The sequence below is a fragment of the Periophthalmus magnuspinnatus genome, chromosome 14 (assembly GCF_009829125.3).
Source record: "Periophthalmus magnuspinnatus isolate fPerMag1 chromosome 14, fPerMag1.2.pri, whole genome shotgun sequence".
NCBI lineage: Eukaryota > Metazoa > Chordata > Actinopteri > Gobiiformes > Gobiidae > Periophthalmus > Periophthalmus magnuspinnatus.
In genome coordinates this window covers 9428378-9696901 of record NC_047139.1, presented here as the reverse complement: position 1 = coordinate 9696901, position 268524 = coordinate 9428378, and the positions used below count along the sequence as shown (strand labels likewise).

Sequence of the window (268524 nt, the reverse complement as noted above, 5' to 3'; positions counted from 1 at the left end):
AAACTGCTTCATGATTTGGTGCATTATTCATTCACTTTGCAAGTGAACACAGTCTCCCCCAAGGGCGCAAGGGCAGTATGCATTTTCACTTAGTGGGATTGAACTGCCAACCTTTTGGATTATGGTCAATATTCCTCAGTAATACCTATTTTTTTGGTTCGAGTAGTAGTTTGAGCTATGTTATAATGCTGTTTCCTCATGTTTTGTTTAATTCACATGTTTAACACACAAACCCTGCATATTTAGGCTAAGTTCTGCTCTCAAATAGAAAACACTTGTGATGTCATGTGGTCCACTGTGTTTTTTATAGGGTTACTCAAGCATGTATGAACGAAACAAAACACAATTCCAAGGATGTGTTTGATGAGATAACAACATGACTTAAAGCTCACAATGTGTTTTGTATAATATAGCACCTTTAAGGGGCATTTACGCTCTAATTTTAGATCTTATATCATTTCAGATATACTGTAGCTTACATTAACTGAGTAACAGTGACCTAGTTGAAATGGAGTTGTATACAATGTCATATACACCTAATGTGTAATCTGCTGTTTCCTATCCCATTGCATGTAGACACAGTTGTCTATCTGCAATCAACTCAATAGGTATTAATCTTGAGATGCAAAAGTAACAAATACAATTCTGAGTTCAAAGCAAAATTCTTGCAAAACAAAGTCAGGATGACACCAATGCTGCTTTAACTCTTACAGAAAAGGTTTGGCAAATGTAAAGCAGGGACATGCACATTTGGAACACTGCATAAAACATAACATTTTGTAAGCACGAGTCTACTTTCAAAGTGAGTTTTCCTCTGCAGAGTGCTGTTCATCATCTCACTGGCTAGACATGTTTAGACATCTCTCTATTGTGTTTCATCATGTTGTGAAAGCCAGGCCCTGGACATGTGGTTCCTGTCAATCTGCACCACATTTATATCCCAGATTTTAGTCACACAAACGGAGAATCTGCTGAGTCATCCCAGGCTTCAGCTGGCACTGCACACGCTACATTCAGCATATGACTTTGGATAATGTGGTAAAGTTGTTGTGACTCATTATGGCTGAGTGCATGTGAAAAATGGGAAATAATGAAGCCCGACTTTGAGACGAAAGGCAGCACATGTCGGCATCCTTCCAACACAAGAGCCACATAATGACATCTGGAGTGAAATAGCGTCACAGGTAACTCAGCCTCAGCTTCAGGATATGATATACTCTGTGAGAGGAAAAACAAAAATACTCAAGTAAATGGGGAACACAACACAACTGTTACATGATTACAAAAGCAGCAAAAGTAATACTACTGCTACTACGAGTGGTGTGAACTTGAAAGTCGTGACTTGGACGTAAGTCAGACTTGAGTCACAAACTTGAGTCTTGACTTAATAAAATAAACTTGTGACTTGGAAACTTAAACAAAAATAGAACCTCTAACGCTACTACCACCGTCACTCCGATTACTATTACTTGTGTCAATATCAATACACTGTGTTTGAATAACTTTAAAACATTTTATGAAAAGTTTCCAAAGCTCAGGGAAAAAATACAATAAAACAAATGTAAATTGAAACTTAAAAACTAACTCTACAGTTACGTCTACTCTTATTACACCATGTACTCTCACTGTCTGAATACTACATCTGAACTACTCCAATAATCCCCCTCCTCTCCTCCTGCTACCATATACTCTAGTATTTGTTACTCCATACGATGAGTCTTTAAAAATGTCAATGTTAAAGGTAAAGGATTGGAAAGTAATAGAGTAAAAGTATAATTTGGTGAGTTTCTTTTCTCTCTGGCATAGTTGTAGTGCACGTTCACAAAAGTTTGGAGCTGATGTGGGTTCACGTTGACTGTCTCGGTGTGGGCGTTTGTGGAGTTAGCGCGCGCCGTGGCTTTGCATTCTCACACACTTAGTTTTAGTTGGCAGGAGGACACCGCACCACCATCAGCTATGTGTGTGTGTGTGTGTGGGCGAGCGAGAGGGGTTTCTCTAATAAACGCCCACTCTCTCTCTCTCCCTCTCTCCTCCACCTCCTCTCCTCCTCCCTATAGCTTTGACAGCATCCTCATTAAGGAAGCACCAACTCTCCTCCTCTCTTCTTCTTTTTCTTCTATTCATCCCTCCCAACGTTTTGATTTGTTCATTCCAGTCTTGCCCTGTTCGTTGGCAATCAAAGGCGAGAAAACACAAATGAGTGCGGGGAGGGGGGGTGCAGGGATTTCAGTATGAGTCAGAGTGGTAGTTGGGAGGGTGGTGAAGGTAAGGTAGGCGGCTGTGAGGCAGAGCACGGTGCTATAGAGAAAGGGAGGGATGGAGATTTTTTTCTCTTTTTTGCTTGTATCTCGACTGCCTTTTCAGTGCAGAATACAGATGAGAAGATAGAGCTAGCAATTGGGCACAGCGGAGATGTTTGCACAGAAATGACTGTAGAAAAGATGGAGGCGGACAATCTGTAAATACAAAGGGAACGTGTAACCTAAAATTATGCCAAGAATGCCAAGGAGGGGATTTGGATAGTAGTGTGCTATCACAGCCACTGGGAGGCACAAGCGAGGACTGATAGTGCCAACCCCAAGAACACATAAAGGAAGGTCACAAAATGAGAAACTGTAACCCACAAAATGCAAAGAATAAACACAAATGAATGGTACCTATAATTCAACAGAGATGCACAATCAGTTATCTTTGTGTCAGTCCCACGTCTGTATAAATCAACAGTTGAATCAGAAATGCCATAAACAAACATATAAACTAAATACATTTCAAAATGATTTCAGCTTTCATTTTGAAGATTTTTGACCAGTGAACTGATAATTCAAAATTTTCATCAAACTCATGGATAGGTATAGGCACCTGTCACACAGTCATTTGTAAATAAAGATTTTAAAAAATGAAAGAAAGAAACATTAGTGAATGGCCCAGGAAACAACACAAGACTAAAAGTAGGGCTTCATTCAGCAGTTCCATCATTCATCTTCCATCTGCTTGCATATTCATGTGGGACATATGAGAAAATTACATTGTGTGCCCGCTCCACTCCCCTCCTCTCCTCCTGTCCCTCCATCCAATGCAAAATGATATCCCATACGTCAGAGCGTGTTGACTTTGGTTGGAAGATACAGTAGCTCTGAGGCACAAAAAACTGATGTATGATTCTCCTTGTACTTATAAGGCATGAATATGTAAGGAGATTCGGAGCCGCTCTGCTCTGGGAAATCCCTGTAGACCTGGTGGGCTCCAAATGTTGACTGGTAAACTTGTGGATGATGAGGTCAATGCAGCGGCGGGAGTGCGTCATTTTGAGGAAAGCATAAGAAGACGAAATGGTATCAAGACCATTTTGGATGAATGTTTTATGAAGCATTTGTAAGGCGTGAAAGAAAACATCACCAGAAGACATGTTGGTCTGTAGCTAATTATAATGCAGACAAATATGGTATCCTACCTGCAACAAAAAGCATATATATATATATATATAGTTTGAGACCTGCTGAAAAGGCTGAGGGTTTATTTTTAAATAAAGTTAATAATTTGAGCAAACAAAACTTTACTCTTTAAATATATTTTTTAGGTACAGGTACTTCTTCCACCACTGCATTCATTTAATATTTAACATGTATGATTATAGCTATTATTATGTTTTTTAACATAAAAAAATAAAAAAATAAAAAATACCACCTTACATTTTATCAAGAAATTCAGGAGTATATTTTTTTGCCAGTCCCAAACCTGGTGAAAAATGCGAGTGCAATAAGCAAATATTATAAAAGGACCTTAAATCAGAACAGTGGCACGTCTTTACTGTCCAGAAGAAAGGGACAGCTGGAAGAGAAGAAACGACTTTGACCCATATCTTGAAGGTCATTGGGATTTATTGTGTTCAAGATGGGTTAGAAGTGTTTCCTGTGATTGTAGTTAAGGCATTTACTGTCTGAAAAACAAAACAAAACAAAACTACAATAACCCATCTATACCTTCAGTGTGCACAGATCTACAACATGTGGATTGGACAGTTCAGCAAATATAATGATGGACACAATCTGGTTGCAGGCTACAATTCTACACATTCTAAATAAAGTACATAATAACTCATTCCTGTTAATCCTGCTCAGTGGGTTTAATATAATAGTGACCCCACCAGTCCTTAATGTTAATTTTGATAGTGATTTGAATTTCATACATTTCTTTTATGGTTGAGTCACTGATTTGTTGCTTAGTGTGGGTTTTGCTTCACTTTTTTTTAACTGAATATAATGTGGGATGCCATACAAGGTCAGACAACATTATAAAGTTAACCGTGACCTTGACGTCCTCACACGGCTGTATTTACGTAAATGTGTTTGTGACATGAGCGCGGAGGCTGGAGTGGACTGGACACTTGAGCAGGTGGTTGTCACAAACTTTTAACTACAGCCACAGCCTTAAATTATAAATAAATGCACACGTAATGAATGCACAGCTGGAACTGCCTCTACTTTATCATAAACATCTATTTAAACACGTTCACAGCAGAAGTGACCACTGTGTTTAATGAATAAGTCTCCACTGCTCGCTCCTACGTCTGTCTGACACGCGTCTTTGCGCACAAGGGTCTCCCCCAAATTTCTACACGCACGACTCATGGCACCAGCCCCGAGAGTTGATGCTTTTCTTATCTATTCATCATAAAGCACTAAAGCAGCGATGGGTTTTTGAGTCGTGTCTTAATTACTGAGAAAGATGGCATGGAAAGCAATGCGCAACGTGAAGCATGGTCTCCCATTCTAAACAGCTGGAGTGAATCATCGGCTTGCCTTAACATCACGATTTGGCAGTTTGGTAGACATTTCTGGATTATTCTACCACATTGTTAAGTAAATTCAGATCTTGTGGGATTATTTATGATACAAAAAAGAGATGTTTTGCTGAATTGATACATTACTTTTCAGTTAAGGTGCACGTCGTCACTATTTCCTTTAGTATTCAGCTTCTACAATTCATCTTATACAAATCCACTACCCACTTTTAGTTTTACTCCTGTGCAACTATTACTAACCTAAAATGGCACCTCAAAAACTCTTAATTACATAGTCTTTCGCAATTTATATTTTAGCAGGATATCATCTGGGTGTTTTGGGCACATATAGAACAAACATGCTATTTTCAACGTGCTTTTTAAAGAAGCGCACAATGATTCAGGCTATACTTTTCTTGCCCCTTTTATAAATAGCAGTGCGCCGTCTCAGTGACGTGGGATACGCACGTACATGTGTAGGTGAATCTTTGAATGAGCTCGAGCTCCCCTCCGCCCCTTCCCGCCTCTCTCCCTCCTCCACCCATCTCTCTACGAGTTACTACGGGATCTCTATAAAAAGCCTTGGGTTGATGGGAGAGCCCGGTCTGTGTAAGACTTTGGAGAAGAGGAGCCACAAGTCACATTCCCGCCTCACTGTCCTTAAAGTTCAGCCAAAGGAAAGGCGTTTTCTTCTGAGGAGGGAGCAGACCCGGGGACTTTGCAAAGGTAAGTACATCTCAGCTCTTTGCTCGGGCTCACATTTGGGGGTCACCTCATACAACATCAAAGCGTGTTTGGGATAAAGGCTCTGGATCGTGGCTCGACTGACACGGCTCTGGTCTTGGTGGAAGTTGCTGCAGTGTGAGTCATGTAGTCTCATGTGGGCAGCGACTGCAGCCTCAAAAAGATAAGGAAAAGGTTTCTATGTTCATTTTGTCTTTGAGATAAACAGAAGACGTATTAGTAAAATATGTTAAATATCGTAATTCTGTACATTTTTCATCAAGTTACACCAAAGTTCTAAGGAAGACAGAGAGAACAAACTGTGCGTAACGGACTGTACCCTGAAGTGAAATGCGCAAATGTCACCGTGCCGTGTACTGAGAGGCGCGCGCTGGCACACGCACGTGCCTGAGGTGTGTGTGTGTGTGTGTGTGTGTTATTCGTGAGGGTGTGAGACTGCGCGCGCGTGTGTGTGTAAGATTGGGCTCCTCACAAACCCCCTGGGGGTGCGTGGCACTGAGAGGTTTCCGGTGATAGTGATGACATTATTATAAGCATCACTTACTTCCGGTGGCACACTTCTCTTCATTCCTACCCCTCACTCTCCATCTCCCTCGCGTGCACTTCCGGTTGGGGTTTTGCTATAACTTTTTCCCTCAGTTGTGTGCGTGCCCGCGTGTGCGCGCTTGTGATGTCACTGACCAGTGAAGTCAATCCTTGCGTCACTCCGTGCGCACTTTGCAGATGATGCGCAGCCAGTCACCTACTGTAACCCACACACACAAAGACAAGAGCGAGCACACACACACGCACGCGCACGCACGCCGCTACAGTAGTGACTGTGGATATGGAAGGAAGAATAGATGGATGAGGGTTATGGAGGTATTAAGGGAGTTACAGGGAGTCGTGCACGCAGGCAGCACGAGGGAGGCAGTGGGTGGAGCCGTCAATGAAGCTCCTTGTTCATTCACAACTTGTTTTTGCTTCGCTTTGATCAGGGGGCACAATTAGAGCAGGTGCCATAGAAATACGGATTTTCCATGGTCTTGGAGATTTACCATAGGCTAAAATCTAAATCTATAGGCTACGTCAGTTTCATGATTTAAACATGTAAACCCACCTGACCAGCATGCATCGGGGCATTTCGTTTACATGCTCACATAAAGATCTATCTGACCAGCTGCAAACTAAAGAAACTTTACAAAGTGTGATCCTCTGCCTTGGCAAATCCTTTATACAAAACACCCTTATGGACATTTTACACCCTGGGAGTCACGTAAGACACGTCCAAACCCCCGTGAACGTGGTCTATGCGCCGGTGATGCTCGGCCCACGCTCCGGAGCAGGTTTCCCCAGCGCCATGGAAACCGACCCAGACCGAGACACTGCCCACGCGCTCTGATAAGCCAGGCTCCAGTACAGCACCGCGCGCCATTGGTGTGTTAACGGAGTGACGTCAAGCGGGCAGCCTTCAGCCCTCCAGTCGAGCATGTGACCTGCGTCGAGAGCAGAAATGGCGCGAATCAGCTGACCGACATGGCATCTGCGTGTTCAGGTCCAAGACGTAACTCTGAGACCTCCACAAAACTGGGTCGTACGTGCATGAACGGATGTGACGTCTTATGTTCAAGTCCCCGAATATTAAAATACAGTAATATGTGGGAGTAACGTGATGTTGGCACGAAAATCTCAGAAAGCAGTTTCATTTGTGTTTGGTGTCACTGCTGCTGCGACAGTGGTCCATTTCAGCACCACGGACAGCGCCAGACGTAAACGCCACGCCGTCGCTGTCCTCGAGGGGGGTGCTGAATGTCTCACACAAATCTGAAACAGCCAGCACGTGTCTAGCTATCCAAAAACACACATTTAATCATAATTTATAGACAAAACCCTCGTTTATATCTCATCTCAATGAACAAAAGCGAGGCACAAAACGACAGGGTAATGACTTTGAACAGGACATGGTTAAGAAGGGAAGAAAAAAAGTGCTCCACGGTGATTAAGGTGTGCAAGTGGGGACTGGGTTGAGTAAGGACACAGCGACTACCTACTACTGTGTTTGCACTGATTGCAGTCTGTAATTGTCTGGTCTTGTCCTTGTTCACCAATCAAAGACTTTGAAGTTCCTTTTCAAAGCTGCAGAACTTTATTCATCTTGAACTTATTTGGCCCCGAGTATCAAAACTTCTATTCATCGAAGCATAGTTAACCATATATGAGGCTGTAATGTCATATAATTCCATGCTACTGTTCAAAGGTCTTAAGCGTCACTCGGTTAATCAAATACGAAAAACTGGGTCAGAGTCAACATGACAGTAGATGGGCGAGGCCTGTGTCAGTCACATTCAAGGAATAAATATGTATTAGTTTCATAGATACAGAGAGATGACGCAGTGCAGGGATTTCTACAAGTTAAAGCTCAATTGTAAAGTAATTAAGTTAAGTTTCATCTGATTCTTTAGTAGGTTGGCGGGGGAAAATACCAATAGACTCATAGCACAAATGAATGTTGTTCTTTTGGTATTTTTATTTATTTATTATAAAGCAGAAATGCAGAGTTTCAATTCAAATAAAACAGATGCAGAGATATTTTAGCACAGATCTAAGTCCCTTTGGGTTGCCAGACTTAAATTGCATTTGAAAGTCTAAACAATTTTGTCTATTCCTTCAACAAAATTTAAGTGGAGTTCATTCTATCTTCCGTGAATTGAAACGTGCATCGTAGCATTTGTCAGTCATGTATATTAAATGCACATATATTATTGATCAGAGCCAATAGTTCACTTCTTGCGTCACTGGGATTTCCGTTGTCCCCTGCAGCGATTGCATTAGGCTCATGGGAACTGTGTCAGATTCCTTGGATTCCTCTAACCTTAATCTCAATTCTTTATCCAGGTATTTGAGACACTCCGTCCTCCATCTTGTCTTCACCTCTCCTCCCTGGGCCAGAGCATCAACACCTTGGCTTTAGACTGCTTACTGCTTATAGAGTGACACAGTACAGTAACAGTCTACAGTCATGGCTACTGAAGCCTGGCAATGCATCAAGACCCCCACTGAGTCACAACACCAATGTCCCACTCAGATTAAGACAGAGGTGGGTAATAAATGCCACGTATTTACTTAAGTAATCTGAATACACAACACTTTGACAAAAGATTTACTGAAGTGTGCTTTTAACTTAAACTATTATTATTTTGAGGATATTTCTTAGCTTGACTAGACTGGGCTGAAATGGGTTTAATTATGTCTTAGCATTTTTAATTTGGGTAGATTTTTATAATTTAAAACACAATATTTTAAATGTCCATAGCACCATTTAAACTAACTTGTAATTGAAAAGGAAACCGCTGGCAGTTGGTAAAAAGTTTTTTATTTTAATGAATCATCAAGACACAATGTTAGTTCATCACATGTGCGTACCCCAGTTCTACAAAATACACTAAAACACAACAGAATACTTCACAATATACTAAAAGTTGTATCTTTACTGATCCCTTGTGACAGAAGTATTTTTCCCGTCCTCTTTCCCCACCTCCAGATTGAGGGGTGCCCTGGTTTCGTGTGGGTGTGCATCGGAGGTGGGTGGGGTGAGTGGGTGGGGTGTCCTTGCCGCGTGTCTCTGTACTGCGTAGCGTCGACTCACAGGAATTACACGGACCAATCGGACGCGCCGCTGCGGTCGGTGCAGTTACCATGCCGACCTCCTCCTCCTCCACCGCTGTCTCCATGGCAACCGTGGCTTTAGATTGTTACTCTAGCAACTGCCACCACGGTAACAGTCTACAGCCATGGTCGTTAGGGGCAGGCATCGTCGGGAAGCAAACATGGACGGAGAGGAAACTACATTTGATTGTGTTTTTGGGATTGAGTGTTCTTTAAGTTTAATATTTGCTGTGAAAAGTTGTGATACAAGTTGAACAAAACATGCAGTGATTGATAAAGGTCAAAAAGGGGGAATTTATTTAAAGTAGCACATCAGGTAGAGACAAATTAAATGAAAAACAAAAACAAAACAATATTGTATTTAACAGCAGTGATGGCAAAAAAAAAAGCAAAAAAAAAAGCAAAAGAGCAGTTTTTATATCATTTTTAACTCAAAAACTGGGGTGCCAACATTATTGTAGTTAAAAAAAAAGGATTTAATGTAGCTATAATCTCTTGTATTGTGTAAGAACATTCAACACCGAGTATACAAGTGAAAATGTTAGACTGAAAGACTCACTCTGGGCTAAGACGCAGTAAGACACAAGATTATTAATAAGTGATTAGTAATACACAGGACCTACTGAATACACTGTAAACTTCGTGTGCTTTATGTATTGTGTGTCTTGTCTTTTTCTAAGTGGACAAACATTAAAATCTGAAATCGAATGTGTCATAGTCCTGGTTATTATCACGTCCTGAATGTTAAACGGGTGAGTCATGCTTACACCTGTTCACTGTGTGTGGGTGGGTATTACTAGAGATGTGGGGACACAAAATTGTTTACTCAGTCACTTTAGGGGGACAGGCTTCCAAATCTTAGACGCCATGATTTTAAAAAGTTAAGCTACAGGTTAAGGTTTAGGTTAAGGTGAAGATCAGTCAAGAAAAGAAATGTAGGCCAATGTAATGTCCCCACAAAACACAGAAAAACAACTGCGTGTGTGGGTCAGGAGGCTTCATCAAACCCCCACAGTGGGACGTCCCAGGGGCAGTGTTCACAGGGTGAGAGCTGCACACACAGGCACATACATATTTAAGAGACACCACTGTATACTACAAACAAGAGCTATCACAGTCACGAACATGCAAAATCTTATGTCTTAGGTTATTCTGCCCCCTAGAGGTGATAAACTACTATGTGGCTTGTACTTAACTATAAAAATGAAGTTCCTAATACATTTTTAACATTTTATCTGTAGGAATGGGATTGCAATAAAACATACCATTCTACAATACTGCATCATCACTATTAAGGCCATTTGAACTTAAAGCAGTCCAAACAAATGATAGACAAATACAGGCTGTGTTTTGTCAGGTTAAGATAAATGACACATGATACATATTTCAGACCATGTCTTTTATCTAAGCCTTCAGAGATGTACAACACTGATGCAAAGATGAAGAGATATGCTTAAAATATAAAAGTTTTTTTGTCTTGAAATGTTAGAGACGACTGAGACTTGTGAAGTGTTTTGGACTGAAATCACATTTATGTGATTCTGAATCTAAAAAGGCAAGTCCTGGTCGTCTCTGCACCGTAAGAGATCATGAGCTGAACACATACACAGCACATAAACTCTTACTGTTCAGAGCAGACAGGGAGATGCAGCATTCTCAGCTCCAGACAGGCTTTAAAACTCCTCAAGAGCCTGTATGTTCATTAAAGGCGTACTATGTAACTTTTATGGTGAGAAGCCTTCCACCTGCTTGTCTCCGTGGAGATGTTATTGCTTCCATGGACTGGACATATCTTGCATACAGGTATGAACACAGGTGTATTCATACAGGTGATTTTACTATTAAAAATACTTTGAGAAACATTTTTTCCTTCTCTGAATGAGGTCACCTCTTCACAGATCTGACCTGTAATTTTGTCCTGTGAGCTTGTCTCCATGGACAAATATACATTTAACACACAAAGCAAAAAACAAAACAACACAAACTAAACCAACAAACAAAAAAACGAGCAGGTGATGGAACTTCAAAAAAAGCTTTATGCACTTTTAATATTAATTTCATAATTATATATTTTTCCCATTTGGCAGCTCATTCTTTTATGAAGATTACTTTATCTATGGGTTGTAGAATGATGAAAAATTAGGATCACTGCCATAGTAATTAATCATTTTAAATAAAATATCACTTCTTTTGAATGGGAATAAGTCCTCAAAATGTCAAAGATTTTAGAAAACCAATAAATCCAATAAAAAATAAATAAAAAAGTATTAAACCTGTTGTAAAAGTAAAGTCATAGATCAACAAGGCCATTTTCATGAAAAATGCACTCGTTAGATAAAGTGTTATTGACCATAGCCCCAGTGCTGCCTGACTGTTACACTACAACACAAATCAAACTTCCACAATTATAGGGCGTCTCAAATCACTGGCCCTCCCTCCTTTTCTCTCTCTATTCTCAGTGTGATGACTAATATTTACCCCAGTGGTGTCCGGGAGGCACAGCGGAGCAAGCCAAACCACAACTTCCCCTTCGAAAGCAGCGTCCCGCCAAAACACATGACATAAGACAGGACTGCCCTGAGCCAAAACTCCAGCATGTGTCCCCGCCTCACCCCGGGCCCCCCTCAGCCCCCTCTGTCAGTGCACCATGTGACCACAAGCTCTCACATTGTCTGTCTGACCATCCACTTAAGACTTAAACAATAAAATCAAACAATACGACCGCAACTAAACCATCAGAAAGACAATGTTTACAGTCAGGCAGCCAAATGTGCGCTCTAGGGAAGGAAAAAATGAAAAGAATTAGTATACAATGCCAGAAGTAAACAGTGAAAAGTGCGTATTATAACTAGTTTATCACGTACAAGAGCCATATGTTCTTTTTTCAGACCAAGGTTTAGTTTGTTTTGATACCAAAGACCCAAAGACAGTTTTACAGTTTTAACAGTTGTCCTCAGAGTGATCATGTGATGCTGATGTGACGTGTCCCGTGAACTGATTTAAAAAGGTTTTGACGCTGCCTTCTTATTCGTGGAGGTAGGACAACAGCGCTATCTGCAGTCCGGCTTCTTCAGGACAATATCTAAAGAGTAAAAAGGTCCCTTCATCCCAATTTAAAGTCTCCCGCTAGTGAGGAGTCGAAACTGTCAGGTATCAAAACAAACAAAACCTTGGTTTAGATGGCGATTAATAAAATGTTTGTTTGTTTTTTTATGAGTTAAATCTTCCCTCGTGCTATTATGGTCAATTCAGATATAGTTATTTTATATTTTTACTGATAGTTTAAAGGTAGCGATATTATCAAACTTCTTTTCAGTCATTCTTGGCAGCAGCAGTAGTTGTAGTAATAGTAGTAGTAGGTCAAAAGTAGCGTGATATGGACTGAAGAAATATTCATAACTCATAATAAACACATTTCGACATTTGAGCGTGAAAAACTTCTCTACCTAGGCCAAAGTAGACTTCCACTTGTGTGACTCATGTATTTGCAATTCTGAAACAAAAGCCAAAGTCAAGCAATTATAGATGAAATTTCAAATAAACACAAGTATAATGAAACCAGATGAGTAGAAGAAAGAAACGCACTTAAACTTTGCACTACAGTGGAAGGGATTGGGCTTCACAGACTGAATCCCATTGATGCATCACAAGTTACTACATACCTCCTTCCACATGGCACATCCCAAGAATCCTTCAGTAGCTGCGCCAAAAATGTGCAGCAGTTTAAAATGGACCAACAAAACAACCACAGACGAAGTTTTGGCTCGACGTGAGGAACACAGTGTCCAAAACAAAAGACCACAGGAAGTGAGAGTCACACAGCAGACGCACAGAAGAAAGCAGCGGAGGTGCACGCATGGGGGCCACCAGCTACATTTACTCTTATATTACATTAGTATATTACTCTTATGAGCATCTGTTCAAATTAATCTCACATTTAACAGTTCTTTTCCCCACGACACAAAATGACTAGTAGTACTGTTTTAAAATGACAATACTTTAGCAAAAACAAGTCTTGCAGCACTTCCCACTTTGACTAAAAACGTGTTCCTTCAATTTTAATATGATCATTTTTTATAAATACCAGTCTGTATCAGTTTGTACTTTGAATCCAGCGCATCCATTGGCAGTAAAACATGAATCAAACATGAGTAAAACAGTATTTTCAGCAATTACTCTTATCCGTAAAGGTGCACTAAGTAACTTTTCTGGTTGGGGGTCCACCACCTGCTTGTCTCCATGGAAATATTAATACTTTACATATCTATTTAGCACTTAGTCTACCTCATTACTGTTATGTATTGTTCTCAAAAACACAGAGTAACTTTTCCATAGAGATTTATGACATGCTGAAGACAAAGCAATAGCATCTCCATAGAGACAAGCAGACGGCACACACTCCATCATAAAAGTTACAAAGTGTAATTACGTGAGATGAACTTGAACTAACCAGAGCAGGAAACAGACATCCACAACAAATATTATATCGAGGCTACACAAGCACGAGCATGACATCAGCGCTTAATCAACACATGCGGACTACAGCAGGCAAAACGGAGTCTGCTCCAACAACACTGAGCAACACGTCCAAAACTGTAAAGACACTTCCTCTTTCCACAAACCATAACAGAGTCAATTAGGAAGTGCAAACTGCAGCAACGAAAACACACAAGCTGGAACACACTTCTTTTACTAACGATAAAAAAAACAAAAAAACAAAAAACAAAACATTTTAACTGGTTAGTCACAGTGATGTAGGTGGTTAAAGTAGTCGCTCCAATAGGAATAAAACTGGAAGCACAAGTAGCAGAAACTGTGGTATTAGTATGCGTAAAAAAAAAGTAGTTCTAGCGATTCACATTTAAGTAATGCTAGGACTGTACGTAGTGATTATACTTTTGCATGAGTACTTTGGAAACCACTGCCATGACAGCTGAACAGTGCACCACTCCTGATCCCATAACAAAAGGTCATAAAAGTGTAAAGTTGAATCAAAGGTTAAATCCAAGTTGTTAAAAAATACAAATACAAATAAAAAGTATCAAGAATGCAAAAACTGAAAAATATAGCAAAAAATGTAAAAATAAATATAGATGCCAAAAAGTGTTAGACTCCATTTTGGACTCAATACAATAAAATCGTCAATGTCTTATCCAAGTGTGGTCCATAGGATGACCAGGCTGCTTGGAGTTTAAGTGCACATCCTTATATACTCACACGCAGCCCCTAAGCCCTGCCCACTCTTTCCGTTTCCCATGACAACACATAACCAAAACACAGGATCCGGGACACGCCCCCGTTTGCCCCTTTGCCCTGGTCCAATACAAGGAAAAACTGATGCCGAGGAAAACATTGAAAGTAACTCCCATTTTTAAGGCACAATTTTTGAATCCGTTGCCATGGCTCCTCCTACCAAGTGTCTCGAGTTGTTTTATTTCCCGTTGGTTGTGCAATAGCAGGATTCCAAAGAAGTAAGTCACTGCTGCTGTAAAACTTACTGGCAGGGGAAGAAGTGATGTGTGTGTGTGTGTGTGTTTCAGTCTCTCCGTTCATCTTGGCCTTATCAAAACCATGTGTCAGGAATTCTGGGTTAAGGCCTGCAGGGACAGAAGGGACGCGCCGGAGACCAAGGTGATCGGAGAGAGAATGGGGAAAAATATGAGGAATGCCGAGAAGGAGAGCAAGTGCATAGCGAGAAAGTTAATGGGTTTAACAGAGGCAGGTACAGGAGCCAACTGCACAAAATCACACTCTGGGACAAATTATGGAAGTGGTTTTTACCCAATCATTTTCCACTGATTACAAAGAACTGAGGAGTCAATGAGCTGATCAAACCTAATGAGGCATGCACAATAAACTAATCTTTAACCAGCAGTGGAAGAAGAACTCAATTTTGTTACTTAAGTAAAAGTACAGATACCAGAGCAAAAAAAAAAAAAAAAACTATCACAAAAAGCATCACATGAAAAAATCTACCTAGGCACAAGTAGTAAAATACCTGTCTAAAAATGTACTTAAAGAGTAAAAAGTAAAAGTATTTCACACAGATTTTAAGATCTAATAAAGCTTCAAATGCATTTGATACAGATTTGTGTTGAATTTGGTATTTGTACATTTTTGTTTGCTCAAATTATGATTAAAAAAACAACTCAGTCTTTTCTGCAGGTATCAAACAGTAATAAAAAGTACTTTTGCTTTTCAGTCCAGTTAAAAAATGTTGCAGAGAAAGTACAGATACCTCAAAGGTAGTGAAGTAAAAGTAAAAAGCATCCACTTTAAAATGTACTTAAACAAAGTGCAGATACCTAAAATGTGTACATTACTACATTTACTTATGTTTATTTAATTACGTTCCACCACTGTCCTTAATAAGTAGTCCTCCTGTCTCTGAACCTACAGCTTACACTGGAGTTGTCCATTGTCGTCCCCACGGCATTGAAGTATGAGTATAAATTCACTACAGGCACAATATGATTACAGTTAATCTAAAAAAAATAAGTAAAAAGCATTCTTTGTTCTATTCAATTCTTATAAACTTTATTTAATCAGTTTTCATGACAGCAAACCTTCACAGCTGTTTACGCCATGCATTTTTACAGAGTAGTTCTTGAGAAATACCTTGTTGATCACAGTCCCTCTGCAACCACAAGAATTCACTCTTTCCTGACCCAAATAAACCAATGCTGAGGAAAAGAGACTGAGGAGCAGAGCTGTAAATGACAGGTCACTCAGAGGAAGAGGGGGAGTGAAGTGAAGAAGTTGAAATAGTTGGAGGTTCAGACACATCTGGAAACACTCGGAGATTCCCTGAACATGTTTGAGAACAGCTCGCTCCTCACAGACACAGGGTCTGGGTGTAAACCTGCCCATGTGGAGACGAGAGACCCCAAGACAAACAGGGAGGTAGAACCAAAATATTTATCCAAAAGGAAAAAAATAAAATAATAGTAGTGCTCAAATCTTATTAATAGTGCCAATGTTCCAAAACATGCCTGCAAAAATATTGGTTAAGGATAATGTCTTGCACAAAAAGTGAAGACAAATTAAGCTTTCAAAATAAGTACAAAAAAGCAGAAACTGTATTAATATATAAACTTAACTATATTATCTTATATGCTTAACTATAATACAGAGTTTCCATAAAGTCTATTTACAATTAAAATATTACAAAGGCAGCTGATAAGATATATTGATCAGACAGGTTCAATTGTATTCAGTGTTGTTTTTTTTTTACCTCATTTAATACACCTCTCTCACACGATCGATGTGTTCCTCAGATGTTCTCGGTCGCCCACTTCTCTTTCTAACACTGTCCCTGTCTCCAAACATTTCTTGTATTGATGGACGTGATGGTGGATCTCTTCCATACTTTGTTCTGTAGCTTCGTTGAGTCTGCGTGTCTGATTTTCTCTCAATAAACCACGATACACATTGTGCCTTCTCTTGAGAAGTAGCCATTTCTTAGGGGTTCGTTGAAAGGATTTCTCTTTATTCCACAGAACACCTGAAATAAAAAAAATGGAATGTGATTAAAAACTTTTATAACCACTGAGTACAACAGAACAAATCTAATTATATCTTATCAATTGCCTTTGTCATTAAATAAAAAATGTGAAGAGACTTTATGGACACACTGTACCTTATACGCTTAATACACTGAATTATAAGTTTCTATTTTTTGTTACATTTTTAATCAGGTCTTTTTTGCAGCCTTTAATATACTTTTAGTGTAAGTACTACAGGTGATATACTGAATCATTTTGCATAGCTCAGGAAAAAAAACATTATCATAACTAGATAATTAATAATTCATGAGATCTTTATTTGTATACAGCAGATGACACTCTTGCCCTTTAGTCCTGGCACAATGATGCCACAGTGACGACGTACATGCAGGTGACACGGGCACAGAGATATTCTTGTAGAGTCAAAAATAGCCCACACGTCACAGCTGTTGTCTCTGTCAGCAAAGTGATGTGATGAAGTAGTGATACGATGGACCGCCTTTGATTTCGTTAAAAAAGATCAAAGATACAAGTGACGTTGAGCCTCTGTGGCTGCTGCAGTGGTGAATGTGATTTAACACCACTCCCAAAATACAGGGTTTAATGTGTCATAGCAAACAAAAGCATAGTAAGCTACATAACCTTGAAAATGCCCCATCTCTGAAGCTGCTCACAGTTGGGCCTGGCTGATGGGAGAAAGCCAAGCTGAAAATGCCAATTACTGTATCAGAGCAGCAGTGGCTCTAGAAGTGGGCGTCCTTAAGCAAGACACTGCCTATGAATGTGATCTGTGTGTGAGTGATTGGTTGGGTCCACTCCATAAAGCAGCTGTGGCTACTGGGCCTGTCACGATAACAAATTTGAAGTGTGATATATTTCTGAAGTAAATATTGATAAAAACGATACTGAAACCAAACCTAAAGCAGAATCAGCCCCAAAAAACAATTCTGAATGTGCAGTATTGTTAGAAAATATAAACTGCAAAAATAACAGAATGTAACACTTAAGTAGTTAGTTTGTATCTAGAATGAGTCATAGAAGTTCATTATTCAACCTTCCACAGCTCAAATCTCGTCCCAGTGCAGAAAAATAACCAAAATGTTCCCACTAGTACAAAGAAAAAGTACCTCGGTAAATACTGACCCCCCCAAAAAATGATTGTTCCATCTGTCATGTATTAAACAATAAGTCGATAAAGTATTTCTCGTGACAGGCCTTGTGGCTACAATAGTACCACCTCTGAGTATGTAGTGAATGAGTAATGCAACGCAAAGCACTTTCAGAGTCGCTATATAAATCCAGTGCATTATTAATATTCCATTATTATGTCCCCATGCACAGGGACCCTTCAGTAGATCTGAGTCAGGATCCTGGTCAGGACTCAGAGTATAAAGCTAAGTTCTACTTTATTATCCCCTTAGGAAATTTGGTCCTCTGTACTTGACCCATCCTTCAATGTCGCTGGGGCAACTTGTCAGGAGCTTGGTCAGCATTACAAAGCTGGAGGCACGTTTTAGCTAGCTGGAGAATTTGACCCATAGTGTACTTTTAGACTGATGAGGAAAACCAGAGCACCCAATGAAACCCAAAAGACAAGAAAATACAAATAAGATTTACACATACCAGAAATCAAGCCCCTTTTTGTGAGTAATAATAATTTCACCACTACACTGCTAATATAAATGTCTCATGTGAAAATAAACTAACTTAACACTAGTTTACTTTTTATATTCTTAAAAAAAAAGCTCAAAACACATGACATTAAGTACACTTTAAATGCTAAATGACTCAGACAAAAAAGAGGTGCTTTTGTGGATGTTTATATTATATTTGAGTGCTCCTCTTCGTGAGTCTTTTCAAAAGCTAACTCTAGGGCGGTGCAGCTGGCAATATTGGGAAGGTTGGGAAGATGCACGATGCCATGTCATCAACACTACACATCCGTCCCAACATCAAACCTCTCTGCACAGGTGATGATACTGACTCCATTAAAGCCTTTGTCTACAGAGAGTTCATCGTCCAGGACTGTGGGTTAATCATGAACAGCAGGGGGCGCCACTGATGGGTCTCTGGGTTAGAAGCCTCCACCATGTTCAGGCAGGCAAGACCAGTGAAGCCACCAACCTGCAGGAGAATGAGAGTATTAGCCATTTTATATTCGTAATAAATTATCAAAAGTTCTGCTACTAGTAATTTCTTAATTTTTTAGAGTAAATGAGGACTGGTAGAGCTAACTGGAGGTCATGTCATTGTATCTGTTTTTATATCAATTATTAGTGTGCAAATGAAAAGAAGTGAATTTCCTTACAAATGATAACCAAGAATTATGTTTAAATATATCTCTAAATGTCCATAGTCTATTCATACTGACAGCATAACTCTCCCCTGTGATCGACCCTGCTGCGTCAGCTGCTCATATCAGGGATCAGGGTCCGCTAGTTGCTTTGAGGGATGTAGCACTCAGCTCTGAACAGACCCTGGCTCCCATTGAAGCCTCCACAAATGTAGAGAGGAGCAGACAAGCATGTTAGGCACTTGTTCTACCTTAGTTACATTGAGACATTAGATTTTTATATTCATGAACCTTACCTTTCAGTTCAGGGTGGCACTGCTTACATTGCTCCTCTGATCGTGCATGGAAGCGATCACTGCCCACTGGTTGGTCTCGGCTTGTATCGTTCAGCTGTTTTCAGTCGTCCATTCCCTTCAAACCCTCCCATGGTGTAGATAAACCCATCTAGCAATGCCACGCTCACATAACAGTGGCTTGTGTACATCGGGGCGACCTCCTGCCAGCTGTGATGCAGCAGGTCGTACTTGTGCACAGTGCAAAATGGTTCAATACCATCAAATCCCCCAATGATGTAGATTTTACATTTTTGTCAGCTGAAACATTTGGATATCCTTAACTGTTAATTCGAAAAGGAAATATAGATGACAACTGGCCTGTCATAATAATATTGACTTTAACATTAGAGCTATTGGGCAACAAATAATTCTGTGACATGTTATAAATATTAACAACTGAAGTGTTTGCTTGTTGCTAGAAGGAGCTGAGCCCAAAGGCGAAGCTCTCGATTTACCGGTCAATCTACGTTCCTACCCTCACCTATGGTCATGAGCTCTGGGTAATGACCGAAAGGACAAGATCGTGGATACAAGCGGCTGAAATGGGCTTCCTCCGCAGAGTGGCCGGGCACACCCTTAGGGATAGGGTGAGGAGCTCGGTCACACGGGAGGAGCTCAGAGTAGAGCCGCTGCTCCTACACATTGAGAGGAACCAGTTGAGGTGGCTCGGGCATCTGCTCAGGATGCCTCCTGGACGCCTCCCTAGGGAGGTGTTCTGGGCATGTCCCACCGGGAGGAGGCCCCGGGGAAGACCCAGGACACGCTGGAGGGACTATGTCTCTCGGCTGGCCTGGGAACGCCTTGGGGTCCCACCGGAGGAGCTGGAGGACGTGTCCGGGGTGAGGGAAGTCTGGGAGTCCCTGCTTAGACCCCGCGACCCGGCCCCGGATAAGCGGAAGAAAATGGATGGATGGATGGATGGATGGTGTTTGCTTGTACTATTTATTTGTTGCAGCTTGTGTATTTTAATAAGATGATACATTTAGAAAAGGGTTTACTGCAGTTATCCTGCTTTTAAATTTATGTATCAGTAATAAAGGAGTTTCAATATTATACTGAAAAATTACAGTCAATATTGTGATACTTTCTGTAACCAATATCGCAATTCAAATTTATTACCCCAACAGACCTAGATGCCAGCATTATATCATCTTTCTTACTTGAATACAAGCGAATAAAAGACTTCTATATTCTAAAACAGGAAAACAAAAGCAATATTCTTAGAACGAAAAAAATCACCTACTTGTCAAAATGTTACATTTGTTATGTTAGAAACGAAAAAATCACCTACTTGTCAAAATGTTACATTTGTTATGTTAGAAACTTGATTTATGGTTAGACTTATCCAAGACCAAGACCAATGACCAAAGTAAACTGAATAAATATTTGTCAAATAATTTATTTTTTCAGCAATGCTTCCTGAGAATAAGATGTGTGTGTAATCCCTCAGTTGTCCAGGTATTTTTGCTTTCCTGAGAATAAAAAATCTGTTACATTATTTTGGACATGAGACCTACATCTATAGTAAATCATCTAAAATAGCTTCCCATTGAACTTTGTTAATGACAGCTACAGCTGATGATGTTTTTGTTCCAGGCAATACTCAAGATTTGTCTCAGATATTTTCATTGAAATCTCTTGATGAAGTCCTGGTAGGTTTGCCTATGAGAAGATGCAGCTGGAACAAAATGTCCGCCAGGGTGGGTCAGTATTTGAGGGTCTTTGAAAACGGGGAGGAGGTCTTTACTCATGTGGTCTGGGATGACTCTGTCCTCCTGTCCAAACACATGTAGAGATGGGATCTGAAGAGGGATTTCGTAAAACCTCTCATGCTCCGTACAGGCACTGCGGAAACCAGCAACGAGGATGGCAAATCTGAAGTGAAAATCCGGCTCTAGGTTTTGTTCCTGAAGGGAACAGAGCATGGCCACAAATGCTGCTCCCTGACTGAAGCCCAGGATTCCATCGAAGGGTCCTAGGTTCTTAACAGCGTCCCTCACAGTGGTCACACTCTGGTCCAGCCCCAAACTCACCTCACACTTCTGCTGTGCACTGAAGCTACGGGCTGCCACGTCAGAGAACCACCATCCCCGAGGGTCCGCCTCCACGGGAGTGCCTGAGCTGCTCTCTTTGTCTGGGGACACTAAAAAGAGAATTACAATGGTTTAAACGCATCAGGTCAAACAAAGCAAATACACTGCTTTTACATGTCAGATTATTAATCTTCAAAACTAGTTATGAATTATTAAAATTGACTTAAGTTGACCGAGTATGAATAAGCCTGACAGATAAATACATCAGATTTATAAAAAAAAGACTACTATGTTTTATTTTCTCTTGTAATACTGATGTGGGCTGCTAAGCATGAAGCATATAAAATAAGTCAATAAAATAAGATTCCATAATCAGCCTAATGACTTATTTGGCATGTCTCCAAATCTCCACTATGAACTACCCGAACATTAATATTGTTAAAAGAAAACGTATAATTTGCAGTGGTGGATAGTATCAAAGTAAAAGTAGTAAAGTACTGTACTTCAGTACACGTTTTACGTGTCTGTACTTAAGTAAAGTACATTTTAAAGTGGATACCTTTTACTTTTACTTCACTACATTTGAGGAGGTATCTGTACCACGTTTCAACTGGCCCGAAAAAGTAAATCTTTTTTATTACCGTTTGAAAAACTTTTACTTTTTTACTCTTTAAGGACATTTTTAAACGGGCACTTTAATTCTTTTCACTTAAGTACATTTTTCATATGGCATTTTTACTTTTACGTGAGTATTCTACTTCAGTAATTGAGTCCTTGTTTCAGCCCTGGTCATGACTGGACTTTCAGCCCTGGTCATGACAGGAGTTTCAGCCCTGGTCATGACTGGACTTTCAGCCCTGGTCATGACAGGAGTTTCAGCCCTGGTCATGTGTGGAGTGACTGGACTCAGTGTTTATCCCACTGACCGGTGCCGGTGTCCGGGGGCTGCACGCTCAGAGGCGCGTCCATAAACACCAGCTCCACGCTCTTCTTCAGCAGTTTCCGCAGAGCTCCGGTTTTCTCTCGGAAAGAGCCGCTGTTTTGCCGGTAACCGTGAATGCACAGGATCCGCAGAGGCGCCATTGAACAGCCTTGACTAATGGTTTGAACAGTATTACAATATTCACAGATTACTGCAGGATCAGGTTCTGTGAACTTATGAAGTGCCTCATGACTTTTTCAACCGGAAGTAAAGATAACACTTCCGCTGCTGTCAAATATTAATAGAATATTTTAGATAATATAATTAATAATGGAAACATAAAATAATAATAATCAATAAAATAATATTATATTTATTTAAAAATGTATTTAAAATAGGATAGACGAGTAGGCTATGTCACATTTCTGAAAGAAAAGGCTGATGTTGTAGAAGCGGGATGCTGCCCTCTAGCGGTGGAAGAAAGGAACTTGACCAGAACTTGTTATAATTCAAATTCACATTTCAGACCTAAGCTATGGGCTACTACCCTGTATTCAAACAGACCAAAATAGTTTAAATTTTGTATTTTGTCTGAGCTGTGCGTCACTTGGTGATTTGTTTTTACTTTTCACTAAGATTTTGTGATGATTAATGATTTGTGAGAACCAGAATTTCCTGCTTGGTGGCTAACCTTGCACAAGAAATGTTTTGTCAATGTTTAAATATTTATGCCCCATCAAACAGATCTTAAATCGTCATTATTTATCCAAAGCCTTTTGATCCAAACCACATCTTACATCAAAAGTGTGTTCAAACAGTGCAGCAGTGGTCAGGTGGCACAGGGGAAGCGGGAAATGAAAAATCAGCCTGGACAAGTCAAAGAAACACATCTCACTGACTTCATCTCACTGTTGATCAAAGCTTTGGGCTGGGGCAGAGAATCATTTGAGATTTCAAAGCAGACATGACGCACATGCAGGCCTATGTTTGAATATCTAGATGCTGCTGGTGGCTTTAAGAATAGCCTACCTCTCTTTGCCTGTTGTTATAATGATGAGATATATTTAGCAGCAACATTCCTGTCCTGGCAAGAACAAACCATGGATTATATTTCTGGTTTGTTTTATTCACCCAAAGTGTAGAAGGCTTAGCCTATTAAACCAGCACTAACCAGGACTAAACAAGGTATAAATCAGGTCTTTATATATATATATATATATATATGAATGTACATACATACACATAAACATTTATATATATGACTATTTCAACATAGTCATGGAAAAATTGTTGCCTGCACTGAATGCATTTTGAGGTCAACTCAAATATCATTTAGGCCCAAGTCATTTAGGTTCCACTAACTATCTAACAACACGAGGACAAGAGTTTGTCCCATAATATGGGATACCCTTATCAATATTTCAGATTAAAATACCAAAAACTTGTTGGGACATGGCAAAATTGTAGAATCCATGCAGAAAGTAGTCTGTTCTGCTGGTATAAGTTAGGCAACTGCCAGGATTAATGACAAAACACTTAGGATATCCAAAAACATGGTTGTTTCTTGTTTGAGTCTGAGTGTGTGTGAGTGAGGCCTGTCACGCTGCTGTGACCAGTCTGACCAGGACCCCCCCCCCCCTCCTCTGTCTGCTGTCCCCTGGGCTGTGCTCGCACACATGGACACAGTTAGCTTTCTTTGATGACATTGTTTAGTTTTTGGAGGCGCTCTGTCAATTAGGTTTGGAGAAGCTGTGTGGTGTTGCCTCTTGCAGTGACGCACAGGCTAATTAAGGAGCGTGAAAAACACAGACCCAGGAGACAAGGCTGTGGTCCAGGAGAGAGAGGGAGAGAGAGGGAGAGAGAGCTGCCTTTAACATTTCCCTTTGCATTAGGCTTCAAAAGCACAAACCCAGTTAATGAGGTACAGACTTTTAAAATTAATTCTCACCATTTGTTTTTCGGACAGATGTTTTTCCCTTTCAGTCCAATAACATTTGTCAGACTTTGTAGGACTTAAGTCAGCTGGAGCTTAAATAATTACAAGAAAGGGTTTCGGAAAGCTGAATACTAGCCTATTTATATCAACTATTAATTAAACATGACATAATAACACAGATTAAACATACTGAATATTTATAGGTTTTAAAAAGACATTCACATCACATCAAATCACTGCACCTTTAGGCTAAATCTCACCCCTGTTTCTTCTGTTTCTTGCATATTTATTGTTTGACCATCATCTAGCACCTATAGAATGCAAATATAATCAACATAATATCAGTATGTGCATAATTATTATAGCTTATCAATTTAACATGAGGCCTTTGGTGTGGAAGCTTTAGGCTGGACCATGGCAGATTGAACAAGGGCCACGTCCTTCTATGAATATTACACCAGACAGCTGCCTATTGTCTGATTTAATTATACTATCATTTGCTCTTTACAAATATGACCGTGTGGATATTTAGTCATATTAAATAAGCTTAAAACACATATGCCACAGTGACCACAGTCAAATGCTTAACAATTAATTTCCAAATACGGATAGCTTAAAGCATAAAGCATATATTTGCATGACAAATACAAAGTTGTCATGTCATTTTGGATTTTTACAAGAAGTTGCCAAAGGGTGAGGTAAGGATTGTTTTTTTTTTGTTTTTTTGTTTTTCTTTTTTTTTGTGTGTCCACATGGGGGCAGTGGTGTATCATTGCTGATGCAGTACTGCTGATGAGTGAGAATGCAGCCAGCCTTCTGCATTGAGAGGGACTGGGAGAGGAGCATGCTTAGCTCAAATATTATTACACCTCAATTGGAAATTTGCACATCCAATGACTTGTACCACGACTTCTGTATTATGTTTACTGGAAGAAACATTAACGTGATCATACATGCGACATGCTTTCAGTACAACAACCACTGCTCCTACTCCTCCTACTCCTCCAACTCCTCCTACTCTTCCTGCTCCTCCTACTCCTCCTACTCCTCCTACACCTCCTACTCCTCCAACTCCTCCTACTCCTCCTACTCCTCCTACACCTCCTACTCCTCCTACTCCTCCAACTCCTCCTACTCCTCCTACTCTTCCTGCTCCTCCTACTCCTCCTACTCCTCCTACTCCTCCAACTCCTCCAACTCCTCCTACTCCTCCTACTCCTCCAACTCCTCCAACTCCTCCTACTCCTCCAACTCCTCCTACTCCTCCTACTCCTCCAACTCCTCCAACTCCTCCTACTCCTCCAACTCCTCCTACTCCTCCAACTCCTCCAACTCCTCCTACTCCTCCTACTCCTACTACTCTTCCTGCTCCTCCTACTCCTCCTACTCCTCCTACTCCTATGGTTCTTAAAGTAAAAAATGACAGAGCTAACAAACTAGCATGTAAGCATGTAACTATTTGGCTAACTAGCTAACTCAGCTGTCTGTCTGTCTCTCTCACTGTCTGTCTATCTGTCTGTCTGTTTAACTGTCTCACTGTCTGTCTCTCTGTCTCTGTCTGTCTGTCTCACTGTCTGTCTCACTGTTTGTCTGTCTGTCTCTCTATCTGCCTGTCTGTCTAACTGTTTGTCTGTCCTTCTCACTGTCTGTCTCTCTGTCTGTCTAACTGTCTCTGTCTGTCTGTCTGTCTCACTGTCTGTCTTTCTCACTGTCTGTCTCTCTGTCTGTCTGTCCGTCTCACTGTCTGTCTGTCTCACTGTTGGTCTGTCTCTCCATCTGTCTGTCTGTCCGTCTCACTGTCTGTCTGTCTGCCTGTCTCTGTCTGTCTGTCTTTCTCACTGTCTATCTGTCTAACTGTCTCTGCCTGTCTGTCTAACTGTCTCTGTCTGTCTCACTGTCTGTCTGTCTCACTGTTTGTCTGTCCTTCTCACTGTCTGTCTCTCTGTCTGTCTAACTGTCTCTGTCTGTCTGTCTCACTGTCTGTCTGTCTGTCTGTCTGTCTGTCTGTCTCTCTCACTGTTTGTCTGTCTGTCTCACTGTTTGTCTGTCTTTCTCACTGTCTGTCTGTCCGTCTGACCGTCTCACTGTCTGTCTGTCTGTCTCACTGTTGGTCTGTCTGTCTCTCCATCTGTCTGTCTGTCTCACTGTCTGTCTGTCTGTCTCACTGCCTGTCTCTGTCTGTCTGTCTGCCTGTCTCTGTCTGTCTGTCTCACTGTCTGTCTGTCTAACTGTCTCTGTCTGTCTGTCTGCCTGTCTGACTGTCTCTGTCTGTCTATCTCACTGTTGGTCTGTCTGTCTGTCTCTCCATCTGTCTGTCTATCTAGACTAACTAATTACCCTGTGCACATTATATAACCCACATAAGTGGATTTAGAGCCACTTGAGTGGAGTCACTGCTCCATCAAAGACTGAATCCTCTGCGTCTCTTGTAACATGGCCCATAAATGTATAAGATTCACATATAGTTTATATTGAGTCGCCACAGACTCAATCCAGAGAAATGATAAAACTGTTTTCATTGTGGCAGGTGAAGCTCCACAGTCAGACCTGCTGGGGCCGAGCCAGGACACTGTGATGACGTCCAGAGGTCATCCGGCCCGCGGCGCCTGAACCACCCCATCACCCCCCCTACAGCCCCTCCCACTGGTGGCAGACATTATTACAGCCCTGTTCGTCATTTCAAAGTCTGTGATGTGGGGTGTGTAAGGACATAGAGGATGACATTTGATTCATTTATAAAACAACAAAGTGGAGTAAGTGCTTCACCGACCACGATATTATCTACTCAACTTTATCTTGGACTGCTAAATCACATATAACGGGCGACAGTGGCTTAGAGTGTTGGTCCCCCAACCTGAAGGTCAGAGGATCAAGTCCGGCTCAGACCAAGTTCTGTCGTTGTGTCCTTAGGCAAGACACTTCACCCACATTACCTAGTATGAAAGTGGTGTGTGTGTGAATGATAGGTGGTGGCCCCATATAATTAAGAGGGGGCCATAAAGGAAAGGTATTTCTGTTTAAAGTCAATGCAAGTTTATATTTAGAGAACAGTTCAAAGTAACAGTGCGGTGGTGTTCTATTCCTGAGTAATAACGATGGTGTAGTCAAAAGGATGTTTTCAGTAATTAATTTATTTACTCTGTTTAACGTTCCCAAAAAGTTTGAAGAGTGCTATATAAAGACAATGAAACATATTTACAGCATTTACACATAACAGAAAATAAAAATGCTTCATAAATCATAAGCTCTGATAGTTATCTTCTTTTCTTACCCTCTTTAATCCACCGAGGCTCCTCCCACAAGTCAATTAACACAAAAATACAGGTGTTCTACTCAAAACCAATTTAACAAAAATAGCAAAAACATGAAAAAGTCCACAAAAATACATTCTACAATCTGGCCATGTCTCTGCACCTGTAGCTCAACCAGGAGAAAAAAACCCCCAAAAAACAAAAAAACAATTAACGGAAACACGGCATTTTTGTGACGCCACTATGACGTCAAAAGTTTGTTGGACCAAATTATGGACATGGATGGTTTAACACTGGGCTGGTGTTCACCTAAGACTCCTGCAATACTGGACGGACGGTAAATCTAGCGGAAAACGGAGCAGACGGATGAGGAGCGGAATGAATGAACAAACAGGCAAGTGGTTAGCGCGTGTTTGTGTGCTTGGATTACTTGAGTAGAAAGTTAAATAGAAAGTACCTGTATATACTCAGCATTGTATCACCACTTTTACTACAACTTCAATTACAGATACTTACTCCAAGTACTATGAGTAACCATGGGACTACTACTACTATTTTATACCTGTGCTGTCGTTTTACCATCACTTCTACAACTGATAACCACTATTTTCAAAATCAAAACCAGTGATGTTTATGTCGAGAGCGGGATTCGGACCGCCAACCTTCCAACCAGTGGACAAACACGCTCCCAGCTGAGCTACTGCCGCCCACGCTGCCACTTCTGTAACATGGAAAGTGTGATCTAGATGACGACTACATTCAAATTCAATAAAAACATCAACAAATGCGCAATACCTGATGATAATATCTCCCCACCTGACCACTGTTAATTCTTAAGCATCTTCATTAAAAACACGGGCGTCCCTGTTGTGTCGTGATGTGTTCAGGTACAACTGCTACATACCAGATAAGACCACTTCAAAGACTGTCCGATAAAAGACTGTTTGTTGTGTTATTTTTTGAGCAGTGGAGACACAGATGTTATCAACGAGCGGCACAAAGGTGACGGAGGAGGAGGAGATGACAGGCCTGTGTGTGTAAGATCTGAGCAGTAATACCGACGACGGTGTTTGACAAGCCCTGATAAAACTCTTTAAATGTAAATCACCCGGATATTTACGATGAGTTTGAAAACATGGCAACATCCTTTTATATTCAAAGGATGGGGTGTAATTTGAAAAACGATACGAGGAATGACAAATGTGTCCGGAAACGTGGAAGTTTGTTGGCGTTTTGGTGCTGAAGAGGAGGAAATGGAGAGGCTGCTGAGGCTCGTGGTTTTGCTGCTGCGGTAAACGGGTCCATCATCAACGTATTTCAACATATTGCACCTCAACACTACTAACTTTCCCCAATATGGCATTAAAACATCAAAAGTTGTTTGTTCTGTCCAGTAATTTGAGCTGGTGCTTGTCTTCATGGAATAAAGTTAAAGTCAAACTCTGGAACATTCGATACCAAGCAATAGCAACTCCGTGGAGACAAACAGTTAGCGGATCCTCCTCTAGAAAAGTTACACAGTGCATCTTTAAAATCATAAATTCTTACTGTCATAGCAAACTTGCATGTTATAAGATTATTGCTTGAGTTTACTGTGTGTAATTGGTTGTTTTTAAGTTCATACATGTTGAATCATGTTGCTCTTCTCTTATAAAAGCCTCAGTTTCTATATACTCATAATATCTATCTATTGCAAGATTATAAAGTGCTCTTCTCTGGGGAATCAAAACAACGTACCCAGTGGTGCCATTAATAGAGGAAATGTGCATCCACATGAAATTGTTTAGGTGCAGCCAGTGGAAGCTATTGTTCCACACATCTTTTAATAACTGTCTTCTCCACAAATGAGCTGGGAACAGTGGCAGTGTTGGTTAGAGAGAGAGAGAGGGGCTGTGAGACAGGGGACTCGTAGTCACTCTGGGGAATAGACTCAAGAGAAAATCAGTAAACGGGAATAACAAGCCCTCGGCAGACCTGGGACTGTTCACTTCCTGCTGTTTCCACATAAGGAAGCTGGGCCACGGTCCTAATGACAACTGCATTGAACCACGACTGTTTTTGCAGTTCAGATTCGAGTCCAGTGATGTGAGTGATATGATGAAGTTGCCTAGCAAATCCAGATTGATATCTCTCTATTTTTTTATACAGATGGATATCAGTCTGGTCCCCGAGCTCTCCGTGGCGCCTTGAGTACGATCAAACGTTATCATGCTGATTTTTTTTCCAGTGAAGCATAAGAAACGAAGGAATTTAGTGCTTCGCTCATTGATTCTGCAGAAATCTGACATGTTTTTCAGTCCACTATGATATTTTTTCCTATCTTTTTTCCTCGTGAGCTGCCATATTTGGTTTGATATAGGCAGACCATGCATCTCCTGATTGGCTAATCCACCTGTCAATCATGCCCATCTGAAAACAGGGGGATTCACCGGTGACCGAACTCAAATCTTAAAGTAAAGTATTAAAGCAGTGTTTATTCTGGATCCAACGCAAATGATAAAGTCAAATTTGAGTGCCAAAAATGTATTAAAATAAGTAACTAAGACTTAATTGCTGAAATTAGGACTGTGCAAAACAAGAGAAAACTGATCAAGAATACTAAATCATGTATAAACCTGAGCTAACAGCCAAAGTCTTTTGTAAGATAAAATGTCTTAAACCTTGTGGCAAATATGTAAAGTTCAATTTGTGCAAAAAAAAATGAAGCTGGCGTAGGCTATTATTCAGACTTTTGACATCAGCTAAAAACACAAGCTAGTTAATTAAAAATATTTAATAAACAACATTATTTTTGGTTAATATAAAATGAGCAGTTCTCTCCTGACTGCTCTTTACCTCAGCAGCACTTAACATTTAAACAAATTAACTATTCTTCACGAAACAGCACTTATTTGATGAAGAGCTGGTGAAAAATTGACATTTAGTGAAATTCTACTAAAGGCTGTGGTCGGTGACATAGAATAAAAATGATAAAATATAACCGGCACCTGGGTCAGGAAATGGTCCAATCCAAATGTCATTATAACAGGAGGAATTAGTTAAAGCATAGCTATTGTAGTGCTAATAATAATCATTATTTGAGTCATTTGACCCAGTGCAGGACTGGAACCAGGGCATGAGTCACTTAAACTGCAAGAAGTAATTATAGAGATTTTAGGACATTTTTAGGTGTGCACTTCATTTGCAAAATCAAATTTGACATTAATATTCACCTTCAATCCCAGGCCAAATACTGTTAAAATAATATTAGGAAAGGAAAAAAGGTATGTGCAAAATCAAATAAAGGATAACTCAAAATATATATTCTAATCCAGCAGTTTCCAACTTTTTTTCTCACAAGGACAAGAACAGATTTTTTATTTTATTTTTGGTTGAAAGGGTATAAGTCACCTTAACAACTGTGAAATGTGCACAGCCCCTTTGTACAGTTAAAAAAAAAATGTTACAGCTGATGTTTGCTCTTTATTAGGCTAATTGGCTCTATATTTTCTTAGTACTCCTCCACTCCAGTTTCCTCCACAGGGTGGCTAGGCACTCCCTTAGAGACAGGATGAGGAGCTTAGTCACTTATGAGCTCAGAGTAAAGCCACTGCTCCTCCACATCGAGGGGAGCCAGCTGAGATGGCTCGGGCATCTGTCACATCCTCGAGGAGGTGATGTAGGCCAGGGGAGACCAAGGACACACTGGACAGACTATGTGTCTTGGCTGGACTGGGAAGGCCTTGAGGTCCCATTGGAGGAGCTGGAGGTATGAAAGTCTGGGAGTCCCTGCTTAGACTCCTGCCCCCATAACCCAGCCCCGGATAAGCAGGAAAAAATGGATGGATAGATGGATTTTCATAGTAAAGGGACATAGCAATAGACATAACAAAAATAAAATACATTGTAAAAAATATATAACATTTTCTCCCCAGCCCAGTGGTTGGGGACCCCTCTGCTAATCTACTAACATTAAAGGAAAAAATACTTAATTACAGCAGCTCATATTCATCTGTGACACAGGTACAAAACTTTGGATCATGTCCCTTTAAATCCTGTATTCGTTTAAATTTGAACCCATTAGAAAGCGCTCTTCTCTCAGGAAAGGCCTTGTCTAGCTCCTAACAGTTGTTCATGCCTGTTGAGAATTTAGCCGCTGGAGCTCAAACTGGTGCATGAATCACTCAACTGCGTCACAACTTTTCATTAAAATCCTCTCAGCGTTATCTGATGTGTGACCGATGACTGATTTACTGCTCCAAATGAAATAATATTCAGCGTGAGGATTTTCTATAAGGACTCGTCTCTGCATTATACATACTGCCACATACTGCAGAGGAGTCACTGACCACTTTAGCCTTCAGGACTGGTAATGATGATTGCTGAGATTGACTTCCAGTTGGTAAATACACTTAAGAAATACACTCAAAAATATGAATACATTTATTAAAGAAGAATTTACATACATCGCATACACTGGTGATTCCCAATGTTTGTGGTATTACAATGATTACAGCCCATAACCCAGCAGTATTTTTCCACATAAACAACTTTTGGATTGAACAGGAAAAACACATAATTTCTTTTAAAAATGATTAAAGCTGTCCAAAATGCTTCACACAAGAGTGACATAAAATAATTAGAAACAATACCTCAGACTGAAACAAGCACGAATAGCTATGAAAACATAATGAAACACTGTATGCTCATATTCTGTACAATTATCGCCGACTATTCCAAAACTGCCGTGTGCTCATATGTGAGATGTACCTGTTCAGTAAAAGGAGCAGACTTCTGGAGCAGTGACGTTGCTTCAGTGCTGGGTTCAGGGTCCGGTGGCTGATGCAAAGACAGCACAACTCCAGCTGATCACAGAGCGGCTCTGGCTTTCATTAAAACACATCAGAGAGGAGTCTGAGGATAAAGGCCTTCACCACCACAAATCACTGTGAATATTTAAACGTTTGTGATCCAGCACATGGGAAACAGACATGGGAAATGTCTCCTTCTAAAACGTCTGCCTCCTCTTGGCTTTGCTCTGTCAGTTTGTTTGATGTTACACAAGTCCACATATCAAATCACTGCGGATTCTGATATCATTTACAAGAGGGTTTGGCTGCAGACCTCTATCCACAGGACCCTACGCCGCAGGTTCATGTCCCTCACAATTTTTTTTTGCATTTACTCTGTAGAAACCATTTTTTACAGAACCAGTTTCTGTCTTAAAGTGTTTGTAGGTTTAAAATTGACCAGGATTTCATTCATGTTCCCCCAAAGGACAAAACCCCGAGCCACAAACAAACAATGTGGTCTAGTCCAGTCAGTGTAGTGAAGACTGTAGTGAGTGTTATATTGGAGAAACAAAATAGCCACTCCACAGAGAGAGAATGTACCAACATCGTCATAAGTGCAGCTCAGGACCCCAGTCTGCTGTATATCTCCATCTCAAATCCACTATCCACTCCTTTGAAGATAGTGAGGTACAAATCTCCCCTCTCAAAAATGGTTTGAGGCATTTTTTGTTAAGACAATCCATCTTTGAACAGGAATGGGACACTTAGACATCATTTATCGCAGATTTATAACTCTATCCTCAGACTTAAATCAAAACAGGAAAACAGCAGTGCTAGCCAGTATGCTAATAGGTGTGAGAGCTACCGTGAATGATTATGCAAAATCTGACTCAGGCACAGTTCACACTTAGTGCAGTTCAATGGACCTAGCTAGCAAGCAGAAACTGTATACAAATAGATGTGTTAGTTTCAGTGTAGTTAGCTCCTCCCTTCAGATATAAGACAGTGTCCACCAGCAATGAAGAAGGAGCGTCAAAAATGTCTTTACTCTAAAACATTTGTCCAGTTGACAGAAGTGAAATTTTCTTTTGCTATGGATCATATCTGGACGACTGCGAGATTACACAAACATCTTTGAAAAGGTGATATAGCTCATTTCAAATGTTATTTTTAGACATAATGATGGTTTGTGTAGTAGTTTAAGCACCAAATAAATGATTGATCTTAAATCTGTCTTGTGTCTGCTGTCATCGTACAAATGTGTGTGGCATATTCGATGTGGTTTGTCCTAGTTTCTCTGTGTATGTTGCCGTAGGACATATTAAGATTATGTTAGTTTAGTTATATGTACATTTTAATAGTTTAGTTTGTTTCGATTGCACACTAGCGGTCTTCCTCAGAGTGGTCACATGATGTTGCGGTGACGTGTCAGCTCAGTTAAAAAGGTTTTGGCGTGAGAGTAAAAAGGCCCCCTCATCCCGGTTTAATGTCACATACCTGGGATATTGCACTGAAGAAGTCGTCATCCTGCCTGTCGTCCTGCCTCCAGCGGTAGGAAAATAGCGGCAAAACCTGTGATGTCACGTGATCATGTGACCACTCTGAGGAAGACCGCTAGTGAGCAGTCAAAACTGTCAAACTAAGCCTTGGTCTGAAAAAATAATTGATTCAAATAAATTAATGGAAGACCAGATGAACATAAGATGAAAATAAGAACATATGAGTTGTTTTTTACAGCAAACTACCACATGGCAACATATAGACACTTTGACTTTGAATGCAGCTCTCGAAGGTTAAAAACTCTGTGTTTGCAACAACATGTTCCAATTTCCCATAAAGATATAGAAAAAATCAAAGTAAAAAAGTGAAGACAAGCAATCAACTAAAAATTCTGGTGTGATGACACAATCCTGATCTCTGTAGAAATGTAAATATTTCAGTAATGGATCTGTTGTGTTCTGGTTCTGATCTGTTCATGTTAAAGCTACAAACAAAAGATAATATTTAGTTAGTGTTTACATCTATTATTAACTCTGTCTTATTTTTCTACTGATCCGATTGCGTTTTTGCTTCTCTTGAAAAATACAAGACTAATATTACTACTTCTATGTCAGCGAATAAACATGCCCGATCCGAAGTGAACATGAGACGATGCGACTTGTGCAGAAATGCCTGACACAGCAGACGTTGCCGGTGGAGATTGAGCTTCGCTTTGTAATGAGTCTTAGTGACTCTCTCAAAGCTCCTGTAAAAACATATCTCTTTTTCTCTACTGCTAAAAGGTCCTCAGTTACTTCTGCAGCCTTGAGCAAATGGGGGTCTTAATGGTTCCCAGAGGAGATGTAAGAAGTGGGAGAAAGAAGATAGAAACTGGAGCATCACAGCATAACGATTTATCAGAGAGCCTCTACAGAAATGGTCGACAAGATATGCATTCATAACTTCAGCCGTTACCAGACAAAACCCAGAGTGGACAAGTACAGATAAGATACCAGACAGACGAGAGAGAGGACAACTACAGAGATTTAAGAAGAAAATTCAGAGGTCTGTATCATGCGGAATTGACTTTTTGGAGCTTTCTCTTAAAACATTATTCCCTTGGAGGTTTAATAAGTCATCCATGCATGTTTTAGTAATCTAGAGATCCTTATTTGAACCCTCACAAGTCGAGGTCAACCGTTGTCGTAAAGACTGACGGAAGGACCAAAGATACAGACTCGGGAAGTAGTTCAGAAGAGTTTATTTGGAGATACAGGAATGTGAATGAAGACAGAGCAGACAGTTGGGAGCGGTGTCGTAGGCAGTCGTCTTGGAGCAGGTCGTGGGTCGCAGGGTCAGAGGCTGGGGTGTTCGTACCGGTCGTGGAGAGCTGAGTCAGAGACGGAGGCGCGGAGTGGCTCGAAGGAGTGGGATCACCGCGAATACATGGACAAATGAACTAGAAGTAGAAGTAGAACCAGAGTCTCCCCCCAGCTCCAGGCTCAAATGTAGAACAGAGTGGGGAAAACAGCACAGAACACAGAAAAAATAACAAATCCTGACACTCATGCTCCCACACAACAACTCTCCATAAATATATAAAAGCACAAAACAAAATAATACGCTACGACTTCACAAACCTGATGTGATGTGGAGTAGTTTCACGAGCGGGATGCATGCCGATTGTGTTGTGATGCTATGTGCTCTGAAGGGGGAGTGACTAAGCGCAGGGAGCAAGGGTAGCTGGGACTCAAGAGTGTTAAAAATTAAAGTGTAGCTTATTAAACATGTTAATACATTGTTTTTGGCTAATAGAGCATTTTCAAAACAATATAAGGTCAAACTAAATAAATGCTGGACCAGTAAGGTTCTAGGCAAGCAGGAAAGTTACACAGTGCTCCTTTAAGACTTCCATTTTCATTATTTAGATGTTTCTGGCTGACAATCCCACTTGAAAAATGTCCGAATCTTCCATCCATCCTGTTTCTCTCCACTGCTACGCTGCGCAAAGAAGTAAACAAACTTGCCCCTTAAAGGACACAACACCCGTGATTTACTGCTCACCAATAAATTCTATAAATGAAAGAAAAAGTGAGATTTCGAGTGAACTCTTGCCCTCATCCTTTCAGCACATTTCTGTCAGCAGGCGAATTTTGTTCAGATTCAGTCATTTCCATTTCTCCAGCGGTAACCTGTGCATCCTATTTCTGTTGGTGTCAAGCTTAAAATAGGGTTTTAAACAACACAAATCTGCTACTGTGTTTCCAATAACGTAAAAATATAGGTTATGACGCTGACTATAAATAAGCGTGACAGCATCTAAAAGGAACCTTGAGACGTTATTTTGCTCTATGCCGTAATAAAATCTAAATGTTTACACGGCCGTCAGTTCTCGTTGAAGTATTGTCGATGGGAATGTAAAACACAAATCACGTTTTGGGCTGGAGTAGGAAGGAAGGAAGTGGCGTTTTCAAGCACTTCAGGAGAAAAATCAGACTCACATTCAGTGCTGTCTCTGCTGTCCGAGAGTAAAGGGAAAACAATAAGAGAATAAGAGATGAGTGTGTGGTTTAGGAGGACCGCTGCAGACTAGAAACACTCCACAAGATGTCCAGTTTTGGAATGACCCATTTGTCCAGCCATAACTACTGGACCCTTTGAATTGTGTCCATGTTTCTGCCTCTGACGCATCAACTTTGCTATTCATTTTAGCAGAGATCATGATATGTCTGCATGGTCCGGCTGTGGGACCATCATGTTTGTTAGTTTTGTTAGTTTTGACCTACAATTCAAAATAAGTCTGTACCTAACCATTTTCAGAGACTTGTGTAAGTGTTTCTGCTCCAGTATGAGATTAAATGACAGTAATGATTTATATGTAACCTTTATTTCTAGGATGAGGAAACCAGTGTAAATGTAGCTCCTGTTTGCAAAATGAATCCAGTTGATAAATATGACATGACTTTCTGGAACAATATAATCGATGAGCAGGGGTGGAGGAAAGACTCAATTCTGTTACTATAAAGACCGGAGTAAAAAATACTCATGTAAATCACATGAGGAAAAAGTATTATAGTAAAGTGTTTTGTGCAGAGTTTGAGAGCTAATAACGGTTCAAATGTGGCAATTTTGAAAAAGATTTGTGCTGATTTTTATCAACAGAAATAATTGAATAGATGTTTTTTCTGCTTAAATTATGAACTTGATAAAAAAAAATAAACCCTCAAACAATAATAAAAATACTTTTGCTTTTCAGTCCAATTAAACAATATAGTGGAGTAGAAAGTACAAATACTTGCTCTCAAATATAGTGAAGTAAAAGTGAAAAGTATCCAGTTTCAAATCTGCTTAAAAAAAGTACAGATACCTACATTTTTTTTAATTTAAATACAGTGCTTTTCTACTTTTACTTTGTTACGTTCCATCACTGTAGCAAATAGTGGATTTCTTCTTTTTTTTCTTTACTTCTAAGACTTTTTTTAAACTAAGAAAAGTCCGAGCAGTGTATATGATTAAAGGATGGTTAAAAAGTGTGTGTTTTTTTAAAGCTGTGGCACATGAGAAAACACGACTAAAAACCCTTAAAATTCCTTAAAAGTTATGACTTCCTGCAACTTTTATATATGCAGTAATATCAAAATAAACATAAAAAAGCATGTACATTCTCCCTTGTCCTCTGTGAGTTAATGAAAGGTAAACTAAGGACTCCGTGGCTCGTGTTTGGGTCGTCCTGGGTCACTGCCTCTACCATTTGGGAACATAGTCAGGCGGCTATGACACCTGCTGGTTAATAGGTGCTGCCTTTGGGGTGTTCAGCTCCCAAATGAGGCCTTGTTTCATCTCACAGAAAGCGCCTATAGACTATTATTACCTCCCTTTCTTTCTCTCTCTCTCCCGTTTGAGTGTCAAAAGTAGGTTGTGGCTGCACGGTGCTGCAGTGTTGACTCCCATAGACATCGCATTGTATCGTCATGATGCATTTGCCAATTAGTGGAAGTTAAAAAACACACCCGAAGGAATGAACTGTGGTTGATATGGTGAGGTACTGATGGGAAGCAGGCAGTTAGCGCGCGCACCGATCCCACCGGGACAGCAAATAAGACGAACAAGATAAAAAAAAAAAAAAAAAAGGCAGCAGAGAAGGGAGAATTTTAAAAAGCAAAGAGGAAATAGAGAGAAGATATACTCAGGTGTAATGTGGCCCTTCATGTCAAAGTGATTTATGAGCAACAGAAATATTATAATGCCCCCACTGCAAATTACAGGTATGAACAAGAGATGGAGGGAGAGAGAGGCAACGGAATGAGTAAGAGATGGGGTCACAAACAAATCAGGAATACCTACACGAACTGGAAGAAATCATGTAGTAATATCAATAGAGTAGATGCAACACGGTCTCATTCCATTTGACTTATGTGGTGTTCTTATAACCAACCCATGCTGTTTAATTTCATTTTAATGTAGGTCAAATCATTAAGAGTGTGAGATTACTGCTTAAGTACAGACCCACTGAGATAATGAGATAACAGGGGCCCTCCGCTCCTGTTATAGGAACTGTCCCAGCCAGGGGTACGGGGACCCCTGAGTCTACACACTTATAAAGGACTTGGAGCTCTTATTGATTTTTAAAAGAAGGTGAAATTGAATATTAATTGACTTTTGTTCACATTATTCTGCTATGCAAGCCTCAAATTATTCACCAGTGCATTAGGAAATTATAGATCCCTTCCTTTATTAATTTAATGTGCTTAGAGGGTACATCCGGGAGCAACAGTAGCTCAGGTTTTAGAGTGTTTGTCCGCTCATTTGAAGGTTAGCGGTTCGAATCCTGCTCTTGACTTAAACATCATGGGTTGAGCAGACAAATCCACTGACCCACAGGTTGGCGGTGCGATTCTAGATGTATAAATGTGTGTGGTTCCTTGATGTAAAGCGCTCCGAGTGCCGTGAAGGTGCAATGACTGTAAAAGTTCTATTCTATTACATGTATTTTCACATTGTAGGAGCCTTGTGCACTTTCTGGGAATTCTGCCCCTTCTTAACTGGCATCCACACAGAGGAGCCGCTGCAGAATGATGAACAAACATTACTGTGTGCTAAATATTGGACCATGTTGCTTCTATGTGTATGTGTGTGCGTGTTATGCGCTGTTAATTTCACTTATCACCGCCAAACACATGCAGAGTGAACATGGCAGGAGGTATGGAGCGGGCGAAGGGGCGCTGATAACCTTGAGGGAGGGTCCTGGTGTATTATTTGTTATTGAACCACTGCTTTTTCTTATCTCAGCTATTCAAATACTACCGGTTTCCATATACTACACATATCGAAATATTTTACTCATAGCTCATTTATAGTATAATTAATCACCAGAGTGTATACATTCCTCACATTGAATTAAAGAGATTAACTATTGGTTTAGCAGACTGCACTTCCATCTGTTTTCACATGAGCGTGTATTTGATAAAACATAACCTACGTATTGTGCTTTCCAGAAAAATAAACAAGTTTTCATTAATAGAGAGCGTAACCAGAATAGGAGAATGGTGAGTGGAAATGCAGCATTATCCAAAGATACAAAGCAAAAAAGAGTTGGCTCTGCTGTGAGAGTATGAATACCTTGTTATATTCAATTCAATTAAAGTTTATTTTTATAGAACATTTAAAAACAACTTCAGCTGACCAAAGTGCTTCACATAAAATTTAACCAAAAACTGATAAAAAATATACAGTAAAAGAACAATAAAACACCAAGATATCCTGTCTAGCAAGTATTAAATGCCAGGGAGAAGAGGTGGGTTTTCAGTCTAGTCTTAAACTGTATTAAACACTCAGAGGACGTGACAGGCAGATGGCGCTGTTCTATAGTTTTGCCACAGAAAAGGCTCTGTCTCCTTTGGGCACAGCAGGAGGAGCTGGTCAGCTTCACCTCAAGGCTCTGGGTGGAGGATAGAGCTGCAGTAACTCCATCAAATAAAGAGGACCCACAGAGTGTACACATTTAAACACAATCAATAACATTTTGAACTGCACTCGACATGAAATAGGAGGCAAAACAGGCTGCACAGCACAGGCCTGACGTGCATAACAGAAAAGTTAAAGGGTCATTTAGTGGTTTATGAGAACAAATCTTCTAAAACAAAAATGTTTCTTTGCCTTTTTGATAGTAATTTAAACAAAAAATTGCAACTCATTATATACAAAAGTCCATAGGGTTGGCTGGGCAAATGTAAAAGTAGTTGTGATCAAAAGCATTAATTAATTTGTCTTTGTGTTCATGGACCTTAATTTTCAGTGCTATTTGTTTGAATGAGAAAATTAGAAATAATACATTTAGTTTAGCCATTTTGCCCAGCCCTATAGTCTACCAGCCCTACCAAGTGAAAATCTATGGGTTTAACAGTGTTTGTGTTGTTGGGGTTTTAAGGTCACGGTTTGGGTTGTTACTTTTCTGTTCCACACTCACAGCTGTCTGCAGTCTGTCCCAACAGGAGGCCTTGTTTGAGCAGAGGCTGAAAACTGTGTGTTCTCTGAAGCCCCACTCACAAGTGCAGAGGGCAGGGCTGCACGTGTCTAGAGCACGCCAACACAAATGACTTGTTGTTTTTCATTTTCACAAGAGATCATTTTGGCAGTTCTGATGTTATTTCATTTATCTTTATTTATACTGGGAGAGTCCAATGAGAGCACACAGACTCTACTTTTCATGGGCTCCCTGTTAAAATACAGAAGAATACAAACAGAAAACAAACAAAACAAATAACTGCATATTTAATACATTAAAAACAGAAGCAGGTGTGATTATAAATGTTTATCACCACATTATTAAAGTGCATTAGCGGCACCAAAGTATCCAGTTTTGCATGTACTTGAAACAGATTGCATTTTTGGGATGAAAAATAATCAAAAGCTTTTTTCCCAGTTCAGCCCTAGTGCAGCCAGTTTTTAGATGTAGACAATCATAAAATCTTCTATTAAAAATTCTCGTATCAAAGTTCAACAAACAAGAGCAGGCAGTCTATCAAGTAGTCTCTTATAAATACACTAGATTTTTTGTTTTTTTATTGACATTTTTGTGTTGTTCTCTGACAGACAGCAATAGCTGACCTACTTTTTCATAAAGTGCAGTGATGGGTTTTAAATTATGAAATTATTCGATATGATTGTTATGAAATGAAGGGCTGAGTGAAAGAGTGTGTCTAAAGGTTTCAAAGTAGAGGCTGAAGTCTGCATGCATATTACATCTATAATCTAGTACACAAAGATGCTTGCTTAAACTATTTTCTGTAATTCAGTGGGATACAAGATTTGTTTCTATGATTTGTTTTTATTTTACATATTTCCGAGATATGTATTTTAAACAATCAGTTTTCGTCAAGCTAAAACCCAAGATATTTATAGGTGGTTCCTCCTTCAATCAGTGTGCCATTTATCACTTCGACCTTAGCTACAATAGCGAGTAGGAACAGACAAAAAAGTGGAAAATACTGTTAAAAAGGTAGTTAAAGCTGCAATATGCAATTTCTCTGGTGCTTGGAGATGTTATTGCTTTCCCTGGGATGTCACATGTTTCATTTATCTAACAAGACCATTGAGAGTGATCACATGCAGTTTCTATTTTCAAAAAAAGTGTTATATTTCGTCATTAGTGATGGATAAGCTGTGAGGGGGGAGGTGGAGGTGAGGGCGATCAAACACTAATTGCTCTTGAAGAGAAAGAGAGAGGAGGAGACAGAGAGAGAGAGAGATGTTTGGAGCGATTGGGAGGCTAAACGACAGAGATGAAATGAAAAGGGGCATAGGAGGATTATCCACAGTTATTAGCAGCTCTACAGTGATCAGCCTCATTAGCTCCTATCAGATCCAGTTAGAAGCACTAGCAACAAAAGAGCCACAGACAGGAGCGGGGCCAGACACTACCTACACATCTGTCATTTTAGATCTTTGCAAAACACTGAAATGAGAAAGAGAACGTCCGTCGTTTGTGTTCTTTTTTGTTCAACTTTAGTAAATGTGACAGCTGTAAAAATGATGGTCAATTGTAGTTTTTGAATGCATGTGGTACTCAGAAAACTGCTGTACAAATACAACATCTCTTCTCTATGATTAGTTTGGAATTTTTTTTTTTTTACTGCATAAACAACTGTCTTTTTAAATGCCATCTAGACCAAGGTTTAGTTTGTTTTGATACCTGACAGTTTCGACTTCCAGGACTTTAAACCAGGATGAGGGGTCTTTTTTACACTCACGCACCTCGGATACTGTCCTGAAAAAGTCAAACGGCAGATTCACTGTTGTCCTACCTCCACCAGTAGGAAGACAGTGCCAAAACTTCTTTAAATCAGCAACATCACGTGACCACTCTAAGGAAGACCACTATTGAGCAGTCGAAACTGTCAGGTATGTAAGCAAACTAAACCTTGATCTGAAAAAAGAGAATAATCATAAGACCAGATGAACCTTATGAATCTGAATTTGGAACCATTGGGAAAATATAAATATAAATAAAGTGTATCCTAATACCAGATTCTACAGTTGCGCGATTTGTGGTTCTATGGGAGAAAATAAAATTATTTTAATGTATTTATTTATAATTTCAGTGCTTCATTTTTACATATTGACACATCCCCCAATGTGGTGACATGATAGTGTTGAAACGACTGACGGGGACCAAAGATAAAGAACTCGGGGAACAGTTTAACAATGTTTATTGACAGCTTGAAATGTGCAAATTAGGTAGATTGATCAGATAGTTGAGAGCGGGGTTGTTTGCAGTAGTCCTGGAGTAGATCGTGGGCAGCTGGGTCACAGACGAGGTAAGCTGGGTCAGAGGGTGTAAGGTTCATACCGGTTGTGGAGAGCTGGGTCAGAGACAGAGGAGTGGAGCGGGATTTGACGAGGAGCAAAAATATCCAACTTAGAAAAGAGTAGCAAATATAAAAACATGAGACTGAGCCAAGCAGAGTTGTACCACTGTGGATACTCGGACGATCTGGGGCTGAGTGTCAGGTCCTGGCTCCCTTTGTCCTCTCCAGGTGCAGCTTGATTACAATTAGTTGCAGGTGTGCATGGGAGGAGCCAGAATCTCTGCCCAGCTCCAGGCTCTGACACAAAGGGGAGTGGGAAGACAGCACAAAACACAAGACAGACTGGGATCTTGACAGTTAGGCTTCAGTTAGGCTTCATCTTCTCATCTGAAAGAAGCACCGTACCAGACAAGAATTTGCATCTTAAATTGTCAAGTAAATGCAAAAAAATATGAACAGTGATTTGGAACAGGCCAAAACCTGCACTTGATTCATCTCAGGCGTCTCACACTCTCACAGCTCTTGTCTGACTTTATTATCTGTACAAAAAGTGGTTTGATGAGTCTGTAATAAATGCAATCCGTTTGTGCTTATGAAAATAAATAGCTTTCTTAAATTGCCTTCGTAATCAGATCATCTGCATATGAGAACTTTATTGCTTGCGGCAGGTGAAACTGGCAACCGACAAGACGTGATTACCTCCCATCCTCTTCATTTACTTGACAAATCGGTCTCATTTTTGGCCGGAGCTGCACACTATGCCTATGCGGTGCCAACATCCCTTCTGGCGCTGACATTCAAGTGACCAATATGTTGGAATCTGCTTCGGAAGTAACTTAAAAGAGCTAATTGTATTTTTACTTGCAGTTTTGCACAGGAAGGTCGGGAAGTTACAGTACTAGTGGGATATGCCAACAAACCCAGTGAGGGCGGGGTAGGCACAGCTCAGCATCAATGAAAAAAGTGTTTTAAATGATTCAAGCTAATGAAGGTGGTGGTTTATGTAAAGAAATGCACAAAAGATTCAAAACAACTGTACAGTGGCAGTGCTGGATGACCTCTGTGGCTCATCTGTTGTATAATAAGTCATAGTCACTACACTTACTTACTTTTTGATAAATGTAAATGAGAAGTTTTTTATATAATTATTTTGTTTTTTACTTTTTTTGTTTTATACGTTTCTATACCCTGGTTATTTAACGCTGTCAAGTTTTGCCTCGTTGAAAATCACAATCAAGAATGTGCTGCTCTCAGTCCCGATCATTTCAGATTACATTAAACAAAACATAGTGGTTGAAAAATGCGGAATGTTTTTAATTTCACTAAATGTTGCTAAAATTTTACAGATACCCAAGTATTGATGGTTGTGTTTTCCAATAAAAAACAGACAAACCAATAAAAAACAGACTTCACAGACTTCACAGGCCAGTGTGTGTTTTGAAAAAATAAACAGTTTGTCTTCTAATAAGATAGCAAAAATATCCATCCATCCATTTTCTCCCACTTATCCAGGGTTGAGTTGCAGGGGCAGCAATCTAAGCAGGGACTCCCAGACTTCCCACACCCCAGACACTTCCTCCAGCTCCTCCGGTGGGACTCCAAAGCGTTCCCAGGTCAGCTGAGAGACATAGTTCCTCCAGTGTGTCTTTGGTCCACCCTGGGGTCTCCTAACAGAATGTATCCAAATAAAATGATTCTGGTTTGCCCGGGATTGACTTTTGTAATGCAGTTTAGCCCTATGGGAGATTTCAAATGGTACCTCTACATTTTTCTTTTACCTGCAGATATTAAGAAAAAGAATAAAAGAGATGCACCATAAAAAGAGTTGATGGTGTAACAATTGAAAGTTACAAAGTTGCCATTTGTTATGAAATGTTAGTAGTGATTAACGCTCATTCTACAGTTTTTAAACATCCCAATTCTTCACTGCTCTGAGTTTTTAAGCTTTCATAACTGCTTTTAGGGTCATGGCACTGCTAATAACTACTATCTAACAGCACATCAGCAATACTTTCGGGTTCGCAATTGACAGAAAGCACTTTATAATAACGTATTCAGTGTGCAGTGGTCTGATCTAGTACAAGTGTAGGAGCTGTCCATGGTGCTGAAACACACACTACAAATGCAATAGGTTTTAAACAATTTGACACATTATGAAAGGGGCAATTTGAGTAAAGGAAGATGTGAGAACAATCCCAAAGTGAATGCACTCTTCACACTGACCTAGAGCGGCCATCTTGGTTTCACTGAATAATAATAATATCGACAAACCGCCTGAGACCATCAAAGATATGAGTGTGGGCTTGAGTGGTCTGGGTCCAGCATTATTTATTTAGCAGAAAAACATTTAGTATCAGACACCAGGCATGAGAAGAAAGAAATAGCTGAAAATACATGCTGTTTATTTTCACATAACTACAGATATTAGTAAGGGGAAATGTGGTCAAGGCATGGCCCAAACACAACTTAGTATAGAGCTCAACAGTCCTGCCCACTTTGAAGTCAGCTCCGTTTACAGAAGTAAATTTACCATTCATTTTTCCCAAATACTTTTCAAAAATATCAAATATTAAGAGTTCCAAGGCAAAGGAGGCTAACCAGCTACATGTTAACCAATATTCATAATGCAGTTGTTTTAAGTCCAAAAAGCACGTTTGCACTTGAGCCTGACAGTGTGCAGTGAGGAATCTTGGGATGACTGTGAACTCAGTGCTCAAACTGGAGAAGCACATGAGCTCTGTCATAAAGTCCGGCTTCTTTCAGTTCAGGCTCCTTGCTGAAGTAAAGCCTAGTACCTTCCACAGGTGGAGTTTGAAAAAGCAATACATGCAACTGTAACTTCGCATTTGGATTATTGTAATTCTTTTTATGTGGGGCTGGACCAGGGCTCCCTGCAGCGACTACATTACATCCAGAACACTGCAGCTCGTCTGAGACAAAAGCACATCAGGCCTGTGCTGTGCAGCCTGCACCGGCTCCTATTTCATATCAGGTGAAATTCAGAATGTTATTGATTGTGTTTAAATGCCTGGACTCTATGGGTCCTCTTTATTTGAGGGAGTTACTGCAGCTCTACACACCACCCAGAGCCCTGAGATGAAGCTGACCAGCTCCTGCTGCTGTGCCCAAAGCCAGGCTCAAGTCCAAAGGAGACAGAGCCTTTTCTGTGGCAGCGCTCAGACTATGGAACAGCGCCCTCTGCCTGTCAGATCCTCTCTTTAAGGCAATCTAAGACTAGACTGAAAATCCATCGCATCTCCCTGGTATTTAATACTAGGCAGGATATCTTGGTGTTTTACTGTTCTTTCCTGTGTTTTCTGTTAGCTGTGTATTTGTTTTTGTTGACTTTTATGTGAAGCACTTTGGTCATCTGAAGTTGTTTTGAAATGTCCTATATAGATAAAATTGATTGAATTGAAGTTTAAAATCCAGCAAAATACTTTAATAACTTATGCAGCTTATAAAGTTTCAGAAACAGTTTTTAAATAAAATTATAGGTCTTGTGGTCATTAGTTACCACCTACCTCATTATGCCCGAGAAAGCTTTCAAACTTTTATTTATTTATTTTCAGAAAGTCTATGAGAAAAATTAATGGGAAATTTACTCCGGGGAACCAGGGGTGGGCAATCACTGTTGAGCTCCATCGTAACAGACTGTTGTTTTATTGTGGCTAAAATTGTGGTTACAAAACAGTAGTATTTGTACAGATCTAACCCCCATCTCCACTTTGCACAATTTTTTAAACATTATTATTACATAGATTTTTCTGTTTTCTTATCCTCTGCAGCCAACCATATATTCTCTAACTCTGCCAAAATATCTAACATGAGCTGTCCCCTCTTACGTTCGTATCCGTGTATAAGATTGTGTCATGTTGTGTTATTGCTTTACGGAGAAGCCTGGTTTTAGGTTCAGTCTATTGTAGGCTACATATTGATTATTGATTAGGCTAATTATAAGGGCTGTGACAAGGGCTAAGTAATGAGTGAAAGTACAAATACTCCTCTAACAGAGCAGAAATGTCATTCAGACTTGACACGGAACAGACTGATGGAAATACACTTGGATAGCAAAATTGCAACTGTCACTGGGATGGAAGCATGTTATTAAAGGTCCATTATGTAACTTTGGGGGGGGGGGGGGGGGGGGGGTGTTTGTCTCATGTGCTTGCACTGTGAACACTACATTTAGGATTTGTTCAAATTCAAATAATGGCATCCAGAGACATTTTGCTTTCGCTCTTCATTTATTGAATTGAACAACTTTTTCTCTAACTCCTTACTACTGTATATAGTTCAGATATTGTTGCTCTGTCTTTGACCTGGTTCAGACTGCCAAAGCATTTCACATGAGACTTCACAAACAACAATGCTTGTTCAATGTTCATAAAAGTATCTCAAAACAAAACTTATATTTAGAGATTATATAAGAAAGAAAGCTCTGTAGATCCCAAGGTCAAAAAGTCATCATGAGTCCACACAGCTAGCATTTTGCTTTGGTCGGCCATCTTTGTTTGTTCATGAAATAAGGAGGAAAAATCACAGGCAGAAATATCTTGGAGAAGAAATGAGGCATAAAGTTTAGACTGGGGCATCTTGACAAAAACAGAGTGTAGATTACATTGGGAGAGATACAGATCTGTAGTGTAGTCTCTGGGTCAATAGTGACAGAGGAGAAGGGCCGAATAGCTCACTCAGCGCTCTCTCTACACTGTCTAACCTGATATGTATGAGAGTGTGTGTAATATGTGTGTAAGTGCAACTATAGGTTCACCCCCAATACACTGCAATAGAACAGAGTTAAGAGATTTTTTTTCAGATCAAGGTTTAGCTTTGATTATCTACCTGCACAACTGACAGTTTCGACTGCTCACTGATCACGTACAAACATCGTGACTGGATTAAGGAGGCGCATCGAAATACAGAAACTTTAAACCGGGATGAGGGGGCCTTTTTAGTCTCACACACCCGGGATACTGTCCTGAAGATGTCGGACTGCAGATGGCGCTGTCATCCTCCCTCCAGTGGTAGAAAGAGTGCAGAAATCTGTTTACATCAGCTGACCAGACATGTCACAGCAGAAGACCAGATGAACCTCATTAGCCAGAATTAAGATAAGTTTATATGCAATAATGTCATTGTTTTTTTATTTGAATATTTATACGTTATACCTATTTATTTGAGTGCAGTGTGCATATAGTTCTCCATGTAAATCAATGAAGTCTGTCAATGGCACGCATAGAAATAATATAAGCTTTCAGGACACCTCTAAAGCCACTTCAAAAGCGCAGGTACTAATAACCCTAAGGAAAGGTTATGCACATTTTGAGTCACACATATAATTTTACAGCTCAGATTTTTTCCCCATTTTTATTACTGTTGAATAATTATAATCAAACATTCACCGGGGAAAATAATATATATATATGCCAAGGTGCATTACAAAACAGCTTGTTCAGACACTGACAAAACAGGGTTTCATGAGAGGTTCAAGGGCCACTTAACCCATTTGCTAACAATGGGAGTAGGCTGCTAAACAGGAAGAAATATCAAGTTTTATAATGGTGAAGGTGAGTACATTTAAAGGGTATTTTTTGCTTTGCCTGGGATGACATAATCTGAAGTGCATCAATTCAGTTCAGTGTTTTTTTGTTAAGAATTACCTTGTGTGTATTATTCTGTGAGGTCAGTCCTCTCCCCTGAACTGACCTCTGACTTGGCTCGGTACTTTTACCTGATGGAGACAGAAAAGTTTAACGCCAAACTGTGTAACATTCCTAGAAAAGCAATAGCATCTCCATAGAGACAAACTGGTGGTGCACTCTCCATGAGAAAAGTTACATTTAATAGTGCACTTTTAAGTAACAAGAAGCATGTGTGCAGACAGAATGACCCAATAAGGAGTCAGAAGGTCTTTTGAACAACCTTCTCCACTAGATTTACAACATATTTAGACACTACAGAAAAGTGGACTTTTTAAAATCTCTATTTATACAGAGAAAACCCAATGACAGCACGCCATCTCTCTTTTTCATAGACGCCCTGTTTAAAATACAGAAAAATACAAAGAAAAAACAGACAAAAATAAGTACATAGGTCCATTTAAAACATTAAAAACAGGTGCTGGTGTGAGTATAAATGTTTGTTTAACAGATTATTAAAGTGCATCTGTGGCATTAAAGTATCCAATTTTGCATATCCTTGAAATATATTATATATTTTTGGGAAGCAACATAACCAAAAGCCCCTTTTTCCATCTCAGTTCTAGTGCGGCCAGTCCTTATACTTATACAATCATGATATCTTGTATGTTCCTGTATCAATGATTGACAAGCGAATGAGATATTCAGACAGTGTATGAAGTAGTCCCTTATAAATAAACCTCTTCTGACAGATAGTGATGGCCAACCTACTTTTTCATAGAAAGAACAGCGATGGGTTTTAAATTCATCACCTGTTATGAAATGTCCTGTTGCATTTGATCACAAAGGTCAAATCAACATAGAGAAGCAGAGGGACTTCCACAGAGGAGTCTTCACAAACACTGCGACAAAGGGATTTTATTCTGTTTCCTGTTGAATACATTGATTTTGACTGAAGTGAATGTGCAAATGAGGTCTATGTCTTGTTATGAAGGAATTTTACGTTTGAAAAAGTTCAATACAAAAGAGGAAGCCACCTGCAGAGGAGAGCTAGGGGGCAGGCTGCAGCTACTTAATGCAGACATTATAGGCTATTGTGTTTGTTAATATCTTACTTCTTGCTGAGTCCTTTTTTAATGTTCGACACTTAAATGTATTTTATGTGAAAATAAACAAATTATTATGAATACCACTTACAAAGCATTTCTGTAAGACTACATTAAAAAAACACAAGGCTAAAGAAAGAACTAACTAACAAACTAAAAAAAAACAACCCAGCCACAAAACCACAGTTTGAGAATCACTGCTCTTTTTTGATCAAACTGAATGGGTATATGATAAAAAGAAATACATAAAAAGATGATCAAAGTCATTCATTTCACAATTTGCGTTTTAAATATGTCTCTTTCTAGGCATTTCACAGACTTCCTCCATAAGGGATAGCCCAGTCCTTCACAGCCCAAAACAGGATCAGCAGAACAGAGGACGTTAAAATATGAATCTCACTAAACCATCCCTTTTCTGCTCAGACTTAACAGTGCTGCCTGTCCCTGCTTCAATGTGTTTCGCCTCTGGAAGGTCAAGATCTGAGTCCAAAGAATGCAAAATATGTCACGACAAGGACGTCTCTCAATAAACTATACACCAAACTAAGATGGCTAGCTTTAAATTTCGAAAGAGAAGTTCTCACAGATGTGGAAGAAAATATAGAGGCACGATATGCAACTTTCTGAAGGTGGCACGTCAAGTATCGGAACATTCGCCACGAAGATAGATATGTTTTAAGCAGGAGAAGGCCCACGCAACAGTAGTCCAGTTGGTAGAGTGTTTGTCCACTTATCCGAAGGTTGGTGGTTTGAATCCCGCTCTCAACATAAGCATCATTGGTTGAGTGAGCAAATCCACTGACCCACAGGTTGACGGTGCGATTCTAGGTCCTACAAATGAATGCTGTTGTTGAGTCCTTGGGCAAGAAACGCCCCTTGTCCCCAGTGTCTGCGTACACTGGTCTGAGTGGTTGGATTATGTTAAGTGCCTTGAAGATGGAAAAAAATTTTAAAAATGTGACCATTCTCCAGTCCAAACTACTACTACTTTTCCTAATTTAGACATAGGGTCAGATCAAATGAAATAGCAGGTCTTATTTATTCTAGTTTACCCCCTACTTAAATACTGCCCACATACGTTTTCACCTATGTGGCTCTAATGTACGTGTGTTTGTCCCGTCAAGGTTAAGGACCAAAAGCTTCTCCCTGCAGAGGACCCTGAGAAAATGGCCGACCGTAAAAACACAACACTTCGTCTTCCTTTTTCTGCCTATCTCATTTCCCCCTTCCCCGTAAAACAAGATGTACAGTGATAAAACGAGAGAGGGGGAGAGAGATAGTGCCACTGAAAAGATATGGATTACTCTGATAAAATAACTCCTTCATTTGGTCTCGGAGGGAAAACTACACTCACAGCTTACTTCATGTATCGAACGCTACACACAGCTGCGCCTATTGTCCTGCCATCAAATTAAGTCAGCTGTCGATTGTATGCGTAGGAATTTAAGTTGCATTGTGGGATTTATAGCTATTCTCTGGGCTACGGTCCACCCCAGTTTTTATCTTAGTGATGGACTGATGGGTGCGAGTGGGTGCTGTGTAAAATAGATTTAATGTTATTGGCAGGAGAGGCATTCATGATCAGCCGGAGGTGGGATTCAAAAGTTTGTGGGTAAATTTGTAAAAGATAAAGACATAACTAGATATGAATTTATACAGAGTTATTTTGTGTTATATATTTTTTGGGCAGAAGAACTGACAGAACAATTGAAATATGAACTGACACATTAATGAAGCATCACATTTTGAAACATGTTTGTACAGATCTAAATTACATGGTTACCAGTTTTTATTTTGGTAAATGGTCATATTTTTATATAGCACTTTTCCATCTCCAAGTGTCACCAAGGACACAATGACAGTATTCATCTGTGGGAGCTGGAATCGCACCTCCAACTTGTGGGTCAATGGATCTACCAATTATGTTTTTTTTATGTTGAGAGCAGGATTTGAACCTCCAACCTTTGTATCAGCTGACCAACACTCCAACCGACTGACCTACTTCTACTCCTAGTCACACACAGTCATGCACTATATGTTCACTACCACTACCACGGTCAGGAAAAGTGTCTTGCTTCAGGACACAACTCTGTATTTGTGAAAGCAGGTGCAGAACCTTCAAATATTGAAAAAAATGAAGTTACTTGAGGTCACATTTTTAATTTAATAAATCAACGGTTGAAAAGATACTCAGGAAATTCAAACCACTTCTGAACATGAGATGCTCTTGAGTGATACTCTCATCAATCTCCATCTGTGAGTCGTGACAAAGTAGAAGTAAGGTGTCATTCAGGTGTTTTTGGGTCATTTATTACACAACTCACAAGCAGACTTTTGAAAACAATCTCTACAGAACAAAAGTGAATGTCAACTATTAGCCAAATATTTGTAATGTGCAATAATTCATTATTACAATACAATGAATGTGAATAGTTTCCTTACCATTTTTATTCCTACAGGGGGTTACAGTTTTGTTTGAAGAAATTTTTATTTTGATACAACCAACAACACCACCAACACCAACACCAACAACACCAACAATACCACCACCACCACCACCACCACCACCAACAGCACCAACAACACCAACACCAACAGCACCAACAACACCAACACCAACAGCACCAACAGCACCAACAACACCAACACCAACAGCACCAACAACACCAACAGCACCAACAACACCAACAACGCCAACAACAACAACACCAACAACACCAACAACAACACCAGCAACAACAACATCAACAGCACCAACAACACCATCACCAACTCCAACAACATCAACAGCACCAACAACACCAACAACATCAACAGCACCAACAACAACACCAACACCATCAACAACAACAACACTAACACCAGCAGCAACAACACCAGCAACAACAACACCAGCAACACCAACAACACCACCACCAGAAACGACAACAACATCAACAACACCAACACCTACAACAACATCAACAACATCAACAATATCAACAACAACAAAAACAATAATGCTGGAGGAAGTGTCTGGGAGTCCCTGGATGAATGATATATAGCAAGACCAATCTAAAATCTATTTATTTATTTAAGGATAGTCCCTTCAGATGATCTTTTTTCAAGGAGGTCATAAAATTATTTAGAAATGGTCCAATTTTGTACTTTTATGTAATTTTGTTCAGTATTGATTCATTACTTGTTCAAATCATAATCTAGTTCTCCGTTCTAGATCTTTTCTAACTTCTATCTTCCAGCCAATTTTGACTATGACTGAAGACCTGGAAAAGAGTCCCTGATCAATGTCCACTGATCCAGACAATTAGAAGATGAGTGAAGGCAGCTCTTTCCAAAAAAAAAAGATTTCTGTTGAACTTTGACTATCCGTACCGTGAGCTTTCTGAGGATCTACACATAGCACAAAACAACACCACCATCCGATTGGCTCCACGAAGTGAGAGGTAATCAAAGAGCACAGTAGCAGACAACAGCCAACACGAGCACCGTAACTCAAGACGGCTACAAATCTGCTGCGGTTAACAACTGTTCGTGGTCAATACGTCTCATCATGCTCCTCTTTCAGAAACAAAATGCAGCGCTGCCGGATCCGTGTACGTGTGCTGTACAAATGAAAGCTGTGACGGATAAGGCAGGGCTGTGTTGCTAGCGGACCTTTATCATGAAAAGGTCGCTCCAAATAGCGCCAATTTTGGGGCTAATCAAAGTGGAACGTAAAAGATGTCTGGTCAGAAGGTCGTTAAAAGGTCAATGAAAGGTCATGAAGAGGTTACAACAAGCCGTTCTAAGCGTCTGTCCATCATTTTGAGTTGATGACCTATTTGGCAGGGTGAAAGTTGGAGAGTGAGAGAGGTTACACTATTTGTTAGGTGAGGCAGCACTTCCTGAAAATAGGCCCAGCTGGTCTGGTTAAAGCAGAAATTAGCTCTGCAAAAGCTGATAACAAGGAAAGGAAGCAGATAATTTAAAGAAGGGATGACTGCAGGAGGAGGTAAGGGGCCAAAGGAGGAATATGTGCAATTAGGAAGATACAGATGACAGGGCGGAGAGAACATAGTTTAATGTGTAGAATAAGGATCAAGATAATATTGTGTTAAATATTATAAGGAAAAGAGTTGCCTGAGAATATGGTCATTTTAAGGAAACTTAAACTTTTCTAGACATTGAAGAGCAGTGGAGCATAATTTGAGACATACTGTTCTGCCAGGGGCCCTCTGTGTTCACTTGTACAATAATAATGTATGAACAAAATGTACTTGTATTCATTTAAATGTCTTCACCTTATCGTGGACTCAGTATTCAAAAATAATAATAACATAATAGGCTATTATTATTTGGACTTTGACATTTTAGAATTTGTTAAGATACACTGACAAATCATTTACACGTCAAAACAGCACACGATAAAATACTTCTAAAAGATTTAAAAGATCAACATTTAATTGCACGTTTGTTATTGCAAAAGCCAATAGACAACCAAGACACATTAAAAACAAAGAGACAAAATGATGCTACATTTCATATTTGCATTTTAAAAGACAATGCTTTAGGGAATTCTTCTCTCCCCACCCAAACGTCTCCTGTTCTTCTTCCTCCTCCTGCTAGCGTCTTCTGCATAGCCCTTGTGGATCTTTAGAAATGTTCATCAACTCATACTCATACTCATCCTGTCTCTTCTTTTTCTCCCCAGGTTTTGGTTTGGGTTCTGATTGGTCGTACTTGTGTTTTTTTCTTTTGACTTTTTCTCTTTTGACTCTGGAGAGGTTTCTAAATTTTTTGTTGAAGTTCACTGGTCCATTTCACCCTCTCTTGCTGTGTCGCTGGGCTCTGGTGACTGCTTCATGCCGTGGATGCCTAACTCCTCCTCTGTCGGGATCCACAAACATGAACTTTAATGACCTCGTTTGGTTTTTGGTCTTTGTCTGATTTGCTTTTCTGATCTTTGACTGTTTGCTGTCTGTGGCAGTTATGGTTTGCACCTCGTCAGCCCATCATAATTGGTCAGGATAGAGTCTTTAATTTTTTGGTGTTTGTAAATCACTTTTTCCAACCTTAGCCTCTACGTCTATTGCTACACCGTTGGACACTGGTGAACTGACTTCTGGCTCTGGAGTTTCCTGGACTTGGTTGAAGGTCACTTCCTCCTCCAGTCTTTTGCCCACTTTAGCCTCTGCCTTTGTTGTTGCATCATTGGGCACTGGTGAACTGACTTCTCCTGGACTTGGTTAACTTTGAATCCCTCCTCCAGTTGCCAGTTTCATTTTTGGCTACTTCAGCCTCCATTGTGCAGTCATTGGACTTTGATGCACTCACTTTTGTAGCATCCGCTGAAATCATTTTAGATTTGTGTTATTTCAACATCTTGAGCCTCTGCTTGAGACCCATTCGAGTGGGTATCCTGGGCCACTGCTGATGGCTCTTTGGAATCCTGGACCTCTTTAATTACTTGAACAGTTGGCTGCTTTGCCCTTTTGGCTTTCTTCTCTACGTCAGGAAAGTCAGTTGGAAGAATCTAGTATTTCTGGTGATACCTTGTTCTTCATTGCAGGACTCTGGATGTTGTCTCCAGTTCGCTCCACTTGAAGTTGTGATCGCTCACCCAGTTCGGTCAGGGAGCTTCTGCATCAGCCTGTATTTCTGCTTCTGGAAACATCACTAGAATTATGTATCTATAAAAGGTGCACTGTGTAACTTTTCAGGTTGGCACACCACCTCAACACTCAACTGTTTTTGCTTTGCCTGGAATATTTAACAGCATGATCCAGCTTACATTTTTCTTGAGCAGGGCTACCTTTAAACAGACTGGACCTGCAACTTGGCCTGTTGGTGTCACCTGCTTGTCTCCATGGAGATAGATACTATGGAACATTCCAGGCAAAACGTAAAATTACCTGTATGATGTAACATAAAGCTAGCTCTGACCCCGTAACAAACAGCACACAATCACTTCCTAGATTTTCTAAAACTTTCCCATTGTTTTTTGTGGGCAGCCCATTTTAATCATGAAACTAAGCTTGCAAACAATGGCTGGTGCTCTGCCAAAGTCACCAGTGTAAGTAGATTGTATTAAACACTTGGCAGCAGCGACTGGATGGACAGATGGTGGCTGACCGCGGACTTCAAAAACCCGGAAGCTCACCGTGTTTGAACAAAAGATTTGACTTGGACCTGAAAAAGATGGAGGATATGTGAAATAGCAGTGGGCATGGAAGAGACGGACAGTTTGTTTTATAATGAGCCTCTGTCTTTGAAGTGCTGCAGTGTGAGACAGAAAAAAGTGAATACGTAATCAATCCTACTGATAAATTCTTTTTAATGCTATGTTTGCAAATGTTGTCAAGAAGTGGATGGATATAAATGATTTGCTCAAGAAAGACAAAAGTGGCCGTCCAGTTTGGTAACATTTTTGATATGAATCATGTAAATTTGAGTGTGGCCATTTGTTACTTTGAGACGCTATTATCCCAAATATTCAATACTTCAAATGCATTATGTACTTTATAACTTTCTAGTGGAAGATATGCTACCTGCTTGTTTCCATGGAGATTTCATTAGCTCTGAATGTTTCCTTGTATGGCATTAACTGTAACAAATGCACGTTTTGTCATTTATTTTTAGTGTCCATTGGAATAAACACAAAATAGGTTTAGGTTTAATGCCACACTGTTGCAAGCAAAGCTATCACATCTCCACAGACAATCCTCCACCTGAAAAGTTACACAGTGTAGCTTTAATGCAAATCTCAGCAGCTAGCCACATCTATTACTTAAACCTTTCACATTATATTATATTTATGCTGTATATATTGGGCTTATCTGGTTTAGTATTTTTCATCAAAGGGAAAATCTTTATTCTTCTGGTGCGTTTCACATTATGCCGCTGGACATTCTGATGCAAAGTCAAATCGAGAATGAGAATCAACTTCAGTTTGATCAAACAATCAGCTGCAATATGAAAGTATGCTTCTTATGTAAGCATTCCTGCGCCTGTTACTCTCCTTCAGTCAGAGATGAGACAGGAATTATAACAATTATTGATTTAGTATTTGGGGAGATTTGACACTGAGCAAATCCTCTGCACACAAATATTGCCGTGGTTATTGCCCACAAGGGGCCAACACCATTCACTTGTTTTATCACAATTCGCAAAAATGACTTTATTGTATAAAAAGAAAAAGAAGATGCAACTAATGATACTGTTATAGTACTGTATTGTGATCATCCCCTTGTCCAAGGAGGTTCATTTGGGCTTCTGATAATTTATTTTAAGGGATTTTAAGGGTTTTGTTTCTTCCTCAGGGTGGTCACATGATTTTGCTATGACTTGCTTTGTCATCTGATTTACACAGGTTTCGGACTACAGAGCCACCTGCAGTCCGGCATCTTCAGGTTAGTGTCCCAGGTATGTGAGACTAAAAAGACCCCCTCGTCCCGGTTGACTGTGACGTGAGCCTGTTTCCATATTAAAATTTCCTCATTAATCCAGCTGCAATTTGTGTTGTCCTGGTAATGTTTGCACCACCCTTTGCCCCTCTGTTTATTATTATTCAGGCTTCATTTTCAAAGTTTAATAAAGATAATGAACAAAGTTGTTACTTGTTTTCTAGTCATGTCTTCAATGTGGACCCATTACTATGTACTGCAGGCCTTTGTTTGTTCCGCTCCTGTTTTATTTAAAGGTGCTCCTGTAGACACATTTCTGTATCCTTTCTTTCAGTAAAACATCTCCAGTAATAGTTGTGGAGTCTGCTTTATATTACACTGTTGCTCTGTCTACAATGACTTGGCTCAGTGCTGCACTAACCGACTGTAACCCTACACTCATTATTAGCCAATAGACATTAAGAAACCCCAAATCTATGAGTCTGCCAGCTTCTTAATCTTTTTATAATTTGCAGATTTATCCTAACAGGGCCCAAATGCACATTACATTTGAGCATAAAATTGATATATTAGACCATGTACTGGGGCCTCTTATAAGTTTTTCCATTTGACTCAGTGATGAGCAACACAAAATGTATCTTTTTATGGTCGTATTGTGATCATCCATTTGACACACACACATAATTACACTCACAAAACTTATTTTATTGGGCCACTTATAAAATGGACACAGTTATTCGTCTCACTGCTGCGTAATCAGAACAAATGCGTTGTAACACTGTGAAGTTGTTTATGAGAAGCCTTGGCCCGCCATTTACAATAGTTTAAGATGTAAAAGTGTTCTAAGAAAGAATAAATCAAGAGCACTATAAAACAAACATGGCCCAGGGCTTAATGAGAGTGGAGAATTGAGAGAGACACAGGAGACCACGCTGCAGCACGGAGCACAAATTATATCGCCACACCTCTTAAGAAAGAATTTTGCATCATATTAGAAAAGAATCAAAAGTAGTGTGTTTTATTATTTCATATTGTCGAACTGTTAAATGGATAATCAATTTGTTCCTAAGATTAAATACAAACTGCTGACTAATTTCAAGTATAACTATCAAGGCAAGTTCCAGGGAAAAGATTCATACATTCAGTTTTGTTTAACTTGGTGAACCATGTAACTTGAATGATACTTTCTGGGTAAATGGTCATAGTTTTATACAACGCTTTTCCACTTTCAAGCCACTCAAAGCAGTTTAAATGACCCATTCACACACATCAATGCAGAAGCTGGGGGTGAAGGAGGTTAGGTGTTTTGCCCAAGGACACAACAACAGCATTCATCTATGGGAGCTGCAATCGCACCGCCAACCTGTGTGCAGTGGATTTGACCGCTCAACCACTGATGTTTATGGCGAAAGCAGAATATGAACCGCCAACATTCGAAACAGAGGACAAACACTCTTCCAGCTAAACTACTGCTGTCATAGAGTTGTTATTGCTTTCCCTGGAATGTTCCGCAATATGGCATTAACTTACCGATCTTCATGGAAGCAGGTAATACAGCAGGCCAAGTTACAGGACACACCTGTGGAGAGGCAACCTGCTCTCAGTAAGAATGTATGTTATCCAAGGTATTTTTTTTTAGAAATTAAAACACTTTTATAGTTTATATACAGCTAACGTCATAACATTTGAGCCCAAACAACCACACATGGAGACTAGCATGTGGCCAACCCCCGCCAGAAATGTTACAAAGTGTACCTTTAGATCAGGGGTGCCCAGACTCTTTTCACTGAGAGCCATATCTTGAAAAATATTCGACACAGAAGGCCAGTGGTCAATACAGTGGATAATTTAGACGGGTGCATTTAACATAGTTTAAATAAGGCTTAAAATATTATTATTAGGTTTGTATAACAATGCAATGTGATGTTATTTAGGTTATATTGGTAGGATTTCTCCAATATGGCGTAAAAAGTACTGATTATGATCAATTGGGCCAGTTCAACTGAGGCCTGAGGGCAGCAATTTGTCCCCCGGGCCATAGTTTGGACACTCGTGCTTTAGATGAACTCACACCACTGATTAAAAGCATCTTAATATGGGTTTTATGATGCAGACTTTGTCAAAACTTTCACTGTCAAACACTGAGTGACATACCTTCATAAGAGAACAAATATCTGATGTCGACTGTACTTGAAGTGTTTATACCTTTCCTTTAAATGTGATAGAAGCCGAAAATGAAATCTCTCTTGGCTGCAATTACTTTAACACTTCTTGACATTTAAATAATCTTTGTAATTAATGAGTTTCGTTCCCATTTGTTCAACCAATGAGACTGAATTAAGTGACGTTGATTTGAAGTGTCAAAGAATAATGAAATATAAACCTCAAGTGTTTTCTGTACTGCTGTTTGATTGGCAGAGTGTAAATTTGGTTAAAAGAGAAATAATACACGATAGAAAATGTCATAGAGGAAGTTCAGTTCTTTGTTTAAACCTACTTTCAAGACAAAAAAAAATATTAAACAACATTTTTTTCTGAGAAGTAAGCATTGTGATTTGTGGTTTACGCTTTGAAAGTAGGATTCTGTTCGAAGTTCACAGTTTTAAACATGCTTTGTAGTGTTTACATTTGAGAGAAGACTGAAATATGCACCACTAAACCAATACAAGAATGCATTTCAGAACATGTTTGTGAAGGTCCAAACCACAGAGTTAGATGGTTCTGTACATAATAAGAGAGGATAAGCTAACGCATTCGCAAACAATATGGTAAAGGTGCACTATGAAAGATTATTTAGTCATTTAAGTAAATTAAAACTCAAATCACAAGGCTAAAGATCATTTTGAAAGGTAAGATCAGGGTGGTTAGTCTAGACAGCAGTGGATAGAAACCCATTCATTTCACGGTGCTCAATGCTCAGAGACAATTTATCGAGAAGCACTTTTCCTACACACCAAAGCGAAGCTAACAGTAGGACCAGCGGCTCTAAAAGCACAGAAGATCAAAGTTCAAAAAGAAAGTCACTTCTCAGCCCAAACAATAACTATTTCTCCTCCACAACATGAAATGAACCTGGTGTGTTGCCTGCAGACCAAACCGAACCTACAGTCAATTGTACTAAAGACTATGAATCAAGAACTTAAAGACGACATAGTATGCTTTTGTCGGGTAGTAATAAACTTTCAAATACATTGAAGTCCAATATTGATCTAAAATAGCTGAGTAGAAACAGGTCCATTGATTTCCTGTTCAAAAGGCCAGGACTGTTCAGATCCCTGTTCAGTTTGAAATAACAAATATCGACTGACCTGGGAACGATTTCGGGTCCCACTGGAGGAGCTGGAGGAAGTGTCTCGGGTGAGAGAAGTCTGGGAATCCCTGCTTAGACAGCTGCCCCCGCGACCCGGCCCCAGATAAGTAGAAGAAAATGGATGTCAGGGAATACTGCGTGTACAGTATGTCTAAGGATCTTGCAAATCTACACCCATTTTGATCACAGTGTTTTTGAAAAATTCCTCAAAACAGATTTTAGTGTTGTGTTTAACGCCAAAGCTTTAAGTGTATTCCCAATTTTCCCCATTTCCAAGTGTCTTTTTAGTACTTGTTATCTTGCCGTAGCTTTTTGGATACGCAGCGGTACTTCGAAAATCACAAATGCACAAATTGGAGTTCCCCAAGATAAATGTAACTACAAAGGACCGAATGATTTGTACAGGCACTGCTTCTAAAATGCCCGCCACAGTCTTAACCAATTTTGTTGTAACTGAAAAATTGAAATAGTAACAAACTGAATGATATTCGCACAAATTAGTCTTTCCCTGAGAGTAATACAGACGCACCAAAAAGCCAAAAGATAAGCCCCACCACATTAAACAATAACAAAGTGCCAGTAACTGAAGACGTGGAGATGTTCTAGTCACAAAAACTATCTATCGACACAAGCAGTTACAGTTCTGATTGACTACTTGTGGTTGGAGTTTGAATTGCTGAAATGGAAACTTCATTACGTTTATGTTTAGATGTACGGTTTATTGCTTTGAAAGTCATGCAATATATGTGAGTCCTAATATATTACTTTATGTGTAAGTGGTTATGGACTGAATGAACAAGAACAAGTTGATTGAATGTTGATTTATACAATTTAGATAAATACATATACAGTACTAATTTGAGTATAGCACAGATACGATTGTGACTCATTTAGTTCATAACAAGGCAAAAGTCTTTAACATGAGATTCACGTCAATTTAAAATGCATTTATTTTGGTTTAGGACATATCACTACAGCAGCCGCCTCATGAGCTAAACAAAAATAGCGGATTGAGAGAAAACAATTATTAACGCGACCAAACGGTGACAGATTTTTGTTCCAATATGGCTGACTTCCTGTTCGTCATAGAGCAGTGCTTCAATTGATTTTTAGTCTTGTCTCATGGAGTTCTATTGTGGTTTTGAATTTTGTGAGTTTATGCCAAAGTTTGCTTGTCTCCTCTCCAATAGGGGCGCTGTGGAGTCAGTGGGCATACAGCAGGACATTCACGTGAAGCCCATTTTATAAAATATTTTGTTGGGCTGATTGTTTTTATATCCCTATGTGAGACTTTTCGTCGCACTTTGTTACGAGCAAAGGGGCAATAATTAATGCAGTCATTACTTAATAAAAGACAAGGGGAGTCAGATTGTCTACAAAACATGTGTCAAACTCAAGGCCCGTGGGCTAAATATGGCCCTCCACATCATTTTATGTGGCCCTTGACAGGATAAATTAAAAGGTATGATGATCTTAAAATGTCATTTTTCCAGGAGACACAGTTACACAGCCATATTTTTTACATATTTGCAAATGCATAAGTAATATTTGTAACTTGAAGAAGTAATGAATACAGTTAATGAACAATTTAAAAAAGCAGTTACATTTATTTTACATTTATTTTACATATGGTCCTTTGACCATAAGCCACATCTCAGGAATGTGTGACCCCAACTTTGAGAGGATTATAAAACCCTCACTTTGTTTGACTTTGCTTAGAGTTTCTTAAAGTGTAACGCCATGCAGAACAGAAGAGCACCCGCTTTACACACACATACATTAAGAGACACTATAAAAGCTGTAAACGTGCACATCTCAAGATTCTCTTCATATCCTTTCCTGAGATTCCGCTGCTTCATTGTTCAATGTGCTTGTATGGAACTCATTAAAACCCTTCTGACGTTATGTTTCAGACTCTTGGTCCTCTTTGACACTTACACCAGAAACGAACCTTCTCACAACTGTAACTTTTCTGATGGAATATCTGCATCATGGAGTTATCTGCATCAAGACTTTTCATGCTTCGCCACATATGGGCTTAAACATATGTGGCATTCAATTAGTTAGTGTTTTGCAGCTCTAAAAAAAAAGGGAAAGTGTGCATTTCTGTGAGTGGACATGCGATAGACACATTATAAGCAAAGTTACAACATAGTAAATGGTCATATTTTTATATAACTGCAAGACACTCAAAGCACTTCCACCAACTGAGCCACTGTCGCCCAGCAGCTCTGTGGAGACAAGAAGTTGGCATATCCCCTCCAGAAAAGCTACGCAGTGCACCTTAAGAACAGGCAACTGACCTGACCTTCAAACATAGCTGGAGGTAATAGTAAAGACGTTAATCCCAAAGTTTATAATCCAACAGTCAGAGCTTGTCGATCCATCAACAACACCAAAATAAAACCACTTTCAACTGCAACAATAGTCACTGAAGTTTTGACATGCCCATACATTTCCAGACAAGACAAACTCATTGTAAATTCATCGCACAAGACAACGAAACATCTGCTAAAAATAAACTGTTCTATTCTATTCTCCCCCAGTGTGGAGAATGAGAGAGCAACAGCCGGCAGCTCACCCAGAATGCAGCATTAACAGTGGAGTGATTATTTGAATTAGTCATGGCCATAAAGCACATTTACCCAGAAAATGAAGGTAAAGAAACAGTAATTGAAGCTTTAGTGCATATTACATAAGGGCGTTTATGCAAGGAGAGGCTATAACCATTATGTTTGAGAGGACACATCCAGATACTGCAAGAAGCTCCAACTTCTCCCTAATTATAGCTCCAGCTTTTTTTTTTTTTTTTTTTTTTTTGAATCTCTTCTTCTTAATAATCTTAGATGCAAATGATTCACTTCTTTGTTATCGGGGTTATCATGTATGTTTAGAGTAAAACAACAAAACGAAAACTGTTTGGATAGTGGAAGGCATAAGGCCCCCATAAAAATGAAACAGCCTGTGGAACATACTCTTTTGTATAGAACAGCTCTTTGTGTTTTGACATTCACAGGCCTGACTTCAAACATTCAAGTGTGTATAGGTTAAGGCAAATTGACCTCACCAATGTCAGGATAATTTGCTCCCTCTAATCTATGTGGTGCAATAATGGAAAATAAAACACAGAATCCTCATGCTTTAATTGTCAAAGTGCGTTTGAAGTCTAGGACACCAAACCATGACATGTGAAACGAACTGTACCCAAGGAATAAAAGAACTGGCGGTGCTCCATCCCAACAGCCGCTTCACGCCAGCGGGACACAGGCCTCAGTGTGACTGGGTAAACTCGGAAGGGACGCGGATGGAGAGATAGAGACGGCGCTTTCATCAGCCACATCCCGCGGTGGGAGGGGGCTGTGCGCGCGGAGACAGTAGACGGCAGTAGTCTCCACACGCCGCTCAGCAGCGCTGCACCTGACCGCACTGAGCACAGGGAGCTGAAGGCGAGAGGAAGTTTCCAGGCTCTTCGCATTTATTAGAGAATCTCCCGGAGCCGACATGTATAAGATCCACTAACGCATGTGTTGAGAGAGTTCACTGCGCAGGAAATACGCGACAGGACTAGGTATTTTCTTTACTTCTTTATTTAACAACTGCACGAGGACGCCACAACTTGGTGGGGAATCGATTGTCATCTTTCTTTCAAACACTACTAGACCTTTTCATCCAGTCCTTGCTTTACGCACGTCTCGCCTTCCATTTGGACTTGCCCGGAACAACAGCCTCGTGCCTGGCTTCACCCAGAGGCGAGGGGAAATCAAAACAGTACTGGACCTGCCCAGGATGCTACTCCAGCACGGACCCAACTAGACACTCCACACAACCGCTGCCAACATGTTCAGCCGAGGTAAGAGATCCATTCTTCATGTTATGGATGAATATGTCGATGCTGAGGGTTGTGTCTTAATCTGAGTTGGAGTGAAGTGTTTTATTGTAACCACAGATCTTAATTGGATGATTTGGGAGCATGTCGGTTAGTTGTAGTTCATTCACACGGTGACAGGAGTTGAAAAAATATAAAATATTTATCTACTTGGTGTAAAATATGGCTAAAATAGCGAGCTGCTGCCGCAGTGCAGTTTGTAGGACACGGATGGACGTGTTGTCGTGTGTTAGTTAAATCTGAAAAGCGTAAGCGTAGGTCCTGTAGCATATGTGTAAAAGTTTACTATTGTTTTATAACAAAGTTGAGTGGTTGTGGCCCGTGTGCGCTCACCTGTTCCTGTTGGCGTGAGTCGGAGCGCGCGCAGCACGGACAGTGGAGCTGTGGGACCGTGCGCGCCAGGGGAGCGCGCTGTCTCCTGGGCGCACGGCGGCGGAGGAACATTACACGGGGGAAGTTTTCACTCTCTGACCTTGCCAGTGTCAGCTGACAGCCATCCCGCTCTGATAAACACAACCACAGACACAAATTACAGTAGCCATTTTCAGGAATGAATCATAAACTACAAAACAACAACCTCAAAGAATCTATTTGAAGAGGGGTGACTCATCTGTCAATGCCATTATTAGACCCTTTTTCTAAAGTAGTTGGAGTCACTGGTCTTGCCACTTTAACGAAATGTGGCGCTTATGACAAATGTACCGTTTAAGCCTGTAATTATTGTGAATTTTTTGAAGTCATTTCTATATGGTTTATTAAGTCATACACATTGGATCATGAATCTAAATTCCACATATTTTAGTTTGGGCCTAACCAAACCTGATTGTAGTTGATGTTTTGGCTCATTTGCTTTTTAGATTAATGATGCTCATTTGAATAATTCATGTTTACACTAAATCAAGTCACACTTTATTATTTACACACTTTTTAGGCAAACCTCTTCCTCCACTGAAGCATAAACAAAACACCCTCTCATTCCAGCTGACACCAGTGCTCATTTAATACAATTTCCATAAACCATCCGGCACTATACCACTGTATATAATATAGCGATACCAACAAACACCAGTGGAATAATTCATATTAACACTTCAACTCTACTTTAAATGTTGCTCCTTCGCAGATTTGAACACCGCAGTGCACTTTCACAATCCAATTTACTGCTTTTGTTTACTTCATTATGACCAGCTGCATTTCTGTTAACTGCCTAATGGATTTTCCTTTGCAAATTGTGTTGTATTTGACGCTATTACTGTGAACTTATCTCGCTGTATATTTTGTCAGAAAGTGCATGTGAGCCGTCTTGTTTGGCCTATTACAAGTTCACCCTGTGTCCTCTTGTAAAAACATCCCACTGATTGCAACATAGCCAGTCTGCCATTTGTCATTTGCCTCCTCTGCCCGCTGCCTCTCTTGTACATCATTATCCATTAGCTCGTGGTTGCCCTGAGCGGGGCACTAGCTTGGGCCTGTCCACTCATTACAGCTTTGAACGTAATGTTTTTGACACCGGGCTGATTAGGGCTGTCAGTATACGTGCGCGCAGACGACAGTGCAAATGCATGGACTTTGTTATGGCTAGAAGGAGACAAACCTTCATTTTAATGTTGGTAATTTCCGAATGGATCACACCCCCACACAGCAGCAGTGGCGACGGCTTGTGCTTTTGCGTTGTAGCCTCCTCCTACAAATATGTGCCTGTCAGGAACAATAAGGCAAGATGGCGCCAGCGTGTACCGGCAGCCGTCTACCTGCTCTGCTTAAACTGTTGCTTGCTGTGGCATTGCTTTATATTTTGAGCCAAGATATTTGCGTCCTGCTAGTATACGATCCCCAGGTGCTTACTCATCTAATGCGATCTCATGAATGATTTTTTTAATCGACATTTTGAGAGTCAAGCATCAGGATTCATGGCATCAGTCCCGGCCTACCTACTGCGCTCACCTGTCGTGGTCCAGAAAGAGCGAAAAACGTGGAGATGTTTGAGTGGGAGTAAAGGATTATTGGAGGGTCAGTTCTGAAATTATTCCTCTTAGACCACTCCTGGAGACCCAACACTTCAAAGATCACATGGATTGCGATGGATCCAGCCTGTGAGCCCCACACGCCTGGACAGGCCTCTGTCACTAGAGCCGCTGCACAAGTATCTAACCAAACGTCTCGGTGTGGATTTGGGATGTTTAAGACTAGAAACTGAAAACCCACCTTTCCCCCTGGCATTTAATACAAGTTAAACAGGATATCTTGGTGTTTAATTGTTCTTTTCCTATGTATCGTGTTAAGTGTACATTTGTTTTTGTTGACTTTTATGTGACGCACTTGAAGTTGTTTTTAAATGTGCTTCATAAATTAATTTGGATTGATTTGAATAAGGACATGGAGAGGAATGCGAGAGACTCCGGATACAGTATACGTCAATATATGTCGATATATCCTGCTTGGTTTATGCTGCCATTGTGTCCTTGGGCAAGACACTTCAAGAGGGGTGGATGTTGCAAATTGGCAGTCTCGCTTTTCTCAGTTTCTCAGTTTACTTCAGGGGAGCTATGGCTACAGTATGGGTCTACGAGAGATAATTTGAAGTTGGCTTATCTGTGAGAGCTTATGTCACAAAGATCTGTGTCCTGATTTTTATATCGTCCAACATGGAGTAGTGGGTTACAAAATGCGTGGCTGCTTTGAAATGATCTATCGAGCAAAGGTGGTTCAAGGAAGGAGCAGAGATTCCTGAATGTTTACACGGTCTGATCCAACTGATAAAAAAATGTAGCTTACAATACTGTTAAGGTCAATACTAGCTCAGAAAGAGGTACACGGCACAATGCTCAAAAGTATCTTAAAAATATGTGTCATTCTGAGGGCAAACCACTATCAACCAACATACTTTCAACCTAATATCTTGTCCATCTTGTTCTTCTTTGTGTAATGAAAACTGCCTCCGTCTTCCTCCTTTTGTCTGTTGTTGTCGGCCTCTCCTCTTGGCCGGTGCGCGTCGCCAGTCTGTGCCGGAGAGGACAGTCCTGGCAGGCCCATTGGATCCGGGCTCTCCGCTTTTTGGGACCGTGCCCGCTCTTTGTCTCCCCAGTGCGTTTGAAGCTGGATTTGCTTTCCCTTACTTGACTTTGCCGCTGTCTCACACGCCGCCGGTTCTCTGTTGCTTTAGCCCTATGCTTACGATAGACGCGTGAACAAAAACAACCCTTTTTATATGGTCTCTTTTGTGTATGGCTCTGGCCTGTGATCCAGCCAACACGTTTTCTATTTGGATTTGCAGAGCTACGTTTTAAGCATACTCTATTAATAGGTATAATGAATAATTTACGGCATCGAGAGCCAGTGCCGTGTTCTTCATAAAAAAGTACCAGCAGTTCCTTCTATAAAAGCAAAACTCAGTCATCGCGTCATGAGTCTAAAATTAGCGTTTTAAATCGGCCTTTTCCAGCGTCTACGGGTGGGATACGGTAAGAATCAGAGGTGGGCGATACTGGCAAAACTAAATATCTTAAATACCTTAATTACATGAAACAATTGTAAAAGTATCCACAGACAAACGTAAACAGGAATATCACGTCAACAACACAAGATTATCATGCGGCAAGGTACTTTGAGTGGAAGGGCATCTCGCTTAAAATTAATGTTAAATTCATATGCAAATAGGCAAACACAGAACTTGGAAAGACATGCAGATTCCTCTCAGTTGGTAGTGAATGGGAGTGATATTTAACAATTTTTCATATTGTATTTCTATTATATTCTTTGAAAGCTCAAGGTTATCTCCTGTTCAGATGTTCTAATTAAAATCCCAGAACGTCTTACTCTGAGAAGTAGTGGATTCTACACATTTAAATGGACTTGGGGGAGGATTTCTTCATATTTTTCAGTCAATATAAATTATTAAGGGACACTGCCAAGACTGGAATAAGAAGCAGTCAGTGAAAATAACAGTTGTGCATATTTTAAAAGACATTATTTGAAAGATTATTACTACAAAATACATACTCAGGCTAGCCACAAGAGGTCAGTAAGTTACGATTATTGGTTAAATGTCGGAACTACTGTGAGATGATACTGATTGATTGACCCCTTTACAAATTACACTTGTTATTTAGGGTGTGTAGTGTTAAGATTTTTACTGCATTGTTCAATTATTTCATGTTTTCAAATGTTTTTAGCTATGCCAATATATCAGATTTATTATTTGAACATTTTGTCCTCTTATCCGTGTGCTCCCTCAGTCGTCGAGGTATGAGCAATAACAAAAGAAAAATTCAATTCTGTCAACTGGACAAAAGTTTTAGAGTGGAGACGTTTGGTTGCTCATCCAAGTGGCTTCTTCAGTTCTGTTAAGATTGCTGGTGGACACTGAGAGGAGGACTTAAAGAGGCAATTTTTGTTAGGAAAGACAGTCCGTCTCTGAACTTGAATGGAGGGCTTAGACATCATTTATCTCCTATTTATAATCCATCTTCAGACCTAAATCAAAACAAGGAAAACAATAGTGCAAGCCAGAATGCTAAGAGCACCCATTAGAGGCCTGAACGATTATGCAAAATATGACTCAGGCTCACTTCAAGCTGTAGTTCAATAGACCTAGCTAGCAAACAGAACCTGTAAACAAATAGGTGAGTTAATTTCAGTGTAGTTAGCTTCTCGCTTCAGATAAATATAAGGCAGTATTCACCAGTAATCTGACCAGAACTGAAGAAGCGGCTTGGATGAGCAGCGAAACTTTTCTCCAGTTGACAGAATAGAATTTTTCTTTTGCTATTTTCCCTGTTGTCACGTTCACGATAAGAGGCTATCAAAACCGATCTGTCTTTATTTGTTGAAGTGTGACAGTCTTTCAAATTACACTTAGAATATATTTATGGTTTTGAGCGTTCTTGTACAATAACTCCACCTGTGTTCCTCTGTCTTTATGTCGGCTCAACCTCATTTTGTAATTCTGGGACAACTCCTTTGAGCATTGTTTCATGTTATTGGATTCTTTGTTCTACAACTTTGAGCATGTTTAATGCACTATTCATGACATTCAAATGAGTTAGAATATGCTGTGGACTGTAATGTGTTGAGCTTAAAATGAATGTGCTCAAAGCTGTCCTAAATACGTCAAACAGCTCAGGCAAAGGAAGATCATAGCACGTCTCGTCTCGTGTGTTAAGATAATTAGAAAAGGAGACACTGTGAACATTGGTACTTCATACTACCCCTACTACTGCTACTACTACTAATAATAATATTAACTAGTACTAGTTCTAGTAAGTAAAAGAAACAAAAATATTTAGCAAAAGTATTTTATGTATGAAACACTATGATTTTCACCAGACCCTCTTCTGATCTTGGAAGCTAAGCGAGGCCAGGCTGGGTAGTACTTGGATGGGAGACCGCTGGCATATGAGTTGCACTCTTTTACACGACTGTATCAAAGCATTATTCCCCTTCACTACAAAACCAGAAGAGGAAATGAAGCACTATACCACCAGCTCAAGAGGAATTCACACCAAGGTCAAAAATGATTTGACATACTCCACTCAGGGTACTCCAGTCCGTGTACTTTTTCAGTGTCATCTGAAAGACGGAAACACCAGATGAACATGCAAGACTGAACTATTGATATTTCCCCATAAATAAGCCACTGTAGATGAAAATGAAATGTGTTAAATGCATAATCCTCTGAAATTTCCAAAACATCTCAAATAAAATCTGTAGTTTCATCATTTCTTCTTACATTGTTATAGTCTCCCCTCTGGAATAAAGATATAAAACACTTAAAATGATGTCTCAGTGACACCGTCTAATGTCAGATGGAGTCGGCGCAGTATCAGGGCTGACACTTGCGTTGGCACATATACACAGTGCCTTCAGGCCCCTGTCAAACTTATACATCCCGACAATTAGACAGTACCGCCGCTCTCTTTACGTCTCGCGCGTGCATTTGTTGACAGTACCATAGCAACAATGGGTGATAACAGCATATGGATTAGTGACAAACTGTTTACCCGGGTCGTGAAGCGCCAAATGCTGGGGTAATTGAGCGCTTGAGATTGATCCAAATTTGATCTTGCGGCACTGACTTCCTGTGTGACATTTTTCAAAGAGATTAGGACACAAAATAAGACGCTAAGACCACTGTGTGAGGATATTATATTAGCGGACTAAATCACCCAGGCTGAGGGAGGTGATGACTGCGCCGGAGCCCATATGGAAATCAATTATAGTGGTAATGTGAGTGGGATGAAACGCGCCGCGGCTGTGGAGGTGGGGGTCCTCGTGATAGGACAGAATATCCACGACCTTTAGAGGCTCATCTCAAGGTCAAAGACAAACGTGTGGAGGACTGGTGAGGATTGTGTGCCTAAGAGCTCATTATTATTGCATAGAAATAAGGCTGTGTAATTAATCGAATCGAGATCCAGTTGTTCATAAACATCAATGATTAGCTTTGGGGTTTTGAAGCAAGACATCTGCAGCCAAGACTGTCTAAACAAAAGCATGTGGTTTGGAGCCGATTCAGACTCTGGGCTGAGGAAATTGGAGATTTTTCTGTTGAAGGCTCAAAGTCTGTGTTATTATTATTATCTTTCCATATTACCTAGCCTTAAAAGTGAAAGTGACACACGTTTGTGCATCCAATTATATGTTGACGCTCATGCTACATAACTACATGCGGAGACTATAGTGAAATCTTAGTGCCAGCCCCAACAGCGCAAATAAATAGTAAGAAATGCTTAAAGGAGGGCATCAGATATACACTGAATAAAACCTGCTTCGGCTAAATGTTGCTAATACAAGACAACACTTAAAAAACAAAGCTAAAACACGATTTTATTTCATTTAAAGTGTCCATTTTCCACTGTTTTCAACTCTCAAACAGAAAACACTCTGTTCTACCTTGTGATGTCATGTGGTAATACAGGAAGTGCTCCACTTTTCTGCACGTCATACATCTCCAATAGAATCATTTGGATAATTTCACATGCCCATTTCTACTGAAGAAAAGGTAAACGGTAGCTGCTAACTTCAAAGATACCATGACATGACATCACAAGGTGGAACAGAGAATTTTGAACTTTGGAGACAAACTAATAATGCAGGGTTTGTCAAGCATGTGAAACAAAGCACAACTCCAGGTATATTTTTGATGACGTAACAACATTCTAACATGGTTTAAAGCTCACAAGAGTCAGTTTTGTGTAATATAGGACCTTTGATGTTATGCTAGTACAGTTTTGTATGTAGGTCACATATACAGAAACATACAGCAGCAGTAGAAATGGTTAATACATCTTTAAGTTGAAGAGTATTTTCCTGTGCTGTCTTTTCCACCAGCTAGTCATGGATAAATGCATAACAGCCTTAAAATAATTACAGCTTGGAGCTCCGAAACTCGGCAAACAGAAAAAATGAGAAGCAATTAATGAGCAGCAATTGTTTTGGTGCTGAACAAACAAGTGGAGGAGAGGAGGCAATGCCGAGCGTGAAATGCCATTTAATACTGGCCCTGTGGTGTTTGCTCCCCCTGATCCTGTCTCTACCACACTTTTGTTCTCTCCTTTTAGTTCAAATGTAGCACTAATAAACTCTTACCTGCTAATTATGACCTGCAAAAACATTCATTTCACATCTACTAATTAGAAAAAGGTTTGCGTTTTCTGATTGGACTCAAAGTTTACAGGCTTAATAATGAGTTCTTGTTTTGATTCTAGAAAATTCTTTGCTCGTACGGCTGCACGTACGTTTTTTTAATGTGGAATCGTGATTTTTTTGATGATCGCGATTTGATTTGCGATGTGTTTGAAAAGTAGAATATTGTTCAGAGTGCACATTTCCAGAAGCAAACTAACCCAGAAGCATTAATATTAGAGAGAAGGATTTCAGAACAGGTCAGTCAGAGGTGTAAGAATATTCAATTGAAAAACAGGACATTTTGTTCCTTATTCTATACATTTTATCGTCTACTAATAGCCTCTGTGCACGGCAGAATGCGAGCTAGCTCACTGTGTCACTGTGTTTTATTAAAAGTTAAAAATTTGAAATACCTATACCTATGCTGTAGATTATTTCAGTTTGTGGTGTTATTTTAATATTTGTCATGCCTCTAAATCAGCGTTAGCATTGAGACACAAACACGTCCCTTCCTAAACACAGACGTATCCTCCGCTGAAGTCTTCACCTCATTTGTTTAGTGTTTAACATGTTGTCAGAGACCTGGTCCCTCAGGTCCCTCTCCACTGACTCATCTTTAAATATTTATTCATTTTAGCATGACTCAGCAAAAAACCTCATAGCGATAAATTGGACAGGAAGTAGTGACGCTAACACTGAGGTTGCCAGGTGCTGTTGTGCACGGAGCCAATTACAGTATTTGTGATTTGGGCACAAATTGCAGTTTTGATTTGATTGCAAAATATTGTGCAGCCTTTGTGCTTAGAGCGTCTTATAATGTCACGGTCATGTGGTTCAGAGCTGGACCTGTTTCTTTTAGACGGTTTATGATATATTTCTTAGTTGGTGTAATTATCGTAGGAGAACCACACACAGCAGTTCAGTAGTGACACCAGCATCGTTAACAGTTTATACCTCTTTATAAACTTAAGTAAAAACTTTGGTGAATACTTGAGTTAGCAATGATATATATAGACATTAATTCAGGGTTAAATGCTCAATGCGGTTAACCCCTTCACACTTGTCCTTAGTCTCTTAACTTCCCCCAAAATCTTTCACCCAAGTCCAGTCTTTCACGACACTGAATCCATTTGCCAGAGGTTAACCCTGAGTAGCAGTCGGCCTACAGCGCCAGTGTCCCGTGTGAATAAAGAGCCCAATAGAAAGAGGCACGGCTCCCTGCACCTGGCCCATTGAGACCAGAGCATCCCGGATCATAGCAACAGGCCAGCGGGGCAGAACAGGCTGTGGGAGGAAAAACATGTGATTATTATCAACACGAGAGCTATTGAAAATCACTGTGTGTGTTTCAAAACATGATGAACCACAGGAATTAAAGATGAGAAAGTCAGATATATTTATTCATTACACAGCAGGGAAATATGCTAATCACAAATGCTAAGACCATAATTACTGGAGGCATGTTGTTACATACGGCTAATAGAAGTCAGTATAATACAAGATGGGTGAGTTTTTAAAGTGGCCTGGTGGTCCACACAGGCTGGCGATGCGATTACAGGTGCCACAGATTAATACTGCCATTGTGTCCTTGGGCAAGACACTAAACCCACCTCGTCCTCCATGCCTGTGTACTCTGGTGTGTGAATGTTTGAGTGTGTGTGTGAATGGGTGAGCGGTTCATTGGTGTAAAGCTCTGAGTGGCTTGAAGGTGGAAATCTGAGCATTTCTCATAAAAATAATTGAACCAGGATCTTATTTTCACATATAACTGTAATTGTGAAAATTGTAATAGTATAATGTTTCCCAATTAGTAAAAAGGTTGATGCAAATTGTCTTGCCAGATTAATTTAGCTTTACAGTTTAGAGCACTTAGCAAATCAGAAATGATTGCACGGAGATTGTAATTAGTGCATGTTAAATCATGGAGCCAGTAATCAACAGCTACATTTATTCTGGTTAAAATCAAACTGTTGTCGCATCTTTTTAGTTTCACTTACAAAACGACTCAACAAGAACCGGTCTGGAACAGGCACATTGGGCTTATCAACAGTGAAGAGTATAAACCTCGCTACTTCTATTAAGCAAAAAGCGGTCATTAATTTGTTGACAGCAAGTTAGCGTTTTGGCCCCACATTGCTGTAATGTAGGCAGACATTTACTGCATGTCCTAGTTAATGAGTAAACAGTCTTTACTGGAGTTGCAAAATTCTGACTCTAACTGGCAGCATTTTAATGGAGCTAGTCAAAATTAGTGCAGGGGAGAAAAGGGGTTACATATGAATTAGGGCTGTCAACACGTTAACACAAGCGTAATCAAAACAAATTGTCGCATCATCCACAAATTAGCGCAGATTAATCAGGGGGTCTGTTTTGACCAATCAGACACGCACGTTGGGCTGGGACGTTTATCTGACAGGAGAAACACTGTACTCAAGGGCTGTGCTGATACATTCGGTTATATTTACACATAAAGACCATCATTCCTCCTCACGTGGATGAACGCAGGTCTGTCTGTGGCTGTTTACGAAATGCAAGAAACACGGGACGGCTCTGCACAAAAAAAAGACGCTGCGGAGATGTCGAGTTGAACACTGCGCTCTGTGAGGAAAGTAAAGGTCGCGTGAGTGCTAAAAGGAGTAAAATGGACCAAATATTTCACCAAACTGCTACAGGCCAACTCTAACAGCTTGTATCTGTCACAATAAGAGCCAGTTACACCCTCAAGCGGCGATGAAGGCCCTTTAACCTCACTAAACCTGTTGTTTGGTCATGAACATTAACCTGGAATATGTGCTCATACAAATTCATTATGTGCAATTTCTCGACTTAAATTATAGCCAGTTGTGCTTAAAAGTAACTCATTTAGAATTCTTGAGATAATTAAATAAGATAATGTTCCTTAAATGCGATTAATCATGCTTAAACATATCTCAAAAGTGTGATTAATCTGGTTCATTTAAATCCTTTGACAGCGCTGGTATAAATGAATATCATTTTCCAAAGAAATGCCACGACTTTCCGTACACTACAGTTGTTTCTGCTACTATCACTGTCACTTTGCTGAATGTTTTAAAGCTCTTTCTCTAAAAAAAACATGGTGTTGGAGACAGTTGACTGAATCCAAATAACTGGTATTACTGGTTCCAACATTAGCCAGCTCCATACAGTACAAAGACCATTAACGCCAAACTCATCGTGTCTTTGGTTGAATATTTTTAGAAAGAGGCTTATTGCTTTCTTTCCCCGAGGGTGGATATAGCGTGATTGATTTCCGTCTTCTGTCTGTGTGTTAGTTACAGAGGCAGAGCCGAGAAGTACTCCATCACTGTGAGACTAGAAACAGGGCAAAAGCAGCAGGATTCAATTCAGTCCAGAAACAACAAAGGAACTACAACTCCCATTTATTCCTGTGATACATCTGGACACAACTACACGCAAGTCATCGGGAAATATGAATCCGGTGTATGTGGACTTCTCGCTCGCTGTAAAACGTGTCGACGCAACTCTATGGGAAAGCGTGCAGGAGCTGTGTTGGATGAGATAGCGACGGTGTTTGATTTCATTTGCTCAAGCACAACTGGGAAAACCATGATTTCATTACAAGACGCTTTAATGTCAATGTCGCAGTTTTGGTACTTCTATACAATTTATTTAGTTGCACGCAGTGAAAAACGACATTAAAGACACGGTAGAGGTGGCAGCAAAGTTATAGTAATAGTAATCGTGGTCCGAGAGTAGACGAGATTATAGATATCATAGTATTTTTATAAGAATTATCCAAAATGAACACACTTTGAAATGCGATATATTGCTGAAGTTAATAAAGACCATAAACGATAACACTGAAACTAATTTATGCCACTGACGCAACAACCCAAGAGCAGATTTAAACCACAAAAACTATTCTAAAAATCTGCAGTATTGTTTAAAAATCATGAGCGGCGATAATAAACAGCAGCACGAAACACTTCCGTAATTAGTTTGCATCTGTAATGAGGCATAAAAGTTATTCGTTCAACCTTTTACGGCTTAAATCTTATCATATAGACACAAAATTAGCACGCATTTCCCAGTAGTGCAATGAAAAACTACACACGATAAATACTGACTTTAAAAATATATTGTTCATAGAGCCTACCTGATCATTTGAATGACAAAATGAAGCTCATATTATATTTTTATTTTGTCCTATTAAAAACAAACAAATGACGTTCAATACAGCATTTTATTCACTGCGTTTGACCAAAAAAATATCAAAATTGTTTCTCCAAAGAGTGAACAATTAGAAATAAAAAACAATGTCAGTCTTGATTATTATAGTACAGTAATAAACATTATTATGTCCTCACCCCTTTCCCATGACCCAGGCATCGATTAGCAGGGATTTTGGAGAACTTTGTATAGATTTCTTGTGGATGCTCCCCGTGTCCCCTGGCGCTGTAACACTTGTACAGCAGGTCCCTTATTGAAGCAGGACTTCTGGTGTGAAAAGTTGTTTTTTAATCTCTGGGCTGTGAAATCAAAGGTCAGATATAACTACTAATAAAACTGCGATCCCTCTTCTGAGCCAATGACCACTCGACCTTTCACAATATTATTTACTGCTGTGTCATTTTTCATAGGCCGTATTATTAGTCTGTCCGGAGAGTCCTCGCGTGGTCAAGTGAACTTCTACTCATTTTGGCTGCTGCAGGGCACTGTAGTCCCCAGCCACTAGAGAAATGCTACAGATAGACCCATATATCGGTTTGCTGATATATCAGGCCGAGGTTTGCACATTTTTGTGTATTGGCTATCGGCCAACTCTCCTGCTGAGGCGGATATTTGGTTTGGGCTCACAAACGGCTGAATTACTCTTAATTTGAACACTTAAGTGCCATGATGTTCCATTATGAGTTTGTAGTAAAAACAGGGGTTCAGATGTCTAAAAATAACTTCTATTGAGATGATTTTTCCTTATTCTAGTTAAATTGTGCAGTACAAAGTATAGACAATATTTATGTTAGTATTAATTTCAAACATATATTTATGGAGAAAATGACCAAAATCAGCCCTACATATCGGCCCAAATAATATTGGCAGAGCTAATTGGCCATTGGTTTCTTTTGTTTCTAAACAATTGGTATCTACATGGACCATGAAAAACCCCACATTGGTTGATTGCTAAGAAATGCATAAAGAGAATACAATGGGATACTGTTTCAAAAAGGGAAAGAAATGCATTGGAAGAATTGATTCACATTTCTTCTTTTTTGGGTCAACCTATACACCATTTGTCATATATGATTGTAATAAAATATACTGCTTTCATTCATTCAAAGTCACAAAACGATTTGGACAGAGGCTGTGTCCACTGTCACCCTCTGTAGTCATCTGTCTGTTCTCTCATTAAAAGAGTCGCCAAATAATGATATGTATTCATACAATCCATAAGAATCAGCGTGTTTCCTTATGTGTTGAAAAGCATTGGACCGCTTGTCAGCATTAAACCAATGACATGTCAGTAAAGTCTTTACGGACGCCTAAAGCTACTCCTGATTGGTCACCTTTATTGTCGATCTCTGTTTTAGCCAATCACTGTCTCTAATCCCTCGTCTCGGTCTTGTTTTCTTCCCAAAGCAAAGGGAAAACTGAATGATGAGAGAGCTCAATAGACTGAATTCTTCAAATAACTTGTCAGGAAGCATTGTGTATTTTATTTATTTTTCTAACTTCAATGAGAGAACTCAGAGTACAAACAAAAACAAACTAAACAAATAACTACATAGATCCATTTAAAACTTTAAAAACAGGAGGAGGTGTGATTATAAATGTTTATTACTAAATTATTTAAGTGGATAGTGGCACCAGTGTATCCAGTTTTGAATGTCAATGAAATATATTCTAGGTTTGGGAAGCAAAATAACCAAAAGCAAAAGTGAAATTTTATATTGAAAGTTCCCGTATCAAAGTTCAACAAGCACGAGACATATTCAGGGAGTATATGAAGTAGTCCCCAACCGACTTTTTCATAAAGTGTACAGTGTTTTAAATTCATCATCTGTTATGAAACAAAGGACTCAGTGTATATAAAGTGTATATGAAGGTAGCGGCTGGAGTCTGCATGTATATTATATCTCCTTACTCTACTACAGAACGAAAGGTGGGTTACAAGCAAATAATAAAAATACCTCCTAACTTTTCTTCCCGAGCTGCAGTTGTCAAGCTTTCCCCCCATTGTCACTGATGCAGCTGCTGTCAAAACGTAATAGGCCGGGTTCAGATGAATGCACAGTACATCTCAGCAATGCAATCTTGACATAACAAATAAAACCACATTGAATTACTTTGTGAGTCTCATGTAGAATCTATCTGCTCCCATCTCCTCTCCTCCCATGCCTTTGCCTGTGTAGCTCGGTTCGCGCTGTACCTGTTGAATAATTGATACGTGTTTTGGTTTTGCGATAAGACGTTTCGGGGATCCACAGCGCTCTCGGCAGTATGGGGCTTACATTTTTAACTTTCGATTTTTCTTCCTACCATTTCATAGTTATCCAACGCCGGTATTCAGTGAATGGCTGAAAGCACACACATGGACAGAATAGCTCCGTCTATGCTCGGGTTTGTGCAAGATAAGCTGGATAGGCATCTGCGTATACTGATAATAAACAACTCGGGGTGTGCTGCATATTACTGAGGAAAGGAAGCTGGAAGTGACACAACAGAAAGTGAAAATAGTGTAGTGTTCAATATGTGTAAAGAGTGGAATATATACAGGAATGCAGTGAGGTAAATAATGCAGAGACAAGCTTATTCTGGTTTTACACAACTCATAAACAGACCATAAATATCCAACGGATTGTATGCACTTTTACAAGTTTACATACATCAAATATAATGCTTTTTTCCATAACTGTTGGATGTGTTTGTCTATTCAGCCAAGAAAAAATGATTGCATGTAATAACTTTTTGAGGTTTGAATCAAATAGAAACAATGTCTGTAGTTTGGTAGGAAGTCTGCTGCCATGGACTGTTTTTTTTACTTTAAACTGGGCAACAGGAGCTCTGTTTGTCCACTGGTCCTAAGTCTGGTGGTTCAAATCCAACTCTCGACATAAATATCATTAGTTGAACGGTCAAATCCACTGACCCACAGGTTGGCGATGCGATTCTAGCTCGCTCAGATGAATGCTGTTGTTGTGTCCTTGGGCAGGACACTTAACCCACCTCACCCCCTGTGTGTGTGTGTGTGTACACTGGTGTATGAATGTGTGTGAATGGGGGGTGGTTCCTTTATGTAAAGTGTGCTGAAAGACTTAATGGGGGAAAAGAACTATTTAAAACTATAACCATTTACCATTTGCCTGGAATGTTGCACAGTTTGGCATTAAACTTTTCTATTTTGCACATGTTAAAACCGTGTATTGGTTGCTAAAATCCATCAACAAACACATCTTCTTCCTATGAACGAGCTCGCCTCTCCGCGGATTTGACCTGTTGGATAGATAGATAGATAGATAGATAGATAAGTTCCAGAGAAAACAAGAACATCTCAGTGGGGAAACAAGCAGGTGGCAGAAAAGTTCCATAGTGCTCCTTTTTGTGTTAATGTGATTATATAACTGAAGTATTCTATGTCATGTTGTCAGGTAATGATTTAAAAATAAAAATTATTTAACAGAACATACACACTATAGCACTAATCTAGTGATATAGTTGAACAGAGCCAAAGAATACTTCACAAATTCATAAATATAAAGAAAAGATTTGAAAAATATTCAGACTTGCATAACATTGTTGCTACAGAAGATTTTTGTGTGTGTCCCTTTAGTGCTAATTAAAATAATTTCATAAGATGTTTTTGAACTATTTTGAATTCTGACTATGGGAATTACAAAGAAAATACTTTTTGTGTGAAATAAGTTTGATACGACATATTGTTTTGTAGTTTGTCCTGACTCGCCCGGTTTGACCTGGTTCCCGCTGTACACCTCTGGGATTATCTGAACCACTGCTGAGATCCGCCTCTTATTTCCCGACACGAGCGCCCTGACCTCAGGAGCACCCTGTCTGGAAAGGGGGACAAATCTCCGTGCCTCTCCAATCTGGCAACCCGCCTCTCCAAAAAAGCCATTTATTTTGTTTTCCTGTTGTCACATTTAATCTTGTTTGACATAATACAAAATGCTCACTTCTGACGTGATGGTGATTGATTTTTGCTGCTAACAGTGTAGGCAAGTGTTGTTTGGGTTTGACACTGTTGTGTTAAATATAAAGTGCATAATTTATCAGGTACATTTGTGAGTGATGAACTTACCATCTGAAACCCTCATACAAACCGAACGCTCATTGATACTAGTAACTTTCCCCTGGCATTTGCAACTCTTTTTAATTTGCTGTATAGTTATTTCATATATTATTTATGCTGTTTAGTCTGCCGCTTTAAAAATCCCCAACTGGAACTCTTGAGAATACCAAAATGAATCGTCACATTAATATGCATGTAGTGAAACTGCCTACAGCTTGTTTTTTGTTCCATGTACTACGATTACTACTACTAGTACAGCATGGTCTGCTTTTCGATGACATGGTTGAGGAAATATGGCCTTAAGGTTCATGCACTAGAGAGAATTGAGCAAGCGCAAGAAACCAAATTTAGACAACTAGGTGAGAGCATCTTCAAAACGGCCGCTTGTATGTTAAACAGAAAAAAGAGATGTATTTTTGGGAGTGAAGGTGTATTACTCAAATACTTAAATAGTTTAAGGTTTATGTTGGTTTGTTTCAGAATGGACAGTTGTACGCATGCATTAAAGTGGGCGTATTATGCTAAACTGACTTTTTGGAGCTTTCTACCATGTTATAATGTTGTTCTCTCATCAAAAACATGCCAGTTTTAGATGTCATCCAAGTGCTTTGAGTGTCTTGACGGTGGAATCTACCATTTACCATCTATGCATATTTGAGTATCAGCCCACTAGCTTATGTCATCCATACTCCCATACATGGCAGTTTTCCATAAATATACAAAATGATGATACAAAACACAACAACTTCACAAACCTTATGCGATGTGCAGTAGTTTCATTAGCGAGATGCACTCTGTGTCGTGACAGTGCACTAAAGGGAGAGTGACTTAACTCATAGAAATGAACAATTAACACCCCAGTTTAAAACCATTCAGTCAAACACGCTGAAATTTTAGGTCATTTTTTGATTATTTATTCATTTATTATTAATTAATCAGATCATCTTGACGTCCCTGTACCCGCTGCTATAGATTGACTTGGACTTTTCCCACTCCATCAAAAACAGTGTGATTTATACAGTTTATATCCCGCTTGTTTTGGCTCCTGCCCTAAACACAGGCGGCTGCAGGAGACGGGTTAAAAAGAGAGGAGAGTTCATCAAAGTTGGGACAACAAGTCAATTCCCTCTGATTTACCACATCAATCGCCTCAGTCCCAGGACGCCCATCTACTCGCTGCCTTTTTTGCTCTGTCTGCTGCTACGGAGACCGAGCAGTGGCACCTCTTACATAACTACAGCTCTGCGTTATCGGGCCCATCTGCCTCTCGCTGGTGGCTGCACTTAGTTAGAGCTGCTTAAAAATACACTGTCTCTTAATAAAAGGGCACGTAATGGGAACACATGTACCGCTTTGCCAATTTACAGCAACATTCAAGACAGATGAGAATGTCATTGTTGTGTTTGTTGTTTTTTAAGGGATAGAACTTTTTTAAGTGGAAGAAGTAGAAAGCTTCCGATACAGAGGAAGTGCAAACAGTTTAAAATAAAATTGGATTTCTTACACAGTATCATTCTGGGCTGGACGATATGGTGAAGAAAAATCTAATTGCGATTTTATCTCTGTCTTTTTTGGTCATATCACCTTTACTAGTGTGAACTTTCAGAGGAGGCAGATTATTTACTTCTTAAAGGCAATAGAAACATACAGTGTAGCCTCCATGAATCATGATGAATCGAAATGGTGTTTTTGTGCCATATTGCTCACCCACATGATTCATTCACCATATGATCTACCCTTTTCCCTGACAAAGCTTCAAACCAGCACAGTATAAATATTGCAGCACAGTTTTGAGAATACTACTCCAGTCCTCCACTCCAGTATGCAGAGACATTTTGCCAGCGGCACGGTGGCTTGCCCTCTCAGAGGGTGGGGCCTTTCTGTACAGTTTGCATGTTCTTCTCCAGTCTCTCCAGGGTCTCAGATCTGCATTGCGGTTACCCTCTGCTCTTGATAGGTTGCCCTAGCGACACAGAAGGGTGAGCCAAAGACAAAGGACAAACCTCAAAATACCTTAACCTCAATGAGCCATGACTTTGACAAAAAAGTGTCCAGGGTTTGGGAAAAACTTCATCTTCATCTTTCATGCATCACCTCCAACCAACACCAACCAGTATCTTTCACAGTATAGTCTATATAAGTCGTCTTTAACGATACAGCAAGGTGACCACTTGTCTCACCTTTGACGAATAACCAGGCTGTGAATTACATTACCCATCCCCATAACAGACGTTTCAGTGTGGAGCAAATTGACGACAAGACAACAACAAGCACCAAGGAGAGATTGCAATTGACACAGTGGGCACCTTGAGGGGATTTAGAGGTGGCTCCCGATCGACCCGGAGATGTAATCTGAATGTGTCAAAGGCAAAGAGCAAAACAATAAGGTCGGATTAAATTTTCAATATTTTCTGCTGCATTTAAGTCTGGATTTGTGACTTATATTGACCCCCCCCAAAGAGTCAGAATTATTAAGAAGATGGGCACGAAGTTGGATGACATTGGAGGGTTGAAGAATCTATGAAGCTGCAGTAATTCAAAATAAAATGTGTGCGGCTGACCCACCTGGCAACTCTGCAATTCAAATGTGGAGGGGGCCTTAGCTTATGGTGGAATCAAGGTGACTCTGGGACAAAACGCTGGAGATTTATGCGAGTGCAGAAATGGTGAGAAGGGACATAGAGGGGAGGAGAGCAGGCGATGGTAGTAAACATGCACTAAATAACAATTCACTAAGAGGAGTTGTAAAAGAGCGGTAGTAGAGAAGGGATCATGTCATGGCAGAGACAGTAAAACAGTTTTAGTGCTACCATCTGCTTTGATAAAATAAATCTGACACGCCGTCATTTAGGTGCGCATGTTCCAACTCAAGTCATGTATGATGCTCAAGAAAAGACTGGATACTCAATACCCTCTTTGATACTCAGGAAAGGTCATACTTTGGCGTATGTGTGCGTATTTTTCATGTATAAATATTAGATGGTCACATTTTTATATAGCGCTTTTCTGCATTCAAGGCACTCAAAGCTCTTTACATCGAGGAACCGCTCACTCACTCACACACACTGGGGGCAAAGTGGGTTAAGTGTACAAGGACACAACGGCAGCTTTCATCTGTGTTCGCTGGAATGGCACCACCAACCTGTGGATCAATGGATGTGACGCTCAGCCAATGATGTTTATGTCGAGAGCAGGATTCGAGATGCTAACTTTCGGATCAATGGAAAAACACTCTACCAACTGAGCTGCTGTCTCCCCTATACCAACTCAAATCAGTATCTATTCTCAATACTAGTTTTAACACTTAACATTTGGGTATTGATTCTTTTGACAGCCCTAGTATGAATTGCAACAAGAAATACAATTGTGTCTATGGGTTTCAAAGTGATGAAGAATTAGCACTCCTTTGAACGGTGAAAAGTACTCAGAATGTACTTTTCACCATTCCCCTACAAACGGGAAGCTAAAACTCATGAATCGACACCACATTGGTACCTAATTTGATGTTATCCAGCTCTGGAGACTCGTACTACCACAATTGAGAAGGACTTCTAGATAGGCCTGTCACGATAACAAATTTTAAACTGTGAAAAAGTCCTCATTATAAATACTGGTCCCAATGATTGTTCCGTCTGTCATGTCTTGAACGATAAGTGACAGTCCTACTTCTGGATTGGACGTGAAGCTTGAGCTTTAAAACCAGGTCCAGATGACTACCCTTTAAGGAGGACAGTGTAAAGAAAGCGGGATTACATTACTGCGCTTATGCTTAAAATAAACGCTTTGTCGGCTTCCATCGATTTCCACGCCGTTGTTTCTCCGAGACATACACAGGTTTCTTTGACCCTACACGTTTGACTGCACATAAACTTGGGGGCACATACTAGTCATTATTCTATTGTAATTAATTAAATGCACTGCACTTATAACATTGTGCACTGATGAAGAAAAATACAATGGTCAGAAATGCTCGGTTCATTCTTCCAGACCCTTGATAAATACGTTGTAAGCAGATACTGAGCTCGGCATATTGACATTGTGAAGCTCTATAGTAAGACAAAATTCTCAGCTCATGCATGAGAATGAGGTGCAGAAATTCAATTACAATGCCTATGCGTAACAGCGCACAATGTCCTGATGATTTTTAGTTATATATGACCATAGAAGTATTTCTGTTGCGCTTAATCAGTGGGTAATGTGAAATATTTTCGGAGCATATGGACACAGATGTTCATTTAGTAGAGCGTCTGTCCACTGATTGGAATCCCGTTCTCGTCATAAACATCCTCGGTTGAGCGGTCACATAAATTGACCCACAGGTTGGCAGTGCGATTCCAGCTCCCACAGATAAATGCTGCCGTTGTGTCCTCGGGCAAGACACTTAACCCACCTCTCCCTGCGTGTCTGCGTACATAGGTGTTTAATAAATGCGTGTGTGAATGGGTGAGTGGTTCCTTGACGTAAAACACTTTGAGCGCCTTGAAGGTGGAAACGCACTATGTAAAAAAATGTGACCATGGATTGTTATGTAATATTTAAGCTCTTTGGTTTAAATTAAATAATCAGTTCATTATTTTAGACAAAATACAGCTTAATGTCCGTTAATGACCAAAGGCGCGTGGGAAGATTTGTTACAGAAATACGCTGACGAGATTTCTTTCTCACCAACGCACTTCTTCGTACCATCCCTAATCCCGCTCCCAAATTGATTTCTTTATAATTGCGAGCCTCTTAATAAATAGTGCAATCAGTGTGCGTGAGGACTAACTGAAAATGGAATTATGCATGAAAAGCGTCTGAGATTGGCACTCGGGGAATAAATACTTCATTGGTGCAGCGAGAATCCTTCAGAACATTGTTAGGTGCACACTTGAAGTTCACTCTGAATTAAACATCGCCGTACACTGCAAAGAGGAAATTATGCAGTCGTGTCTGGAGCAGTCTTAAGCATATACACGATATAGACCAATGGGTTTTCAAACAAGAGAGCCACATCAAAGAATTGGAGCTAAGAAAGTGCTTTTGTTCATAAGGAATAAAATGGTACTTTGCGGAATCTGTTGGTTGTATAATAGAAACAGCGAATTATAAAACAGGCTTCTCGCACAAACGCTACCACTGCTATATATTCCATACACATCGGAGGTAGCTCGCAGACGCCATCGATAGAACTGAGGAGGGCTATGTTACCACGGCCTACAGGCAAATCTTTCACACAAGTCTGAGTCTATGGTAACTAAAGAGGTGGAGAAGGAGACGAGGAAGTGCAGATGGTGCATTAAGGACTGTGCGGTGTTAAGTGAATATTTGGATTTGGACAGTTGGTCACTTGTTAAAATGAGACTCGAATGGACATAAATGGTTCACTTGTTCACTTTGTTTTGATAGTAGGGTTGTCAAAAGTATCAAAAATCAGATATTAAGCGATACTAAAACTAGCATCGAAACTAGATCCTCATTTGAGCAGGTATCGATACTAAAAAGTCACATTCAAAGGACAGAAATGAACCTTTTCTATTATTTAATATTGAAAGTTACATTCGATTGTCTAAAGAAAGAGTGTTTTTTAATAATCATTGTGGTATCGGAATCGGTATTGAGTCTATTCCTTAGTATCGAAGTCGAGTATCGAAATCAAGCTTAAAATTTTAGTATTATGACATTATTTGCTAGACACCCAGTCATTTCTAGTAACAAATGATTTAACAGACAAACTTGGGGTTTCTTTGCTCCATTTTGCTTATGTTTACTTCATATTTTTTCTTACGACTGGCCCAAAAATTTTAAGCTTGACCTCCTGCCTGGATGATATTGCAATTTGAGTGAAAAAAGCTTCCATTTTTCATCGTTTGTGCGCGCTCCAAAAATCATTTCAACCTCAGTTTCAGTGAGCGTATTTTCGCCATTGAACCCAAACTGTGTTTATTCAAACTTCTATCTTACTTCAAACAATGTACTTTCTCTCACCCACAGCTTTCATCAGCCCTGTCGTTCTACTTCAGCATATTTACTTTTCCTAAATGATCCATCTTTCTGTGGATTTACAACACTAGCATTTGTAGCTGGATCTTTGCAAAGCCACTGAACCACAAGTGTCTGGAATTAGACAGAATCTGCACGGTGAGAGGTATTATCTGATCTGCAGGAGTAAGAGACAAGGAAATACGAGACAAGGAATTAGGAAACGAGGAAGCAGGATTGTCGTTGTCTGATTTGGAACCTTACCCCATTTGAACCCTTCCTGATTTGGGACCTGCACATGCCCAGATACTTTAGTGCAAGCCCTAATGTTGCTATAGTAAACATAGTTTGGACAAACCTCATTTTTGAGATTCGTCCAATCAAATTTACTCTTGGAATATAAGACATTTTACTGATACATACTTGCCCAAAGAATGAGAAAATGATGTATTTAAACTGTTACCAAACGTTAGAAAATGGAGATTCGCTGATTTAGGTCTGACTGTATAATTAAAATGACTAACTTTGATGAAGTCAGAAACAGTTGTTTTGTTTCTGTTTTTAAGATTAAACCACTGAAACCGCCAAACATTAATAGATATGCATTTAAGCAGAGCAATATGTGCAGACAGAAGACATAATAAACACGTCTAAAAGAGTTAAATGAGTTCAATTTAAAAAGGTGCCAAATCGGGCAGCGACAAGGATACGAGGACGCAGGAGACGAGGAAGCAGGAGACGAGGAAGTGGGAGATGAGGAGGCTACAAAGTGTTGTTTTTCTGCTGCGAGCTTGTGTCTCCAGTGTCACCGTTGCAGCGTGCCATTTCGCGTTATTGTGTGTGAGATGGAGAGGTGTGGAGGGGAGAGGAGGTGGGAGACGGGGAGGGGGGGTGTCTCAGATTTACATTATATAACAATCAGATGCTCAGCTGGAGGAACGATCGCATCCATCCCGAGAGACAGCCACACTCTTATTGAATCAAGTTTGAAGGATGACTTGACCAAAAACAAGAAAAATACAAAGAAAAAATATCCATGGGTAGAAACAGAAGTAAAAATGTGAATGCAAATATACGTATTGTGTTTATGATCACCCACCAAAATCAACATATGGATCTTTACTCATTTTAATTTATTGATTTATTTATACAAAATTACAAATAGAGGCCTGCAGGGGGGATTTTTGATGTGTTTTGCTTAATATTTAGCTTGATAAAAATACGTTTGTAGCTTGAAAGTACACACCCAAACCTGCTTATCTCCACTTATCTATCGCCGACGGGACATTATAAGTTAGATCTTTGGAGTTCAGAAGTGTTTAAGGTACATTATGCAATAAAAAAATAAAAAAGCACCCATATTTGCATAAAAGCATACGTTTAATGCCATATTGTGTAATATGCCAGGCAAATCAAAAAAAATCTCCATACAGACAAGCAGATAGCATACTTTCCACCATAAAAGTTACCTGAACGTCACTTCACTGTTATTTATACCATTGCAAATTAAGTCTTTTATAAATCTTTCTTTTTGTCGGACTGTATTTGATTTGTGCAGATCATCGACTGTTTAAAGAAGGAAGTGATAGCGCTTGGCTAAAGTCAAAAGAAACTCATCCGGGCTAGTATTTATAGGGAATTTGGAGCCGTGTTGCATATTTTGAATCCTGACTGCGAGTATCATAGCAACCAAAGAGCCAATCTGGAGCAAGACTGTTGAAAGTAATGCCACTTGTGAGTAAACCTGTTGCTAACGCTAGCGGGTGCGACATTAAGGAAAGAAGGCGCCTCATTGGTCTGTTATTAACGCTCGTATCTTGATTTATAGACACAATAGCGAAATAAAAATACCCCGGTACCATATATCACGGATTAATATGAATATTTTAAGACCAAAATGACGAGTCTGACAGCAGCAGTTACAGAGAAAGGGATGAGAGGGATTCAGTATAAGCGAATCGGAGTCGATGGAGCCGGAAGCGTGCTCATGTTCGCTTCCGATTTGGAACGCAGGTTAGCTATGTCCATTTATATATACTGTCTATATTTCAGAAATGCCCTTATTTCTTTTTGTCTCTTGTAATTATTTGTGATTACGATTGGCCAATAAATGATCTCCTCTTTGGCATGCAATTTACCTCACTTGTTCAAACGAGTGCAACACCCCAAAAAAAACATTTAATGCTGTTGTCTCCAGATGTACTCCATAAATTCTCCTAAAAATCCCCCTCAGAAATAGTTTCCCGCTCTGATCCTCGCCTCAGACCCCGCATAAAACATCTCCTGTCACTGTACTCAACAACAACATAAAGCGTCCAAATTAAAAAATCGAACGAGACCTCCGTGTTCGCTCAATAATAAACAAATAAGACTTGAGTTGTACACGAGCCGCTGATTGCTCCTGTGATAATCCATACTGCATTTTCCCTTTATGTTATACGCTTTGATTTTATGTCACGCTCACATGGGGGAATTGACGCCACGCGCTAACAGTTGCACGGCAGCTACATTGGGGGAATTATGGAGACATTATTGGAGGTTGGTGTCATAAAGTTATAGCTCTACGGAGGACACTGGTCTGCAATGTGCTGGGGGGACAGCAGTAAATATAGTTCGCTTTAAATAACCGTGTCAAAGCGCTAAAGGTATTGTTGATACAGCCGGTTTTACGAGTAATTGTGCGCGCGGTGTGTATGTGCTGAAGGTTGGAGGGTCTGTTTGGGCGTGATTAGGACTGTCCCATTAGAGACAGGAGGGGAGACGTCCAACATCCCCCCCTTCGCTGTCCACCCCCTCTGCTTTAAACATGGCCTTAATCTTCTTAAGTTGTCAACATGACCGAAAACTGATGACGTAAAAAGCGAAAATTGCTGCGAAAAAGACAGCGAGTAGCGTTTTAAATCTTGAGCTAGTGTTGTGTCATTGGGCAAGACTCTAAACCTCCTTGCGTTCATTTTTTGAGTTAAATTGGTATGCGTTGCCTTATTGTATTTTGGTTATACAGAGGTCTGATTATGGCTCGTTCCACATCACTACTGATTGTTGAAAGAACGAATAATGTGGGAATAAGTGGTTTGAGTGTCCTAAAAGGTCCTGTAATGTTCTCTCTGGTGTCATGGCTCACAGTTATATTAAAAGTAGCCATTTTTGTGCCCATTCAAACTGTATTATTAGGGGTCTTACCATTCAATGCTTTTACTTTTAATGCTGCTATATATTCAAATACATACACGCATACATATTGTGGTCTGTCTATGTAATGGCTCAATTAGATCACATCCAGTTGTATATAGGTCTTATCTAAACCACTAGCTTAACGATAACTCTAGCTCCTCTTTGCTCCGCCTGACTATAACATCACCTGGCCCGAGTCCATAACTGTGGGAAAGGTGCTTACCTCAGATATTTGTGTCCCAGTCTGTGGCTTCTCTATGGTCTTTAAATGAGCCTGGTTCTGCTGAGGGCGTTCCCTGAGCTCCGTACAGCTGGCACCAGCGACGCAGCGACACGGCCAGACATGCAGCACGTGTGGGGGTGTGAGGGGCAGGTGTGAGCAGGGGAAAAATGTAGAGAGAGACAAAGGATTGGAAAGAGATCAGAAGTATCTGGCAAAGGGGGGAGAGTGGTTAGAACATGGGTCTCACAACAAGGAGGGTTTGGGTTTTCTACGGTTTGCATTTGGGCTTCATGGAAATATCGATATCGCAAGAAAATAAATATACAGTTCGCGGTTCACCTTTCACGATCTCGCTGTTTCGTGGATTTTTTTGGTGCAATTTTACATGCTTTTTTTTTTATGGTGTATGGACGTGCATTGTGTTCTGCGTCCTGATTGGTTAAGGGACTGTAGACCATTGTCCATCAGTCTCCTCTGTGCCGTGTCTCTTGTACAGTACAGAATGTGTTCAGCCAAATTTACAGAAATGTTCAATCGCAGTGTGACTCTTAAGTGCTGTGTTTTGGCGAGTTTTGTCCCCGGCAAAACCCACAATGTTGATGAAACATTCTGCATTGACAAATTTCAGAAACGCTTTAGACTTAAAAGTATTTCTCTGCACGGAAAGGCCGTATCTGTGGATACCTCTGGAGCAGAGACATATGTGAACAACAAATTTAAATCGATCATCGAGGAAGAGGGATAAAATCTATGAAGTGTTTGAACTTTGTTTGTTTAAACAAGCAAGAAATGTGAGAAAATGTTAATGCCTGTGTGAGGAAAGTGTATAAAGTTTGTGGTGAGGGGTTTTACAGCCTTAAAACATATATAATAATTGTAAAAAATAAAGCTACTACTTTGCGGATTCCAAATATTGTGGGTTATTTTTGGAATGAAACCCCCGCGATAAACGAGGAACCACTGTATTGCAACAACACAAACATTTTAAACACAGATTCGATTCATGCTTTTCCTTATTAATCCTACACCAGACATGGGTTGACTGTTGAGTTTTTGACTAAAGTAAATTAAGGCATTAACTGAACTATTGTGGAAAAAAAGTAAACTAAAGGATCCATATTACGCTATTATGTTATTAAGCTGTTTGCTCAACACGCTCAAGCCGAAGCTTGAACTGTAAAACTTCAGGATGTTTCCACAAACAATCATATGAAAGTACTTTTTATTCTGCAGTCCAGTTCAAAAATGTAGTGGAGTAGAACATACAGATAATTGCTCTGAAACACAGTGAAATAGAAGCAAAAGTATCCACTGTAAAATGTACTTAAGTAACCTACAGATACCTAAAATTCAACAAATTTTACTTCGTTACTTTCCATAACTGCATAAAAGCATGTTGTTTGGAGCTGAGGTCAAGTTTTGGAGGAAGTAATTTCACATTTTTTTGTATTTTATGATTAAAAGTCATTTTTATTTGATTTTAATGAGACAAAATCAAATAGAAAAGTCTAATCATTTGGTCGTGAATAATTTTCACACTAACCAGTACTGAAGAATGGGTCAAATTTGAAGTTTCAATTTCCCTATGAAACGATCAAAAACGGCAGCCATATTCCTCATTCATCCCGTGTAGTTGTATAATCATATCATTAGACAAAGCTCCCATGCAGCTCAAGGAGACATGTGTTCTCATTATGTAGGTGGAATCAATTGAACACTGTGGTGCAGACATCTATTGTGAGAGAAACAGACAAAACACATAACCAAGGCTCCCACTCACACCTGGTTTACAGCCACGTGAGGCGCTAATAAAAGCTAAGTACGACGCAGATGTGAGGGCGCCATTTTCATAACAGAAAGTCCCAGAAAGGCGGCGTAACCTGCATTCGTGTTGTTATAGTCGTCTACTGCCCCAATAAGAACGGGGCAAGCCACACTGCAACACAGCTGTCAGAAAGATGGGAAGCCTGCCCAGTTCTACCAGCTGTGCCAGCCCCAAACGTCACTTAATCACTCTGGGAGAGAGGGGGAGAGAGGGGGAGGAGAGGGGGGTTATGGGTGAGAAAGAGAGAAGGAGAAAGAGAGCGTGTGAAGAGCAGAGGTTAGGGATGAGAGAGGAGGGAGTAGCGAGGAGGGGAGGATGGAGGATAACGAGAGAGAAGGGGTGAATGAGGAGAGCAGAGGTTTGGGATGAGAGATGAAGGGAGGGAGGAGAGAGAAAGGGAGAGGGGAGGAGTGCAGGGATGGAGGATAACGAGAGAGAAGGGGTTCATGAGGTGAAAAGAGGTTTGGGATGAGAGAGAAGAGGGAGTAGAGAGGAGGGGAGGGAGGAGAGAGAAAGGCTGAGGGGAGGAGTGTAGCGATGGAGGATAAAGAGAGAGAAGGGGTGAATGAGGAGAGCAGAGGTTTGGGATGAGAGATGAAGGGAGGGAGGAGAGAGAAAGGGAGGAAGACTGCATGGATGGAGGGTAAAGGGAGAGAAGGGGGGATGACGAGAGCAGAGGTTTGGGATGAGAGAGAAGAGAATGACAAAGGGGAGGGAGGAGAGAGAAATGAGGGAAGAGTGCAGGGATGGAGGGTAAAGGGAGAGAAGGGGGATGAGGAGAGCAGAGGTTAGGGATGAGAGAGGAGGGATTCAAGAAGAGGGGAGGAAGGAGAGAGAAACGGTGAGGGAAAGATAAGAGAAGAGGGGAATGAGGAGCGATGGAGGATAAAGAGAGAGAAGGGGGGAATGAAGAGACCAGAAGTTAGGGATGAGAGAGAGGAGGAGAGAAGAGAGACAGGGGAGGGAGGAGAGAAAAAGGGTGAGGGGAGGAGAGCAGGGATGGAGGATAACAAGAAAGAAGGGGGGAATGAGGAGACCAGAGGTTAGGGATGAGAGAGAGGACCAGAGGAGAGAGACAGAGGGGAAGAAGGAGAGAAAGCGGGGAAGAGTGCATGGATGGACGGTAAAGAGAGTGAAGGGGGAATGAGGAGAGCAGAGGTTAGGGATGAGAGAGAGAAGGAGTGGAGCAAGACAGAGGGGGGGAGGAGAGAGAAAGGGAGAAAGAGTGCATGGATGGAGGGCAAAGAGAGTGAAGGGGGGATGAGGAGAGCAGAGGTTAGGGATGAGAGACGGGGGAGTGGAAAGGAGAGAGACAGAGGGGAGGGAGGAGAGGGAAAAGGTGATGGGAGGAGTGCAGGGATGGGGTTAAAGAGAGAGAAGGGTGGAATGAGAGAGGAGACCAGAGGATGGGAGGAAAGAGAGGAGGAGAAGAAGAATGAGGGGCATCGAGGAGACAAAGGTAAGGGATATAGAGAGTGAGAGGACAAAAAAAGAACATGCAGGTGACATGGGGGAAAAAGCGCATATATTGATGGATAACAGAGGGAGGACGGGAACGGTGAATTGGGATCACGATATAAAAAGTAAACTCCGAAGATAAAGATGAAGGGTGATAGCGTGTGATACAGAAGCCGGGTGACACAAAGCTTTGTCATCATTTGCGTTTGTTTACATCGACTACAAACTGGGCCAGAGAGCAGGGCCAAGCTGTGAGGCACTTAGAAACTCAAAAGTCTATCTGCATATTAGGAAGAAGAAGTCTAAGGGCAAAGCAGCCAGCAAAACCACAAGTACTAAGTTGTGTTTTATGTCCAAAATTGTCACTGTATTGAGGGAGGGGCTGATTACATTTGTATATAACGCTTTTCCACCTTCAAGACGCTCAAAGATGCTTATGCCAGACACTGGGGGGACACTTGCAAGGACACAACTACAGGATTCCTTTATGGGAGCTGGAATCTGTGGGTCAGTGAATCGGGCTGCTCTACCAATGATGTTTATGTTGAGAGCGGGATTCCAACCACCAACCTTCGGATCAGTGATTAACGTTGCACAGATTTGTTGCTCGACTGATATGAGTTGTGTCATGGCCGATGCCGATACCGATTGTTTAGAATCCAGTGCAGGCGATGGCTGATAAGCTTTGATAATTTTAGATATTTTGGATTATTTTTCCTATATAATATGATTAAAAATGGACTACACAGGCACCTACAGCTCTATGTCAATATAAACTGGATAACAGAGCAGTGTAGGGACATTTTGCGTTGTACCGTCCTCGCACTAAAGCGTGGTGCATATTCTGGTTAGTCCAAACAAAATATCGGCCTCTGTTTTAGATTTAAGGCCGATAGCGATTGGTTCGATATAGCTGCCAATCGATAAATCAGTCTATCTCTGCTATCTCTGTACCACTCAGAACATACAGATGAGTTAAGCAAGTGCCCTGGAATATTCTGTTTATTTATGATGATTATGTTTTGATTTGTTGTATTGCCACTTTAAAGTCTTTCTTATTCTGTAAAGCACTTTGAATTACTGGTTGCTATGGTGAAATTTTACTATGAGGTAGGGCCTATTAGCTGTGCATATTTGAAGAGGAAGTCCAATGAACAAAATGTTAAATAATTGTCCATGTTACTTCAGCACTAAGTATGAAGAAACAGCATAACGAGGCAGACACGTGAAAACCTTTTCTACCACGGGCCTCCGGACGAATGAGGGATTACATCGACTTGTTCTTTTAGTATAGGCGCCTTTTCCCCCTGCCCTCCATTTAAATGCAATGATTTAACAGATAGAGCCAGGGCTGCCCTTATGAAGAGCCGAGAGGTGCAGAGGGATGAGCTGATAGGGGCAGGGGCAGGGCGTAGGAGCAGAGCAGGAGGAGTAATAGTATCATGAGTGATACGATCTGGGGCCAAGGATGGACTCATTTGTAAGGGGCGTGCGGGGCTGAGGTGAAGGCAAACGGCACCGCGAAGTACAGGACGAGGGCCCTAATGTGAGAGAGATGAAGACACACAACAGCAGATAATGTCAGCCATGTTTGGGGTCGGCTCCCAGGCAGATCGATCAATAATGCCGCGATCTGTCTTCTTCTGAGAGGCAGCCGCACACAGAGAGCTGCATTTACAAATCACATGTCTATGGATACACGTACTGCACTGTATTATGGGAAATGTTTGATGTAGCTGTAGAGAATGACCGATATTTTTAATTTTTTTTTCATGGCCGATGCCGATAGCGATTGTTTAGAATCTAAAGAAACCACTGACTGATAAGCTCTGCCAATATTTTTTTTATTTTGGGGTGATACATAGGGCAGATTATGATTATTTACCCCAAATTATGTCATTTAAATGTACTACAAACTCCCCCCCCCGAGGACTTTTTTTTAACCACAGAGCTGTAAAAGATTTGTGCAGTCACGTTTTTGTGCAGCTGTCTCTCTGTATTAAAGTGTTAATGTAAAGCTTTGTGTGTATTTTTGAAGCAGCAGATTGACCAAAACGGTCTGTGCTGGAAATTTAAGGCCGATATCTGATACTGTAAAAAGTCCAAATATCGGTCGACCAGTGCATCGGTCTCTCTCTACCTGTTCATGTTCTGAAATGTGACTCTTTGTTTGTCAGTCTTTTTGTCATTTCTCCTGCCTTTAAAACGTGAATTTTGAACAGAATCCTATCATCAAAACGTAAATATAACCTTAAGCTTATGCTTTTTCTAACAATATTTGTCAGAAAAAAATCACAATTTGATATTTTTACCAAATCGTTGAGCCCTAGTTGGTACAGACTGGGACCAGAAACTCAGTCTGCCTGTCAGTTTGCCTCAAGGCCGCTGTGGCTATAAGTACAGAGAATGGATAAATGATTATTGACTAGACTATGGCACTTTGAGAGTCAGGTCTGTGCAGCATAACACTAACGATTCTTATTGTTTATTATATTTATTATTCCATTAGATGTTAGCTTCCACTTAACTTTTTATGGCCTTTGCAAAAGTTCAATGAATGTTATGTACTCTGAGGAACACGTACTTAAGTATTTAGTTCATACTGTGAATAGTGATGGGAAAAGTATTCAATTTTCTTACTAAAGTAAAAGTACAGATACAAATGTAGTGAAATTGATACAGATTTGTGCTGAATTTTTGTTTTGTTTTTATTTGCATATTTTTGTTTGCTCAAACTATGACCTTGATATCCGTGACCTTGTGACCTTACTATGACCTTGATAAAAATAAACCCCTCATCCTTTTCAGCAGGTCTCATACAATAATAAAAAATACTTTCGTCCAGTTAAAAACAAATGTAGTGGAGTAGAAAGTGCAGTAAAAGTAAAAATGCTCCACTTTAAAATGTCATTACACAAAGTACAGATGCTTAAAATGTTTACTTAAGTACAGCATTTTACTACTTTTACTTTGTTACGTTCCACTGCCGCCTGTGAAATCCTTTATCTGTCCCTGTAGTTTAAACGTGGACAGCTGAAGGTTTAGGCTGAGTGCAGTGAGTACTTTGTTTGTATTGGAGAGGAGAGACATGACTCATCCCTTTACCCTCTGAGCATCTGTCCGAGCTGCAGGGAATCTATCTACACCTCACCTTTACTACACAATAAACTCACTGCCAGCCTGCATTTACAGTGTTAGTCTACTTGACCTGATCAGTAAGCGGCCATATCGATTTGAATTGCATCGTGCAGTAGACGTGTATCGATAAGTCACAGCGGTGGCAGCACTGTGTCAACGTCTACATTAATTTGGAGCCAAGCGGACTAAGGGAAGAAAATGTGATTTCAGCAGCAAATAGCAAGGTTCAAAATCAAGGCAAACAGGATTATTTCTGGAGGGAAGCAGAAATGAAAAATCTTGTGTTGTATTGTTGTGGTGGTCCCTGGTTCATATGTAATTTGGGTTTAGCGGGCAGAGGCTGAAACATGCTGGAGGAGGGAGGACACCTTGTGGAATATTTTCTATAGACTATTTCTATTTGGAAAAGACCTGAAATTGTGAGTTGGCACACACGTTCATGGCTTAATACTTTTATAATTGGGTTTGCATTCGGAAAATAAACCTTGATTTGATTTATGATGTTTCAAGCTGGTAAAACGCTACAGTATGGTATTTTGAAGTGCAAATGTCCTGTCTGCGTTAGTTATGTCCTCGCTGCATGATATCTGCGTCTAATAATGTGTGAACCTCAAAGAAAGAAAGTATTATAGAACGACTTTAACCGATTTTAATCAGAAGAATCACCTCAAAAGTCCTACTTGTGAATCCTCCTTTTGAAAATCTCAGCTTTAAGGGGCCCATTTTACAATATTTTCATACATTATGTTATAATGTTGTTTCCTCATCACAAACAGACCTGGAGCTGTGTTCTGTTTCATTCACACATGTTTAACACACAAATGCTGCATAATGAAGCTGATTCTCTCTCAAACAGAAAACAAACACTCTGTTCCACCTGGTGATGTCATGGGATAATACAGGAAGTAGTGTTTTTAAACTACATACACCTTCACTAGAATCATCTGGATCATTTCAGTCCTGGAATTGCCCATCTCTGCTGAACTAAAGATAGAAGGTAGTTAACCTGAAAACTGCTATTTCAGTACATCATAACGAGGAACAGAGCAATTTTAGCTTTGGAAATGTAGTCAAAGTAATAATAAATGGTTACTCAAACATGTGTGAATGAAACAAAACACAATTCCAGGTATCTTTTTGAGGACGTGACAACATTCTCCCATGGTTTAAAGCTCAGAAGAGTCAATTTTGCATAATATAGGACCTTTAAGAGAGGACAGAAAGGGTTTTAGATCCGTGCGATAGGCAGAAGTCCAGGTGGAATCCGAGGCATTGACTGTAAGTAGTTGATAGTAATGGAATCTGGTGCTTTGGCTCTGCACAGTGCAGATTGTCCTGCCTGACATTTTAAGCAGCTGAGATAGGCTCCAGCCCTCCTGACCTATAAGGGATTATCCACAGACAGTGAATGGATGAGCATCTTGTTGGCACAAAGAGCAACATCTGCAAACACACTTTTTTATAATGGAGGTCTCCTGTGCACTCTCACCATGTCTATAGACACATAGGGTCAAAAGGAAAAGGACTATTTTAAACAGTATAAGTCACACTGTAATGCTCTAATTTGGGGAAATCATAATCGTAAGTACTTGGGTATTAACTGACATCACTATAATTTGAAACAATGGATGTAACTTGTATAAAGGAAGGTCATTTATTTATGATATTTAGTTGTGTTTTTTTTTAAATCCACTGTGGACCGCACAAGTGGCTTTGGGGTAGAATGAGTGCCAACAACATTCAGAACAAAATTATACTGAAAACATTTTTTATTGTGTCATTTTTAGTAATTAATGGCAGCAAAATGTGTAAACGCCATTAAAGTCTGAGTAATGTAATGGAATTTATTTTGCCCATTGCTAAGTTCAGTTTTCAGCATGCAGCTTGTAGCTCTTGCATCATTTGTGCAAAGAGACTGAACCGCCAACACACACTAAGAACTGAAGAGCGGAGCCTTCACTCTCCTCTGCCATTTGAACCAGCGCTAATGCTACAACATTGATCCGTGCTGGGCATAGGAAAGTTTAGCCCATAATAATAATCCGACAGTAACTTCAATATATATGTCTCTGCTTACGTCTCCGGATGCATTTTGGTCCTGTCCTACTTCCTCCCAACTCGAGCTCAGTGAATCAGAGGCGACTTTAGAAGCTCGGTTGGGGCAACAGATAAAGATAACACCGCATCTCCTCCAAATGTCATCTCACAGGACTCTCCCCAGACGCTTCCACCTAAGAGCTTTTCCGTGTAGTCACATGTGCCGCCGGTTGATTGGGCAAGGCGCTGACTCAGAGCAAAGTACTTTCTCTCTGGATAACCGGCTGCAGTAAGTGGCTCTGGACTGGTGCGGTTAAAGTGATAAATGTATTGCATAGGTTTCTGTGGTGGGCAAAGACTAATATAATGTGTCATGATGGGAGAAGAATAGCGCCGAAGATGGATTTAATTCCACCTTGTGACAATGTTATTCATCATGAGGTTTGAAAAGTGACCTTCCAAAATATGAATGCTTATTATTACATGCATCCATCCGTCTTCTTCTGCTTATTCGCAAGAAAGTAGAGTTTAAAAAATGGAAAATAAAACCATTGAAATATGTACTTTGTTTTCTGCAACACCGCATTAGTTCTGCCCTTGACTCCTAACCCGTTTCATTAACCGTGCTAGAAATACTCAGTGGTGGAAGATAGAGAAGTAGCTGTACTTAGTTGTCAGTACTGTGTAAGTCAGTTTTACTGTGGATACATTTTACTTTTACTTCACTACATTTGAGAGTAGTATCTGTGCTTTCTATTCCACTACATTTTGAACAAGTACTTTTCATAGGATTTGAGGGGTTATTTTTGTCATGTTCACTAAAGTTTTCGAGCAAACAAAAATAAATACAAAACTCATGAGAAAAATTAAGATATTGATTTGTTTTGTTACTGTTGACCAAAATATGTATAATTTTTAATCAAAATCACTAACACTTTAACAAATTAACAACACTTGTGTGAAATACTTTTACTTTTTATTTTTAAAGTACATTTTTTAACAGGTACTTTAATACTTTTAAGTATATTTTTTCATGTGATACTTTTACGTTTACTTGAGTTAATTTTTTTCCTAGTAACTGGAGTAATTTGTGCAGATTTTACATTGAAATTCTGCACCGAAAGGCCACTCTCTGGTGTGGGAATTCAACCCCAGGTCTTCTTTGGTGTGAGGCTGCTCTGTGAATCCTTACTCAGTGAGTTCAGAGACGGTAGAATATTATGTGCTTTTCTTGGTGGAGAAACCAGACAGCAGACAGACAGTGTCCAAGGTTTGTTTAAGTCTGCCAGTTGTGATTTGTATTCATGTTTTCATGGCCTGAAATATTAAAGGTCCGCTTTGTACCTTTTCCTGCTCGTTTCCATTGATATGTTGTTTTTTTCCGCATTTGCATTCACTCAGTTACCTGTGGTTTATTGCTAAAATAATAAAATGCTTAGTTACTGTGAACAGGGTCACCTCTCCAAAGATCTGACCTATAACTTTGCCTGGAGGTGTCCCGTGTTTGCCTCCACGGAGATACAAAAGATAAGTTTAATGTCATACCGTGCAAAATTCAAGGCAAAGCGCTAACATCCCCACGTAGGAAACCAGCTGGCAGACGTTTCACCAGAAAAGTTACATAGTCCACCTTTAAAATAGTGACAAAGATGAACAGACTTAATTCCGCCTTAATGACTCCACTAGTGCTTACAGAGATTGATAGGATTACCACTTTGTCCTACACACAAGGCCCCTTTTTTGTCCCTTATCTGTTTAGCTTGGCCTGGTTTTACACAACAACCCCCCACCTTTATTACAACCCCATTTCTGCTCGCCCCATTCACAATCCCCGCTGGGCTAAGTCCCTTCCAAGGTCCATGGGCTTAGCTTAAAGTGTTAGCATGGTAATACCACATGGAGCGATAGGCAGGCAGTCACTCAGCCAGGCCGGAGGACCGCTAAGCTACACATCAAAGCAGAGGTGGAGAGAGGCAGAGACGAGTGGAGGTGGCGGGGGAGAGGGAAGTCTGTCATATATTCTCTTTATAACGGGGAATGGGAATTTTACAGCGCAGGTCTGAGAATCTGAAAGGGTTTTATGGGACGACCAAAGCTGTATCCAGGTGCAGTTGTGTGTAACGTTTGGCCCATTTGCTTTACCTGGCTTTACTTTACCCAGGTGTACATATTTTATCATCTTGACAGCGTATTGTTTATCAATCTAACTGTGAACAAAGGCGCTGATTCAAGCACAGAGGTTGCATTTTTAATTTCATTGCTCAGGAAAAGTAAAATCTATTCAATCATTTCTTTTGGGAGTGATGGAGTTGTTCTTTTTCGCTTTCGCTTTCTGGGGTTTGTCGCTGCAAATTATCTCGATTAACCATTTGGAAAGCATTGCGCAGTTGTTTTGGGGAAAAATGGCATCACAAAATCAAGTCGTAAATCTGGAGTGAGTGGGTATGAGTGAGAGTGAGAGTGTGAGTGAATATTTAGGGATATAACTTTTTAACCTGACAAAAAACATGGTGATATTACGATGCTAATAAGGTTAGCTCTGTAACATCAATCTGGAACGGAACTTGTTGAAGGAGGGAGTTTTATCCAATCACAATAAAATGTTACGATATTAAAACAGTGTATTAAACGTGTAATATCTCACTGCTTTACACCAGAAGTTGAACATAATCCAATCAACAGGAGCCATACAATATAAATTCCTATGAGTTTGAAAAGTCAACCGTTGTTATTGTTGTGGAATAAATTTTTATAGCCCGAGAGCTGAAGAGAAGTGGCATGAGGCTGGCGTTCAAGCACAGGAGAAGTTTATTTACCATCACTACGGGACCCAACACCCGGAGACATGATACAAGGATGAAACCAGCTCCCAGACAAACTGAAACTCTCCTCTGACCTGAGGGACTTCACTTATAATGTTAGAAAAGTCATTTTAGGGACTGATTTGCATGTGATAGCTTATATGGTAATTTTTGCCATAATATTTGAGTAATTTTAAATGTGGAAATGTGGAATGGGATGTTTTTAAATGAACGAATGTGAGAATGGTTTGATGAATGGAACATGGTTTGATTGCAAATGGATGGATACTTAGATGTATTTTAATCGTTTGTAACCTGCAGATGGAAAGTAGCTTTAGCTAAATCTGGTGTAAAGCTTCTGTTTTTTAGTGAGATTAATGTGTTTGCACATGGTTCCTGTTAAAATAAACCAATAAACTAAACTAAACCCTCAAGACGTTGGGATAGTGTTGCCTATTCCAGTCTAGTCCAGTCCAGTCTGAGTATGTTTCTGTTGTAGGGAGTATTATACCTCTGATGACGTAGGCCAAGATAACAAGGACTCAAATGGAAGTGAGAGAAATTGACTAACTCTATCAGCTACAGTCCAGCTCGCATCGCATAGTTACATCTTTTAACTTCCTCTGTCAAAGTTGAAAGTGAACAACGTGTGAAATAACAGATTAAAATGTCGTCCAGTGAGGTTCATCTGGACTTCCAATACTTTATTTGACTAGATTCTTTGTTTTTGGATCTCTTTTACCTGTCAGTTTGGACTCTTCAGTAGCGGTCTTCCTCAGAGCGGTCACGCGATGTTGCTGTGACGTGTCCGATCAGCTGATTTAAATAGATTTTGGCACCGTCTTGCTACCGATGGAGGCAGAACGACAGCACCACCTGCAGTCCAACTTCTTCAGGACAGTACCTCAGGTGTACGAGAGCAAAAATCAGACAACTTTTTATTGCCGTTGTCAGTGAACACAACCTACAAACTAGGAACTTTCTTCAGTGATAAAGTCCAACACTGAATAAAACACTGAATAATAGTAATAAATAAGTTAAAAAAGATCTGCTTAAAAAGGCCCCTTCGCCCAAGAATCCATTAAAACAGATTAAAATGTCGTTCTATCTATCAACTTCTTGAAACAAATACGTGATTTACCTGTTTAATTGAATTGTAAATGATATTATAAATGAACTTCCTGCGCCGTAAGCTTATATCCCTGACTTAATGAAAAACGGTCCAGGCTTAACCAGGTGGAACAAACACAGCGGTTATCATCCATTAGGGAGCATGTTCTGTGGAGATTACTCATATTCTCTTTAATTATGGGATGGTCTCACTGAGGTAAGCTGCTTATCGGGATCAGCATCGCTTTATTTCCAAATGAACGGCTGATATCTAAATAGGCCGCACACATGTCCACAGTGCGGCCCTGTTATCAGTGCTCTAGCCTTATCTGTCCATATTACACCTGTGTACGCAAATATCAGGATTATTACTGACAACACAGCACTGATTGGGTTTGCGTTGTATTGTACTACATCAATAGAAATATAAAAGGCTTAGAGCTAAAGTCCACAGGTGTAATGAAAAGGGATATATGGATTGAGAGGGAGTGGTTTGGACAGAGCGGAGCTGGTCAATAAACATGTGCAGTGCATGATGGGTACATGGAAAGTGATTATTGAGGATTGCCGTGATAGTGAAGCTTTTCATTTAGAGGGTTTAGAGTGAGGTTGTCAGAAGTATTGAAAATCAGATACGGTTCGATGCTAAAACTAGTATCGAAATTACTCGTTTGAACAAGTATCGATACTAAAAAAGTCACACGGAAATGAACCTGTCCTGAATAGCTCAAGAATCAGCATCAGAGCAAGCAAGAGCACAACTACACAGACTACGATGGACCACAGTGAACCTACATGGACGACTGAGGGATTACACAGATATAGGACCACGTTGTTACATAAAAAATGTACTATGTAAATCAGAGTACTTCAGACAAAATAATGTTGAAAACCATGTTATTTTGTGTGAAGAAATAGTGTTATTATCGTGCCATATGAACCATCTTTCACTCTGAAGACTTCAGGGACCGGCCTCCTGCTGTAGTCCTGGTTTAGTCTCGGCCTCCTGCTGCTGCCCAGAGTCAGGTCTAAACATAGAGAGTCAGCGTTTCATTTTTATACAGCTAAAACCTGGAACAGTCCTGAAGATGTGAGACAGGCCCAATGTTTACATCCAGGCTCAAAATGGTTCTGTTTATCTGTGCATATGACTGAAAGGTTTTTATTCTGCACTCTTCAATTTTATGATGATTATTTATGATTTTGATTTGTTGTATTGTGATTTTAATGCCTTTCTTATTCTGTAAAGCACTTTGAATTACTTTGTGTACGAGTTGTGCTATACAAATAAACTTGCCTGGTCTTGTCTATTGAGTATCGAGTCTATCCCATATTATCGAAATCGAGTTTGAAATTTTAGCATCATGACAAATGTTATAGTCACAGGGGTAAAATATTAAACTTTTCAATACAGCATCACAGTAAATAAATATGTTTAAGCGCGCGGTTTTACACTAGTTCTGATATAGTCTAGCAAGTCTAACTCAGTCGAACTTGCACCTTTGTTCCCCACACAGATTAAAAAGGCTGACAGTTCAAATCCTGCTCTCGACATAAACATTAGTTTAGCGGTCAGATCCACTCGCCCACAGGTTGGCGGTGCAATTCCAGCTCCAACTTATGAACGCTGTTGTTGTGTCCTTGGGCAAGACACTTAACCCACCTCACCCCCAGTGTCTGCGTACACCGGTGTATGAATGTGTGGCAAAATGATGATGTAAAACGCTTTGAATGCCTTGAAGGTGGAAAGCGCTGTATAAAAATGTGACAATTGACCATCTTTTTTATTTTTATTTCGCAGTGTTGTAGGTTTGAACTTTTGTCCTCATCTCTAATTAAAACATATACGATCGAGAAATTCCTCCAAAGTCTGAACTCTTCTCCAAACCGCATTTACTGGACGGCGGGCTGGCTATAGATTTCTTGATTAAAAACACCCAAGCGTCACTGAGGATCCTACATCCAAATACAAGACTCAGATGAAGCTTGAAGCGTACTAACCGCTCTGCTATTATGCGCCGTAGCAATGGGGAAATATTAGAAACGATACGCAGTTAAAAACGTGTCTTTTCGCCCCCATTTCTTTGGTTTTGATGTTTAGTTAAAAAAAGCAGCAGTGCACATGCTCGGTGTTTGACAGGTATTCATTAGAGCCGTGATCAGACAGCACTCACAGATATAATAACACACTGTATCTCTCACACAGGCCACACACTCACTGTAATCACTGTCATGTTCACAGGAATGTGGCTCTGCACTTTATACTCGGGGATAAAAATGCTGAAAAATGTTGAAGACAAGGACTCGAATGTGTTTTGTAAACTGCAGCCTATCTCTGCACATCCTGGGAGAATGTCCTAAAGAGAAGCCATTAAGAAAAACACTTGATAGAAGCGAGTACTATAGAGCAGCGGTACTCCATTTTGTTCAGTAAAAGTGCAGATACAGAAGCAAAAAATACTCAAATAAAAGTAAAAGTTTAAGTATCTGTTTAAAAATGTACTTAAAGAGTAAAAAGTAAAATTATTTCTTGCAGATTTTAAGATCTACAATATATTAAAGTGTCAAATGTATTGCTTTTGAAACAGATTTGTGCAGATTTTCTTTTTTCAATAAAAACAATGAATTCAGTCATTTTCTGGCTGGTTTTATCTGTCTATTTTTGTTGGCTCAAACTATGAAAAATAAAAATAAACCTCAGCCTTTTCAGCAGGTTGCAAATAACAATAAGAAATACTTTTACTTTTCAGTCCAGTTAAAACATATAGTGTAGTAGAAAGTACAGACACTGCTCTCAAATGTAGTGAAGTAAAGTACGTTAAGTACAGATACCTGAAATTTGTACTAAAGAGCAGTACTTTACTACTTTTACTTTGTTACATTTCATCACTGCTATAGAGGGACCAGTAGAGATAGAAGATAAATCAAATGAATAGTACCACATTTTTTGGAGATGCAAAAATAGAATATTGCCTAAAATCATTTAGAAAAGGCTGCAGCAAGAGCAAACATTCAAAATAAAAGGTGCAAAAACTAAAGTGGTTAATTTCGCTGTCTTTTTTGTGCAATACTAACCTTGACATCTACAGACACACTGCACTTTTGTGTTTTTCTGACAAATTGCTTTAATACTGATGAATATTGATGAGTGTTGGACACGCTGCTTACAAAAGGACAGTTGAGTTGCTGTTAATCACAAATAGGAGCGGGACGAGATTGGGTCAAGACGACATAGTTTTTTGACAGTTTTTAATACATAAATTGTGAGATCCAGTTCACAATTTTGATTTACTTTAATATTTGCTGTCAGTGTAGTAGTGTTTTTTGAAACTACAGCTTCTCAAGAGGTCTCACTCAGCAGCACCTAAGCCTTTTTGTCCGATCCAAATGCAAACACATGGGAAAAAAAAGGATAATTTTTCTCACTGGTGCACAATCTCGCGAGATCTTGTGGCATGAGAACTTGTCCTGTCCCTAACAATTTTGGAACCAGTTATTTAAACCAGAACTATACTTGGACTTAACAACATCTACCAGGTCTACACGATTCGCAACCAAAACCACTGAACCAGGACTAACGCAGTACGAACAAACAAGATTGAGCGGACCGGTACTAAAACTGCACTAAAGCAGAAATGAGTGCAATTTAAACGGACTAAACCAGGATGAACCTTCCAACCTTCCATCCTTCATCAGCAAAAACAAAAACTCCTTCAGTTGTTGCCAAATCTGCCGCTTAAAAAAAAGAAAATCACTTAGTTACATGAGAAAAAACACAGCAGAACCAATGAGTAGGGACATATTGTCACAAAGCCACACATCTTCAGGGTTCTTATGCTGCTGAGGAAGTTATTACTGACTTAAAGTTGGAACGAGCACAAATTACATGCAACACAAGTCTCTGGTGCAATGCAAATCAGTCTGCAAGTGCACAATCAGAGCCTCCAAAAGCCCCGGGCCACCGCTGCAGCCCTTAAACGCATTTCAACGTTTTTTTTCTCTCTCTTTTTTTTTTTTTTTTGGCGGTGCCGACGGGAAGGAGAGGAGTCGGCTCTCTTGACTTAAGTGACAAGGTCAAACGCTCTCGGGGGGAAAGGCGGGGCTAAAGGGCTCTACTTAGTAATACAAGTGTGGAATCTGTGATGTGTTTTAAAATGTCACTCAGGTGCCTGCTGCAGCAAAACAAAGCGAGGACAAAATTAACATGTTTAGCATCTTTTTGAGGCTTAGGTGGCTTTATTTCTTTCTTGAGCGAGATGTTTGACCTATATTGACTACGCTGACCCTAGTTGTGACAGAAAAGCTCATTTACTTGCGAGGTACTTTTGACCAATGTAGTTCAAGACCCGGCAATAGATCCAAGGACATCAGATGATTTCAATATTCGGTGGCTATAGACCAGAGGTGTCAAACTCATTTTCACCGAGGGCCACATCAGCAAAATGGCCGCCATCAAGGGCCAGATGTAACTGTGCGGCAGGATAAATATCACTAAATGTAAACAAATGCCATGTAAAACAAATGTAACTACTTTTAAACTTGTATTCATTACTTATTCAAGTTGCAAATATTACGTGTCTGTGTAACTTCGTGTAACTGTGTATTTCCTGATAAACATTATCAGGATGTCAGACATCCTGACATTATTATTCCTCGAAATGAACAACTCCTTTGATGTCTTCCAATCAGGTTTTAGACCCCACCACAGCACTGAGACTGCTCTTATCAAGGTGACAAATGACATCCGCCTGAACACTGATGCAGGCAAAGTCTCAGTCTTGATCCTGTTAGATCTGTTTAGAAGACAGGGAGTACTTTGTTGAAATTGGAAAATGTACATCAGATAAAATGTCCCTGACCTGTGGGGTGCCCCAGGGTTCAATCCTGGGACCCCTGTTGTTAAATCTCTACATGCTGCCGTTAGGCCAGTTAATACGCAGCAATAATGTGTCTTACCATAACTATGCAGATGACACTCAGATCTATATCTCACTAGCAGCAGGTGACTATGGACCAGTGGATTCACTCTGCCACTGCATCCAACAGATCAGTGTGTGGATGTAAAACAACTTTCTTCTGCTAAACTCAGACAAGACTGAAGTCATCATCTTTGGCCCACAGAAACATAGAGAAAGTGTCAGCAGTCACCTCCAGTCTCTCTCTCTAAAACCTTCAAATCAGGCTAGAAATCTAAGGGTAACAATGGACTCAGACTTGAACTTTAACAGCCACATCAAATCAATAACATCTGCAGCTTTTTACCACCTAAAAAACATTGCAAAAATCAAAAGTATACTGTCAAAGCCAGACTTAGAAAGACTTATCCATGCATTTGTCTCCAGTAGGTTAGACTACTGTAATGGCCTGCTCACTGGCCTCTCCAAACGAGCCTTAACACAGCTGCAGTACATCCAGAACGCTGCTGCTCGGGTCCTGACTAGAACCAGGAAGTACGAGCACATAAGTCCTGTGCTCAGGTCTCTGCACTGGCTTCCTGTAGCTCAAAGAATAGACTTTAAAGCAGCTCTGCTTGTGTATAAGTCTCTCCATGGCCTACCACCAAAGTATATCTCCGACATGTTAGTGCCATATGAACCATCTCGCAATTTGAGGACTTCAGAGACCGGCCTCCTGCTGGTGCCCAGAGTCAGGACTAAACATGGGGAATCAGCGTTTCAGTTTTATGCAGCTAAAACTTGGAACAGTCTTCCTGAAGATGTGAGACAGGTCTCTACTTTGACAATGTTTAAATCCAGGCTCCAAACGGTTCTGTTTAGCTGTGCATACGACTGAAAGGCTTTTATTCTGCACTCTTCTTTTTTAATGTTAAGTTTATGATGACAAAAGAAACATGGACTGATGGACTTTTATTAGACATAGTAAAGTGACAGGAAAGTATTTGAGAAGTGACGGGAAAGATTTTTTGTAAAGTAATGGGAAAGTTCTTAAACTGAGCAAGACAGTGTTTAAAGAGTGCGAGAGAGAGTTTTTAAAGGGTGCAAACGAGTGGGTGAGAGAGTTGCAGATTGGGTGATTATTTATGTTTTGATTTGTGTGATTTTAATGTCTTTCTTATTCTGTAAAGCACTTTGAATTACCTTGTGTACAAATTGTGCTATACAAATAAACTTGCCTTGCCTTGCCCTGCCTATTAAAAGTGTGTATCTGGTCAGAGCACACCTTCAGCACTGCTTCAAAAACAGCCTTTTTTAGCCTTTTAATTCTTGGACTATTTGTTGTTTTTCTTGAAGGCTAACTTTTGCATCCTTAGCTCCGTGTTTGGTGTCAAAATGTCGATGTAGATTGTACCGACCCCGCCTCATAACACAAAAAACCTACAGATTTTCTCCTTAAAGCACAAACTTGTATTCACCTTTAGCACCTTTCTTGAAACTGCCTTCCACGCCGACAATTTTCCTCTTCCTGAACAATTTGGGATGATTATTTGCAAATATTTCTCAGTGTCACTTGTTGGGAAAATCTCATTAATTTATTGTCAATACACATATTAAAGCAGTATAGACTTATTTTAAAATGACAGTCAAGCCTTGATTTACCTTCTCGTGGGCCACATAAAATGACGTGGCGGGCCGCATTTGGCCTCCGGGCCTTGAGTTTGACATATGTGCTATAGACATTTGGGTTGAACGTCAAAAATGTGGCGTCAAAATGAAATAAAGTCAACAAAAGCATCTGAAAATCTCTATATTTATTATTGGGCTAACTGAAAATTCGATGAGGTGATATGACATTGACTTTAGCTTCGTTGGTCGAGTGTTTTTCCTCTGATCTGAAGGTTAAACAGTTCGAATCCCATTGGCAGAGAGGTCAGAGAGCCTTGAAGGTGGAAAAGCGGTACGTAAAGATGTTTTTTACCATGACACAATCCATCTCTGTCGCTATAAAGTCAGAAAAAATCAGTAATTGGTACAAAGAAGGGCATCTGGAAGAAACAATATGATGTCGTTGAGCTTTGTATTACTAGAATTCCTGGCATGGTACGTTATAAGCTTGGAAAAGTCTTCTGTATCTCCCACTGCTTGAGCTTTCTATTATAGTTCGAACCCCCCTTTCCCCCTCAAAAAAAAGGGACTGCATTATTTTTAGCCTTTCAAAGTTGACTGCGGGTGCTGTGTCTGGCTCAGCTTCACATATTCTGACACGCGACAGGCTTTGCTCACATGGAGTCGGGTCCATTTGAGAGAGCGGGCCCATTGACTGTGTCACTGCTATTCCAGATAAACCAATCAATTCGCCTTGATCTGGGAGGAAGCCAGGGAGCCAGTCAAGCCTGTCGACAGAGCGGCATTATGCATTATGGACGCACCAATTAAAGATGCAGAGAGACAAGGCTGTGGAAGAGCAACGGGAGAGGAACAACAAATAGGCCTGTCACGATAGTTACCGTGTCGTCTTGTTGTTCAGTAGATGGGACAAGGACTTTTGGGGCTCAGTGTTTATCGTGTGCACCTTTTCTTTGGATATGTGGGTGTTTTTTGTTTGTTTTTGTTTTGTTTTTGTTGTATCATAAGATTTGTTCTCTAAAAAGCTAAAAAAGTAACAACTAGTGATGTGATGTGACGTTCATAAATGAATCGGCTTTTTTGAACTGTTCCCTAACGTGCACAGCTGGAACCGGATCTCATTTCTTAAAAGAACCAAATCTTTTTCTTTATCATTTTTCTGCATTTTTATACTGATTAACCCTGAACCATCACAAGAATCAGCACAGAAATAGAGCAAGTGATAGAAGTGAGAGATTTGTGACCAAAAAAAACCCCGTATTTGACACCATAATAACAGTTAGAGTTTTAAAATGATTATTATTATTGTAGTGCAACGTTTTATTTAGATCATTCATAATTTCAAAGGGTAAACACTCCCACTGTCAGTTTGAACCATTTGCAGTGATTATTTTGTAGTTAAAATGCGTTCTCATATTGGCTCCTGTCATATGAATACTTAGTAGAAGAGCCAGTCTTTTGAACGGCTCCTCGAAATAAACATTCTGATGCCCCATCACTAGTAACAACTATGACTTATTATTGATACAAAGTACTCCCTGGAGTCTAGACTCTAAGTATATAGTCTACTGGGAGTGTTGTGCCAGGGTTTTTGAAGTTGTTTGTTGTGTTATTTTCTGTAGCAGTATGTGACACTGAATGTGTTATTGTGACAGGCCCTGGTATTCAACCTTAGCATAGTTACCATAGGAAGTAACAATACAAAAAGTATCAAAGATTTCAACTTTCTAATGGTGAAAACTTCCTCTTGGGGGTTTTTGAAGTCTAGAATATGTTGACGTCATAATCTCAGATGGGGGCAAGAGCCAATTTGTGCTATTGATTACATACTTTGCCATTAAATATCCCCCAAAAATGTGTAACCTGATCATTTCTATCAGTGACTAGACCCAAGAACTCACTGTATTACAACACAAATCTGCAGTTGAACAATATTATTTTTAGCTGCTCTCATCTGTATTAAATATGATTAGCCAAATGTGGTGATGTCGTCTGAAACCAGCAATAACATGAGTAAAATCCATGAATAGTTCATGAAGTTAATAGAGAGCCATTATGTGCGGATAATAGATGATGTTATGAATCAGTGCTGCTGTTTTAAAGCAGCTCTAACCTCAAATATGCGCAGTCTACTTGGTCAGCCTTCATCATCTTCTGAGTGAGTAACAAGTGGGTTTGACCGCAGTGAGGCGAACTCTCAGGTTACAGCTTATTTAATTCAATTCAATTCAAATGTATTTATGTAGCACATTTAAGACAACTTAACTGATCACATAAAACGTCACCAAAAAACAAATATATAGGTAACATGATACATAGGCAAAGAACAATAAATGATATCCTGTCTGGCTAGTATTAAATGCCAGGGAGAAGGGGTGTGTTTTCAGTTGTCTTAAGACTGAGAGGCTCTGACAGGCAGAGGGCGCTATTCCATAATCTGCAGTAACTCCCTCAAATAAAGAGGACCCATAAAGTGCAGACATTTAAACGTGATCAGCGGCAATAAGAGGAACAGAATATATTTAATTTAAAAGCTCTGTTCCGTGTTCAGTCTGTTCTTTAACATTTTAACTGATGCAATAAAAAATCTTAAAACAAAAGTACAGAAGGCCGACACGCCAGAAGTCACCAGAACAAAAGCCAATTGTGTGAGACTCTCCATGAGACGAAGCCCATGTATGCAGCGCTTCCCATACCACACTATGAGACGCAGAGATCAAACAGTAGAAGAAAATCAATGCAGATGAATTTGAGAGAAAAGAGTGGATTTCTTGTACAAAGATGTATGCACGCTCGGATGACTGCGCTTGAAGGAAGGTTGGTACAGTGACTGTGTAGAATATATATAAGCACGGCTGTCGCCCATGGGTGAAGGCAAACGATTATGGCTTAACTCTGTAACATCTGGTGCTCCCGAGGACACTGTCTGAACATACAGAGGAGAGGGGAATTAACTATCAGAATGTGCTTTGAAAGGTTTTGTATCAACGAATAGATAAAACGTGATATGAACAAAATGAGTGGGTGTTAAAGTCACTAAACGCGGCTTTGGGAAATAAATTTGCATCCTGTCACGAGGTTCAGAAGTAGTTTAAATTATTGGGGCCATTTAAAAAAATTAATAAAAAACTCTTGGAAAGATTTATGTCGAAGTAGAAGAGGGTGACAGGTTGCTGAAGGATGGGTTAAATGCAGAAGACGCTCGCCAAAACATGTGGAATTACAGCTTTACTTTTGTGTGTTTTCAGTTTTCTTTTGGGTTGTACTTTTGGGTTTCAACTGAGCAGTATTTATTATGGTCCTCAGAGTGTAGGACTAAAGCTGCTCCATGTCACCTGTGTCTGAGTCCTGTAGACCTGAGGCCCGACGCCTTCAGGCACAGCCACGGTCACATCCCCAGAGACACAGAGGAGCAGGACGAACAAGACGTGGACCACGGTGACACAGGGACAGACAGAGAGAGAGAGACGAGGGAGAGAAAGAAAGAGAGAAAGAGAGAGACACAGAGGAGCAGGACGAACAAGACGCGGACCACGGTGACACAGGGACAGACAGAGAGAGAGACGAGGGAGAGAAAGAAAGAGAGAAAGAGAGAGACACAGAGGAGCCAGACGAACAAGACGTGGACCGCGGTGACACAGGGACAGACAGAGAGAGAGACGAGGGAGAGAAAGAAAGAGAGAAAGAGAGAGACACAGAGGAGCCGGATGAGCAAAACGTGGACCACGGTGACACAGGGACAGACAGACAGAGAGAGAGAGACGAGGGAGAGAAAGAAAGAGAGACAGAGGAGCAGGATGAACAAGACGTGGACCACAGTGACACAGTGACAGACAGAGAGAGAGAGACGAGGGAGAGAAAGAAAGAGAGAAAGAGAGAGACACAGAGGAGCCGGACGAACAAGACGTGGACCACGGTGACACAGGGACAGACAGAGAGAGAGATGAGGGAGAGAAAGAAAGAGAAAGAGACAGAGGAAAAGGACGAACAAGACATGGGCCGTGGTGACACAGGAACAGACAGAGAGAGAGACGAGGGAGAGAAAGAAAGAGAGACAGAGGAGCAGGATGAACAAGACGTGGACCACAGTGACACAGTGACAGACAGAGAGAGAGAGACGAGGGAGAGAAAGAAAGAGAGAAAGAGAGAGACACAGAGGAGCCGGACGAACAAGACGTGGACCACGGTGACACAGGGACAGACAGAGAGAGAGATGAGGGAGAGAAAGAAAGAGAAAGAGACAGAGGAAAAGGACGAACAAGACATGGGCCGTGGTGACACAGGAACAGACAGAGAGAGAGACGAGGGAGAGAAAGAAAGAGAGAGACACAGAGGAGCCGGATGAACAAGACGTGGACCGCGGTGACACAGGAACAGTCAGAGAGAGAGAGGAGCTGGATGAACAAGATGTGGACCGCAATGACACAGAAAGAGAGAGAGAGAGAGAGAACGAGAGGGGGGAGAGAGAGAGACAGAGAAGAGAGAGAGAAAGGAGAAACGGAGAGAGAGGGAGATGAAACAAAGCCATAGCCACAAAGGTCGACAATATTAAGTTGAGTTCTTGTGCTAACGTGTATGCACAGGTCTGAGGTAAGCACTTCAATGCTGTGCTACTACTGATTTCAAGTTACCTATTGTATTTCAGCTCAGTTTGAAGTGGGTTACCTGAGAAACTTACCTCCAAACACGGACCGTTATATCGTCCATCATTATGTAACTCGTGAGAGTGGAGCACTTTGGTGATTCTATGAGTTGTACCCACAGAGGAGTTTACTTTTGGACCCTACTCTTCAAGATACAGTTCTAAAAATCTGTCAAAATCTGATTATCAAAATGACATTGTTAGCTTGTCAACAATCTAAACTGCAGATGTATTTAGGTCATGGAGAGATTTACAAGAAGCAGCAGGAGGCAGGCGTTCATAAAGTTTGTGAATCATCTCAAACAAATCCATATATTTTCTTACAACAGACCAGTTTTACAAAAAGTTTTTATGGCTCTTTATTGACCTCTTGTGGCTGCGATTAGTAGCAAATAAACAGCAAAATTTACCAATATTTAGCCATAAAAGGGACTAATTCACCTCTCCATAGCTCAAATCTTATCGTATTGCAGCAAAAATACCCCAAATTACTTCAGTTTTGCAAAAAAAAAAAAAAAAAGTACTCAACATAAATACTTAAGCCCAAAATATAACAGTCCAGCTTTCATATACTGAACGATACATGGATATAGTAATAATCGTCACTGACCTATGTGTCGTGCATCCATACCTAAAACTATTTCTCCCTTGACCGATTTCTAGCAAATTTCACCATTAATTTTCTAAAGTCTAATAAACAAACATGGGAGATTAGGAGGTGGAAAGACGTGTCCTCATTAAAAGTTTTTTTTTTTTTTGTAGTGTACAAGAGATGGAGGATAATAAAGGTGGAGCAGAGCAGGCCTTAAGTGTAGCGATGATTGAAGTTGGATTGAAAGCTGCAATGGAATACTTCAAAGACAAAGAAAAACACGGAGGTAATGGGAGCACTCGTGTGGGGGGCGCACTAGATTGGACCGAGGGGGACAGGTTTGCTTTATGTAGAATATGGATATATCAAGGGTGGATTGAAACCATAGACTGTATAAAGAAGTGGACTAAGTGATATTAGGAATTCTGATGGCGAGTATCATAGCAACCAAAGAGCCAATCTGGAGCAAGGCTGTTGAACGTAACGCATAACTCTTCCGTCCTGCATTGCTAGTTTGGCATGGGGCGAATCAAAATTGTTGCTAACGCTTATGCAGGAGCGACCTCGGGGAAAAACGTCAGCTGATTTGACTGTTATTATTGGTCATATCTTGAGTTACAGACACAATAGTGGAATGAATACACCAGGATCATGCAGAGCGGGTTAATACAGACAATTTAAAACCAAAAAGACGTGGCTCCAATGGTTCTAGGTTCCAAGTGAATTGAAGCCAGAACCATATTAGAAGGTACGTGTGATCCTGTTATTTTGATATTTCATGGCACACTTTCAAACCAGTTTTAGTTCTAGTTGTTTGTTACATAAATCTTCTCTCTCTGCTGAGAATAGCTGCACCCAACGATCCCATTTTTCTCGGGACTTTAATATCTTCTTTATAACCTTATTAACCAAGCTCTATCTACAAGTTTACAACATCAAAAACATTTCACAAAGCCTGTGCAAAACATTGACATATTTCTATCACTACAAAACACAGTGTAAAGTTGATTGTTCGTGCGCCAGAGATATCAATTGAAACTTGATTCGCTCTATTTTCAGTTCAAAGCAGAGACAGCGTGACGCGCCGGCATCAAAACTGCTCTAATGACCCAACAATTGTACCAAAGTCTCACACATCATCTGCGTCTCCTCGCTGCTCCTTTCTGACACCACAAAGTTGCATAAAGAAATGTTAAAGTTAAAATGTTGACACACGAAGAACAAAGAAAAGTCACGCACTATGATACCCCAGCATGCAATGGGGCTGTTTCTGCGGGGCTCCTTTTAGAACTCAGTAGACGGTTCACAATCTAAAACTAAATATATCTGTTTTTTTCCCCGAAGATCTAAATCGACTCCTCAAAGTATCTGTCAGAGGGCCTTTTGACGCACACTTCAGATTCTGATTTGCTAAATGAGTTGTGCATATTTTAAGACTAAAGTGGAAAAAGGTTACTACTACCGAGTGACAGCGGCTCAGTTGGTAGAGCGTCTCATGCGCTGATCCAATGGTGGTTCGAATCCTACTCTAAGATCCGCTGACCCACAGGTTGGCGGTGCGATTCCAGCTGCTACGAATGAATGCTGTTGTTGTTTCGATGCCTTGAATGTGGAAAAATTGTATAAAATGTATAAAAATTTACCATTACTATTGGCGGAGTTACAGATTCTAAAACATGATGAGCAAAAAGTACCCACTGTAAAATGTACTCAAGTAAAGTATAGATACCTGAACATTTTTACTTAAGTTGCAGTACTTTTCTACTTGTACTTTGTTACCTTCCACTACTGCTTGGGTCTATTTCTTCTCCAAAAATATACTAATGATACTAAAACACAAATTGCTATTTTCATCCTTTAATCCCACTTGAAAACCTGTCAGAAGCAGAGCGTCCCTGCATCGTGCGCTCAGGGACCTATCTCCAGATCTTGAGTGAGGTTTGGGCAGGACAACCTAGCCTGAGGATGCTATTTAGGTTATTGGGGGAAACCGGAGTACACAGAGGAACCTCACTGAGATACAGGGACAGCGTGCACAGATAGAGCTCACCTGGACAGGGAATCAAACTCGTGAGGTTTTTGCAGCGCAGTGAAAATGCTTGTCACTTTGCCACCATATTACCCATCTGTCCAATCAGAGAAACAGGTCAGATGCAGAAATCCACTGTGCTTTTGTGTGGTTTCCTCAGGGGCCACACAGAGATTTTTGGTTGGAGAAGCTAAGGGGATGCCAAGGCTTTCAATGTGGGTACTCACTTAACATGTTAGAGCCTTTTAACAACCCCCACCATGTTGGCTTCACCATATCGAACACGTTTAAATTTAGTCATTCATAAAGTCATTCAGTCATTTTTATTGTACCCTTTGAACATTTTTAGCCGAGATTGGATGTGTTTTGAAAGTGGGGCAAAAATCTTTGTGGGAGCCATGGGGGCGCCCGGGCCATTCTAGGGGAGGTTAGTGCCCCCTCAAGCCCCCTCCTGGTGCCACCCCTGGGTCTCCTACAACCCAGTACTGCTGTTCAACACTACAACTGTCAAAATCACCAGTGCTGCAGTCAGATCAACTTCAAGTGGAGTAATCTTTGTCACTGGGGCTAAGTAGACGAGGCGAATTAAACGGGAAAAAGAGGGAAGACAGAAAAAGGGAATTTGGAGCACAATTGATGAGGTGTGAAGAGAGACTGGGGCTGCGGTGGCTTTGATGTTTTTCTGCGGAGCACCCCTGACAGCCGTGTTGCTCTGGGACGCAAAATTCTGCCATTATTTAAGCAGTGAATGTGCTCTGGCCTGACACAGGGAGAAACATGGTGTGGAAGAGAATAACTGCATGCTACTGCATGGGGAAAAGTGACAACAAGGTGGGATAATGCTATTGTGAGCATGTTCAAGTAAAGGCTGTTCTGTATGTAGGGCGATAGTGCTGCTTTTGTGTTACTATAGTGGCTTTTTAAATGATTTTTTCCCAGTGTATTATGTTCTGCCTAACAATGTATTATTTTAGTTACAGCAGTGCAGCATTATGGGATAGTAAAGGGTCACATTTTTATACAGAGAGCTTTTCCGCCTTCAAGGCACTCAAAGAGCATTTCATCAAGGAGCCACTCACCCATAAACCAGTGCATGTAGACACTGGAGGCAAGGTGGGCTAAGTGTCTTGCTCAAGGACACAATGATAGCATTCATCTGTGGGGACTGGAATCACACCGCCAACCTGTGTGTCAGTGGATCTGACTGCTCAACTGATGATGTTTATGTCGAGAATGGGATTCGAACAGCCGACCTTTTGGTCACACTCACAATCAATCAACTGAGTTACTATTGCCCAATTTTTGGGATTTGTTTTTAAGCATTTCAACCAAAACGTTTGTATTAGATGTAAATATTGTCATACATCCTTATATTAAGAACAACTGTGAAGATTTCACTAAAGAAAAGCAATATCATCTCTAGGGAGACAAGGCAAGTTTATTTGTATAGAACAATTTGTACACAAAGTAATTCAAAGTACTTTACAGAATAAGAAAGACATTAAAATCACAATACAAAAAAAATCAAAACATAAATAATCATCATAAAATGAACATTAAAAGAGAAGAGTGCAGAATAAAAACCTTTTCAGTCATATACACAGCTAAATAGCCTGGATTTTTGAGGCCTGTCTCACATCTTTAGGAAAACTGTTCCAGGTTTTAGCTGCATAAAACTGAAATGCTGACTCTCTATGTTTAGACCTGACTCTGGGCACCAGCAGGAGGTCGAGACTAAACCAGGACTACAGCAGGAGGCCGGTCCCTGAGGTCCTCAGTGTGTGAGATGGTTCATATGGCACTGACATGTGGGAGATGTACTTTGGTGCTGGTCCATGGAGAGACTTGTTCACACAGAGCTCCTTTAAAGTCTATTCTCTGAGCCACAGGAGCCAGTGCAGAGATCTGAGCACAGGGCACATGTGTGAAGTACTTCCTGGTTCTTGTCAGAACCCAAACAGCAGTGTTCTGGATGTATTGCAGCTGTTTTACTGCTCGTTTGGAGAGGCCAGTGAGCAGGCTGTTACAATAATCTAATGTACTGGAGACAAGCATGGTGCAAACCCATCCATCCATCCATTTTCTTCCGCTTATCCGGGGCCGGGTCACGGGGGCAGCAGTCTAAGCAGGGACTCCCAGACTTCCCTCACCCCGGACACGTCCTCCAGCTCTTCTGGTGGGACCCCAAGGCGTTCCCAGGCCAGCCGAGAGACATAGTCCCTCCAGCGTGTGCTGGGTCTTCCCCAGGGCCTCCTCCCGGTGGGACATGCCCAGAACACCTCCCTAAGGAGGCGTCCAGGAGTCATCCTGAGCAGATGCCCGAGCCACCTCAGCTGGCTCCTCTCGACGTGTAGGAGCAGCGGCTCTACTCCGAGCTCCTCCCATGTGACTGAGCTTCTCACCCTATCCCTAAGGGTGCGCCCCACCCTACGGAGGAAACCCATTTTGGCTGCTCGTATTCGCGACCTTGTCCTTTCGGTCATTACCCAGAGCTCATGACCATAGGTGAGGGTAGGAACGTAGATTGACCGGTCCTTGAGGGTTCATGGGAGTTTGCCCAACCAGTCCACATTTGTGGATCTGGAGAACGCATTCGACCGTGTCCCTCGTGGTGTCCTTTGGGGGGTGCTCCAGGAGTATGGGGTCCGGGGCTCTTTGCTAAGGGCTGTCCGGTCCCTGTATGACTGGAGCAGGAGCTGCGTTCGCATTGCCGGCAGTAAGTCAGACCTGTTCGCGGTGCATGGTGTACTCCGCCAGGGCTGCCCTTTGTCACCGGTTCTGTTTATTATATTTATGGACAGAATTTCTAGCCAGGGGCCGGAGGGAGTCTGGTTCGGGAACCACAGGATTTCATCTCTGCTGTTTGCGGATGATGTTGTCCTGATGGCTTCTTCGAGCCAGGACCTGCAGCAGGCACTGGGGCGGTTTGCAGCCGAGTGTGAAGCGGCTGGGATGAGAATCAGCTCCTCCAAATCCGAGGCCATGGTTCTCGACCGGAAAAAGGTGGTTTGCCCTCTCCGGGTGGGTGGGGAGTCTCTGCCTCAAGTGGAGTTTAAGTATCTCGGTGGTCTTGTTCACGAGTGAGGGAAGGATGGAGCAAGAGTTTGACAGGTGGTGCAAACCCACAACCCAGAAAAGCTACATAGTTCACCTTTAACAATGTGTAGTTGAAAGTGACAGTAGTCTGGGCTTTAAAATGCAATGGCTAAAAAAAAAAAGTTTCTTGTCTCATTAACAACAGTCCCTCAGCCGTTAAACCACAATGATTGAAGTTACCAAACCGCATTAAACTAACACAAGCCGCTTTTTCTATAACAGAAACCACAGCTCAACACCTAAAACTCAAACCACTCTTGTACTATTGGGAACACAGCATGAAAAACTCTTTGTGTGTTTGCTCTAGTTTGTGTTGCTTGTGACGTTTAGCTGGGCTGTGTTTGTGCGCAGATGACTGGAGCGTGCTTATGTAAGCCTGCTTCATATTTCATCCTGTGTGTGTTTCAGCCTGATGTCAGAGGCAGAGCAGAACAGGCAGCAGTGACAGACGTGAGAGAACAGCAGAGAGCCACAGACACAGCTGTGGAGGGACTAGCAAATATACAGGTCAAAATGTAGTTACACAAAGTTTTCTGAGTTCGCTTAAAGGTGGGTTATGGAACTTTTCTAGGGGAGGGTTAGGGTTAGGGGTCAGGATTAGGATCTTTTTTCAATCACAATAGTGTCAAGAATTTTATCCAAAGCAATTACACAAGATGACCTTATTCTTTACATTTCATGGCTACTTCATAGGTACTTCATGGGTACTTCATGGGTACTTCATGGGTAATTCATGGGTAATTCATGGATACTTCATGGCTACTTCATAGGTACTTCATGGATACATCATGGGTACTTCATGGGTACTTCATGGATACTTCATGGCTACTTCATGGGTACTTCATGGGTACATAGTCAACCTGGACAAACATAACTTCTGACATCTTTAGCAAACCAAGGACTGCTGTTAGGAATACCTCAGATTTAACTGGACTGAAAAGTAAAAATTACCGTTACTTTTCACATGATTTAAGGGATTATTTTTATCATGTTTGTGGTAACATCCTGACTAAAGTTTTGAGTTTAAGCTTCAGCTTTGAGCAAACAGCAATAAATACACACAATCCATGAGAAAAAATAAGAAATTGATTTGTATTTTACTGTTGACCAATATATATATAATTTTTTAGTCAATATCGCTACATTTAACACTTTAACAAATGAACAATGTTTGTGTGAAATACTTTTACTTTTTATTCTTAAAGTATATTTTTAAACATGTGCTTAACAATTTTTACTTGAGTAACTTTTTACCTCTGTATCCGTACAAAATTGAGTACTTCATCCACCATTGCTCAAATTACATAATATTCCATGCAAAATGAAATCCTTGTGACACTGTCCCTAATCCCTCCAAGCCCAAGTATACAGGTACACAGCCCTCAGTAGATCTGTGTAGTGTATTCGTCATGGTCTGATCACGTCTGCCAGGATCAACACCCGAGGAGCATAATCGCAGTAATCCTATGTTTATACAAAAAAAACCCAACGCTTTGAATAACATTTCCGAAGCAATAAAACAAAATGGACTTACGCAGTTTATTCCCTGTTACCGTCCCGGGCCTAAACAAAACCAGCACTCACCCAATACTGTATTATTGGCTGTTTAATGCCTTTGTGTGAGGTGCTTTCTCATCATCTTTGAGCCTGCAGCGCCTGGAGGTTCACACTAAATGGTTTTCCCATACGCTTCAGACAAGAGCCAAAATACACACCACCGCACACCCGCACACACACAACCCAACACAATCTCATTCCAGTTATTGTCCTCTCTCCCAAGGCCGCAAGAGCTGTGCGTTTATGCAAAACAGCCCCACTGCACTAATCAGGAGATATGCCAGATGCCCGCTCACACTCCCCTTATCAACGCACTTTTTGTTGATGTTGATGTTTTTCTATGGCCATATTGCATAAGGTCCCCAGCAGCACATTTCTATGGGAGATAGTGGCCTTACTGTACCGTTTTCCGAGATTGGAAATTATGAGGCCGGGCAGGATTGCAGCAGCCTGAGCAGAAACGAACAGACTTCCCTCTCCCTAGACAACTCTCCTTGCTTTTTTGTGGAATTTTAGGCCAGGTGAGGGGACGTTTTTTGCCTGCTAGGATGTGTTTTTTGCGATAAAACCGATGCCGTAGAACCTGACTCAGTGCTTATCGATGAGAAGGAGTATTGGCTCTACTGTAAGCGCTACACGTTTTTATGTTTATGTTATGCGTAAAGCCGCCCTGGAAAACTATTTTTTGTCGTAAAAACGCATTTTTTGGTTGTTTGTTTCACCATCTTAAAGCAGCAAGTACTAAATGTGCTGAGCTGCTGTTTGCAAAAAAGAATAAATAAATACAAAACAGCATCGCCAACTATCAGCCAGTCAAAAAGATGCAGTTCTGTTTTGCTTAAAAAAAAAATACAAGCTTGGCAGAACATGTAAACCCTTGCTCACCAGGGAGATACAGGTGATTTTCGTACTTAAACGTGCACACACACTGTCACTGATGAGAAGCTGCGGAGTATTGCGCCATCAATTCGAATTAAAGCACAATTTTCCCTGCTTAAAAAAAAAAAAAAAAATCTCCGTTCTGCCTCCATTTTAATCATCATAGCAGCAGCCTGCCAGAGCCGCTCCAGGCTGACGCGCTGCTGTGTGTGTGTCAGCTGTAGGCGGAGGTGAGAGGCGCTGGTAATAAAGGCCTGTCCCGTCTGCGGTGATGGGACCAGGGCGCAGGGGCGGGGCTTCGGTTATGTGATGCTGGGACACGGAGGCTTCCATACAGTACGGGCCATAGGGTTTATCTGACAGGACGTTTACGCTGAGAGGGGGGTGAAGAGCAGCAAATCGTCCCAGACAGACAACTGACCTCTGAAAGCAATAAGCAGTAGTGGAAGAAGTTGTGTTATGAAATACTCAGGTAAAAGTAAACACATCACTTGAAAAAATCTCCTTGAGTAAAAGTATTCAAGTACCTGTTTAAAAATGTACTAAAAGAGTAACAAGTTTGAGAGTTTTAGATCTAATAAACCATCAAATGTAGTGATTTTGATCAAGATTTGTGCTGAATTTTGCTAAATAGAAACTTTTTTTTTTCCTAGCTGTTTTAATTTGTATATTTCTGTTTTTCTCAAACTATGACCTTGATAAAATAAACCCTCAGACTTCAGCACTTCAGCAGGTCTCAAACAATAATTAAAAAATACTTTAACTTTAGTAGAAAGTAGAAAGTGTAGCTAGTAGAAAGTACAGGAAAGCAAAAAGTACAGATACCTGCTCTCAAATGTAGTGAAGTAAAAGTAAAAAATGTACAGATACCTACAAATTTTACTTAATACTTTACTACTTTTACTTTGTTACATTCTGCCACTTGCAATAAGCATATAAAAACATAAATATTCACATTATCCAGCAGTTAGAACAATATAGTACGCACTAAACAAACCAAATTTTCCACTTATAGGTGCAAAAGGTCAAAAAATCGATTTTTGAGAAAGAAGAAACCATGACAGTGATAATGTACTATCTTTGACAGAAATACTTAAGTTTATAAAGATACGAAAAAAACAAAGCTATCAAAGTATCAGTGTTTTGTATTAACCTATCGCTACCAACCAAACAATAGTAATTCTCCCATAATTGTTCAAATTATCTGACAAAAGAACATTTTCTTTTGTCTCCGCGCACTCTGTTAAAACCTTTTGACGTTTAATCATTGAGATTTCTAAAAGGCATCATCTTTTTTCGCAGGATTCATCTTTAATATGTTCAAAGCAGCTGAAAAAATACCCAAAACCCAGTCGGAGTACGCGTGTCCTCTCGACCCTCAGCCTGTTACTCCGTGTGGGCTCTCCTCTCACATGAGCTGACACTGAATCTACAAATGGAGTTTTCTCCCTCACATCTTCACCGTGTAACATCTCACCTCTATCTCACCTCACAGTAATCCAACGTGTGACGACGCCAAATGCAGTCTGGACCCTGAGCATCTGACCACTCTCTGTCGGAAAAAAAACTCTACAAAAGGATTTCATCTTTAGAAACTTTGCAAAATGAAAAAAAAATCATGCATTCATTTATTTTCAGCAAGTTAATAAACACCATAATTAAATGAAAACTGCATGAAGCCAATACAAGATTTCAAACACATCCAACAAACAGAAAACTACTATGAAACAGCCTCCCCCTGTCACCTCTTCTCCCTGGTATTTAATACTAACTAGACAGGATATCTTAGTGTTTTATTGTTTTCCCTGCGTTATCGTGTTATCTGTGTATTTGTTTTTTACGTGAAGCACTTTTAAAATGTCTATCTAGAGCTCTGGACTGTTCAAATCAGCGGATACTTCCTGTAAACCACTTGTAATCTACGCGTTATGGACCACTCATAAGACATATTCCAATGCCAGTCTCAAATGGCTATAATAATACAATAAGTGCTTCTGTCTGAGTTTTCGTCTATATAGGACTTGGGAGACACTTTGAGCATACGGTAGAATGCGAAAACTGCTCTTGTCGATAATGATGACAGATCGTTTGGGGTTATGCACAAGGCCAAACTCATCTCGTGGACTCGGAGAATTTCAAATGGACCTCTATATCACACTCTGAGTTTAAACAGCGTCAGAGGAGAAAGTACGGAGAGAAGCAAAGGCCAATGCAAAGTAAGTGTAGGTATTAGTAACTTGTGGTTTTCAAATACGCACAAGTGGGAAGGAGCTAGGTACTTTTATTGTGGAGGGAATTTCGTAATAGCGTTTATAAGTTCTGTTCTATCTTATTTATAGTGCAGCCGTTATGAAGTATTTGTTTGACCTTGGTGGCTAAATAACAAACCCATTAACTGCTGGGCCACTATTGGCAAAGACTTTTATCACATTAGAGTCTCACCAGTGTGTGAACATGTACTCAAGTACTTTGTATCTTAAAATGTCCATGACGCTGTGGGGATTTTGGGCGTGTGATGATCCAATCCTGATTAAAAATAGTACAGCAGTAGTAGCTAGTAAAAGTAGTAGTAGTTAGCAGTAGACATAGTAGTAGTATTCTTAGTAGTAGTCGTATTAGCAGCAGTAGTACTAAAAATTGTAGAAACAGTAGTAGTACAGATAGTAGTAGTAGTAGTCGTCTTAGTCATAGCAGTCACTTAAGCCGAATTAGTAGTAGTAAAAATAGTAGAAGTAATAATAGTAGTCATAGTAGCACCAGTAATACTAAAAATAGCAGTAGTAGTAGTAGTAGTCGTCGTCGTCGTTGTCGAGTAATAGTAATAGTAGTAGTAGAAATAGTAGTAGTTGTAGTAGTAGTTAAGCAGTTAGTAGTAGCTGTAGCCGTCTTAGTCGTAGCAGTCACTTTAGTAGAATTAGTTGTAGTAGTAGTAGTAGTTGTATTAGTCATCTTAGTTGTAGTAGTCGCTTTAGTAGAAGTAGTAATAGTAGTAGTTGAAATAGTAGTAGTTGTAGTAGTAGTTAAGCAGTTAGTAGTAGCTGTAGCCGTCTTAGTCGTAGCAGTTACTTTAGTAGAATTAGTTGTAGTAGTAGTTGTAGTAGTCGCTTTAGTAGAAGTAGTAATAGTAGTAGTTGAAATAGTAGTAGTAGTAATTGCAGTAGTCATCTTAGTTGTAGCAGCCACTGTAGTAGTAATAGTAGTAGTCATTAGCGTTTAGTAATAGATGTAGTAGTCGTCTTAATCGTAGCAGTCGCTTTAGTAGAAGTAACAGTAGGGAGTAACAGTAGTAGTGGTAGTTAGCATTTAGTAGTACTTGTAGTAGTCGTCTTAGTCGTAATAGTCACTTTAGTAGTAGTAGTAGTGGTTGAGGTTGTCTTAGTCGTAGCAGTCGTTTTAGTAAAAGTAGTAGTAGTGATAGTAGTAGTAGTAGTAGTGATAGTAGTAGTAGTGATAGTAGTAGTAGTAGTAGTAGTAGTAGTAGTGAATGAGCATGATTTAATTCCTCTGACCTTTATCAAATGGCCTCATCTAAAACCACACAGATATTCTCATTGTAATAATGGGGCAGAACAGCGTCTCCTTTGAGTAAAGACATCAACCACTTCCTGTGCTCTTTGAACTTGCGAGTGCCGCTCGTGTGCTGCGTGTCTCATGTCATCCACCTCCTCTCACATGCACCATCAGTTTACAGCCTGTCCAACGCCGCCGTCACATCTCTGATAAAAGGAAACAAAGTGACACCAGACGCAGCGGAGGTTGTGATCATGCTAACGCTAACTCTTGAAGATGTAACAAAGTTTGACGTGATTGTGTTATAACCGGGAACAACTACACAGTTTTTACACCTTTACACATATATACTTTTACTCAGTGCACTGCATTTGAACCAATTCTGCTCATGATAGTTAGGGATGGTTCAGTATAGATTTTTTTCTGTCGATACTGATAAAAAATAATGAATTAATAAACCAGTTGTTGTGGTTAAAGAGCTCATATGATGCTATTTTCTGATCTATGTTATAATGTTGTTTCCTCATCACAAACAGACCTGGAGTCAGTGATTTGTTTCGTCAAAATTGTCCCAGTGCTGACATATGAAATCCGTAGTCCTTATATCACGGACACCAATATTAACATCACTATATCTCTCATCCTAGTATCAAAACTTTCCCTCACATTGTTGGTCAGTGCTTATCCTTCTACTTGAGTAATCGTATATCACTTTATGAGTCACAGTACACATTTGTATTGTGAGTATTTTGTTGTTGTTTGGTACGTGGCAGCTGTATCATTGTCAGACTTGTCATCTGTGATCGGTGCAGGCAGCTTTAGTCCTTGTACATTCATCAGTGTTATAGAAAAAGACAAATATTGAACAGAGAAAACACACAGGGCCCGTGTTCCAGCCTGTCATCCAAATTCATCAACATTTACCTGAGCCTCAACTTTTAACAAGTGACAAATGTACGAGCCACTTCCCCCACTCCAGAGGAATAACCGTTACATCGGAAACTCAGCTTTGAAAAGGGAACATCAAACTGCACTGACAGGCTGGACCCGTCTCCCCGGCAACAAACTACAACATTTTGGCTTCAACAAATTCAGCGGAGGGAACATGGTTTGAAGTGGCAAAACAAACTAACTCATTATTAATTTGTCCAAAGTACTCATGCAGAAGATCTTAAAAGTATTTATACCAAAAGACTTGTGGGGAATGTTCTAAGTACAGAAGAGACTTCATAAAAATGCTTTTGGAGAAGTAAATTAACTAAATAGTTCCTTGATTAATCAATTAATTTGTCTTCACTACTACAATAACTACAATACTACTAACAATTAGTACTGTCAAAAGATTACCAAAATCACACTTTGGAATTATGATGAATCCTGATTAATCACATTGCTGCCTTACTAACGACTATGACTACTACTATTACTACTACTACTATATTGTAACACTAACTTGAATAAATGCATTTACTCTGACTAGTAAAATTAGGCCATATCTTAATCTACTGGTCTGTTGAACTATCTATCTATCTATCTATCTATCTATCTATCTATCTATCTATCTATCTATATATATAGTAATATATATATATATATATATATATATATATATATATATATATAGTAATATATATAGTAATATATATATATATATATATATATATATATATATACTATACTATACTATACTATACTATACTATACTATAATATACTATATATATACTATATATATACTATATATATACTATATATATACTATTTATATACTATACTATATATATATAGTATACAAATTGAGTTGAGTGGATTCTAAATAGACAGTAACCCACTCAATTCTGCTCTGTGACTCTGGTCCACTAAACCAGTGGATGTTTTTCCTTTCAGGCGTCCTTCAAAGTCGTGTGAAGACATTTTTAAAAATTGCATCAAGAGAGGAGCGTGCAGGCGTGTACACGCACACACACACACACGCACGAACATGTGCACACACGCGCGTGAATACACACACACATACTGGTTAACGTGGCTCTCTGGGCAGAGCCTGGGCTCCCCTGTCCCTGTCCACCCCTTTGACATAACTCTGCTTTTCTGTGTGAGAGTGGAGTGAAGGCGTCTCTCGACTGTAGACACATGGCCCAGCGATGGCTTTTAGTGAAAGAGACTGGCCCATTTAGAGCGGGAAAATTACCAACTATAAAAAAAAAAAACAAGAAAAAAAGAAAAAATCTTCAAAATGTGGACCAACAGACTAAAGAAAAAAAAAAAGAAAATAAAAAGATGTCAGGCTAGAACTTACCAACTGGTGGTCAGAGCATGTTTTTATGTTGTGGTGTTAGAATTAGAATACCAAGTGACCGGGGTTTAACTGAAATATTTGTTGTTGTGTCCTTGGGCAGGACACTTAACCCACCAGTGTCTGTGTAGACTGCTGTATGAATGTGTGTGTGTGAATGAAAAAAAAGTACATTTCCAAACACAATTCCTTTCTGTTTATTTAATCAGTGTGGGCAGAAACTGGAGTCTGGCTGTTGAAATGTCCACACCTACGAGAAAGAACAACTCATGTAGTGGTAGTAGATGAAGACAGTGAGGAGTGGACTATTGTGGAGTGTTGTTGTTGGAAGGTGATCTCCCATGATTCTTTGCTCATGCCACAGCATCCCAAACAGCCGCACTGGACTAACCCTCAAGTGCTCGTCTGCTCCACATGATCTCATCCTATACAACGTCTTTGTCACACACCGGAGAAGACTGTTGTATCCACTGCACTTTTTCATTTGAACAGGAGGAATTTAACCTCCTAGAGTCTTTTGAGGTCACGACGGTGGTGATGTTTCAGCTCAAAATACAGTTCCACCACAATTTTGATTAGCAGCATTGTTGGTGGGACCTTGCTGTAGAAATAGAAGGTTTGGGTCTGGTGTATTATATAATATCGCAGTAAAAAGATGCTGTAACCTAGAGGTAAGCCAATACTCAATCAAAATCTCAATATTGTGGATTACCTTGCTAAGAATATCCATGTGATATTTTAACAATACAAGAGGAATGTGTTAAAACGTGCATGTCGGTGTCTTCTTGCGTGAGGTTGTGGTTGAGTATGGACTATAAAATTAATCATAAAAGGGCATTTTAACAGTTTTAATAATACATAATATACTTGATGTTCTAACTTTGCATAACAATTGTGATATTAGCATTTTTACATCTTCCATTGCTTAAAAAATGACGTAGAATGGTAAAAGTAGTACTATTTCACACTTCAAATCAGTTGGAACCATAGGCTGCGAGTTTCATAGCAACCAAAGAACCAATCCGGAGCCAGGGTTTTGAAGGTAACGCCCCCTCCCGCCCACACTGCCGGTTTAGAAGGGAGTAGGCTCTTAGCAACGCTGTCAATCAGACCTGTTGCTAAGGCTAACAGGACTGACCTCGGGGAAAGAAGGCGCCTGATTTTGATATACGGACAAACTGGTGAAATAAAAAATCATGATTATGGAGCGAGGGGTGAAGAGTCGATGGTGCAGGACACTATTGAAACGCAGCGGCTAGGAGGTTAGCTATGTCTACGTTTGGGACATGGACACCAGACGACGCAGTGTTCCATGTTCTTTATTGCTTTTTACATTTCAATACGAAGACAACACATTACTGTTACACTTCAACAGCAAAATGTAAAAATGAAAGATTATTTTTAGCAATGGAGAACAATCTTCAGATCACGAGCTGCGCATTTCTTTAGGCTGTTTAAACATCCAAAACTAATTTCCTGTGTATAAAACGATCAATACTTCATCCCAGGTGCATTTCCTCTGGGATGTTTCCACCTATAGTAGTTTTTTTTTTTTTTTTTCCGCATTGTTTTGCAAATAAACTGCAACATTCAATCCAGCGTAGATTCTTATTTGTATTTTTTTGTATCTAATTTGTACTACCACTTTATATAGAGTACAACCTAAAGGGACGGTATGTAACTTTCTGGAAATAGAAAGTGGAGCTGTTGAAAGTTCCTATGGATTGATACAGATTCCGATAGCGAGTAGCTCTTTTTTTTTTTTTTTTTTTACATTTGATTGCATAATCCTACGCACATCATTGCTAAAGAAAATAAAATTGAAGAAGCTTGAAAATGAAAATTGAAGTACAAATCATTCAAAAAAAAAACAAAACAACAACTTTGAGAGAGTAAATGAGAAGGGAAACAACTATAAGATGGTTAAAAGCTACAGTATGAAACGTCGATTTTGCAGAATAGATTTGCTTTAAGGATGTAGTTATGATCAAGTGTTACCAGTACAAGTAGTGGGACGATAGTACTTCAGCTGGTAGAGTATTTGTCCACTGATCCGAAGGTTGGCGGTGCAATTCCCGTTCCCAGCGCCTGCGTACACTGGCGTATGAATATGAGTGTGAACGGGTGAGCGGTTCCTTGATGTAAAGCGCTTTGAGAGCCTTGAACGTGGAAAAGCGCTGTATAAAAATGTGACCGTTTACCATTTACAATCCGACTTACTTCGTGTACTGCAGTATTTCAGTTCATGTAAAGTCAGTAGACACAGAGCTATACATTGAGTAATAGTACCAGTCTTGCCGTTGTAGCCTATAGAGAAGATGTACATTGCTATCATTCATTTTTATTGGCTCTATCTCAGTCCATAATGTTTGTGGATGAGACGTTTAATCTCAGAGTGTTTTAGTGCAGTACTCTGTGTGAGGGCTTCATATTTCTCTGGGACTCCTCTCTCTTTCTCCTCGGGGGGGAGGGTTGATGGTTCAATGCCATCCTATTCATAGTGGGACAGTCGCATTCATCTCCTGTCCATGAACACAGTATTGTACCTCTATGGATTTTGAACTCACAAAAGAGCGCCAAGACAACAGATAAATCCAACGACTACACTGAAAGTAGGAGAGTAGTAGTAGTAGTAGTACACATAGTAGCAGTGGGGGAATGTAACAAAGTAAAAGAAATAAGTATAAATTTTAGGTTTCTTTATCAAAATCAATAAATTTTCCTTCTAAAACTTCTAAATCTGAACACAATACTTTTACTTTTTACTCTTTAAGTTCATTTTTAAGCAGGTATTTTAATACTTTTGCTTGAGTATTTGTATTTTTTTCCTCAGGTATCTGTATTTTTACTTACAAAATTGAGCATTTCTTCCACCACTTTATAGTAGTAGCAGTAGTAGTAGTTGCAGTACATTATTACTGCCAACAACAATACGTAGTAATAGTAGTAGTACTAGTCTAAGTGGTAGTTGTTGTAGTAGTTGTCATTCTAGAGCATCAATTAAAGTAGTAGTACAACAAAAACCACATGTAGTAGGCTTAGTTATGGCTGATGTGGTATTACTAGAGCGGTAGTAGTAGGTATAGTACTGGTAAAGTAATAGTAGTACAACCAATTTTTCGTGTTGTGGCATGTTGATATTTTTCATATTTTATAAAGGCATATTTTTGGTATACTTTTACTTTTTACTCTAAGCACGTTTTTAAGCAGGTATTTTAATACTTTTACTTGAGTATTTGTATTTTTTTCCTCTGGTATCTGTACTTTTACTTACATAATTGAGCACTTCTTCCACCACTTTATAGTAGTAGCAGTAGTAGTAGTTTCAGTATATCATTAGTAATCCAACAACAACACATAGTAGTTGTAGTACTACTAGTCTAAGTGGTAGTTGTTGCAGTAGTTGTCATTCTAGGGCATTAATTAAAGTAGTAGTACAACAAAAACACATGTAGTAGACTTAGTTATGGCTGATGTGGTATTACTAGAGCGGTAGTAGTAGGTATAGTACTGGTAAAGTAATAGTAGTACAACCAGTTTTTCGTGTTGTTGATATTTTTCATATTTTAGTGAAGTAACACTATATGAAGGCGTATTTTGGTAGATTCAAGCTCATGACTCCCCAAATTGGAGTGCTGAAGTTTGGGCCATTGTGCATTCTTTCCCACAATGCACTGCGGTCTTTAATGCTCTCTTCTCTATTGCTGTCATGTTCTACAAGGACACTACACTTAGTTCTGTCAATGCAGCGCTAAGGATTGACCTTTTTAAGTCTCTCTCCATCGGCTCCGTCTCCTCTCAGAGCCGGTGGTGCAGGGTGTACGATCTGTGAGACACCAGACCGGGATCACTTTGTTTGTGGTCTGAGCTGCAGAGCAAACGCACTCGGGCCGGTGGTTTGAAAACACATTGACTTCTCAGGGTTCATTGTTTTACCACATTTCAGACAGTTAAGTCATTTTAAACATTATCGTTGAATTAGCTTAAGTTAAAGGGGCGCTATGTATCATTTCGGTGGAAGTTATGCAACCAAAAAACATGCATTCCTACTCACCTCTCCACAGTTCGGCCTTGTAACTTGTCTCCTTGGACAATAAATGACGAATGTACAGCTAGGTTTTTTAGGTTTGTTCTTGTTTTGGTCTCAAACACAATAATAAGGAAAAAATGGGAAAAAAAATGTAAGCGAAGTATAGCCTATAAGATATTTAATGTATACATAAGCTTACTGAGCAGCTTATCCGTTATGGACCAGCAACTTGTACTATTGCTTATCACGCTCCAAAAGTTGTTGTAAGCAATATATAAAAATGTAAGACTAGAGGAGAGGCCATTTATGTGTAAAGTACTTTCCACAATTTGTTGGGTGCAAAACTGTTTTATTTTTGCTTGGTTTTCATGCTGGACCATTCCTCATTGGGTTCAGCTGTTATGCTTGCAACGTTTTGAGGACTTTTTTTTTAATCATTCAAAAGATACAGTCTACAATTTTGCTTTATCGCTATGGCAACGGCACATTTTTTTCACAGTCTGACATCTGTGGTTCCCCACTTCTTCCTCTTCTCATCATTTCTTCCTTTGAGCTTTTTGGTACATTCATTAGAACACAAGGGCACATCATAATTTGTGGTATTTTAACAAGCTCTCTCAGTCCAACATCAGCTCACCTTTGTGTCCCTCTGGAGCTGCCGTACTCTTCTCTCACTACCTGTACTTTCTCCGTGTAACCTAAACCCAGATACTGAGTTACTTTGACCTTTACATACTGATCCTGTTTGCTTGTCAGCTTGTTATAAGATCTGAAAGATGAACCAAAGATGGAATATATTGTTTTCAATGGCCTGAGCTCAAAGGTGCAAAAAAAAAAAAAAAAAAAAAAAATCTGCAGTACTTCCTGAATAATGGCCTAAACGCTGTCCACGGTACGACAGAAACGTGCAACACAGGCTAAACTCAGTATTTATTGAAAAATTGATACAGGTGTCCAGATTTAATGCACAATTGATGAACTCACGGGACAAATATAATTAAACCGTGGGCCAGATTTGGTCCCCGGGCCTGAGTTTGATATATATGCTTCAAGGACTGAGTACATTATAGAACATTATAGCTCACCTAGACTTTTTTTTTTTTCTTTTTTTAGCCATAAGAATCATGTTAAAGGAAGTATCAGCATGTACTTTTGCCTTTTTTTCACACAACTACCTCTATTTTACATATTCATCCTTATTTTTCCTTTGACGCATCGAATAACGGACTGGGAGAATGGAGGGACAGTGTAAGCACATTACCGTAATGACAGTAACATATTCAAAGAGCCTCATACCTCTGCTTTGAGACGCCATTTGAACTTATACGATAGCACAATTGGTCGCGGAGTTACGGTAATGGAAAGTCCGCAACCGCGCTCCATCGGCGACGATAGCATCCACTGCAATAGAGTTAATCAGTTGTGACCAATCAGAGTGAAGACTGGTTGAGTGGAGCTGGTGCGGGCGCAGAATGGGGCAAAGCTAAATCTTACAAAGCTAACTATTAGGATTTTTTGAGGATTTGGAAAATGTAAAAAAAAGTTCATGTTATGGAAATACAAAAGACTCCCTAGAAACACGGGCAGACTGAAATCTCAAAAAATGCATTGTTCTGTATGGGAGAGCTGCAATACCTGGAGCGGCCACTAGTCGCTCTCACACATTGACGGAGGGAGAGTGTTTTATCCAGCTCTTATTATAAATCATGGAATATACCCATCGGTGCTTTCTGTAATCCCACGTTAGATGTATTATGTGAAAAGGCTGTTTGAATCGCAGACATCTTGTGAAAACGCTGGTGGCCGGTGCGGTCTGGGTGGATCGGAGCGAATGGCTTGATTAGGCTTTCTAATTGGACCACTGTCCTTGTGTAAAAGCACTACAGGGAATAGTATTACTGAGCAAAGTCATGTGACACTCCATTATTTTTACAGCCACGCTTAGCTTCAGTGTGGTGCAATCGGAGCAGAGACTTTAAAAAGGTACTTGTGGATTACATGTGTACATTTACTGCACGTGTCATATAAGTAGAGTTCATATAAATGGTCATATTTTTATATAGCGCTTTTTAGATCGAGGAACTACTCACCCATTGACACACACGTTCATACACCGGTGTATGCAGACACTGGAGGCGAGGAGGGTTAAGTGTGTTACTCAAGGACACGTTAATCGACAGCATTAATCTGTGAGACTTGAAATAATACTGCAAATACCAATGATGTTTATGTCAAGAGCAGGAATCAAACCGCCAGACTTCGGATCAGGGAACAAACTTAGCAATTGTGTATCGAGTATTGTATAATTTTGTTAATAAGGAAAACTCAATACCGATTTTGACGCCACAATGATGATTAAAACACATTTCTTGCACAATATAATGCAATTTTCAACACAAAATACATTGATACGTATACTAGTTTCAGTATAATATAACATCTGCATCCATTTTGATTGATTTCGTGTAGTGGTAGTATTAGTATCACCACAATTTCCCCATATTACTTTGTTGTAACAGTATTCGGGTCTAATCAAATCATTAGACTGTGTTTTTTTTTGCCTTCGCTCATGTCTCTACTTGCTATGCCATCCACAATCGGACCTGTCTAATTACTGCACAAAAAGGACAAGCAAATACAACACAGCACATCCTCTGCACTGCTCGCCCTCCCATCTCCTTTCTCTCCTCCGCCGCTTTCATTTTGTGATATTTTTTCAGCTCTACCTATCTCTCTCTTTCGCTCTTTCTCTCTCGCAGATAAAAGGAGCACATTGTTGAGCGATGTGTCCAGATGGGTGAGCGAGCGGGCAGCATACGTGAGCCGCTGTCATTAGCAGATATTACAAAGACAGAAGCAAAGACGAGGCTTCTGGAAATTGATTTTGGACGTTTTTTATTTTTAGAAAATCTGGCTAAATTGACAGTGATGCAAATAAGAGAAAATTGAGGGGTTGAGGAGTTTTTCATAGTCATTTTTGTGAAGACTATTACATTGTTTTTGTCAACATAAAAACACGTCTTTTGCGATTACATGTTTAATAGTGCAAATTTGCCCCCAAAAAATCACAGAACTTGTTTATTTTATTATGAATATTTGTATTTGATTATGTTAACGTGCGCCGTGCTGGATGTAGGAGCGAGATGCAGGGTCAGGAATTCAAAAAGCTGAGATATTAAAAACACCCAGCGTTACAGTTTCAGGTAATATTATTTTTAATGACTTAAGGATAACATCTTTGTGTAAAATTGATCTATTTTATTTTCTGGCCCATAATCCTAAAATGTCCCCATCATTAAAGTAGAACTAAACACTAAATCCACCTTTTTTTCGCTACTAAACTGTGCATATGGTGTTTTAATAGCAGTATCGGCTGTTCTTAGTCATTTTTTGGGGGCAACTTTAATGCAAACGAGGCACATCTGCATCTTTTTGGTCAAAAACGTCTGGTCAAAGTTTGTGCTTCCACTTCAGTTTCAAGTACGACATGACATCACGCAGGACTGCCCTGTTTACAGCGAGGTGTGGACGCCTATTACACCAATCACGCTCCTCTTTACACCTCTAGACCCCGCCCCTTTTCCTCTGTCACTCTCCGGTTTAGTCCTCTACTGCGCAGATTAGTAGCTCTATTTGAAATGTCGTTGTGGGCGGAGTTTAGGTGTTTAATCCCGTTTAAAGTCACAACATTGTAAACCTGTTTTGTCTCTCCTTGTTGCCAAAGTAACATCTAACTGAAGAATAGTCGAACCCTCCCTTTCCACGATCTGACCTCAGGGGAAGTCACCGCTCCGGGTCAACTCTGGTGGAGCCCTCTTCTGTCAGGGAGGATAAATAAATCATACAGTTCCACCTCTGCATGAACTGCTTCTATTCTTTATAAATGTGACTTTACCGCACAAAAGAGCCGTTCATGCAGTGTGCAACCTTTTATGCGAACTAAAGTATGGAGATTAAGGGCGAAATTATTTTCAGGAAGAAAGGGAAGTTTGAGTGACAGTTTGGGTTGTTGTAGTACTTGTAAATTATTGATAAAACCAGGAAAACACTGGATTTCCACTATTTTACTGTGATAACTGCAAAGATACAAATAGTCTGCTAAAGAAAAGCAGATTAGCAACTACATAAAGCTAAAGCCAGGACATGCCCTGCTAATTTTAAAGTATTAACTACATAGAGCCTAATCTAGGTACTTTTACCCTATGACAACAGTTCAACTTAACATTGAAATTCATGTTATATTTGTATATTTGTATTTGTTTAAAGCCTACTACTGCTACACCTGTGCATGACGCATCGTGGTGGACTTTCCCCTCAGACTTTTCCGCGTGAGTTGAACCTACTTTTGTATGAACAAGCTTTGGCCCGTGTCCCTCTGCCCCTGAACGCCTCACCCCAGCGCCCCTGAATGCCTCACCGGGCTCACACAACAGCGCGTAGCCTCCATGTTTACACCCGCGCAGGTCCGTACCTCACGCGACTCCAAATCAATGTGTGTGCGCTAACCGTGAACCCGCCACTGTTGACTTTTAAGCTTAACCGATTTCCACATTTCGATTAGCTTTAGTCTTTGTCTCACATGGGAAACCGCTCTTCATTTCATGTGTTTGTCTAAGGCTGGTTTTCACGCTGCTTGCTTTGCTAACCTCTGTTCTCCTCATCGCTGCCGCCACGCTACATTTAGCACGCCGGTGTTTGTTATTGTAGACCCCAACCCACAATTTCCTGTAAACAGACAAAAGCGCCGTGCTAATTCGAACGCTCATTTATTTTCACTTGTAAGGATGCTACGTGTAAGAGAAGGAACCACCTGCTCCTGCTCCCAGCTCACAGACGCAAAATAGGACAGTGTTGAGCTTTTTTTTCTTTCTTCTGAAGTTATTATTATTTATGAGTCTAACTGTAAAACCGGGCAAGTACAAACACGCTTTTTAGGTCACCTTTTTCTCTTTGAAGACTGGCCAGTGCAACAAGCCTCAACGTATTTAAACTGTTGCCATGTGAAAAAAAAAAATCTGCTCAAGCAAATGTAATAAAGTAGCTGTTTTTGTAAAAAGTAAAGGTATTTCATGCAGATTTTGAGCTCTAATAAAGCGTGAAATGTGTCGATTTGATAAAGATTTGTGCAGAATCAATTGGATCTATTGTTTTTTCTCGCTGTTTTTATTTGTATATTTTTGTTTGCTCAAATTATGAAAGTGTTAAAAATGAACTCCTCAGCCTTTTCAGCAGGTCTAAAACAATAATAAAAAAATACTATAATACTGTATAATACTTTACTTTTCTTTCCTTCTCTCAAACACAAGGAAATTACAAAAAAAAAGTGCAAATAATTAAAATTTGTTCCACCACTGCTTAAATATTTCACAACATGGCATTAAATCTATCTTCTGTCTATTCTGTTACAAGCGTTTTTGTCGCCTCTCCACAGATCTGACCTATAACTTGTCTGGCGTTGCAGGTTATGCATGTTATAGGACATATTGGACCTTTAAATGGTGTGGGGGAAGACAACTGAGGAATAACTGGCACGATTTTGTCTGTAATAAAAAGAAGAGAATAGATTTGAGCGTTTTTGGTCTAAATGAATCCATAGATTAAAAAGTTATGTTAAGATTATAATTCAGTCCTGCCCAAACCCGTCCCGCCTCCTGAGTCACTGTCGCTCTGTTCGCTCTGTCAGGTTGTGCTGGATTTCTTACAAGCATTAAACAAACAGAAAAAAACCCCAAATATTTAATGTATTCACTGACATATCTTTGGTTCAGGTACAGATCAGGTTTTCCCGTCACTATTTCCTCCAGTTTTGGCCATGTCCCATTACAAATGTTCATTATGGCTCCGCTACAGTAGTTTTGTCGTGATCATTGATTCGACTGTAAGCAGCACAACTCACTGCCAAGAAAACAACTAAAGAAATTCTGCCTCTTCTGGACGTGAAATCAATTGTAAAATCCTTTAGGGGTAAAATTCCTCTTTATCTTTGACAAAGCATCAGAGATTGAGTTGGATATAATGTCAGATGCTACACCGCCCACCGTTAACACATGGATTACAATCAGAAGTTACACAAATCTGCAGCTCAAATCACTGAACGCTGTAGCTAAAGAAAATTAAACGTTCAAGTGTCTTTGATAGTTAGGTCTTATTTTTCTGTAAACATGTATTCAAGGTAAGAGTGATGAGGCTTGTGCGCATGTGAGGTCGGATTACCCCGCGGCATTATGGGAGGCGTTTCATCATAAGTGTGTTTTATCTTTCAAAAAGCAGTATTAGGAAATGTTTTATTTACGGTTTTGGGCTGTGTTTGGCTTTACTGCCATGACTGCAGGCAGGTGGCGCCGATAAGAGCCCAGTGTGTGTGTGTGTGTGTGTGTTTCTAGATTAGAAGCAATAAAAGAAGTGTTGAAGATGGAGGTAAGGGCAAAGGTATTATAATGGTTTTGTGAATGTCTATTATTGTTGGGGATGCTCCGGCTTCTTTATGCCTCAGACGAGAAAGAGCAGTTTTCTCTTTAGACTTATTTGAACTAAACGATGTACTTGAAATTAAATATTTGTGTTAAAGGCGACATACTGTGCTCGTGTCTGCTCTGTAGTTATAATCTGTGACACCCGTGGATCATTATGTTTTAATTAGCACGTTTTAAATTGCAATATTCATCTAAAACGACTTGCGACTTGGTGCCCATTGGGAGCTGACGTCACTGTAAATGTCATCACAACAAAGAGCCGCGGAGCTGTCGGCGCCTCCTATGGATCGCTACAAATCACACTAGTGAGTAGCGGATTTTATTTTTCATTTGTACTTAAATGACTCCGTGATGCTGCCGAATCCTATGTGCATCACTGATTAAGAAGATAAAATTGAAGAACAAAGTAAGTACCGAGCAGTGGGCGTGTACCAGTGACGGTGCAAACAAGGATGGGTCATTAATATGGCTTCTTGAAAATAAACGATTAAACATTGCTCAGATATGTACAAATCACTCCAAAAACAATTTCAAGAGGATAAATGAGTAAGGGAAACAACTACAACATGGTTAAAACCTCTGGAAAGTCCATTTTGCACAATAGGTCTGCTTTAACACGTCAGCATTTGGATTAAACTGGGATTTAACCCGGAACTAAACCTGGATTAGACCATGACGAATCCAGTACTAGAACAAGACCGAACCAAGTCTACATCAGGACTAAAGTGTGCTCAAAGTGAATGAGCTTTTTACTCAATTCAGTCATTTTTGAGGAGAAAACAAGTTCAGTTAACGTTTTATTTCCTAAACTGAGACTAGTTGTTTGTTGTTATAATTGTTGTAACCGGTAATTACAGTAGCAATTATCTACAATTAGTTTTTTTAATTAACTTTTGAGACTTACTTTCAGTTTAACAATGTTATTTTGAGTGGACAGTCGGTTTCGGCAGATCTAATAAGGACTAACAAACATATACTCGATCTTAAATGTCCATGTGTGTTTTGATGTAGCTTTAATAGTGCTGCAAATGGAGGTCATTGTTGTGTTGTTAAACGCTTCAGTGTTGTCAACATGAAACCTGAGCTCCAGACTGTAGCGAGATTGTGGTTAGCCCTGCTCTCTTGTTCACCTCCAAGCGCCCGAGCGTCTGTGTGTGTGTGTATGGCCACCGCGCATCACCGGGAAATTTAATTACCCATCTGAAAGTGCTTTCAATCAGACACATTACTGCCCCTGTGTGCGTTTGTGTGTGCGTGTGTGTGTCTGTAAATGTGTGCAGGTCTATGTGTGGTTGTGTGCACCGGCCTCCGCTCCTCTTGGGAATCCTCCGCATCAGTCAATGACGAAAAGGACTTTTTTAGAAGTACAAAAATGGCCTTTTTTCTCAAGATTAATGGTGGGCGCATGGGATCAATTCTGTCTGGTGAAAGAAAATCAAAAGATAGCTTAACCTTTGATATTCTAACCCTAGCTTTAGCATCGTGAACAAGAAGACAGCGTGATCCCAAGTACAAGCCTGCGCAAAGGTTTCAGCAGCAAAAATCATATTGTTATTTTAGCAGGACTTAGCAAAAAAAAGTGATATTTTTTAGATGTAAGGTAGGTCAATAGAAAGAACATGTATATTTCTTTTTTTTTTTTGTTTTGCAAGGTAGGACTAGTGCCTTTGCGGAGGTCAACATTGTGTGAGAGCTGTTCCACTTCCCGGACTTTGGTATACTTGCATTATACTGTACTATATGTGAATACAAATGAATGTAGTGGCAAAAAATATATTGTTATTTCATTAAAAAGTGATCTAAAAAGTGATAATTTTTAGATACAAAGTAGGTCAATAGAAAGAACATGGTAGATCTAGTGCCTTTGCAGTGGCCAACATTGTGTGATAGCTGTACCACTTCCTAGACTTTAGTATACGTGCATTATACTGTACTATATGTGAATGCAAATGAATGTAGTAGCAAAAAATATATGGTTATTTTATTAGGACTTAGCTAGATAGAAAGTAGGTTAATAGAAAGAACATGTATATTTCTTCAACTTAAGCTGGAAACTTTTTTTTGTTTTGTTTTGCAAGTTAGATCTAGTGCCTTTGCGGAGGTCCATATTGTGTAATAGCTGTACCACTTCCCAGAGTTTGGCGTGCTTGTGTACTACAGTATGTGAATGCAAATGAACGCAGTTATATACAGAATAACTCATCACGGTGCTATTGAGGCGTGAGTGGTTGACTCTTGTGGCTCGGCAGGCGTTCTAATTCTCTCTGTACAGCTAATCTCTCATTCATGTGGACTCGGTGACGTGGTTCTTTACAACCGCCATATCATTTGTGTTGATTGTGAGCGCAGTAACGCGGCGCGCTGGGGTTCAAAGCAGGAGAGGAATCAGTCTGCATTCAAAGCACTACATCCTATTCAATATTTGTCACAGACTTAGACAAGGTTTTGTGATTTTTGTTAAAGATTATTTCCTGAGCTTGGTGTCTAGACAACATTGCATCTCTATCACTGCCACATTTGTCAAGGTTTGGGATTTTACTATTCACTGTCTGGTCTTTTGTTTTGAATCAAGTCAGTCAAGTGTTAGGACAAAATAGATATGCCTCCATAGCACCTTCCTGTTGTATATTATGTTTGTTTTTGTACAATGGATAAAGTTTGTTGCTTAAGTAAAAGTTGCTTAAGTAAAAGTACAGATACAGAAGTAAAAAGTTACTCAAGTAAAAGTATTTAAGTACCCATTTAAAAATGCACTTAAAGAGTAACAAGTAAACGTATTTCACACAGATTTTGATAAGGTGTAGTTCATTTGTTAGAGCGTTAAATGTAAGACAAGGCAAGTTTATCAGTACAGCACAATTTGTACACAGAGTAATTCAAAGTGCTTTACAGAATAAGAAAGGCATTAAAATCACACAAATCAAAACATAAATAATCACAAATAATCATCATAAAATTATCATTATAATAAAAGAGTACAGAATAAAAACCTTTCAGTCATGTGCACAGCTAAACAGAACTGTTTTGTGCCTGGATTTAAACATTGTCAAAGTAGAGGCCTGACTCACATCTTCAGGAAGACTGATTCTCCATGTTTAGTCCTGACTCTGGGCACCAGCAGGAGGCCAGTCCCTGAGGTCCTCAGAGTGTGAGATGGTTCATATGGCACTGACATGTGGGAGATGTACTTTGGTGCTGGTCCATGGAGAGACTTGTTCACACCGAGCTCCTTTAAAGTCTATTCTCTGAGCCACAGGAGCCAATGCAGAGACCTGATGTAGTGATATTGATTAAAAATTATACATATTTTGGTCAATCAATGATCAAATCAAATCATTTTTCTCATGAATTTTGTACATTTATTTTAGTTTGTGCAAAGCTGAAGCTTGAACTTGAAACTTTAGTCAGGATGTTACCATGAACATGATAAAAATAACTCCTCAAATCATATGAAAAGCACTTTTTACTTTTCAGTCCAGTTAAAAAATGTAGTGAAGTAGAAAGTCCAGATACCTGCTGTCAGATGTAGTGAAGTAAATGCATCCAGTGTGAAATGTACTTGAGTAAAGTACAGATACCTAATAGTACAGTACTTTACTACTTGTACTTTGTTACGTTCCACCACTGTGCTTGTATGATGTGATGTCTGCTTCTAATAACGAACCTACTACTATTAATCAACTAGTAAAATGATTTTAACTAATAAAATATGATGATTTTAACTAATAAAATATTGTTATTATTATTATTATTATTATTATTATTATTATTATTACACAGATATAAGGCCACGTGGGAATATAAAAGAAAATACTAGGACTTAATGCTGAAAATTACATTCTGTTGTCTAAATAAATACTGTGTTTTATGATTAATGTGGTATCAAATTTGGTATCGAGTATCAAGTCTAAATATCTAAGTGGGAGTATTTATTTTATAAGCAGCATCATGGCCTTTTGTTGTGATGGTTTACACACATAGGCTTTGTCCATTTGCTGATCCAGGGCTGGAATGTGCTGAGCCCAAGTCAAACATAAGGCGGGCCAGACCTTGTTGATCTGGGCCTTGTTGAGCCAGTGTTTTGGTGTGAGAGCAGACCGGCTGTACACGCTGCAGTGAGGGGGGAACACGGCGTTGTCTCTGGCTCAGGAGCACGAGCTGAGGACACAAATCACATCTCTGAACAAGCCCCAGTGATCTGCCCCCTTCTGCTCTGGTGGGTTTAGGCGAAACAACACGCACAAGACCGTCCCAGTCCAACACGTGCGTCGACATGGTGAAGATACGCCACTCGGAATCTGTACTCCAAATAGACTTAGACAGACTTGAAAATTGATTCTTGAGGGAAAATACTTGGTCACAGTACTTCAATTTGTCCACTGATCTGAAGGTTGCCAGTTTGAATCCCTCGCTTGACATAAAGATCATTGTTTGAGCCTGCGTACACTGGTGTATGAGATTGTGTGTGTGTGTGTGTGTGTGTGAATGGGTGAGTGGTTCCATGATGTAAACTGCTTTGAAGGAGAAAATATATATAAAACATGACCATTTACCATTTTACTCATAAGTAACTTCATTCCTTTGTACTAAAAAAAGTACCAGGAAGAGCATCTGGCATAAAAATGTATTCTCAATCGATGTGTGATGAAGATTTGTTATGATGCTCAGATTGATAGATAGAAACAACACATGATCACATATGTTATAACAAGCACAAGTTTTCAAAATTTTGCACATGTGACAAAGAAATGGCTAATATCAGAGCAAGTTTGTAGCCATTAGTGAATGTGTGTGAAAGAAAGAGGATTTGTGTGTCTGAAACTGAGTGATTGCGTGTGTGAATGTTTTTAAAAATGGTGTATTTGAGGGGCAAGATGTGTTATATTAGATGTGTGTACCATATGTTTACAGGTCTTTCATCCACCTACACCAAACTGTTACTTTTACTTAAACATCAGCCTGTCCAGGGACTACAGGTGGAAATTAGTATTTTTCCTATAACCTGTCACCAAACATATTTCCTGATTTTTAAGGTCAATGTAATGTTGTGCACTGTCCCTGTCCAAATAAAAGCAAACCATATGATACCAAGTGGGTCACAGATGGATAAGCGCGATATAAAAATGTGACAATTTACCACTTACCTGCATGAAAAAAATATGTTTAAAAATGAGTCATTCACGGGTTTCAGTTTCCTGTTATATGCAACATTTTGAGATATGTTTTGTTAATCGCTATGGCAGCTGTCCGAATTTTTTATCATTCTGAAACATATGTATTAGAAAAAAAAACATTTCTTATCCATACAACAGTGCTCATACAAAGGATGAGGTGAGGAGTAAACACTTTGTCCATCAAACGTTAAAACTCCCGCTGAATACCCCTGTTATGTTTCACAGTTGTATTTTCCTTTGCTGACCGTTCTACATATTTGAATGTGTTACTTCAATTGAATAAATGTAATTTATAAGTTCATGTGCAGAAAAAAAACAAGCCAGCACAAGTGAGACCATAATCTCTTAAGAAAAGTTCTTTATAAAGTATGTCATAAACAAAATAAGTGACAGAATTCCCTCCATGCCTTAAACACAGACTTTGAGCAACTAAGCAAATATAAATTAAAAACTTTTGCAATAAAAGTGAAAAATGGATCCCCCAGAGGTCGGAATGGCCTATCCGTCTTCCTCAGCTTATTTGGTATTGACAAGGCATATTTTAGCGACAGGGCTCATATTTAAGGCGGGCGGCGATAAGCAGAAGGTTCTCAAAGTTAATGAGGTTCATCGTTAATAAGCGAGTTAAAATTAGCATCTGCTCTCGCCCCTCCGGAGAGCTCCCAAATTCCAGGAGGTGCTGCTACCCCAATTTGGGAATAGCACTTGTACATACACAACTTTTTACTATCCAAAATTGGTCTCCTTTTTACAAGTTGGGTACTAGAAATAAACAAAGCCAAGACAAACAGTGACAAATGTGACAGTAGTGGGCTCAGTCTGAACCAAAATCTGTGACAAATATTGAGCAGGATGTCGTGTTTTGAACGCAGACTGATGGATCATTTGTGACTTGAATCGGACTTCTGTGTTTCTGAGGGTGGGGTCTTGGCGCTGGAGTTGAGATTCAGGGTAGAGGATTCAGACTTGGACTCGTGAATCAAGAACTCAGACTTGACGAGTTACAGCTCTCAGTTCTTTACACTTAAAGCATATTTTATTAAGTGTTTATCAGTTCATTTTAGAGTTAAAGGAGTTAGAGTTATAGGAATTCAAAGTAAGGCCTGAGGTAACACAGATAAAAAAAAACAACAACAAAAAAGAAAGAAACACTCTTCTTAAATGCGCTGAACTCAGACTTGGTTTTGACTTTGTTTTTACTTAACTCAGACTTCAAACAATGAGGATTTAAGGATGACTTGCTCTTGGGAAAAAAAAATAAACTAACTAAACTACAACCCTGGTTTGGAATAAAAACTAGTACAAGTTCTTGTCACTTCTAAATGGTCAGATTTTTATATAGCCTTCAAATCACAAGAGCTTTACATCAAGGAAACACTCACCTATTTACGCACACATTCATACACACATTCATACACACATTCATACACACATTCATACACACATTCATGCACACATTCATGCACACATTCATACACACATTCATACACACATTCATACACAAGCATAAGAAGAAACTGGGGGCGAGGTGGGTTTAGTGTCTTGCCCAAAAATGCAATGACAGCATTCATCTGTGGGAGCCGGAATCGCACCACCAGCCCATGGATCAGTGGACAAACACTCTACCAATGAAGTTACTGTCAATCTTTTAATATTTATCTTATTCTGAATACAATAACAACCTCATAAAATAATGCACATATTTAACCGCACAGTTTTAAACAGAACCTCAACTTAGTGTATATATACAAAACCACATCTAACTTTTCCTCACGGCTCCATACATCCACAAATATCTACATATACTATGAGGCGTGCAGAGGTTGAGTGCAGACGGGACAGACAGTGACAGGAGTCGACTTAAGCGCTGTCCGCGTTTGAAGAGAAGCCGTTATATCGAGGGAATAGTTCAGAACACGGCGTTATAGAATTATTATTGTTCGAACTGGCTCTTGTTGCATAATGCAGGAGACGACTCTTTGATTCCTCCAAGTGCTGCATGCTTTCACTTCACACGCCTCAGATGCCGTCGATCAGCTTAAACCCGTATGCAAATGTTCCGCAGGGAATTAAGTGATTTTTCTGGTATAAAAACATGCTCAGCGTGCTTCACGGCTGCCTTTGGGTGCGCATCAGAAATTATTTATCCTAAAAGTCAAGAGCAAGTCTCTCGCCCAACTTACAGCCCTATATCTGCATTGTCTCCTATATTAATATATTCCATCTTCTGTATTTTAATTAGAGTAGTAGCGCCTGTAGTTATATCATAGACTGTGTAAAGAGGTGGACTAAAGGAGTGTCACGTCACCCACAGCGTTCGGCTCCAGTCAAATGAAGCTCATCGAGGCTAGAGCTGTTATAATGGCCAATTTAGAGCCGATTTCCATATTTGGAATTCCAACCACGACTGTCATAGCAACCAAAGAGCCAATCAGGAGTGAAGCTGCTGAAAGTAACCTCTGAGTGAAAGAAGGCAGCTGATTTATCTCTTATTAATGTTCATATCTTAATTTATGGACACAATAGTATAAATAAAAATGCCTGGATTATGTAGAGCGGGTTAATACGAACATTTTAAGACCAAAATGAGGAGCCTGACAGCAGGAGTTACAGAAAGAGGGGCTATTGTTTTCTAATGTAAAGTGAATTGGAGCCAGAGTCGATGGAGCTGGAAGCGTGCCCTTGATCATTTCTTGTTTGGAACGCAGCGGCTAGAAGGTTAGTGTAGAAACAGGAAGTGACAGGGACGCGCCAGGTAATATAGTGCTCACTGATGCGGTAATAGGTGGGGCAATTTAGGTCACGTGGGTTAGAGTAGCTATGTCCGTTTATATATACACTTTTCCCTATTGATTACATTTCACTTTGTCAAGAAATATCCAAAAGGTAAACTCAAAATGTGTATCCTGATCATTTCTCTTAGTGACTAGATCCTACAGCTCACTATATTGCAGCAGAAATCTTCGTTTGAACTATTTTAATTTTAGTTGTCCTCCATCTGTATTAAATATGACTGACCTATAGAATGTTGTGATGCATGAGTAGTTGTAGCCTCCAGTGTTGAGTTCTGTGGAGGGCTGGTTCTTGATGTCCACGTGAGGTCAGGACATGTCAGGCTGAAGACGTGTCACAGTGGTATTAGTGCTGTGTCTGTCACTGGAAATCTGCTCGGCCTAACTCAACTTCTACTTTGTTTAGACCTTTGTCTCCGCTTGTGCTGCTTCCTATGCCTCTTTCTGTATCGGTCTCGCCCTCTTTCTCCGTTTCCGAGTATTGTGAACAGACAAACATGTTGCTCACCCACTTTTAAGTTTCATTTTTGTCTTTTCACATTCATCCAAGTCCAAATTCCAGTCAGTATTTTCCCATTTCCCCCCTAAAATCTGAAAACGTTCTTGTCTTTTCTTGCTAATCGTAACAAAATTGGTGAAAAATTCCAATCTGTTTTTAAATCCCTCACAGCACCAAACCAGCTCAAGTTTTTAATAACTTGCTTTTAACTGTTGACTTCGGGAAATCCGCAGTTCTTTTGCTTTTAGACTTATCTGCTGCTTTCGACACGGCGGATCACAGCATCCCTCTGTCCCGCCTGGAGACACATGTGGACATTAAGGGTACTGCGCTCTGTTGGTTTCGATCCTATCTGTCAGACAGGAGTTTTTGTGTGAACCTATGACAGTACTCCACCTCTGTGTCTCTCTTAGTGTACGATGTGACCCGGGGTTGTGCAGCAGCGCGACATTACCTTGAATAACTTTTACACCTATCTATAGATTTGTATTATCCACCATGTACTGTACATCCTGTTCTACTCCACAGCGTGCTGCTCTTGACAACAGTCTCTGATCCATCTGTGACCTTTGTGTTTCCGATGCACACTCTCGGGTCTTGTTTAATCTTCACATGTGCTTCTTATATCTGCGATACGGGGAGACAAATGCTGCTTAAGACCTCACACACATGCGCACACACACACACACACACTCTACCAAAGCAGTGGATTAAACTTTGATTATTATTCTATAGATTTACATGCCTCACAGACCTCATGCTGTGGCTCAACCCTTTTTTCCAGGTCATGTTTGTTGAGACTTTGACCTCTGCTGCCCACACTGTAGTTAATAATGTATCTTTCCTCTTTATGTGATCAGCCGTTTTTTCCCTCGTTCCTCCACTTTTTCACTTTGCCACAGCTCGTATCTGGTCACCTCTCACCTCACGGATGCGAAGTGATCCAATAAGCAATCGCACGCTTCATTAAAGATCATGTGAGTGTACACGGCTACATCCTCCTCCTCTTCCTTCTCCAGGGAACGTTAGCTTTGACCTCCACAGGCTACTGCGTTTACTGTCCCTCTCAAAAAACAGTCCAGTCACTCAATGGGCACTGGTTTAAAGGAAAAATAAAAAATCTATTACATTTGCTAATCTCATAGTTTTTGTTTTTTTTATCACTATATCAAACAGTTAAACAAGTGCAGGTGTGTTTTTCTTGCTAAAGGGGTCACCTCTGCATGGATGACCAGTAACTAGGCCTGCTCACGCCACCGGTTTGTCTCCATGGAGATGATAAGTGCGATGCAGTACTCTGGAACATTCTGGCCAAAGCAATACCTTCAAGTTGTGGATTCTCAACTAGAAAGGTTACATAGCGCACCTTTACACATTGTACCAAATGACACAAATCTACATAACTGCTTTTCTCAGTGGTCAGAGGCAGAGAGAGCAGATGACACATGTTTAAATCACTACTTTTGCCCTGGAATTGGCACAAATACTTAAAATGGATGTTAATTTCCCAGTCTGGTGAAGCATTTGGACCACAGTTTCTCAGAGGATTTGGACCTGGTTTATTCACAAACCATTATTTAATATTTTCACAAAGCACTTCATCTCACAGCGCTAATACCCACATACGTCAGCGATTACAGCTCAGTGTATTTAGGGCTGATGTGGTAAAACTGGTACACAGGCAAAAGCATCGACTGGGTTTGTCTTAACAAGAGGGGAATTCCTGTTTTCTGTTATGTGCTCACTGGTCATTTTATTGGGGACATCTGTTGTGGGATTTCGAAATGCAAAAGTAGATCTACCTAGACTGGAGTGTCCCTAATCCTCGCGTCAAAGTGTGTGAAAATGGGGCTGGTACTAAAGAAGTCCCAGTTCTCACACCGCAGTAACTCTTAAACTGTAGATCCACACGATTTATTAATAGTGAATAGTTGTAGTAGAAAAAAACAATTCCTAGATATGGTATTTGTCCACTGATTGTCCACAAAGGCTGGTGGTTCGAATCCCCCTGTCAACATGAACATCAGTGGTAGAGTGGTCAGATCCGCCGACCCACAGGTTGGCGGTGCGATTCCAAATGAATAGGTGAGTGGTTTGTGAAAAGCAATATACAAAATGTGACCATTTACCATAACAATAACCATTACTATAAGCAAGAGCTATATAGTGCAAGTGTCAATAAAATAGAAGAAAAAATAAACATGTACAATAGGTAAAATCCCCCATCTGTCCAAGCCCAGTTTAAGATCTGAAGATGGGTCCCACTGCTCCTCACAGTTTTCCCCAGCAAGACTGAAAAACGAGTCAAATGTAGAGGGCAAATTTCCCTGCAAGGACAATAAAGTGCACCTTAAAGAAGATCTATTGTGCTTGTGTCTGCTATATAGTTATAATCTATGACACCCGTGGATCATTGTGTTATAATTTGCACGTTTTAAGTTGCAATATTCATCTAAAATAATTTAATAAAAGAAACGTTGACTAGCAGATTTTTTTTTTTTTTTTTTCCTTCTTAATAAAAGAATAAAATTGAAGAACAAAGTAAGTACAGAGCAGTGGGTGGATACCAGTGGTGGTGAAAGTGGGATTGATCTGCAATATGGCGTCTTGAAAATAAGCGACTAACGATTGCTTGAACATGCACGAATCACTCCAAATACAACTTCAAGAGGGTAAATGAGAAGGGGAAACTGTTACAACACGGTTAAAAGCTCGATTTTGCATAATATGTCTGCTATAACCTATAATGAGGATGGTTTGATTTGAGCTATGTACAAGTCATGTAAAATGCAGCTAAAATGCCACATTGCAGCATATGTCAACATCACAACCAAATGTACTTGCAAATCACATCTGCGCCCAAACTACTCCTTATCAATTCTGCCAATGTTAAATATTTCATGTCAGCCCCAATGCATCCCTGGCCAATCAACAGCTGCAGCAGTTGGAGCTGGAATTTACAATAATGTTGGGGAAATAAATAGCAAAGGAAACATTGCCAGTCACTAATCCCATCCTCTGCCTTCGTGTTACAGCAGGTGGAAAGCAGCTAAAGCTAAATCCTGTTTTTGTCTATCCTCGATAACCTTTGACCTTGGCTAAGTCACAGAGCAAGGCCTTGTGGGAAGTGAAACATGAGGCCAGTTATTTGATGCCCTTTTTTACACATCTCTGCACAAGCTACACTTAGCACAGCCCGTGGAGACACACAGACTGGAGAGCAGAGAGGGGAGAGCTGACCCCTACTAAACCCTGAATGACCGCGCCACATGAAGACACTGCATCGACCGCACAGCGTCATGGGTAATCCTTGACATTACCACTCGATCGGATGTATTGATGATGGTCTTTAGTCGGCGACTCTGGTAATGGAGGAAGACTTGAGGACGTGGGACCAGGGAAAGCTGTTATTGTGAGGGTCGATGGATGGGGTGTCACTTTGTGCTGCGTTGGAAAGATGCAGTTTTAGTAATGGCCCTAACCCGTCGACCTCTGCACTTACAGTTTCAGTCGCTATCACGCTACATCCGGAATGGAAAAAAAAGTCGAGCAAAAAGACAGGATTGCTTTGTTACACGGGCGACAGTAGCTCAGTTGGTAGGGTGTTTGTCCACTGATCTAAGCTTGACGGTTTGAATCTTGCTCTCGACATAAACATCGGTTGAGCGGTCAGATCCATTGACCCACAGGTTGGCAGTGCAATTCCAGCTTCCACAGATGAATGCTGTCATTGTGTTCACCTCGCCTCCAGCGTCTGTGTACACTGGTGTATGAATGTGTGCGTAAATGGGTGAGTGGTTCCTTGATGTTAAACGCTTTGAGTGCTCTGAAGGTGGAAAAGCGCTATATAAAAATGTGTCCGTTTACCATTTTATTCACAAGCAGCTTAATTCTTTTGTACTAAAATAATGCATCAGGAAAGGCATCTGAAAGTGAAATGAAAACGGATCGTGTGATAAAGAGCTGTTATGAAACTCAAATTAAGAGACAAAAACAACACATGATCACATATGAATTCTTCAATTAATGATATATGACTCGCTAAAAACAACAATTTCAACATGTATTTATCTGTAATGCAGTGTTTTATGATGCCTTTATGTAAACACACTGCCATGACTGTAGCTTCATGCCTTGAAACATCTTTGGTCCCAGATAAATAAGAATTTTTAATCAATGAAACGATTCTACATGAACATATCCGCCAATTATTAATAGTACATGGGGTATACTGCTTGTTGTGGGGTTGCCATAGACATGAAAGACGAAGTGTGAAATACAGCAAAAAAGTATATTGCAAACCACAATTTTATTACAAATCCAAGATGATGATTAGAGGGGCAAGTAATGGATTAGACGTGCAAACCATGAGGTCCCAACATCCTTGTCAGAATACTTAATAATCCTCAGAAGATGTCTTTAGTTTTATATCCTGTACTAATTATGTGGATTATCATTTTTTATTCGCTTCTTCACTGTGGGACGGTGGTTTTGACAAGGTGACGTGGAATCTCTATGGAAGTAGGGAAGCTTCAGGTATTTTGTGTTTGTCGATTTGAGACAACAGTGGGGAATTTGTGGAGGAGAAGGGGGATATGTGTTTATTTGTTTTCCTCCTTTTTATTTTTATTTTTATTTTTGCAATGTTAGCCAGCATTTAACTCTCAGGTGGTGACAGAACTGTTGAATACCTACAATCTCGGACACTACCGCTACTGATAACACATCCCCCTTGTAGGTAATGGCCGCCATGTCAATTTCATAAGTTGGAAAGTGAAAGGATTGAATCTTCTGGCGAATGTACATGTATATTATTCTAAGCCTCAGATTAAACCCCACCACTTGATACTTTCTGGTGATATGAACACAGTTATGGACCCATTAATGGACCGCTCCTCAACCAAACATTTCTCAATCTCTAAATCCTCACAAACACTGCAATCTTCTCCGTATGGGGCCGTGGATGTCTGGCAGTATCTCAATCCTTCTACTCAACACTACTCTCTTTTTTGCCAATACACCAAACATATTCATGTGTAGATTACTTTTTTATGGATAAAAAAAAGTCTACACTGTTATGGTTTGAGCATAGGGGAAAAAGCATCTGAACTTTTAGCGCATCAGCTGCATAAATCAGAGTCCGCACAGTTGGTACCTAAAACCTTAAATGAGAGCTTATGGTAATTTTATTCTGATCCAGTCCAAATCTTTAAAGTCACCACATTTATTTAAGAACTTTGTAGAAAATGTATTCATTCCTACCTTGGAGCCTGCATTCAAAGATCAATTGGAAGAGTTAAGATCTGTCAGGAGGAGGAGGTTAAACTGGCAATTAGTGCAATGCAGAGTGTATAGTCACCGGGATCGAATGGCTTCCCAGTTGAATAACAAACTTTTAACGATAGCCTCTATTTTCCTCTATTAAGAGAGATGTACACAGACACTTTAACTTCAGAATCCCTTCCTCTTACGCTCTGTCAAGGAACTATTCTTTAGTATTGAAACCGAAAAAAGATCCACTCAAATGCTCTTCATATTGACCGATATCGCTATTGAAAGTGGGTTTTAAGATCTTATATAAATTGTTTGGTCTCTGTCTTGAAAGTTACTTAACCTCTGATCTCACCGGATTAAACTGAATTTCATAAGGGTAGACACAGATTTTTTAATTTGTACTGTTTTTTTCAATATATTGCGCACACAGTCAACAGTTACCGCAGAAGTACCTTATCACTTGATGCTGAAAAATCATTCAAGCGGTTGGATTATTTGTTTTACATTCTTCATATATTTAGTTTTGGACCTAAATTCATCTCCTGGACATGATTACTCCTTGCTTCACCCGTGGCTCGTGTCAGGATAAATTTGCTATCCCTCCCGTTTCCTGTTCCACCATGGTACGAGACAAGGTTGTCCCTTATCTCCTCCGCTTTTTGTTCTATCTTTTTGCTGTATCTATTGAGCCCCTGGTGATTAAATTACGTACAGACAATAGGGTCAGAGGTGTTTATAGAGGAGGCCAGGAACATAAACTGTCCTTGTACGGGGATGATCTGTTGTTGTATGTGTCCAACTCTCTAAGCTCTCTTCTCCGTGCTTTTGAACATTTTGGCAGTATTTCTGGCTACAAATCAAATATACATAAAAGTTAATTGCTTAGAATCAGCTCTCAAAAAAAGACATATATTCTTAAAATTCAAAAACAAATGAATGATTAATAAAGATTAGTGATACAGTCCCTTGTGACTGCGGAAGGGTCGTTGCAAGGGGACTTTATCACTAATTTTATCCTTAATTTGTTTTTGAATTTTGAGAACACTCTTTTTTTTAATCAGTATTTATTTATCTGTTTTTGGACTATTAGCTATTTTTATTTATTTTTTTGTTTCTTGGGGTTATTGTTGAATTTTCTTATAGCTAATTTTGTCTGGTACACATACTATATACTCAAAAATGTATAAATAAAATTGTAAAAAAAATAAAAATAATAATAAATAAAATAATAATAAAGATCTGTAAGCAAGACTAAGGTAAAATAATTCAGAAATGGACTTAAGCGATTATAAAACAAAATATATTAAAAGTTAATTACAGTCAGTCATAATAAAGTGATTTAAAACACTGTTCACTAATGCTGTTTTAAATTTGCAAAGTAAAACAACCACTTAGCTACTCCCTGCGGTCACACCACTTCACATCTTCAAATGAAAATTCATGCCAAGTGTGATGTGGGTCAGTTTTGGTGTTGACTACATTTGAATTGCTTATTTCCACCCGCACTGAATTATTTGTGATTAATATTCACACAATCACACATTTGTCAGTTAGTTTTAGTCATTTTGTTAACTTGATAAGAGCTCAAAATCTGTGTGCAGTACAACACTTGGTTCGCTGTTCCGAGCTAGTGCCTTATCGACTGAAATAACGCTCTGCTATTTAGCCACAAAATCAGTCTTATTTTGAAAGGACCGTTCTGCCTGACGTTTCTTTTGAACTGTATCTTTCTATGGTCATTTCTATTCTATGTGCAGCCTTGATTTTCTAATGCTCAATAAAGCAGAGTGTTAATCATAATCTTTGAAGGAGGACAGGGGCACGGGCTGTGATTTCAAGGTAACAGTTTTGGTGCGAAGATGGGGGAAATATTTGGATGGTGCTCTTAAATGTGCTATAAAGACAAACGGTGCAGTGTATTATCTGTCAATAGAAAAGATTGTAGGAATGGTACATAGACAATATAGAGATAAAACAAAAAAAACACAAAAAACACAGAAAACACAGAATATAATAATCAGGTATGTGGCTTTTTTAATGGGTTGTAACAATGTTTTTTATATAAATATACAGAAATGTAATAGTGATTGTTTGTCGCATGGGTATTCCAATAAAGTTCATCAGTTAAAGGTCCGATATTACGCAAAAAATGACTCTTATCCGCTTTAAGCCATGTTAAAATGTTGTTACTCCCTTAAAAAAAACATACTTGGAGTTGTATTTTGTTTCATTCACACATTTGGGTAATCTCAAAATGCTCTGTTCCACCTTGTGATGTCATGAAGTGCTGGTTTTCAAATTGACTGCTACGTTTTTTCGCTCTGTTCTGTGTAGAGTGGCATTTTAAATTTAGACGCCAATAATAAATACTAGTACGTGCGGATTAAATTTTAGGAGTTTACTGTTGTCGCGTCCTTTGGCAAGACACTTTACCGACCTCGCCCTGTGAATGTGGAGTGTGAGGCCATTTTTGTTCGATTCGTTGTCAGATTCGTGATAGGAAAACCCCAGGGCAGCTGTGTTGAAATGAAATTCACAGTTATTATGATAATGCTAATTTTGTTCATGTTAAATTCATATTTTCGATTTGAATTTGATTTCATTTGAGTACATGTTATTTGTTACACTGCTTAATATTCTGGTCCAAGGAGGCTCATCTGGTCTTCTGTCAATTTATTCTAATAGATTCTTTTTTCAGACCAGGGTTTAGTTTGTTTTCATACCTGACAGTTTCGAGTGCTCACTAGCGCTTTTCCTCAGAGTGGTCACGTGATGTTGCTGTGACGTGTCCGGTCAGCTGCTCAGGTCAGTCCGACTTCTTCAGGACAGCACTCCAGGTGTGTGAGAGTCGTCGTCCTGGCTTGAAAACAAACTAAACCTTGGTCTGAAATAGTTGTTTACATTATGGATGATCTCACCAAGTTTGCAGTAGTGTGTAATCTGAAAAAGCCCTCAGTTACACATGTTTGGCCACACAAAGTATACTCTATTATTGGAAGAACAAAATTGATGTGGGCATAAATCTGGAATAGACCTTTACTGCAGGAGAAGAAGCCTTCAAAGCCATGGGCGGTAAAAGCCTGGAGACTGAGCTAACAGGCTAATAAACCAGTCTGTGTGAGTGATAGTTGTTCTTGCTTTATCAATACACGTATTGATAGAGTGAAAGAGAAAGATCATCTCCCATTAACCGCTCATTAAAACACATCCCTCTAAAAACATTGATCGTAGAGATATAAAAATGGATGTTTTTAGTCATCCTCCATAGACTCGGAGCGTTTTATCGCCCTGCACAATCTGTATTTGTTTTTCAGTCCTGTGTTAGCACCGCTGATGAAATGCTGCAAATCTTGTCAACAGAAAAGTAAAGCCCACGTCCGCCTGCTCATTACAGCCATCGGAAATTACAGACACAAACCTATTCCTGGTGCGGATCGTACGGGCAGAAACAAACAAATCAGGAGGTCTGCAGTCTCTGTGTCTTCATAGGCTTTTCTCAGAGCTGTGTAACATCATAAAACACTGAAAGTATAAAGGAAATGATAGACTGCTGTGTATAGCAGTTCTTGATAAAGGTCAAGGTATTATTCAAAATGAATGTGATATTTATTATGGCAAAACATATTGGATCTGTATCTGTTTAAAATGTACTTTAAAAAAGAAAAGTATTCTGCGCAGATTTGGATCTATTGAAGCTTCAAATGTGGTGATGTTGATACAGATTTGTGCTGAATTTTGTTCAAAAGAAACATCTTAATTTTTTTTTTTTTTTTATTGTAGCAGTTTTCATTTGTATTTTTTTTTTTTTTTTTTTTTTTTGGTTAAATTATGAATGCGCCAATAATAAACCTCTCAGCCTTTTCTGCAGGTCTCAAACTATAATAACAAAAATACTTTTACTTAAGTACAATATTTATTTTACTTTGTTACATTCCACCACTGTGTCAATGGTAGAACGTAACAAAGTTGTAGTAATACTACAGTCATATTCACGTTGACTGTCCTCTGCTGCTCAAAATTGATTGAAAATTTAAATTGACATAATGATGAACCTTTTTAATTGTTTTTATTTATGGCTTCCCCTTTTGTGATTCCATTAGCATCAATTCAATTCATAAACACTGTCAAAAAAACATTCAGTTTCTTTAATCAAAAAATATTCCACAACTGTGCTTTTTTATTGTTTACCCGGCGCTATCATTTCTGTGTTGTCCCATGTTTTTGGACGGTGTAGCGTGTCCAATAGAGAATCGATATGTGCGCCCGTTGCATGCTGGGTAATAGTTAGAGTTGCCAGTGCTCTTAACACACCTCATTAAGCACTGGTCTCACTTCTTTGGCTTTTCCACTTCAGACCTGGCCCTATTCTCCACTATGAGTAATGTACCTGACACTCATCCCAATGACACAAATATTTCAGAGCGGCTGACAACACTGCATCACACCACTTTCTCCTCCTCTATCTTTCTTTCTTTCCCTCCCTCTCTCTCTTTTTATCTGTCTATCCATCTCTTAGTGCAGCTTACCAAAGTGCGAAAATCTGTTTGTTGGCATCTGTGAATATGTGGACTTAAATCAGTAAGGCGAGAGGAAATTGAGAAAGTTAAAATGGTAAATGGTCATTTTTGTATCGTGCTTTTCACACCATTCACACACACATTCACACACTCACACACACATTCGAACCACCAACCTTCGGATCATTGGACAAACATTCTCCCAACTGAGCTACTGTCAGCCCAGTTTAGTCATTCGAAACATCCCTTTTGATCGATGTGATGGTACAAAAAAAATCCAATTGTAATCTCACTGGGACAATATACAGTTTTTTGACATTGTGATATTGTGATTTATGTCCTGAGTGAGTGACATGTGGATATAACCGATCACAGTGAAGCCGCAGATGGTTATGGAGCTCAACGGTGACCGCCTGATCCGTTTCCGAAGTAAAAATCCATTTAATTTTCCCCACAGGTTCATACACTTCATATATAAATGGACATAGCTAACGCGTGTTCTAAATAGGACGTGATCATGAGCGCACTTCCGGCTGCTTTGACTCTGGCTCCAATGGCTCGACCTCTGTGCGCACGTGACCTGATGTTATTTAAAGTCATGCATGATGTCCTCCCCGCTGTGAGCTCTGGCATGTGAAGCCCTGTACAGCTAAAGGGCCAACCTCCATCACCCAATCAATACATTTACTATCAGAGCAGCACACCGGATGGACAGGTACATATGGGAGCTGATTAGGACCAAACGGGTGAATGTGGGAACAGTGATTTTATTTCTAGGTCTGTATTTGAGCATGGATAGTCTTTTGATGCTCTTGTAATCATAGTTGGAGTCTGCATACTGGGTATATATTCAGGGTCTTATGCAACAGGCTTGAATCATTACAGGTATTGATTACATGTTAAAGCGAGAAGCGGGGTTTTTATGCATCAGTTTGTTTGAAGTATTGCATCAAAGTTACGTAATAGAAATGCTAGATTTGTAAAATAATACACATATATATAGATTAGAGCAAACAATGATTAATGTGAAATGTGCAGTATTTCTCAAGTTTAGTAAAAGTCTAGTGGACAAATAAATAATAATGCAGTAATCCAATCAAAAAAGTATGATATAAAGGAGATTCTCACCTACTATTTGTTATTCTCCATCCTTCTATTTTCTTCCACTTTTCCAGGGCTGGGTCGTGGGGGCAGCAGTCTAAGCAGGGACTCCCAGACACGTCCTCCAGCTCCTCCGGTGGGACCCCAAGGCGTTCCCAGGCCAGCGGGAGAGACATAGCCCCCCTCCAGCATGTCCTGCGTCTCCCCCGGGGCCTCTTCCCTGCCTTATCTTTTTCAAAATTCATTCTAAAGTTTTCATTTAGAGGATTTATTTTCGTGACCACAACATTACTCCACATAAAGCCAAATAAAGATGGGACAAATTTGGACTTCATTCTCTCCAGTCTAACTTGGACACCCAAAAACAAAAAAATAAAATAAAATAAAATAAAATTGGGGGCCAAAATCCTAAACACAAAAACACCGTGGTATCACTAAGGAAATAGTGTTTTTGAAGAGCAGAAGGCGGGAGCGTCTGCGAGCCATTATGCACAGTGATTGAGGCTAAATTAAGGGTGCAGTTGGAGTATTTAAATGTTCTCGGTTGTAATGGGAACAGGAAGTTGAAAACAGGCCGTTAGCTTTAAGCCCCATATCTTAAGAGCCCAAACTGCCCGCGTCTATTCCTAAACTTCTTTATTTCTCTTCCTCTTAAATTCATCCTAAGGCTCCTATTGGACCGTTTTCCTTTATGGAGCTGCTGATTGGCTGAGATGCTTATAGTCTGTTGTAATACTGTTTCTCTGTCTTTTAGAGACAAGAGAGTGGTGTGCTAGTTTCCAAAGTAGAAAGTACTCAAGGCATTGCAGTGACAAATATGTATTCATTTGCACTGTGCACGGCTTGTAATGTAGAGCGTATCAAAATGGTAGCTGTAGTATGTTGTTTTGAATAGTTATACCAGGGTTTTTGTCTATAATTCAACAAAAAAATATTGTGTAACACCAAAAAAGCTGATAAAAAAATAAATAAAAAAAATCTATGCTCTCGTGGTCAAGTATTTTTATGTGTGAGAGGCCTACTTAAACCTCAGCCATAGACTGTATAAAGAGGATTAAGTGGACATAGCGTTCAGCTCAAGTCAAATGAAGCTAATCGTGGCTAGCAGTTATAAGAGTGAAATTGGAGCCGAGTTGCATATTTGTAATTCCGACCGTGGGTATCATAGCAACTAAAGAGCCAATCCAGAGTGAGACTGTTGAAGATAACCTCCTTTTCCACCGACGCCGCTGGTTTAGCAGGGAGCAAGCATTTAGCAACAGGTTTGATTGACGACATTGCTAACGCTAGTGGGAGCGACCTTAGGCAAAGAAAGCACCTGATTTGTCTGTTATTAATGCTCATATTTTGATTTATGGACAAAAAAGTTAAATAAAAACACCAGGATCATGTAGAGCGGGTTAATGGTTAATCTGAACATTTTAAGACAAAAAAAGATGAGCCTGACAGGAAAAGTTACAGAAAGAGGGGTGACGGTTTTTCAATAGAAAGTAAACTGGAGCCAGAGTCGATGGAGCTGCTCACTTCCTATTTGGAACGTGGCCTCTAGCGGGCTAACTATGTCTATGTTACTATATATATATATATATATATATATATATATATATATATATATATATATATATATATATATATATATATATATATATATATATATATATATATATATATATATATATACACAGTCTATGACCTCAACAAATACAGGCCAGTTTAACCACATTATGGATGAATTCCTAAAAAAATCATCCAAAATTTGAATTTCAGTCCAATAAAAACATGTTTGCGATGAGGCAGTTGTCAACATGAACCGAACCCAAAATGCCCTTTCTCTTCCAAATGATCACAAGAAATAAGAGACAAGAAAACATCTGACGTAGCTGTATATATTTGCATGTGAATTTGACAGCAGTGCATATAGAATGTTTTTACTCCACGCCCAGTATAAGGGTCCCATAGTGGTCATTATGCAGCCAAGATTGACACAAATACAGCTCCATTTAAGACTGGCCCGGTCCCTGCCTTTTCTGTCACTAATTGCAGCTGTCTGAATTCCAAATGTGGTCTGTCAACATTGGCTCTGTCACATAGCTGCATTTTTTCCACTTCATCTGCGAAATGTTGCCATAAAACGTACATTTCCCATCCAGAGCAGCTCCACAGATCATTATTCAGTCAGTTTGTGTGTAGCAATGAGAGACAAACAAGGCCATGGAATCTTCTCGTGTGCGTTTGTAGCATTACTTTTCATTATTAAACGGGGTCTGCGCTCCTTTCAGCCTGGTTTAGTATGTAACCACACACTGCATTAAAACTGTGTGTATTTGGATTTGGATTGCAACACAGGGAGATGCATCCAGTGATATTACCTCCAGCAGAGAGAGACAAATGCTTTAGTTCAGCTTTGAGAGGAAAAAATGATATTCAGTAAGCCAAGAAAGAAGTAAAAATACTGAGACAGCAAAATGTACTTTGAATAAAAAGTATAGTCAACAAAATTATAACTCCTCCTATTACTTGCCCTGTTAATACTGCAGCTACTCCTACTACTGCAACTATTGGCCACCAGTGGAGGAAGGTAACGAAGTAAAAGTAGTAAACTAGTGTATTTCAGGTGAATTTGTAGACTTACTTAAGTACATTTTATAGTGGATACTTCTTACTTTGACTTCACTACATTTGAGAACAAGTATTTGTACTTTCTACTCCACTACATTTTTGAACAGCACTGAAAAGTGAAAAGTACTTTTCATATGATTTGTGGGGTTATATTTACCATGTTCGTGGTAACATCCTGACTAAAGTTCTCAAGTTTACTTGTGTGAAATACTTTTTACACAGTACATTGTTAAACGGGTACTTACACATTTTTACTTCATTTTTTTCATGTAATACTTTTACTTGAGTAATGTTTTACCTCTGTACCTTTACTTTTACTTAAGTAACAAAATTGAATACTTCATCCAACACTGACAGCTGCTCCACTGTTACTACTACAGCTACTACTATTAGTACTTCCCCGTTACTACTGCTACTAAAGCTACTACTAGCTGTACTACTACTCACATTACTACTCTTACTCCTACTACTCCTTCTTACTACTCCTATTACTCCCTCTGCTACTAATACTATGGCTATTAATATTGCTACTCCCCTGCGACTACTACGGGCCTCTACTACGGCTACTACTATTACTTCTCCCCTTTTACTAGGGCTACTAAAGCTAAAACTACCTGTACGACTACTCCCATTACTGCTCTTACTCCTACCCTTAGTACTTCCACTATTACTACTCGTACTACTCCCACTACCACTACAGTGTCTAATTACACTGTACCATTGGGGACAGACTTGTGTTAAACCCATTACCACTCGCTTGTCATGTATAATCTTAGATAATCATTTTAATCCAATTTGTCACTTTGTAATTAGTTTTGATTGAATAATTAATAGCAGTAACCTAATTAGACTGACATATCAATCAAAGAGCTGACCTTGAGTTGGATTTCTGTTGCACTTAAACGTTTACACTCGACTTCACAGAGACAAATCGGCTCTAAAACACCAAATACAAACACGGCGTTGGAATGTGTTCAGGCCTCGAGTACAGCGGGGTAAAGGATAGTATAATGAGTCCACGAGGCATTACGGGTTTCGTGTTTCTCTGTTCTAAGTATCCGGACTTTAATGACTGGAGCGCATTAGTGTGAGTGAAACAGGATTCATAGGCACCATCTTCAGCACAGACAGACCAGAGACTCATCAACAGCCTCTGAATACTCGGGCGGGGTTTAGAGAGCGGTGCATCGAACTGAGCAGAAGACACGCCACATGTTCACATCAGATGTATTTATCATAAACAAGATGTAAAAAAAAACAACACTGTACACGATTTTAACTGCATTAAGAACGTGAAAAACAATCTCATTTTAAAAGGCTTCAGCGATCCAAGCATGCTAACAGCACACTTCTTAGTTTGCAGACAGTAAAATGCTCTCGTTTTGACCTAAATACCTACTTTTATCATCATTATTATATATAAACAAATCAGGTACAGCCCCTTGAACGCTGCAATGCAATAAAATGTGTTTGGATGAGAAGTTATTATTACAGAAGAACATCTACTGCATATATATATCGCGTGTCTTAAACTGTGTCCGCAATTGAGAACCAATTCAGTGCGCGCTGTTAGTATCTGTGTAAAAAGCATTAGTAATTGTAATATTAACTGTATCTCAAAACATCTTATTACAAGAATAGTTATTGCTGCGGTAAAATCTAATGTAGGTACACAATAAAAGGGATACGCTGCCCCACTTTGCGCCGCATCTGAAAACCGTCGAAGCGGCCCGCGGAAAGTACTCGGGACCATCTGCATTTTAAATACAACGTTGGAGGCGATTAAACATAAATGTGCATCCACCGCTCTGGACCATGCAACAATATACAATGTGACAGTAAAACAGCTGTCTGTATAGAAACTACTGTACAGTTTTCTGAGCCAGGACCAAAGGGCTGGAGGCTGGAGGGATGTAGAAAGTCTATTTATGCACCAATAAATGCTCGACTTAAGATGGACGGTATAGCACTCCTACTTTATTAGATTTGTCTCAGTTTTATCCTAGTTATTATGGGGCTGGGGGGGGAGTCAAAATGAGATATTTGGCTTATTTGAGCAGGTATACAGTGAATTTATATGTAAAAATTAAATAAATATTGATTGAATTATATTTATACAGTTAAAAATATAATATAAACATGTATTAGGGGTGTAGTTGTCTGTATAGGACAAAATTATCAATGTATTTTTTATTTTTTTTATATTGTGGTATCAACAAGTATCACATTTTTTACTTAGTTCGAATAAGGTGAATTGTCACAAGATTTATACCTTTCCAACCAACTAAAAGACACATTCCTTGGTAGCACACACACCCTATACCAAGAGTGTCAAACACATTTTCACCAAGGGCCACATCAGCAAAATGGCTGCTCTCAAAGGGCCAAATGTAAAATAAATCTAAGTACTTTTATAACTTGTTAATTAAATGTTTCTGTATTTATTACTTATTCAAGTTACAAATATTGCATATGCATTTGCCTAGATGTAAAAATATGGCCGTATAACTGCGTATCTCCTGATAAATTGAGATTTTAAGACCATCATACCTTTTAATTTACCCTGTCGAGGGCCACATTTAATGATGTGGAGGGCCACATTTGGCACGCGGACCTTGAGTTTGACACGTGTGCCCTATACCATCGTTTTAGTTTAACGTTTTTTTAACTACTATATGGCACTTTTTGAGCTTGTACATTACACTGCGACTTGTGCTGGTAACGAGGCCCAGGAGCGGAGCAGGAAGTTACCGACACAGCACAAAACGGCAGGGAGAGTCCAGAGTAAACTTCATATCTTTTTTTGCAACATTGAACCATCAAACTCTTCCCTCCCAGCGCCTCCTCACTATCTGACCCTGAACTACCACATCTCCAGCAGCACGTACAGTGGGAAAGCCCAAATATATGAAATATGAAACTCGATGAATTATTTGTGAGCTCTGATAAGATGCTGTATTGGATTCCGCTGCTTATCATCTATCAGAGCTCCACAGAGGCTGAGGGCGCCACGTTACACTCCACGTTTTATCACAAACGAATACAGATCGTGTTTCCGTGTACCTGTATAATTCAGTCTTAATATGATAATCCGGTCTCACTCTCACGCCTGTGTACATTAAACACTATTGACTAAATGTGATATTCAGAGTGTGGAGACCATGTGACCCTTCAAAGCAGCGACTGGAAACAGACAGAAAGAAAATTAACATGGAGTTTAATAAGGGAATATGTAATAGGATTTTTTTTTTTTTTCCTAGATAAGATGCATTGATTAGGCTACATATGTCTCTGGTAATGTGAGGGGTCTTAGAAATATGTTGGAATAAATGGGGGTATGAATGAGACCGGTTATTATAAAGCTGATTAAAGCTGATTAATGACTGGGTGAGAGCGCACTTAACTGCTGCCGAGGAGGACAGGAGCAGGGACGGTTAAACAATCAAATTTAATCCAGAATGTGTTGATTAAAAACAAAGATAAAATGCCCACAAAATGGTTAAAAGTCTACGGATAAAACACTAAAAGTCAGTAAAAAATTAAGTGCACTAAAAACTACTAAAATGGTAATCTCTCCGGCAAACGAGCAGCTCCTCTCCGGCTCCAGCGGGTCCTCCTCCTCCTCCTCCTCCTCCTCCTCCCCGACTTGCATTAATAAGAAGAAACACAAAAATTATAATTTTACCATGTGGGTAAGTCCAGTTTCATTGCTTTTTTTGTTGGGAAAATCCAATGCCAATGCATTTTATGTGTAATTTTGGTGTCGCCATGGAAACGCCTAAAAGGTGCCAGTGTGATAATACGGTGCATAACAATATCTGAGATTTGTCCATATAAGAAAACTTTTTAAAAAGTAATTATAATAGATAAAAGTGTGGAGTTTTCACTGTTTCTTTTAGGGCTCTTAGGCCCTGTAAATCTAAGGATGTTTTTGGCACGGACACGAGTGTGTTCAGAGAAGTGTGCCAACTCTAGTTTCTCCCATTTCCTCTATTAGAAATGTTTCTCTTTCAACGGGTAATTTTCAATATGCTTGAAAATCTGCAATTGTCACTCAAATGTTCAAATCCAGTGATTCAGTTCTTTGAATAACCCAATAAGCATTCTTCCAGTGTTCTCTAAAATAGCTGGAAAATGTGTATCTGAGCAGATTGTCCATCATTTAAACAGCAGCTCCTCTTCACTCCACCTCCTGGAGTTTGGCTTTAGAGTCAAACATTCAGCTGAGATGACCAGTTGCCTCTTTATAAAGAAAATGAAATCATCTCTGGATGTGGGTGGTGTTGTAGGGTCAGTCTTTTTGGACCTAAGTAAAGCTTTTGATGCAGTAAATCATGTTGTTCTCTGTTCAAAGCTCTCGCATTTCAATTTCTCCACAGCTACAGTGAACTGGATCAAATCCTATTTAGCAACCGTACTCAATCTGTCTCCATTAAGCTCAGAGTCTCTTAAGGTAACCACGGGTTTCCCTCAGGGATCAATTTAGGCTCACTTTTATTTAGTCTTTACATTAATGATCTTCCTACAGTCTGCCCTGAAGTTGAGAGCATAATGCACACACACACTGAGCATGGCTGCAGCTGAACTCATCCAATCAATGAAATGTGTTACATTTTGGCTACAGCAGAGCTGCTTGCAGCTAAATGTCTCTAAAACAGTGGGTATGTTTTAAGTGTAACAAAAAGAGCTTCTCATGATCCTGAAATATATATCGCAGGGGAAAAGCTACAGATTGTAATCAATATAAATATCTTGGAGTTCCAATAGATTCTCACCTCTCCTTTAAGGTCATGTTGATAAGTTCTGTTAACGAATCTGAAAACTGAATCTTGCAAACTTTAAATTAATTAGAAATGAAATGTCGAGTGAGGCTGCAAAACTCCTTCTGCATGCCATGATTTTGAGTCATTTTAATTATTGTCTAACAAGCTGGTTCAGATAAATCAAAGCATCTTAAGGCCATTGGAAACACTGTATAAACAGTCATAAAATAAAAGAATCAAAGCATCACCACTGCTGTGGATTTTTTAAAAGTATGGTTTTCTAAATTGGTCAGATCCTCCTAAAATTGTGGAGTTTAATAAACAAATCACTGCATGATTTGGCCCCTGCTCCACTGACAGGTTTCATCAGCATAAGAAACAACACTGGCTGTGTCACTAAAGGCTCTGGAGAGAGGTGCCTGTGTGAGCCCCTGTGTGAGCCTCTGACACTTTTAGTCAGTCTGTCTGGTCTGTGAGAGGAGCCACAGAGTGGAACTAAATACCACAGGACATTAAACAACAAACCACATATAAGACCTTCATCAAACACCTGAGAGATTGGCTGGTAAACACATCCACCTCCCAACACTGACGACTAGAGCCTGTTGTGTTGTACGTGTGAACTGTATGTAGTGTCAGTCTGTAGTGTGTTTTGCCATGTACTTTATGCTCCTCTAACATCAGGGCCTGGGGAGGACAGATGAAATATAGACTCTTGGCCCTTTACTCATGTGTAATCCTGTGTTTTATGAAACTGCGCCGTCCCTTTTCAAATAAACTAATCTAATCTTATAATGGATGTTAGGGAACCCAGCACCACTAGAGTCTTAGATCTGCAACAACAAGAACATTTTGTGCTACTAGTACTTCTAGTAGGTTACACCAAGTCTACTACTGCTACTCTAAGGTTGTTATTAGCAAATCAAATCATAGCAAATGTCCATTATGATGCCATGTATGCATTTAGGGTCAGTCTAGTATACTCTACTTATTTGGTATTAAATTGTTTATAGGACAAGAACGTGTACCATTAGACGCTTCCCATATGCTAAATGTTTACTGCAAGAGTGCACCCAGTAACACATAGTGAATTAACTTAATCAAGGAGAGGCGCTGAATCACAAGCTTTTATGCTAATAGCAGACATCTCTTATGCTCAATGAGGTAAACAGTGTACACAGATGCATACCTTCTCTGTGCAGACATATGGAGAGTACCATAAAGCACTGATTAACAGAAGTAGTGCTTCAGCGCTAATTGTGCTAATCCATGTTAAGTGCTATAGTTGACAATGAAAAGCCTGTTTGAGACATAAGAGCCTTTTCTCCATTGATATCTGTACAGAGTTACTACAGAGAATATAGATTTTCTCTAACTTAAAACATGACTACGGCTTTTCAATCACCATTTGAACAATACCGTTTTATTTCCCCTAAGGTTGGAATAGTCAGAAAATTATAACAAAAGCAGCAGGTTTCAGGCAAATTTCCTTCCTGAATTGAAGGACTTGAAGACTTTTCCTCATTTAAAAGAGACACCCATAGACTGGTGTAATATAAAGTGGTAACAAAGTTTATGGGTGCAAGATTTTTTAGGCTCAGTTGAAGGTTAAAAGTTATTCAAGATGATTGTACAGTTACTATAGTATCAGTATTTGTAGATGATTATTTTTATTGCATTAGTCTCTGCATTACAAAGCCAAGAAATGTTGACTTTTTGTTCTTTTCTATTTGTGATGGCAGACTCTGTGTATTGTAACACTTCTTACTTGTATTGGTTATTTTGGTCCATCCTCAGGCCACCTGTCCCTGAAACTGATCAGTTTCTTCTCCTCCCTCACTCCCCTCTCCATCCCTCTTCCTCCCTCACTTCCGTCTCCATCTCTCCTCTTCCCTCACTCCCCTCTCCATCCCTCTTCCTCCCTCACTCCCGTCTCCATCTCTCCTCTTCCCTCACTCCTCTCTCCTTCTCTCTTCCTCCCTCACTCCTCTCTTCATCTCTTCCTCCTTCACTCCTCTCTCTTCCTCCCTCACTCCTCTCTCCATCTGTCTTCCTCTCTCCATTTCTCCTCCTCACTCCACTCTCTTCCTCTCTCACTCTTCTCTCCATTTCCCCCCTTCCTCCTTCCTCTCTCCATCTCTCTTCCTCCCTCACTCCTCTCTCTTCCTCCCCCTCTCCTCCTCCCTCCCCCCTCTTTCTCCTCCTCTCTCATCTCTCCATCTCTCCCTCTGAGCCACAGTACAGTGTGTCCATATAAAAGTCCATGTGTGTGTCTGGTTGGTCGTGGGCTGGGTTTCCCGTTGTCCCGGTGCTGTGGGGTCACACGAGGGTCACTATAATTACCTCATCTGTCAATCAAACTCACTCACACACTTCTGTAGAACGTAGTAGATCAAGTGAGACAAAAATACAGAGGTGAAACCGGCAACTTATACAGGAACTAAAAATAAAAATATGGAAAATCATTTGTTGTATTTTCGGTGTTTGCTTACCTTTCTGTAGTGCTGAATCATGTTCACGAGGATTATGGGATATCAAAGCCGCTTCCACTCTGCATCGTGTTGCCGGGGGAAACCTTACGGCGCTGAAAAACAATAAAATAATGAGAGAGAGTGGAGGTATTTTGGGAGGAAGGTTCCTATAGGAAGTAGTGGGTGTGCGACATGGGGAGAAAATATCTTAAGGGCAGCTTTTTAACTCACACATAAAGCACTGCCAAGAATGTCACTTCAAAATACTATTTCCAACCACGACACTGGAGCTAGACTCATTAGTTTAGTGATTAATAAATGCTAGATTTAAACTGATCCATGTCTCAGTGCTTTATAATGTTAAAATTTGCATGACGAAACAAACATAAAAGTCATTAAACGGACCTTAAAGTGCATACGACAGATTTTTTTTTTCTAAATCTGACTTGGGTTTAGTTGGATAGTATCTGTTCTAAATATTTATCATAGCTTTGCATCAGTTAAATGGCAAAAATGAGCATAACATGCATTGCGTTCTAAAACAGAATCCCTCAACCAATGTCATGCAGAAAATTTAAGCACAAAGAAGGCATTTTTCTGACAGTTTAAAACATTAATTTAACAAAATAAAAGTGCTGTATTCTATTTTTATTAGTATTTCCTATTAAAATGTGTTTTCGCAGGTGTGTGAGAGTAAAAAAGCCCTCTTGTCCCGGTTTATATCAAAAAGAATCTAATCGTAACTGTTGTGTAATTTTTAGACTTTGTTAACAGTATGGTTGCTAGGTAACAGTTATGTAATTACCTCATATCTGCTGCCCGTGTTCAACCAGAGGATAAAATAATAAAAATTAAAATTAAAAAATATATAAAAAAATAAAAAATATATAATAATAATAATAATAATAATAATAATAATAATAATAATAATAATAATAATAAAAATCATCTGGAATAAAAAAAAAACAAAACTGTGAAATCTTATGTCATGCACTTAAATTTTGAGCCGCTTCTGTTGCATAAAACAAAACATATGAACAAAGCCATCGTTTTTTTTTTTTCTAGAATAGATATCACTGGACTATGACAAACACAAATATTTGAAGAAAACACCTAGACGCTAATGCTAATTGTCAGTCGGATCATGTAAATTCATCATATTATGCTGAGAGTTCAATTTCAAAATGTGATTCAGTTTGGCATTGATGAAAAACTGTTAACATTTTCCAGCCAAAACAAGACAATATCCAATTATTTTCTGCCCAGCTGTGACCAACTCCTTGGATTTCAAACAAGTGATGCATGTGCAATCAAACACAATACGTCAAACGCACTTTCCCCCATGTTTGTGGCCGCAGTTTTTGGGCCTAATTGGAAAACCAAGTCTTCTCTGTTGTAAATCACTTTGTGACCTGTAAACCTTGTGTGAGGCCAATTAGCGACAGTGAGTGAGTGCTGCTCGGGCTGAAGTGAGCTGTGAAGCCAACACTCCTATCTCAGTAATCTGTAAGCTGTTCTGACACAGACTGGATTTTGATGTGGTTGGCATGACACTACTGTAAGATCAAAGGAGTTTTTCAATAAATATGCAGTAAATAAGTGATAAAATTGGGTAAAATCGCAAATAAAATAGAGTGAAATATAAAAACTTACTCTATTTGCTGAGAAGTGAACAAGGATGAACCACCATATGCAGAATACATAGCCTACATTCATTACTACTACTGCTACGAAAACTACTACAACTACCACCAACACTGCAACTTTTAACTACAACCACTGCGACGGTTACTACAACTCTCACTTTTACAAATTTTACCACTAATACTGCTACAAGAACTACCACTACTGCTCCTACTACTACTACTACCACTACTACCATTCCAAGAAGAACTACCACTACTGCTGCTGCTACTATTACTACTATTACAACTACTCTTACTGCTACTACCACCACTGCGACGACTACTACAACTATCACTACTGCTGCTACTACTACCACTATTGCAACTAATATTACTTCTACTACTACTACCACGGCTACTGCTACCACTTCGACAAGAACTATCACTACTCCTGCTACTAATACTACTATTACTGCTACCACTACAACAAGAACTACCACTACTGCTACTGCTACCACTATTACAACTACTATTACTCCTACCAATATCTAACTATTTTGCCATCATTACTACCACTACTATCACTGCTACCACTGCTACAGGAACTCCCATTACCGCTGTTACTACTCCCACTACTGCACCTACTACCAAATATAACCGTTTTCCTTCCAGTGAAATGGTGTTGAATATTTCCGCTCGTCTCCCAGCTCCATTCACTGTCCTGACAGACACAAGCTGTTGGTGCAGTGTGATGATGGATGAGGCCAGTGTGAACTGTGGTACAGCGCAGATAACTGTTGATAATCTTTGTTTTGGGGGCGTAAAAATGACTGACTTTTATTGGAAGTGAGAGTGTGAGATGACAAGACTCATATGTTTTGATGGAGGAGGAGAGAGAAAGGAAGAGAAGGGAGGGGTTGAGAGAGAGGAGAGACAAAGGAGAGATGTAAAGAGAGGATGGAGAGGGGGAGATAAAGAGGGAAAAAGGTAGAGGAGGAGGTGGGGGAAAGAACAAAGTCACGAGTCCAGGTCTCAGTAGAGGATTGTACAGTAAGACTCGTACCCAGAAGAGCAGCTCGGGGGGGAAAACACCTTTTACAAAACCTATACATGTTTTTAACCCATGAGTTTTTCCATTGTTTGTGTATGTATTTTGTTCAAATAACGCTTTATGCAAATACTATTTATGCATATTTAGGCAGAGGGTTCACCCAAGTAAAATATCGGCGCTAATCCTGACAGCCAATACGTTTAAAACTGCAAATATTGGCCCGATAATAAGTAGATTTGTTATGTAAAGTAAATAAAATGTCTCCTCTCTTGGGTCTATACACAGGTAACAGAATAACACGAAAGCGAGAATTAATTTGAATATCCTGACGTGTGATTGGTTGAGAGACAAAGGTAGCAGGCTGTGATTGGCTGACAGCAACAGTGTAATACAGTTTCATCTTGATTCATTCCAATAGGTGCATTTTTACCGTTACTACCGCACGTTTTGAGGTCAGTTATAGCCTTATTGTGCGTTGCATAAGTAAAAGTTCACTTGTCCACATACCGTATCCTTTTTTTGTTGTAATATTTGAGCGGAAATAGCCCTTCGCTTAAGTCTATAGCTCAGATTTGCTCGTGTCTGAGTCTTCTCCTCACAGCTCTCCTGGTGTTCTAATGCGCTCAGTGCTGTTTATCTCTATACAGCGCCATTACCAGAGCTTCACCGTGGGACGCCTGGTCCCACATGAGAGGGGAGTGAAGGGAGGGGGGAGCGGGCGCAGTGGGGAGGGAGGTGATCATCTCGTGGACACGTACACAGCTGTGGAGACTAAACAACACCAAACAAGTGTCACATTATGCAGTGCGGCAGGCTCATAACAGGTGCAAATGTTTTTTTTAAGATGACAATGAGAAGGGGATGGATGCACGGGGATCAAGGAGAGGTGTGAAAGACGGGTGAGAATTGGACAGATGTAGGGTGCCTGTTTAAGGCATGGTTGCGAATGCGGTGCATCAACACGTTAGAATAATTAGCAGTTTACGTGCAAGTCAAATGGTTCTGCATCGACACTGTGGCGCATATAAGGTTGTTCATAATATTGAGATGCTAATCAATACTATACTAATGTACGAGTATTGAAAACAGAGTCAAAACTACAATAATTGAAATTTCCTGCATAGTTTTAGATTAGAATGGTCTCTCTGAACTATTGACCTTATTCTAACTCAACCACTTTTTCCTCAAAATGTTCCAAACCGTGCTTTATTTGTGGTGGCACTTCCGGTTAACCCTATTGCAGCGGATGCTATCGTCGCTGATACAGTAGAGCACGGTTGTGGATTTTCCATTACCGTAACTCCGCAACTAATTGTGCGATCGTGTAAATTCAAACGATATCTCAAAGCAGAGGCATGGGTAATGTGCTTACGTTGTCCCTCGAAGATGACCAATCAGAGCGCAGGTGTCATGGAGATTTTCCCAGTCAGTTATTTGATGCGTCAAAGGAAAAATACAGATGGATATGTGAAATAGAGGTAGTTGTGTGAAAAAAGCAGTACAAATCTGATCCTTTAGCATGATTTTTGTGGCTAAAAAAACAATAAAAGCCTAGGCGAGCTGTACTGGTCTATAATGTGCTCAGACCTTAAAGGTTTAAGCGGGAATCCCAGTCATTTCAATGGAGAATTTGGAATTTTGTGATATAAAGTGTGTAAACTTGTCAATATTCATGTGCACTACCAAGTCAACACTGCACCGATTCTCTGGGACGCTTTAAAACAGCTTTGTAGTCCCTATAGAACTTATGTACTGTCAAGAATAGCAGCTCCACGCAAAATAACACAACCCGAATGACAATGGCGGCGCCCACGGCAACTTCTGCAATAAGGTGAATAAGATCGCACGGAAACTACTATTTTGTGTTTGTGTAATTCTATTGTCTTGTTGTATTGTTGCAGTATGGAGCCTTTTCTTTTGCCTTTTGTATCATGGCAACACTAGGAGCCAATACATGTGTGGATTGAGTTGATAGTTTACTTTATTTTTAGCAAGGCGGTTCCCTGTAGTGGGCGTTTACCTGTAGTAAGGATAACAGGGAGAAGTTTATGAAAAATACGAGCCCCTTTGCACATCTTGAATCAGGATCTCCAGGTGTATCCAGATCTGCCTAGGGGAAAACTTGGAAAGTCTACCTAAAACAGAACGTAAACTTCACACAAAATAGCCCCATCTAATCTGAGAATTGAACCTGCAGCTTGTATTTGTTTTGATTTGCCATGACAACTAGTACCACAGACATTTTGTTTATGCATGTAATAAAAACTCGGAGTAAAAAAAAAAAAATTGTGGGCCTCGGGAAACATGGCTATTTTGGGTTGTTTTGGTTTTCTGCACACCTCCAATTGCTCACTTTTTTGAAAGATTGCGGACTGCATATTGATTTCAAGCATGCCCTGAAACATTCATTCTACTTTCTACCTGGCTGTGCTAAAAATAGTTAGGTGCATTTATCCTCCCCGAGTGCTCCGGCGGACTTCCAAGTGCTCCCTGGGAAAATGTATTATTAAAACTCTTGTACACACTTTGACATACGATGAAAAACTGAGGTCTGTCAGCCACTAGAACAAGACAAGTCAGCACATTTGGCATAAGCCCCTGTGGCACCAAACTCGTTTAAACAACCCGTGTATTCAGCTGTAGTAGTTGTTGATTAGACTTGCATGTATTTATAGGCTGATTCCTTGTGTTTTAGATGGACCACGTTCCCTGTACTGTTTTGTAGGCATAAGCAGACTGTGCAGAGGCTTATTTGTCACATTTTTGCATTTTCTACCTAAGAAAATACTCTTTTTTTAAGATAAGGGAATGACATTTGCAACACATAATAATAGAAATGTCTAAGTGTTCTTACAGATGCTTATAGATGTTCTGATATAGATGCAAGACCAGGAAAACTGTCAAAAAATTCACAGTTTTGTCCTTCAGAATTGGTACTTCAGAGCTAGCGCAATACTATTAGCATCTGGCTATCAGTTTTTTATGTCCATCACTGTTGAAACAATGTGTTAATCATAATACATACTGATCAAGTGCTTGTGTCTAAATAATAAATAACTAGCCTAATTGCAGCGTGGGTGTAATTGGCTTTATGCACAACATCGCCCGGTGTCCTCACTGTTAGTGTCACTACTTCCTGTCCTATTTTATCTCTATGTGGTTTTTGTAAAGTCAAAAAATGAATAAATATTTAAAGATGAGGCAGCGGACAGGGAGCTGTGTGTGGATGTCACTGACAACATGTTAAATACTACACGAATAAAATGAATACTTAAACAGAGGAGCCTGCTGTGTTTAGAAAGAGACGTTTGTTTCTCAATGCTAACGCTAATGCTAATTTTGAGGCATAATAAATATTAGAACAATACCACAAACTGAAGTATTCTGTATTTAAAAACAATCTGAGACTCTTTTATTTTAGTTTGTTTGAATTTTAATAGGCTGTGAAAACATTATTTTAACGGATCTTGTTTGTTTGTTCTTGTAAAACTGTGGAATTGAAATGTGTAATTTTGGCAAACTAAGGGGCCCCTGAATCATCTTAGGACTTGAAAGCTAATGCTAATGCTAATTTTGAGGCATAATAAATATCAAAACACCATCACAGATTGAAGTAGTCTACATTACAAAACAATCAGATAGTCTAATTTGTTTTAATTTGAATAGGTTGTTTATTTTACCCTCTACACTTTTAATAAAAGTTAGCATAAGCTTTGAGACACAGCCAGTTAGCTAATGTGCTACTTTGCACCGTATTATTTTAACTATCTGAAAAGAAAACATTAGTTTAAATAATCTTGTCTGTTCTCATGAAATTGTGGACTTGAAATTTGTAATTTTGGCAAACTAAGAGGCCCCTTGAATCATCTTAGGACTTAAAAGCTAATGTTAATGCTAATTTTGAGGCATAATAAATATCAAAACAACACCACAAACTGAAGTAGTCTACATTTAAAAAACAATCAGATCTTTAGTCTTTATTTTAATTTGGTAGTTTGTTTTATCTTTTTTATTTTGAGACACAGCGAGCTAGCTAATGTGCTACTTTGCAAAGTATTATTTTAACTATTTGAAAAGAAAACATTACATTAACTAATCTTTCTTGTCCGTTTGTTCTCATAAAACTATGGAATCGAAATTTGTTATTTTGGCAAACTAAGGCCCCATGAATCATCTCAGGACCAACAAAAAATTAAACATGGCCGTGCATCTCCCTGGAATAAGCCGCCATTACACACATGACTTAAAACAGGTGCTGCATTTTGCCACGGCAGCATTTCTCCTCCATCACTGTTTACTTCATTATCCCTCTTCCATATCCCGTCCCTCCTGAGATGTTTTTAGCTCTAGTCGTTAGAAGTCTTGGAGAGATTTCAGCAGTCCATACGCAGTTAAGCAGCTCCCCTCTTCCAGCCAAAGCAGCTAAGAGGCTCAGGGGACGAGATGGCAGCGTCAACATCCATAACGCGTGCCTTATAGCTGTGTCACGGTGTCCGCCAGATATTCAGGAAAAACAGCAGAAATAAGAGAAAGAGAAAGAGAGAGAGGGGACTTGGTGAAGCTCGTCATCCATTATAGATTCCCGGACTGTTATTATTCATTCAGCCCCATCCCGCGGTTGTGCCGAGCCCCCCTTTCATCGTCAGGGTGTATGTGTCTCTAGGCAGAATACACGGCGCGCAGTATTTTAGGCGCTCCATAAGGGCACTAAAGAGGAGCAGCCATCCTAGACGCTCGCATGAACCAAAATACTTTCCACTAAGCAACAAGATACGCGCAGTCCAAGAGTATTTATATTCTACACAGAGCTGGAAACAAACGGGAAGAAATCGGACAGTTTGAGAAGGAGCGATAGCCCGTGGACTGAGTAAACGTTTGCAAACAGTGAGCGCAGTGCGTAAAAAGTTGTCAGTCATGATTTAGTACAGCTTAACAATAACTACATCTTAATTAGTCTAAATAAAGTATGAACAAATACTTCATTCATAATTAACAAGTAGTTGATGAAAGGCGTATTGGCGTGAGATTAGTTTTACCTCAGGTCGTAAAATTTCAATTACCTCAGGAATAGTTTGTGTTTTTTTTTTGTGTGTGCATTCGTACGGGATAAGGAATGTCAAGTAAACGACCTGTTTTTACGGACTTTATTCCAGAAATGTTGGACTGATAAACACCAAAACAAGACGAGAACCTTTTAGCTCAGTTTGTTTTCTGCAAAAGTGTCAAATATCATGTTGCGACTGGTGATCAGAATAACATCCGCAAAATCAGATTTCTTATGAAGCAGCTGTAGTCTCTCTTTGTTGATACTTTCACGCCATACGAGCCCTTTTCATCCGCACATTTCCATGCAGGCTCCATGCTGGTCGTCCTTGGTTGCCACGACAATGGGGATGTACTTCCGGGTCACGGCTTTACTGTCATTTGGTTCATGCTTTTTTACTTATTAATTGTAGAAAAAAAACAATAACTGAATTAGATTTTAGTCCGTAGGCTGTAGACATTTTGAATCACAATTACTGAACGAATGAAAAACAGGACACTTGACATCAGCGTTTACACAGGGCGAGCGTCACCTGAGGAGCTCTGAGTTTGCAGTTAGAGTAGGTAAAATGTGGGGGAATGTTTACAGACATTTTTACAGGCATGAACGATTTGCACGGGACTAGAAACACAGATGACGTTAGTATTTATTACAGTTCACCAGAGGACCCTGCGTAAACTAATCCTGAGTGAACCGGGGATGGACAGGAGATAGGTAGATAGTTATTCCTAGACCTTAATCCTTCGCAATAACCTGTTACTTCATGCTTTAGTATTTTCATTATGTTCTATTTTGAAAATCTTTCAGTTGCGTCCATTATTAAAAGGAACTGTTACCGCAATCAGTCACCAAATGTGTACTAAGCAGTAATGGAAGAAGTATTCAGTTTTGTTACTTAAGCAAAAGTTCAGATATATAGTAAAAAATACTCACATAAAAGTAAAAGTATTACATGAAAAAATCTACTTAAGTTAAAGTTTTAAAAAATTACAAGTATTTTGAGTTTGGGATAAATAATAAAGCTTTAAATGTAGTGATTTAGAAGATTTGTGCTGAATTTTGTTCAATAGATTTTTTTTTTTTTCCAGCAGTTTTTATTTGTATTTTTTTTATTTTTTTATTTATATTTTTTTTGCTCAATCTATGAACGTGTTAAAAATGAACCTCTCAGGCTTTTCAGCAGGTCTCAGACAATAATAATAAATACTTTTATTTTCCAGCCCAGTTCAAAAACGTATTTGAGTAGAAAATACAGATACTGCTCTCAAATGTTCTGAAGTTAAAGTAAAAATAAGTGGATACGACTTATTTACTTAAGCACAGTACACATACCTACATTGTTTACTACTTTTACTTTGTTATGCCCCTGTCGTTCAAAATATATAGCCATAAATGTTCCTGTTTTGTTATGTCATAGTTTTTGAAGAGTTATTTAAAGTTCAAGTTAAGTACTGGGAGTTATGTTACAAAAGAAAAAAGGTCCAAACTATGAAAAAAGTTCAAAATGAGACATAGATCTAAACCAATTTGTCAATATCACTTATAATGCCCATTTGTCCTGAACAAATCCGTGCTCGTGATGCGAGCGATTTTTGTCTTTAGTGTCGTCTGAGCTCACTTCTGGAGTAAAAACATTTTGCAGCAGCTGTGATTGTGCTCCCTCTGATTGTTTACTCTTAAATATCCCCCGAGACATTTCAAAGTGAGGAGAGAGACGCGAATCCTATCAACGATTTGATGTGCGGCGTTGTGCATCTGCTCCATCCAACAGTGAAATGGAGTGAAATAAACACACTTTTTTATGGCTGACGGCTTTGGAAATGAGCAGAATATGTTTCAAGTCTTGTAGCGAGCCCCCGTCGGCTTGTTTCATGCATCATTTATGTGGACTACAGTATGTTGCCAAATGTGTGTGGAAGTAGTTGGGGTTTGTCTATAACGTGATGTTTTTGGGATCAGAGTGAGATGAAGATAAAGAGCTGAACCCCGGTGGATTATGGGAGACGTAAATGGGATAGTTAGAGTTTATGAGGCAGGTTTTATGAGGCGCTTGTCCGCAGCCAAAATTCAGACACTTAACTTTACAACGCAGGGTCCCAAATCAAATCAGTCTACGTGATGGTTCACTGCAGAGTAATATGATAGTCCGACATGCAAGTGTTTTGATACATGTTAGCTTGACAATTCAACTTGTAAGCGCGCGAAGTCAGAGTTTGGTCACTTGAAAATAATAACGCAAAGCAAAAAATCCGCAACACAACTAGTACGTGCCGGTAAATTGTAAAAAGTCAAATTTAAACTGGCAAATAGCGCTATTTCTCATCTTGTTTAAGGGTTAGGATGAGTCTAAAACAACACGCAAAAATCCTGGAGTTAAGGTAGTTCTGTCCAAGCCTAGCACCCGATCTGAAGGTCTCTGGGTCTCGTACTGCTACCCACTATTCCTGACAGGTCGCTACAGCGGTATTGGATGGGTCAAATGCATAGGACACATTTCTGTAAGGGGATTAATTGGCCTGCAGTGTTGCTATTACACAATGTGAAAAGTTACTGTCAAAGTTCTTGTACATTCTGTTCTCCCCTCCCTCTCTCCGCTCTGTATATCTGTGCTTTATACCGAGTCCATATGGCATATACAGGGTCGGTTAATGCACACTTAATGCCTAGTGTAATGTGGCGGCGCATTAACAAACGGCTCACCTACACTCACTGCCATTAGTCCTGCGGTGCACTTTTGTGTTCGTCTTCTCGCAAATACGCAACTTTGAATGCTCGCTCCCGTAGAGGTCAGCTACGGCGAGGGCGAACAAGAGACTCGCTCAATTAGAAGTTCGGTTTGCGGCTGACATTTGCCGTGACATTTAACCCGCTCGGGCGCAAATGAGTTAAAATGCAAAACAGCACCAATACTGCCGCGATGAGAGACTATTAAAACAATGGACAGTGTAAACATGGGCAGCTACATATGCAAAAACAGCACATCATAGTTTGATCGGTGAAATCCATAGGTTGGCGATGCAATTCCAGCTTGTTGTGTTGTTGGGCAAGACACTTAACCCACATCGCCCCCACTGTCTGCGTACACCGGTGTATGAATGTGTGTGTGAAGGGGTGAGTGGTTCCTTGATGTAAACCGCTTTGAGTGCCTTGAACGTGGAAAAGCGTTGAATAAAAAAGGGGCCATTTACGGTGGAAGCTTTTCGACTTGCTTACATGTTTAATTTAAGCAGCTGAGAGTTGCAAATAAAGGCAGATTATGGATGTATAACGTGTTTGAAGTCTATTCGGCATCAGTACTGGGACATAAAAACTCAAAACGTGCCTCCTGATGACGTAGGCACAGAAAAAGTACGGATCTGTTTCCTTGATACAGTAGTGCAGTTTCCCAAATAAATCCTTTCAAAAGTTGTATATATGACTTTCAAATGCAGTCTAGTCTTTTCAAATCCTCCCAAAAAAAACAACAAAAAACAGTAAATATATAGGTTGTGTCAGGATGATCATCTGATTTATGCATTTGGACAATAAAATGCAGAACTTGGAAAATAAAATGCAGCTAATTCTGTAATTCTGTACTTGTTGCTAAGTAGATAATTCGCTGGGACCTCCAACATATGAAAATGAAAAAATATTATCACAAATTAGGTATGAAATTATGTAAGCTTTTGGGTTACACAACTAATTTTGCACCTTACGTGTTATGTATATAAGTTATGATTCAGCAGCTTGGCATGAGTTTGTGGGTGTGACTTTGACTGTGCTATCCTCACTTCTCCTTCACTGTCTCATTATATCTGCTGATTTTCTCTCCCTCTTCTGCCTTAATTAAAGAGGGCTTTTACACCTGGGGAGAGTGTGTAATACAAAACCTGCATATACAGATGGGGAGGCACTTATCCCACGCAGCCCAGATCATCTCGGCTCCCCTCACCTCTCTGTCCCTGCTGCTGCTCAAGTGCTTACATAATACGTGAGGGGCAGCTTGCCACCGAAACCAAAACAAACCCCCTTTAGCCGAGAACAAAGGGGAGAAGAAGGGTTTGAGGTTGGCGTTTGTAATTGTTTTCTCTCTTTTATAAGGGTTTGGAAAGATACAGTAGGTAGGTATTATAAAAAACGGCTAGAATGAAACTGTAAAATAGATAAACGCAATGACTGAAAGATGTTTTGCGTTCCACACTGCCCACATTGATTTTTTTTATTTGTCAGTATGTCTCTCAGCTGGCCTGGGAATGCCTTGGGGTCCAACCGGAGGAGCTGGAGGAAGTGTCTGGGGTGAGGGACGTCTGGGAGTCCCTGCTTAGTCTCCATGAAACGGCCCCAGATAAGCAGAAGAAAATGGATGGATTGATGGATGGATTTTACAAATTTGGCAACTAACAACTTACACAAACATGAGGAATACAGTAGTGTTTGTGTCACGATACTAAAATTCGAAAACTCATGGGTAGAACATGCAAACTCCTGGTCTGTGAGTAAAATAGTTCTTGCATATTTGTCAATTATAAAACAATTCTTCGTGAAAGCTTAAGACATCTGAACTATAAGAAGAAAGTGTTTCAAAATTTGACTCAGCATGTCCCTGCGGAGCTACCGTAGGTGAGAAAATCCAATCTGCACATGCTGCCAAAAACCACACTCGGCACCCCAAGTCACCTCAAACAAAAATAATCTCGATAGATTTCTGCAAAGTGCCAAAAATGGCCTAGTGTGGCTTTAATCACCGCGACATGCTCATTCAGTTTCTTTGCATCATTTGGGTGATATGATTACGCTCTCTCTGGAGACAATGCTAATATGGAAACATTGGGCGAGGATGAGGAGAGGGGAGATAATGACAGCCAGGAGATAACGTGGTTAGAAGTGGGGCAGAAGCAGAGACGGGTTGGTAATTCTCCAGCACAACTACCGCAGTTCCAGCGCCTCGTCAGTCAAAACGCTTAGTGAGCTTACACACAGTTTTAAGGAGAAAACACCCACGCTCTGCCCCCTGCTGCCAATGTATGGAACTTTTTTGGAAGGCTCAAAGTCTAATTTCGTGTTTGCATACCTAATTTACGTTTATAGTATAGCATAAATACCATAACGGCTCCCATGAAGCACCACTAAAGAGAAGATATAACAGGACTATTCGGGCTAAATCAGGTCTGAAAGTGCTACTTCATTTCCAGGGTAGTTCTAAAGAAGAAATTATCCACAATATGACAAAAAAGTGGATCAAATTAACTCCGGTCTCGTAATACCGTATATCTGTTACACATGTTTTGGACGGCCAGCACTGTGTTTGTACAACAATATGGTCATTATATTGAAAAAAGTGTGTCATTACGATCACCATTGTTCTCTTTGTGCCGGTTCCAAGCCTGGATAAAAGTTTACCTGTTTAAATTACAATTACAATCTTCCTGTCCCAAATCCCATAGTCTTCTGGTGTGCACGGGCCTGTATGCTCGTGCTCGTTTCCATAGTAACTCCAGAGTGTTTGTTAAGGCCAAAGCGTCCACAGACAGACCCCGCTGCGCTCTACAGGTAACAAATTACTGTGCAGTCCACAAATGTATGAACCCGAGGACTGGACAAAATGGCTTCAAAATCCAATTTCCCCCAAAGCTGCTACACATTCACCGGGCAGGGCTTTTCAATGACTGCGCCTCTAGAGACCCACCATCTTTTCCACTGCTTCATCCGTACTGTACACTTAGCACTGCAGAAGAACGGAATACTTTTAGCCTAGAGCGGGTAAACCTTACTAAATCTATTTGAAAAGTTCATTTTGGTGAAACATTGTGAAGTACTGGATGTAGTTTTGCTAGTAGTAATAACATTTGTTTCAACAATGGTAGTTATAGTGCAGTACTGGCATTTATGTAGCAGGACTAGTTATGACTGGTAGTAGCAGCATGTACTTTTTAATAAACAAACCATAGACTGTATGAAGAAGTGGAATAAGGGAGTGTAACGTTCAGATCCAGCCAAATGAAGCTCGTTAAGGCTAGCAGTTACAGCGCCAAATTTCATATAAGGAATTCCGACTATGAGTATCAAAGGAACCAAAGAGCCAATCAAGAGCGAGGATGTTGAAGATAACATCCTTTCCTGCCTGTACACTGGTTTAGCAGGGAGCAGGCGCTTAGCAACGCTATCAATCAAACTTGTTGCTAATGCTAACGGGGGTGACCTTGGAGAAAGAAGGTGCCTGATTTGTCTCATATCTTGAGTTACAGACACAATAGCTAAATAAAAACACCAGGATCATGTAGAGCGAGTCAATATGAACATTTTAAGACCAAAAAGACGAGTCTGACAGCAGCATTTACGAACAGAGGGGCAACAGTTTTCCAATGTAAAGTGAATTGGAGCCAGTGTCGATGGAGCAGGATGCACGCCCATGCTCACTTCCTAATTGGAACGTGACAGCTAGCAGGTTAGCTATGTCCATTTATGTATTCAGTCTTTGAAACAAACACATTTTTTGAACTTTTGTCATTTGACTTGGGTAGTAATGGCAAAAATAGCTGTAGTAATACTATAAATAACCATAATATTGTGTTGCTAAGTAGTTTTATAGCAACAGCAGCGGCAATAGTATAGGAGGAGTAGTAGTACATGCAGTTCTAGTAGTCAAAGTAGAAGTATCTCCGTCTGGAACAGTATTCAGAGGTCACACAGATTACAGCACTAAATTATTAACACACTGTTCAAATGTATGCATGCAACATCTTTGGTTTATTCATGTCTGCTGGGTCAATCTGCACGGCGCCATGTTTGCGACAGTAAATGTGGGTTAATACATGCGTTTCTGTCAATTTGTCTGTGTTTTACCCAATGGTACTATCTACTCATTTATGTACCTCCTCTAAACTGCATAGCCGGATATGAAGAGAAAGCTGAGGGCGCTTCAGTGTGTATAAGGGCTCTAAATAAAAAAGAGGCAGACAAATTATGAGGTGAAGAGTCGGAGTGAGTGTTTTGCGAGGGGGAGGGGCTTGGCGTACTCTGCACATTAGTATTATCATGATGCATACAGTGAGCTTGAATCCCAGCACAATTGGAACAACCTTTTCTGCTGTCTCTGTTGTGTATCTGAGCGCCGGCCGGCTGTGAGAGGTGCCAGTAGAAAAGTGGCATTTGTAAAACCACAGTGCATCTGCCACCAGGACTGCCCACCAGCTCTGTGCTCAGCGGCTAGAAATGTCATCTCACTCTCGCCAGCGTCCCTCTGGTATTTGGGCTAAAATATGATGCTTTAGTGACTAGGCTAGGACAAATGCATAAATTATACATTGTACGTTTATGCGGGGTTTGGGTTCACGCCATGTTGTGAGAGCGAATGCTACGCTCTTCACAAATGCACAGCCACGTATCGAACCTCCTCCAAGATGGCCGCCGTTTGTTTACAAGAAGTTACTCATCAGCACATGTAGGTTCTGAATATTTTATATGCAATCGCAGTGAGAAAGATATAAAAAGTACACAGATTTGTATTTATACTGCGGTAGTTCAAGTAAATGTTTCATCAAGGAACCACTCACCCATTCACAAACATATACCAGTGTACGCAGACACTAGGGGCGAGGTGGGTTAAGTGTCTTGCCCAAAGAACAACAACAGCAGCATTCATCTGTGGGGGCTGGACCGGCAACCTGTGGGACGGAGGATCTGACCACTCAACCAATGATGTTTTCCCCGAGAGCAGGATTTGTACCGCCAAACTTCGGATCAGCGGGCCAAAGCTCTACTGTCACTTTTACAATCCCTGGCTCTATGTAGTTTAATGATTCTTTTAAACTCATGAAAAGTTTGATATATTTTCTAACAGGCTTACAATAAGAAAACTACTTTACATAGCTGGAATATTGCAAAAACAGGTCACATCTTTATATGATACAGGCGTGAGAAAACGGTAGCAGTGGCGCAAAGATGCTAACATGCTAAAAATACACATTATGTTAGTGGCACTTTTACATCAGCACTTTTATGCACTTTCTTATGGCATTATAGAAATTGAGATTTTTCTAGTCCACAATAACTCAACAAAATAATAACCAACATAGAAGAATATGTGAGAAAAATCCCAGATAAGCAGCGGCATACAAACTGCTGATATGAAGACGTCATGGCAGAGGCTGGATCCTTTCACTCAGTCACAAAAACCCTATACGTTGTGCAGTGAATGGACCACATCTATAGCTGAGCATATCACAATGTCATGTCTGCTGGGGCCCGTGCTAAGCTAGCACACCCAGTGATGACAAAATACAGCAGATAAGCCACACTTGGCAACGCAGACTCCAGGCTTCAGGGACCAACAGGGGAGATTAGGCAGGGAGAATACGACGTCAGTAGCTATGAAAGATTTATGGGCTGTTAGAAGTGTCAATAAAGCAAATATACAGTGGCGGAAGAAGTACTCAATTTAGTTACTTAAGTAAAAGTACAGATACCAGAGCAAAACATTTAAGTATGAGAGTACCACATGAAGAAATCTACTTAAGTAAAAGTATTAAAGTACATATTTAAAAATCTACTTAAAGAGTAAAAAGTAAAAGTATTTAGCACAGAGTTCGTAATAAAAGTGAATTTTGCTGAATTTTGTTTAACAGAAACATTTGAATTTACATTTTTTTCCCCTAGCTGCTATTATTTGGATATTTTTGTTTGCTCAAACTATGACCTTGACATAAAATACCCGTCCAACCTTTTCAGCAGGTCTCAGACTATAAAAAAACACTTTTACTTTTCAGTCCAGTTAAAACATTTAGTGGAGTAGAAAGTTCAGATACCTGCTCTCAAATGTAGTGAAGTAAAAGTAAAAAGTATCCACTTTCAAATGTACTTAAGTAAAGTACAGATACCCAAACTTTTTTTACTTAAGTACAGTGTTGCTGCATATGTAACTATAAGTACAAAAATAACATGCGCCTAAATAACATTTACTCATTTTCATGCATCTTAAAATGAATACTTTTTTTTTCTAATAACAAAATCCTTTCACAAACCTGCCCATTGTTTTGGTGCAGCTTTTAATTATTTGTATGTTTTTGCTAACACTGTATGTTTTTGTCTAGTATTTTTTAGTATTATAGTTAAGTAATGAGTGTTTTGTTTTGCTTGTAATCCCATATCGCCTCTATATTTTGAAGCTTTACATAATTGTCATATAGATTCCTCCTACATGTGCCATTGACAAGGGCACCCATTATAGATCACAGCATACCAGGCTGCACCTTTTAATTTACCCTGGACAAAGTGACCTCCATTTCCTCTGGCTAACCACCTCCTCTTTTCAATCAGTTTTCACTAATTCCCCCACACTGTAGTTTGAGAACACGGCGTTCCGTAAATGAGCCATCAAAATTCACAACCACACTTGTCGGGTCAGCCCTAATTCTGATGCAAAGGCGTTTTTTTTTTTGGAGGCGCTGGGAGGAGGGGAGGGGTCAGGTGACATAGAGCAGATTATGTAGAAAAGGTGAGGGTGGAAAGACACGCCGCAGACACACTAAGCCAGAGATGTCATTCATAATGCATGTCCAGCTGGTGTGTGCATATGCGTGAAGTATACGATGGTGTGCAGGCTGTTGTGAGAAAAACTGCACATACCGGGAATGAGTAAGGAGAGGTACTGTACTGCAGTATAATACGGCTATGAGAGGGTGATGGTTGTAGAAGTAGCAGCAGCAAAAGTGTAGGTGTTTACTATAGAACTATGGTTACACCTCATTAGCACAACTACCACCTTCTAGACACTCAAAACATTTTACATCAAGGAACCACTCACCCATTCACACACACATTCATACACCAGTGTACACAGACACTGGGAGGAAAGCTGGGTTAAGTGTCTTGCCCAAGGACACAACGACAGCAGGATGACGTTTATGTCGAGAGCGGGATTCAAACTGCCAACCTTCTGATCAATATCTGGATCTGACACTACGAAGATGTTATGATGGATTGACAAGCAGGTGGAGGAGTTAACCTGTAAGATGTACTACAACACAACAAATCTACACAATCTACAACAACTACAACTGAAAAAAGCAATGGCTGATACTACTAACAACAGCTATATTAATATCTAACAACTCCCACATATAACAGTACAAAGGCTGGTGCACTTCCTGTTTTATTAAAGTAAGCTGTGATTTCTTTAGTACATTTTTGATAGTTTATATAAAATTGAAAAAAGCCAATCTCTACATTTGAGGGACATAATGCTGTTGTGTGGGAACGCTCCTCTCTTTCACTCTATCTCTCTTTCTCTCCATTCCCTCCGTCGCATTTTGTCTTCCTCACATCCAGCAAGAAAAATGCCAGGGTTTAATTCAAAATCCCGACTCAGAATCTGCCTTTTGTTGAGGCACCTTTGTCCTTGTGTGTGCGGCCGAGGAGAGAAATGGAATTATTGTGGGAATAAAAGAGATTTCATTTGAAAATAAAATTCAAGAGACGTTTCTGAGCCCGTCTTTGGCCTCTGATCCAAAATAAGCCACGGCCAAGTCCGTATTTAGAGAAACGGTTTTACCAAATCTGAAAGGAATACTTCCTTTCAACCTAATTTGTTCTGAATTATGTATTATGATTATAAAAAGGTTGGGTACATGCAATACTGTTCTACTTCTATCGACTACTATCAGGTAAATGCACTGGTTTCAAATATGCTTTTTTTGTACAAGGCCAAATTACATCAACTCTTACCTTGATTTCTACCGTAACCAATACAATTCTATTTAAAAAAATAAAAATAAATAATCCGTATGTAAGACATTAAGCGCATTTAATTTAACCTTTTTTTTAGTATATGTTTAACTAGCTTTTTTAAGTAGCATTTTTCTCTTTTTCATATTTTTTACTTACTAAAACCTTCATTTGAAAGCATTAAAATGACTTTGCTCTAATCTGTAACTCGCCACCTGCTTAACTCCATGAATCACGCGTTTAATGCTATACTACGGAACATTCCAGGCAAAGCAACGCCATCGACAAACATGCGTCAAACTCCCCACCAGAAACGTTACAAAGCGCGCCTTTAAAAACAAACATTGCCAAGAAATAGAAGATGACTAAATGAAAAGCCGTGCAGAATAATGAAGACGAATCTGCTTAAGAATTAAAAGTGTAGTAAAGTGGGTTCAGAGAGAGAGAGGAGGATAGAGCGGCACAGAAAGTAAGACAAATGCAGTTATTACAGAGCACAGGCAGTGGGAATATTTACAGTAAAGAAACGTCGAACCAGTGCCACGATGCATCACTTCTCCTCCGCAGACTCTATATACGCTCTACTGTTCTGCTACAAACAGGTTCACTGGGGCACGGCGCAGGAGATACACAAGAATGAACTTCTAAAATCCAACTGCACCTACTCTACCGTGTCAACGCAGCTACTGAGGCTGGGAAATATTAACAAAATTATGATTTCAATATTCTACCAAGTATCTCCGCAACAAACATCTAAATAATACATAAAAAACCTACAAAAGTACAGAAATGTCATGAGACGTGCCCTTGTTTGACATAGATTTATTATAAACAATATACTTGATCAAAACAACTGTAATTTTATATATCAGTCGTCTCTATCTGTAGAAGTAGAGTCCCAGTATGTACATCTGAGCTTGTTAAGTTTCAGTCCAATCACTTTTTATGTTTATTTCAAGGATTTGGAACACATCTGTGCCAGTGTCTATTATAAGCCTCTTCTCTGTTGCACAAAATTAGCACAGATCAGTATGAAAGTTGACTGGTGTAGATTAGCATGTTTGCCAGCAACTTATTTACAAACCAATATAATACAAAGACACATGGTTTGTTTCTTTATAGAGTTTTAATGACGTAGACCTTCCATGTCGCCCAAATATCTGGTTCATATTAATTTAAATAAAGTAGAATTATTCATAATGAGCTACGGAAGTATGCAAAGTTGTTTTAATATCACGTGTTGGTTAGCAAAAATGGAGTCGACGTCTTGATAGAGGTGTGGTTTTGACTTTGCAGTGACATCGCGCTGTGGGGGTTCTATATGTATATCTATGGTGGAAAGTTCAGCAGTGACCCAATGGTGACCCAATGCCCATATAGGTTTTTTAGATTCAATATCAGATTTTTATGAGCCTGTGATCAATACAAGCACTCGTTGTCCTGTTTAAGTATTTAATTTTACACAAAAAAGACGCGTAACTGACTAAAAAACTGTTGGCTAACGCTAGCTTGTGACTAATGTAATTTAAGATGGACGTTTTTAGCAGCACGAACTCATCTCACTTTATATAATCCCAGTTTGGTCAGTTCTTTAAGGTCACGTTGTGTTAAAACAGCTCAGATTAAAGTCTAACTTGAGTACGAGAGCTTCAGACAGAGTAGTGCATACAGTTAGCACTGCCATATCAATAGAACAGTACAGTTTTCCCTGCACTTGCTCAGACACTATCGACTTATGCATAAAGAACCTAACAGTTGTTGAGTTTCCTGGACCATTGTAGTAATTTAATTGTGTATCTTCCTTGGCACTAGCCCACACTGTCCCTCTCCCCGACAGTGTACAGAGGGGCTATTACTCTGCCAAACAGGCTTCATTTCATTCCATCCCAGCTGTTTCTGTTCCGCTAAAAACTGTGGCTGCGTGTCAAACCATCCTTTTGTTCTTACTTTGTTTTTTTAATAGAAAACTCACTTTTCACTTTCACTTCTAAAACTCCTATCCCTCATTAAAAATAACGGTATATGCTACTATGCTGTAAACTAGTAAAATATTCACCCCCATGATAAAAGTTGAGTCTTTTCAGTGTGGCTGGCTATGAAACGAATGGATCTGGGTATTACATGGGTTCTTGTTGCTAGGTTTTTTGTATCGCCGTGAACCAGAACATGTTTACTCCATGTAACAGCAGGGTACAGGCTTATTAAGTCTAAGGCTGATCTGACAAGAGACTACAATAATACTTCAGATCTTTATCAGCAAGTGCTTGAAAATGTTATCATGTCGTTGTGTAATTAGAAGATGTACAAATGAGCTGGATGAGGCAGCGGTGCGGGGATCGCACTCAGGGGCAGATCTGAGAGACAACAGTGAGATTTATTTTGAACATCAAAACAAGTATTAAAAAAACACATTTGTGCATTAGGTATCTTCTGAACAATTGTTTGAAAAGGAGTGGGTAGATCATAATTGTTACTCTCTCTTTCATACGTTTTACATGATATTTTAAAGCTTAGGGCACCGCATCAAAACTCAGGACTAAACCTGGACAAGACTACGACAAAACTAGGGCTGGACAAAGTCTACATTGAGATTAAACATAGTCCAAACCAGGATAATACTAGGAGAAAGTGTGGTGTGGGGTATACTCTAATGCAGCACTACCACAGGGCTTAGGGCACTACATCAAAACAGTCACTAAACCCAGATCTAAACCTGGACTGAATCAGGATTAAACCAGGACTAAACCAGGACTAAACCAAGTCTAAATCAGGACTAAAGCTAACCCAAACCAATACCAGGAGGAAGTGCGAGTGTCTATCTTAATGCATCACTACCACAGGGCTTAGGGCACTACGTCAAAACAGTCACTAAACCCAGAACTGGACCTGGACTATATCAGGACTAAACCAGGACTAAAACCAGGTCTAAATCTGGTCTAAACCTAACCCAAACCAATACAATATCAGGAGGAATCGTACACTTTAATGCAGCACTACCACAGGGTTCCTGGCACTACATCAAAATAGTCACTAAACCAGAACTAAACCTGGACTAGATCAGGACTAAACCAGGACTAATCCAAGTCTACACCAGGACAAAACCTAGGCCAAACCAAGACAATACGAGGAGGAAGTGTGAGTGTATACCCTAATGCATCACTACCGCAGAGCTGAAGGCACTACATCAAAACAGTCACTAAACCCAGATCTAAACATGGACTGAATCAGGACTAAACCAAGTCTACATCAGGACTGAACCTAACCCAAACCAGGACAATACTAGGAGGAAGTGCAAGTGTTTATCCGTCATGCATCACTACCACAGGGTTTAGGGCATTACATCAAAACAGTCACTACACCCTGAACTAAACCTGGACTAAACCTGGACTAAATCAGGACTAAATCAGGACTAAATCAGGACTAAACCAAGTCTACATCAGGACTAAACCAAGTCTACGTCAGGACTAACCATGACGCAAACCCATACCAAACCAGGAGGCAGTGTGAGCGTATACCCAAATGCATCGCTACCTCGTCTCAGATCATTTGCCAAGACAAGGATCATTCAAAAATGTTGGAAATGGGTTCAAACATTCCCAGTATGATCATCTAGTTCTATCTCTGGATTCCTAACAGCCTTACATCTCAGTTTTATAGGCTCTAGAGAGTTGTGACATCACATGAAATGCAAGCTTTTTCATTCCTCCTTCCTTTTATGCGCATATCCCTTTCTTGACCCTATCACTATCCTTCTTTCATCTGCAACCCCTTCCTTAATTCCCTTTCTCTCTCTCTCATTTTTTCCACATTTTCCCCTCCCTCCTGCAGCCTTCTCCTGTGGCAGAACTGTAGCAGATGTCAGCCGGCGATAGCTCACGTTGTTACGCTAATATCATGCTAATGGTGTTTTGTGTGAGAAAGCTAGGATTGTTGTCAGTGACAGGCATTAGCTACACTTTACTTTGACAGTGGATTTAGATGGAGAGGCCTGATCCAACAAATCTATTTCAATGCACCGTACCGTCAACTCTAAAGCCATTAATCATTGTGGGGAAGTCAAGTTGCACATTTGTCAGCACTGGATGTAACTCACTTTCAAACTCCACTGATCAGATGACACTTGTACAGCGTTTAAATGTATCCTCGGTGGGGGGCGGGTTTAACGAGACCTCCTGCTCCAGTTTGGGCCAATCAGACTGAAAAATGACCAGTGGCTGCTCCGTGATTGGTCCCATCAAAAGACAAGCGTCGGGTTAAAACAGTTCCAGTGACAGATGGGACAAATGTGTTAGATTGACACACTGTACTTGTCAGACTCCATCACACAACTCAGGCTGAAAGACCGCAGGCGAAATCTGAGCATGGGAAACTTTTGGTGTTTATGTTTGGGATTTAACAAATGTGTAATGGATCTTGAGGTCTTTTTAGGTCTGCAGGTGAATGGAAAAACAATATGGAGCCACACCCTAGCTACTTAAAGGGCCCAAGTTTTGATTAATTCAGTGTAATGTTATTTGTCCACCTGAACCCTGAGAGCTTTGCCAAAAAAGCCAAACCAACAAACAAGTAAACGATCATACATAAAGCTGAAAAATACCAGTAACATACAGGTCTCTGCTATCAAAGATTTGTTTGCTTGTAGTAGTTATTCTTTTGAGATTGACTTTTTGGAGCTTTTTATCATATTATAACATTGTTCCCTCATTAAAACATGCCTGAAGAGATTTTATATGCCCTCCATGCATGTTTGAGTAATTTAGCGATCTCTTTCAGGCCCTATTTGAACCCTTCTTAATAAACAGTACGTTTCTATCTAAAGCTCCGCCCATAAGCCTACGTCACCCATGCTCCCACATGACAGTTCTCCATAAATATACAAAAGTGTGATACAAAACTATACTCTACAGCAGGGGTGTCCAAACTTTTCTCATTAAGGGCCAGATATAAAAACACAGTGAAATCTGAGGGCCGATTGAGGGCCATAGACTGGTCGCCAATACAGTGAATACTTCAAATCTGCGTTATTATTAAAAGTTAGACTGAACCACTAGATCTTTATTCACACTTACATCCTCAATGGGACACACTAATTTTTGATATTAGTAGAAGTAGATTTTCAGAAATGTACAATAAAAAGTACTGTTTAAGGTAATATGGGCCAATACACCTGGAAGCTTGAGGGCCAAGAAAAATTTATCTGAGGGCCGCATTTGGCCCCCGGGCCACAGTTTTGGCATGTTTGCTCTACAGCTTCACAAACCTGAGCAAATAGAAAATGAACAAAGCATTTTAAAAACAATAAAAGGTAACGTGGTGGCCTAAATATGTGTTAGTAGTTAATACCAGTGTAATACTCCCTTTTAAAGTAAGGATCTTTACACATGAAAACATATTTGTTGGCATACCTCAGCCAAAAGCTTTTACGAGTTTGTCTTCAGCACTACACTTCTATAGCACCTTCTTCTCATTCCTCCTTCTCTCTCTCTTCTGTCTGTCTGATTTACAAGTGTAATCCACAAGAGCATGACGGGAATTTCTCACTTTGAGCCGCTTCAAAAAACAAACACTTGACTTTGTCTTTTCCCACTGTGGTGTGAGCGAACGCCAACCGGGCCTTCGAAAGATTTATGCAATAATAAGTCCTGATGCACTTTTAACCGCCATTGTAAGAGAGACAGATGGGGAGCAGGGCGAACAACATGGAGGGTGGAGAGCGGAGGAGGTGGCATGGACTGATTCATACCTGCAGCGTGGAGTGGCCAATGATTTAATCACCACAAGAGGAAGACAGATTTGCCACTCGACAGGGAATTGGACAAACAGCTATTAAGAGACACTGCCCCACGCCCGCTGTTTTCACTGGACAGACTCATTCCTCACCGCGGCCCCGATGAGGATTCCTGACCAACGTGGCGGACGTCCAGTAGCGGCGGTAAACGTACACCCATGAGGTATAGAGCCGTTTCGGGATGGCAGGGGAGGTAGCGAGCAGAGATGCAGATGCGGGTTGCCAGATTGGGGTCATTGAGCTGTGAAATGCCCGTGATCAGAGAGGATTCGCTCCACTGGGACTACACTGTACTGGACGTTTACATTCGGGTTGTCACGCCTGTTTGTGCTGCTGATAATGCAGGTTTTTGGGCTTGAATGTAATTATGGAAAAAATGCCAAAGGAGAAGTAGAGGTTTAAAGAGCATTTCATGTAGGGGTGGGCAAAATGCTGACATGATATCACTTTTTTTTTCTTTTTTTTCTTAGAGCCTACATCACGATTTCAATGTTATCACAATTCATGTAGACTCCTTTGTATCTCTAGAGAGTAACAAAGCTCTTCATACTTCACTGTGATTGGTTAAACCCTCCTGTCACTCACTCAGAACTTCATGTAGGCTGAACAATAGGGGAAGTGGGTGGTTAAACCGAGTCTGTTACTGACTCAGTGGTGAATGAAGTATGAAGTAATATATATTCTTTTTTTTCCTTCAGTGGAATTGGAAGCATTGTGTCCTGATGGAAGATAAGAGTGGGATTTGACAAGTTTTCTTCTTCCCACTCTTTTTCAAGCTTGTATATGAACAGTTTGTGAGATGTACTTTAGGGTTACCTGTGCTCGAAATAAATAAATACATGAAAATGAAAATGAATGAATGGAGTACTCAGTTGTGTTACTTAAGTAAAAGTACAGATAGAGGGGAAAAATGTACTTAAAAGTGTTAAATGGTGTGATATTTATTTTAAAATTATATATATATATATTGGCCAACAGTAGCAATACTAATGCATTTCTTATTTTTTCTTATGTTTTTCTTATGCATTGTGAGTGTTTATTTTTGTTTGCTGAAATCTGAAGCTTGAACTCGAAAACTTTAGTCAGGATGTTACCACGAACATGATAAAAAAAATTAATAATAATAAACTGAAATCATATGAAAAGTATTTATTACTTTGCAGTCCAGTTAAAAAATGTAGTAGAGCAGAATGTACATTCACATGTAGTGAAGTAAAATTAAAAACTATCCACTGCAAAATGTACTTAAGTACAGATACCTAAAAATTCAATTTAAGAACAGTACTTTACTTCTTGTACTTCATTACCTTCCACCACTGCTGACTCACAATGATGCAATTTCCAAATGGCACGTCTCGTCATAAATTTGTATTGTTATTTTGCCCTGTCCTAATTTTAGATTAGTTTTGCGTTTATTTAGAGTGCAAGTCATCAATCTGTCTATGTGTCTCTTTACAAGTGATCTACAGCTGATAAATTATGCAGAAAGAACCCTTTAAGTAAACTGTTGTTCCCAAAGTTCCATTTCCTCATACTGTTGTGAGAAATGCAAAATATTAGAACACATTTTAATACTTATGGCAACAAGAGATACCACTTTTAAAAGGACTTTTATTCACAAAGTCAAAGTTAAAGCTCTCTCTTTCTGCTTTGAATACATGCTACAGGGAATCACCCTTCCTCTCTGCTGCAAGTTCCCCGCAAGCCACATAGAGCTTTTGATGTTTTTTGCTGCCTAAAAAACGAACAACGTAACAAAAACCTTCCACTACTGACATCCTAAATGGAAACTAATCACATTTACAAATTAAAAGAGCGAGGTATAAAGTATGATTTTTCTTGATAACATCGTGTTCAGCAGGTAGAGACACTCCTGCTGAAGTGTCCTTGACAAGATGCTGACAGGATGTAGATTGTCTATTGCCTGAAAGTCTCACAACTCATAAAAAGAGTAAACAGCGCTAGCCTGTCGAAAAGCTAATCTAATATTCCGCTCTCCTTATATACAATCACAGATGTCTATAGAACGAGCCAGTGTCCTTCAGTGTCGGAACGTATTACGGTCCTTTTCAATACATCCCGTTTAAGAAACTTTTGGAGGAATACGGCACTCTCCTTGTTGGTGTCCTCTAACTGAAGGAGTTAAGTGGTAAATCTGTGACCTGCATCATCTCATTATGCGGGAATGAGGGGAGGAGGCTAAGTTTTCAGTGCATAATTACGACTTGATTAGTGTTGAGATAAGCTTAGCCTTTCAAATGACCCAATTACCGCATGCAAAGAGGGGAGAGGTTATTTTAGAGCGCACACACATATGTAACAGGCCAAAGCGTCGTGTATGTTTTAATAGGGCAGTGTGTGAGCTAGCAGATGTCACACAGTCCAATCCTGACCACTAAGGAGCGGAGCTAATTTGAAAATAACCACTAAAATCGGTGATAACTTTGAAGCCAGCCCGATCTGGATTTGTTAAACAGTCGAGGTATGGTAATGAACATTGATTTTTCTTTCTGAGTTAAGCGCCTTACCTCTTAACACACAATGGCATGTAACACCGCTGGGTAACATATTCTCAGGTTTAAGAGGCTACACTTTTCTCTGGTCTAACAGCAGTTTAACAGAAGCAGTGATCTACGTCTAGCATCAGTTTACAATGGTGAAGATAAAGGGACTCTTGACTGTTGGGGAAGGGTATGGAGTGGTGCTAAGAGCAGTGCCGCGATCCTATGCATGGATAGAAGAAGGAAGGTCATTTCTATACAAGAAAGGGAAAAAAAGTGTCAAGCTATTTGGTCATAAACTGGAAATATGAACTGATTTCTTTTTCCATATGAATGTATTTGATCCGTTTCACAGTTGTTCTTTATACATTTTAAGGCCAGGGGTATGGATTTTACCTGTTCTTTGCAAATAATATATACATTTTTAATTCATAAAGTTGTTGAATAAATGAAAAATACATTGACAGCTTAATCTGTTTGTGGTCTCATGCAAGGTCACGACATTTAAAGCAGACCTATTCTTCAAAATCGACTTTACAGAGCTTTTAACCATGTTGTAGTTGTTTCTTCTCATTAAGTCTGTCAGAGCAGTATTTGGCATATTGTCGATCAACTCATTTTCACCTTGGTACACGCCCACTGCTTTATACTTACTTTGTTCTTAAATTTTATTTTCTTAGTCAGTGATTTGGGAAGTATTCAGCAGCGTTTCATAGTCATTTTAGTACAAATGTGAGCTAATGTGACCAGCTCCCACTGGGCACCGCAGAATTTGGGGGTTTTTTGTTGTTTTTTTTTCATTTTAGCTGAATATTACGATTTAAAATGTACAAATTATAACATAATGATCCACGGATGATCCATAGATTATAACCATATAGCAGACACGCAAGTAGCACAATAGATCTTCTTTAAAAGTGCACGATATAACTTGATCCTGGTGAGTTAATGCGATTGGGATCACAAGTACATGGAATGCCTGAAATGTTCCATAGTTTACATTGATCTTATCCTAATAAATTACCGATCTGACCTATAAATTGGTCTCTTGCCATCGCTTACTTCTTGTCTAGGAGATAGATCAGTTTAAAATGCAGAAGATTCCAGGCAAAACAACATCACTTCTATGCAGAAAAAAAAGAGTGCCTGACCCTCCACCAGAGAACTTACACAGATCACCTTTAAGACAATTGCCTATACATGTTAAATGGCGTGTTACTTGCACTTGTCAGTTTCTGGAGCAGTATCTTTCTCCTAAAACAACATCTCAGAAAAGGCCCCGCCCACCGCGCGCTGTACACATCCATCAGTCGCCGCTCAGATCGAGGTTCAAGAGCAAACGTTTACGCCGCTCAAATGTCTTGTTTGAAGAAATCAATTGTTCCTCCTTCTTGCTGTGGTCAGCCTGCGAGTCGAGCACAGATGTTGTTCTTTCATTCCAACAAGTCGACTACAAAATGAGGAAAAGCTTCAAAATAGACTGATGCAAGGCTAATGTTTGTCCAAGTCAGATGGTGATTGATATAGTGGTCATAGGTCATTACGCGAGCGGGCACATCATGCGGTTGGGAGATATTTCAGCAGTGTCTTTGCGGCTGTTTAAATCTCTCATTAACTCATGCACAGATGTATCACCGTTTGAATGAGCAGCGCTAAATGATCTCTGGGATTACGCTAAGCTAAATCAACCACCAACAATAGCAGCTGTACGGAGGGGAAGCTAGTCTACGTTGGCTATATGCTCGCGCTCATGTCGTCTTCATTTAAATACAGCTGTACGGGATTAATCAGTATTTACTGTAGCTTGTTTTACACGAATGGGGTCAGCATTTCCTAATTAGGATTGATTATTTTTATGCGTAGGACATCATGTACAGCAGTTTAAAAATATGTATGTCTTAGTAGTATTAGCACTGGTGTGAGATTTTGTCTTGGAAATCGAAGATCGGAGGTTGGGGGGTTCGAATCCCGCTCTCGACATAAATATAATTGGTAGAATGGTCAAATACACTAACCCACAAGTCGGTGATGTGATTCCAGCTCGGACAGATGAATGCAGTTGTTGTGTCTTTGGGCATGACACTGAACCCACCTTGTTCAGTGTCTTGACGGTGGAAAAGTGCTATATAAAAAACATTTACCATTTACCAGATGTGGTTGGATGTAACAGGAAAGGCGTTAGGCATGAAAATCTGCCAAATTAACATAAAATTTTGTGTTCTGATGAAAAATGGAGCAGCTAAGCAACCTTCAATAGATCTACGAGAGCTAAAAAAATAGGACAACAGGGAATCTGAACCTAGAAGGAGAGGTGTTACCATTCCTTACACAGCGGGTGTGTCTGAAAACCTTCAGAGAATTTTCAGACAGTATGAGATTCTTGTCTTTTTCACACCCACAAACACTTCAAGACAAAAACTGGTTCACCCAAAGGACAAAACCCTGAGTCATAAACAAAGTAATGTAGTCTACTCCATTCAGCGTATTGAAGAGTGCAGTGAGTGGAGCATTGGAGAAACTAAACAGCCACTCCATAAGAGGATGTACCAACACCGGCGTGAGAGCTCCTCTGGACCCCAGTCTGCTGTACATTTCCATCTCAAAGCCACTAAATACTCCTTTGAACATAGTGAAGTTCAGAGAAAAGAAATGGTTTGAGAGAGGAGTTATAGAAAGTTAGGAAAGTTGGAGTCAGGAAAGAGAATCCTTCCTTAAACAGAAATGGGGCCTGAGACATAATCTCTCCACCATCTACAACTCCATCCTCAGACCCAGAACAATGAGAACAATAGCAGGGTCGTTTAGGGATGAATAGGATAGTTTAGGATAGTTCCAGCTGAAACTGGGGACATTAGCTGTTTACAGTTTCAGAGTGTGGTTAGCCCCTCCCCTCAGATAGATATAAGGCAGTGTCCACCAGCAATCTGACCCGTATTGAAGAAGCCGCTTGGATGAGCAGCAAAACGTCTTCACTCCTACAACGATTTGACAGATTTGAACTTCATCTTTTGCTATGGATCAGACCTGGACAACTGAGGGTCTACACAGACAGCCATGTTCTAGGTTTAGGCCTTAAGCTCATCATGAATGGACTTAAGTTTGCCCATATGCCCTATGTTTGCTCTTTGCTGTTGGCCTGTTGAAAGATAAAATAGAAGTTTTTTCAAATTATTTCTCTTTTCACTTTAAGAATCACAGCAAACTACAGGCTTACATGCAAAGTTAGTTAGCTGCGAGGATAATCTGTTGCTACAGTACGTTCAAATCAGGTCATCGTCTAATTATGGCCACTCCACGTTACCACATCACAGCATACATTATACATTTGTTTATCAGCGTTTGCTCTAATCCACGTGAAGGTCAATGAATTTATAAATTTATCTCAACAGCAGCCATCACAGATCACACGTGACCCTGATCGGATTAGCCCATGGTGTTTTGAACAGAACTAGTTACAATGTCCAGTGTTTTCCAATCTGATGCAGAACTAAGCTCTAAAGGGTCAGATACAGGTGAGGTTCTTCATAGTTCAAAAGCGAATAAAAGTTCAAGTCAATGGAACATGCACTAGTATGTATGGCTCTACACTCCCCAAGAGAAGCTACATTTCATATGACAAATGTGTTTTATTTAAATTTTACCATCTGTTCTCACCACCTCCACCACGGCATATCTCCTCCACTGTCACGTTTTAGTTTTAAATTATTCATCTAATGCCAGTCTTCTTATGGGTTTTTGGCAGCGGGAATGAGATTAATTGCAGGTGTGACCTCCATTTTAATTGGTCTCAAGTTTGCCCTTGTAGCATCTATAGAAACGTACTGATTATGATTGTAAGTGGGAGGCTCTTAGTTCATGAAGAAATCAAAGTGGATTGGGAGAAGCTTGAGTAGTTCCAGCCTTCAGAGCGATGTGGTCGTGGGTTCAATCTCCGGCCAGGCTGCAGTTAATCCTGATCACGCGTGTTCTTCTAATCATTTATAGATATACAAGTGTGAAATCAGTGTGCAGGGCCTGGTACAAGTCCTAGTTATGTGTTTGTGCAAGTTTGGACAATGTGTTTTATAGAATACAGTATTAGCTGGATCAATAGCCTTGAGCGCAAACCAGCAGTCCACCTATAGGGGTTTATACGTGAGCGCAAGTCTGTATTTTCATGTTGTAATGGTCGGTGCACTCTATAGCTCCCTGTCTTCCACATCATGCTATTTTGGCTCTGTGTTCCCTCCCACACCACCACGCTGCGCCTCTCTGCTTTCATGTTCAAGAGTGCCTTGTTCTCTTTGACTCCTCTCTCTCTCTCTGTCTGTCTGTCTGTCTGTCTGTCCCTCAGTCGTGTTCAGTGAGTGGCAGATGTCGCTCATGGTAACAGACTATATCAAGGGCCGATCGTGACAACAGCTAGACCCAGAGCCTTCCCTATTTTCACTTTTAAAATACTAATTGGAAATACAGAATGCGGAAATGACAAATAAAGACATTTCTAAGATACAACTACAGCCAGGTTTGAACTAGGAATAAACCAGATATAAGGATTCATCAAATTTGGTTGATACTCCCAAGTACCACCACTACACCGAAATGAGCTCTTGTCCAGACGTGAGAGTTTTACATTCTTTCCCCTCTGTTTCTTCTGTGTGTGCGGAGACAGTGACTAGCGAAAAGACAGAAGAGGGAGCGAGCTCTCGTAATTGAACCCTGGCTGTGCCTAATGAAGCCTTCAGCAAATATCTAACCGGGGGGAAGCTAAGATGAGAATTTAGACAAACAACCAGCGGGAATAGGACCCAAAGAGCGCACTACAGACGGCTGGAAAAGAAGAGTTGATTAAAAAGGCCGGTCTTTCCCTCAAATGGACAATTACGAATACAGAACTGAAGCCACGCGCGTATTACACCCGGAGGACAAAGGGACACCATCAGGCATGTTGATTATGAGCAGGCGGCCAAACATCACTCAACATGCGGCACAGTTGATGGAGGTCATTAAAATAACATTGTGTGGGGAGTGTGCAGTTTTGTTTCACTTCTGTGGCTATTTTTCATGATGTGGAGGCATTTGTTCAAACATAATTTTATATGCAAAAGCAAACACATTTTTTCTCTAGTTTGAGCAAATGGTCATTGGTCATATTTTTGTATAGCTCTTTTCCACCCTTCAAGGCATCAAAGTGCTTTACGTCAAGGAACCACTCACACATTAATTTACCAGTCACACCAAGGACACACTGGCAGTATTCATCTGTAGGGGCTGGGATCGCACCGCCAACCTGTGGGTCAGTCGATATAACCGCTCAACCAGTGATGTTTATGTCGAGTTACTGTCACCCAAGCAATGCACAAAAGCAATATCCTTATAACTGTAGTGGTTTGAATATATAAAGAAAATAGTTCTGGGGTGAACTGGAAAATGTCTTTTATCTAACTCCAAAATCTGAAATGTGCAAAGCTTTAAATATGACATAATAACTAACTAACCTATGTTTTTAAACCATGACTAATTTCATTCCACTTTATCCTACAGATCTGACGCAGGCTAATTGCTTGATACACATTGGCAAAAGCAATAACTATTCATTTAATCTACATCATTTTCTTGTACTTGAATGTATAATGACAAATAGGGAACTTAACTTAAAACTAGATTAACAAAACAAAAGAGCTAGAAGCATTTGTTTACAATACTAACAGGGCCTAACATAGGGTGACCCTGTACCCGGGACTGTCCCCATTTTGAGCCCTGTGTCGCCTGTTCCAGCAAATGTATCCAAAACCAGTGATTTGTCTCAGTTTTATACAAGAAATGTCCCAGGTGTCCCTATTTTTGACCAATTTGATCCCAGCCAACAATAAAGAGGGAAATATATTGTCATCTGTTTAGCTAAAAAACAGAAAATTGTGCTTGAAAATAAGCAGCTGCACCAACAGAAGTTTTACAGTTTTACTTATACCAACTATCCCAACCCGAGAGTGTCCCAGTTTTTAATTTTGAAAATCTGGTCACCGGAGGCTAACATAATCTCCTATACATCCTCACTGATCCTCACACACTTGTGCCTCTTGAATAGAGCACAAATCTCTGAAGTTTAAATGAAATAAGTTTCCGCTCACACCTGCACTAGAAACTGGCAAGGTGCAAATTGGCCAAAAGGAAGCTCCAAACATCTATTTTTTAAATTTTATTTTATTTTAACAGCATTCTGAGTGGAAGTGGGCCATGTGGCCTCTGGTGGAGCAGATCTGACGCAGTATGGTGCTCCTTACTGGGAGTTTAACAGGTTTAGGGCTTGGCTCGCTGCCAGCTTGATGCCTGGGCTAATTGCTGATTTGCAATTAGTTGTCTATTTATGTATTCAGGGCTGAGCTGCTGCTTCCGCGCTCAACGAGGCTAAAGCTTACACTGGTAAATCCTGGTTTATGCTGAGTCGCACTCAGGGAGGAAAATGGGTTTGAACATCTGTAATGAGATGTTGATGAAGAAATCCTGTCTCTAATGTGGAATAAAACCTGTACAGTGGTGTTTACGTAGCTGCATGTACATTAAGACACCATTATCGAATAGAATAGGAACTAATGCTTTTCTTGGATTCAATTACATCTGGTTGCAGCCCACAGATTTAGCTTTGTGTGGGCAGAAGTTTAAATGATCAGAAACTTCAGGGTGTTTCTATAATTTGCTCAAAATAGTTGCCAGGTGAGGCAGCCCCTCCTACTTTGTGTTACAGCACAGGAGGGTTTGAAACCAGACCATAAAGCACGTTCTTATTTGGGACATGCCAACCACAACCATAGTGTGTGTCTACATATGTTGCTGTATATGCGGCGCCCCACACATTTCACATTATACATAATCAAATTAATATAAAAAGCTATTCAAAGTTCAGTGCAGTCATTTTTAAGATAAGTAAGATTTGGAGATAATATTGTCCGCTGTGTCTGTGGAATTACTTGTATAAAGCAGAAGGTTAAACATTTGGTTAAAAATGCAATGGAAAGACACAACAGACTGCAGGCATAAACAAGATGGACACACCAGACAAGGTAAACTAAAGCTTGAGGGACTATCACTTCTTCACCAGCACTGTACAGGCAGATGGTGCTACTTCAAAAAGTCAATGTTTGTAAAATGTACCATATGAACAGCTTTTGAAAATGAAAAATCCCATACTACATTTCTTTGTGTTTTTTGTGATTATCCTGTTGTGTAGCAGATTTAGAAGTGCTCATTGAACAGCTATTGGCTCATTTCATTTTAAATGGGGCCTGAATCACACAGATGGCGATAGCAGCTCACTTGGTGTGATGGTTTACTGATCCGAAGGTTGGCGGTTCGAATCCCGCTCTCGACATAAGCATTGTTGACCCATAGGTTGGTGTTGTGATTCCAGCTCCCTCAGACGACTGGCATTACACTAAACCCACCACACCCCCTTTGTCTGTGTACATTGGTGTATGAACGTGCATGTCAATGAGTAAGTGCCTTGAAGGTGGAGAAAGCGCTATATAAAAACGTGGACATTTACCATTTACCGTGTTTAAGAGAACACGGAGAGAAGCTACGCTAATATGTGGAGGCCAACACTAGAGTCTAATTGGAATCTTTCTAGCTCATATAGCCCTCAGATGAACAGAAAAGATACATTCAATAATTCAATTTGTTTATGAAATAATTGCATCAGTCTGTTTCACACTTAAACAGAGCAGGTTATGGTTCCTGACTTTAACACCACGGAAACGAGCGCTGTGTTTAAGCGCTAGAAACTATACATAGACTTTACCATGGGCCCATATGTTGCGATGGAGAGGGCAGCAGACGATAGCAGGCACATCACCTAATTAACAGGCTCAGCGGGCGGAGCACACGAGATAGCACCGCGGAGGAGTGTGCCGAACCGCGACGCATAAGCATGAAGCAAAGGCCAAAGCAGATGGACAGATAGCACAGAAAGGAAAAGAAGAGATACCATTTGTTTGATACCTCCAGGATCTGAAAGGCAGAGTATGGTCGACTTAATAAGAGTAATATGTGACGTCCCCGTTTGCCCTGCACACACTCAAACAGCACCGTTATACAATAGAAAAGGGAATGATCTGAAGTAGTCTCACAAGAACAAAACAGACATAATGAGTATAGATTTTTGTTTTTTGACCAGTGGGGACTTTTAATTGCATTTTTCAGTCAATAATTGCATAATTGCATGGAAAATGAACTCTCCAGATGTTCCCAAAAGAGATAAAACATAAAAAGTATCATATCAAAAGTATTTTCTATATCCATATAATTTGCTCGTTGTTTTGTTTTTTTCAATATTTTTTAATGTTTTGATTATTTGATTATTCATAAAAAAATTTAAAAAAAAACTATTACTATTGGCTTTTTTTTTTTTTTTTTTTTTTTTGTAGATAATTTTTCCAGACCAAGGTTTACTTTGTTTTTATACCTGACAGCGTATAAGGTGTGTGAGAGCAAAAAGGCCCCCCGTCCCTTGATCTAAAAAAAAGAATCTACTAAAAATAAATTTACGGAAGACCAGATGAACCTCATTGGATAATTGGCAGTTGATTGGATTGCTGTCTTATTTGTGCACATCCAATGAATCCAAACCTGGACAAATCTAACTTATCGTTTATTACACTGTGTTGTTCTGAAGCTCTGTTTGACTATTTTGCAGTCTCATATTAAAATGCCCCAATCCTGAACATTGATGAAATCCTGTTGCATAATTTATCAGAAAAACAGCAAAACAATATTTATAAGACAAGCTGGTGAATGGTATTTGTTTTTCAAAATATCAACTGTCTTCACCTATGAACTTTGAGATTAGAAACTCCTCTGTCTAGACAAGGCATTTAAATAATGCATTCATCCCACTTCCTCTGTGGGCCGTAGAAGCCCTTAAGCTTATCCCAGTGGAAAGACAATATCACTTAGTTCAACACAGGCCTAAGACTAAAAGAATACAGCACAACCAGCTCAGGGGAGGCCAGCTTTCCACTGCCATTTGACAAGCGGTAACATTTGCACAAAATCATTATAATTTAGCAAATGCTTCCAGGCTAATTGTTAAACACGTTTGCACATCATCGATTTGTTGTTCCTACAGTTCGGGGAGTAATGAAAGTTGGATGCGGTGCACTTTTCTCTGTTCTGTTGAAAAGGTCAGACTGCTCTTCTTCAAGGCGCTCTGGCAGGAAGCTCCACATATGGTCAGAAATACACTGTCTGTTTACCTGTATAGAACCGGTTATACAAGCACTCAGAGCGCATGGGTAATGTGTCTGTGTCCTGCATTGTGGTCCCAGAACAGGCTGTCCATCACATCACTGCAGCGGTCAGCCTGACATCTGTCGATCACATCTGTCCTGAGCAATGACGCACTTATAAAACATGCCCACAAACCATAACGACCACCAATGGGAGCGATGGGAATAACACAGATTACTATGTGATCATAGGGAGCATTTACATTAAGTTAATGTGAAAGGGTTTGAAGCAAAGGCTAAATTGTTATAGACAGGCATCTGGATGAGAATATCTCCCAAAGTTCTTTTTTTTTATGTGAGCTGGAATCATGTGATACACACAGAAGTGAAGGCTGGTCAAATGCAACAAACGAGCTAGTTAAAATGTAAATTAGTGGAGTATCTTATTAATTATATTTTTCCAGACAGTGATAGTATTTCAAATGTTTTAACTTAAAATAATGCCTATGTTGGAGAGGAGTTAAAGTACTGGATTGAAAATGATTTTATGAATGAAAATGTTTTGGAGGCTAAAGTCAGTGGTGGAAGGTAACAAAGTAGTAAGTACTGTACTTAGGTATCTCTACTTTACTTTTACATTTTACAGTGGATACTTTTTACTTCTACTTCACCACATTTGAGAGTAGGTATTTGTACTTTCTACTCCACTACATTTTTTAACAGGACTGAAAAGTAAAAGTACTTATTTGTTTGTGGTAAAATCCTGACTAAAGTTTTCGAGTTCAAGCTTTGACTTTTAACAATTAAAAATAAACACAAAATTAATGAGAAATGAATTAAGAACTTATTTAATATCGCAACTGTTGACCAAAATATGTATAATTTTTCAATCAATCACTGCATTTAACACACAACAAATGACAACAAACAACACTTGTGTGAAATACTTGTAACTCTTAAAGCACTTTTTAAACAGGTACATTAATACTTTTTACCAGTTGATTTTTTCATGTGATTAGCTTTTTACCTCTGTATCTGTACTTTTACTTAAGAAACAAAACTGAGTACTTCATCCACCTCTGGCTAAAGCTCTAAGTGTCTAAAAGCTGGTTAAGTTTAATTGTGAAGGTAATTTTTGTACTTTTTCTAATGGAAACAGGTGAGAATGATAAACACATTTTTGTATACATCTTACATCAGAACAGGTGGTCATAATGTTTTGCTGTATGATCACATCTATACCTGTCACTCTCCTTCGCCACTATACCAGGGGTCGTATTGCGAGCCATGTCTTACAGGTGGGGTGCGCTTGTAAGCAGGGAGAACCATCGATTTTCCGTCACCTTCCGAGGATCACCGAAGAATAGCGTGCAGCTGTGTGGTGGGTGATAGGATGCAGTGAGCGAGCATTGTGTTGTCAAAATAGGGCCAATAAAAGACATCAATAAAAACGTGCGTTCCTCTGTGACAATCATTTCTCATGTGAACAAGCAATTTCAAATATGTATGTGTGTGCGTCTGCCGGGAGAGGAGCACTTTACAAAATAGGGCTGTGTGCGCTTGCATTAACCAGCAGAGCCATAAGAACACATCAATAAGGCAGGTATTGTGAGATAACAAAAACAGTTTCAAATGTTTTAGTTTAAAATCAATAAAAACATCAGGATTTAAGTTTAAGTTTAGTTTACTTCATTCTTTACTTGTCAGGGAGCATGTACAAATGTATGAATCTTACAAAAAAGGTGATTTGTACCAGATTTAGCTACTACTACTTTCAATCTACAGTCCCTTGGCCGGTTAAACATACATTAAAGATACACATTTCATTACAATTACATTATAAGACTTACTTCATACAATACATTATGTTTTCTACAGGCCATACAAATATTAAAAACCCTTACGTGCAAGTATTTTATAATGAATACAATACAAATGAACTTAACTGATGTTGATACACTTTTGTTGTTTATTATCTAAAATGTGTCTTTTCAGATTTCTAGTGAAATTATTAAAATCTACAGACAATTTCAGCAAAAGGCCAAGAATCTTTTTGTGCAATTTGCAGACAGAGTTAAATTGCCAAAACTGATCATTTTGTATTTTATATATTACAGTGGTATATTTTTTTTAATCAAGAGCCTTTAATGCCGAATCGTATCATAATAACACGATACTTTTATGTAACAGTTTAACCATTTGTGCCAGTCCCAAACACCAATAAACCTCATCTTTAACTCTCTGTAATTCAAGGTATAAAAGTAAAGGCTAAAGATTATACTGCAAACCATGTAGACACAGGACTTTGTGACTCAGAAGTTTGTTTGCTGTTTCAATACATTTTTTTTAATTAAATACAAGACAATTGGGTCTGGAACTAAAGTGTAAAAGTATGTAAACACATTTTCCATTAGCCTTTATTTTTGTTTATCCTGGTAAATGGGGCTATTGTTTGGGAATGATATGTGAAACTATCATGAGAATGTGTGTATTAGATATTGTCAGAGGTGTCATTTGGCCGAACCAGAGCGCTGCCTTTTGTTGTCCTTGTAAACTGAGAGCAATGAGTGTTTGATTCAAGATGAAGTCTGATAACAGCAGCCTGCCTGAATTCAATTACTCACCGCTCCCTCCCTCTTTCTCTCTCTCCCTTTTGTTTTGCAGGTTGTGGCGGGCTGGAGCTACTGTTGGTTCTGTGTGGTCTGGACCTGTCTATGCCTTGCCCCAAAAAGTGCATCTGCTACACCTCTCCGAGCACCGTTTCATGCCAGGCGCACGATATCAACGTTGTCCCAGAAGGCATCCCGGCACAGAGCGAGCGGGTGTTTCTCCAGAACAACAAAATCGAGAAACTCCTGCATGGACACTTCTCGCCCACTACCACCATGCTCTGGCTCTACTCCAACAACATCTCCCACATCCAGCCCTCCACCTTTCACGGCTTTGACCGGCTGGAGGAGCTGGACCTGGGGGACAATCGGCACCTAAAGGTCCTGGACGCGGACACCTTCATGGGGCTGGGGAGGCTTCACGCTCTGCACCTGTACCACTGCGGCCTGATCACTCTACCCCAGGGGATTTTCGCAGGCCTCCATAATCTCCAGTATCTGTATTTGCAGGTAGAGTACATGGATAACCAACCTCTTTATCTCCACTCCACTGTAGCCACAATCGCATTAAGCCATAATCTGTCCATCAGCCGCTCTCAGCATTTACTGCCTACGAATCGGAGACTGATCAAATTCAGCTGCTCAGCCCGTGTGCAGGGAAATGCACCATTAACAGTGGGGCTGTGGTTAACCGCTGCCGCTCTGCACTATGGGAAATCATGCCGGCATTTGGGATATAGTTACAATAATTACATTAGCTTTATGTGGGCAAATGCTTGCTCTCATATGCATTTCATTGATTGAGAAAGCACCACTGAGCAAGTAGGTTAAAGGTCAGAACATTAAATGATGGTATTCTTGCATATTTGATATATAGTACTATTATTTGTGGGTATTACATCAGACATAACACAAAATCCCTCCATATAAATATTAAACAGACTAAATTAAAGTACAGTCGAATGCCTATAAAACAATAGACGTTTTGTGTGGAGATGAGATGAAAAGCATTGCGTCTGTTCAGTTCTTTTGTTAAGGTTTGTGGCTGAGGTCCAGCCCGTCAGACATTATGAATGGTGTTATGAAAAGGTATAATGAAAAACAAGGATGTATTGTCTCAAAGAAACGTTTTGCCTCTGAATATATAGTCGAAAATGTATTGCAATTAGCAGCCTTTTCACGAAAACAAAAGCAGCCTGGCACGTTAGACACAGGAGTTTCCGCCCTTTTTTTTTTCATTAGGACAAGAATGTTTTTCTGGAATTACAAAATTGTACATTGAACAGTCGAGAGATCGAGCACAACTATCACATAGTGTACAGACTCTGCAATGACAAACCTGAAAAGGACTGTGTGAAATAATTTGGAAAGCACAATTCAATTACATAACTCACTGAAAAATATGTTCTTTTGCCTGTGCATCTCTTCTTGACCCTCTGTCTCTTCATCACAGGACAACCAGCTGGAGTTCCTGGAGGACGACTTATTCATTGACCTGCTGAACCTGAGTCACCTGTTCCTCCATGGTAACCGTCTGTGGAGTCTGCGACAGAACACATTTCGGGGGCTAGGTGTTTTGGACCGGCTCCTGTTGCACCAGAACAAGATCCAGTGGATCGACCGACAGGCCTTTCACGACCTGAGACGCCTCACCACCTTGTTCCTCTTCAATAACTCCCTGACGGAGCTATCGGGCTCCAGCATGACCCTGCTGCCTGCACTCGAGTACCTGCGCCTCAATGACAACCCCTGGGAGTGCGACTGCAAGGCCCTGTCTCTGTGGGACTGGCTGCGGCGCTTTAGAGGCTCCACCTCCGAGCTGTTGTGCACCTCTCCTCCAGAGCTGAAGGGGAAGGACCTGAAAAGCCTCAAGAAGGAGCAGCTGCCCTCCTGCTCCTCTGGGGAGGGGCACCCTCGGCTGCAGGGACACGAGCTGGATCAAGCCGAATCTCTCAATCATCTCAATCGTCACCGAAGTCACCACAACCACCACCAGCGGCCCTACCTGCCTCACGGCGACCAGTACAACCTGCCCTCCCCCTCGCCTCTGCCCCGCCCACCGAAGGGGGCCCGCAGAAACTGTACGCGCCGGGGCCGCAAGGCAAAGGGGGGCCTGAACGAGGTGCAGATCCTCCGAGATGACAAAGACTACTCTCCAGACGAGGGAAAATACGACCTGTCTCCATCGGGACGCAGGAAGAACAAGTGCATCCCCAGGACTTCAGTAGGCCCCCCCAGTGGGGTCCAGAGGGTCAATAATCAGGCCCTGCCCCTCCCCCCTCTGCCCTACCCCTGTCTGACCCTGTCCCTGCTGCTGTCTATCCTCTCTGTGGTCTTTCACTGAGGAGATGGTTTGTGTGATATAGAAAGCCCTGACTCTCCTCAGACATGTGCACAATAGACTCTATATAAAGACAGTTTTAAACATTCTGTTGGGGCTCCTGATGGACCAACAGGGATTTACTGAGTCATAATTAACATGTGGAAGTCAGGGACCACTGCTCACCTGATGTTTGATGATGTCACCATGACAACGACAGGAAACCTCTCTGTGGCAGACATTACTTCAGTGACTCAATGTAAACTTAAAGTGTACAGCCACATTAACTAACAAGCCAATGACTCATTCTATAACACATAACAAGAGATCAGAACAGATCCAGGCACACTATGTTTAGCTCTGTCACTCGTCACTCATTCATTATGGTCATATCGGGAGCCTGCTGCCACTCCATTGACTCAGAGCTTAAGTTTAAACAATGGGTTTGTTTAGTTTTACTTCCTTTGAATTGTCTCATTGTATGGTCTTTGTTAATGCATCTGACTTCATGTGCAGCATCTATCACTTCTGTAAGCTGTAAAAAATAGCCATTAATCCAGTGAATTCATTTGTCTGCTCTGTGCTTTACTTTGATCTATAAGCCATCCTAGCTTATCGCTATATGAGCCAGCCAATCATGTTTTAACAGACTAAACAAGCAATTGGTTGAAAGAGTGATACGGTTGTCCCTGTTTGTACAAATGTGTGTGTCCACTATCGCCACAGAGAAGCAGAGAGCCTGATGTGTGGCCAATGAGGGGAAACTTTTCAGCCTCATTGCCGACCAAACTGAGAACTCAACAAGCTGAGAATATATGGAGTCCAAGGGAGAGGCTCATAAATAAGAGATCCAATAACTTAGATGCACTTTTATGTTGTACAAGGAAAGGTCAGCGGAGACAATACACATGCTGACTGCAGTGCTAACACAAAGGGAAGGTTTAATGGGTAATGGAATTGAGAAATCCACTGAAATCAGTCAGAATACAACATTGTTAGCGAACACAAACGCCAACATAGACAGTTAATAAAAGTACTTATTAGTAGTTTCTCCAACACATTCAAAAGCGGCAATAATTGTCTGTTTGCATTGGTTTAAACTCGGAAGTTGGAGCCTCTTAGCCTTGAATTTCTTTACATTGTTCAAAAAAGGAAGGTCTTAAAGTTCTAGCCATAAGTTAGCCACCAATAGAAGTAGTACAGGTCAAAAACCGGGTCACTGATTTGAGTACTGAGGTGGGAAAGTACAATATGGTTGGCAACGGTGCTTGTTGGCATAAAACAAAAATAAACCTGACAGCTTGAAATTCAAAGTAATCTCAAAAACCTGCATTAACGTCCTGTGGATATTTGATTAAAATGTTTTAGTAAAATCAAAAAGAGATGATGATGGTGCATTTATATGTTATTGTGTTAAACTTATCGAATGCCAAGCTGGCTAACTCCTCCCATATCGAGCTACGGTTTGGGAAGTGACGTGCGTTGGACCGATGAGGACGAACGCAAACCAACGGACTCGAGTGCCATTTCCTCTCGGCCTGCGCTCCAAACCAGATGGACTCGCCAATCTGTAAACCCTGATTGGACGATTGGATTCAGATTCTGCTGCTACGTTCGCAGAGGGAGCGAAAATCTTTTTGTATATCCGAGGAGGATTTTTTTTCTGGAAGTCAAGAAATTGGATTTGTGCTTGATCACACACACACACACACACAGTCATTCCTATTTTTACCACCAAGATCTGTACTTGTCCTGTCATTGGTCCAGAGCTTTTAATAAAGACTTTAAAACGTGCCCAAAGTACCACAAATGCTCATCTTGGTCTCCCACTGGTCAAATGTGTTACAGATTTCTATTTTGAATAAGCTACCCTGGTATGCAATGGATACAACAGAAGCACAACTATATGATATGATCCACTGGCCTATACATTTCAATGGGGTCTTTTCTCTGTGTATCTATCTTAAGGACAAGCCGCACTGGTAGGACTGACTGACGCCCCCTACTGGTGACCCGTGTCTGTGCTGCTGAGGTGACGTAAAACTGTGTCTGTTTGTTTCTGTGAGGAATACTTTTATAGAAAATAAAAGCACAAAAACAACAAAAACAAAATATGGAGACATACAATAGAGGACTGACTCTGTCTCCTGAAAATACAAGGGAGCGTGCTATTTTTTATTTATAATGAAGACTATCCATTTTTCAGTCTTTTTCACTTCTCGTCCCAGACAGGCAGTTAACAGCACCGTAACCTCCGCATCCTGTTATTTTTCTATCCATTCTTATTTCCCGCCAACCTTGTTACCCCGAAAAATGCCCTTTGTGTACCTTTTATTTGGTTCATTTTTTTTCTTTTTTTCCTTTGTGTAACTCCGATGGTTTGTGTGTGGTTATCAAACAATGCCAGACTCAAAAAGCTGTTTCTAAATAACATTAAACAGAAAGTGTCCTGAAATGGCTGAGGTGGTCTTCTTTTGTTGTGTATATGTGTATATGTAAGTGAGTGTGTGTATGTATTGGGCTAATACTCTGAGGCTTACTGATAACACTAAAGGAAGGAAGTTTTAAAAGGAACAATATTTCATACCAGGGCAAGGAAATATTGTTGGGTTTCCAATGACATCACAGTATTCTATAGGCCAATATTAATTAATACAGATGGGGGACAGCTAAAAGGAATACTGTTAAAATGCAAAATTATGTTGCGATACAGTGAGTTCTTGGGTTTAGTCAATACTGTAATTGAAAATACCAGGTTCAACATTTGTAAATTTACGTTTTGGATATTTCATGGCAAAGTACAATGTAATCAATAGGGAAATCTGGCTCACGCTCATTTCCGAATCTGAAAACTACCAATATAAACTGTAAAGATGCACTATATAACATAAACATATTTAAACATAGTCTCTCCATAGACTGTATAAAGAACTGGACAAAGTGAGTGTGACATTACCCATAGCATTTGACAGTTGTAGGGGCGAATGTGCAGCCGAGTTCCATATTTGTAATTCCGACCACGAGTTTCACAGCAACCAAAGAGCCAATCCAGAGCGAGGCTGTTGAAGGTGACGCCCCTTCCCGCCCGCATCACTGGTTTAGCTGGAACCAGGCACTTAGCAACGCAGTCAATCAAGCCAGTTGCTAAGGCTAGCAGGAACGACCTCTGGTTAAGAAGCCTCCTGATTTGTGTGTTATTAATGTTCATATCTTGATTTACGGACAACATAGCAAAATAAAAATACCAGGATCATGTAGAGCGGTTAATACAAACATTTTAAGATCAAACTGGCAAGCCTGACAGCAGCAGTTACGGAGAGAGGGGTGACAGATTTTCAATAGAAAGTGAATTAGAGTCAACGGAGCTGGAAGTGCACCAATGCTCACTTCCTATTTGGAATGTAGCAGTCAGCTTGTTAGCCATGTCCAAGGGTCTATCATCTCAAAGCCTGGATAGAGTAGTATTGCGTGAGCTTATGTGGTCAAAATAAAACTGAAAAAAAAAGAAATATTATATAATAAGTGCATTTTTGTTATTGAGCACACATTAAGACCTCCACGGTAATGACTAGTTCAGTGGTTCTCATATTTTTCTCACCAAATACCACGAAAGAAAATATATGGCCTTCCAAGTATCATCAAATCTAAAAACTATTATGTGTCCTAGGGTTATATGGGTACAAAAAATCTTACATAAGACAGCACAAATACTTTTTAAACAACTTCTCTGTGCAATATTATGTGAGAATTGCTTTTGACAGTGCGACCACAGCACGAATCACTCCAAACACTGACAGAGGAGAATGTGTCAGTTTGTCTATGCAACGTAAGCAATATTTATATGCAACACAATAATGCAAAAAAAAACTTCAATTACATCATGCATATTGTTTAAAATTGACATACAAGTCAATTCACAATTTAAAAAGTAAAAAAATTCACTGAGATTTAATTAAAACATAAATTCTGTAGCAGTGGCTATGTTTACACACACGCCCCAAAATCTGATCGTTATCTGATTTCTGGAGTTATCAGATTATTGAAATGTCATGCAAACAGTGGCTGTGGTAACATGCACACTCAAAATTGGATTATTATCACATTTTTGATCAAGGTCCTTCTGATTACTCACACCAGATTTGGTTTGCATGTCCTTTAAAAGTTTCCAAACAAAAAAGTTGCTCCAAAAATCCATTGATTAACTGACACCTCTTGTCTAATGAAATGACTGATTAAACTTCTCCTGGATATGCAAATGCCCCCAGTGACTGTTGATGACTGGATTGAAATATTAAAGAATCAGTTCACCGTGACGTGTTTCAAAGGGAATTTAGAGCGTCTGTATTTCTGTGTGGGGTTTGTGCTCACTTCTCCCCCTACTGGTGCATATTTGAAGTTCAAAACAACACAGGGCCACTTTAAAATCCAATAAAATAATGATGCCCATTCATCTGCTGCAGAGGGGGAGCAGCTCCACAGTCATCAAGATGGATTTTGGGCTATGCCGTTGTGTCCTACTTTCTCTCACACACACACAGAGCCCCTCCCTTCTATAAAATATGCATCACACACACACACACACACACACACAGACACACAAACCTGTCCAGTAGTGTTAGCTCTGAAGACACAGGGGAGGGGTCAAGGTGAGGTGCCTATGCCTCTGTTGTTTGCTCTGTATCAGTCTATCCACAGCAGGTCTGACAGCCCAGCGCGAGGGAGGGGATCACTGCTCGTGTTGTAAAACTAAGGTGACATTTGGGAGAGGGCGAGAACAAACGTGGCGGTGCGAGGGGAGGGAGGGTTCAAGGTGTCGAGGAAGAAAAAAAAGAAAATCAAGGTCGGTTACTGTTCGCTGGGAAGAGGTGTGGGGACTGGTCGGAAAATGTACATAAAGGTGAACTGTGTAACTTTTATTGTGGAGGGTCTGCTAGCGGTTTGTCGCCGTGGAGATGTTATTGCTTTGCCTGGAATATTTCACAGTATGGCATTAACCTGATCTATCTTATATTTATTTGATTACAGGTGTTTTTACTGGTCATATTTGCCTGAAAAAAAAATAAGCACGGTTGCCTCTCCATTGATCTGACCTTTAACTAGTCTTTGCTCATCTGCATGGAAATAGGTCAGTTTAATGTCATACTGTGGAACATTCCAAGCAAAACGATTAGCTTATCTTCACAGAGAGAAGCAGGTTTGGATATGACGTCTGAATGTAATGAAAAAAAAAAAGAGAAAACAATAATTTATTTAACTAACACAAACTTGCACATATTGTTGACATCTGTTACTTAAAGACATACTTGTCATAGATTTTTAGCGTAACGTTAGATTAAATTACTTAGAAGTAGAATAAAATAAAGTACACTTACGGCAATGGGCGCTAAATGTTTTGGGGTTTTTTTCTTTCTCTTCAAGTTAGAACATGTAGAAACAGAAAAGCATGAGAGTACTTCATGTTTTGAGTCATTTGAGGAAAGTATGAAAAATGAATCAGTTTCTAAATCAGACTCCACATTAGTCAATCCACATGAATTATACACACATCACCATCCAAGTGGCTGACTTCGAGGCAGGAGTGTGGCAAAGATAGAAATACCTTTTAACAGTCACTTGTCATATGTTTTTTAAATAAAGATCACAATCACAATGCATTTTGCTTTTTTGTGCCTGTTTTGTGAAATGATGTTCTATATATGAACTAGGATGAGACTGTAAAGGATGTATTAGACAAATAAAATTCAAAATGATACACAGGCAAAGAACAATTAAATACTAAGATATCCTGTCTAGCTATTATTAAAACCCAGAGAGAACAGGTGGGTTCTCTTAAACTGCATTAAAGACTGCCAGGATCTGACAGGCAGCGGGAGGCTGTTCCATAGTCTGGGCGCTGCCACAGAAAAGGCTTTGTCACCTCTGGTTTTGAGCCTGGCTTTGGGTACAGCCAACTGGAGCTGGCCAGCTTCACCTCAGGGCTCTGGGTGGAGTACAGGGCTGCAATAACTCCCTCAAATAAAGAGTACCCATAGAGTCCAGGCATCTAAACACAATCAACAACATTTTGAATTGCACCCGATATGAAGTCGAAGCCAGTGAAGGTTGCATAGCAGAGGCGAGCGACAATAAGAGGACAAAGGACCGATCACACTGTCATGATCGAGCAGTGGGTTAGTTTGGCCAAACATCACAATCTCACCTTTGTTTTGATTTAAGTTCAGGAAGTTTGTGCTCAGCTCTGCACATCCCTGAGACAGCCCTGCAGAGCTTTGATTGAGGTCTGCCTGTCATTGGCGGTCACTGGCAGATATATTTGAATGTCATCTGCAAAACACTGAAATGCAGCATTGTGCTTTCAAATAAGCACCACCCGGGGGAAGCATGTACAGAGCGAAAAGGGTCAGTGCTAATATAGAACGCTTGGACACACCGTACAATGAGGGACACAGAGGAAGCGTACAGTCCCAGGTTCACAGAAAAACTCCTGTCTGACAGATAAGATCGAAACCATCCGAGTGCTGTACCCTTAATGCTCACATGTGTCTCCAGGCGGGACAGAAAGATGTGATCCACCGTGTCGAAGGCAGCTGATCAGTTTGAAAGCAAAAGAACTGCAGATTTCCCAGAGTCAACAGTTAAAAGCAGGTCATTAAATAATAATTAAATAAAATAATAATCACCAAAGAGATAATTTCTCTTTCAAACAGATACAAAAAAAATTGGTTTAGATCACTTAATACAGTTAATCCCCAAAAAATCTCCTGGTTCTGACAGCCTCAGTTCACAATTATTGAGTCTCAACAGTAAATTCATCTTCTATCACATATATCTTTAATTTAACATTCTTCACTGGCAACATTTCATCAGTGTAGAAGTCAGCACAGGTTGTTCCTCCACATAAAGGTGGTCATACAAATGACCTTGATAATTATCATCCAATTTCAAAATGACCGGGTCTGGCAAAGATTCTTGATTGAGTCTCCAGTAAACTCCAAGTTGTGACCCTTTCTCAAAATGAACAGTATCCTGATCACCTTTATGGTCTTATAAATGAAGGGGAAATAAGTAAAGGGAAATCACATATGAAATGTATAAAAGAAAAAGAGTCAAGTAAATTTTCTTACAGGTATTACAAACACATCAGCACCATCTATTGGCCAAACAAGTGAACTGTAACATGTATAATCAACCGTTACATAACACATATTTATTCAACTACATGAAGCATGGACAGTGAAGTGAATATGTGTCTGAAATGTTAATGTAAGATAGTAACAGTTAATCAGGTAACGTAACGCATAAAAAACAAGCTAAAAAGTTTACCCTCGATCTCACTCCAAATCACTAAATCTATTGAATTCGTCACTCTTGATGTCGCTTCTGAACAACTCCGCCTGCTCCGGAAGTAGATGACTGCTTATCAGTGTGACAATAACGAAGATGTGAAATTATATACGGTATTTTAATAATTTCACATGTAAGTTGCATCTGAGTATAAGTCGCACCCTCGGCCAAACTATGAACAAAACAGAGATAGATCAGATTCAGTAATGGCAGTAAAAAGGGTGTTTCCCAAGGTTCAACTCTTGGTCCATTTTTTTCTACTTTGCAAGTTAATAATATTTTCCTCCCTTCACATTTTTATGCAGATGACAAAATGTTGTATTTTGTTGTGCTGCTCAGGAAGCTCTTCCCAAGTTACAAAATGCATTTGAGATTTTTCAGTGGTTACTAATGAATATAAAACTGGTCCTAAATTTGTCCAAAACAAAAACTGCACTTTACCAGATTTCATATCACAGACTCCTACAATCTCATTTAACAACAAGTCCCTCATTATAAATATCTTGGTATTTGGTTGGATAGCAGGACATCTTTTAAAACACACATTGACAATGTTTTACAAAAACCTGCAACCATCTCTAAAACCTTAGACAAAAAGGGAGCTAGGTCTAAAGTTAGAACGAATATTTGGGTCAAGATTAGGTTTTTGATGAGTGTCTGGACCACAGCATGTTTCAGGGCAGTAGGAAAACAACCAGATATCAGAGACAAGTTCACAGCATTGGCAATATAAGGTCCAATAGAATCAAAAATGTCCCTGAACAGACGACTTGGAATAATATCTAGTGGACACAAGGAAGGCTTTAGCTGTTGAACAAGTCTGAGAGAGACACTGGAACACACCGAATTACAGACTTTTGGAGCTACAAGCTCCACAACAGAGGACAGTGGCAGTCTCAGAGCAGAGACTTTATCCCTAAAGAATGATTAGAAGTTTGAGTGTAGATAGAAGAGACTTCAAAGTACTAAAAAGTATCTGAGGTTGGTGGCAGTTTGTTGACACCAGGTTTGATATAAAACTACCTTTGGCAGCTTTAACTACTCTCTGATTCAACAAGACTGTGTCGATATTTATCTGGGAGCATCTACAGGGAAACCTGTAGATGGTCTTTTTCCATTTCGTCTCAGTGTGTCTACATGCGCGCCTGACCTCATACGTTTTCTCATTAAGCCAAAGCTGTGCCATGGGCTTTATGTGCTTTGGTCTTAATGGAGACACTGCATCCAAAACCTCCGTGCAAGTGTCATTGAAATGAGAGAACAGATCACCCGGCGTGGTGTTTTGCCAATTGTCTCCATTCATAATTTTGTGCCAGAAAACAAAGAGGAAGTTAGAGTTCACTGTGCGCACTTGGCGCGTTGGGATGCACAGACTAACCACACTTTGAGGCAGCGTTATAGAGAACAACATAACAAAGTGGTCAGAAAAGTTCAATATTGACAGTTTTTGTTCTATGGACCATGGGTTGAGAACCACTGAGAAAGTAATAAATAAAAATGTACAGATAATTAACAAATGCATTTAAACTTGTCAGACAAAACATTTGTTTCAGCTTCAGGGTAAAATGTTCTGATGAGTTATCGCCTGCTGCCAGAGCATCTCAGCACAAAGCTTTATTTAGAGGATTTCTTTAGGAGACATAAACAAAACTACAATCTGTCACATAAAAAGGGGTTTGCTTTATAACACCTACTCTTTAATTAGACTTAATAAAGCATCAACAAAGACATGCATAATGAACAGATACTTCATCAAACAGTCTGTATCCCATACAGATATATTTTATAAGCAGCTCTTGGGTCAAAATAAGTCTGTGTGCTCTGTCTGCATTGATCATAAAGCATTTTATAGTCCAAACATCAGGAAGTGCGTTGTTAGCATGCTAATTATTGTTAGCATCTGGCCTCTGAAAGTTGTGAAAAGCGTAAACGTATCTTGACGACTAATACATATTTACTACCACCACCCCTGATCCTTACTAAGTAGCCACTAAGCCTGAATCATTCTTAATACACTATTTATTTATTATTTGTTAAGTCTTTGTTCATGTTTTATTGAGGTAATTAACCTGATTAAACTGTAGTTAATATAAAGTTGTACCAAAACATGTAAAAAGTTCAAACTAAATGAAATGTACCACTTGAGCACAACATTTGGTTACTTTGACTGTAAGATAATTAAATATCACCAAGACAATCCCATTTTGGTTCAATCTAATTAAAAAAATCACATTACTATATGAAAACACTGCCACAGCCAAACCACAAATCTCTGTGTGAAATGTCTGCATATTATTTAAGCTCCATAGAAAGTGCAGTGAGGCTTGATTTTAGATGAAACAAGTACATATGGTAAGGTAAAGTACAGGGCATTTTTATGAGTACATCCTATTTTGGAGGAGCTGGTGGAGCGTGAGATGCAGCGGGACAGGCACAAGTGATCCGTGGAGACACATGTGTACAGTGTTCATGATCAAACCCAGCACAGCCCAGCACACTCCCCGAGCACGAGCAGCCAATACTCACATATGTCTTCCCCTCCACAGGCAGGCAGAGGCCGCGCTAAATTGATTTCTTTGACTGTATCCCCAAAGAGATGAGACTTAGTACAAGAAAAGTAGCAAAAGCAAGAGGGAGTTAGAGGGAAAAGTGTGACATTAGTGGTTCTCAGACAGAGGTGCAGGTATTACGGTGGGATGGTCTTTTGGAGTTATTGTTGGGATTAGGTTAGTTGGGTTGGGTTTTGGGAAAAGTCCTGGTTAAGACCTGGTTCAGGGGGTTTTAGACCTGGTTATGGAGCATTCACACTGGTCCTGATTTAGTCATGATGGAGATTAGGTTTGGTTCTGGTCTAAATCTATTAGTCCTGGTCTAGTCTGGTGTCCACACACTTAAATACAGTTTAGACTTTTTAAAATTGTCTCTATGGAGATTTTATTTCCATTTCTACAATGTTACTTTGCATTAAAACATTAAAAATATGTTGTTACTGTGCATGGATTCGGCTTTCCACAGTTCTGACCTCTAATTTGGCCTTGTCTCCATGGAAATATAGGAGTTTAATGCCATACTACGGAATATTCTAAGTAAAGCAATAACATCACCATGAAAACAAGCAGGTGACTGACCCTCTACCAGAAAAGTTATAATGCACCTTTAATGGGCTCATATTAAACTATTTTCTGATCTGTTAAAATATTTCCTCATCACAAACAGTTTTGTTTCATTCACACATGTTTAACACACAAACTCTGCATATTTAGTTCTTCTCTCAAACAGAAAACGCTCTGTTCCACCTTGTGTCATGTGGTATTACAGGAAGTGCTCCACCGTGTTGTTAAACTCCATACACTTTCACTAGAATCGTTTGGATGATTTCAGCCCTGGAATTACTTATCTCTACTGAACTAAAGGTAAAAGGAGCTGTTAACTTGAAAAATACCGCTAAATGACATCATAAGGTGGAACAGAGCATTTTGAGATTTGGAGATGTAGACAGACTAACTCAAACATGTGTGAAAAACAAAAACACAACTCCAGCTATGTTTTTTAAGGAGGTAACAACATTGTAACATGGCTTAAAGCTCACAAGAATCTGTTTTGTGTAATGTATCACCTTTAACGCCCACTTGGTTCTGAATGCATGTGATTTCTGTGTAATTTAATCCTGGATGAGTCTCATTTTAGAACAGGTTTAGCCCTCATGCCTGACGTAGACTTGGTGTTGCCTGACTTGGTAGATGAAAATATTCATACCTTGAAGTTTCAATATCAGAAGCTTTGGGTTTTGTGGGTTGAGTGAGGTACTTTTACTCAATGCTCCAAATGAAATGTTCCCATCAAGTGATGCATACTCGATTTGTCTGCAGAAGAAGAAGAATGAGCACTTCCCATCATGCACCAGCACACAGGTCTTTACTGTACCTTTCTTTAGGCTCCATTTAACATGAGCAGCAGAAGCAGCAGAAGCAGCAGAAGCAGCAGTGGCGGCGTATCTCCATCAGGCTACATTACACTCATTACGTGCCCATATCTGATTCTCATTAGGAGGAAGGTCAGAGAGCTGAGCCGTAATGGATCCAGCCGCAGCGCAGTCGCTCACTTCTGACTGATCTGTCAGGAAAATCTGAGGACCGCTCTGTTTCAAGTCACAAAACTTTCATCACCTTCACAGACACTTTGACATTTATCGATCGCTCTTTTTCCCCAAACATCTAAGACTACATCAGCTTTTTGCTAATTCAATAAATCCATGTACATGAATCATTTGGACAAACTTTTACAGACTTCTACAAACTTTCTATGGTGCTGCTAAAGTTTGAAACATGAACGGAGAGAAATAATTGACCTATAGTCACATTGTTTTTGCTGGAGCAGATTGGAAGGGCTGACTGACAGGTGGAATTATTTTGACCTTTACAATTGTGTTAAACACATTTACCTAAGTATGTCGTTGTATAACTGGTAATAATGTTTGCCTTTTGAAAATACCTCATGAATTTGCTCTCTATACTATAGTAGAGGGCAGGCACATGGAAAACTGAAGTTTGGCATCACGTTGAAAACTCCATTAAACAAACATATCTAATGGAGAAAATTAGGTGACCCCACCATGTTACAGGTCAGCTCTGTGGAGAGGTGCCTGTTGTTTAAGGTAGTCCTAGTTCTTTTTAGCAATAATACAAACTGAATAAATGCTACATAGATATTTCAATGCCTGTCATGATCCCGGTCTGTCCTGCCTCATTTGTTGTCTTTTCCCCCTCCCTCACATGTCTGAGTCTGGAGCTGCACCTGCGGTGGATAAGAGGAGCCAGGACCCGACACTCGGCGCCAGATCATCTGCATATTCACGTGAATATACCTTGCTTGGCTCTGTTCATGTTTTTCCCTGCTTTTTACGTTGCTTACCGGATACCTTTTGCTCCTCACCAGATCCCGCTCCTTGGACCAGCTCAGCACTCCCGTCTTTGACCCTGCTTCCCTGTACCAGTACCGTTCTCCTCATCTCAGAATCAGCTCCTCACATTTTCCATTAGACCACGGCTAACTCCCCGCGCCCGACACACCATCTGATCTACCATCATTTGCCTACTACACTGTTAAAACTTCCCCGACTTCTGCATTTTTGGTCCCTCGTGCCTTACAACAATGCCATTCTGATTGCTTTGCTAAAGGTGTTTACTTCAAAACATATATATATATATATATATATATATATACATACATATACATACATATATACATATATATATGCATATATATGTACATATATATATATATATATATATATATGTGTGTGTATATATATATGTGTATATATATATATATATATGTGTGTATATATATATATGTGTGTATATATATATATATATGTGTATATATATATATATATATATATATATGTATTCATATATATATATATATATATATATATATATATATATATGAATGATAGTTTACTTGAGTGGCGCAGTGCTCTGGCTGCTGACGTCTTCATTGTGGTATTTGAGCTCAAGCTAACTTGTTCATTTGCATCAGTCAATCCTGGGGCTCTGCGTCTCTTAAATACTTTCTCCTGCTGATTCACTGTTTTGAATGTGAGGATCCGCTCCTCCCTGCACACATACAAGGCGGATGTTTCAGACTGCATTCTTAATGTGGCTTCATCATTAAACAATCAAATACAAACATCTAAAGGAATGACAGTAACAGGGGAAAACATCTTCTCTACCATGTCTAAGCCTGCAGTTGATTAACACGGCAGTGATCCAGCACAGGGAGACTTGAGTTGCATGATGAGCACATGCAATATTGACCACTGACATCAAAACTTACTGGAACATTAACATTTTTCCTACACAATTTCTAGTCTTACAGTGTTTACATGTGGAATGCCATTTTGTTTGTCTAAGGTTATGACATCAACTGTAAAGTGGGCTATTGTTACTTTGTTCAAAACAGGGCGGTGCCAGGAGTGGGGGGAGTGGGGGGAGTGGCAGCTTGCGAGGGTACCAGCACCCCTTACACGATGGCCAATGCATCCCCATATCCTAAATCTTTTCCCTTTTTTCAAATGTCAAATCTCATCTTAAAGTGTTCATACAGAAACGACAGTGTTCACATTGAAGCAACAATAAAAAAAAATCAGAATTCAGGTTTACATAACAGTATATTCACGAAATCTACATATGCATGCATGATCTGCTGTTAAAAGGCTTCCCCAAGAATCTCCATGGAAGACATTAGCACCCACTACACCCCCGAGAAAAGTACTTCAGCCAATGTTTTAATAAAAGTAGTCAAATGTAGAAAAAAATGAATTTGATAGCACAAAATAAGCGGCGAGAAGAATTTTCCCTTTGTTAACAGTATAAAACTTTTTGTTCTTTGCCTGAACAATACTTTTATGTTGTCACAGCCCACATCTCCAGTCCAAATGATCACAATAAGTAGCAACATCCAAGCCATGTAAATGTCAAAGGGATCATATGGTACAAATACATCGCAGTAATAATAATCTGTATGCACTTTACATTCTGAGCGGAGACAGTGGATAAAATGTTGTTTTTCTCACCATGAGGGCTAAATTCAAAAGGGCAAAACAGATGAGACATACTTAAAGCAGCATAAACCGTACCTCAAACACAACTGAACAAACAAACAAAAAGGAAAAACTGATCACTGAGATATTTAAGAAACACCGTGGTGAAAGAAATTACTTTTTTTTTATTTTGGTGATCATTTTGTGTTCAAACTGAATAAGCCCAAGAGTTCGAAGCATGAGGCTGCAGTTTTAATGCATACGGGACCCAGCGCACAGAGACATGCACTTTGTAGCAACTGATAATGTAATAATGGCCAATAATGTAATAACTGCTGTTAACGTAATCATTTTGGCCAAGTTTAAATGTAATGAGTCGATAATGTAATAACAGGCCGATAATCTGTTAACTATAGTCAGCCAATAACATAAAAGCATCTTGACAATAATTGCTACATTGTTGGCTGCAGTTTTTTCATTATTAGAGAAATTTTCCCTTCTTCCCTTCCCTTCTGTTTTATGTGTCGTGTTTTTTCACTGTGGTATATGTATCACTGGTTGTACGCAAGGTTCTTTAAGTGGATCTTCACTTTGTGGGTTAATTTTATCCAGTTTTTTGTCCTCCTGTGGATAATTTGTTTAAAACTAAAGTGGAAATATGTAGTCCACTTTTAGACAGTGTTTTTTTTTTTGTACAAGCTCATACTGTTTGTACAAAAAACACGTAAAGACCAGGCTAACCTCAGAACAAAACCTGTGATCATTAAGAGTTTTTAGTATATACTGTATGTGTGAGCTTCTTCTGTCTGTCTTGTGTGTCTTGTGTTTCTTATTTGTGGGTGATTGTTTTGTTTCGTAATGTATAATGTTCTTATTGCTTGAATTGTGTACTGTCTTAATTCCACTGTTTGTACATTTGTAATTTTAACTTGCACTGTTTATAATTTTATAATTTTATAATCTTTACTATGTTTTAGGATGATCAATTACCATCGGTCCAGGGACTACAGATGAAAAATAGCCTATCTGGCCAATTCTGGTGCATTTACAGAAATGTTAATTAATGTACATTGTCCCTGTCAAATAAACTACATAAATAAGTAAAAATAGACCTGGTTTAACCCTAGATTAGACCTGAAATAGTCCCGTTATAGACCTGACTTAGATCTGGTGGCACTTACTCATTACGTCATCGGTTGCTAAAACTCTGAAGACACTGTGATGGTATTGCCCATTCCAGTCACAATACCAGTCTGGTCTAGCGTAGCAATGATTCAGTTGTAGGGAGTATTATACCTCTGATTATGTAAGCCTAGATAACAAAAAACTGAGCAAGGCAGTGTAAATTCTCTAACAATTTTCATGACTTTTTGTAGAGGGTGTTCACCAATTTCAGTCCTTGTAGATGTAGAGGGTGGTGAGCCTTAAAAGTCTATTCAAGTTATATATTAAAAAAAAGGTAATAAAACGAAATCTATGCATCAGTGAGTATGTGTGGTATCATGAACAAAGTACTATGTGCACCTGATCTTTTTAATCTTACCCCAAAGGCCAAACTCACAAAAGCAGATGGAGCAGAACATACATGGCCTCTGTCTGTCCTGTACGCAGTCAGCTGTGGAGGTGACACACATTCAACCCAATGTAAAAGCACGTTTCCGTGGATACAGAGCATTAGCTTCAACTCTCTCTGTTTCTACCTCAAGGCTCCTCCTAAAACCCATACTCATGAAACCATCCAAGCCTTTTGCAGATATATATTTTTTTCCATTTCTTGAAAAAAAGTTGAGACAGGCTAATGGGGGTCCTATCTATTATTTGTGAGTGCTGTGCTGGAACATGGGCAGACATCTTACTTTTGGCGTCATAGCCCACATTTAGACCAAACCGGACACTGGGAATGACTTGATATTAATAAACCTGTGACATTTTGATGCTTTTATGGTGTAAATGATGAATTAATAAAGTAAAAAAAATTGATTTGTGAGAGCTAAAAGTACATTATCTAAAGCTGAAATTTGAACCATCCTTCAGTGATACAGGACAGTAACTAAAAAAACAGTCCTTCAGATTTAGAGCCGAGGTTAGTTCCTGAATGAAAATTAATGATTAGTACTACCCTCTCTAATAGCACTATTACAACTGCAGCTATAAATGTACAACAAACTAGTACTACGACCTCACAGAGAGAAAAGTGAAGGTGGAACATGTGAAGAAAGCTCTCCAAAGAAAGATATTCAAAATGGGCCTTCAATAGATCTAAGAGAGCTAAAAAAAAAAAAAAAATAAAAAAAAAAAAAACAGGACAACTATTCCTAACTATTTGTAACTATTCCTTACACAGCTGGTGTGTCTGAAAAACTTTAGAGAATTTTCAGACAGTATGAGATTCTGGTCTATTTCACACCTACGAACACTTTACGACAGAAACTGGTTCACCCAAAAGACAAAACCCAGAGCCATGAACAAAGTAATGTAGTCTAATCCATTCAGTGTAGTGAAGAGTGCAGTGAGCGTTACATTGGAGAAAACTAAACAGCCACTCCATAAGAGAATGTACCAATACCAGCGTGAGAGCTACTCTGGACCCCAGTCTGCTGTTCATCTCCATCTTAAAGACACTAACCACTTCTTTGAAGCTAGTGAGCTACAGATCTTAGCCAGAGACAAGAAATGGTTTGAGAGGGGAGTTATAGAAGCTATTTTTGTTAGGAAAGACAATCCTTCCTTGAACAGGAATGGGGGCCTGAGACATAATCTCTCATAACAGACCCAAAACAAACAGGAACAAAGAGAATCATAGGTAGCCATTAGAGGTTGAATAGGGTCATTAAGGTTGAAACCGGAGACAATAGATGTTTACAGTTTTAGTGTAGTTAGCTCCTCCCTTCAGATACATATAAGGCAGTGTCCACCAGTAATCTGACCAGAACTGAAGAAGCAGATTGGATAAGCAGCAAAATGTCTTCACTCCCACAACGATTTGTCCAGTTGGTTTAAATTTTGTCTTTTGCAAGTTGATTCATCTGAACTATAACTTTAAAATATTTTAACCCCTATCTGAACAATGTTGTTGATTTAAGAAGGTGTCTTTGTGATCCTTCTGTCGTTCAGGCATGATCCATAGTAATAGAAAAATTTAAATCTGTCAACTGGAGAAAAAGTTTTAGAGTGAAGACGTTTTGCTGCTCATTAAAGCTGCTTCTTCAATTCTGGGCAGATTATTGCTGGACATTGCCTTATATCTAAATGAAGGGAAGAGTTAGCTACACTGAAATTAACACACCTATTGTTTACATTTCTCTTTTACTTAATAATAAAGGATTTATATTTACATCAGGATCTGATTTTTGTCCCCATAATCCCTGCACTACCCCTACAAAATGTACTCAAAATCGTCCAGCTTGACATCAAACCACCTCGTCGGCTTTATTCCCAGCAAGACAAAACCCGGTAGTTTTAAATACCAACATGCATGCCCTAAACGAATCTGTGCTCCATAGCTAATTCTGCCCATTACAGACACTTCGGCGGGTGAAAACTAATAACATCAAACTTTCATACAGCTCTCATCATTAGTGGCACACAGGCCCAGGGAGAAAACTGTGAGAAAAACAAGCTCAGAAAGAAAGCAATTCACAAGGAATATAAATGCAGTACGCACTGTATGAGACCTGGATCCTGCAGCAATTAGCAACTCAGACAGCAATCACAACAAATCACCCCGGCTAACGCTAGCTGAATATACATGCACGCTTTGTTTCTCTATCAGCCTCACTGATGCATTGGTAAGCAGCTAAAATGTGGCATCAGGCCGACACTAAGCATCACACAATGCAGTAAGAAATAAACAAGCTCATGTTATGTGCAATTAGAAAAAAAAAATATGTCGAAGTACAAATGGGGACAGGGTAACAGCTAATCTTACATTTTTCTGCTACTTACAAATAACTAGGCTACAACTTTGCTACCCCTGCAGCCCACCCATGCATAAACATGGGCCACTAATGAAGACACATTAACGTGGCTGTACCCATTTTAAACAGTCTATAAAATAAAACATTAAGGAATACTTTTTTTTTTCACTGCATAACTCCAAACTTGTTTCTCGCTTTCCTTACATCCCAATAGGCGTGACATAGCGCAGCAGTGTTACCTCTGAGGTCACAGTGCATAAAATTGGTTTATTAATTATGTGCATCTTGTTTTGACTCAAGTGCATGTTAAAAAAAATCCCTGGATAAAAGTGTGTTTACTCTAAATCCATGTAACGCAAATGTTGTAGTGTCCTCATCTACACTCTCTACATACTTTTTTATCATAAAGTCTCTGCTCTGAGGCTGCCACTGTCCTCTGCTGTGGACCTCATCGCTCCAACAGTCTGTAATTCAGTCTTTCAGTGTTTTGAGCCAGTGTTTGTCTCAGACTTGTTCAACAGCTAAAGCCTTCCTTGTGTCCACTAGATATTACTCCAAGTCGTCTGTTCAGGGACATTTTTGATTCTATTGGACCTTATATTGCCAATGCTGTGAACTTGTCTCTGATATCTGGTTGTTTTCCTGCTGCCCTGAAACATGCTGTGGTCCAGGCACTCACCAAAAGCATAATCTTGACCCAAATATTCTTTCTAACTTTCGACCCATCTCACAGTTGCACTTTTTGTCTAAGGTTTTAGAGAAGATTGCATAAAGTCCGGCTTCTTTCAGCTGAGGTTCCTTGCTAAACTAAAGCCTAGTACCTTCCACAGGTGGGTTTTGAAAAAGCAATCCACACATTTTTAAAGTTGTGTCTGGATTACTGTAATTCTTTGTATGTGGAGGTGGACCAAGCCTCCCTGCAGCGCTTACAGAATGTTCAGAACGCTGTAGCTCGTCTGCTGACAAAAAGAAGAGCACATCGCGCCTGTGCTGTGAAGCCTGCACTGGCTCCTATTTCATATCAGGTGTTAGTGATTGTGTTTAAATGCGTGCACTCTATGGGTCCTCTTTATTTGTACTCCACCCAGAGCCTTTTCTGTGGCAACACCCAGACTATAGAACAACCTCCGTCTGCCTGTCTCACGCTTTAACTCAGACTAGACTGAAAACCCACCTCTTCTCCCTGGTGTTTAACACTTGCTAGACAGGTTATCTTGGTGTTTTATTATTCTCTTCCTATGAATCGTGTATTTTATAATCTGTATTTTTTATATGAAGCACTGAAGTTGTTTTAAACGCGTTATGTAAAGAAACTTGAACTGAATTATAAAAAAAGAAGAAAAAAAACAAGAGCCGTGACAGTAGTATAGGGTCAGCGCGGGTGAGTGAACGGGCAGTCTCTCCACTCTGAAGTCCACGTATGACCTGACAGGTTACAATTGGAAATGGTTTATCAGTGACAGTACCAATCATAGACATACTGTGGTTGTGCTGGGTTCATTTTACACGCACGGAGATACCACAGTGTAATAATGACATGTTTAAACAAATTACTGTAGAAATATGTTACTCAATTATCTCGTAAAACCCTCTTTAACCACAAGGTAAATAAGACAGTCACATTTAAATTGGCAAATGAAACTTTTATGTCCAAACAGTAACACAGTATGTTAACAAAGGTTCTTTTACTTCTAATTAATGGTATATGGTAATGGTTTTGTATAGCGCTTTTCCAACTTTAAGGTTTTACATCAAGGAACCACACACATTCACTCACCGGTGTACACAGACACTGGGAGCGACGTGGGTTAAGTGTTTTGCCCAAGGATACAACGACGGCATTCATCTGTGGGAGCTGGAATCGCACCGCCAGCGTGTGGGTCAATGGATCTGAGAACGGGATTCGAACCACCAAAGTTCAGATCAGTGGACAAATACGCAACCAACTGAGCTACTGTCGCATAAATAAATCATATAGGAAAAGGTGATATAGACTAGTGTACACTGGTGAAACGCACAATTCAACAAGTACAAGATAGCACTTTGTGAGGCAGTATTATTGTAGAAAGAGCACTTGTGCTTCCAAGGTCTGCTGCAGAATGTGACAGTAATATAACAGCAGAATGATGCTGGCTGCAGTCTACACAGCTCCGTGCGGCACCTGTTTGAGAGCAGCAGCAGAAGCCCATTAGACACCAGAGAAAACATATTGATCATCTGGTCAGTGTCACACCATATGGACATCACAAAACAGCAGCGCATTAACCCACACAAAATGATGAATGACGGGACTTTTGTACGAGTTCACACCTGCTAATGTTATTCCTAATCTCCTGCTGAATACACAGATCAATACCTTATCAAACCCAGGTAATCAGATCTGATAGTGGAGACTGCAATAATATCACAAACACTATTTCTTCTGTTTTTTCTTTGCAGGTTCATTTCAGAGTTTGCTGAAGTTAATGAACAGTCTGCCCCCTTCTCACCCTCTGCATCAGAGGTCTTCCACACCTACACAAGGCTCTATCCCCTCTGTCTGAGGACGAGAAGCTCAAATGCCCATTTTAAAAAGGTAAACTGACTTTTTTGGCTGACTGAACTGTAGTGTGTGTGGATGTTATAGTGTTGCTGTGCTCTTGGTGTGAAACAGTTTTTTTACTCAGGCCTGATTAATATATTTTTTATATATTTCCTATAATAATTAAACAATAATAAAAAAGGGAAAAATTCTAAATTTCTTTGGTATCCTTCCTACCTGGCATCTTCATTTACTCTCTCTCCTCTGTACACATCCAAACATCTGGTCTTCCATCTTGTTAGTTTTATTGTGAATCCTATGAAACCTCGGCATCTTCAGTTTGGATACCTTCAGCAGCTTCAATAATCACATGTATTTTTTGAAATCATCAGAAACGTTGCAGAGGCAGATGAATTCCTGTGATATTTGAGTTTACAAACTAAAGCCTCTGGTGGAGCAGTTCAATCACAGGACAGCATCGTGCTTTAGATGCAGCCAAATAAACCAAACAGACATGGCAGCACTGACTGACGTACTCTGGCCTAGAGAGATGTTGTTTTTCATAAATGTCCAGAGGGAAGTGCTTTGTGCATTTGTGGATGGGAAGAGATTTCTGTGCTTCTCTCTCAACTGAATTTAACCAAAGTTTGATTTCTCGGCTCGTTTTGCTGTGGACGCTTCGTCCAATCAGCATGAAGTATTTGTCTGAATGTTCCAGCTTTTCCCCGATGTAAAGTGAGCCATCTCAGACTGCCAATGTGTAGAACGCAAAGCAAGAAAGCTACACATATCTATCTGGTTCTGCCAGAAAGCACTGTCAACATATTCGAGTGATGTTCTTAATTGGCCTAAAACACACTCGTCCCTGTCCAAGCCAGAAAACCTTCCTAGCGTTATTATAATTAGGATTACTAACTCAAAGTCATGAAGAAGCTTTGTAGTCAAGTCTGTAGCTAAAAAAAGCAGTGCCCCGTGCAGCCTGGTGTGGTGTCCCTTACACAGTTGACAGCAGTGAAATGGAGCAGAGAGTATCTGTAAGTGCAGTAGGCCACTGCACAATGGGGCGCACAGACACAATGAGCCACACTGTCCTTCTTAAAGGGATGACAGCCGCACTGTCCTTCTTAAAGGGATGACTTTGAGTGTGGACTGGGCTGATGTTCAGGACTAATCCTCTTAGCCCCAGAGCAGGTCTCAGCTCTCTATCCAACCAACGGGACACTGACACGGCCTGTCTCTGCATGCACTATCAGCTGTGCTTATGCTAATCACCTCCACTCCAAAAACTCCAGTTAAACTATTGAACAAGTTATGAAGAGCTGATCCGAGTGGTAATTAACAACCATAGCGCATATAAGATTGATTTCTCATATATTAACAAAGTTACACAGAGCACCTTTAAAGTTCTCATATAGAATTCAGTCGACTCACATTATGATACTTTTAGCACATTATGATCCCAGGTTTTTAAACTTTTAGTGCAGACCATTATTGAGCTCCATTGACGAGGGATATTATATTTATTTGTATATGTAGTATATTATATTTATTTCTCTATATGTAGTTGTTATGAAAATTGTATGCATTTTAGAAGTTCAGAGTAGAGTTGCTGCTCCTCCACACTGAGATGAATGAAAAAGAAGATCATGAAGCAAGAGGGTTTCTGTGCGGAGGTTAGTTTTCTTTGCAGAATTACTACAGGATGAGGAGCTTGGAATAGAGCTGCTTCTCCATGCCAAGAGGAGCTGTTGGACTTGATTTAAGTTAAGACTATGGTCAAGTTAGACAGATGCCCTCCTGCTGGAGGATAGATTAGTGCCATCTGTGATGGAAGGTAACAAAGTACAAATAAGTACAGGGACCTAAAAGTCTACTTAAGTACAGTACTTTACTGAGTAGATTTAAAAGTGGATTATTTTTACTTGTACTTCACTACATTTGAGAGCATATATCTGAACTTTCACTACACTACGTTGTTTAACTGGACTGAAAGTAAAAAGTATTTTTCATATGCTTTTAGGGGTGTTTTTTTTAAACCATGTTTGTTGTAACATCTTGACTAAAGTTTTTGAGTTCAAGCCTTGACTTTAGGCAAACAAATCTAAAAAAAATCAGGAGAAAAATTAAGAAACAGATTTATATTGCTACTGCTACTATTTGTTTAAATCAAAATCACTACATTTAATACTTTAGTATTTCACACAAGTGTAGTTAATTTGGTAAAGTACATTTTTAAACAGGTAATGAAATACTTTTACTTAAGTTGATTTTTTTCATATGATGCTTTTACTTTTACTTGTGTAACTTTTTACCTCTGTATATGTACTTTTACTTCAGTAACAAAGCTGAGCAAACTGATCCATCACTGAGAGTCATATACAACCTGTCAGTGTCAATCGATCATTTAGGTAACGTTTATTCAGTACATTGTGCGACTTACTGAAGAGTTAAAGCCCATTATAAACCCAAATCACCACCTTTAGCATTTCTGACGAGGCTGACACTAATCCACACTCTCCTAATGCAGTTTCAGACAGTCTCAGGATCCACAGCCGTTTACATGTAGAGAGAAACATTTTGGCTTTTACTGATATTTTTCACTGCAGTCATAAAATGGAGCAGTGCCCAGGAGAAGCAGCTCATATTTTCAGAAACGCTTTCAATTAAGTCGCTCTTGGTTTTCCCTTATTAATTAAGGCCTAAGCATTTGGAAAATTAGCAGCACAGAGGGGGAGAGAAAGAGCAAGAACAATGGCTTAAGAGTAGGTGGCTGGTGCCTTCAGCGCTTTTGTGGAAATTTCTAGTGCTTACATAATGTCAGGCTACAGTGGAGGGAGGAGAGAGCGGGCGGGAAACAATAGATTCTGTGAGCGTTCGTGATGAATCTGATTATGTACATTCACTACTTGTTTGTGAGGTTAGCTGCCAAAACAGTTCATCAACAGCGGGACACATATAGGGCAGGTTTCTTCTTATAAGTTCATCTCCGCATCAACAACATTCTTAAAAATTCAACTTTATCACAATATTAGTGATGGGACTTTCAGCTCGTTTATGGGAACTGAATTTTTTGGATCTGTTCATTTGAAAGAGCCGTTCAAAACTGGCTCTTTTTTATTTATTTATATGACAGTCACCAATTTGAGAAGTTAGTTTAGATAAATTAGACACAGAGAGAATGGCAAAGACTCAGATGTGTTTAAAATGGTTCAAACTGAGAGTGTGAGTGTGTTACGTTACAGTACAGTACAACAATAATAGTTTATAAACTAACTGTTATTATAAGGCCAAACATGTTTTTTTTTATGAATAAAGCTCTCACTCGTGTCGCCTGCTCTGCTTTTGAGCTCATTTCTGTGTTGGGTCAGTGTCAGGGCTGGCTCTAGCTTTCAGGAGGCCCTAAGGTGAATTTGTCTCTGGGACCCCTGACAGCGGATGCCTCCTGGCTCAGCTATTGGTGATTCACATTTGACAACATTCTTACTCTGCGCTCATCACCTTGACCAATTGTATTTGTGTTTATATGACCAATATCAGACTGAAAACATCCAGAATGTCACAACTACTATAGTCACAAGAAAAGTAGACAAACATATAAGGGAGGGGATCAAGGTTTTTTAAATTCTAGACATTTTTCTTTGTTTCTGGTGGATTTTAATGTGTTCCAGTTGGCGACAGTGGCCTTAGATTTACATTATAAAGGGTCTGTGTGCCAGTATAAAACAAATGTAATTGTTTTAGAGGGATATTTAGGCTGCTGTAAACACACAAGCCCTGTGTCCAATAAAACTTGATTTATTATATTATTTTCAGTATAAATGTATGGGCTCTTGGGGGCCCTCTGGTGGCCTCGGGGCCCTAAAAAGCTGCTTATTCTGCTTATAGGCTGGGCCGGCACTGGTCAGGGTTAATCAACGTAAAAATGAATAAAATTTAGAAAGAAAAAGATTCGGCTCTTTACAAAAATGAGATCCGATTCCAACCGTTCACGTTAAGGAACCGTTCAAAAGAGCCGTCTCGTTCACAGATATCATGTCACTACACAATGCTTGATTATATACAATTATTATTCAAGGTTCATTCAACTTTTCAATCTAAGATGATCTCGTTTTGTGAATACTTTCTTCTAACTTTTTTATTCTTACAGGGTTTCATCTCCATAGATCTGAACTGTCTTTTTGCCCTGTGGAGTCATTTCCCTGTCTCCATGGCAACAGATAAGTCTAATACTGTGGAGTGCTTCAATGATACGGCAAATAAAAAGCTCCAAAAAAAGACATATTGTTTGAAGACACCAGTTTAAAAGCACTGTACTACAATGGGACTAATTGCACTACTCTTCACACGCCTTCACCTGGTTTAAAACAATTTTAGCGTCAAGTTGAACATGATTTGACCTTGCATTGATTTAAATTAATCATAAGCTGTAGACCTTAGCGCGAGAGACACATTGCACACTCTTTATAAACAAAGATAAAGCTGTGCCAACGCTTTCATCAACGCTAGCGACGGGATTATCTCTGAGTGCTTTCTATGCAAAGAGCAGAGGCAGAACAAGTCATTATTATTAAAGTCCACCATTACCATCAACTACCATCTCCAGTGAAGAAACAGCAGGCTTTTCTTATACTCTCGGAAAGGCGTTATTTTAATGAGATGCGATGTGTTTTACAGCCCACTGCTGATCTCATGTAATAAGGATGTATACGGGAGGCAGCTTCACTGGAAAGATCACTTGGTTTGTAATGTTTATAGAGGTCACGTGTATAGTCAAGGGAATAAGAAATCATTATAATAAACAAGTTATTTTACAGCTGTGTTTAAGTAATGTGGTGGCTTGTGAATACACATGTGTGGTACGTTTCTGATTAAAAATACATTTATACAATACATTTATACATTTTTTTACTCTTGAGCATTACTCTCTACAAGTGACAAATGCTTAATGTTAACCAGATTAAATCACTTTAATTAAAAAATGCGTTTCCTATATTGCATTGAATACGATTTTTTTGGTCTAAACATAAAAAACACCAGATAATGTTAATTGTTTAATGTTTCCAATTACATTTACTTCAAATAAATAAAATAAATAGGTGTTATGTCCAGTCATTTACACTTATTTCAATAGTAGTTCCCTGCAATACCTTTTTACTAGATACATTTCATGAAATACTTTACACGCCTACTTATAATAGTAATTAATTTAAAGATAATAGTACTCTTGCAATTTTTGACTGCTTTACTCTATCTTGTCCAACTCTTAAATGGTAAATGGGCAATGGTCACATTTTTCTATCGTGCTTTTCCACCTTCAAGGCGCTCAGAGCTCTTTACATCAACGAAACACTCACCCATTCACACATACATTCATACACCAGTGTACGCAGACACTAGGGGCGAGGTAGGTTAAATGTCTTGCCCAAGGACATGACAAAGCTGGAAACGCACTGCCAGTCACAGTACTCTCCGTGGACTATCACTATACTACACAGCTACAAGATAAAATTGAATGCCCACGCCTGTAACCCTTGGCCAGATTATCTCCTTCTGCTAATCTCTGAACATGTTTGGGGCATGTTGGATCGAAATAGGGTCTCGGATGATCCTGATTCCAGTGAGGAGTATAGCCATGTTTAAAGCAGACCTATTCTACAAAATTGATTTTCTAGAGGTTTTACCCGTTTATAGATGTTTCCCCTCACCATTTACCCGCCAGAAGTTGTATTTGGAGCGATACGTGGATATTTGCACAATCCTTAACTGCTTATTTTCAAGACATCATATTGCCGATCGATCCCCATTTTCACCTCCGTCATCATACGCCCGTTGCTTTTGACTTACTTCGTTCTCCAACTTTATTTTCTTAATCGATGATACACATAGGATTCGACAGCGCTGCGTAGTCATTTTGGTACAAATGAAAACTGGATGCTAGCTAGCGTGATGTGCAGCTATCCATCGGAGAGGACAAGTCTTTGTTGTGACGGGATTTACAGCGATGTCAGCTCCCATTGGGTACTGCAGTTTTCTCTGCAGACGTCAGCAGAGTTGTTTCTTTTATTAAGTCATTATAGTTGAATATTGGTCTTTAAAATGGGTGTCATCGGTTACACGCATGTAGCAAACACAAGCACAATATGTGTTCTTTAAGGTTGTTTGAGCAGAGCATCTGGAAACGGTAAGGTTGGAAACTCTGCTTGGACTACCACCAGACTACACGGCTACAAGATAAAAACTGAATGCACGTGCCCGTAACCCTTAGCCAGGTTATCTCCTTCTGCTAATCTCTGAACATGTTTGGAGCATGTTGAATTGAAACAGTGTCTCGGATGATTCTGATTCGAGTAAGTGATTTATAAGGCAGGGCCTGAGCCTCGACAGCACATTAGGATAAGGGATGATAAGTGAGATTGAACGCTGCACATGTATGATGGAAAAACAGCCTTCGCAAAGCAATTACTCACTAGACATCTTCCTAACTATCATCGCCATATTGCTCTTGACATATGGATATACATTAGCTACAGGTATACATTCTGGGTCTAAACCAAGTACTTCCAAATGCAACCACGAGACACCATAAAAATGAATAATTATTGTAATAACGCATTCAGGCTTACATGAGTTGCAGTATTTGGGCTTTTATGTAGTGTTGTGTTTTGAACGATCCCACACTTTTGAAGGATAGGACTGAATCACTAATGAAAAAATAAATAAAACATAATCTTCGGATCAGTGGACACTACCAACTGCGCTACTGTCATTCAAAATACAGTTTATAGAAATAAGGAGGCATTTAAGGACCTTTACTGTAAATGTTTAGGGCACTCATGAGTCAAATAGGTTATGGTCTTTGCTTTAATCAAATCTATCAGCTGTCTCTTCATACATCGTTACATCCATGTTTTGCAACAGAGCAGTTAACCCCACTGATTTTCTCTACAAAGGTATACAAGTGTGTCTGAATCAACAAATTGTGCAATCTCTGCCATTTGAAAGATGTTTGAATGGCAAAAAACTTAGATTTAACCTTTCAGTTGGTTAAACGCAACCATCTCCCTTTGGTTCCACCCCTGGACAACCCCTTCCGACTCAATATGTTGTCAACACACCAGCCTGCTTTGGCATTGAACCAGGATTTCTTATGAAAAAAAACAAAAACCTGCTGAAATCCTTTTTGAAATCCTCCTTCTCTGTGGGCACCAGTTTGTGAACAGCGTTTGAATGTGACTCATGCATGGCTGTCACAATACCTCCCTTTGTCTTCTGCACAACACAAGCCTCCGCTGTCAAAAAGTAAACTCGCCAAGGAGTGCGCGCCTTTTCTGGATCCCAACTTTTGACCATAAGCAAAAATCTTCACAAACCTTTACCGACATCGCTATTGTGGCTCCCTTTCTAAGCCTTCATATTCTCGACATTGATCAGCAGGGAGAAATGATTGACTTGAAAACCAGCCCTCCCCCAATCTTTTCACGACTGGACAGAAAAGCTGTGAGCAGATTATGTAGGAGGACAGCGGCTTGATGAGATTTGTCACTTCCCTTTCTCACTCGGTGCTGCAGAGAGGTCTATACCACTGCAGAGCGCTTACAAGCTCCAAGGAAATAAATAAGGCACGCTCCCATGTTGATATACTTACACAGATTTTCTCCACTTGTCATGCGGTTTGGCCTTCACACTCACAAACAGCCCCTAAAGCTAACTGCAATACTTAGGGTTGTGCTTTGATTCCTGCTCCTGGCCCCGGTTTTACCTTTGTTTAGTATCAGAATTTTGGACTGGACTGAAATGAACTATATACTAAGACGTAAGTACATTTTACAGTGGATACTTTTTACTTTTACTTTACTTCATTTGAGAGCAGGTATCTGTACTTTCTACCCCACTACATTTTTGAGTGAAAAGTAAAAGTATTTTTTTCTTATTGTTTGAGACCTGCTGAAAAGTCTGAGGGGTTTATTTTTAACACATTCAAAATTTGAGCAAACTAAAATATGCAAATAAAAACAGATAGAAACAATGATTCAGTTGTTTTTGTTGAACAGAATTCAGCACAAATCTTTCTCAAAGTCAATACATTTGAATCTTCATCAGATCTCAAAATCTGTGAGAAATACTTTTTACTGTTCAAGTATATTTTTAAACAGGTACTTTAATACTTTTACGCAGGTAGATTATTTCATGTGATACTTTTACTTGAGTATTTTTTGCTCTAGTGTCTGTACTTTAAGTAACAGAATTGAGTACTTCTTCTACCACTGCACATTTGTAAGGACTTAATTGTAGTACATTTTCGTACTACAGAGTAAATTTTGTTTTCCACAGTGATTTTACTATAATTGTTGTTCAGTGATTCAAAGCATTATTACAGTGCTTTTAAAATCCCCCAAAGATAGACACATATCTCTTGGTGTTGAGTAAATGCCATTGTGTCCATCTCACTTCAGCTCTAAAGTTTAAAAAGTTTAAAGGAGTTGCACATTTTTTCTTCATAAAATAAAGTTAATGTTTTGCCTCAGTATAGATATATAGTAAAAGCAGCTCTTGAAGTGAAAATAAGACCACTGTGTGCTGTCTGTATCTGATTATAAAGCTAATTAGTAATAATAATAATGAATTTTATTTATAATGAAGTTTACATTTGAAGGCAAATCTCAAATGCTGTAGTAAAAGAACAAATAGATTAAAACTAGCACGAGTATAGTAGTTTTTTTGTTTTTTTTTAAGGAACAATTTTAAACATTTTTGAAAAACATCCAGTGTCTGTGGAGCCCTGAGGTGGTCTTGGTAGGGTGTTCCACAGATGGGGAGCGGCCCGGCCCTGTCTCTCATGGTCTTGAGCCGTGTCCTGGGAGCAGATGGTGCTGTTGGCCTGAGCTGTGTGGTGTGAGTCGTTCTGTGAGGTAGCATCATCCTGGAGACAGTGGTGAGTGGGCAGGAGGATCTTGTATTAGATGCGGAGGTGAGCAGGAAGCCAGTGCAGGGTGTGGAGGATGGGGGTGATGTGCTCATGTTTCCACATCGTCATCAGGACCCTGGCAGCGCTGTTCTGAACATACTGGAGCTTTTGGATGCTCCTGCCAGGGAGGACTCATCCATGTCCCGATCTCCTCCAGGCAGGAGTTGAGGCGGGTGACAGTGGCAGACGGGGATCCAGACGGAGTGATGTTGAGGTAGAGTTTTGTGTCGTCAGCAAAGCAGTGAAAATGTATTCCATGCCTGCTGACGCCACACCTAAGGGGAAGCATGTAAAGGGTGAAGAAGGTTGGACCGAGTACCGAGCCTTGGGGGATCCCACAGGTGACGTGTGGAGCCAGGATTTAACGACCCTCAGGACCATGTACTGGGTCCTTTCAGTGAGACAGGAGTGAAGGGCAGTGTCAGAGAGGACAATGTAGAGCTGGAGATGGCAGAGGAGGATGTGTAGCTGTTAGCACTGAGAAGGCAAAACTCCACCACAAGCATTGTAAGTTGTGAATCATGCTCATGCTCAACTCATGGGGGTGAACAATTACAATAACTAGGCATATGTTAGGAAAGTGAAGAATAATTCTGGAAACATTTACAATGAACTTACAGTGTCTTGGATAAGCTTTGTGAAGAATAAAATAACAATACAACAACAATAACAATCTTTCAGTAACTTGTTATTTTGGAAATTAGGGAGAAGTGGACTGGAAGGCTTCGTGTTGTATTTATTTTCTACATCTGGGTATAAACTCTGGTATTTGTGCCTGACAGACATATTTATTAAGACCTCAGATCTGAGGCACAAATCGAATTTGGGATTCTGCGGTCCAAACATGGTCCAAGTGTGTCAGGACTCCTCATAGTGGCTGAGTCTTTTAGATTATCATGGCTAATATAGTGTTTTACCTCCTGCTGCGTATACACCCCTCCCTCCTCCAATCCACCCTCCTTCTGACAGCTGTCTCTTCCCTCTTTCATCTCAATCTGGCCAATAGAAACCATCCCTTCTTGTCACCCTGTCACCCCTTCTTTATCCCTGTACGTGCAGTCGCTCCATCTGCTTTTGTCTATGTGATCCATCATATGCGCACCTGTCAGGCTACCCCTCCTCACCCCTGTTTTTTTGCAATGTTTTGACAAAGTTGCCCAAACACTGCAGCATGAGGACGGATCTGAAATCTTCAATTCACAGCATGGGGTACAGCTGTAAACCAAAATAAACAACTTATAGTCAACAATTCCGCACAAGCTACAGGCTGCACAGAGATAAGTGATGTTAAATATGAATTATGCATTAAAACATGGCTGTAGTGGTCCTCAATAAATTAGCAGGAAGAAACATGAAATTCTGTTTGGAAATCACAGCTAATCAAGTGAGACAGCTTGTGGCTAATTAGTGTCCATCCTTACCCAGTTCTCCAATGGTTTCTGTTTAACCAGTTTCAATAGTTTGCTGATAGACTTTATCACAGTAACAACAACTGTTTCCTGAAATGCAGGCTGTACTGAAGATAAGGAAAGTAGTTCATAATATTAATAGGATTACTGCAATGTAAAAGAAAAAAGCCTACAGCACTCAGAGTACCCATAAACTGTATATGTAAACAGACATAGCTAACCTGCCAGTGAGCATAGGAGCGCATCCAGCTATTCTATTGAAAAACTGTCGCCTCTCTCTCCGTAACTACTGCTGTCAGACTTGTCATTTTGGTCTTAAAATGTTCGTATTAGCCCGCTCAACATGATCCTGGTAGTCCATACGATTCAAGATATGAACATCAATAACGGACAAGTCAGGCACCTTCTTACCCAGAGGAACAAGTTTGATTGACAGTGTTGCTAAGTGTTGCTCCCTGCTAAACCTAAAGTGGTGTGGGCAGGGAGGGGCATTACCGTCAATAGCCTCACTCCAGATTGGCTGTCTAGTTGCTTTGATATTGGAAATCGGCCCCAAATTCATCCATATAACTGCTAGCCTCGATGAGCTTCATTTGAGTGGAGCCAAACACTATGGGTGACGTCACACTTATACCATTACTTTTTAGTAGAATTACTTGATTAACTTGAAATAAAACTTTACTTTTATCAATAGTTCAGACAACGTATTTACTTTACTCCTTCCTGAGTAATGTACTTTACGCTGTAACAGTATTCTTACCCGAGTAAAAGTTTTGGTTACTCTTCGCACTATCTACAAGAGACATAGTAGTAGTACATGTGGTGGCTTATTATTGTTAACAGTCTTTTAACACTGGTGTGTGTCGATTTGTATTCTTATACTTTCAGCTCCCATTGTGGCCTAAATAGAAATAATTGAAATAATGTTTTTGTTTTTTCCCTGGGTTACACAATGCCACCTTTCATTTCCCCTGCAGTTAAACCGGAAAGTAGACCATGTAATGATGGATTTAACAAATACAGAGGTTGACAGAGGTCGGCTGGTGCATTAGACGCTGCACATCAGACAAACATGCAGAGTGGAACCCATTGAAAGTCACTGGTGCTGAATGCTCCACATGATGAAGCACTTTGATTAACACACATGTGACTCACCGGTGGCATTTAACTGGTCTTTGGCGCCATCAGAACAGCATGTGTTTGAACTGTTTGTTACAGGAATGTTGAATACACAACACTTTAATGTTATGATTGCATTGAACAGTTGACGGCCATCTTATTTAAAGGGGCACTTTATAAGCTGCTTGACTCATGTTGTTATTGCTTTGCCTGAATTGTACTGAAGTATGGCATTAACCCATAGGCTGTATATATAAATGGACATAGCTAACCTGCTATTCTCCGTGTACCAAACAGGAAGTGATCTTGGGTGTGCTTTCAGCTCCATCGACTCTGGCTCCAATTCACTTCACATTGAAAAACTGTCGCTCTCCTCTTTGTAACTACTGCAGTGAGCCTCGTCATTTTGGTCATATTTCATTTTCATACAGGCCCGCTCTACATGATCCTGGGTTTTTATTTTGCTATTGTGTCCGTAAATCAAGATGTGAACATTAATAACATGAATCAGGCGCCTTCTTTCCCTGAGAGTTTGAACTGACATTTGACTGGAGCCGAACACTATGGGTGACGTCACACTCACTTAGTCTATTTCTTTATACAGTCTATGCATTTATTTTCACTTAGATGTATTTTAACTGCCAAACAAATACTTCCAAAACATGCATTCTTACTGTGAGCGTAGTCACCTCTCCACAGGTCTGGTCTGACATGGTTCTTGGCCTGGTAACGTCAACAGCTCGTTTCTAGAGATAGACAGGTTTAAAGCCATATTGTGAACATTCCAGGCTAACCAATAACATCAGCATGGACATACGCATATGGCAGACTCGCCATCAGAAAAGTTACACAGTGGACCTCTGAATCTAATCAAATCACAAATCATTTCCTTTTCTTAACTTTTAACTTTCTTGTTTTTGTTATCTTTGCCAATAATAGTATTCATTTTTCATCTCTGCATTTCCAACTTTTGTACTTTTTTTTTTCTTAAAATGACACTTTCTCCAAGTTTCAAAGCAGAAGACGTGTTTCTAATCAGATTATATGGGTCTGGAGTTGATGCTGACACTCGGCATAACTGCATTGTGTCAAAACAACAGCTGCTGCCAAAACAAAACCTTTTTAATGAGTTTTCTGTCTGTTCTGTGTTGACTCAGGTTCAGGTCTCTGCATAGGAGTAAGTGTGAGAGCTATTGTATTTGGACTTAGAAAACATATGTCTACTATTGGCACCTCAGTATGTGATGCGTCAAGCAGAGTGTTAAAAAGTGTTTATTGCTTCATGTGTGAATAAATGAATACTTCATTCTCACTTATGTCACAGACCACGTGGCTTCTTCAAAACTTGTATAATGTTAGAGCGCACTGACTCATACTCAGAGCGAGGGTTGATGTATTAATATATACCATAGAGTACGGCTGCCACTGCAATAACAATATTATTATAGAGATATTTTAATACTTTTTAATGAAATAACTGTAGCTCTAACTAAACAAAAATGTGCAGGCCTTAAAGTCTGTCAGACTGTCAAAAGAAATGCCTATTGCAAAATATTCAGTTTGTTGCAATATTGGTGATTGTGTGAGCCAGTATTGCAGTCAATACTTCTGCAACTGTAAACGAAGGAGAGATTTTAGATGTCACTGTTTCAATTACATAGATAAAGGATTCCATAGATGGTCAAAGAGCGGCAGAATCAAAATAAAAGAGTTTATTTAGAACCACACGATAAACAAAAGGCACTAGGATCCACAGGTCGTTAAAAATACTCAGGGCTAGCCAGCCGTGGGCGGCAGAGGTTTTCATTTTTACAGGGCAAAGCACTCGCCACCCTCCATGCAACACATACAAAAAATGACACAAACTCCTAGGTAAATTAAAATGTGGAAATATGTGAAGGGGATACAAAAATTCCACAGCACATGAGAAGTGATGGAGCAGAAGTGAGGAACTCTATCACCCAACCCTGCACCTGGCGGCCGACCAGGTCCGGACCAGCCCTGGAGCAAAAATAACACGTCAGGACAAAAGTCACAGGTTCTATCACACAGACAGGAAATATCCCCCAAAATAAACAAAATATTTAACTGACTAATAAATCACACTAATTCATATAAATTCAATGTTGAACCAAACTAGTCCCAAAATGACCAAAACAAATAAAACGGTTAATGGCCACCGGCGTCTGTAAAAACAAACAGATGTTCATAGCCCATATTTACAAAACAGTATGAAAATGGAAAATGAAAAACTCATACTAACTAAAGAAAAATAAGTCTGACTTGGTTTGTCTGACTTGGTTTAAAGATGCCCTCCCAGGCAGACGTCAGCCGTCACACACGGGACTGGTCAAACAGCTGTATTAAACAACACCTAAAAACACTCACAAACAGTAGAGCAGTAAAGAGTTTACTTCTGGCTTTGTCTACAGCATTTAAATACTAGCGCAGACTGACAATGCAGAAGCGCGTAGTGCCGACTGTGAGTTACGTCGTACGGCGTCTTGCAAAGGACAAACCGCAGTTGGTGTTGTTCTTTGTTGACTTTGTTCTTTCTGCTGAATCACTTGTTGCTGCCTTTTTTTAATAGCATTGTACTCATGTCTAAAGGTGCATTATGTATCTTTTCTGGTAGAGTCTGTTATGTTGAGATGAGATGTTCTTGCTTTGCCTGGAATGTTCCACAGTATGTCATTAAATCTATCCATCTCCATTGAAACAACCAGGCCAAATTGCAGGTCAGATCTCTGCGATTTCAATGTATTTAATGTGTTTCGTCATTTCTATTTTGAAAAAAATGCAAGCTTCAAAATAGAATAACATCTCCATGAAGTCAAGAAGGTGGTGTAACTTCCACCAGGAAAAGTGTACCTTTAAATCAGAATTAGAAAGAAGAGGATAAAGTAAATAAACACACCAGAGTTACGCTACTACAAAAGTAAAAAGCACGTACACCACCAAAAGTACCAAAAAATACACCCTGATCAGACAAAGCTCAAAGCTCCTCGTGGGCGGGGGCGGCCCCAGCCTTTAGGGGGCCCTAAGCTGAATTTGCCCTCGGGGGCCCTCACCACTTCAGTGCCACATATTCATATTTGACAACATTAAAATATCCTCACAACCACTTATAAAAAGACTGCAAATTCTAGAGGCTCACAACAGCAATAACTACAGGTATAAACAAGGATGGGGAGTCTGCCAAAGGAATTTTTAAATTCTGGACTTTTTTTTCTTGGTTTCTGGTGCATTTTAATGTGTTCTATTTGACTAAAGTGCATAAAATGCAGATAGAGTAGCCAAACAATGTACTTAAGCACAGGTACGCTTACTTGAAAATCATTCCACTCAAGAAGTACAAAGTAGTGATACAAGTTAAGAGCTGCATAAGAGAAACAGCCTGGACATAACATCAGATTTATAATCATCAGATCATTTGGAAGAACTGAACATTAAATAAGAGGATTTTAGGATCACATTATTTTTATGTTTATTGTCAGGCTTTGGATGCTGTGATTTCTGTATATTAGCGCAGTGCTTGTGTTTACAATAGTAGCATGCTAATGTTGCTAAGTGGCGCTGACATTTATTTGCTTGTGCCACATTGTAACTTATAGCTGACAAACAGTTAGTTAGCTTGTTAGCAGTTAGCTCGTTAGCAGTTAGCGCGTTAGCAGTTAGCGCGTTAGCATTTAGCGCGTTAGCAGTTAGCGCGTTAGCAGTTAGCGCGTTAGCAGTTAGCGCGTTAGCAGTTAGCGCGTTAGCAGTTAGCGCGTTAGCAGTTAGCGCGTTAGCAGTTAGCGCGTTAGCAGCGCGGAGCACTGTCTGCAAAGAGGTAGTAGTAAATATTAAAGCTAGATGCTTATCTAAATAAATTATATTGAAATTATACCTAACAACAATGATTTCAGATCAGTAGATAAGAATTCTAAGATGAAAAAGTAGGCTTTACTATAAGAATCCTATGAAATTCATTAGATTTACCACTGTAATAAAACACGAGTAAAAATTATGTCTGTATCGGAATTTTACAAATGATTCGATCAGCAGATGTAACGGAGGTTTTTGCCATAATCAACGTTGTTAATGTGACACAGGAGCAGTGACCTGCTTCAGCTACACTCACAAACACAGACAGTGTAATAAACAGACTCACCTGTTGTCCTCTGCTGCTCTGATATATCCTCTCTGCACAATTATGTATCTGCAGGTCCACTGATGTAAAATGGTGGCATATTTCGAGTCGTCTCTGAAAAGTCCCTCTTTCCCCGTGGTTTGTCCTGTACTTTACATAAACTGAACTTCACTAAAACAGTTGAAAGGGGAGGGGTCCTTCACACCGGCGTAAACATGTAGCTGTCCACACCACTGCCTGACTCAAAAACAAATGTAGGCAGCACATGTCTAGCTACTGGAAATAAAACACATCTAATCATATTTAGACTAATATAAACACCCAAGTGATATTTAGGTTTCAGAAAATACTTTCCAATCATTATTTTGAATATAAATGTACGGGCTCTTGGGGGCCCTCTGGTGGCCTTGGGGCTTATGGGCTGAGCCGGACCTGTTCATGGGACACAATCAAATACAACCTGATAACTTCTGTTTCCTTACACACAGGAATGCAGTGTATAAAATTATGTCACATTATAATATTGTAATTATTTATTGTTTTTAATGGTGTGTATTTATTAACTGAGTTATTCATCTGCAAATATGTGTCTGGCAGGTATGAATACAAACTAAACCTTGGTCTGAAAAAAGAATCTGTTAAAATAAATGAACAGAAGACCAGATGAACTGCACTTTACTATGTGTGAAATCCCTCTAACTTTTTTAAACTGAAATGCTTTGCAATGAAACATCCATATATAAGAACATAATGCAAAAAAAATCATCAGGATGCCCACAGTATACATTTGTCTACTGTGAGCATTTTCTTTAACTGCGACATATTAACATGACTCCATTTTAATAGCTCCCTCAAGCAACTAGTTATTTGCCTCCTACTGGCTCGAAAAGATTGCACCAAAATGGTTCTCGTTTATGTGTTAAATTGATTTATGTTTTCAAAATTCATGATTAACTCTGTGAATCGTGTCAGTGGTGTCGTTTAGCATTTAACTGCTCTTGCCTCTCTAATTTACCCCACTTTCCCCTCTTTTTTCAGTTGAATATTGCAAGTTACTGACTGTGGTTTGTCTAATTAAACACTCCGTCTTCAGTCGGTTGGATCCTCATTTCTTCTGTACCTTCTGATAATGAGCTAGGCTTAATCGGGCGTCCAATTTCACTTACCAACTAATGAAATGTTGAAATCATTCAGCAGCGAGAGGTTTCATATTTTAAAAACCATCCCTCACTGTCTCCCTCTTGCATTTTCTCTCTTGTAAATAAAGTTGTTCCCGTTTTGGAGCCGCTGGGAAGTCACAGCAGATTACATGAGCACAAAGAGTGGACTTTTTGAGCAGAGCCGTAATTGGAGTGAAGGTTATCATACAGACGGAGCCCATAGAGGAGGAATAATGGCATGATTCATTATGTATAGTCTTGTTCTGTCTGGTGCTTTATTGTAGCTGGGGAAAAGATGAGAGGAAGAGGACGAGACAAAGGAACAGAGGAACGTTCTCACAGTGAGCAGGGGCAGGCGGATTATAAGGTGTCATGGTGGTAATAGGCAGCTATTGTGGGCAAAAAAAGAGAAAAGAGTAAAATTGGACCTTTTCTTAAAGCCCAATTGTGTAACTTTTTAGCCAGAAAATAGATCAAAATAAAGCTTTTTTATGTAGAAAAGTTATGTTCTTACTGTGAGTGGGCTTGCATTTACACAAACCTGACTCTTACTTGGCCTGAAGAAGGGCCGACTCCTGCTTCTTTCATGTAAATGTTGATCCTTTAGCTACAATTAACTTCAATAGTTTACTTCTGTCTGCACAAATATACAAAATTATTTTAAAAAAAGATTGTCCATTGGATCATGTCACATTTATTCACACTTTTAAATATATTTATTACTTATTCAGGTACATCAGGAGAAGTTCACGTGGATTTAAAATAAAGTAAAACGTCCCAAAAGGAGGAGTCTCAAATGTAAAGTGCGCTCTCTGGTTCAAGCTCCGCACAGTGGGGTCAAAGGTGAAGGGTCACGTGCTGCTGTCATCACTGTCTCAGTGCTCTCCTCTGGGTTTCGGTCTGGTCCCTGGATCTGGTCTAATCCGGGGATCTGGTCTGGACCCAAGACATGGACTGGTGCTGGGATGTGTCTTTGGATGTGGCCTGGTCCCAGGACATGGTCTTGTCTCTGGTCCAGTCTTTGGATCTGATCTGGTCTGTAAGTCTTGGAAGCTTCTTAAAAAGTGGGATTGGTTTTTAACTATGTCCACAGAATCATATAGGAAAATACTGTATGTGTATAAGTAAAGTTACAGGGGCAGCAACGTCTTAAAGATTTGCATATTTTCACCCACAAACTCAAACGTTGGAGGTTCAATTAAGTTAAAATAGTGCTTACTGTTGTTGAGTCCTTGCGCAAGACACTTCACCTACCTCACCTTTATGTGTTTAGTGAGTGATCGATGTAAACTTCAAGATAAAGTTCCCACTAACAAGTACAAGTGAATGAATAATGTGGTTGTCAGAATCTGGAAAAGCGCTGTATAAGACTACTTACTGCTTTACTATTACAGCATCAGTGGCTCATCTTTTTAGTGCATTTTGGATGATTAATTTGTTGCTGTGGTTGGAAATAATCTCAAAAGAAATAAGTACATTTGGAGAACCAGACTGACATATTGTGAGTGGGGTCCTTTGGTGTAACACCTGTTTCTGCCTGCCAATAATAGAGACATTAAAACACTACTGCATATGTATTTAGGGACAAATATAGGTTCTGTGTGTTTGCAGTGCCATATGCCTGGATAAATACAACACCGAAATGAGTCAATTACTGGAAACAGACACATGTGAGAGATGTAAATTCAATCTGGAGTGCTTGGTCAATAGCATGTAGCGTTTGGAGAGCTTGTGGAGTGATTGCAAAGGGTTCACAAAAGTAGAAGTAGCTCTGTGTCTAAGCCCAGGTTAAGTTGAGGGCACCAGGTAAAATTTGGGCTAAAAACCAAAGTGGAGTCAGGCTTTACCAGCTGCATTATTCATGTTTGGATCCATCAAATGTCCACATGAATAATCCATTGTGCATAAATAAACCCAAGGCATTTATTTGCACTGAAGCTAAGATGCGCAGCTAAGCATTTGACATTCAAATACAGCGGCATAAAATGTGTCTATTCACTAAGGACTGAAGACATAAGGCGAAATTGAACTAAAAATTTGCCTTTTGCCGTAAATAAGACTAAACTGGTTTCTTTGTGATGATACTTCAGGTTAATCCCATTCATTTACAGGGAGAATTGGCGAAAAGATTTGCCGCTGATAAAAAGTAGGCTGATTTGCGTAAAATGTTCAATGTTCATTTGCACCAGCACGGCAACAATGCACGATTCTCTGGGAGGATTGAAAACAGCTCTGTAATCCTTATAGAACTTACTGACTGTCAAGATCAGCAAAATCGCAAAATACCAACGGTGACTTCCAGGATAAGATGAATACAGAAGGATACTAGTCCGATCACCGCACCCACAATCACGCCTCGAACCAGAGTTTTTCACATCAGATTAAAAGAGTTCAGTGCTTGCAGAAATTCACAATGTTTGAGATTTTTTTCCAGACCATGCATGTCCCTGATTGACTAACCCACCTGTCAATCACGCCCATCTGAACTCTAGGAAAATGACTCTCATATTCGTAAAGTATTGGAGAAGTGTGCGTTCTGAATCCCATTAAACATGCCTGTAAATATTAACATTAAGGTGTAATTGTTGCAAAATGGATCGTACAATTCAAAACAGGAACATGGAGATATCATTGTAAAGTTAACCCTTATTTGGAAGAATACTCTGCAAGTTTCTGTTCGTTTTATAGTCTAAACCACTTTAAAATATTCAGATTTTATATCAATTTTTTATGTCCCACCACTAACAATATCACAAATTAGTATCTCAGAGGAAAGCTGATAGCAGATGTTTTGGTGATTGGAGGAATTGGAGAGTCCAGATAGAGACGCTTTGTGCTAATCTGAAATGTCAGCAAAACAGCTTGATAACATGTTAGCAAAATCACCCAAAATCCAATAATTAGATTTGATTAAATAACATCAAAGTCTTGCGGTGTAGTGGTCATTTTGAGTAAATAATTAGCGGTTTGGTTAATGGTGAAGCAGTTACCCCAGAATTAAACCTGTAATATTGCAAGATCAGAAGTTAAAACTACTTAACCTTAGTATACAAGTCTTTCTTACAAGCTTCAAAACTAATTTAGGCATTGGTATTGGTATTGGTCACATTTTTATATAGCGATTCTCCACCTTTCAGGCATTTGACGCGCTTTACATGAAAGAACCACTCACCCATTCACACACACACATTCATACACCAGGGTACACCGACATATCGTTCAGTGGATCTGAGCGTTCTACCAACTGAGCCACCTTCGCACCTTGTTACTGAAAAGACGATTGTGTCCGCTTTTCGGTCAGAGGGGCAGACGAAAGGGCGGAAACACGGACGTGAACTCGGAGACATTAATACAACCTGGAAAAATGATCCTCCTATTGCCTTTTTATGTCTCTCTCTGTGCTCCAAAGTTGTCCTGTCTCGTGGAGTAAGTTAGTTGTCATGAGTAAATAGCCGCTTGTGCCAGTGCTGGGCCAGTGGGCAGCTTCGAAATAATGAGGGAGGCAGATGGACTTCACAGCCACGCTCCGACTCCGCTCTCTAATGGACAGCGTTTTGTTTTGTGGGAAGGAAAAACTCCTGGTGCATGGGTCAGTTTTCTGTCAGAAATCCATTATTCCACAAATAGACCAGCGCCTGTAGTTGCGTCGAAATTGCTGATATAGCCGTAAACAGTGTCGATGGTGAAGCTATGCCTCAGCAGTCTGCATATTCAAGAGGATTTGATCACCTCAGCATCATTTTGCAATCTCTATAGGCTAAACAAAGCAGTAGTTTAAGCCCTATACGTGGGGGTTGATCAAATACAGAAGAAGCATTTCCACTGGCATTTGCGCAGAGTGATCTTTCATGACCTCAAGTACACAGCGTCCTCCTCCCCCGTAAGACAGTGCGGTATAATTTTCACGTTTTTATGTACTGTATTGATTGCTCCTTTCTCAATGTTCCCGCTGCTGTTTACTTGTGCTTGCATAAGTCATCATGGACGGAGAGAAGCAGAGGATTGTGGGATGTTAGAAGGAAATAATACACCCATATATTTCTATGTAATGTAGATGTGTTTAGGCTCAGTTTATGTGGTTTGTGGATTATTATTATTTTATTTTATTTGTCTTTATTTTATTATTATTTAATTTATTTTTTTATTTATTATTTTAATGATTATTATATTTGTTAATTCTCTTGCTCCTTTCATTTGTGCATTTTCTTGTTAACACGCCTCACTGCTGTCAGACCTTTTGCGATAACCCATCTGTACCGTTGACCTTTGAATGCTGAGGGAAAACAGACAGTAATGAAAGAGTCTATGGGGCTTTTTTTTTTTTAAAGTCAACAACTTCTAGAGAGAAAGGTTGGCTTGGAAACAAGTGGTCATTCAGCATAAATATAATGACTGCATACCTCTAAGCACCTTTACAAACTATTTTTAAAGCCATTTCTGAAGCGAAAAACTGCTGGGCGAATTATGTTGCCGCAATGAGAGCTGACGTCAACCACCAAAAAAAAAAACAAAAAACGGTTTACATTCAATCCGCTGTTCACTGGTCGTTGTCTCAAGGCTAGGCTATTAAAAGTTAAGACGGTCGCCATAGCAATTGATAATTCGAAACTAAACTGTATACCTTTTGAATGGTCAAGCGTCCTCAAAATGAGAGCATATAACAGGAAGCTGAAAGACCCAGATTTCATGAGGAATCTTCCCCATTCAAAAGTTATATTTGAGTTTTTGCTTAATTGCTATGGCGACAGAGGAACGTTGCCATAACTGGAAACTCACTGAAAAATAGAGCAGGTTATAGAACATAAATGAACGCCTGTCTATGTATAGATCGGTTCTTCTGAGTGACCATCATGAAAGTCCGTGTGTTTGTACATGTGAGTTTCCCGTGTTCCGTGTGTGTGTGTGCATGTGTGTGTGTGTTTGAACAAATGTTTGAGAGGAGAGATGGGGCACGGACAGCTGTATTTGCTCCTATAAAGCTCCAGTCTGCTATCAGCGCAGCACATGTCCAAGTCACGCTGTCGAGAGCTGCTGAATTCTGGGAAAATCTTCTGAAATTGCACGCTTATATTCTGAACCTCTTTAACATGTCGAGGCGCTCCGCAGCTCTGAGCATGGGGTGTGTGGATGCTGTAACATATTGCCTGCAGTGTCGCCAAATATTACATCAGGTCCAATGCTTTAACAACAAAAGCGCCGCTGCCAGGGCGACTCTTATATTGGCGCGTTCGGACAGTTTGACACACGGCAGGAGCCAAGCGGACGTCTGCGAGAGAGGAATCCAGACAGGAAACTGCTCCTCAACATGAGCCCTCTATTTAGCGTAAGTCCTGACAGGGCATAATAGGAGGAGGTGAGGGAGGAGACAGTCAAACATCACGTCTTTTAGCCACTGCTACTTCTTTCTACGGCGACGAAGAGGAAGAGGTGAAAATACACGGATTAGAAACATGGCTGTCACATTGCTAAAGTGGCTGTAGGTATTACACGTATCATTTTGGGTGCTTTTCTTTAAAGGTGCTGCCATTTTTTTTCAGGCGGGTGTGTCTTGTCTGCTTGTCTCCATGGAGATGTCATTGTTTCGCCTGGAATGTTACACAAAATGGCATTAAATTTACCTATCTTGCATGTATACCAGGGGTGTTAGACACATTTTCACCGAGGGCCACATCAGCAAAATGGCTGCTATCAAAGGGCCAGATGTAAAATAAATGTAATTGTTAATTAACTATTTCTGTATTCATTACTTATTCAAGTTACAAATATTACATATGCATTTGCAAAGATGTAAAAAATATGGCTGTGTAACTGCGTGTCTCCTGATAAAATGACATTTTAAGACCATCAGACCTTTTAATTTACCCTGTCAAGGGCCACAGAAAATGAAGCGGAGGGCCACATTTAGCCCACGGACCTTGAGTTTGACACATGTGATGTACACAATTACAGCCACACCTTAGCTAAAGTGATCTGTACCATGCTGGCCTTCCCCTCTGGGAACTAACAGCCGTACCTGTGTACATGTCACTGGACCTGCATCGATATGTAAATGATCTGTGAATAGAGGTTTGAATGAGCGGCATTTCTATTATGCTTAGACTATAATTATTTAGTGCAGCGTTCACACATTTAGACCAGGCTAAGCAGCTGTTTACTTAGCCTAGTTTGTTTAATGGCTAGAAAAGAGTGTCAGGCAAAAATGTTATTAGGCCTACATGACTATAAAGAGGCAGAGTAACAGTAAATGTAAGTTTTATAATCAGTTGAAGACTTACAGTTTATTATTAGGTCACTACACATATTGGTTGTTCATATCAATACTGACACCTCCAGAATCCTGAAAAACAAACATTTCTACTATGTGTGTGGGTCATCTCTCCACAGATCTTGGCCTGGAGGTGTCTTTAATTTAATCTGAACAACTGAAAAATCCTGTAATAAAAGCAATGCATTAATGAAAACATTTACATGATGGCACAATGTGAGTCAGTAAGGCCATGCAGAATGAAAAATTACAACATGACCGGGAATAAACACTGTTACGTCTTGAAAAGGCACCATGTTGCACCAAGAAAGTTTTATATTTATAGTCACAGAAAAATATATATCAGCTTCCATAAAATATCTTCTTTTTTTTTCTATTCTATTGCGATTCTGCCAACGTCATGTTCCACTGGGCGGCTGACTGCTGTGACTGACAACTGCAGGAACTGTAGAAAATAGTTCCAAAGTCGTTTTTATAAGTGGCTGCTCCTGAGATTGACTAGCCATCATTAAAGGTGTGCTCTGCCATATGTTAGCGTCCGATTCATCTCCCAGGGCTGAGCAGAGGAATAAAGGCGCTAACAAAATACTGAAAACAAAGAAAACACTTACAGATATATAGTTCATGGGTTAAAACTGTGGATATGTCAGAAAGCCAACTTTATCCCCAAAACTAAACTCAATTTGGATATGCAGGTAAAAGTTTAAACATATATGTCAACTATCGGGACATGCGGAAAAGCAAGTGAACGACTTAACCTCAAAACTGGCCCGTTTGAAGTGGGAAAACCGGCAATCGTCAGGATTTGAGCAAATTTAACATGAAAGGCCTAATACTGATAACTGCAAAAACGCCTCCAAAACTAGTTCTTGTGGGTTGTACTGCGGTGGTGAGTACAGAGCTAAGGTTGTCTGTTTCCTCTGGTCTGCACAACTTCGCTGTCCTCAATTGTAACTGCAGGATGATCCGGCAAAGCTACTGAATATTAAATGCACAGGTGTATATTACTGTACAGGTCACAAAAACACCTGTAATGGAATAAAGTTTAATGCAATACTGTGGAACTTTCGCAAAGCAATGACATCTCCAAACCATCCACCTGAAAAGTTATAGAGTTCGTCTTTAAAGGGCCTGTAATTGACTTTCATGTAGACGAACACATTTCACTCAGTTACAGTATATCGTAACAATTTGACAGAAGGAGATAACCAGAGAATCAACTTCATCCAGTCTGACTTTGTTGGATGAGATCTATATGGAATCAACTACAGACAGCTGTTACAGTGGTCCCTCGTTTATCGCGGAGATTTCGTTCAAAAAATAACCCGTAACAGGCGAAATCTGCAAAGTAGTCAGCTTTATTTTTTACAATTATTTTATTTGTTATGCAGCTGTAAAACCCCTCACCACACACTTTATACACTTTTCTTACACAGGCATTAACATTTTCTCACATTTCTCTCTTGTTTAAACACTCTCAAAGTTGTAACCTTCGTAGGCGTCTTTGTTGGAGCAGAACGTTTCATCGACATTGTGGGTTTTGTCGGGGAGAAAACTTGCAAACTTACAGCACTTAAGAGTCACACTGTGATCCAACATTTATGTAAATTTGTCTGAACACATTCTGTACTGTACAGGAGACACGGCACAGAGGAGACTGATGGACAATGGTCTACAGTCCCTTAACCAATCAGGACTCAAGGCCACAAAAGCTGAACCGTCTTATAGTTACGGACAACTGTGCTCAGTCATGATTCAACATCAGTCAGTAAAGGGGCGGAGCCAGCAGTTCATTATGAAACATGTTCTTCACTCTATTTGATTTTGATAGATTCTTTTTTCAGACCAAGGTTTAGTTTGTTGCCATACCTGACAGTTTCGCCTCCTCACTAGCGCTCTTCCTCAGAGTCGTCACGTGATGTTGCTGTGACGTGTCCAGTCCAGCTGATTTAAACAAATTTTGGTCGTCACCTCACCAGTGGAGGCAGAACAACAGCGACATCTGCAGTACAACTTCTTCAGGACAGTATCCCAGGTGTGCGAGAGTAAAAAAGCCCCCTTGTCCCTTGTGGTTTAAAATCCCACGGGCACATTTCCGTATTTCGATTGCCTTGATGTGCTGTTTGTGATGTCCGTCCCAGTTCATAATGTGATTCTCTCTTTTACAATGATCAGAAATGTTCAATTTGAGTCGCTCCTGTTCTATTCTGCTTTGTTTTGTTGCTCTTGTGCATGTTTTCACTGTTTCCTTCTCACATTCTGTCTTAAATTCCATTTTCCGTGTATTGAATGCGCTCCCTGTTTCCCTGATGTTTTATTGTAAGACATGCGAGGTATTCCATATATGACGTTACATGCGCTCTGGTTCTGTTTTATCTTTTGGGTGGACTAGTAGTTGTCTGAGTTTTACTGATGTGTTTATATTTTGTTTTCTCATCTCCTTTTCCACGTTCTCTGTAAAAATTAATTAACAGAAGACCAGATGAACCTTATTGGACTATGCTCTACGTTCTTCTTCGCTCATGGTCTACATAATGTTCCTGATGATTTTATAAGCAGTGCTGATGAGATAAGTGTGTTTTAGCAGCCTTTGTGTACAGTACAGTCATTCTTCTGTTCTGCCAGTGCTGGAAGAGGAGGCGGCAGTGATGGAGAGATGGAGATGTCCGTTAGCCAGTACCAGGGCTTAATCATGTCCCACCACATCCAAACGCCTATTGTGTCGTTTGGTTACGGCTGTTAGTCAGCAGTGATTGTGTGAATGTGCATTTGATTAGCGGCGCTGAAGAGGAGGTGGTATTCCAGTTTTGAGCACGGATTTCATGGAATTTAGGATTAAGTCTAATAAGTACCCAAAGTGTTTTTCAGCCCACATTTCCAAAATACATCTCTGGAAATGTGTGCAATTTTGTGCTACGGGAAGTAATAAACATCAAACTGATCTGATAGGGAGAACATTTAGGCTCTTTTTTTCTGCTGGAAAGTTTGAATTTGTACTTAAGCTGCAGAACTCCAAACTCAAATGTTCAATACATTATGAGAATGAATCAGATCGTGGCAGATAAAACAGGGCTTATGAAAAGAAAAACAACTCAATTGAGATGTTGATGGTAATGGGAACAAATATCTGTTGAATCTAATTATATCAATAGTAATTATTGCAGGCATTGTCAGGGGTGTAAAAGTGCTTAACAATGACGATGCCCATTTGAGGGTCTGTTTTTTCCTGCTAAACATATCTACATAGATTGTACATGGACAGATCTGATATAGTGTTTCATTACCGGTATCTTAATTGCAGCTGTGTAATTAGTGCAGACAAGACTCATTGATAGCTTAGCATGTTTGTGGATTATAACTGTGTAATTATGATCATATGAAATGCTTTGATTTTGGTTAATTATAGTCAGGGGCTTTTTCATGAGCATATGTAACAACTGTAACAAGATCAAGTATTTATTTATGTTTGTTTATGTTTAAATATGCAAGAATTATGCAAAACCACCCTTTGATTTATTGTTGATTCCCTTGAAATCTGATAAAAAATTAAGTTTAAATGGTAAGTGGTCACATTTTTTTTTTTTTTTTTTTAAGGGCTTTTCATTTACACACACATTCATACACCGCTGAGGGCGAGGTGGGTTATGGTGTCTTGCCCAATGACACAACAACAGCATCCATCGAACCGACAAACACTCTACCAACTGGGTTACAGTCAGGCTCATTTAAGGTTGTCCATAGTTTCAAACATACTGAAACATCACAAAGGCAACATATACAGTACAGGGGCATGTTTTGCGAGAACTAAGCTTTAAAACATGAATTCAAAAGTCCTTTCCACTACATTTACGTCCTCCAGTCCAGATAAATCCACTTTACACCATGTAGTATGTAAAAACAGCGATTTGAGAAAGAAAATAATACTTTTTGATGCAGAAACTACTGCGTATGACTATTCAGATGTTTGTTTCTCGGGGCCATGAGTGGAGAGGCAAAGTATTTCTGAGCAATAAAACCACCCATAATGAAATAAAAACGTTGTGTTGGTGTAATTATTGTGCTGTATGCAACGTTACACAGTGGAGCTTTAACATTTTGAGTAGAGTAAGAGCTATTCTTTGGGTTTGGCGGACATTGTAACTCACCAGAACACTTTGCGCCCTACTTCTAAATTGTGGCAATTCTTCCAAACTCACTCCAGGTTTTTTTCCAGAGAGCGAAACATCGATACTTTTGCAAAGAGCAGGTGCGCACATGTGAACGTACACGCACATGGTTCATTCAAATGCAGTTGTCCCAGTCGGTAACATCTTTCCAGTTAATTCCATCTCTCCGGCGCGGGATAATGATTTACACGTAGTTGCTTGGGGACCTGAACATCCTCCGAACTTCCAATCCTAGACACTCTTCTTTCCTAAAACACTACTTCTATACCCCGACCACATCTTGGCGAATCACACCTACCACCCTGTATCTCACTATTTTTAGCTTTTAGAGGAAGTTTCGAATAACAACTCCATCTGTTTAAATTGTACCCAACCTGAGATTATTGCTCTATATAAAACTATTGAAAAGAGTCATCCTTCAGCGACTGTTTCTCCAGCTCTTGCGGCACTCCTATCTTCAGTCGCAGATATTTTTGTACCAGTTACTTTCTCAGCCCTGCCATGAAATGTAACAAGTCTATGGCTTTTATCTCCTCAGAATATCCCATGCTGCTGTTTACTGGCAAATGTACTGTCCAAACGCTATTTTAAGGACAAAAACGAACATCTCAAAGCTCGAGTTCATTTCTATTCAAAAAAGCTGTATGTTCTTGCTGCCGATTGGTCACGACATCAATTTCTGCACGATTACGTTTCGCATGACGGAAAATGATGGACCTCGGTATCAAATAAAAAGCGGAAAAAAGAAGGTTAAGTTGCCAAAGATCAGAGGTCAAAAAGGTCAAGAAAATGCATGGACATTTGAGGTGAGGTCTATCGAATTAACAATTTTGTGAGTGCGATATGCGAGTTTAAAAGAGGGTTTTATACAATATTTTGAAAGTAAGGAAAGATGTAATATAGATAGAAGACAAAGTTTCAGCTCATTACAAACGCCAGTAGTTTTTCATTCCAGTTCCAGTTCTTGGTGTAGTAGTTGCCGGGGTTGTCAGAATTAATACGGATCAATATTAAAACTCTAAATATTCAATTAAGCAGGAGCTGATACTGGAAAAAAAGGTTTAAAATGTAAAAACCTTTTTGAATTTTCAGATTGGTCTTGACGTTTATCAAAATTAGTCTAAAACCACATGGTAATAATAAAAGGGCCCTATTACACTATTTTCTGATCTATGTTGTTTTCTGATCATAAACATTGCTGGAGTTGTGTGCGCAAACCCTGCACAGTTCTTCTCTTAGACAGAAAACACTCTGTTCCACCTTGTGATGTCATGAGGTAATACAGGAAGTGCTCAGCTGTTTTTTGTTTTGTTTTGTTTTTAAACTCCACACACCTTCACTAGAATCATTAGGATGATCTCAACCCTGGAATTGCCAATCTCGACTGAACTAAAGGTAAAACGTCGCTGTTAACTTAAAAACTACCACTTCATGACATCACAAGGTGGAACAGAGCATTTTAAGCTTTGGAGATGTAGACAGACTAATAAAAAATGGTTATTCAAACATGTGTGAATGAAACAAAACAACTCCAGGTGTGTTTTTGAGGCAGTAGCAACATTATAACATGGCTTAAAATGCACAAGAGTCAATTTTGTGTCATATAGAACCTTTAAATAATAAATCCTATTAAATCTACTCTATTTCTCTATTGAACATCACTGCGTTATTGAAATTGGTATACCCAGCATATTCCTTAGCGGTGAAATTGATTTTGAAATGTTAATATTGTGACAACCCCGACAGTCTGACAATACAAACCTGCTGCGAACTGTTAATAAACACCTGACCCAGTGTAAAGCGTTTTGTCACACACATGAATGAATAGAATGAGCCTTTTGGATGGATGTTTGAGAGCTGTCTGCTGGGGTTTGGGGTCCAGGGCTTGTGGTCTCTTACTGTTGTGCCGCTCTGATAATCTGCATCACTGTGAACATGTGGTGAGCGTGTGATTAGCCAGCCTCAGTAGGACAGAGATTTATGAGGCGTACACAGCTCTGTTCCCCTCCGCGTCACAAACAGGAAGAAAGAACCAACTGCACCCTGTACCATGTATGAGGTGTGAGTCTGTTATGGAGCGGGGCTTAATCACACACGATAGAGGTTGGCTATCAATTCTGCGTCATCACAGAAAGAGAAAAAAATACTAAAATGCGTCACAGTTGGAGACAGTATTGTTCTGCTGTGTATAGAAACTAAAATCCCCATAGTGCCATAGTGAAGAATGACAGGAAATATCAGTGTTCACTTTTCTTCTAGACGTGTATTGTACTTAAGTCAACGGGAAACGCTAGATCGCTTTGAGTTTGGTCTAGTCTTTTAGTCATGATTATGCTACTTTATATTTGTGCAAAAATTGTGCAAAATTGACTTTTTTGGAGTTTTCTTCCATGTTAAAACATTGTTCCGTCATCAAAAACATGCTAGAAGTGTTTTTTTTTTATGTCATCTGTGCATGTTTGAGTAATCTAGCGATCTCTCCCAAGCACTATTCGATCTATTTGAACCCTCAGGTATGAGTCTGTTCAGTGCTCAGCCCAAAAACGTATGTCACCCATGCTCCAGCACGACAAGTTTCTATGAATATACAAAAGCAAGATACAAAACAACTACACAAACTTCACTATGTGGCAGCGCTCTGAGGGGGGAGTGACAGCAAAGGAAGTAAGTGACATTTTTTTAACTTGTTAACACCAATGTTTCCAGCAAATATGGCAAACAATAAAAAGTAACATGGTGATCTAAATATGCTGTGTTATCAATAATATGCCATCGAAGTAAACTACCCCCTCTTTAAGGATACAACTACAGATCAGTCATAAAATAAGTTTTTCTTATGACCTGAAGGATGGAACATGCATAAAGACAATAGGACTTGGTATAGGACAACGGATATGGTAACTATTTATGACTTATTACTGTGGAGGGCCATGTATACAAACTGTTGATATTGAAATAGATAGGCAACTAAAAACTGTAGGGTTGGACGATACAGGGAAAAAAAAGAAACATGATTATTTAACCCATATTTCTTCCCTCTTCTGAAAACAGACAGGGGGCCACGATCACTGCTGCTTATATTTCATGTTGATAGAACCAATAATTCCATAGAAATCCACATTTAAAGTTTGGAATGAGTTTTTATAATATATTAAGCCTAAAAGCATGTGCAGAAACACATGCATGCTCACTACTGCTACTGACAGAAACACGTGCGGTATCTGTCTTAAATCTTACACAAAACTTATGTCTAAGTTAATGCCAAAGGCTGTGGTGAAAGGATCGAGCAAAGTGGCATTTTTGACAGTGTCCCTAATGTTAAAGAAATAAAATTAAGTTTTATAATCTGAATGAATTGAGCTGTGCGTCGTAGCTCTTAGACGATGCATATCATCATATTTTAGAGTCATGATGCAGTTACAGCCTCTGTCCGAGTCTGGATATTTTATGAGTTAAATTAGGCACTTTCACGACTGATCCTAAATGAGTCCTGACACCCCCTCTCAGGGTCACATCAGTATGTAGTGCACTTTCTCACTCACTATAACAGTGTAATTGTGTTTGTGGTGTAAACTGGGTAATTAGCCTCATCTCTACTTAGCTCTCAGCTGGAGGCGCGTGAAGCAGCTCCGCACCAGGCAGCAGACTGAAACATCGCCACATCTGCTGACTCTCTGATACATTTCCCAAACAAATCATTACAAAACACATGCTAACATAATGACAATTATCCATAAGATGCAATATACAATCACCATTATTCTCTTTTATGTCCGACACCCCACGTTCTCGTGCATTATGAGGGGAAACTAAAGTAGTGTGCAGTCTGTTGTGTCTGGGAAGTGAAACTGATGTACAACTTGTAAACAACTTCTACTGAACTGTATTTCATGATTTAGTCTGTAGATGTAATTCTTTATTTAAAAATGAAGACAACACAAAACACAATTGTAACATTCCAACATACTATACTGTATATTTTTTAAAATGTTCTACAGTTGAATGAAATGACTAAGACATGAATACTTGTACTGAATCTGAGAGACAGACACTTGAGGTAACTCGATGCTCGAGGCGAAAATGGGCCTGGGGCTGTCTGCTACATGTGACAGATATCTTTAATAGATAATAAAAGTTCATAATTAACACTGTGTGATGTATGCTTCAGCTGAAAAGAGCTGCAATGAGAAAACATGAGAATGAGAAAATGAGAAAAACAGAAATTATAAAAAAGCCACATCTTTGTGTTTTTGTTTTTTAGTGGCAAAATAACCATGAGAAACGGCTCATTGCTTTGCTAAAGGATGAGCTCTTCACTGGGAGCTGATCCAAGAGAATCAAATCTTTGAAAAGAGCTGGGCTCTCATTAATAAAGTGTACACATGCACAAAATGAGGTCCAAATGTTAAGTTTAGGGATCTATAAAAAGCTAACTTGAAGTGCACGCCTGTCCCCTAATTCTGCACCTCGTGTCCAGAGTTCCCTTTTTCCAAGAAATATCAAGTAATAGTATTCACTGAATCAATCAGTCTGTGGGAGGAAATTAATGATTTGTCATTTAGAAGGCATCTGTGCACACGTGCACGGGAACGCACAAGAAGTGCTGCCTCATTTTGTTTTATAGAAGAAGAAGCTGGTGCCATAATCGCTGGATATAAAGTTAATAAAGCAAATGTCCAACTGACACGCACCAGTGTCTTTGACCAGTAACAAAGCCCCCGCTCCTCTGCCCCTTGTAACACAGACACACCCCCACACGCACACCCCCACACGTACACACACACAGACACACACGGCCCTTGTCTGTCTGTCTGTCACTGCTGTTCCACTCCTCACACACACACGGTGTCTCGTCCTGACACGTGCATGTACAGAGCAGATCTCTGTTTGTTAAAGCCAGCACCTTTGGGAACTACTTTATTCAAACAGTTTAAATGTTTAATGACAGGACAATGGGCTTTGTTTGTTATAGAAGCAGAGGTCACTTTTCCCTAAAGTTTCTGCTGCAGCGTCTCCCCCTGAGCCCCTCCCTCTTTGCCCCATGTATCAATAAAACCGCTCATTATCTGCTCATCTTTAAGTAAATCTCATTCAGAACTGACTTTACATTGTCCTTTTATGGTGAAACGGAGGCATAAACTGGTGAAACCGGGGGCCGTGACATGAGGCGGCATCATGTGCGCACATTTCAGCTCCAGGGTTTTATAAATTAATAAAATATTTTTCTACCTATGTGAAGTTTGGGTTTCCTTACTATGTACTTTTTTACTCAGAGTCCCACATTGAGTTTTATAAATGAGACCCCGGGACTGCAACACGACTTCTGCTGAGGAATAAAAGCTCTTTACATCAAGAATCCATTTACATATCCATACACCAGCGTACATTAAGGTGGGTTCATTTTGCTCAAGGACACCACAACAGAATATTGCCATCATTAATCCTGAAAGTCTAGTGGATAAAATAATGTGCACGGTAAAGCTGGACGTTTGGTAAGAAAAAATGCTTTCAGGAGAATAACGTGTTCAAAAGAGTCCGTCCCATGATATTATAATAAAACTGATGACTTGGATGATCAAAACCAGCTACAACAGCAACAACATTGAGGCTTTAGTTCAGACAGAGCTTCTGAACTCAAACTTTCATGACAATTACAAGTTAAATCCTCAATCACATCATTAGTACAAACGTATCTTCTCTAAACTGACAGAGGATTGAATGTAGACCTCTCTAATAAAATGCCCCTGCTTATTGTTTGACCATTTGAAACAACCGAATAACGGCATAAAGACTACAGTGGCTTGTGACCTCCCATGGAAGCGCTCGACTTCATTCAAATGAGTCCAGCCTTTCATGTTTTATGTCAGGGTCTAGATATGAGGTCACCGCTCATAACTCAAGCCTATAAAACAACACCTCCATTATAATTTATAACCAGCCCAAACCATAAACCACCATTATGCTCACAGCTTCATTTTACTCATTTCATTTTTCGTTTATCTGGGAGAGCCCAACGAGAGCACTCAGACTCTCCTTTTCCTGCTTGAAATACAGAAAAAATACAAATGAAAACAAAACAAATAGCTATATAAGTGCATTTAAAACGTCAAAAACAGGAGCAGGTGTGATTATAAATGTTTATCATCACATTAAGTATCCAGCGTCGCATTTTCCAGAAGCATTTTCCCAATTTTAGCTCTAGTGCGGCCAGTTTTTAGACGTGGACCGTCATGAAATCTTGTTATTAGAAGTTCACGTATCAAAGTTCAACAAATAAGTGAGATTTACAGATAGTTTATCAAGTAATCCCTTAAAAATACAGTTTATACAGAGTTGTTTTCGTCTCATAGAGTGCACAGTGATGGGTTTTAAATGCATCACTTGTGGGCACAGTCAAAAAGTGGATATAAAAGTTTTAAAGTAGAGGCTGAAGTCTGAGTCTTTTCATCAGGGATCACAATAATATGTTTCATTATTCCAGTTAGACTTAGACTTAGATTAACCCTATAGCGTCGGATGCTATCGCCGCCGATAAACTTTCCATTACCGTAACTCCTCAACCAATTGTGCTTCATGTAAATTCAAACGGCGTCTCAAAGCAGAGGCATGGGGCTCTTTAAATATGATACTTATTTTGCCGAACATTACAAACTCATAAGCTGTAGAACTTCAGATGTTCTTAAGTAAACATTCCAATTAATATGACCTGGCAAAATCAATGTCTTAGCTGCGTAAAAGCCTGACATTTTTTCATATGAAGGGCTGTAAAAACCTACATAATCTCTTGTAGAAATGTTGATTATTGTTCAAATATGTCATTTCAAGTTTTTCTTAGCTGTCCAGATAGCTTTTGCATTGTTTGCTTGCATAAAAGTTACTCAAAAGTACATTCGTTTTTTATATTTTTCTTCTACTTAACCTGGTATTACACAGGCATCAATGGATGAAATGAAGATGGAAATGTAAAATAGAGGTAGTTATGTGCAAAAGGGCAAAAGTACATGCTGATACTTCCTATAACATGATTTTTATGGCTAAAAAAAGAAACAAGTCTAGGCGAGCTATAATGGTCTACTCAGTCCTTAAAGGGTAAAAAAAAAAAAGAATTCTGCATAACTCTTGGCAGATCAGAAGTGTATAAAGGGCAAAGCTTCAGATTACTGTAAGTGCATACGTTTTTTTAATAATAACAACCTAAAAGACTATAGAGATGTTAAGGTTAAAGGTCATAAAATTACATAATGTTGTCTTTTTCACTGATCTAATAGACAGTTTTGTGAACAATCATCATAGACACCAATTACAACGCTCAAACTAAACATTTCTTACTACATTAGACTTGAGAAAATATAAGGGAAAGATTTTATTTACTCGTCTCAAATTTCACATTTCCAAAAAGCATTAGTCCAAAGAAGCTGTTTTGTGTGTGCGTCTGAACCAAAGCGAAAAACATTCAAAATCGCGTTTTGAAATCCTCCTTTGCTGTGATGTTTTGCACAGCTGTCATGTCACCTTTCCTCCGCTCTCTAACAGCATTTAGAGAGATGTTGACTTTTTCACTCTGAGATTCCAACGTTGAAATCCAATCATGAGCGAAAAAGACAAGAGCAGGACCCCGGCCGAGAACGTGCATCTGACACACAACGGGTACAACAGGTGGGAGGATTTTGACAACGTGGACAGGTTGACAAAAGCCACAGGGGGACTTGTCAACTATATTTATACAGAGAAAGTAACAAGGTGAACGAGGTGTTGCTGGAGAGCCAGGCAGGGGATTATTAAAAGGACATGGACAGGTGAGCACAGGTGGAGACGAGCCCAGATCTTCACATGGAGGTGAGAGGTGTTGAGGGCTCTGTGCAAAGTCACTGTCACCGAGTCTCTATTAATACAACCGTACACAAAAGAATAATGCCGTAGTGTGGAGTTAAATCATGGGGAACACTTCTGCTTCATATTGTACAAACATTAAAATCACTGAGGCGGTGAAGTGAGTAACACAAATGATGTCTTTATCGTGACAGCTGTTTAGGGAAGCAAGTGAACATTTCAGTCCTCAAACCGCAGCGTACAGGACATGTAGTATATATATATCACAGGTAAATGTCTTATAGTTTTACTCTGTGGGCTGTGAAGACGTCTGATTTTCAAACTTCCTATATCCTGTAAAGAAAACTTGTAATCCTTCTGTGCCACAATGTCTCAAACTTTTTCTCGCCTCTGTTCTTTTTATAGACATTTCATCATCTATCTATACCGGGCTAATTTCTTCCTGTGAAGAACTAAATCCATGCAGACATGAGTCACTTGGCTCACACGTGCCTCCTGTTTGTCCTTTAAATAAAGTGGCGTTGTTGTTTTCTAACACCGGATGTGATTTGTCATCACAAAGATGTCTCACATTTACATATTATCTAACTCCAGAGCTTTAATGAAGAGCCACACACACCTCCCACACATCACCGCCACTCTCCTCTTTGGACCAGGCTCTGAACCTGGTCCAACTGTCTCCTTCTATAAGCAGACTACAACCTAACTGTGATTTATCATCCAGCCAGACAGTTAAAATGTATTTGTTAGACTATTTAAAAGATTGGAAACTTAAAATAAAACAGTGGAAAAATGGAAAATAGCACACCAAAAATGCCAAATTCAACAGAAACTGGACTAGTGGTGTTTTCCAGGCAATTGGTAACTGGGATTTTTTGCACCATCTGACTTGGAAAAATGCCCTGCTCAAAATGGTAATCCCTACTTGTCAACGAGAAGAAGGTCGACGGACTTAGTATGGGTCAAAATCTGACGTATTAACCACAAAAAGTGTATCTGAGCGGTTAACCATTAATAAAACACTTCAAAGCACCTTCAAGGCAAAGCATCCACGAACCATTCACCAAGTGTACTGCCCAAGGACACATTGATCCCAACTGGTGGATGCTGTCATTAAGTCTGGATTTGACCTCTCACCTTTAGCTCAGAGGACGACCACTGCACCAACTGGGCCACTGTTACCTGAGCAGATAAACTATTGCTGCTATAGTCCGATGGCAGTGATCCTTCTAAAACAGACACAGATCGTTCCACAGATCCTGCGTTTTACATAAAGGCCGACAGGAGTGACAGATACTGAGTGACGGGAGCTGTCCCTGCCACATCGGGACAAATCTCACACGTGTATCTCCACTTCAAACTGCCACACGCCCCCAGCAGAGAGGCGTCCAAAAGTCAGTCTCACCACATAAACACGGAAGAACCTGTCCTAAAAACACAGACACGGAGCCACCTGCCTGAACCATGGGCTTTAACAACAATATCACAGTCAGAGTAACATTAATTAGCTTTCAGTCGACTCTCTTAAACTTTAGGAACTTTAGAGGTTTAGTGCAATGACATGGAAAAATTATAACAAAACAGAAAAATAGAGTAGATGCAAAGATATAAATTATAATATGGACTGAATAACAAAAACAAATATAATGCAAACACAAATAATGCAGTTTTCTTATTACTCTTTGCTTTATCTGCCTCCGAATGTGCAGAGTTTAGCAAAATGTTTCAATGCAGTATTTAATTTATGGTCTAGAGGCCGGTGAATAGAGCAGTGCTGGAATATAACAAAGTAAAAGTAGTAAAGTTCTGTTCTGTTCTGTTTATTTTTACTTCACTACATTTGAGAGCAGTATCTGTACTTCCTACTTATGACCAGGACTTAAAAGTAAAAGTGTTTTTTAAATTATTGTCCAGAACCTGCTGAAAAGGCTGAGGGTTTATTTTTAACATGTTTGTAGTTTGTGGAAACAAAATTATACAAATAAAAACTGCTGGAAAAAAAAGCTATTGATTCAGTTGTTTCTGTTGAACAAAAATCAACACAAATATTTATCAAAATCAATACATATGAGGCTTTATTAGATCTAAAACTCTGCCTGAAATACTTTTACTTTTTACTCTTTAAGTACATTTTTAAACGGATATTTTAATACTTTTATTTAAGTCGATTTTTCCATGTGATACTTTTACTTTGAATATTTTTTGCTGTGATATTAGTACTTATTTATTTAAGTAACACAATTGAGTACTTCTTCCACCACTGAAACAGAGTACTCTCTTCTCTTAAAGCCATAGACAGGAAATCAGAAATCTTTAAACGATTACGACTGCAAAAGGTCCATCGATGAGTTTTACCCAGTCTGACCCAGATGAGTCGTGCTGCTTGAGGACACTGTGATGGAGTGTGCTCACGTCACGTTTCTCAGCACACGGGCTGTTTGGGGTCAGGGTAAAGAGCACTTACATTTGATTACTACGTTTATTGACAAAAAAGTAAAAGAAAACTTCAAATCTGTCAACTGGACAAAAAGTTGTAGGACTGACGATGTTTCTCTGCTCATCCAAGTCGCTTCTTCACCTCTGGTCACACCTATTGTTTACAGTTTCTGCTTGTTGGTTTGGTCTGATGAGCTACACTAAATCAGATGTAGCTAACAAACAGAAACAATAAACAATAAGTGTGTTAGTGTCAGTGCAGTTAGCTCCTCATTTCAGACAGATATAAGGCAGTATCCAGCAGTAATCTGACCAGAACTGAAGAAGCAGCTTGGACGAGCAGCAAAACGTCTTCATGTCATAACCCGGCTCCACATATTCAATTAAACAAGGTGTTTATTTACCCAAATTAATTGACTTAAAGCAAGTTTTAATGAGGTGTGAAAGTCTGTAAATGTCCAGGGTGTGAGTGCGAGTGTGTGATTTGAAAGGTGTGTGTGTACTGTTGAATATTGCGAAAGTCATAAAAAAAAGTGTGCAGGTGAGCGGGTGGGAGCAGGACGAGCCAGCACGAGCTTCTGGCGTGCACGAGCTTTTAAAGGTGGAGTGCGTCGGGCCCTTGACTCAACTCCACCTGCACAAAATAAGAGACTAACACACGGCAATGAATCCAAGGATGGGCGCCGTGTCATTCACTCCTGCAACTTTTTCTCTTTTACTATGGATCACACCTGGACGACTGAGCGATTACACAGACAGTTGACAAAAACATGAATAATCGATGAACTGCGTAAGCGCTAGTTGCGTCGGATCAACAAAAAAAACTCCTTTGAAGAGCCGTTTTTGGACGCAGGGTTGTTGTAAACTTCAGCGTCGTAAATACATCTCTTTTGAACGTGGAGGCAGCCTGGATCTAATGTGATGTGGTGAAGCTCTGTGTGTGACTTAAGTCTGTGGCACTGGAACATTTAATCAGCGCATCACGACTCCTGGAGCTGATTTTAATTCGATAATCCTGTTCATTAGATGCACAATTTATTCAACCAGTCCCACTAAACGTACAGGGATGTAGCTAAAGACCAATTGGTGCAAATATATTGTATTAGCACGAAAGATAAATGTTTTCTTCTTTTTTTTTTACTGCAAATATAATGTATAAGATGTATGTACTCCACACTGGACAACAATGAAGAGCATTTAAATGTCCCTGTGTAAAGTGTTCTTCTCGTGCACAAGTGAAGCTGCAGTTGTCTGGCCTTGGTGTTGGCATGGCCTCTGGCTCTGAGAGAGGAGGCGAGCAGAACAGAACAGGAATGCCCCGTGGCCAGAAAAGCAAGAAGAAAAGACACAGAGAAAGAGAGACAGATAGAGAGAGACAGAGAGAGACAGGAAAGACTGAGTAGATGTAAACTGTGAAAGATAAAACTGATTTCAATGACGTTTTATGGCTGGGGTTGATGCTGCAAAAAGATTGGAAGGATGAGGATGGAGGCAAAAGCACAATATAAAAGCTGCAGGGCAAAAGAAATACTGAGTTAGTTATATGTTTATGCGCGCAAAAGGCAGCCTCGGGCGTCAGGGGCCACATGAAGGTTGGGAAAAGGTTCACTACTATGCCAAAGTCTTCAGTTTATTTGTAATACCGGCAGAATCTTGAGGTATAAACACAAAAACGCACAAAGCCCATACTGCACCAACAATATATAATAAATACAGTCACCAACTAGATGCCACTGATGTATTTTATGACGTATTATAGCAGTAAATATATTGTAATGTTGTCATATTTTGTGTTTAGTTCAGAGTTGACACCTGTTTGTGTGTTATATGTGTTGGTTGCTATGCTGAGTTGAGATGTTGTTGTTGTTTTGGTCTTGTTTTGGCATGAGTTACGGCCTACGGTAGCCTATGTCTTCAGAAAATAAACAACCAGAACACATTCGGAGTGTTTTCTTACACCAGAATATGCTAAAATAAAAATTTGAAGTCGAAAAGTCGAAACCTAATCTCAAATCTTCGTATATTCATGATCACATTTCCTGATAATGAACTCATTTTGCTGTGAATATTACGCAGAAATACTATGTTTCCAAGTGGTTTTTTTTTCAAATGTCCTCAGGATGTCCACCCACTTGCTTTGACATATTCAGGACATGTTACATATATTGTATTGTATGTAAAGCATGTGAAGGCTATGGGCGGTTCACTGTGTGCTCATATTGAAGCCTCTGTTGCGCTCTCTCTCTCATGAAGGTTACGTGAGCGCGCTGCAGTTCACGCCTCCACATGTTCAGAAGAGCGGCACGGCCAAAGGTCTGACTCTTGTGCAGATTCAAGGTTTAAGGATTACGCAAACATCTTTGTCTTTTGTTGTCTTTATGGAGGCTATGCTAGGCTTTATGTGCCGTATACAGGCCTTCTCGTTTCAATTACTGTCTATTGATTTCAACACACATTCATCAGATCATTCATAGCACTTGCCACTCCTGGTCCGTCAAACCTGCACGTTCACAAACACAACCAGGCACCACCGTGTACATGCGCCCTTTTGTCCCTCAAACAGCTCCACGGCTGCTTTTTCACGCGCTCCTCCACTCTCCTCTCGCTCTAAATCGCCAAAGGTTGAACACTTTGGCCTTTTACCTTCTCTTCAGACATGCCAGCACTCACCTGTCCACCCGCGATGTGTCCCTCCTCCCGCGCGTCTCACCCAAACCAAATAAAAACCTCCTGGTGGTTTCGAGTGGAGCTGTTCACGCTGTGGTGCTGATCGTGTGATGTGTGTTATGTGACATGTCAGCACAAGAAAGACAATGTATTGGTGTTAATGATGCGTTAATGAGTAAGAGAAATATGTATGTAGGTTATGTAGGCTGTGTAGGGTGTGTGTGTGTGTGTTGTAAAGACTGACAGGGAGACCAAAGAGACAGGACTCGGGGAAACAGTTAGAACAGAGCTTATTCGTAGAGATAGGAAACTGAATGAAGGTAGTTACAACAGACAGTCGGGAGCGGTGTTGTAGGCAGTAGTCCTGGAGCGGGTCGTGGGTCGCAGGGTCGCAGGGTCGTAGGGTCGTACCGGACATGGAGAGCTGGGTAGTTCCAAAGAGGGGAATCACGGCGGATAGACGAGCAAGTAAACCGGAGCGTGACATGAAGATGACACGACAATCTGGCCCTGAGTGTTGGATCCTCAGTCCTTTTCTACACAGGGGGGACAGCACAGAACACACAAAAAACCCAAATCCTGACAGTATGTGTGTGTGTGTGTGTGTGTGTGTAGGCTATGTATATATGTACGTATGCATTTGTTTGTGTATTTATTTGTTTTTTTTATTTATTAATAGGCTACACACACTGGATTATTGATGTGTGACAGCCATTTTGTTTCATGTCTTGGTCTTGTTGTTCTGTTGAACCTCTATGGAGAGACACACCTCAGCTTCTTTCAGTCGAGGCTCGTGGTTAAAGTAAAGCCTTAACTTCCACATGTGGATTTTGAAAAAAACAATCCACACATTTGTTGACTTTTTATATGAAGCTTTTTGGTCAGCTGAAGTTGTTTTTTTT

The 268524-nt window shown here is 39.8% G+C and overlaps 2 protein-coding genes across 2 annotated transcripts; one reads left to right on the top strand and one right to left on the bottom strand.

The window, feature by feature from the left end:
* Positions 1-20393: 20393 nt before the first annotated feature.
* Positions 20394-22510, bottom strand: ovca2 (OVCA2 serine hydrolase domain containing). Its single transcript, XM_033978391.2, has 2 exons — positions 22262-22510; positions 20394-21445 (listed from the first exon to the last, which is right to left on the bottom strand). Exons 1-2 carry the CDS (start codon positions 22416-22418, stop codon positions 20928-20930), a joined length of 675 nt encoding a protein of 224 aa, XP_033834282.1. The 5' UTR covers positions 22419-22510; the 3' UTR covers positions 20394-20927.
* A 41137-nt stretch (positions 22511-63647) lies between these two features.
* On the top strand, positions 63648-209599 carry LOC117382011 (reticulon-4 receptor-like 1). Its single transcript, XM_033979078.2, has 3 exons — positions 63648-63792; positions 204883-205337; positions 206281-209599. Exons 1-3 carry the CDS (start codon positions 63780-63782, stop codon positions 207169-207171), a joined length of 1359 nt encoding a protein of 452 aa, XP_033834969.1. The 5' UTR covers positions 63648-63779; the 3' UTR covers positions 207172-209599.
* Positions 209600-268524: the final 58925 nt, after the last annotated feature.

Excerpts from the sequence above, each read along its gene's own strand:
- ovca2 (XM_033978391.2), bottom strand. The coding sequence starts at position 22,418 with ATGGCGCCTCTGCGGATCCTGTGCATTCACGGTTACCGGCAAAACAGC. Across the intron at positions 21,446-22,261 it reads GCCCCCGGACACCGGCACCG|TGTCCCCAGACAAAGAGAGC; the intron begins GTCAGTGGGATA and ends TTCTCTTTTTAG.
- LOC117382011 (XM_033979078.2), top strand. Across the intron at positions 205,338-206,280 it reads TCCAGTATCTGTATTTGCAG|GACAACCAGCTGGAGTTCCT; the intron begins GTAGAGTACATG and ends TCTTCATCACAG.